This window comes from Delphinus delphis, chromosome 14, assembly GCF_949987515.2.
Source record: "Delphinus delphis chromosome 14, mDelDel1.2, whole genome shotgun sequence".
Lineage (NCBI taxonomy): Eukaryota > Metazoa > Chordata > Mammalia > Artiodactyla > Delphinidae > Delphinus > Delphinus delphis.
Window position 1 is genome coordinate 42,441,338 of NC_082696.1, and position 264,330 is coordinate 42,705,667.

General features: G+C 38.9%; 4 protein-coding genes and 2 long non-coding RNA genes across 7 annotated transcripts; 2 read left to right on the forward strand and 4 right to left on the reverse strand.

Moving 5' to 3' along the window:
• Positions 1–3,755: 3,755 nt before the first annotated feature.
• On the reverse strand, positions 3,756–13,312 carry LOC132436963 (uncharacterized). The gene is made up of 4 exons (XR_009521939.1): positions 10,807–13,312; positions 10,503–10,642; positions 7,820–7,901; positions 3,756–3,863 (listed from the first exon to the last, which is right to left on the reverse strand). It is a non-coding gene; the product is annotated as an uncharacterized lncRNA (long non-coding RNA).
• An 80-nt stretch (positions 13,313–13,392) lies between these two features.
• On the reverse strand, positions 13,393–41,220 carry NUS1 (NUS1 dehydrodolichyl diphosphate synthase subunit). Its single transcript, XM_060030039.1, has 5 exons — positions 40,688–41,220; positions 26,680–26,805; positions 25,248–25,397; positions 21,279–21,378; positions 13,393–17,050 (listed from the first exon to the last, which is right to left on the reverse strand). Exons 1-5 carry the CDS (start codon positions 41,169–41,171, stop codon positions 16,960–16,962), a joined length of 951 nt encoding a protein of 316 aa, XP_059886022.1. The 5' UTR covers positions 41,172–41,220; the 3' UTR covers positions 13,393–16,959.
• A 17,504-nt stretch (positions 41,221–58,724) lies between these two features.
• LOC132437297 (nephrocan-like) lies at positions 58,725–76,601 on the reverse strand. The gene is made up of 3 exons (XM_060030555.1): positions 76,413–76,601; positions 69,275–70,176; positions 58,725–59,172 (listed from the first exon to the last, which is right to left on the reverse strand). Exons 1-3 carry the CDS (start codon positions 76,599–76,601, stop codon positions 58,725–58,727), a joined length of 1,539 nt encoding a protein of 512 aa, XP_059886538.1.
• An 11,662-nt stretch (positions 76,602–88,263) lies between these two features.
• GOPC (golgi associated PDZ and coiled-coil motif containing) lies at positions 88,264–127,201 on the forward strand. Of its 2 annotated transcripts, XM_060030040.1 has the most exons (9): positions 88,264–88,776; positions 110,640–110,804; positions 112,370–112,393; positions 116,023–116,198; positions 117,181–117,346; positions 119,723–119,818; positions 120,482–120,646; positions 122,769–122,949; positions 125,655–127,201. In XM_060030040.1, exons 1-9 carry the CDS (start codon positions 88,489–88,491, stop codon positions 125,783–125,785), a joined length of 1,392 nt encoding a protein of 463 aa, XP_059886023.1. In that variant the 5' UTR covers positions 88,264–88,488; the 3' UTR covers positions 125,786–127,201. The 2 variants fall into 2 exon arrangements, with proteins under 2 accessions (XP_059886023.1, XP_059886025.1); XM_060030042.1 differs by lacking the exon at positions 112,370–112,393.
• Positions 127,202–131,048: 3,847 nt separating this feature from the next.
• LOC132436966 (uncharacterized) lies at positions 131,049–153,057 on the forward strand. Its single transcript, XR_009521940.2, has 5 exons — positions 131,049–131,497; positions 145,509–145,775; positions 146,818–146,954; positions 148,518–148,642; positions 151,977–153,057. It is a non-coding gene; the product is annotated as an uncharacterized lncRNA (long non-coding RNA).
• On the reverse strand, positions 148,657–217,310 carry DCBLD1 (discoidin, CUB and LCCL domain containing 1). Its single transcript, XM_060030043.1, has 15 exons — positions 217,146–217,310; positions 193,881–194,093; positions 179,223–179,357; positions 177,825–177,876; positions 174,201–174,273; positions 163,805–163,938; positions 158,676–158,716; positions 157,505–157,717; positions 155,933–156,057; positions 155,502–155,661; positions 155,306–155,413; positions 154,319–154,403; positions 154,043–154,092; positions 153,038–153,157; positions 148,657–150,689 (listed from the first exon to the last, which is right to left on the reverse strand). Exons 1-15 carry the CDS (start codon positions 217,255–217,257, stop codon positions 150,178–150,180), a joined length of 2,133 nt encoding a protein of 710 aa, XP_059886026.1. The 5' UTR covers positions 217,258–217,310; the 3' UTR covers positions 148,657–150,177.
• Positions 217,311–264,330: the final 47,020 nt, after the last annotated feature.

A 264,330-nucleotide genomic window follows, 5' to 3' on the forward strand; every position in this document is an offset into this window, starting at 1 on the left:
ATAGCATGTCCATCAGAGGCAAGAAAATCATGGATAGGAAGCCTTCATGAGAGGGTATCACCAGCACGGGTGCACCCTGGCTGTGACCTGACTGACTGTAGAAAAGAGAGCAGTACAAATGTTTGGAGTACCTGGAATGGGAACGCAGCCCTGGGGCTGCAGAGAAACAAAACAGAGGTGGAAATAATAGAGAAAGTCTGGTCACTCCCCTGTGCTCTGTACATTTCCTGGCTTCCTAGGTTGAATAAATCTGTAGTGTGGATCTGGGTTGAGCTAAAAGGATTTCAGGAATTTTTATGAAGTAGTGCATTTGCAAGCCTGTGATATTTATTTGCATGAGATGATCTGAATAGGGGAGGGGGTGGGGTGGAGAACATCTGCCAGAGAAGCTTGTGCTCAGGTGCATGGGGAAGGAGAGAGAGCATGTATCTGTCACCAGGTGGACAGAGGTCAGAGCCCAGAGGACAGAAGAAGTGCAAGGGCAAGAGCCAGCAAGACCTGGGTTATCCTTCCTGATGGAGCCTGGGTAACATCCTCACCCCATCCTCAAAACTTTGTGATTTAATATAGGCAAAGGTGAGATCCACTTTTTTAGGACAACCTAAAAATGGCCAGTTAAGCTTTTTAAAAACTAAGTAAATGAGGAAATTGGACTTAGTGAAAAATAAGTCTAAAAATTATAATGTGAAAGCAGAATTGATACTCATATTCAGTAGAATACCCATTTGGTTCTGAGCACCCTAGTAAACAATGTAAAGGGAGAGACAGGATGTGTTGCGTGAAGATGTACAGTGCCGATAGCAGAAACGTCAACTAGTAACTCAGAAGTACAACAAATTCTTCATTCCAGAAGCCCCGTACCTGAATATTTTCAGGAGACCCAAAAGGAAGCTTTTCACTCCTATGAAGTAGGGGTATATGTGTCTAATAGATTCCTATATTCTGATGGAAGAATTAGGTTTTTCCTATTTCACGTAATCTATGTAAGAGAAATGTGATTTCTGCACGTAAATTGCCCTTAAATCATGTATCTAGCTATGAAAATAAAACAAGAAAAGTGAACACAATGGATGTGACTCCACCCCTAATGAAATAAATAGGCATTCAGGTGACCCCAGAATTTTGTTTCAGTTGACTGATTTGTCAAATGCCGTTTTGACACAACATCACTGGGAGAAATAAAGAAAACATGAATATTCACTGCACAAAGACTAGCATATTCAAAGACTTCTATTCTCAATTTGATAAAGATCACTAGGAAGGGAATCAGCCTTCATGAGCCAAATATGCTTAACAACCACTTCGTTGAAATCTGCTGATGCTGCAACTCTTTTTGAGAAATGGGACTTATAACAACAAGCCATGGATAGCAACAAGATTACTGCATCAAAAAGCGGCCCTTATTTCGTCTAGTTTTAAAATAGTTTGAACTGAAGTCAGCAAGCTGGTGAGATAGGAGTTTCCACCACTGGTCCCCTCACAGAAACATCCATTTGAACAACCAACCACTCACAAAAATACCTTCACAAGAGTGAAGGATTCCAGGTGAGAGATTACAGCACCTGGATGGAGCACGGAAACAAGAAAAGATGCAATGAAGAGGGTAGGAAGGACAGTTTCACATTACACCCTTCACCCCACCCGAAGCGCAGGCAGCATGGCAGAGTGACAGAATGAAGTGAATGTCATGGTGGACCCCAGTACCTGGCCTGCCCTAGTGACCAACAATTTGGCGCCTACAAGAGAGTCACGTTAGCTTTAATGACACACATAGGCTGAAAGTGAAGGGATGGAAAAAGATATTCCATGTAAATGATAACCAAAAGAGAGAGAAATGACTATACTTATGTCAGACAAAATAGACTTTAAGTCATAAACTCTCAAAAAAGACAAATAACGGCACTATATAACGACAACAGGGTAAATTCATCAAGGGGATATAACAATTGTAAATATATGTGCACCCCAATATAGGAGAACAAAAATATATATAAAGCAAATATTAATAGGACTGAAGGAATAAATAGACAGCAATACAATAATTGTACCCCTACTTTCAATAACAGATAGATGATCTAGTCAGAAAATCAATAAGGAAACAGTGGACTTGAACAATAATATAAACCAAGTAGGTCTAACATACACAGACAGAACATTCTATCGAACGGCAACAGAAGACAAATTTTTTTCAAGTCCGCATGAAACATTCTCCAGGAGAGATCATATGTTAGGCTACAAGACAAGTCTTAAAAATTTAAGATTAAAATCATAACAAGTATCTTTTCTGACTACAGTTCAAATGGAAGTTGACCTAAATATAAAAGCTAAAACCATAGAATATCTACTAAAAAACATAGGAAAATACCTTTTGTGACCTTGGACCATTAAAATATTTTTAGATAAGACAAAAAGGACTAACTGTAAAATTTTCAAAATTGATAACCTGAATTTAATCACAAGTAAACAGTTTTGCTCATCAAAAGATATCATTAGGAAAATGAATACACAAGCCATAGACTGAGAATAAAAATAATCTTAACACATTGATCTGACAAAGTACTGGTATCAGAATATATAAAGAATTATACAAGTGGGAAATGTCTTAAAGCCACTTGACAGGAGAAGGTATAGGAATGGCCAATGAGTGCATGAAAATGTGTCCAACATCTTTAGTCATAAGAGAAATGCAAAATAAAACTACGAGACACCATTTCACATCCATTAGAATGCTCAAAAGACTGGCAATACCAAACATTAGTGATGATAGGAAGTGACTAAAACGCTCTTCATTACTACCACTTTTTATTTATTTATTTATTTATGGCCACATTGGGTCTTCATTGCTGCATGGACTTTCTCTAGTTGCAGCGAGTGGGGGCTACTCTTTGCTGCAGTGCACGGGCTTCTCACTGAGGTGGCTTCCCTTGTTGCAGAGCACGGGCTCTAGGCGCACGGGCTTCAGTAGTTGTGGCTCGCGGGCTCTAGAGCACAGGGTCGGTAGTTTTGGCACACGGGCTTAGTTGCTTGGTGGCATGTGGGATCTTCCCAGACCAGGGCTTGAACCCGTGTCCCTTGCATTGGCAGGCGGATTCTTAACAACTGCGCCACCAGGGAATTCCCTACTACCACTTTAGAGAACCGTTTGGCAATTTATTACAACTTAAATATATATTTACTCTTTGATTCAGCAAGTATGTATGGGGGGAGGGAAAGAGAGGGGGAGAGAGAGAGAGACACAAGAGTGTTTATAGCATCCTTATTTATAGTAGCCAAAAACTGGAAGTAACCAAAGTGTCAGTCAATCAACAGGACCATGGATAAACAAAATGTGGTACATCTGGAATGGAAAACTACTCATTATTTAATAAAGGGAACTACTGATATACTCAACTAAACAGAAGAACTTCAAAAACACCATGGTAAGTAAATAAATCTAGACACAACAGGTTGTATAATCTATACAAATTACAAGAAATTTAAGAACCAGCAAAATGAATCTATGGTAATAGACATCATAACAATAGCTGCTCCTGGAGGTGAGAGAGAACTGACTGGAAAGGGGCATGAGAACACTTTCTCTGGTGACAGAAATGATTTATGTCGTTTTGGGTAGGTGTATAAAATTGTCAAAACTCAGTAAAACAACACTTAAGATCTATGCATTTTATTTATGCTAATTATACCTTAAATTGTATTATATAAATTATACCTTAAGGGCTTCCCTGGTGGCGCAGTGGTTGAGAGTCTGCCTGCCAATGCAGGGGACACGGGTTCGTGCTCCGGTCCGGGAAGATCCCACATGCCGCGGAGCGGCTGGGCCCCTGAGCCATGGCCGCTGAGCCTGCGTGTCCGGAGCCTGTGCTCTGCAAGGGGAGAGGCCACAACAGTGAGAGGCCCGCGTACCGCAAAAAAAAAAAAAACAAAAAAACCTTAAGAATGCTGGTTTAAAAAAAAAATCAACCAATAGGATGTACCTATTCTTTTTCTCAGAAAATTATTCTCACTCTGTTCTGATCTGATCTTTATTTTGACAATAAGGCACAATTCTTTGCTTTCTAAATTCTGCATTAACCTCTGACGAAAATTATTACAAATCTGACCTAACACAAAGAAATACTAATAGCATGATAAATATGGGATGTGAGGTACTTATTTTTGCATCTGTGCACAGGTAGTTGAAATAAGGATCTGACGTGATGCAAGGAGAAGGGAGAAAAATCTTTCATCAAACGTCCAGCACGTGCATGCACATAATGGCTGGACACAAACATGGCTGGAATGCTGCCTTTACACCATGTGCTCCACCCTTTCTTTGGTGACTCCCAAAGTAGTCCTTCTGTAATCTCCTCCCCCTGAATCTGAGCTGGCCCAGTGACCTGCTTTAACCAATACAATAAGGCAGAAGCCCTGGCAGCTTTTGCTTTTGTACTCTTTGGAGCCCTGAGCTGCCATGTCAGAAGTCTGGCTACTCTACTGGAAACACCATATATAGAGGCAATTTGAAGACACCACGTGGAGAGGGAGAGGTCATGAGATTACAAGGAGAAGAGGTGAGGAACCTAGCCAACAGGAAAAACAGGCACTAAACATATAACCCCAGCAGAGTCATTCAGGCCCTCACCATTGGAGACTTCCACTTGGAGGCACGAGATGTGCCACGATAAAGAGGTAAAATATCACTGGGACAAAGTATGGAACAAGAAGAGAACAGCCTAAAAAGTTAGCTATTTCTGCCAGCTTGATCATGAAATGTAAGCCATACTAACTTCTTTAAAAGTTATTTTTAGTCTCTACCTCTATATCAAGATTCTCCATATGGTTTTCAGCTAAGTTATGAAGTTGAGATTGCCTTAAGTAATCCCAAATGATTTTCTAGATGAGGAAGGTGTTCCTTAAAAAAATTATATTTATATGTTATACAATTATACAATTTTATATATACATATATATCAAATTAAACTATAGATTCATTTGTGCAATTCTGCAGCTGGCTTCAATCTACATCTGCTACGCCAGCTGCTGTGGTGCTGTTTTGAGAGCCACACTTAAGTCACAAATAAAGGATGCGTTAAGTCTTGCAGTGACTGGATTGTCTGGACTTCACTGTACTTGACTTACTAGTGACGGTTGAAGCTGTTTAGAGGGTAACAAAACTATCAGCTAGCTGCCCCCTCTTTTTTCTTTTGTCAGTGTCTCCATTTCCTTATCTAGGAATTTTAATGGTACCTGACTCAAAATATTTTAATGACGATTAAATAAGATAACGTATAAAACGCATAAAACAATGATTGGCATGAAGTAATCAATAATAAATTTTATAATTTTTTCTATACGTGCCATATAATTAATTAACAAAAAAACTTATCAGTTTCATCTTAAAGTATCGAGCAGAATTCTAATTATCCTGGGGATAATAAGGATGCTAAAACACTAGCTAACTTGTCACAAAGACCTCCTTAGATGTTTTGATTACTTTATACAATTTGGTATGTCTTGAAAAGATAATCAACACTAGTATTTTAAGGCTGTCCAAGGCTCACTTTCACTCTCTCTTGAGTCAGAAATCCTATTGGATTAATGAAGCCTGAATTCTTAAGAAAATAGTAAGATAGTAAGATAGATACTAAGACATTAAGAAGAGCCAATACATCTGTTAGAAACCTTCAAACTAAAAGTAGCAGAAACTGACACCAGTTCTCTCAAGTAAAAAGGGAAATTAGGGCTTCCCTGGTGGCGCAGTGGTTGAGAGTCTGCCTGCTGATGCAGGGGACACGGGTTCGTGCCCCGGTCCGGGAGGATCCCACATGCCGCGGAGCGGCTGGGCCCGTGAGCCATGGCCGCTGAGCCTGCGCGTCCAGAGCCTGTGCTCTGCAACAGGAGAGGCCACAACAGTGAGAGGCCCACGTACCGCAAAAAAAAAAAAAAAAAAAAAAGAAAGGAAATTACTGGAAGGATATTGGGAATTCACATTACTGGTAGGATGCTGGGGAGGGGGCCAAACTTGGACTAGGAGCCAACACCAAGACAGCGCTGAAGTGAGGAAACAGGGCGCTTTTAGCAGAAACAGCTGCCCCTGCTGCTGTGAATCCTGCCTAACTGTCCCTATGCATATGGCAGTCACTGAAGATTCAGGGTCCTGAGTTGGAATGTTTAATTAACTAAGCCCTGGTCATATGACCAAGTCCTGGCTCCAAGAAGAAGAGGAGAGGGACAAATTAACCATTAACTATCATTGGAGGCAGCATCCTGTGTTCCACTGAGACTCATGGTGGATTATCCCAGAAAGAAGGGAAAGTTTGGAAGGTGGACAGCCGTAGAAATGCCGACAGTCCACTACACCTTTGAATTGTCAGACACAGCAACATGAGACTGTCGCTTATAACCAGTTGTTCAAAAATTTTGGTTTTACCAGGTGGTTGTCAGCTCAATGATCTTTGAGGGCAAAACATACCTTACTTAGCCAAATTCACATTCCTTCAGCCTGAAATGCACTCTGCCTTTTAAGCAGTTAGCCTTAAAAACTCTGTCTTCCTGGCACAATAGTTTGAGTCAATTTAGAGATTATATAGACAAATAGCAACAGCCAGGCTATGGCCTACAATAGCCATTTTCATACGGCTTTAGTAACTTTTCCATCTATATTAGTTTTCTGTGGCTGTTGTGACATATTATAGACTTGCTGACTTAAAACAACAGAAATTTTTTCTCTCACAGTTCTGGAGGACTGAAGTCTGAATCAAGGTGTCCGCAGGGCCACATTCCCTCTGAAGAATCTAGGGGAGAATGCATGCCTTGCCTCTTCCAGGCTCTGGTGGTTCTAGGCATTCCGTGGCTTGGGAAAGCATCACTCCAATCTCTGCCTCCATGATCACACTGCTTCCTTGATCCGCATGTCCTTTCCTCTGTGTCTGTGCTATCTCCCTTTGCCTCACTCCTTTAAAGCTACTTTGACGGCATTTAGGGCCCACCCAGATAATCCAGGGCAATCCCCTCTTCCCAAAATTCTTAATTTGATTACATCTGCAAAACCCTCTTTCCAAATTTTAAGGTAACGTTTATAAATTCCAGGGTTTAGGACTTGCTATCTTTGGGTGGCCATTATTCAACTTAGAACACCATCATAATCTGTGGCTAAATAGTATTGTTTAAACTTCCATTTACTCAACATTTTATATGAATACCAAAGACAAAAGTGCCCAGTAAAATAAGAATGACACATTTGGCTTAAGGGGAAATTGGGTTCAAGGAAATGGTGAACAGTAGTGTTTTAAATTCTGCTTGAAAACAGAATGGCTAGATCATGTTGAGCCGCACAGTGTTGATGGTCTCTAGATCACAGATTTGGTTCCAGTAGACACACTCAAATACGGATTAAAGTTGCCTAGGGACAGTCATTTGTGTACCTAGTATTCACCAAGTACCCACTATGAGCAGATGACTATTATGGGGTGGGAGAGACGGTACAACAAAAAAGAACAAAAGAAAATGTCAATGAAAATACCAAGCGCATTTGATTTTTTAAACTGTTGTAAAAAAACAATTAATACACAGAAACCTCGATTGAACAGAGTTGGGCAACCAGAAGGGGGAGCTCTCATGCTCTGAAATGATAGCAGAGCCAACAGGAAGAAGACTCCTTTCCTGACAAGGACTCAGCCAATGAAAAGCCACGGACTCTCTGTTTACTACAGCCCTACCAACTTCCTTTTCCTCTCTGTAAAAGCATCCTCCTTACTTTGCTGTGGCGGGAACTTGAACAAAGCTTGCTGTGGGTGCAGACCCAGAATTGCAATTCTCTGCTGATCCCAAATAAACCTACCTTTCCTGGAGAAATATCTGTGAGTCTATTTATTTCAGGTCAACACTGTCAATCAAAGAAAAATAAAGTCACGTAGAATATTCTGAAATAAAAAACATTATACAAAAATTCTATGTAAGTAAAACAAAATATATACCATACACATAAAATATAAAACCCTGGCTTTTTTTATATAAAAGTTTACTCTATGTACGTGTTCATTTATAAAAATAATACACATTACTGAAAACTCAGGAAGCATGAATTTGGAAGTCTTAGCCAGACTGTCTCCACAGCAATGCATGGACTCACCAAGTAAGTTATACCAATAAATATAAATAGGTTTAACATAACCATTTATCTTTTCCCACATAGTTTAATAAAGCAAAATCCAAGCTTATGCTGTATTCAAGAGACACCTCTAAAACAAGGCTAAAAATAGAGAAACAGGCAAAATAGACTAGGCAATTGCAAACAAAAGTAAAGCAGGGCTGTGAGCAGATCTAACAAGATGAATTCAGGCCCCAAAGCATTGAACAAAGACAAAGAAGGACCCTTTGTAACATTACGTTCACAATTCATAATGAAAATATAGCAGTTTTGAATATCTCTATACCAAATAACATAGTGGCCACCTTCATAAAGCAGAAACGTGAGAAGATGCAGGGACAAATTGACACACATATTAATAATACATCATTATTAGTCCAAGACAAAAGAAAAATAAATATACGTAAGTATATAAAAGTCCTAAATAACATACTCAGTAAGGTAGATACTTATATATATGAATATATATCAAAATCTGTACCCTGATATTAAAGAATCTATCTTCTTTTCAAGAAACATGAAACAGTTGAGGAAACTATTATGTCAAAAAGAATACCTCAAAAAGTTGTATAAAGTAGGAAAATACAAACAATATTTCTTTGATCACAATATGGTAAAATTAGAAGCCAATAAACAAGTTTTTAAAGCCAAAAATGTCATTTTAACAGGAAAATTTTAAAAACCACTTATTAAACACACAACTTAGGTAAGAACAAAAAGACAAGCCAACGGCTTCCCTGGTGGCGCAGTGGTTGAGAGTCCGCCTGCCGATGCAGGGGACGTGGGTTCGTGCCCCGGTCCGGGGGGATCCCACGTGCCGCGGAGCGGCTGGGCCCGTGAGCCATGGTCGCTAAGCCTGCGTGTCCGGAGCCTGTGCTCCGCAACGGAAGAGGCCACAACAGTGAGAGGCCCGCGTACCGCAAAAAAAAAAAAAAAAAAAAAAAAAAAAAAAATGAGAAGCCAAAATTGCCAAATTTCTTTAAAAAGTATAATAAAAACAGGATGTATAGGATACAACTAAATCAGTGATTGGTGGAAAATTTAGAGCTTATATATATACTTATACTAAGAAAAATAAAGAATAAATATACTGCATTAAATATGCACTTCAAAAGCTTAAAAATAGCAACAGAGAAAACTGAAAGAGGAAATGCAATAATACAGGTAAGGCACAAATAATGGTTTAGAAACAAAATGAAATAATAGAACTAACAAATTAAAAAGCTGGTTCTTAAAAATTAATCAACAAAATAAATGAGGCCACTAGATAACTAATCAAAAAAAGAAAATACACAACATAGAAATGAAAAGGGAAAAATAACTTGGAAACAAAGGCTATATTAAAAAAAAAGAAAACACTGAAAGATTACTTAGTACATGTCTTTACAAATAAATTTGAAAACTGGAATAGTACCCTAGGAAAATATATTTTACCAAATTTGGCCTCTACTGAGATAGAAAATATAAACTGAAATTAAAAGCTTATCAAAGAACTAACCCCAAAACAAGTACCAGGTCTAGGTGGTTTCAGAGGGGAATTCTATCAAATCTTCAAAGATCAAATAATCCCAACCCTATTAAACTGTTCTAAAAGAAGAGAAACTTCCAATGTATTCTTGTAAAATAAAACATTGATTCCAAAACCTGAATTACGCTGCAAAGGAAAGAAAACTTCAGACATATCTCATTTATGAACATCAATGCAAAATTATAATTAAAATATCAGCAAACAGAATCCAAAAGCTCAGTTTTTAAAAAAGAACAATACATCTCCGTGTGGTTTATTCCAGGAATACAATGAAGATTTAATATTAGGAAACCATTAGCATAACTTACCATATTAGAAGATCTAAGAAGTAAAATCATACAATCATCTCCATATATTCTAAAAAGTCTTCAACAAAATTTAGCATCAATTCTTGATTTAATATTTAATCAAGTATTTAAATAGGAAATGATGAATACTTCCTTATCACAATTTATATGTATAAATATAAATATACACATATGCTTAGCTTCCAAATCAGCATCTGATAAGAGGGGAAACAGTACAGGCATTCTCACTGAAGTCAAGTTTAAGGCTTGGTTACCCATTATCTCCACCACTTATTACATTGGAGTATTAGTAAACATAATTAGAAAAGAAAAAACAGTTAAATACATAAGAATTGGAAAGGAAGATGTAAAATTATCTCTATTTGCTGATGATAGAATACCTAGAAAACCTAAGAAAAACAAAAGTAAAACTAATATAAACAATATGAGAATTCAATGAGGTACTGGAATATAAAATCAACATACAAAAATCAATACAAAAGAAAAAGAAACCGAGATTAAATACTTGAGTGTAAACTTAGAAATTTGCAACACTTACATGAATAAAATTTTAAAACCCTCTTGAAAGACTGAAAAGTTCAAGAGTAAACTTGAACAAATGGCATGATATTCCTTGTTCTTGGTCAATTCAACATCATAAAAATGTCAGTTCTCTCCAAGTTATCATATAAATTTAACCTGAAACAAATAACAAACAGAAGTTTGGATTAAAATAAGGTCTACGCAAGGTAACTGATTGATGTCTTCTAAACCTCTTTCCATTTATAGCCCCTCTTAAGTCTCTCTCCCTCCTCCTCCCCCTCCCCCCTCCCCCGCCATGTGGTCTCTCCAGCAAGACATACCTCATTATGTGATGGCTCAGTGCTCCAAGAACAAGGAGGAAGAAGCAAGATCTTTAAGATGCAGCCTTGCAAGCTGAGTGTCACTTCTGACACATACTATTAATCACAGTCAGTCACAGGGCCAGCCCAGATTCAAGGAACAGGGAAATAGACTCTATCGCATTATGAAAAACTGGCAAAGTAACACAGTAAAAAAGCATGTGAAAAAAAAAAAAACATGTGGAATGGGAACTACTGTTACACCATCTTTGCAAACATAATCTACCATAAAATGCAAATTAAAACTACAAAAAACATTTTTTCACCCATCAAATTGCAAAAATCTAAAAGTTGATGGCGGCAGACTCTAAAGAAATAGGCAATCTCATACACTGCAAGTGGGAGTATAATAGGATATGGTATAGGACCTACAAAGGGGAATTTGGCAATGATTACCCTTGGACACAGCAATCAATCACAATCCTACTTCTAACTGCACGAATAGAATATGTACACATGCTGGTTGTGTTAACTTCGCTTTTCTTTCCCTGGGCGCAGAGGAGTAAGCAGTAGGGAAGCTATGTTTTTCTTTCTTTTAAAATAATGAAAAGTATAATCAACTGATACGCTGAGCATCGTGGCTGGTCTTATATTCCATCTGGTAAGTTGAGGATCTCAGAGTATAACTGATAAAGTTTGATTTTGCAAATTTGATATTCTGCATATTTACATACAGATGAACTTCAGCTTCCAAGTAATTCATAAATTAATATGTAATGAAATCATCTGCCTGGATATTTCTTATGCATTCCTATTAATCTCCTGAAGACTCTATATTGTTGTACCTCACACTCCAAAATTAATGACAGACTTACCAGGACTATTTTCACATATACATATATCCCATGTACACCTGAACATAAGCAGGTTTATACCTCTATAATTATCCCTCAGAAAAGTCCTCTTTGAGGTCCAGGCCAAGCAAAATCTCTTTACAAGAAGCGCTCTCAATTACTTATTTGAATTGCAGGTAATATTTGGGAAAATCACATTAGACTGAAGCCACTTCTATCAATGTCACTTTCAGAGGGCTAAAAAAGGAAGAGGTAAAGAAATATAACAATGATCTAGTTATTATTCTTGGAGATAGACCTCAAAAATAAGCACGGGACATATATACAACAAGCATTTTAAAGATAATTTTTAAGAACAATATAAATGGTTATATAATGTGGAAATCAACTACCTACAGGATGCATAAAAGAAATGGCTAACTTGATGTTTGTTTATACAATGAGTAATTTGAAGCATGAGACTTCTTATAATATCATACCTGTGTAAAACATTACTGTCTTTCAAAAAACATTACTTTCTCTCAAATAAATTCAGGCAACAAGCTGACAAGCTTTGGAAAATTGGTAGGTATCTCAAAATGCCAAAGATAAATGTAAAAATAATAAATAGAACTCATGAGTGGAAAAAACTTAACATATCATTTCATATAATTAAAATATGCATATATAACATTTCACCTCTAAACTATGATCTATAGTTAAATCTAAACAAACTTTTTTTTTTTTTTACAATTACCATATAGCATATTTTAGGCAACATCCTCACCATCTCTCTTCAAATAAACTACACTAGACCAAAGATTCTGAGCCTCAGCACCACTGACTGACAGTTGAGGCCAGATAATTGTTTTGAAGGCTGTCGGATGAACTGCAGCACTTTTAGCAGCATCCTTGGCCTCTCCTTCCCCAGTTGTGACAAATAAAAATGTCTCCAGACATTAGCAAATGTCCACTGTCAGGCATAATCACTCCAGTTGAGTACACTACATTGGATAAATGCTGCCAAACATCTCCAGTTAAGTAACTTCCACATTTTTATGTTCCATTTTCTAATTATCTGAAACCTAATTAAAATATAGGTTCCTCTCTGGGGAACAGTTGGTTACTATTACCATTACCCCTCTACTTCACTAAATTTTGTACAAATAAGAAAGTTAGTTGTTATGTACATCTACTACTGGGGAATAACATGGCAAAATACACTTAACAAAATAAAGGAATAGTTCACAGAACCAAATGCATAAAAGATTTAGCAGTTGAAATCAATCATCAGAAAGGAAATATTAAATGCTTCGTGCAAGTAAAACTATGCTGTTAGCACTCACCTAATTCTGACTTTATCATTTTGATCAGGCTTTCCTTCCCTGAGACAGATTTTTTTTTCTTGTCCTCATAAAAGCAAGTTAAATTATTAATGCTAATGAAGGAAAGTGTAAACATGGTCAATAGCAGATAATCCAAATAGTTTGATCTGGGAGGACATATAGTTTTTATTTTTTTTTGCAATCATCTGGATATGAATCCAGATGCTAAAATTAATTTAAAGTACCTGAATCTCTAGAAGATGGAGGTAAGAGAGACGAGTATAAAATTACTTGAAGAATTTGGGCCAAGGTTAAATACTCATTAAGGACAACTGCATGTGGACTATAATTTTTTCCAAACATTTTCATGTGATGTAATTGTTTATATCCAGACACAATAACCAAATACAAAATAGAATGCAAGACTCAATTTATGGTTTGTAGTTTAAAAAGAATCTCTTTATTAAACCTGTTACAGTAGGATCCACGTTTTAAAATATAAATACAAAAAAGTTCTAGGATTGTCACCAAAAATGTAATCAATGAGCGATGGTATTAGAAGTTATTTTCCTTTACATCTGCTTCTCTGAATTCTCTAATTTTTTTTTTTTTTTAGAATGAATGTGTATTTTTTATTCAAGTCGCAAGCAAATTTTTTGCACTTCCCTTTTCCACCAATTTTATCACAGTTTATGTCCTATCGACTAGGATTCTGGCCGTATTCTTGTTTCCTGGGTTTTATTTCAAACTGTCTTGAACTTTTCCTACACTAACTTTTGTTAAAGGCATTTCCTATTAACTAAAGTTAAAAGGTGACCTTTGAGAAACAATTTCAGATAGAAATTATGCATAAAAAGCCAGCTATCTTATAATTAGATCCTCGAGTTAGAAAGTGAATACTCTATGCAACGTAAGACAAACCATAGCTCTTACCCTTCTATTTCCTGGTTTAACGAGAACGTCAAATTCCTTTTTAAAAGAGTACACATATACATTTTCAACTTGGCATTCCATATTCAGTAAAAAACTGTTCAGATTTTAATTACTGTGGAATTTTGACAATTTTACCAATGGCTAAGCTGAATTTTACCTCACTGTTACCTGGCAAAAAGCAAATAACATTTTACGATTCCAAATGTTTAATCTGGTAAAAATGAGAATATACTTCAATCAAGAACTTACCATCCAAAAAAATAGTATTGTTATCTTGTCATATGAGTTTCTCATTACATTTTTGCAGTCCCTACATATTTAGAATGTAGCATTCACATAATACTATAGTCCATGAAAAGTGTATATTCTTTTATTGTTTTTGTTCATACATGTCATTTCAACTTTCAATAGTAAAATTCAATAAATTTGATTCCTTAATCATAAAAACTTGCTTTACACATTATTTACATGTTGCCGAAGTCTACAGCCATACAAAACATCACAAGGATTTGACTCTATGCATGGTACCATCACACAGAAAGAGGGAACTAATCAAGTAACATACATTCAAAGATTAAATTGTAGATGTGTACAGTGTATTTGGCACTGTTCATTAACATTATAACACATTCTTCTCTTAAGACAGGCATTATTAAGCCTTAGTCACAATATACCAGAATTTGCTATTCACATCAAAACCAGCTTTCAAACCTTCTAACAGTAATCAGTGTTAAGAAACAAAACACAACCAGAATTTGGGAATGGAATTCAAACCCTCCAACCTCTTGCTAAGCTCCAAGCTGCCATCCATAAGGTAGGTTTAATTTGATAATTTTTCCATTGTGGGCAGTGTCAAGAAGAAACAATTTAAAGACAATATTCTTCAAAACACATCAAGACAAACAACACGATTCTTTAAAGTTTTTATCAGTTCTTCTTGGGAGTGCAAAGGGACTGCTGATAATGCATAACTAGTAGATGATTTGGGCAGGAATTACAGAATGACTGATGTCATTCAAATTGTGGAGACTGTACTAACAGTTAAACTCATGGGAAGGATCTGGAATGCCTATATCTGAAATCAGAATCCTCAGCAACTTGTTTTAAGGGTCTCTTCCTACTTAGGACTATAACAGACTCAGGTCACAGGTTACAGATTTACTGTAATGTGTAACACTACACTGCTGTGAAATATAAGAAGAAATAAAAATACAAAGACTCAACTATTAAACCTTTAGTGGCTTTGGCTATATTGCAGTGGATAATTTATTTGCCTGACTTCATTTTAACAAATATTATTAAATCCCTTCACTTCAATCGGGCCCATTAAATTTAATTCATTAAAACCATATATATTCCAGAATGTTTAAAAAAGACACATGTTTATAAAAGGCATAAATTCAGTCTTCAACTAAGGCCAAAAAGCCTCAATAGAACATGCATGACAGTACAGGGGAACAGAAATAAAAAATTCTCTGGTAAAATTTAGAGATATGCTGTAGCATCACACAAAGCTTTTAGCAATAAATTAAGACTTAAAAAAAAAGTCTCACAATGTACAAAAGAACTACAATGTGCAAAGTAATATCACTGAACCAAAATTTAGTTTATATCATTTTATTTCAAGTGTTTTTTAAAATCATAAATGGGGTTTTGGAATCCAAAGTCAAAACATTTATTCTTCGTAGCCTCAGAATTTGGCAAGCAATTCCAGACCTTGCTTTCCAAATCCAGTCTTCTTTGCTATTTTTCAGACTCTGAGACCTAGTTTTTAAACTACTCCCTTCTAAACATACAATTTTGGATAACTATTGTGCACTTGTTAATAAGATTCTTCTGAAAACAGCCCATCAAATATAAAGAATAATGGTTTCTGTCCGAGTATCAGCAGTGAGGGAAGAAAAACTAAACACCTATCAAAAAATCATTTCTTCATTTAAAAAGGAACAGAACCAGTGCTGTTCTCTGCCATGAAAGAGAACATGCAAAATTAAATTACTTTTGTAGACTTTGGTAATGTTTTATTACCTACACAGGCCTCAATCTTACTTAAAGATCATATTTTTACGCAAAGTCACCGTCAGGATTTATTAAGTAAAAATCCTGGGTACTAACATGGTCCTAAATGTGCTATTCCAAAGAGGAACAGGTTACTTTTGAGGAAAAGAGCTGCCTCGGTAATTTCCCTCAAATGCTTATTTAAATAAACACAGTTAATGGAAATTTTTTAAACCAGCTTTGGGTACTATCTAGCCCACTGCCCACCAAACAGAAAAGGAGATCAAAACTTTCTTTCCTTATTCAGGAAAGTTTCACCTTTACTTTTAAGATTACAACCTTTTCACCTTTTATGACTGCCTCATACAATATTTAAAATTTTTTTAATTCTGCATTTCAATGTTGTAAGAGTTCTTTTTCAAGTGATCTTCACAACCCAGAACACAGACAACAGAGCGACATTTTCAAGTCACACTGACAATAACGAAGAGATGAAAATGGACGGATGTCTGAAAATAGGTATTCCCTCTGCTCCAAAGGTGAGCAAACTTTTAACATGTGAACAACACAGAACTCCATTCCTCTGGAGATCCCTCAAACTCAGAATGCTTCCATTTAATACGTCAATATACTATTCTTAAAAATTAAAGTTTGGTCACTTGGAAAGAATGAACAAAAGTTATTCCCCTCCCCCCCCAAAACAACAACAAAACAGCTTTAACCACCCCTTTCTCTCCCCACAAAAAAGGGAAGTAGTTGGGGCTGAAGCCTGTAAATCTGAAATTTCAGCTCCTAAAACATCGCTGCTATTTGCTCAAAGGTGCAAGTCCACATATATCCCCCTCCAATACTTCCCCCATTTATAAGTTTATTTCCACACACGCACACACACACACACTCACACACACACTCACTCACTCACATGTACTCTTACTCTCAAGTAAGACACTTTTTTGTGTTTGTTGATAAATTATGAGGATTATGAACTAGGTGTGTACAGGGTTTCATAGGTGCTTTGTAAACATCAGAGTCACTTGAGTCCTTTTCTCCAAAAGCCTGAAATCAAATTACACAACCAGGGATCACTATTTTCCCAGACGCTGTTCACAGGCTGCATATTGACAAAGGGCAGAGAAAAAGTCCTCATAACTGATGTTCAGGTGGGAAGGCAAAGAGCTGAAAAAAAAATAAAAGGAGAAAAGAAGCAATTAGATGATGTGCTGTAATTTGGAGGGGGAGCCAGACGGGTAATGACCAAAAAGATTAAGGACAGAAGAAAGTAAATTATAAGCCTAGAGTACATCAAACTATTTCTACTAAATGATTGTTAAACTCACTGTGAAACAGTTCAAATAAAATATAATCCCTCCTTTCACAAGAAGAGAAAAGCAAATTGTAGAGAGATGGAGATTCAGAACGTTTTTTTATTTCCAAGTTTCTAATTTTTATTTTTGAGGCTCCCTAACAATCTTGCACCACCAGGCATCTAAGACATAAATGTCATCTGATAGATCTCGTCTCCCTCCTTTGAAAAACCTTGTGTCTAAACCATGAATTTCTATACTACTTTTAAAGAACACAAGGCAAGATTCTGCTGATAAAATTTATTTAAATTTATTAAAACTGGTAGGTGAGTCTACAAAAGATTAAAGCAAGAACAAAAGTGGCAAAGTACCATAAACGCTGCACCGGACTTCAGCCTTTCTGAAGGCAATCTACTTAGGATGATAAGACTTATCCTTTGCTCACACAGATCTATGGAGCATTTGAACAAAAAATTTATACATTATGTTTCTTTTATTTGTTTTTGAGATTTTAAAGGGATTTTTAAAAAGTATTTTAGTTTTATTGGAGTATAGTTCATTTACAGTGTTGTGTTAGTTTCAGGTATATCGCAACGTGATTCAGTTAAACATATACATATAGTCTTTTTTTGTGTGTGTATGTGTGTGTGTTATGCGGGCCTCTCACTGTTGTGGCCTCTCCCGTTGCGGACCACAGGCTCTGGACGCGCAGGCTCAGCGGCCATGGCTCACGGGCCCAGCCACTCCGCGGCATGTGGGATCTTCCCGGACCGGGCACGAACCCGTGTCCCCTGCATCGGCAGGCGGACTCTCAACCACTGCGCCACCAGGGAAGCCCAGTCATTCTTTTTTAGATACTTTTCTCATATAGGTTATCACAGACTATCAGGTAGAGTCCCCTGTGCTATATATACAGTAGGTCCTTGTTGGTTTACATTATATTTCTAATTCTAAGGATAAAGTGAAAATTACTAAGAGACATAACTTACAATGAATTCATTGGAATGTTAGCCCATTTTCAATTCTGACACTTTTATACTTTGGAATATTCTTTTATCCTCCAAGATGAAGGCACAGTGTAGTGCTAGAGAGATTCAGAACCTATTAAAGCATAAGTCCAGATTAATGCAAAACTGGAGAGCTATTTATAAAAGATCTCACTCAAATTTACTTCAAGAACTCGGCTTTGTCAGAGTAAAGCCAGTGTTACTTGAACAGTTTACAAAAGTCAGGCTGAATGCTGGCAGAGCAACACAGCATCCCCACATGATGATTACTGAAGCCATGTGGTGAGCAACCAATAAATGAACAATATTTATCTCCACAATTTTCGATTGCTCAAGGGGGCAACTACAATGTGAAGACAAGCACTTTTAAGACAAAGTGAATACACAGCCAGAGGGTTTCCCCTTAAGTATTTTAAAGACTTAAAATAATTTTCAGTAATTAACATTAAAAAAAATCTCAAATTTATACAGCTTTACTTTGATGTTTTGGACATTTCAAACAGAATCAGAGCCAAGATCTAGTCAGATTATAAGACTCACATTAAGAATTCTTCAGTCACATGAACATAAGAAAAGGACTAAACAAACCTACCATAATGAACTCCTGCCTGACCCTGTGGTTCTCTTCAGCTATGTTTTCATTATCCTTCCTTTTCTTCCCTTGCCAGGTTTACTGAGATATAACTGACAGATAATCTTTATCCTTCCTCTTACTGCTAAGAATTCTGAAATAAGCCTCCTGTTTCCCTCCATTTCCTTATCTCTTAATAATCTCTGCTATCAATCTTTTACCTTATTCACTCTACTGAAATGATATTCTCAAGGACAAATGTTAACGACTTTCTTTTTGCTAAAAGCTTGCTTCCAATGTCTTCAAACTACCCACTTTCCTAGGTTGTCTTCATTTTATGCCCTTTATCAACAGCCTCATCTCCTATCACTCCTCAAGAAGCACTTAGTGTCACCACCCCTCAGTGACTCAGAAGCAGTCTTGTTATTTCCTGGTCTGTCCCATCAGGGCTCCAGTCTTCTCTACATTGTGATCAAGACACTTTTCCTGTCATCACAATGCTTACAGTCTGGTGGACGGTAGACAAACAGAGAGAAAACCTCAAAATAACATTATACAGCTATAAGAGACATATGTACAAAGATCTGTGGGAAAGCCTGTTAGGTGCCAGGATCTGATGCCCATGATCAGATTTAAATCCTCAACTCTGGATTAAAATGCCCATTTTACAAATACAGAGAAGTTTCAATAGCTTTCCAAAGTCATGTTAACAAGCTGCATAGCCAAGACTCAAACCAAGATCTATGTTCTAAGACATACTCTTCCTACCAAACCACTCCCAACCTCACAAAATATCACTGCTACCTTTCTTAAAGCCCACCTGAAAGGCACCTGAAATGACTTGGGAAACCCCCTGGGGTGGGGGGAGGAAGAGATAAGAGAAACACATATCACCATAAAGAAACCCAGAGTTTGGAGATTTGGGTTCTAATTCCACTTTATTACAAGCTTGAGTAATGTCTCTTCCCCATTTTCCTGGCCTATGAAATGAGGAGGGCAGTACCGGATGACCTACAGCCCTCTCTGACCCTAACATGCTATGTGTTCTTTTCGTCTCCCTCCTGCCCCCAGCTTGAAGCATTTCATACAGGACCCCTTGGTACTGTTCTCTTCTATGAACACATTAGGGAAGTCCTCTATTCTCACAGGTTCAACTACTTCTACTTCCTAGGTACTGACAACTCCCAAAGATCCATCCTTAGCCTTGACTTCTCATCCAAGCATCAATTCGACATCTTCATCTGCTCTCTTAAGTATTTCCATCTAAACAGACTCTGGCCTCAAAATTTTCTTATTCCTGAATTCAACATCTTCCCTTCAAAATCAATGGTCCCTTGACTTTCCCATTTGTCTCAATAACACCATAATTCACCCAGTCACTTAGGCTTAAGAACTTAGGAATCATTTCATTTCTACTCTAGTTTTTACTGCAATTATTGATAGTAAAGTGCTAGGCCTGCAAGTATACTTGGTAATTAGTTCTCATGAGAAAGAAAATTTGTAGTATATTCCTCCTAAGACCCAGAATTTAAATATATTCTAAGGGTCCTAAGTCTCTCCTTTATTTTAAATCAGGGGTCTGCAATTACAGCCCAGGAGCCTGCCACCTGTTTCTTGTAAACAAGGTTTTATTAGAACACAGTCACACACATTTGTGGACATACTGTCCATGCTTGTTTAGCTATACTAGCAAGTGTTTAGTGGCAACAGAGAAGAGCAGTTCCAAGAGACTATATAGCCCACAAGGCCTAAAATATTTACCCTCTGGCCCTTTATACAAAAAGTTTGCCAAATAAGCAGTTACATTCTCATCAGTGTATTCTCCCATAAATTATAGGCATGGCCTCATCACTTGTCTTTTTACCTCACCCTTGCCCAAACCCAATCTACTCTAGTACATAGCTGCCCAACAAATCTTCCAGAATCATCATTCCCACATTACCCACAGGCTCATCAATTTCCTACTGCCTCTCTAAACAATTATACACATTCCTTATGCTGATATTTAAAGCATTCCCAATGTCAACACCCCCAAACAATTTGATTTCACCTTATACTGCTATCTAACACTAATTCTCTGCGTTGGTGTGGCCAGCTCCCTATTTCTTTCAAAGGCGATGTTCACGCCCTGCCCCTCCCCCCAGCCTTTCTTTTTTTTCCCCCTTGCTCACCCCCTACACTTCCCACCTTTTCTTTAATTACAAAAATTCTACCCATTTTATATACCCTGGATCAAGTCACATCTTTTCTGTGGAATCAACAACTCTGGCCCACAGCTTTCTCTCTCACTCCTGATCTCCTACGATGATTAGTTTCAATACCAAACATTTGCACAACCACATGCTCTCTTGTGTCTGAATCATTGATACAGGTTTTTATTTCACCACTGATACTGTCAAATACCTGAGGGAAAGGGTCCAGTATTATAATTCTTTGGGAATTCCCACCACATCTAGCACGGTGCTGGGTTCAAGAAACTCTTGCTGGATCGAACCAAAGTCAGTACACTTTTAATTACTTACACAATCTCAGTCAACCTGATGTGCCAGGGAAGAAAGCCTAGTGTGCTGTCCACAGGACCAAACTTCAATACTAAATCAGGATCAGGGAAACCATTTGAACCTTGGAAAGATAAAAAGACACATGAACTTAATACACATTGCTCACCAAAAAACGACCAATGGCAAAATCTGTTCATCAAATTGGTTTCTTATGCTTTACGTATCTGTTCTCTTCAGAAGCTTCATTTGTATGTTTCCATACCCCTATTCCATGGCCCAACATCTACTTTTATATCTATGTTATTTCCAAATGTGGAAGTTTTCTCTAAAGGCCATTTAACTGGATTGATTACCTGATAAGGAGACGTAACACAACTCCCATCCTAAACCCTACAAGTAGCCCCCAAATCCCATCTATCTTTCAAGACTCAACTTAAGTGTTCTCTTCGCATCCTGGGACCCTCACTGCTTTAAGGACTTAATACTTATTCTGGCCACAGAACTAAGTAACTTCAGAGATGAAAAGCAACTTAAAAAGTTATCTACTCTCCTTCCTTCCCCATGCTCTGATTTTACAGAGCAAGACCAACTCCAGAAAGACCAACTTCTAGCTATATAGTACAAATGTTCTCAGTATTCCCCAGAGCCCAAGCTCCCTGGGAGGGGAAAAGGAGACTGTACACCTGCATCAACCAAGTTCTGGCCATTTTTTGCTTCACAGACTGGTTTCCATATGAGATCTGGCTTGAGAGAAAAATGAGATAGAAATATTTCAACTGCTTAAAAATAAAGTAAAGTAAATCTTAAAATAAAGAATCACTGGTATAACAGAAAAGATGCTTTAATCCAAGAGACTCAGGTTTTAACAGCTTCTAATAACCTCAGTTCAGCCACTAACTTTCTGGTCACACAGTCTCTCCAGGGCTTAGTTCCTCATTTGTTAAATAAGGGGACTGGATTAGACAGGTCCCTTCAGCAGTAATAAAGAATTATTTCCACAACAAAGTCTCTTTAAAAGTCTATGTGGCAGAGTGAATAGACTAAGTAGAACACATACTCTTCTTCCTGCTAAAAAAGCAAATCCTCTTTAGTACACACACACAAAAAGAAAAGGCAAGAAGGTACTTCTGGCTAATAGTGGTGTGAAGAGGGTGACGAATCCTCTCCAAAAATAACATGTATTAAACTGGACAAAACCAATCACTTAAGAGCACTGGATATTAACCAGAGCAGATGACTATTCTTTAAAAAAACAAAACACCAGCTAGAGCTTCAGGTAAGAACTGTAGGTCTTTTGGTCTTCCTGCCTGGGAATGCCCCTAACCCCCATGTCTCTATCTCCATCAACTGAAGGAAACAGTAGTTTTACCAGCAGGGGACTGACAGCAAAAGCTAGCAGATTTGCTGCTTGTAGCCAAAATATATGGACTCAATTTGGAGGTTGTGGGCAGGAGGGAGGGAGCAATGGTGAAAACCTATGGACTCAAAAGGAAAACCCACAGCTTTGTTACCCCGAGGTTGTAGCCCCCCATTAGGGCAAGCAGAACAATGGATAGAAATTTAACAGGGAGATGCTGGAAACACTGGTTCATTTAAGCTCTCCATATATCCAGGCTGACTAGGAAAATACCACATGCAAGGGAAGAAGGAGGGCAAGCAGGACAGGGTGGCAAGAAAGTCCAGTGAAAGGTAACAGCCAAGGAGACCTGAGAACTGACTTGAATGCACCCTCCAACATCACACAAAGATCTTGGAAGCCTTACAAATTTAAGGTGTTTGAGCACAACCAGTGTGCAAACCACTGTCTGACACATTAAACTATGCAGACACAGAATGCCAGACTAAAGAATAAAATTAAAAATAGAAAAACTGAGCAGAGACAGCAGTAGTCACCTGTATTTATAGACAATATAATCCTGTATTTAGAAAATTCTAAGACTCTACAAAAACAACTACTAGAACTACTAAGTGAAATTTCAGCAAAGCAGGATACAAAATCAGTATTAAAAAAAACCAACCTGTATTTCCATATATTATCAACAAACAATCTGAAAATAAAGTTAAGAAAAAATCTCATTAACAGTAGCATCAAAAAGAATAAAAGTCTTAGGAATAAACTGAAAAAAGTAGAACTCTATACCCTGAAATTATAAAACATTGTTATGAGGAAAATTAGGACCCAAATAAATGGAGAGATATACTATGTTCATGGATTGGAAGATGAACATAGTGAAGATTGTGAAGATGGCAATTCTCTCCAAATTGAGCTACAGATTCAACTCAATCCCTATTAAAACAGAGTTTGTTTTTTTAAATTGACAAACTCATCTTAAAATGTATATGAAGATGTAAAGGACCCTGAATAGCTAAAACTTTGAAAAAGAAAATCAAAGTTGAAAGATTTACACTACTTGAATTTCATAGTTTATTACGGTAGGCTATAGTAATCAAGACACTGCAGCATTTTAAGGACAGACATATAGACCAATGGAATAGAATAGAAAGTCCAGGAAAAAACTCACAGATTCATGAAAAACTGATTTTCAATAAAGGAGCCACAGTAATTAAAGGGGGAAAACACAGTCTTTTCAACAAGTGGTGGTGGATAAATAACTGGTATCCCTTACCTCACATCATTCACAAAAATTAAGTTAAAATGGATTAGACTTAAATATAATAGCTAAAGCTATAAAAATTCTAGAAGAAAACAAAGCAGTTGCTTCATATTGGCAATAAGAGTGGAGATTAACTGCAGTCACAAGGGAACTCTTGGGGGCGACAATATTCAGAGGGTTTGCTTCTGTCAGATTAATGAGTTAACTTCAGGATTATGTACATTTTCGTTTATCATGGGTCTAAAACCCCTGCAGTCAATACATGGTCTCCAAAGGCTATCTGAAGGATTACCTTTGGTCCCTGCATCACTTTTAGGACATCCTCAAAACTACTCTCTGGTTGGGGACTTATAGGATCCAGGAAACAGTCAACACCCCAGTAACCTCTGCCTCGAGAACTCCTACAATGGTTTACTTGAAGCCTATTCATTCAGCCTCGATAGTTAGGCAATGACAGAGCAGAGAATAGGAAAGTAGGGTAAGAAGTGAATAGTCAATGAAAGTAGGGAGTTAGTGAGATCAAGAGGCCAGAGAGGGACTGTGCTCTGTAATGGACATGTCAAAACAGAAGAAACAAAGAACTGAGGGTTAAATAAATGACTGAGAATTAGAAAATGGATGATTAATAAGTAAGGTAAATGGAGAATCTATGTGAATGAATAAAAAATATGTCTGAAATTGTATGGCTATAGAAGCTATCAACAGACATGAATTTGTTAGAAATATTGCCTTTCTTCAAAAGGATCAAGGATAATGCTAATAAGCAAAAAAAACCATAAAGTTAAGGCAAAAAGTTCCTAGGGAACTTTAGAGAGAATAAGCAAACTAAAGGCTTTTATAAACAATTGAAGAAAAACAGATAAAATATGTTACACTTGGTATAACGTGACAAATATAGTGGTAAAGTTGGTATAACATAAGAGAAAGAATACTATAAAAGGAGTCACGGATGATAGCAGTATAATATTCTTGGGATTGTTTCCTAAATAGCTATTAAGTTCAAACTTAATATTCAAGAGAGTTCAAACTAAAAAGAATGAGGAACACTGTATGTCAATTATATCTCAATAAAACTGGAAAAAAATAAATCAAAATAAATTTTAAAAGAGGGAGGCAGAAGCAGAAGACCTATTTTTAAGAATATTCATCACTTCCCCCCAAATCCTTTTAGATCGATCCTCTCCTTTACCAATAATTCCTCATGCAAGTCAGGGGAATACAAATTTCATTATCTCAAAACTATTTTCACATGTGTGTCTCTAAACTTCAGAAACATAACAAGTATAATGACAACAACAATAAAATGGAACTTAGATAGTCTCCTTCATATTGTACCCTTGTGGGACAAAACTAAGAACAAACATATATGACTTACTAAGTAAACTGTCTAACATATCTACATCCAAATCTGTGCATTTCTTTTGCTGCTGAGCTACTAACTGGCAGAAGTCTTGAGCAGCTCTCACAATATCTGCTTTTCCATCTTCTGGGGACAGCACCTTCACTGCCGATTGGCAATTTAAAACTGGAGGAAAAAAAACAAGATATTTTTAAAAATACCCTCTTCCAGATATATTTCAAAATAACTTAAGGACTATGTACATTTTTGTTTATCATGGGTCTACAACCTATGATATTAAGAAATATTAAGTTCAGACTAAAATAAAAGTACAGTTCTTATAGTAAACAAGAATCTTTTAAGCCCTTCAATTTCAATATTAAAACATACCTGGCTACTCTCCTCTGAAAGAACCAATATATAACATTTGTGTATATATTTACATACAGCCTTCTTTTCAAAGTGCTCAGAATGACCTTGTATCTGTGAATAAATCCTCTAGAAAACAGAAATTTTAATTACAGGGTAACTTACAATTTCCTACTCAAAACGCCATCTACAATTCTAGTACAGTCAGCAATAACGCAGAAGACAAAAATGAAGACTATAGGAAAAAAATGTGCTTCAACATTGTCTGTAGCACACACATCCACCTTATCAAATTCTGATTCTGTGGAGCTGTTTTACAATTTATAGGATTCTAGGTAACTGACAGCAATGCCCAATTCTTTTTTTTCTTTTTTTAATTAATTAATTTATATATTTATTTTTGGCTGTGTTGGGTCTTCGTTGCTGTGCGTGGGCTTTCTCCAGTTGCGGCGAGCGGGGGCTACTCTTCATTGCACTAGGTGGGCTTCTCATTGCGGTGGCTTCTCTTGTTGTGGAGCACGGGCTCTAGCCGCAGGGGCTTCAGGAGCTGTAGCACACCGGGCTTAGCTGCTCCGCAGCACATGCAATCTTCCCGGACCAGGGCTCGAACCCATGTCCCCCTGCGTTGGCAGGCAGATTCTTAACCACTGCACCACCAGTGAAGTCCCAATGCCCAATTCTTGTTTATGCAATTCTTTGCCTGGTAGAGGTTCAATTATGTTCATTCTAATCCCATTGAAAAACAAGTTTTACCTCTATTCACATATTTATTTCAATATTTCTGATCTATAAATATCTCCATTCTTTGGATTCTCTTTGAATTGGCTGTAAAATCTACCTGGTTCCTGGTTGTTTGAGTTAAATAAAATCTTTAACATGTGTTTATTTTTTAATATCCATGAGTCATGATTTTATCTTTTTCTGAATATTATCTTTTAACAAGATGAAGAATGAAAAGTCTAACTCTGGTGATTAAAGATGGTGATAATAAAGACTAACAGGGCAAAATTAATAAGTAAATGAATGAGTAACAGAATCTGCCTTGAAACACAAAACATATCTGCATATGTTAGATATTCAATTTTACACTCACACTTACCTTGATCATCTTTGTCATTACTATTTGCAAACTCTGGTGAGTATTTGGAACAATCTAAGCCCAGGAGTTCCTGCTGTTGTTTTAAAATTTCATCCATCAATCTGGAATTATTTCTTTTGAAAATACCTTAAAAAGAGAAAAAAGGGAATCCCAACTAGGTTAATTTATCCTCTTCGATGATTAACGGATGCTTGTTGTGAAAACAACACTGGATCCAGAACTGAACAATTTCCAAGTGAATCACTGATGACTAATCCTAAACTAGAATCTAAAAGGAAAACATGACAACAAAACTCTGTTATTACAAGAGTCTGGCTTTGGGCTAAAGTCAAAAAAAAGGACAGGGGTAACAACTCTGTGTCAATATGAATATGAGAGAAATTTAGACCTAGAAAGAAATTTTAAGAGACCATTTACTTGACACCTTTATTTACAGATTAAGAAACGGATGCCCAGGTCTCAGTAAGACCATTAAGAGACTTGTCAGAGAACTTATAAACTGCAGCAGTGATCCAAAGCTTCTATCTTCCTCTCTCCCAGCCTAATGTAATTCCCCTACAGATTTACTCTGTGCACACAATACTATCACCTCAATTTGATTCATTTGTTCTTATGGTAAGAAGAAATAATATGAATTATGTAAAAAGCAGAGAATAGACAAAAGTACAGAAAGCAAAATTTAGTAAATTCAAACAAAGCATGAAAATATATTACATAAAATTGTTTCTGATCCTCCAACCATGCACAGAAAAATTAAAACTATAATGACTATCATATCACTGAGAAAGATGAAGGAACTATGTGACATATATTTAGTGTAAAACTAATACAGAGAGCTCTAATTAAAAACAATTTGGCTATTTTCAGAGAGGCCAGCTTTCTAGTGGCCATTGCCTTTTTGATCTTTAAAAGTGTTCCTTCTCTGTATTCTCAGTCCTGTCTTTAAAACGGTTCAAAGATTAACTGTGAGAGAGAACATAATAAGTATATACATAAAATAGCACAGAATCTGCTGAATACGCTGTATAGTGGCAACTTGGTTGAATATGTGTAATAGCAGTTCAAGGATGAAAGCAGTCTCTTCGGTAGGGAAACACTTTGTAAACAAACAAGCAAGACTTCAGCTGAGCTGAGCTCAGAAAGTTAAAGTGAAGAAAATGGAGAGGATAGTTAGATGGGGAAGATGCTTAAGAAAAAAAGCACTGAATGCTCAAAAGGCAGACAAATGCTGCTGGTACAAATGATTTGAGAAAAGGGGCAAGGGAATAGGCCTAATTTTTATTCATTTTGCCTACCCAATAGGTAACCACTCATTTCCTGTGGAAATGTGTGGAAATCTTTATCTTTAGGAAAACCAACCTGGTGACAGTTCGGTTGTTGGTGATAGAGAAAGCCTGGCAGCAGACTACTGCAATATTCCACACATAATTTGATAAAGCTGTGGAAAAGGATTCACTACAAAAGACGAGTTGAGAGAATAAAGAATATGACTTGATTAGAGGTGCACAGAGAAAATTCTGTGACTTTAATCCTGGATAACAGAAAATGATAACATTTTTAAAAAGAAGGGAAATTCTACAAAGAGAACTGGTTTGAAGGAAAAGACAAGTTTAGTTTTAGACAGGTGATGACAGAATATTTAAGTGGGGTTATTGTAAAAGTGATTAAGAGACATGAGGAAAGGGTGTTCAAAAGAGGTCATATAAGCACCAAGTGGGTAGGGCTCTTACTGTTTTGCTTACAAACACAGGGCCCTGAGGCTAGCACAGGGCCAAGCACAGAACAGACACTCAACAAATAAATGTTGGTAGCAAGACCATGACAGGTCAGAGACCTGTTTCCTTCTCAAAATCCTATCCTCATCCCAGCTCGTGTGAGTATCTTCCCTTGGATCAACTCCCAATCTGCTCCTTGAATGGCCGCTTCTCACTCTGCACTGAATCCTTTTCCTCTTTCCCTCTAAATGGAGATTACTCCTCAGAGTTCCTACTTCAGCCCTCTTCGTGTCCATGTGCTCCTCCCTCTCTGGTTCTAGTCACTCATGGGACTTTAATACCACTCAGCGTCAGGACCAGGGTAATATGAATAAGACAAAACTGGGGGGAAGGGGTGGAGGGTAGTTTACAAAAAAAACCAGTAATTAAGATTAATAATAACTTGGTGTAAAGTTATTTACATAACTGTCTTTAAAAATTAAAATTAATGCAAAACATCCATGATGAACAAAATATTAAAATTTTAAGTAAAAACAGGATCAGCATTTTGTTCCTAACATTTTCAGTTCATTCAAACATCTAATCTTACCTTGAAGTTCTGTAAGCATCTGAAAATGAACAAATCTAAAACTTGGCAGCTTATCTTTTAAAGCTAGCTCTCAAACACTTATATTACATCAGGTTAAAAAAAAGAAACAGTACTGTAAGCGTGAAACTTATATGCACTTAGGGATAAGGCCTAAAACAGAACAGGCAATATGAGAACAGTAAATATGTAAGGTTGATGGGACAATAGGTGATTTAAAATCATAACTGCTGTAAAGCTGTTTATATTTTTGTTTAAAAACAAAAAACTTGGGCTTCCCTGGTGGCGCAGTGGTTGAGAGTCCGCCTGCCGATGCAGGGGACACGGGTTCGTGCCCAGTTTCGGAAAGATCCCATATGCCGCAAAGTGGCTGGGCCCGTGAGCCATGGCCGCTAAGCCTGCGTGTCCGGAGCCTGTGCTCCGCAACGGGAGAGGCCACAACAGTGAGAGGCCCGCGTACCCCCCCCCAACAAACAAACAAACTTAGCCCTTATTCTTGTTGTTCTATTTATAATAAAGACATCACTACCTGCTCAGTCAACCAGGCATCCTCCTTACGCTCTAGCATTATCACCACCACCCCCAATGCCCTATTAAGATGCTAAGCCCTTTACTCTTCTACAGCAATGTTTCCCTGTACCCATTTCCTTTTGTCCATTGTCCCCACTGTTTCAAGCAATAGTCTTCTTTGTAATATTAGAACCACCTTCTAATGGGCCTTCCTGCCCCTTCTAGCATGGATCACTAGACTAAGTACCAGATTGACCTTCCTAGGCTACATCTGTAATCCTCGCACATTCCAACTTTATTATCTTCAATGGCTCCCAAAATGCTTAATGTATCAAGAACAAACTGCTCAGATCAGCATTAACATTCCATCCTACGCTTCCATACTCGGTAGGTAGAAATAATGTATGTTTATGAAATAACGGAAGCTTCCAATTTCTCTACAGTACTCTATCCCCAGTATAAGGCAATTAGATTGCCTTATACTGCCCCCCAAACACCTGGAGTGACTCCAACCTTCATCCTTTGTTACCTCCCCAGCCCCACACCTATAAAATTCTAATTCTTCACAGGCCAGCTGAAATGTCATTTACCCTCAAGAAAACTTTGAGTCCCCCAGCCAGATTGAGCCAGGCTCAATTTCTCTTCTGACTTACCTCACTCCCTCCAAATACCCACATTTTGCTCAAACTCCTTAACAAACCAATATTCTACTTTTTATTAGTTACAGCTTAACTCTCCCCAACCCCACTGTACTGTAGTCTTACTTGTGCACTTGGGTCTTACCCATTTCTTTCCCCCTAAGGCACCTTCCACATAGCAGGAGTTCAACGTTTACTTAATAAACTGAATTATCAGTGCACAGAGTGCCACCTAACAACAACAAAACCTAAAAGGACATGTCACTGAATGGAATTTTTAAGAAATTTCCAGGAAACTCTCACAATAAAAGGAGACACTTCCTCATTGCATACAGGCAGAAATTCTGTTAAAAAGAAAAAATATTAGAGGCACAAAGTACCTTCTACAAAGAAGACCTCCATGAAGTTATTTTAAACTGAACCTTTGTCTTGGCTGCTTTGGATGAAGACATGAAATTAAAAAGTATAGCTTCTGAGAAGTGCGAAATGCATAAATAAGATAGATTGCCAGCAAAATAATTCCTGATACCTCACAGCTTGACCCCCATCCAGAAATCTGATTATACTCTATGGTACTTATCTTATTTCCCATAAGCAATATTCTCAGCTTATAATTTTCTTCAGGATTCAAAGTCTACACATACACACTTCACATCACAAGAAATGCAACAAGTTATAAGAATGCCTTTGACTGAGACAGGCAACTCCTCTGGCGATATCATAATAAATTGATATTTGGAAGAGTCTTTTTCTCATATCATAATTCATCTTGTTTGCCTTCACAGAATCTAAACTAAAGCCAAAATGATGTAATATCAATAAAAGTAAAGAAACTATAACAAAAGTCATTTTATGCAAAAGGAAGTTGAGACTGTATTCATTTAGAAATAACTAATCTAAGGGAAAAACATTAGCAAATACTCAAATTTTTCAGAAACCTGTATTTTACAGAGTTATATAATAATGAACTGCAAGAATTATTTTATCCCATCCTTTTACAGATGAGGAAATAGACCCAGAAAGGTCAAGCAATTGTCCTTGGTCAAGAGTCTAAGACTTTGGACTGAAATCCAGGTCTCCTGGCTTCTAATTATTCAGTTCAGTAACTATTTCTAATGCTGATAACCAATGCTAAATCCACCTTACTATTAAATTTTGAATTTCCCTCCCCCAAAAGTTAAACTTCATAAAATAAATAAAGCTGACCCCTTTACAAATGAGCAGAATGTTTTGAAAAAAACTAAGACTAGAGCTCTTTTTAAAAAGGCTTTTAAGAAGTCACAAGGTTAACAGATATTTGAATTCTTTAAGAATGACTTGGGAATATAAAATAAGTTTTTGCAATAATGACAAAGAATTTTACATTATGCTTGTTGCTCTACAACTATATCTCAATTTCCCACGTTAGCTAACTGGAAACATATATAGAAAAGCTACATGAAAGAGCCGAAATTTTTTAAAACACACACATGCACACACCCAGAAAAACCTACAATTTCCATGAAAGAATAAAATATTATGTTAGGAAAGGTGGACCTCAGAAAGACAATAATGTTTTTGGTGTTTTTGATAAACACTAACTATACCAAATGTAGATTTCTTTTTATATCCTAAGAAATATCCTTTTCTAATTCTAGTATGATGTTCAAAGTTTAGACAATAAGGATATGTCCCCTAACCATCCTTCCTAATAAATTGAATGTCCCTTAATCTTACCATCATAATACAATTATTTCTGGTTTTTAACATTTCCTAGCCTTTGTCCACATGCATGTGTAATCTTGGCATATATGACCATGCAATTTTGTATCCTGCTTTTTTCACTTGTATAACATGTATCCTTCTTTGGTGGTAGTCTCATGATTGTTTTAACAATTGCATTATTTAACAATAAAGGTCTGAATTCAGAAAACATTCCAAGTACAATGGGAGGCCGTTGGAAGGTTTTATTCAGAGTTTGAATAGTATTACCAAAAAAGATCACTTTGCTGGTGGGTGAAGAATGGATTATACAGGGGTCAGAACAGAACTGAAGATAAATTAAGAGGCTACTACAGCATTAATCCATGTGAAAAATAATGAAAACTCAAACTTGGACGACTACAATGAAGAACCAAAACAAGTGGCAAATTTGGGATATATTCTAGAAGATCAAGATTAGAGGTAGAACATGATGTAGAAGACTCACATCTAAATTTTTAGCTTGAGCAGTTGGTTGGAAGGTATTTTCTGAGATTGGAAAAAAGCTGAGCAAGGCAGGTTTAGGGGGGAAATTCAAGAGTACTGTTTTGGACATGTTAAGCATTTGAGATGCCTAAAGAAATCAAAGTGGAGATGTTAGGTAGGGTGAGATAAAGGAGCCTGGAATTATAGGAGAGATAAGGACTGGAGATTCAAACCTGAGTGTGAGCATTGGAACAGAGTCACACCATTCGTTTATGGCCACTTTCTGACTATACTGGCAAAGATGAGTATTTGTGACAGGGACCATACAGCCCACTAAGTCTAAAATATTTACTAGCTGGCCCTTTAAGAAAAAGTTTTCTGACCCCTGATCTAGGAGATAGGGTGAACATCAGAAAGACAAGGGCACACATACAGCACAAAATCCTAGGACATCTCAACTTTTAGAAGTGGAGAAAACAAGCCAGACATAAGGCTCAGAAGGAACAGTCAGCAAGATAGGAAGAAATCCAACCACACATGATGTCATGGAAGCCAGGAGAGAAAATATTTCAAAGAGAGTGGAATTAAGTATGTCCTATCCACCAATCAGGTTATATACTGTTCGGGATATAAAGACCTTATTGAGGTCTTTAATAGTTAAAATTACATTTTAGAATTACTTACAAGTTTCAACATTCAGTCTACCCTAACAATCAACTATGTACACATTAACTGGGTAATAACGCCATGATGTAATAGTTTTTTCGAATTAAGGGAACCAAGAGTTTAATTAAACAAGTACTCAATCAGCAAATCTTACCTGTATCCCTTAAATACTGCTTCTTCTAAAATTTACATGAACTGAATAATCAATTATAGAAAATGAGACTTTCAAAATACACGTTTAGTATTTCTTTTAGATCTGAAATTTGAACTTTTATGTGATTATTCCTTCCCTTCTATAGAAACAGATTTTTAAAGAAATATCTAGCAAGTGTTTATAAGAACAAGGGAAAGGAAGGGAAGAAAAGCGAGATAAACATTGACGCAATCTCTCTGGTTACAAAGCATCTCACCAGCTAAGGAACTAAAGTAATACTTTTTTGCAAATAAACGCCCATCCTTCGAAATAGTCTACCTTTCTTCTTTTAAACAAAACACCTAAGTAAGTAATGGTAGTTACCCTCATTTAATTCTCTAACAATCCAATTATAACACTATCAGAGTCAACCTTCAGAGAAAAAAACATATGGAACAATAATTAAAAAAAAAATCTACCAATAAAATTTTACATGACTGAAGTAGTCATAACAAAATAAATCTTACAAGCCATTAAACAATTTTATTTCAAGAGAGAGCCCCAGGAGGGCTTCCCTGGTGATGCAGTGATTAAGAATCCACCTGCCAATGGAAGGGACACGGGTTTGAGCCCTGGTCTGGGAAGATCCCACATGCCACGGAGCAACTAAGCCCGTGCACCACAACTACTGAGCCTGCGCTCTAGAGCCCATGAGCCACAGCTACTGAAGCCCGCCTGTCTAGAGCCTGTGCTCCGTAACAAGAGAAGCCACCGCAATGAGAAGCCCGCAAACCGCAACGGAAGAGTAGCCCCGCCCCCGCTCACCGCAACTAGAGAAAGACCGCGCGCAACAACGAAGACACAATGCAGCCAAAAATAAATAAATAAAATACATAAATTTAAAAAGAGAGAGAGAGAGAGAGAGAGCCCCAGGATACCTCATAGAATAACAATTATACTGGAATGAGCATGTTGTACCAAGAAAGATATGCGTGATGGTGGCACAGCATACCGGAACGAGCGCTAGCTAAATTTTAAGTCCCAGTTCTTTAGCAGGAGAGATGTTTAAAATAAACTAGCCAAGTGGGCTTTCTCAGCCTCTGACTGCACATTTTTAAAATGAGAATGTCTTCCCAGACTCTGCTCACCTGACAAGGAAACAGTTCAATACAGAGCAGGAGCTCCATAAAATTAAATTTAGTTGATTAAAAAAGTCAAGTGTGTCCTACGACTCAAAGGATGAATGTTTATATTAGTAGTATGAAGAAAATTCTATTTACCTTTAAATATCTTTAACAAATTATTTCTACTACCTCTAGATAAGTACCCACTTTACCAAGACTTTAAGATGACACAACATAATCAGAAAGAGTACTAACATGACTGTACTGTGGTTACATTCTCTTCTCAGTGGAAGTCAGTACAGCATAATGCTTAAGTACCAAAGCTTTGGAATAAAATCTGATTCAAATTCTAGATCTGCCCCTTCCTATATATGGGATCTTGGTTTTCTAAGTCTCAGTGTCTTGACTGCTAAAAGTGCTAAGGATTTAATTCACTTCTTTGCATAGCATCTAGTGCATAGTAAAAGTGCAACAAAGAGTAATTATTACTATTAAGGAAAGGTTTATTTTCATACATAAATCCAGTATGGTTAAATAGAAAGGTACTCAGAGAATGAGGTCAGTTCAAAAGCAGGACAGCGCTTTTCAAAGACAAAGCAAAACTGGGGATGGAACAGTCAAGAGAGGCTACTTAGCAGGTAATAGTGAGAATGATGTACAAGGATCTATTGATAGCTTTTGACAGGTAGATAGCCCTTTGGTAGAAAAAGGGAAGAGGACATCCCAGGATGTTAAGATAAATGTGAAATTCTGTATATTTTTGAAATGTACTATACAAAGGTGAAGATTAGAAATAGAATGTTCCCTTACATGAGTTTCCACATGAGGGAAGACAAGTACTCTAGTTTGTATTGTCTGTATATCAAATCTAATCACATTTATATTTAGACTTTCAACACTTCTGGCAACTCTGTATTTCAGCGTAAGGAGAACAATACTTGATAAAATTATATTTCCCAACAGCATCTGTGTCAGTGTGCCAAATAAGTAAACTAGGGCAAACTATGTTCATTTCCCCCCACTACTTTAATTAAGGCTTCTGGGTACTGGTGTTGGGAAACAAATTACAACTCAGTTCATCATTCTTATCTACAAGAAATGCAGCCCCTTCTTCCAATTCAAGGAATATATACTGACCTACTCATTACATGCAAACACCAAGCTACAATCTGTAGGTGAAGCAACAATGAGAAGGACAGCTAGCATCTGCAAAGCTTACAATCTAGTAAGAAAGTTCGGGCACATATACATACGACTACTACTTCACAAAATGGAGAATGGAAGTACCTTTAAAGATGTACGATATTTAAGGAGATTCAATGACAGAGCAAGATTAGGAATGGAATAGCCGAGAGAGACTACCTAAGAGGTGATAGTTTGGATAGACTTAAAAGGATCAATGATAGCCTTTTGACAGCTAGATAGCCATTTGCCAAGAAAAGGAGAAGAGGACACTCCAGAAGGAGGGAACATCAAGTAACCTAATCATAGATGCAGCAAAAGGGACATAAAATAGTGAGAAATATGTTGAGAAGGCTGGGAGTACACAGGGCAGATCTTTTAAATTCTTGTGTAAGAAATCTGAATCCAAAAACCATTTCCTACGATACCTAGTATAGATTTACAACTACGGAAATAACACTAAAAAGAGCAACACAAAAGGTTTGTTTTGTTGCTGAATTCTCACATAGAAGGCAACGCCTTATTCTGGATCACTCCAATTTACAGTAATATTAAGTAATAATTAACTGCAGCACTATTTACAACAGCCAAGACATGGAAGCAACCTAAATGTCCATGGACAGAAGAATGGATAAAGAAGATATAGTACATATATACAATGGAATATTGCTCAGCCATTTAAAAAGAATGAAATAATGCCATTTGCAGCAACATGGATGGATCTAGAGATTGTCAAACTGAGTGAAGTCAGTCAGAGAAAAACAAATATCATATGATTGCTTATATGTGGAATCTACAAAAATGGTACAAATGAACTTATTTACAAAACAGAAATAAAGTCACAGATGTAGAAAACAAACTTATGGTTACCGGTGGGGGGAAGGGTGGGGGAGGGATAAATTAGGAGATTGGGATTGACATATACACACTACTACATATAAAATAAATAATAAGGACATATTGTATAGCACAGGGAACTCTACTCAGTACTCTGTAATGACTTATATGAGAAAAGAATCTGAAAAAGAGTGGATATATGTATATGTATAACAGATTCCCTTTGCTGTAGAGCAGAAACTAACACATTATAAATCAACTATACTCCAATAAAAATTAACTAAAAAATAAAATAAAATAGAAATAAAAAAGTAATAGACTTAAGTAATAATTAATATTGAGACCCACCCAAGATTATCTTCACTTATGAAAAGGAACATGAAGGATGAATGAATAATTTGATGTAATACAAGTAGTAGGGTATCCTTTCATTTGTGTTAGGGTCAAACTTCAATGTGCAAATGTATCATATAAGTAGCTTAATAAAAATAGAGATGCTCAGGTCCCACTCCCCTAATTTGGTCTGATCAATAACTGTGCTGAATTTGTATTTTTTATAAACACCCCCAATGACTCATTCACGGATGGTCCACAGACAACGTTTTGAAAACTACTGCCCTACAGCAAGGTTCTCAGCATGGCACCAATACAGCTGAGCAACATGAACAGGTTCCATCACTGAAGATAATAATGTATCTGTAGGTAACTTGGATCTAGGTGTACTTCAAGTGAACCCAAGCAAGCATAACACCCCTGAGGCTACAGCACCAAAAGCCCCAAACTCCAATTTTTGTACCAGCCCCATTATGGTCTTAAATTATAATAATGTAGACAAAATAGCCAAATCTCCCTTCTAGAATTCTGAGCTCAAGAAATACCTGAGAAAACAACTCCAATTTCTGACAGATGAAATTATTACTTGCAGAAATTCTTGATGATAATCAGGAAAGAGTGCAGGTAGATGAAAATATCAGTCTGTTGGCAGAGTCAAACCAAGGTAAATATCAGTGGATTTTTTTTAGTCTAAGAATTAAATATAATCTAAATCCAACTATAATTAGAATGAACACTGATTTAAATACAAATTTGGGAGGTTAAGGGGTACAAGACAGGGGAAAATGGAAGGTGCTACAGTAGCTCGTCTCCAAGATGGCTGCCACCAGCCCCAGCCCCGACTCCTGCTGCACAAGCCATCTTCTCATCGAGAGGTAAAGTCTACCGCTCCATTTTCGTGATTTGGGGCAGACCTGTGACTTCTCAGACCAAGAGAATACACCAGAAGTAACACTGTATGATCTCCTAAGCTAGGTCATAAGAAGTCATGCAGCTTTGGCCTTTGGCTAATTCTTTGGGAACGCCTATAAAAGAAGTATGACTACTCCAAGGCCACTATTAAATGAGGAAACTTAAGCTAGCCATGTGAAGACAGATGACCAACCTGTCCTCATCTATTCCATCCATCACAAACCAGGCACTAAATGTATGATAAGAAACCTTTATGTCCCAGCTACTACCTGACTGTAGCCTTATGAGTAGAACTAACCCCAAGGAAGAACTGTCCACCTGAACCGAGTCAACTCATAAATTGTTTTAAAACACTATGCTTTAGAGTAGACTACAAAGCTACAGATAACCAGAACAGGTGGCCAAGCCTTCATCCTACCTCATTTCTCAACCTTTCATTACATAAACTTACCTATTATATTTACTGATCCCAACACACTGCTCGATGCTGTTGTTCAATCTACTCTAATGGGAATGCTGCCAATGGGGAATTCCCCATTCTCTCTCTCTTTCTCTCTGTCACACACAGGCACACACAAAGAACACTGTACTGATTATGCTAATCCAAATTCTACCTATTTTTGCAAGGCCAATCTCAGATGTCACCTCCTATGGACATATGGAGGTTACCTTGCTCCTCAGGGATTTTTCTCTTTTTTTCTCCTTAAAGTCTCTTCCATTCACTAGCATTTATATATTAGCTTGCATTAATTTTTAGTAACTATCCCTAACTTGAGTATAAACTCTTTGAGACAATTTCTTGTACTTCTTTGTATCCCAGTAGGTACTCAATAAATTGACGTTTAAGAGTATGTCAATAGGATTTTTAAAATCAGTTAAATATTTACATAGAAATAGGTTTAAGTGAAAGTTTGGGAAAACTGAATATAGCTTAAGTATTTACAGTTCCCCTGAAAAAGGAATAATTTTTCTCACATATCCACATGGCTTGATCGCTCACCTCTTTCAGGTCTACTCAAAAGTCACGGGGGCTTTCTTTGGCCACTCTATTTAAAATCGCACCCCCTACTCCACCACTGACTTTCAACATTCCTCTCCACGTCCCCTGCTTTATTTTTCCTCTTTGCTTTTATGATCTAATACATTTTACTCATTTATAATATTTGTCAGACTTCCACTAAAATGTAAGTTCTATGAGTGTAGGAATTTTTGTCTGTTTTTTTCACTGGGGCACTCTCATGCCTAGAACAGTATCTGGTACTTAACACACACGCAATCTGTCACCTGTTAAATGAATGAATCAATCAGTCAAAACCAAGGATGAGTAAATTGAAAGCCTCTTATTTCAAACAATGAAATTAACCTTTATCCCTTATTGAAATTGCTTTTACAGTAGACACAAAATGCTCTTGAGTCCATGCACTGAAAATGCTCCGTAAAACTCCTTTTGCTTAGCTTGACTTCTTCCTTTTCACTACCAATCATTTTTCTTTTAGCGAATATGACACAGGCTATTTCTGAATCACATCAGCAACTTAAGAACAGGAATTGCCAGAACAAGGAAGTGTGGCAATATTATAATCTGCGTTCGTACGCAGCCACCAATTTAAACTATTCAGCTATTCATTTTCCTTCTCTACTAGAAGGTAAAGGTACTTGCTTTAAAAGAATCCCCTGGATATAAGTGACTCACTTAAAGTGAATTCACCACATAGCTCAACAGCTTTAATTAATTTCCGTTTCTGCTTCACTTACTTTTTTCCCCCAACGTTTCTGTTGCGTTGCTTAAGCAAAGAGTGCATCGCCTTATAACAGTCTTATGATTTCTATTGTTCTGGCAAGCTCCATAACATGTCAGCCCCTGAGTATATTAAACTTTACCTTTCAGGGTAAATTTTCATTTGATGATGACAGGCTATGAGTCACCATACTCCTTGCTGGCTGCAAGGAAGGCAATCAGTCAACCAAAGATTACTCTAATAGCCTGCAAGAGGTGCTGTCTGACCTCAACCTAACCTTTCTGACAAAATGTCACACTTAAACCTGCCTAACAAAGACTTAAAGATTAAAAATCAATTTGTAGCTTCTGTGAGCATACCAGTAATTTAAGGTACTGAACAGAGCCTAAGACACTAGTTTTCTTTCCTTCATACCAATACTCCTAAATCATTCTTACCTTTAAGGAAATACCATGGCTTTCAGGATTTGACTGAAACCCAAACATGACATTTAGAGCCTTCCCCAACCTGATCTATTCATTCTTCAACATCCGGCTTAAACGCCATTTCCTCTGGAGGAACTTCTCAAGTTTCTCCAATGAGAATTTCTCTTCCCCCTTCTCACAGCAGTTACTAACTCCCAACATTTGTTGCTACCCATGCCACTCATGTGAGTGTGTCTACCCTCCACCCCACAAGCCTGAGAATCCATGAAATTCAATGTAAAAATCCAAGGAATATGCCCAGCACTGTGCTTTAGGTTTGTAGCTACGCGAACAATGTTGAAGTCTTGTACCTACAAAAATTCCCTACAGTGAAAATTTCCTCAATCAAAACTTATGGGAGGACAAGTACTGTGTTGGCCCCTGAGGATCAAGGATCGCACAACAACCCAGACCTCCGAAGACAGACGGTGACCACTTTCCTTTCTGTCTATCCAGTCTCTCACGTACTCTTCATAAACCCACTTCAAATGCCACCTGTCCCCAACCACTTAGCTTACGCATAAATCCTCCACAGCCTGCGGTGACTTAAGAACAGTGCCTTGAGCCTCTCTGAAGAACCACTGCGGTATAACAAAAAGGTAAATCTGTGGAAAAGCACAGACTGGCTAAAATTTTAATCCTCCTATTACTACCTCTCTAACTTTGGACAAATCAATGAATGTTGTTATCTCAGCTCCCTCATTTGTGAAACAAGGGTACAGAAACATCATCCACCTTAGTGGGACATTATAACGAATAAGAAATATTTTTAAATATGTAGAAGGCGACTGAACCGAATTCAGGAACTTAGTTGGTGTCCAATTAAGCCTATCTCCCTTCCTCGAAAGCGCCAGCACCATAATTTGCACTTAAGGGCCTCCGGACGAGGTAACTCGCGGAGCCGGGATGGCTGTGCCGAGCGACGCGCCCCGGGTCCACCTGCCCGATGCGCGGTACCCGCGGCCGGAGACGCCCCGGGCCCCCTACCCGCTCCCGGTCTCACCTTGGTGGTCGTAGACACTAATGTAAGAAATGCCCACGGCCATACACCACACCACGAGGCTTGCGATGTCCGAGAAGCTGGGCTCCTGCTCCTCCTCGGTGATCACCAGGCCCATGTGCACAGGCAGCTTCTCCAGGGAACGGCCGTCCGCGCGCCAGCGTAGCCGCGGGTGGGCGGCGACCGGGGTCGGCCCCCCGCGCGGATGCCGGTGGTGACGGCGGTTCCTGCCGTTCCTGCCGACAGCCAGGAGCTTGGGGAGCGTGAAGCCGAGCGGCGCTAGGACCGCGGCGGAGGCGGCCCGACAGCAGCGCCGCCAGATCCAGTTCCAGGTGCCGAACCGAACACGGAGCCAGGAGGTGAGCGTGCGGTGCAGGCAGAGCAGAGCGTGCAGCACCCGCCACACCAGCTCATACAGCCCCGTCATACTCTCGTGGCGCCCGGGCGCCCTCCTCTCTCCTACACCCGCGGCGCGACCGCTTCTCATCCGGCCCTGCAGCCGGCGCGGGCCATCTCTCCGCGTTCTCCCGCCCCCCGCACCCGAACCCCTTTCTACTGCCAACACCTCACCGCGCCCCCGCCGCCATCTTCCTCTTGCCTCGGCAGCCCCGCCCCCGCTAGTACATGGACAGTTCTAATTGGTCGACGTGGAACTCTGACGCAGCCTCTGGGTCCGAGGATGTGGCCTAGCCCGGCGCGGGGAGGGACGGCGTGCGGCTGCGAACTAGCTGGGCCGGAGACCGAGCGCGCCACCTGGTCGCGTGGAGGGCGAGGAGCAGACGCCGGCAACACCCGGAGCAGGACGTCAGTCAGGCGCGCGTCTTCTTGGTTAGAATGGGAGATTCCGGGGAACCAGCGTCCCTTGGATCCTGGGCATCTTAAACGGTCTGTCTCTTCTCATAGCACCCCCAGAAACGGCTTCCAAAGAGCAAAAGTGGCCCAAGTGGATTGGAAATTACAAATGCCAGAAGGAACCTAGGGGTAGAAAGTAGCCCTCAGCATGTGTTGATGCTGGAGGTCAACCAAGGGTCGCCAGAAGGAAGTGCCTTCAGAGGCGGAAGTGTGCCCCGTAGAGAGGTCTGTACTTCGGGCAAATCTTCTAGCCGAGGCTAATTCTTCCAAGAGTGGCAATGAGGCTATTTAGTAATGTTCCTGAAACACAATGCTTTCTGCCCACGTCATTCCTCATTCCTCTCTAAGTCGGTATCCTTACGGGCTGTTCATTGCTTAGTTCATAAAAGAGAGGCTACATCGCCTGGCGCTCCAGTCACTGCATTCTTCAATTCATTCATTCGTTCATTCAGCGATTATTAACTACCAGCACGATTGACCTCAGTCTCCACCTCTATTTGATGTAAACTGCCCATACTGCGGTATCATTCCCTTCACACAGCCAATCGGGACTACAAAGTGGTCCTCCAGGCCAGTTCTGTACTTCCCTGCAGTAGTTCTGTACCATTTTTGACCCTTTTGCACAAGATCTTCCCTTCTCCCGAATTCCTGTTTCTCAACTAGGTATTGCCCGAATCCCGACCCATTTCTCAAGGTTCATCCTATATGTCACCTCCTCAATATAACTTCCCTGATTCCCTAACCTGAAGTTCTCACTCCCTCCTTGTAAGTCCACGGCTCCTCATAAATTTCATGGCTCTATTTATAGTACTTCTCACCTTCCTAAATATGTGGGTCTGTATATATAATATTATTACGTGTTATATATTATACATTTTATTATATATACATATACATAACCTATATATGAAATCAAACAGTTGCATTTTTTTGTGATACCTACCTAATCCTTGTTTTTTCAGGCCCCCTTTTCCACTGGGAAACATCTGTTAACACCTTGGCTCCATGCCTTAATGTTTCAATCATTGTCACTTTTTCAACTAGTCTCCTTTTCATTTCTAAGACTCACTTCACTTTAATTTAAAACTTGAATCTCATGTTCGTCTCAAAAATTTCCTCCCTTTGGCAGCTCAGCCCGAGGAAGTGAGGGCTGGGCAACAGGCACCCGCTTCACACTCTTTGACCTCCCTCGGTCTCCTCTGCACCTGCTCCTCTGGTGATGGGCAGAGAAGAGGGGGCGGGGAAAGGCCATGACCAGGAAGGCCTGTAGTCTTCTTCCTCACTGGCCATTGCTATTGCTTACAGGACTCCAGGATGCCCTGCTAAGGAAGCTCCCCGGGCACCAGCGTCCCTTTGAAATTTGGCTACATATTTCACAGGGCACCCCCACACCCCCAGGTGACACCCTGCCACATTTCTCTGCTATCCTCACCTTTTTGTCCCACTGTTTGCCTCTTCTGCCACGATTAGAGGCATCAATCTCATATCCCCATGGCCAACTCAGGTGTGAAGGCACATGCAGACTGCAAATTTTCTACTTCTTTGAGTTGAAAACTTAAGCAAACCATCTCCATCTGACAGACTCTACCACCACCCCCAGTATGCAGATCCTGGCATCTCTCCTGTTGTTTGTTTGTTTGTTTCCTCCTAGAAAGCCAGAGTTAGGTTAGCAGGTCTCCTAGCTTAAGGAATGTTCAGCTTCCTAAGAGGAGGTGGGAAAAGATGGGGGCCCATTTCTCTCCTTTGACACATTTCAGTGGACTAAGAATGAAGGTGCCCTGTGGTTACTCCCATTTCAGGCTGCATCTCTGTGCTTAGAAGGAGATAGATTCATTGCCTTTTGTTTTCAGCCACAATTCTGGGACCACAGGAAAACTGCACTGCATGTCCTATTATATATAGAGAGATATATATGTACATTCAATCCAAATAATTTTATGAACTTCTTCCTTTTCTAAATGATTTCTTATTTGTCATTCTCCCCCCCAAAAGGGGTAATTGTGGCACTTTCAGGAACTTTAAGTGTTCAGAATACAAATTTTGGACTTAAGCATATCTAAACTCCTCAAATTCTACCATGTACAGAAAAATGCAGAAAGAGTTGCACAGCCTCAGAAAGATGTTACATCCCAAACATTATGGGAACAGTATTTGATTTCTTTTCAGTTTACAAAAATATTTTAACTTAATCTTCACAACTAAACATATTATCTGTCTAGGCCAGGTAGAATCATCTCAATTTTACAGAAAACTATTAGAGATGAACAATTCAGGATAATGTGTAAGAGGCTGGGCTCTAAGGAAGATCCTTTCGGCTAGCTCATCCACTTACTCCCATCCCTGTATCCTTATCTGTAGTGTGGCAATGGCACCATGGAGGTGATGCTATTCCAGTCCTCATTTGATTGTTGTAAGAATTAGGGCAATAGTGTATGTGAAGTGTTCAGCATAATGTCTGCTCAGTAGTAAGAGCTCAGTAATTTAATCTACTGCAGAAAAAAAAATAAGACAAAATTTCAGTATTTTTTTTTTAGAAAGGACATTATCATTTACTACAGTTTTCATTATTGGCAGCCGTAACCTTGTGGTTGAGCTAATACAAATAGCCCCTAAGATGGATCATTTTCTCATTAAAAGGTAAAAGCCTCTTTAAGTAAAAAATACCTAGGCCTGGTCCAGGTTCAACTGCTGAATCTTGAAGCATAAAGAATTACAATATTAAAAAAAAAATGTTGGCTCAGGGACCTCCCTGGTGGCACAGTGGCTGAGAGTCCGCCTGCCGATGTAGGGGACACGGGTTCGTGCCCCGGTCCGGGAAGATCCCACATGTCGCGGAGCGGCTGGGCCCGTGAGCCGTGGCCGCTGAGCCTGCGCATCCGGAGCCTGTGCTCCGCAACGGGAGAGGCCACAACAGTGAGAGGCCCGCGTACCGCAAAAAAAAAAAAAAATTGTTGGCTCAAAGGGTAAACTTTGATTTCCATCAAGCCACATTGCAAGACTAGAACTAGACATAAGAATTTAAAAAGAGTATATTAAAATATATTTTTGTCAAATATGTAAGCTCCAAAAATGAGACCCTGCACTTTTAAAAAATATTTGTAATGATATCTTTGCAAATGAAAGTTTTAAACCTTCAAAAAAATACTTGGAAACACAGCATGCTGAATTTGTCAATAAGGTTCTTAAAATTAAACAAAGAAAAGAAAAAAACATACAGTTATCAGAACAATTTCTTGGTCATTCAAGAGAAAACTTTAATATCACCACATTTGGTGGCATATCATTTATGGAGCAAAAGAGAAAATGATCTATACAGCTACTGGAAAGTTTTTCTTCAAGCAGTTATGGATCTAGTACATAGGATTTATATGATAAATTAAAAATTAAACCTGTTCAATTGCAGAACATTTAGAAGCAATGCTTAATACTCAGCTAAAACATGTTATGGAGAGTGTAAACCAGCATGACGGGGTGGATTTTGCAAGCTGTACAACACTTCAGATATAAGAATGTGGCAATGCATTTTTATAAAAGATGGGTTGTGTTGTCTAAATTTAATCCCACAGCTAACTAGATTAGATATATGTAGTTAGTTTGAAAAAAGTGCACTTTAAGTATATAATAAGCTGAAAACAATGTAAGGAAATTGCAGGTGATGAAGAAGCAAATATGGCTGGGAAATGTAGTAGAGTTTGTATGCTTTAACTTTTATGTGAACAATTTCAAATATGTTAAAGTATGATGAACTTCCATGTATCATCACTCAGCTTAAACAGTGACTGATTCATGAACAAACCTATATCCCTTTTTTTTTTTTTTTTGTGGTACGCGGGCCTCTCACTGTTGTGGCCTCTCCCATTGCGGAGCACAGGCTCCGGACGTGCAGGCTCAGCGGCCATGGCTCACAGGCCTAGCCGCTCCGCGGCATGTGGGATCTTCCCGTACCGGGGCACGAACCCGTGTCCCCTGCATCGGCGGGCAGACTCTCAACCACTGCGTCACCAGGGAAGCCCCCTCATAATATTTTTAAACAAATTCTATACATCATAAAATTTCATCATACCTCAAATGAGCTCTTTTTTAATATATAACCACAGGACATTATCATACCTAAAAAGTTAGCAATATTTCCTGAATGTCATTAAATATCAAATCAGTGTTCCAATTTTCAGTTGTTTATATAATCCTAAAGTTTTTAAAATTTTTATATTTTGCAGTTTGAATCAGTATCCATGTGAGAGCCACACTTTGCAACTGATTGATATACCTCTTAGGTCTCTTTCAATCTATTCATCCCACCTCCTTCTCTTTGTTTTCCTTTCCAATTTATATATGAAGAAACCAGATTGTCCTGTGGAGTTTCCCACTGTCTGTATTTTGGTGTAGTTTTGTACGTTCCTCCATCCTTTGTAGGATATTAAAAATTTAGACCAAGGGTCAACAGACCGTGGTCATGGACCAAATCTGTCCCATTCCCTGTTTATTTATTTTTTTAAAATAGACTTTATTTTTTAGAGCAGTTTTAGGTTCACAGCAAAATAGAACAGAGAGTACCAAGGGGTCCCATTACACTTTAATGTGTTTGAAATTGTCTGCATAAAAGGTAAAAAAAACCAACAAACTCCATTCCTTCTGGCATTCCAGATATGTAATATTTCATTATCCTTCAATTACAAATATTTTATTTCCAATATGATGTTTCTGAACATGCGTTTTTCAGAAATGCATTGCTTAATGTCCAGCCATTTGGGAGAATTTTCTTTGTTATCAATTTCTAGCTTAATTGCAGTGTCCAGAAAACATATATGAACGATTTCCATTATTTGACATATTTTATGCCCCAACATGTAGTCAATCTTGGTAAATGTGTCACCTGCATGTGAGAAGCACATGGAATGCACAATTTGACCTGACAGCTCTCTTGTCCTTCCCCAGCTCCCTCGCTATGTCCCCTCACAGGCCTTGACCTAATGCATCTCCTACATGGCTACTCCAGTCTGTGCATCTGCTTTCAGAGGACCCGGACTAACACAAACCCACTTACTTCCTACTGCCTTTTATGCAATTGTTGCAAGGTACTTACTTGCACATATGTTTTAAATCCCACAGGACATTATTGTATTTTGTCTTTATATCTAGGCTATTTTTAGAGCAGTTTTAGGTTCATAGTGAAATTGGGAGGAAGGTACAAAGATTTCCCATCTACCTCCTGCATCCCACATGCATAGCCTCCTCCGTTACAACACCCCACGAGACTGGTACATTTGTTACAATTGATGAACGTGCGTTATCATCCAAGGATTTTAGTCTACATTACAGTTCATTCTTCGTATTGTATGTTCTATGGGTTTGGGCAAATGAATAACGACCTGTACCCATCATTATGGTATCATACAGAGTATTTTCACTGCCCTAAAGCTCCTCTGTGCTTCACCTGTATATCCTTCCCACCCTCCCCCCACTCCCAATTCCTCACAGTCGCAGATCTTATTACTGTCTCTATAGTTTTGCTTTTTCCAGAATTGCTGTATAGTTAGAATCATATAGTATGCAGCCTTTTCAGATTGGCTTATTTCACTTAGCAATATGCATTTAAGGTTCCTCCATGTTTTTCATGGCTTGATAGCTCATTTCTTTTTAGTGCTAATATTTCATTGTCTAGATGTACCACAATTTATCTGTTCATCTACTGAAAGACATCTTGTTTGCTTCAGGTTTTGGCAATTATGAATAGAGCTGCCATAAAAGCCTGTGTGCAAGTTTCTGTGTGGACATAGTTTTCAGTTCCTTTGGGTAAATACCAAGGAGCACAATTACTGGATCGTGTGGTAAGAGTATGTTTAGCTTTGTAAGAAGCTACCAAACTGTCTTTCAAAGTGGCTGTACCATGTGCATTCCCGCCATTAAGATTGAACGTTCCTGCTGCTCCAATTCCTTTCTTTCTTTTTTCATTAACGTATAGTAGATTTACAATGTTGTGTTAGTTTCTGGTGTACAGCAATGTGATTCAATTTGACATATATATGTGTATATGTATATATATTCTTTTTCATATTCTTTTCTTTTGGTTTATTACAGGATACTGAGTAGAGTTCCCTGTGCTATACGGTAGGACCTTGTTTATCTATTTTATACATAGTAGTTTGTATCTGATAATCCCAAACTCCTAATTTATCCCTCTCCCACCCACTTTCCCCTTTGGTAACCATAAATTTGTTTTCTATGTCTGTGAGTCTGTTTCTGTTTCATAAATAAGTTCATTTGTATCATATTTTAGGCTCCGCATATAAGTGATATCATATGGTATTTGTCTTTCTCTGACTGACTTACTTCACTTAGTATGATAAACTCTAAGTCCATCCATGTTGCTGCAAATGGCATTATTTCATTCTTTTTTATAGCTGAGTAATATTCCATTGTGTATATGTACCACATCTTCTTTATCCATCTGTCAATGGACATTTAGGTTGTTTTCACATCCTGTTGTTCCACATTCTTGCTAGCATTTGGCATTGTCAGTGTTCCAGATTTTGGCCATTCTAATAGGTGTGTAGTGGCATCTCGTTGCCTTAGTTTGCATTTCCCTGATGCTACATTATGCATCTTTTCATATGTTTATTTGCCATCTGTATATCTTACTTAGTAAGGTGTCTGTTAAGGTCTTAGGCCCATTTAAAAATCAGGCTGTTTGTTTTCTTGTTGTTGAGTGTTAAGTGTTATTTGTATGTTTTGAATAACAGTCCTTTAGCAGATGAGTCTTTTGTAAACATTTTCCACCAGTCTGTGGCTTGTCTCTTCATTCTCTTGACACTATCTTTTGCAGAGCAGAAGTTTTTAATATTATGAAGTCCAGCTTACAAATTTTTCTCTTATGGATCACATGTTCGTGTTGTATCTAAAAAGTAATTGCGGGCTTCCCTGGTGGTGCAGTGGTTGGGAGTCCACCTGCCGATGCAGGGGACGCGGGTTCGGGCCCCGGTCTGGGAGGATCTCGCATGCCGCAGAGCGGCTGGGCCCGTGAGCCATGGCCGCTGAGCCTGCGCGTCCGCAACGGGAGAGGCCACAACAGTGAGAGGCCCACGTACCACAAAAAAAAAAAAAAAAAAAAAAAAAGTAATTGCCATACCCAAGGCCAACTATGTGTTCTCCTATGTGCTATTCATAGCTTTTTTCTTCTTCTTCTTAGATTCCATATATACGTGTTAGCATACGGTATTTGTCTCTCTTTCTGACTTACTTCACTCTGTATGACAGACTCTAGGTCTATCCACCTCATTACAAATAGCTCAATTTCATCTCCTTTAATATTTAGGTGGTTATTCTGGGTCTTTTGCCTCTCTATATAAACCTTAGAATTATCAAATACATATTTGGATGTATTTTTTGATATCCAAAAATTGACTTGCTGGGATTTTGATTGGGATTGCATTGAATCTACAGGTCAAGTTGTGAAGAAAAACATCTTAACAGTATTGTCTTCCTATACATAAACATGGAATATATCTCTCCATTTATTTAGTTCCTCTTTGATTTCTTTCATCAGTGTTTTGTATTTTTACTCATAGAGATCTTATATTTTGTTAGATTTATACCTAAGTATTTAATTTTTGGGGTGCTAGAGTGGGCTAGAGTTGGGTACAGTCATCCCTCGGTATCCACAGGGGATTGGTTCCGGACCCCCGTGGATACCAAAGTCCTCAGATGCTCAATCCCTTATGTAAAATGGTATAGGATTTATATATAACCTAAGCACATTCTCCCATATACTTTGTCATCTCTAGATTATTATAATACCTAATACAATGTAAATGTTATGTAAATAGTTGTAAATACAATGTAAATGCAATGTAAATAGTTGCTGGAGTGCAGCAAAGGGTCAAGGCTTGCTGTTTTGAACTTTCTGGATTTTTTTTTTCCGAATATTTTCTATCCGCAGTTGGTTGAATCCATGTATGTGGAACCAGTAAATGCAGAGGGCCAACTGTATTTCCCTTCCCCCACATGAAAGGCTAGAGTGGGCTGGAGTTGGGTATTTGTCTTCCCCGAGGTCGGTTAGGCTCTGATAAAACCCCAACAGTTTAGGCTCTGGTAAAATAGTTTCTCTTGAGAGCCCGTCTTGTTAAGAACAGAATGCTCTTGGGTATTTCAGAATGGTCCCTTTCCCCCTCCTATTGCCAGAAGCACGAGGGAATTTTTTCTCCAGTGTTCAGTTGAGCACCTGGTTGAGTTCCTGGAGGTAAAACTCACAAAACGGGGGAGGCTCCCGATATCTGGGGCCCCCAGAGTTTTTAATTCTCAGACCTGTCCACTCTGAGCCTCCAGCAATTCATCAATTATAGTTCAGGTTTTCCTACCACAGCACTGGCTCCCGTGGAGGTTTCTGCTCCAATAAGTTGTAATTCTCTGTATTCCTCTGTCTGTCTCTCCAATTTGGAGAGCAGCAGTTTGACCTCTGACCTCACTTCCCTTATGGATCTAAGAAGAGTTGTTGATTTTTCAGTTTGTCTAGCTTTCCCTTGTTGTTACAACGGATTAACAACTTCCAAACTCCTTACATGCTGGATCATAAACTGGAAGTCTACCCCCATTTTTTTTTTTTTTTTTTTTTTTGGCTGTGTTGCGTCTTCGTTTCTGTGCGAGGGCTTTCTCCAGTTGCGGCGAGGGGGGGCCACTCTTCATCGCGGTGCGCGGGCCTCTCACTGTCGCGGCCTCTCCCGTTGTGGAGCACAGGCTCCAGACGTGCAGGCTCAGTAGTTGTGGCTCACTGGTCTAGTTGCTCCGCGGCATGTGGGATCTTCCCAGACCAGGGCTCAAACCCGTGTCCCCTGCATTGGCAGGCAGATTCTCAACCACTGTGCCACCAGGGAAGCCCTACCACCATTTTTTTTTAAGTTTTACTGAACGATAGCCATGTCCATTCACTTATGAATTGTCTCTGGCAGAGTTGAGCAGTTGCAACAGAGACCACAAGGCCCACAAAGTCTGAAACATATACTATCTGGTCATGTACATAAAAAGTTGGCCAACACCTGACTTAAATTACAAAATCCCTTAAGTAAAAGGAGCCTTATTCAGATTGGTTTATAGAGGCTAAAAAGTGCTTACGTAAATCTGATATTACCAGAATTCCCAGAAAATAAAGAAACTGAACTATGTACCAGCTTTTTAAGGAAAAAAAAAGTCACTTTCACACAGAAACTGCTAGGTCGTAATCATTTTTATACAAGAATCCAAAATCCTTGGAGGAATTATCCTTGTTTGACAGTTTGGATTTTTTTTTTTTAAATCTGTAAATTTATTTCCTGGATTTGTCTTCTCATAAAGAGACTAGTTAATCTGAACTTCCCAAACTTCTTATACTAGGTTATCGATCAGATAAGTTTACTCCCACATAATGTTAAAATTAGGAAAAATGTAAAATTATATGTTCAACAATTTAGAACTATAGTCATCCCTCACTCTCCAAGGGCGACTGGTTCCAGGACCCACCAAGGAAACCAAAATCCGACGATGCTCAAGTCCCATCACTGGCTTTCTGTTTCCACAGTTCCACATCGGTGGATTCAACCAACTACCAATCATGTAACACTGTATATTTACTGAGAAAATCCTCATGTAAGTGGGACCCCCACTGTTCAAGGATCAACTGTATATAAATTCTGATGAATTTTTTATGTCAGTGTTAATTATGATCTGTAGTGTGTCATTTTAAATAGAATCTCCAAGATCTTGAGTTAACTTTAACTGTTGGAAATAATATTAAATCAGGTGAATTGATTAATTTATAGGAGTTCCATAGATAACTTCTAAGTAACATAGAAAACTGAAACATAGGTCACTATGTTTCATAGTGATAGGTATATCTATACCACAGAGATAATACATGTCTTATATATACACACTATATATATGCATATATATAATATATTACATAAACACACACATATATAAATACACTAAAATATATTTTAGTGTGTGTATATATACATACTTGTTTATACTTTATACATAAAAGATTGACTGATTTGACTAAAGGTTAAGTTTCTGTAAGGCAAAAGACATCATAAACCAAGCTGAAAGAAGAATGATGGTCTGGGAGAAAATATGAATAATATAGCTGACAAAATAGAGATAATATTCCTACTATGCAAAGCAACCCTGCACACTGATTTTTAGATTAAAAAAAGAACTGAATTTTTAAAAATGAGCAAAGTATATGAACAGGTCATAAACAGAAGAGGAAACGTAAAGGCAAACAAATATATAAAAAACATGCTCAACCTCACTAGTAGTCGGGAAAGTGAAAATCAAAACAATGAGATACAGTTTTTTCACCAGTCAGATGGGCAAAATGTAAAGACTGAGGCTAAATGCTGTTGCTTGTTTAGAAACAAGTATCTATAAACATTGCTGATTAGCTTATACAACATTCGAAGGAAGTAATCTTTGTAAAATAATCTGTTGGTATCAGTTATAATTAAAAATACACGTAGCCTGTCTTACACTCAAAAGTCTGTACCTCCCACTCTCCCACCCCTATTCTGCCCTCCCCCCCACTCCCACTGGTAACCACGAGTTTGCTTTCTATTTCTGAGTCTGCTTCTTTTTTGTTATAGTCACTAGTTTGTTGTACTTTTTAGATTCCATGTATAAGTGATATCATACAGTATTTATCTTTCTCTGTCTGACTTATTACACTGTAATGCCCTCCAAGTCCACCCATGTTGCGGCAAATGGCAAAATTTTGAACTTCTTTATGGCTGAGCAGTAAGATAGGTTCAAGGGTGTATTGTACCACTCGGGGAATATAGCCAGTATTTTTTAATACCTGTAAATGGAAAGTAACCTTTAAATTTTTTTTTAATTAAAAAAAATACACATAGTCTGTAACACAGGGATCTTATTTAGGAATTCCATTCCATTTCCAAATGAATAATTATCATGAGCTACTTTTCATATGATACATGGACTATATTTTGTCTGTTTAGACAGTATTATTTTCAGTGGCACTTGTGATTTCTTTAAAAAGAAAAAAGTGGTTGATAAGTTCTAAAGCAGAAATGAGTACTATAAGCCTGAATAACAATGATCCAACGCTGGGTCAGGGAGCTTGTGAGGGTTTGTGTTGTGGGGAGAGAAGTGGGGGAAGGAAGGACTATATTAAGTATTTTCTGGAAACTAAGATAGATTGGGATCACTCTAAAGGCAATTGTCACTTACTGTCTTGAACGTTGAATAATGGCTATTAAATCAAACCCTTTATACTGGATTCCTAAAAACAGTGTTTCATGAATGCTTACAGAGAATATTAGAAACAATATTTTGCCTTAGAGAGAAAAAAGATAGGGGAATCCATCATAACAGTTATTCCCTGTCAAAAAGATACTATCCAGAATACAGGCAAACCTAGGGCTCAGAGATAGTGCTAGTAATGTTTCTCAATCAAAATGTTACGATGAGCCATTATTATTACTAGAATGACAGCAGTTCCACGAAGTTTATTCTCATAAAACTGTGCTTTTGGACACTTTCACCATTCCCTCAGGTTTCAGACTGATAATCTGGCAAAAAATCCAATTTTTAGCATTCACTGCACAATTATATGATGCGAAAACATCAAGTTTCTGGCTGACTTGTAAAGATAGTAATTATTTCATTTGGGTACATATTTGTTTAAGCAAATTTAGCTAAGAGCAAAATATCTAATTAACCAAGTGATGAATGACATAACTGAAGCATGACCCCTGGCAAACTAGAACTTAACAAAAATCATTATTTTTATTCAGTTTCTCAGGGCTGGTGAATTCTATATAACCTATGTATAAAAGGCATGAAACAGTTAATGTCAACAGACCCCCCCCCATCCAACCTTCACCCCTTACACACACACACACACACACACACACACACACACACACACACATATATGAATGCCTGTTTTAGAAAAAGGAGAATTTTGGGCTATAGCCTCAATACCAGAGCATTTTTTGATGATGGGATCTAGTAAAAAAAAAAAAAACTATAGAGGAAAAAAAAAAAGGACTCCTTCAGAGGAAGGAGGATTTTCCCAGCATCAGCCTTGAAGACATAGTTCCCATCTAAAACCAGGACCTCCATGAACCTCCTCCCTCTGAAGTGAGGGAGGCATTCACAGGTGCGACCAAGCAGAGATTTTTGAGAAGGCTTGTGAACCCCGTTGCCAAGGCATTAGCAGAAAGCCTGCATATCAAAAGAAGACAAGTTTACACTTTCCTGCTGTTGCATGTATGGCATAAAAGAAATGTATAAAGTCTGTAAGGAAAAACTCTTTAAAGTTTATAAATTCTAAGCAATTCTGAGTAGAAACTAAAAATGCTCCTGAATGAAAATATCAGCTCTGATAAAAGCAATTTATTCGGGGAAAAAAAAAAAAAGAACATGGCTATAGAACAATCTTTAAGTAAATAAATAAGTCATCAAAATTGGGGGGAAAAAAGCGCAGTATATTCACGTGTGACCATGTGAACGTGTGCCAGAAAGGAGCACCAATGCCTTCTTTTCAGATTTACTCAGTTCAGTTATTCCTTCTGGGGTTCCAAACTGTGATTAAGTTCTTGCCGCCTTCCCCAAGAGCTGAGCGGAAGACTGGTCTTTTATCTGAGAACAATCAAGCCCTTACCAGGTGCAATTTAAAGTCTTCAACCAGGATTTTTATTACCAAGGGAGCAGCCAGTAGGAAGTGTGTGACCAGGCAGTGAGTGGCTCGGTTCTGACGCTTGGCAGGACTAAACAGGCATGATTTTTTTTTTTTTTTTTTTTTGCGGTACGCGGGCCTCTCACCGCCGTGGCCTTTCCCGTCCCGGAGCACAGGCTCTGGACGCGCAGGCCCAGCAGCCATGGCTCACGGGCGCTGCCGCTCCGCGGCACGTGGGACCCTCCCAGACCGGGGCACGAACCCATGTCCCCTGTATCGGCAGGCGGACTCCCAACCACTGCGCCACCAGGGAAGCCCAAACAGGCATGATTTGAATTGTTGGGAGGACCCAGTGAGGGAAGAGAAGGGCTTCAGTACGGACACACGCTGGCCACTGCATAACCCTAGCAGGTGCCATTTACAGATGCCACCATATGATTGGCACCTGGGGTATAGAGCAAGGTCTCCATTTGGAGAGAGAGGCAGGTTTGCAAATTATTGAGTAGTTAGGAAAATGACTTTCTTCCACATCGGTTTAATTCAAAAGAATTAACTCCGGGAGGTAGTATGTAATACCCATTTTACAGATGAAGAGAAACAGAGGCACTGGAAGTTAACAGAAGGAAAACTGGTGTCTGACAGTTTATCTACCCTTTTCTTTACCTACCAAGTAACCCTTTTCTCAGGCATTAAGTCTACTCTTGTGCCCAGGTGACTGCCCCTTCTCCAACTCCAGTGACACTCAACCTACACCCACCTTCCAGGATTGTGAATCAGTATCTCATATTCCATACTTTATTCTCCGTTCCAAATTTCACTTGTCCTGTATCTCAGCCCTGGTCTCTAGCTGTTTTCCAGGATTAATAGCTAATTATCTGGGGGTTTTTTTGTTTTTTTTTTTTTTGCCGTACGTGGGCCTCTCACTGTTGTGGCCTCTCCCGTTGCGGAGCACAGGCTCTGGACGCGCAGGCTCAGCGGCCATGGCTCACGGCCCCAGCCGCTCCGCGGCATGTGGGACATTCCCGGACCGGGGCATGAACCTGTGTCCCCTGTATCGGCAGGCGGACTCTCAACCACTGTGCCACCAGGGAAGCCCGCTAATATCTGATTTTTAAAAATCTCTTCATAAGTGTCAAAATATAATAATTGGGCCATAAAATTTCCTTATCCCTTTCTTTGTCCTTTCCATCTTTTATCTTTTTCTTTTTTGTAAATTCATCAAAAAACTTAAATCAAGAGCCAGAAATTGAGATAAATAGGTAGAGAAAGAAAGAAAGGAAAAGAAAGAAAGATGGAGGGAGGCAAGGAAGGAAGGAAGAAAGAGAAAGAAAGAAAGGAAAGAAAGAGAGAGAGGGAGGGAGGGAGGGGAGAGAGAGAGAGAGAAAGGAAGGAAGGAAGGAAGGAAGGAAGGAAGGAAGGAAGGAAGGACGGAAAGAAACTGTTATGGACTGAATTGTGCCCACCAAGATTCCTTCATATGTTAAGCCTTAACCTCCAATGTGATTGTATTTGGAGATAAGACCACTAGGGAGGTGATGAATGTTAAGTGAGGTCAAGAAGGTGGGGCCCTAATTTAACAGGACTGGTGTCATAAGAAGAAGAGACACCAGAGATATCTCCTCTTTCCATGTGTGTGCACACAGATGAGAGGCCATGTGTGGACACGGTGAGAAGGCAGTTCTCTGCAAATCAGGAAGAGAGGCCTCACCAAAATCCAGCCCTTACAGCATCTTGACCTTGGGCTTCTAGCTTCCAGAACTAATTTTCTGTTGTTTAAGTCACCCAGCCTGTGGCATTTTGTTATGACTGCCCAAGCAGATGAATACAAATACTTTATTGAACCTATTACCATTCTAGACATTGTTTGTGAGTAGAATGTGCTAAGGGAATCTTACGTAGCTTTGAATGCTATAGTAGAAAGAGTACTGGACCAAAATAAAAAATTGATTGACCCAGGTGCAATCAGTTCTGGTTCTGCCACTTCCTATATGTGTGAACCTGACAGTCACTTCACCCCTATAAGCCTGAGCTCCCTCACCTGTAAAAGACTAAATTCTGTCTCAAGGCACTCACAGCTTGAGAATTCTGATTATAAATATCCAGGCAATGTCAGTGGGTGTAAATGATTAAGCATCATTAATCTTTGTTAGAGAGAACTGTGGTCTAACACATTAGAAGAATTGAAGCCCCACACGATAGCAAGGAAAATCATATGAGTTCCCTTATTTCTGCGCATCTGTGCATATATACTTGGGATACCTGTCAATGTGCCAAGAAGTACTAGAAACCACAATATTAACAGGCTTTTCTCCAAGGAATATCAATGTTATAAAGATTTGGGGAGAAGAAAATGTGGACATAAAGCAAGTAATGTAAAATTTGCACAATAGTTTAAGCTAAAACATGGCACTCTGGAGAAAGTTTTAGCTTCTGATGGGCATCTTTGCTCACCCACTCAGATCTCTACTGTTTCTTTCTCTGCCGTTGGGGGTATTTTGATGAAAAGCCTTGTAAAATACTACAGCTGATAAGTCTTACCAATTAGAACAGCAACTGATTTGGATGGGGTTTTAGATTTATTTGCAAGTAGATCATTTTCACAAGTAGATTGATAGAGAGGGAAAAAAAAATTATTCTACAGTCCCACCTCTATCCCCAATCAGGCAATTCTCAAAAGCATGCAGTATGCTAACACATATATATGGAATTTAAGAAAAAAAAAAAAGAATGTCATGAAGAACCTAGGGGTAAGACAGGAATAAAGACACAGACCTACTAGAGAATGGACTTGAGGATATGGGGAGGGGGAAGGGTAAGCTGTGACCAAGCGAGAGAGTGGCATGGACATATATACGCTACCAAATGTAAAATAGATAGCTAGTGGGAAGCAGCCACATAGCACAGGGAGATCAGCTTGGTGCTTTGTGACCACTTAGAGGGGTGGGATAGGAAGGGTGGGAGGGAGGGAGACGCAAGAGGGAGGAGATATGGGGATATATGTATATGTATAACTGATTCACTTTGTTATAAAGCAGAAACTAACACACCATTGTAAAGCAATTATACTCCAATAAAGATGTAAAAAAGAAAAAAGAAAAGAAAGGCACTGCAGGGATTGTGGTCCTCTGAGAAAACTGAATGTAACCAAAGCACAGCCCTTTTCAGGAAGGCTATTTTAGGGACATCTGTGGTAATTACAGTGCCAGTTTACATTTCCCCTACTGGTTTCCCTTTGGTCTTGGTGAGACTGTCAAAGAGTAGCCTTGGCTACTGTCCCTTAGCCAAAGGCAAACATGTGACTCAAGCCGGATTTGCCTCTCCCTCTGGGGATGTGACTCTTCAGAACAGGGAAGCTAACACTGCTAATAGCGGGAACACTTCATTCTGCAGAGAACCCTGAAGAAGCTTAGGGACTCTTCATTACTTCTTCTGCCTGGGGCCCAGGAGCAGATCTGATCCCCGTCCTTTCCAGATTCTCCAGATTTTCCTTTGATTCTGTGAGCTATTCCCAACCTTTCCAATAAATTCTTGCTTGCTTAAGTTGGAGTCAGTTTTTATTACTTATAAACAAAAGCCTGTAGTGTAGGTCTATAGGTACCAGCTTCATACACAAAATCATCACTTTTTATTTGATAAAATGAACTACTCTATTTGCAGGAAGTTAGTTAGATAGAGATTTTATTGGGCATTACTATTTGTCTACGTTTCAGTATAAAATACAAACAAATTACTTTTAACATGGAAGGAATCTTACATCTTCTGACCATTCATTTCTACTTTCCTCCCCCCACCTCAACTTGTCTTAACTCTCACTTCATTCTTAAAAAGAAAGAGAAAAACTTATAAAAAGAATCTTGTATATCTAAATTTATTATATATTTCTGCTTAAGATATTGAACATTAAAAAAGTTTTTTTCTGGGCTTCCCTGGTGGCGCAGTGGTTGAGAGTCCGCCTGCCGATGCAGGGGACACGGGTTCGTGCCCCGGTCCGGGAAGATCCCACATGCCACGGAGCGGCTGGGCCCGTGAGCCATGGCCGCTGAGCCTGCGCGTCCGGAGCCTGTGATCCGCAACGGGAGAGGCCATAACAGTGAGAGGCCCACGTACCGCAAAAAAAACACAACAAAACAAAAAAAACACAACTTTTTTTCTGGAGCACAGAGGATTTTTAGGGCAATGAAACTACTCTGTGTGATATTATAGTGGTAAATACATGTCATTATATATTTGTCCAAACCCAGAGTATGTACAACACCAAGAGTAAACCCTAATGTACACTATGGACTTTAGGTGATTGTGACCTGTCAATAGAGATCCATCAGCTGTAACAAATGTTCCATTCTGGTGGGACATGTTGTAATGGGGCAGGCTATGTTTGTGTAGGGGTAGGAGGTATATAGGAAATCTCTGTACCTTCCCCTTAATTCTGCTATGAACCTAAAACTGCTCTAAAAATGAAGTCTATTTTAAAAAAAGAAACAAAACCTTTTTCTAAACTGTAAGCTAAGCTCATCCTTAATCTATCTCATAATCATAATAATCATCATCCACATTGATTCTGATGCTGGAGTGCTCTTCAGGCTTTGGTTTCTTTTTGGTCTCTTTGCTTTTCTCGGTCAGATGCAAGTGATGCTCACATTGCCTCATTATCTTTTTGGAAGACATCCAGCTCTCCCCTTGTCGTTCAGCTGGTGCCGCACATTGTCCTCCCCTCACATCTGTGCCCTTGGCCTTCAGGACCTCCCTGGCTCTCAGGAGACTGCAGGTGCAATTCCACGGATTTCCATCCAGATACAGATGCCTGAGGCGAGGCAACACCTCCAAGGCTTTGAGGTCTAAGGCAGAGATCTTGTTGTTCCTAAGGTTTAGAACCTGAAGCTGCTTCAGATCCTTGAGCTCCCTCTCAGCAATATCCTGGATGGCATTGCCTTTTAGGTCCAGCCTTGCTAAGGTTGCCGGGAGCCTGCAAAAGCATGGAAACAGGATGTGAAAGGAGGCTGTGACCATCATTCCATAACTGCCTAGGCAACTCAGATTGAGCAACACCCACCTTTTCTGTACCATTCTGTTCCCTCTGAAGCTAGAAAACAAGCTTTATTTTGTAAAGTTAATTAAAAGTGCAAACCTCAGTCTTATCTGTAGGTCTTTAACACTTTCTCATAGGTCTTATTTTCTAGCCCTCTGATTTTTCTGGTTCCTAGCCATAAACTCTTTAATTTTTCATTTCAAATTGGATCATGTAACAAATTGATAAGGAAAATAGTAAGTTTCCAACTTTTTAGTTGGCAGATGCCATGAATCAATAATTTATAGGAAAGGTAAAAATATTGAATAAAAATATGAAAAGGTTGTTCTTCATGAATATAAAAGATGCAATGTTAGAAATTAGAGCATCATTTTGAATTTAAATTTTAAAATTCATTTCTGATGAGGGTGTAGTGAGGTAAGAACTTAAACTCTGCTAGTGGGAGTATAAACTGGTACCATTTTGGAAACAATTTGGTAACATGTATCGAATTTAAATAACGTCATGCCTTTCAGCATAGGAGATAATAGGAGAAGTGAATAGAGATTTATTTAAAAATATGTCATACATTTGATCATATTTATAACAGCAAAAAAATGATAAAGGGCTAATGTCCACTAATATGGAAATTAAGAGATAATGGACTATTATGTGATTATAAAAATCGTATTTTCAAATAATTTTTAAAATACCAGTTCTATAAAAAAGCTCTTCTGACTATGGCTTAAAAATCCAGAAGCTGGGGCTTCCCTGGTGGCGCAGTGGTTGAGAGTCCGCCTGCCGATGCAGGGGACACGGATTCGTGCCCCTGTCTGGGAAGATCCCATGTGCCGCGGAGCGGCTGGGCCCGTGAGCCATGGCCACTGAGCCTGCACGTCCGGAGCCTGTGCTCCGCAACGGGAGAGGCCACAACAGTAAGAGGCCCGCATACCGCAAAAAAAAAAAAAAAAAATCCAGAAGCTATAAAAGATCAATAAATCAACTACATTAAAAATCACAGAAAAAGAAATTGTATATGGCAAAAGACATATGCAAAATCAAAAGAAAAATGATAAACTGGGGGAACTATCTGCACTTTATATCCCAGACAAAGAGCCAATCTCCCTAATATGTAAAGGACTCTTACAAGTTGAGAAGAAAAGGTTTTAAAATAAGTCTAAAAGTGGGCAAAAAGTATGAATGGAAATCCACATAAAAGCAAAGCCTTAAAAATGGGCAGAAGACCTAAACAGACATCTCTCCAAAGAAGATACACAGATTGCCAACAAACACAGGAAAGGATGCTCAGCATCACTAATCATTAGAGAAATGCAAATCAAAACTACAATGAGATGTCATCTCACACTGGTCAGAATGGCCATCATCAAAAAATCTAGAAACAATAAATGCTGGAGAGGGTGTGGAGAAAAGGGAACACTCTTGCACTGCTGGTGGGAATGTGAATTGGTACAGCCACTACGGAGAACAGTATGGAGGCTCCTTAAAAAACTGCAAATAGAACTACCACATGACCCAGCAATCCCACTACTGGGCATATACCCTGAGAAAACCATAATTCAAAAAGAGTCATGTACCAAAATGTTCATTGCAGCTCTATTTACAATAGCCCGGAGATGGAAACAATCTAAGTGTCCATCTTCGGATGAATGGATAAAGAAGATGTGGCACGTATATACAATGGAATATTACTCAGCCATAAAAAGAAATGAAGTTGAGCTATTTGTAATGAGGTGGATGGACCTAGAGTCTGTCATACAGAGTGAAGTAAGTCAGAAAGAGAAAGACAAATACTGTATGCTAACACATATATATGGAATCTAAGAAAAAAAATGTCATGAAGAACCTAGGGGTAAGACAGGAATAAAGACAGACCTACTAGAGAATGGACTTGAGGATATGGGAAGGGGGAAGGGTAAGCTGTGACAAAGCGAGAGAGAGGCATGGACATATATACACTACCAAACGTAAGGTAGATAGCTAGTGGGAAGCAGCCACATAGCACAGGGAGATCAGCTCGTGCTTTATGATCGCCTGGAGGGGTGGGAGGGAGGGAGACACAAGAGGGAAGAGATATGGGAACATATGTATATATATAACTGATTCATTTTGTTGTAAAGCAGAAAATAACACACCATTGTAAAGCAATTATACTCCAATAAAGATGTTAAAAAAATAAATAAATAAAATAAAAAATAAAAGGAACTTATATTCTCAGAAAAAAAAGAAAAGCCTTTAAGTCTTCAGCCATACTCAGAATAGAGAAATGAAGAATAAAAACACACAGAGATTCCATTTCTCACCTATCAGATTGGTAAAATGTCTTAATCCTTAGCAATACATTCTGTGGGCAAAGCCATGAAGAAGCAGACAATCTCATACATAGCTTGGTGGGAGCTGAAAATGGCATGGCTCCTGTGGAGAATTTAGCAAAGCCTAACAAAATAATGTGCATTTACCCTTCGACCCAGCAATTTCATTTCTAGGTAAAATCTCTGAAGATGTGATATTTTATATCCACAAACATATCCACATTTTACATCCACAAACATAAAACAGCACATGTGTATTTCTTATGGTATTATTTATAATAGCAAAAGACTGTAAACAACCCAGTACAACAGTAAAGAACTACTATGCAGCCTTGAAAAAGAAAGAGACTGGTCTCTATGAATTACCCATAAAATGATTTCTAGAAAGTATTGTTAAAGGGAAGAAAAACAAGAAGTGGAATAGTGTATGTAGTATCTTAGTTTTTATGTAAGAGGGAAATAAGAATACATGTACACATTTTGCTTGTTTTTGAAAAAAAAGAAAAAAGATAAACGAGAAGTGAATTAAAATAGTTACTTATAGGGAGTGTTTGGTTCCATATGGTTTTAACTTCTGAATCATGTTAACGTTTTACGTAAAACAAATAAAAACAAAACCAAGCCCTAAAATTGAACACAAGCCAAAACAAACAAATCTAATTAACTAATCAAATGTTTATGTTGGTAATGTAACCATATAAAATAAAAAAGTACTCTGAATAGCTAAGCCTTAGACTCTAAAGACAAAAGGATCTGCAAAGAAATTTCTTGCAGTATATTTATTGTTAATATTACTCTTAGTAATACAATTCGAAACTTTTTAATGAATACTGTAAGGTAAAGAAAATAAGTAAATATATTAATCTTATTAGGAACCAAGATTTTCATTGTAAGAGAAAAAGATACAAATATAAAATAAGAGAAGAAAAAACTCTCTCTAATGTTAATATGAAGTGGAAATACCAATGTGAATTTATGATTTTAAAAAATATATATCTTCTACCTCTGTATACTGAAAGGACCTAAAAGCAATATTATACACTAGTAGCAATGTGATCCCAATAGCATAAGCTCACTGAACACACAGATCTTTGTTCCAGAATTCCAGTCGCTACTTAAAAGAAGCAAGGCTTCAATAAACAACAAGGTCCTACTGTTTAGCACAGGGAAGTATAATCAATATCCTGTGATAAACTATAATGGAAAAAATATGGAAAGGAATATATATATGTATAACTGAATCACTTTGCAGGACAGCAGAAATTAACACAACATTGTAAATCAACTATACTTTGATAAAATTAAAAAAAAAAAAGAAGCAAGACTTCTTGGAAAAATGGCTAATTCCACGTCTGGGGCAAGGTAAGCTGGAATGTCTGAACTGGAATGCAATGAAGTGTTCAAAGATTAGTGGAACACCTATCATGATGGTTGCTATCAAAAATCCAGAAAATAACAAGTGTTAACAAGAATGTGGAGAAATTGGAAACTTTGTGCCCTGTTGATGGGAGTGTAAAATGGTACAGTCAATATGGAACACAGTATGGGTGGTTCCCCCCAAAATTAAAACTATACTTGCATATGATCCAGCAATTGCACTTCTGCATATATACTCAAAAGAATTGAAAGCAAGGTCTCAAAGAGATATTTATACACCCATGTTATACTCCCATATTGAATTCACAGTAGTTAAAATGTGGAAGCAATCCAAGTGTCCACTGATGGATGAATGAATAAGCAAAATACAAAATACAAGTACATGCAATGGAATATTATTCAGCCTTGAAAGGAAGGAAATTCTGACGCATGCTACAACGTGAATAAGGATATTATGTTAAGTGAAAAAAGCCTGTCACAAAAAGATAACTACTGTATGATTCCACTTACATAAGATATCTAGAGTAGTCAGATTCATAGAAACAGGAAGTAGAATGGTGGTTGTCAGGGGGTGAGGGGAGGAGGGAAATGAGGAGTTGTTTAATGGGTGCAGAGTTTTGGTTTCGCAAGATGAAAAAGTTCTGGAGACTGGCTGCACAACAATGTGAAGATACTTAACAATATTGAATTGTACACGTAAAAATTAATAATTGTACACATAAATTTTATGTTATGTGTATTTTACCACAAGTTTATAAAAAGAGAGGTAATGGAATCATGTCTCACGAATATAGGAACCAGCTTGGAGGGGCTCCCACTAGTGAAATTTGGGGAAATTTGAGCACCAAAAGAGACTAGCAACTATAAATGATCATAACACACTGAATGAATTAAGATCCCTGGGTCCATAGTGATACTTGGAAAAAATAGAAAAGGGAAACTGGAGAGAAAAACCACACTATAATGTTAAATGGAAAAAATAGAAAAAAAATTGACTGATCTCAAATACATAAAAACAAATTATCGCTAGGCATAGGTTCTGGTTGAACAGTTATGGGTGACTTTTTTATTTTTCAGCACGCTAAATTTTCAACTTGAACAGGTATTTCTTTATAATCAGGAAAAAAAAAATTTAACCATGGATACCAATTTGAAAAATGTCATGCTAACGCCTGTTGATAAAAAATAAATAATAATCACAATTGTGAACTGAAAATCTTTCTGCTAGTCAACAACTTTATATTAAGTGCTATTCTCTTTGTGAAGTACAAGAAGTGAGAAAGCTTTTTAGGAAAAAAGTCCCTTGAAATACCATCTGAATGCTATCTTCATACAGTGTGAACATATTAGATGTACATTTCATTCTTTTTAGTATTTAGTGAATTTTTTTGTGGTGGTCCCTGTCATATGATTGTTATGTCAAAGAGAAAAAAGCAAATGAATTTAAACATATTTTATGACAATATTACCTTTTGTTTGTTATAGTATTATTCTCATATGAATTTCATTCTGAAACGTTAATCTCTTAGGTTATTGGCACTTAGCCTAAATTTTGCCCTTGTTTTTTTCTTTGATACTTACATTTTATATTTATATATATTTACGTTCATGTTTTTTTTTTGTTTGTTTTTTTTTGTGGTACGCGGGCCTCTCACTGTTGTGGCCTCTCCCGTTGCGGACGCGCAGGCTCAGTGGCCATGGCTCACAGGCCCAGCCACTCTGTGGCATGCGGGATCCTCCCGGACCGGGGCACGAACTCGCGTCCCCTGCATCGGCAGGTGGACTCTCAACCACTGCGCCACCAGGGAAGCCCTACGTTCATGTATTTTATATTTGTATTCCTCTCCTAAACCGTATAATACATATACATACATAAGTACTTGTGCTTTTGAGTATTTTAAAGTCTTATTTGTTTAACGTGCTTTCTTTTTCATTGGAATTAAATTTACCTAACAAAGCAGATTAATTTACCAGGGAAAATCACTTCACACATTTTAACAGTTTGATAAAAGCTTCTGCAAAGACATTTCTCTCAGTCGGTTTACTGTGAGTACCACTAACAATTTTCAAATTGGTATCCACAGTTTAAATTGAATTTGAAGTTAATCCCTAAGACAATGTAATTTTGTGCACACACCAGCTTATACAAGGTACATCTCTAAAAGTTATACAGGAAATCTCTTGTGCATAGCTTTTTTTTTTTTTTCAAGGAAAAATGGCCTGTTAATAGGTGGTGAGGCAGTAAGCGAGACTCTGTAACTATTGAGAGTACAGGGAGCACAGGGAGCACAGCTGAGGAAAGATACGGCAGAGTAAACCAGAGAGTCAAGTCTACTTATTAAGATTCGAGTTCTAACTTTGGCTATTCTATTCACCAGCATGTGACTTTAGGTAAGTTATTTAGCTCTTTAAAGCTTCTGATTTTCCACTATATAGATGAAAGTGCTCAGTACACAGAAGTTACATAAAAATGTTAGTAACGAAAATGAGCAAGCCAAGCTTTCTTTTAAACAAATACAGTTATTCAGTTCTGGGCTGGGCAGCCAAAAACTGTACCTGGTCTTAGGAGTACCTTTTATTTTCTTTCATGTTTCTATGGATAACCAAAATGGCACTGTAAGAGAAGTCACTAATTTCCTCCTTCTGTGACCTTTGGGTAGTCATTTATTGCTTTGATATAATTTATCTTTATAAGTCTGATTTATACAAAAAGGTAGCCCTGATTTTAAGACAAACATATGCCTAGAAATGCTATTTCTTCTTTCGGCAGTGTCGCTTTTCAGAGTAAAAAAGGGGCGCACCCCCGTTATGTCTGTATGTGGCACTTGAGTAAGAGAAAATGCTGACTGGCTTCATCAGGTTGTAGAAAGCTATCCTGGATTTGAATTATCCAGATTGTGAATAAAGAAGGGGTGACGTAACTTACATTTGCTCCCCGAGCTGCAGCTTGGTGAAATGAGAAGCAGCAAGAAGCAAGACCCAGGTCTTGGGTAGACTAAATTCTAAGTAGTGGAGTGTATTGTTGATAGCAGAGTAAACCTCAGAGGGCGAGGGTGCAGTGCCTAAAATTCCCAGGCCCTGGGGTTAGACTATTGTATTTAACCCTGACTCCAAAATTTATTGACCATATGACTTCCAGCAAGTTTCTTGATACCTCTTAACCTTAATCTCTAATCTGTAAAATAATAGGTAAAACAGTGTACCTACCTTCACAGGATTGTTGTAAGGGAGTAACGGAATAACATGTATATTCATTCCCTGCTGAGCTTAGTAAGCACTTAGTAAATGTTAGGTATTGTTTCTATCTCGGTTAGCATATTTAGGCAAATGGGGTAGATATTTTAATTCATGTGTGCCTAAAACCATATACCATTATTTTCCTGATGAAATGTAGATTGCAGCATGGTAGACAGAGGAAGGGATTTGTGGAAACAGTTTGTGATAGGATACACAACGGGCGACTAACAGGTTAGGTTAGGTTAGGTTAGGTTAGCAACTAGCACAGATAGGTTGCCTGTGTTTACAGTTTATTTATAGAACACTGAATTTCAAAGTGTAGTTTTGTGTATGAATAAGAAGCATTCAAATAAAAAGAAAGAGTGTAATGTTTAAAGCTCATAAATAAAAGTCTCAAAATTCAAATATAAGGAATAGATTGTATTGTGTTTTAATTCTTTATGGGAGGAAAACCACGGGAAAATTTTTTGGGGTCCTTCCCACTTTCCAATTTAAAGAAAAGTTGGGGAATGGTGGTTTGGGAAGCGGTGGTCCTGATGGGGAATTTAAAAATCACTCTCTAGGGCTTCCCTGGCGGCGCAGTGGTTGAGAGTCCGCCTGCCGATGCAGGGAACACGGGTTCGTGCCCCGGTCTGGGAAGATCCCACATGCCGGGGAGTGGCTAGGCCCGTGAGCCATGGCCGCTGAGCCTGCGCGTCTGGAGCCTGTGCTCTGCAACGGGAGAGGCCACAACAGTGAGAGGCCCGTGTACCGGAAAAAAAAAAAAAAAAAAAAAAAATCACTCTCTACAGGAGCATTGCTCTCATAACAGGCCAGGTTCTTTGACAAAGCAGACAGTTGTGTTGTTTCATTTAAGCCTCATAGGAAAAGCCCCCTGGTATCTTCTTTCTTGCCCCATTGTCCTTTCCCAGTAGTTCTCAAACCTGGCTACACATTAAATTCATCTGGGGAGTTTTTAAAAAATACCGATGCCTGGGCCACAACCCTTGGGTGTCTGATTTAATTGGTTTGAAATGAGGTCTAGGCATGAGTAGGCTTTATAAAAGTTCTCCAGATAATTCCATCGTAAAGTCAGACTTGAAAATTAGGGTTAGCTCAGGCTTGCAATTCCATTATACACTCTGTTGGGTAGAAACTTTGTGCTTTCTGTAGTCACTTATTAAAACACAAATACCCTGGCAGGAGTAAATAATTAAGCTATTTTTCACTCATTAAACTTAGCAGGATTACTTCACCAAATGCTTTCTAAAGGTCACCCGAATAGAAAAGCCCACCGAGTTCACAGTTTTGCCCATGGCTGTCATAGCCTGCTGAGAATCCTTACGTGATACAGTCACTCCCTAACCTGTTTGATGAGTTTTTATTTTATACACGATTTTTTGTTTGGAGGAGGAGCATGCAGTAATAGAAAATAAGGCTTGAACATAGTAGAGAAATTATTTAAATAACTACAAGAATTAGAGTCCTGAAATACTGCCCGCATGTTCTTGTCTTCAGGGCTGTTCTGTCTAGAACACTTTTTCCCCCAGACAGCTTCACAACTAAATCCCTCACCTCCTTCCAGTCTTTGCTCAGAGCTTACCTTTTCAGAAGGGTTACCATGCTTACCTCATTGAAAATTGCAACCATCCACCCTCGTTCACTGTAGTCCTGAACCTGGTAATCCTGCCTGCCCCTTTTTGTTGTTAATTATAACACCTAACACTATCTCAATATTATATACTTTACTTACATATTATGTTGTCACTCTTTCCCTGCTAGAATTTAAGCTGTACAGAACAAGAAGTTTTACCTCTTTTATTACACTGATGTATCCCAAGTGCCTGGTAAAGTACCTGGCACATGGTGAATGCTCAAAACATACTTGTTGAATTAAATTAATTGTATGCACATGCTTAGGCATTAAGAGAAATTGATTACTTTCAAATTATCCTCAATACATAATTTAAAATACTGATTTCAGTTCAAAAAATCACCTTTCGATGTTTTGCATTGGGACAGTGCAAAAAAAATGAGTATCTGTCCATATCAGATAATTTTTTCCTTTCTCATTGATAAGAAAAATTATCATAATGAACACTGATAATAAGTAAATCAAGTGCCACAGGATTCTACAGAAGCCAGAAGCTGGTACATTAATTATGAGAAATTTGATAACAATAATAGGGCAGGAAGCATTTTTTTCTATAGTGCTGAAAGGAAAAAGAATCCACTAATAGACACATTTAATAAACAACATAATATCTTTTTTAGGAGAATAATAGTATTTATTCTACTGTTTTTTAATTCTACTTTAAAATGTGGAACATGTGATAAAGTTTAAATAAATAGGATCAATTAATGTACAGGTACAGTGGGTTGGGTATAGAAGGAGGGATATTTGGAAGAGAAATTAACTGTCAGAGTATGAGGGTGTGTGTGTGTTTGTGTGAGAGAGAAAGAGAACAGAAGAAACAACCAAAAACAGAAAGTAAGATGGACACAAATTGTCTCACACACTCACAGACAGACACCCAGAGAAATAAGCAGCATCCCTTAAGCCCTTTAAAAATCACAGCACTGAGAAGAACATGAGGCTCCCAATACATAATTCAAAATAAATACAATGTTAGATTACAGAGTTTTGATTTTTTTCACCACAAATACTACTTCAATGCTTTTTAAAAATATAAATGTATTAGTACATTCCCCCCAACCCCGCCCCACCTCATTTTTTCCTGGTGTCCTGCTTTGCTAGTGGTTAAGCACATGCCTAGTCAGCCTGTTGCTAGATCCAGGCCATATACTTAGAAACCAGAACACAGTTTTACAAGTAACATCCCCCTATGATGTTTGTTACCATACGTCCCCAGAGTGACATTGCATATTTTCAAATACAGATGTCCCCTGTTGGTGTCTTGTCCTACAGGCAAGATAAGTTAAGTTAGTGCAGGGGTCAGCTTGAGGGTTGGAGATTCCAAACCCCTGTTTAAATTCCACCCCTGAACCCTTGGATAGCCTTGATCAGATACTTTATGTATGCTTGGATGACTTTTCTTGCTTGTATAATGTACTTAGTTGTCCCAGTTTTTGGAAAACTTTTTTAGTAGTTACTGTAAATGATAACGCTCACTTACCGTAGAGGTATAGACAAGAGCAGGTTCTGCTCCAGGGCCAGGTTGGAGAGCTGGGAACACCTTTGCAGGGCTCCAGCTTCAAACAAGCTGACAATGTTGTTGTCCAGAAACAAATGTTTCAAATCTCGGAGGTCCTGGAAGTCTTGTGCTGTAACTTTCTGAATCAGATTGTTGCTGATATCAAGCTTTTGTAGCCTTGCTGGTAGTCTGAGGGGCAACGTTTGAAGCTGGTTTTGGGACAGCTCAAGGGTAGTTAAATTGGCAAGGAGCTGTGCCCCATCTATGGAAGAGAGTGAGTTTTCTGACAGGTAAAGATGGGAAAGATTCTCCAAATGTTTCATATCTTGAAACCTTACCACTTTGAGCCGGTTTCTCTCCATTTTTAATGAGAGCAAGGATTTGGGCAGGTTAATAGGAATTTTAGTCAGAAAGTTACTACTGAAACTGAGAAACTGCAAAGACTGAAGAGAAGTGAAGAAGCTAGCTGGTATGAGATGTAGCTTATTATTCTCCATGCTCAGATGTTTCAGATGGGGAAGTGCCAGTGGTCCATTCACAGACTCGATATTGTTGCTGTCCAACACCAAGCTTTGCAAACTGACAAGAGAAGAGAGCATGCTGGGAGGGAGAGAAGAGATCAGATTGTTTTTCAGTTCAAGGATTTTTAATTTCTTCAGTCCTTCAAAATCAGATCCGTGAAGGACATATATTGAATTATCATTTAGTTTTAACACTTCAAGACTGGCTGGGAGAGCACTGGGGACCTGTCTTAACTTATTTTTCCAGAGTTCCAAGGTCTTCAAAGTACTCAGAGTCTTGAAAGTGTCATTTTCTACCGACTCTGTTCCACTGGCCAGCAGAATAAAATCTTCTAGAGCTGACATTTGGGTGAAGTTAGACAGCTGCAAAAAATTCAGGGATGGGGAATGGGGGAGAAAAGCAGTAAATTAGGATTATTGTAAGAAAAAAAAAGCCATATACATTACCATTCAATACTAATGATACTTCAGATTTCCCTTCAGGATCTATTTAAATATCTCTTGGAAAAGGATAGAAACTCAGGTTCTGAACATTTTTATTCATTTGTTAACAGTATAACATGTCTAAAATATTTTAAGCACTTTCACACACTATTGGTAGACATAAAGTTGGCCAACTTTTGCTGCGTATTCTTTGACCCAGCAAATTTACTTCTAGGTAGAAGTACTTAAAAATTGCACAATGATTTATGCAATAGGCTGTTCTTGGTTGCATCATCTTGTAATAGCCAAAAAAGAAACAATCTGGAAATATTTCACCAAACTATAGAGTTTCTAACTCTAGGGGATAAAATTATAAGGAATTTTCATTATCTATCTACATTTTGCAATGTTTAGTTTTTTTAAATTATAAATTACCTTTTTAACAATTTAAGCATTAAAAGTAAAAAAATTTTAATGTCCTAGATACTGCTATCAATAGAATGGGCCTATCAGAAAAACATTTTCAACTGTATAATAGTTTGGAAAACTAGCCTCGTTGTTCCTACCAGCCAATTTACGCTTCACTGATGAAAAAGGTTCATGAAGAAACAAACAGGATACATGTGTCTCCATCTCTGTAGAGCAAGGAGTCCATTCATGCATATATCCCAGACCTAATGCTATTCCTCTCCTAGATTTTAGAAATTGCCAAATCTGCTGTACTTTCTCCATGGTTTGCAAGTTCAAGCATCCCTATCTCTCCACATATCCTCCAAACTCCTCCTAGGTGGACATCCACCTCTTTTCTAGGATGATGTAATTTGGTATTTGGTTCTCAGAGTAAAATCATGTTTAGGCAAAAAGAGGAATTGTTCCAGATTTTCCTGAGCTTGATAAATCTTCACAAAACTTTCAACCTGCTTTAGAATTCAATTAAGTTGGAATTTTCAGTGCACACTTTTATGTCTTACTATCTACAGTTTCTAAATGTTGGATTTAATTGTGAAGTTGAGCTCTTTTGTAACATCAATACATGATTAATACCTTAAAAGTGGGTTAATTTTGCATCACATATTTGTTACAGGTATTTATATTCTGGGAAGACACGTGATGTGAATTATGGTATATTTTAAAGTATCTCCTAATATGATATTCTAGCTGAAGAATCCCATGTTAAAAACTCCATAAACAGATATTTTTAATTATAATAGTTTTGATAGCTGCCTTGGCTTATATATTGCTACTAACATTTGATATTTTCTTAATGATTAATCAGATGTATTAATTAGTCTTAATCCCAAGATCAATAGCTTTTTTTTTTTGCATTTGTTGAGCATCTACAAGTTCCAAGTACTTTTTTATGTGTTATCATTAATTCTCCTAATAACCCTGAAAGTTTGGTATCGTCAAACTTGAAAGTTTGTTATCGTCAGACTTGAAAGAGTTGAGAATTTCAACAAAGTCCATTGGACTCCAAAGCCCTTTCTTCCTCAACTCATCATTTTCTAATACATTTTCCATTGCCTGTGGTCTATAATTAATGTTTTTCAAAAAAGACTCAAGATCTGGACACAGATCATAGAGTTTTAGAAAAGCAGAAATTTTAGAGATTATCTAGTCCAAAACTTCCATACAAGGAATGATGCCAAAAAAAAATTAAATGACCTGTCCAAGATTCAGTGTTGTTTAATCTGTTCTTCATTCTGAAGTACCTTTTTCTAGGCTTTCTTTCATGTAAAGTCATGATTGACTCTACACATAGCTTTTCACCTTTGGGTCTGTTGATCTCCCACAAAAAAGACCTTGGTGTTGCAAATGCTTCTACTTATATCTGAGTGACCACAGACCCTAAAAGATTGCTGACTATGTAGCAAGTCTCGGAGATGACATGGATCTGAATGGGCAACTTCTATGGGGACTAGACAAAGAGTGGTGTCAGAGCTTCAATTTGTCTTCATTTCTATTTGTAAAGTATATAGACTAGCTAATAGTAAATATAGGTCATTTTCTTAACTGAATCCAGTGAATAGTCGTTTCCTATTATTAAGCATAGAGAACCTTTGCTCTTTATCAGGTCAGTGCAGATTACTTTTGATTATTATTAGTTAAAATGGCCACCATTTTCTAAGTATTTACTATGTTTATCTTTACAAAGATCTATGTGTAAGCATGATTATTCCCTTTTCAATGAGGTAAACTCAAGAAGGCAAAACGAAATGTCCAAGTATGTCTTGCTAGTAAGTGGAAAAGTTCGGCTTCCAACCCAGGTTTACCTTACCCCAACACATATATTTTTAACCTTAGTGTTTATAACATGCATTTAGCTGAAGAGTATAGAGTTCTGGTGCCACAAACAGTGAGGAAGACCCCCAATGATTTTCAACTTATCAGTTGAGTTTGCAGAGCTGACAAAGGGAAAAAAATTCTGCCAGACCTGTTTTTCCATTTCCATGGCCTAAGCAGGGTTGTGCTCAAGAGATGTGGAAAGAGATGCTTTTGCCCTGCAGCTAACCTTGGGGCTGCTGGCAGTTTTTCAACATTGCTTAAAAAGCAAGGCAAGTATGGCTTGGTGTTAACAATTAGGCTTAGGAAGCTTAGCTAAGTAAAATTCCTGACATCACAGTTGTACAGTTTAGTGAGCCTAATACTTATGTAGATAAAAGTTACTATATAATAAGAAAAGTTTAAAAAGAAAAAAAAAGCAAACCAAGTAAAATGAAATAGAGGGGCAACTTCTGCTGGTTTCCCCATGAAAAGGCTTTGTTTCAGGTTTTAATGCTGGGCAGGCCCTACTTCAAGCATTAGAAGGTTACCTGCCTTTCTTAGTCACCTTATAGGTCCAGTGCACACAGGAAACTCACACACCCTCACACTGACTGCCTCAGACATGTGTGAACCAAGCCAGCAAGGAGTTTGTAAATTATGTTGGAATTTTTTTTCTGATGATCAAAGCAACACTTGTTCTCTGTAAACAATTTAAAAATCTGAAAAGTATGGAGAGAATATAAAAAGAATCTATAATTCCCCCCCACACTTGTTGATAAACCATATATTTCTTAGCCAAGAGGAATGTGAAGTAGCTTCTTCTCTCCACAAAAGATGTAAAGTGCAATTATTTTAATTGACTGCCACCATAAAGACATTTCTATTTGTCCTCTAAACGTTAGAGCTAAAACTATAAAACTCTTAGAAGAAAATATAGGCATACATTTTCATGACCTTGGATTTGGTAAAAGCTATCTTGGATATGACACCAGGTGTAATCCTCTCCAGCAGCACCCAGCTGTCCAGATATAGGAGAAACAAAGGAAAATGATCACCCTAATGTAAGACTGAGGCTTTGCTGAATAGGTGCTGAGATAATTAATTGTGGGATGCAAAGAGGGAAGGGTTAGGGAAAGAAGATAGATAAGAAATGAACTGATTATCTGAGAGAAAGTGGGTAGATCTAGGACTAGAAGTCTCCATGAAGTGGAAAGATAAGTGTAGAGTATGGCAGCTGAAGGGAAAGGACATGATGACCAGAGAGTGGGTAGGGGAATTCAAGATTTTTGAGTGCAGAAGTTTCAGATACAATGAGGATTATGATATAAGCAAGAGAGTAGACGGCTGTGGTGAAGTGGAAATGTAGATAGATACTTTTTTATGAGTTCAAGGAGTGGGACTAGGATATTGGACACTGAAGGCACACCAAAAGATGCAGGACTTAGGATGGAGAGGAGGAGTAGGAGCCAGTATGGAAGGGACCAGGGGCACAGTATAAGACACACAGAGGAACAGAGTGTTACAGTGTGATGGCATGCACCTCAAAGAAGTAGGGATTTTTACAGATAAATGGATAAATAAAGTACCTCTTGAAGGCAGGAACTATGAATTTTTACTTATTTTTCCAGCTGTGCTGCATGGCTTGCAGGATCTTAATTCCCTCACCAGGGATTGAACCTGGGCCATGGCAGTGAAAGCCCAGAATCCTAACCACTAGGCCACCAGGGAACTCCTAGAACTGAATTTTTCATCTTTTATCCCCAGTTTCAAACACAGCATTCACAGACCCAAAGACAGTTGAATTATATGAACAAGTAACTGAAACATTTAAAATTGTGGTGTATATACACATATACGTGTGTGTGTGTGTGTGTATATATATATATGTTGTGCATATATGTGATGTATGTGTATATATATGCACATATATGTGTGTGTATATATATATAATTTCTATTGCTATTAATCTGAAGATCCATTTTAAGACTTTTTACTTTAAATATAGGCACCCAATCTGTAGTTCAAACCAAATAAACAGAATATACGTTGCATTCACCAAATGCAAGTAAACTATGGTCATTTAAAGCCTAAGGATTTTTAAAAGAGAAAAGAGAAGGATTATTGGTCAGAGCTTTCTACTTCCTTCACAAAACAATCCTCTCTTTTGCCAACCTTTCTGCTGTGAACTGTGCTTCCTAGAGATAATTAACTGGGTTAAAGTCAGGGAAGTGGCAGTATTGCTGTTCAGTGAACTTAAACCAATGACGAATGAACTCATCCAATAAGTGAATTTGACGAGAGGCAGAATTTCATCTTATTGGCTGCAAAGCAGCAGTGTGGGATCATTACCAGGCTTAGTTGACACTCCCGCTCTCGGTATCTCAAGTCCTCAGGACAAATATTTAAGCATCTTGCCCTTTAACCAGGTGTCTTGATTGAATGCTGAGACCTGACAGAGTCAGACCTGCTCTCTGGCATTAGGCACTACTGGATTAGAAGAGGAAAGTAAACAGATGATGACCAGGCAATTGTGCTTATTGAGCCTCGAAATAAATACTATGCACATATTTTAAACTCCCTGTGTTTATGTGCACCTACATTAAAATTTCTTAACCAAATAAAAAGGGAGGGGGAAGTGTCTCTGTTTGAAGGAAAAATACATTCACCTGCTGACTCTCTGCACCTGGATCACAGACAGGCATTTCCTTATCTTAAGATTTGGATCAATGAGGGAGAAGCAGTGACCAGTAAAGGCAAACTCAGAGTCATAGAATTTTCCATCTAGAAAGTTCCTGGGATCCCCAATCTAATCCAGCCTTCTCACGTCATAAAGGTAACAAATGAGGTCTGCAGATTTTTTTAACTGCTTGTCTAAGGTAGTTCTATCTCTAGTTAATGAGAAAACTAGAATGAGAACTCTAGTCTCTTGATGCCTTTCAAAATACCAAAGGTCAAAAACAAAAGTTTCGGGCTTCCCTAGTGGCGCAGTGGTTAAGAATCCGCCTGTCAATGCAGGGGATACGGGTTTGAACCCTGGTCCTGGAGGATCCCACATGCCATGGAGCAACTAAGCTCGTGTGCCACAACTACTGAATCCCGCATGCCTAGAGCCTGTGCTAGGCAACAAAAGAAGCCACCGCAATGAGAAGCCCACGCACCGCAACAAAGAGCGACCCCGCCTCGCTGCAACTAGAGAAAGCCTGCGCGCAGCAACGAAGACCCAACGCAGCCAAAAATAAATAAGTAAAATATTTTAAAAAGTTTCTTTGTGTTATACAAGTCAGACAAATCTATAGCACTCTTTTCAGTGCCCTCTGAATAGGTAAGCATGAAAAGAGACATCATAATTAAAAGCACGTAGAATGAGAATTGCAGTAATGTGGCAAAACAAAAACACGTATTTCTTCTGTATATGTTTCCACAAAGACACTGATGCCTGGCTGGTTTGTAGAGCTTGTATGAATAATTCTCATATGCTGCATTCACCTTGATAGTCTTATAATGTTCTAAGTATCATCTGCCTTCTATGGCACATACAAAACTACTTTTCCCCTAAAAGGACTTCTTTTTAACATGGGGAGACAAAGGGGCCATATGATCTCAAACTCTTTTTGTTAAGAAAGAGTCATTTCTTTACTTTTACTCTGCAACAACATAATTAGAATTTTCAAAAATAAAAAATTAATTATAGACTCCGATTTTGGGGGGGCTACTTTCCTAAAAAGAAATATCCAGAGGCATATACCCATCTCAGTATACAGAGCAAACAGGTAGCTAGTGCAACTACCCGACTTCATAACCATCACTTTACTTTTTGATTATTTAAATCAAGTTTAACAAACCCACACTTGCCCCTCACCCTATCTCACAAAATAAAATTGCAGTAACTTGAGTGTAGAATGAGTAATTACCTGAAGGTGCTGAATTTTGCTATGACTGACGTAGAGCTTCTTGGTGGTGGAAGGAATACCTGACGGCACCTCCGTTAGCCTGTAGCATTGCACCGACTGCTCTGAATCACAGCTGCATCTTCCAGGACAGTTAGGATCGAAACCATAGCTAAGAGAGAGCAAAACAAAGAAAGCATAAAGCAGACACATCTTCCAAAACAGGGCCTTTCAGGTCGCAGGCGAGTGTTTAGGTGATGTCTCACTCTTTATAACGTGAAATCTGATTATAGAATCTTATGAATGTGTACTCTGTCAATGTAAGAAGACAGGAAAGAAAAAATTCTCAATTTGCCTGGGTTAAAATGTTAGCGACCATTACAAAGAGGAAGGCGCTTAAACATTGATAAGCTGCCTTAATATTTGTAGGTGAGCAAAACCCTATGTTATTTATGGCTTGGAAGGCTAATCTGCAAACACCTCTATTATCTGTAGTTTCCTTGTTTTGTTAAATGTGACACTAGGGAATTAGTGGGAAAAGACAAAGTGCTGTTTTATAGTGGGCTATAAAACCTTTGAATTTTCTGTGACCCTATATTAAAACCATTTTTGTGGAACTGCAATGGGCAGGTGTTTTCTTCTCACATTAACTAGTATGGGAAAATAGGCAGGTTTTCTATTTATTATTGTTGTTTCAATAACATTTTATTGCTAGTGAAACAATGGGAGTACAATGGAGAGATATTTAGAGCCACAGATAACTTGTTCAATTCACCTGTCACTTGATCACTCAAATATCATATATAGAAAATATTTTGTCATTCAAAAATATTGTTGACTCAAATGAGAATAAAACTTAAAACTAGGTCTATTATCTTTATTTATTTGTAATAATGGAAGAAAAGGATTCTAGTTTCTTCAGAGGAACTTAGCTGTGAGTTCCTACCAGCGAGGGAAGGTTTCCCTTGTCCTGGGTGCCCCTTTGTTGTGGCTTTTTGTCTTGCTGTGATCATCCCTGCTGAAGGAATTTAAAAGCATTTTAAGCAAAAGATTATATAGAGAAGCTCTTTCCCCGCAAATGGAAGACCTAAATTTCCCCATGCTGGTTGGCCTCAGCAGATTGCTCTAAAGAAACACTTTCTAATATTGAAAACCTTCTCAGATCTCCTCTTCAACCTTACCTCTCTTTGCTACAATTTTCATTTTGAAGGCAAAAGTTTCTTTACTTTAATAATCAATTCATTCTATTTCCAGAGGAAGGATTTTTGTGTGCATTTCCCAAAAGACTTGTCTACTCCTCTTTTCTGATTGTTTGCCTTTTGTTTTCTTTTACTATCAGAGACAAGAAGTGATAAGAGATTTCTTTTCTGTCAATATTCTGATTTTCAAGAAGCTTTATTATTTATTTCTTTTGTCCATTAATAGAATTATTTTTTAGTTTTTAGAATTTTCAAATAGAAAAGTAATGCTCAATAAAAGAAAATTTGGAAAAAGGAGCAAGGACGGGAAAAAAAAAAACTTCAGTCCTGTCTCCAAATCAAACCTTTTCTCCAAATCAGACAATTTTTTTCTCTGCCTAGGCTTTGAAACGGCAAAGAGAAATACTCATTGAACACTTACTTTCTGTGTTGCTAAGAAGGTAAGTTCATATTTAGTTACTTGAAATGAAATGCCTATAAAATCCTAACCTTTCATCTACCATTAATGACAGCTAATTTTTCTGTTATGCAGCATAGCGATGAATTTCACTTTCTATCCTCTGTAGGTAGCCATGAGATTCTCTTGTCTTTGATTAATCCTTGAAATTATACTGTATAATATATTTTTCTTCTTTTCCATGGTATTTCTATAGCTTTCCTGCAATTTTGGCATTATCTCTAATATATTACTCCTTTACAATGTGAACAGTTTTGCCAGGTTTCTTCCCTCCTATAACCCAGTAGTTATAATCCTTTCTTCCCTCCTATAACCCAGTGGTTCTTAACCAGGGGCAATTTGGCAATGTCTGGAAACATTTTTTTTTTTTTTTTTTTTTTTTTTTGCGGTACGCGGGCCTCTCACTGTTGTGGCCTCTCCCGTTGCGGAGCACAGGCTCTGGACGCACAGGCTCAGCGGCCATGGCTCACGAGCCTAGCCACTCCGCGGCATGTGGGATCTTCCCGGACCGGGGCACGAACCCGTGTTCCCTGCATCGGCAGGCGGACTCTCAACCACTGTGCCACCAGGGAAGCCCTGGAAACATTTTTGATGACAATAAAAGGATGGGGGTGGGTTGGTAGGTAGTGCTACTGACATCTAGAAGGTTAATGGCCGGGATGCTACTGAACACCCTACAACACACAGGACGGCCCGCACAAGAAAGAATCATGCAGTCCAAAATGTCAGTAATGTCATTGTTAAGAAACCCTGCAATAAACACAAATGTGTGCTTCTATGCAATAGATATTGGCCTTCCTTGGTGTATTAAAAGCAAAGGGCAACTGCACTCTCACCACTCTTATTCAACATAGTTTTGGAAGTTTTAGCCACAGCAATCAGAGAAGAAAAGGAAATAAAAGGAATCCAAATTGGAAAAGAAGAAGTAAAGCTGTCACTGTTTGCAGATGATATGATACTATACGTAGAGAATCCTAAAGATGCTACCAGAAAACTACTAGAGCTAATCAATGAATTTGGTAAAGTAGCAGGATACAAAATTAATGCACAGAAATCTCTGGCATTCCTATACACTAATGATGAAAAATCTGAAAGTGAAATCAAGAAAACACTCCCATTTACCATTGCAACAAAAAGAATAAAATATCTAGGAATAAACCTACCTAAGGAGACAAAAGACCTGTATGCAGAAAATTATAAGACACTGATGAAAGAAATTAAAGATGATACAAATAGGTGGAGAGATATACCATGTTCTTCGATTGGAAGAATCAACATTGTGAAAATGACTCTACTACCCAAAGCAATCTATAGATTCAATGCAATTCCTATCAAACTACCACTGGCATTTTTCACAGAACTAGAACAAAAAATTTCACAATTTGTATGGAAACACAAAAGACCCCGAATAGCCAAAGCAATCTTGAGAACCAAAGACGGAGCTGGAGGAATCAGGCTCCCTGACTTCAGACTATACTACAAAGCTACAGTAATCAAGACAGTATGGTACTGACACAAAAACAGAAAGATAGATCAATGGAACAGGATAGAAAGCCCAGAGATAAACCCACGCACATATGGTCACCTTATCTTTGATAAAGGAGGCAGGAATGTACAGTGGAGAAAGGACAGCCTCTTCAATAAGTGGTGCTGGGAAAACTGGACAGGTACATGTAAAAGTATGAGATTAGATCACTCCCTAACACCATACACAAAAATAAGCTCAAAATGCATTAAAGACCTAAATGTAAGGCCAGAAACTATCAAACTCTTAGAGGAAAACATAGGCAGAACACTCTATGACATAAATCAGAAAGCAAGATCATTTCTGACCCACCTCCTAGAGAAATGGAAATAAAAACAAAAATAAACAAATGGGACCTAATGAAACTTCAAAGCTTTTGCACAGCAAAGGAAACCATAAAGAAGACAAAAAGACAACCCTCAGAATGGGAGAAAATATTTGCAAACGAATCAACGCACAAAGGATTAATCTCCAAAATTTACAAGCAGCTCATGAAGCTCAATAACAAAAAACAAACAACCCAATCCAAAAATGGGCAGAAGACCTAAATAGACATTTCTCCAAAGAAGATATACAGACTGCCAACAAACACATGAAAGAATGCTCAACATCATTAATCATTAGAGAAATGCAAATCAAAACTACAATGAGATATCATCTCACACCAGTCAGAATGGCCATCATCAAAAAATCTAGAAACAATAAATGCTGGAGAGGGTGTGGAGAAAAGGGAACACTCTTGCACTGCTGGTGGGAATGTGAATTGGTACAGCCACTATGGAGAACAGTATGGAGGTTCCTTTAAAAAACTACAAATAGAACTATCACATGACCCAGCAATCCCACTACTGGGCATATACCCTGAGAAAACCAAAATTCAAAAAGAGTCATGTACCAAAATGTTCATTGCAGCTCTATTTACAATAGCCCAGAGATGGAAACAACCTAAGTGCCCATCATCGGATGAATGGATAAAGAAGATGTGGCACATATATACAATGGAATATTACTCAGCCATAAAAAGAAACGAAATTGAGCTATTTGTAATGAGGAGGATAGACCTAGAGTCTATCATACAGAGTGAAGTAAGTCAGAAAGAAAAAGACAAATACCGTATGCTAACACATATATATGGAATTTAAGAAAAAAAATGTCATGAAGAACCTAGGGGTAAGACAGGAATAAAGACATAGACCTACTGGAGAACGGACTTGAGGATATGGGGAGGGGGAAGGGTGAGCTGTGACAGGGCGAGAGAGAGGCATGGACATATATACACTACTAAACGTAAGGTAGATAGCTAGTGGGAAGCAGCCGCATGGCACAGGGATATCGGCTTGGTGCTTTGTGACCGCCTGGATGGGTGGGATGGGGAGGGTGGGAGGGAGGGAGACGCAAGAGGGAAGAGATATGGGAACATATGTATATGTGTAACTGATTCACTTTGTTATAAAGCAGAAACTAACACACCATTGTAAAGCGATTATACCCCAATAAAGATGTTAAAAAAAAAAAAAAGCAAAGGGCAACTGAATTCCAGAGAAGAAACTGACTAACGCAAATTCTCCCTGAATTTAGATTAGCTTGTGATTCTTATTATAAAACTGATCAACCAAGAGCTAAACGGAAGACTTTAATTTATTAAAATCTCTTTCTGAGACAAAATAAAAGAAATTTTAAAGAATAAAATAATGGTGAATATGATTTTTTTAAACTTGTTTGCTGCTTCTTCTTTGCAAAAACAGCCTAAGTTTAAAATAAAAGAAAAAATAAAATTTTCTACTACTTAACCTCTCTACACCTCAGTGTTTTCTTCTGTAGAATGAAGATTAAATGGGGGAAATAATTTCAATTTTACAGAAGAAAGAGAGGAAATGTACTAAGACATGTCAAGTCCATAGGCAAAAATAGGGTCTCAGTAAATGATAGTTGTGGGAATTCCCTGGTGGTCCAGTGGTTAGGACTCTGTGCTTCCACTGCAGGGAGCACGGGTTCCATCCCTGGTTGGGGCACTAAGATCCTGGAAGCCGTGCGGTGTGGCAAAAAAAAAAAAAAAAAAAAAAAGATGGTTGTATCAGTTTGGGTTTGGGTTATTAGTTGCAAGCAATGGAAACAAATTTCTGGCCGGCTTAAGAAGAAAAGGAATTATTGAAAGAAAATTGGGTAGCACACAGAATTGTAGGAAAACCTGGAGAACCAGATTTGGAAATGGACAGAATAAAGGAAGGCTGTATAGCCAGAAACACACACTTCAGTGAGTATCACCACACATGGATGCCCTGGCCTCCACCATTGAACTGGAAATTGGATACCGTTGTCTGCACTGTTGGCTACTGAAAAAGGATGCAGCTAACCCCCACCCCATCTCTCTCTACTCCCTACCAACAAGAATTCTTTCAATCCCTGCCTCACTATCTCCACGTTAAAAATTTTAGGTGGATGATTTTGGTCAGGTGAACCTAGGTCATATACCTGTGCTCTAGCTGTCACAGAGCTGGGCAAGTGATTATCTTATGTTTTCAGTTCATTATGGGAGGAGGACACTATTTCCGATATTCCAGTCACATAAGAGAGGGAATTCCCTAAACAAAGGAAAGGGGTTCAAATATGGACAGTCCCCTATTTGTAGTGACAAATGTCCACTATAGAAATCTTTTCACCCTCACTGCTGCTCATCATGACCACAAAAGCCAAATGAGATTTGAGCGAGTTGCAACCAAGGACCAAACAAATTATATTACTAACAATGGTTGTGACATGGCTTTTTGTGTAATTGTTTCACTATACTTTTCTGACTTGTTCATTTAGAAGACTACAAAAATTCTAATGCAATCATTTAAAATATTTTTATACTTTTAAATATACATGCAAAGAAAAGATAATGTTAAATGGTGTTCAGAATGCAATTGTTTTGGGCCCCTTTTAGAACTAATGTGGAAGAAATATAATAAATGACAGAGGCTGATGAGGGGGAGTCTGTTTGATCTGTAAGGTCTGATAATCTGAGAAGTAAAGAGTAACTTGACAGTGGATGAAAGAGGAAGAATCAATGATCAGTAAACTCTGATAGCGTGGTTGATAAATGGTGGTTTTAGATAGTGCTGACCCAAACCTGGAGCTGTGGGAAAGGGTAAATGAAGAATGTAGCTCAGGTAACAGTGGAAAAGCAGTTATAGGCAGTCTGAGAGTGTTAGGGAATAAAAATATAGTAATAGGGATTTACAACAAAGTGATTCAGTTATACCTATATATATTATTTTTCATATCCTTTTCCATTATGGTTTATCACAGGATATTGAATATAGTTCCCTATGCTATATAGTAGGACCTTGTTGTTTATCCATCCTATACATAAGTTTGCATCTGCTAATCCCAAACTCCCAATTCTTCCCTCCCCCACCCCCCTTCGCCCTTGTCAACCATAGGCCTGTTCTCTATATCTGTGAGTCTGTTTCTGTTTCGTAGATATGTTCATTTGGATCACTTCTTTTAGATTCCACATATAAGTGATATTATATGATATTTGTCTTTCTCTGTCTGACTTAGTATGATAATCTCTAGGTCCACCCATGTTGCTGTAAAATGGCATGATTTCATTCTTTTTTATGGCTAAGTAGTATTCCATTGTATGTATATACCATATCTTTATCCATTTATCTGTCAATGGACATCTAGGTTGTTTCTGTGTCTTGGCTATTGTAAATAGTGCTGCTATGAACATAGGGCTGCAAGTATCTTTTCAAATTATAGTTTTGTCTGGATATATGCCCAGGAATGGGACTGCTGGATCATATGGCAACTCTTAGTTTTTTGAGGAACATCCATACTGTCCATACTGTTTTCCATAGTGACTGCACCAATTTACATTCCCACCAACAGTGTAAGAGGGTTCCCTTTTCTCCACACCCTCTCCATCATTTATTATTTGTAGACTTTTTAATGATGGCCATCCTGTGGTGTGAGGTGGTACCTCATTGTAGTTTTGATTTGCATTTCTCTAATAATTAGCGATGATGACCATGTTTTCATGTGGATCTTCTGCCCATTTTTCGATTGGGTTGTTTTTTTGTTATTGAATTGTATGAGCTGTTTGTATATTTTGGAGATTAATCCATTGTCAGTCACATCATTTGCAGATATTTTCTCCTAGTCTGTAGGTTGTCTTTTCGTTTTATTTATGATTTCCTTTGCTGTGCAAAAGCTTGTAAGTTTGATTTGATTCCATTTGTTTACTTTTGCTTTTATTTCTATTGCCTTTGGAGACTGACCTAAGAAAACATTGCCAAAATTTATTTCAGAGAATATTTTGCCTATGTTCTCTTCCAGGAGTTTTATGGGGTCATGTCTTATATTTAAGTCTTTAAGCCATTTTGAGTTTATTTTTGTGTATGGTGTGAGGGTGTGTTCTAACTTCATTGATTTACATGCAGCTGTCCAACTTCCCAACACCACTTGCTGAAGAGATTGTCTTTTCCACATTGTATATTCTTGCCTCCTTTGTTGAAAATTAATTGACCATAGACATGTGGGTTTATTTCTGGGCTTTTTGTTCTATTCCATTGATCCATACGTCTGTTTTTGTGCCAATACCATGCTGTTTTGATTATTGTAGTTTCGTAGTATTGTCTGAAGTCTGGGAGGGTTATGCCTCCTGCTGTGTTCTTTTTCCTCAAGATTGCTTTGGCAATTCTGGGTCTTTTATGGTTCCATATAAATTTTAGGATTATTTATTCTAGTTCTGTGAAAAATGTCGTGGGAAATTTGATAGGGATTGCGTTAAATCTGTAGATTGCTTTGGGTAGTATGACAATTTTAACAATAAGTAATAGGACTTTTTCAAATTGTTTTTTGCTGTGTTTTGTTTTTACGTTTGGGTACACCATACCAAATGTAGTATCTCATAAATTTTAACTATGGAATAGGTAAAATAATTTTTGATGCCTAAATTATACTGGATTTATTAGTCAAATCAACCATCACTGTTAAATGAACCTTTCTCTTTAGGTTGGGAAAAATATTCCTTGGATTTTAAAGGAATATGCATTTTATAGATATTTAACATACATTTTATAGATATTCCTAACTCTTGAGCCAATATAAAAAAATATGTTTAGCTATGCTCTCTAGCAGCAAATTCTAATTCTTTAGAATTTCCTAGGTAGACTGTTGTAATGTCTTAATTTTTTAACTGACAACACAAATATTTTCAGCATTCCTACTATATTCAAGATCTTGTGTTAGGACCTGGGATTCAAAGATAAGCAAGATACCATTATTATTGCCAAGGAGCTCACAGTCCAAGGGGCTCCAAAAAATGTATGATAAATACTATAGCAGGTATTTGCAGGAAACTGAACAGGGATGGAGTCCACAGTTCCAAATAAGAATAAAGGAAGGCCTCTTGGAAGAGGTTTCTTAGCTAATCCTACATCACTGCACCAAAATTCTCAAGTTCTAAGAACAAGAGGGCAAACAGTTGTTCCATATGTGTATGCAAGAGAAATAATCAGGAGAACTAAGCTAATAAATCACCTTGGAATGCCCAAACTTCTTCAGCATATGTATCACAGAATTTCATATTTTAGCAAATATGAATAAATATAAATAATACATATGACTATGATATTCCAAGACTTTCCCCACATTGCTCAAATAAAATGGTAGCAGGTCTTCCCTGGCCCTCTTTATTCATTATACAATTGTTTCTAGCGACCAATGGTATAATACTTATTAATATCTTTTCCTTTTCCTTTTCCTTGTGGGATTACCAGAGAGTAAATGAAACATTTGAAGCTTAGTGCAGGGCCTGGCACACAGTAACATTCAATAAGTGATAATCTCCCTCTCCAGTCCAAGGAGAGGGAGACTTCTATGCCCATTCACTACAGTGCCTTTGCAATTAACGATGTGCTAATAAATGTTTGAACTCTACACTAACCTCACGGCTAATTACCACTACCCACCAAAGAAATCTTTAGCATCTTCCTTTTTTTCCCAGTTTCCTCATTCCCCCACTGTATTCTTAGTAATACCTTATGGTAAAACTCTTAAATTCTTAAAACAAGACTGTCACATTTAAGTTATACAAGAAATTTTTAATCACACAAACATGATTCATGAAACAGTTTTTGGAGGTTTCTGCCAGTGCAATTGCAAACAGAAGTATCAAGATTTTATTATCCCTAGGAAAATAAGTCCCACAAGTATTGAGATTACATACTATTCCAAATTCCAAAGTAGACCAAAACAAAGTAGACCAAAGGCAAAAAGTGTAGATAAAGCACACTGACAACAGATGGCAGCACTAGAACATCAAACCCTGCCTTTCACTTCACTGTTAGGCTGTGACTTGCAAAAATGCAGAACCCCAGTCAAGGTGGGCAAAAGATAATGTGTACATAGAGGGTTCCTCATGAGCATTTGAAATAGTCACATAGCACCAAGCAGCAAGCACACAGGGATGCGGAAGTTGTTACATCGCATGGTAATGAGAAGGGACAATATGAGATGAAAGTGTTCTGAGATAGAGGGTGTGACTTGCGAGTTGTAAAATTTGTTCACAGAAGTGGAGTCAGGCTCTTCAATCCCGAAAATGGGGGTATTCACAAAGGATCAGAGCACTGGATACATATAAACACTTAAAATGCATTTCAGTTGTACCCACACAATATAGTAGGAAGTTGAATGATATATTTTTTTAAAGAAATGAAATTTGTTTTCAAATGTAGTTCATATAAACAAAAGAAAGTGCTAAGTAATAGAAAATGAGTATTACAGTTAATTTTTTGGATAACAGTTCTTATATATTAATAGATTTGTATATGGCTTATAATTGGGAAAAATTATTTTTTTGAAAATAACTTTTAGACTGATTTGCCAATTTATTACACTGGTAACTTAAACATGAAGAAATGGATTTCCTCATCCTTCTATACCCCGTGATTAACAGCTAAGACTTGGGAGAAAAAGACACCTAGATTGAAATCTCACCTCAGTGCATCTTTAGTTGTATACCAAGCTTATCAAGATACTTAAATTCTCTGTGACTCATCTATAAAAAACTGACCACAGCTAACTGACAGGATTTTGTGAGAGTCAAAGAAGTAAAGCAGATAGCACAATGTTTAGCACATAGTACGTATTCAATAACTGAAAGCTATTATTGTGATTCCATATGTATGTGGGCCCCTCAACCTCAACTTTAAATTATTTTCGGACTTTAAATTCCTGAAAATGGGATTGCTAACTATATTATGAATAGAGAAAGTGGTGGGAACTTGGTAGCTGTAGTAATGATGTTCTTGCAAATACGGCGGATAAAAAAAAAGTTAATTTGGAAGGGAGCAGGGGAAAGATGCAAATCTTAGTTTTATATTATTTCTGGGTAAAACCTGTGTGAATGTGCCTACTTAATCTCAAGGCAAGGATCTCTGAGTAGTTTTGCTTAGCTAAGTTTGTTGAAGCCAAAGGACTTTATGCTAAACAGTCTGCCCTGACTCAGAGAGCAAACTGAAGCTATGATTTCTTATTCCTCATTGGCATAGCATTAGTGAGGGGCCCACAGTGCAGGCTTTGGTGGAGATTAACTGGAAGAGCCTGTCTTCTGCCAGTAAAATATTCCCTTAGGCAAGTCTCCTAGGAGGGGCAGTTTCTACTCTATCAGACTGGTTTCTCCTTCTGTTTTCAAGACTGGGCTACTCTTGAAGTGGAAGGGGGTTGAGAGTGAGTATTCAAATTAAAGTTGCAGCTATAAGGGTTAGACTCAGTAGCCTATGAGTTCTGCTAACGTGAGGGTCATGCCTCATTCATTTTTGTGCCCCCGATGCCTCAACAGGGTTCTGCATTCAATATAATTATGAATATATGAATCCTCATAATTTTTTTTAACCTGTCACGTGTAGGAACACTACGCCAGTTTTTAAAATAAGTACACCTTTTTAGGTAGTTGCTTTGGAAACGTATGACCTGTGGTGTGAATAATAAGGCATACCAAGTGCCAAGCACTGGAGCTAAGCATTTTACCTTACTACTGAGTGAAGTAAATTTCGGAAACTGAGGCTTCGACATTAAAGAATACAACTAAGATGGCACAGCTAATAGGTGACAGAGTTTAAAACTTGAACCCAAGGCTGCCTGACTTTTAATCACAAGAGAAAAGGCCTCGTATTAATTCAGCAAAACTTGGTGAGCCGCCGCCCTTCAACTTGCCGTTCTAGACAGATTCCACCCGGAATTTAAGGCCTGGTTTACCAAGAAGAACGAGTGTGTCCACACACCCCACGCACCTCACCCTAAATGAACTGGACTGGAAAAAGTAAAACGTGGCCACTGCGCAGGCTCAAACGTCCCTTCCTCACTCTTCCTTCTCTGCTCCGGGACGTCACCGCGGAAACTTTCCCGGACGACTCTAAAACGGCTCCCGCCCACTCTGAAGTCAAACGGGTGGAAGCTGTTCCTCTCTGCGACGTGGACAACCTTCTCTTCCTCGGGCCTTTCCAACTTGGAAGCCAACACCACGCGCCCCGGTTTCTCGGGGATTCAAGCAGGAGTTTGCCAGATGTCAATATGGCCGCTGACAGGCGGTCCCAAGCAGAGGCTTTTCATAGGCCAAGGTCGCACCCCAGCCCCGCCCATTTCATCCCTCCTGGCTGCGTCCGCCGAGGCCTTCGATACGCATGCGCTGCGAGGGCGGGCCGAGAGGTGGGACGGCCCGCGTCTTCCGTGAGCCGCCGCCACCGCTGCCGCCAGAGCTTCGCCGCTCCTGCGCCTCCGGGGCTGCATAGCCGGCGTTAGCCGCGCGAGGGTTAAGAGAGGGGACCGACGGAGCGTGCGTACGCGGGGGTTCCCGCAGTCCCATCAGTTCCTCTCGCGGGTGGACTGCGAGGTCAGCAGCAGTCGGGGGAGGCCCTAGACGGCGCCATGTCGGCGGGCGGCCCATGCCCGGCAGGAGCCGGCGGGGGCCCAGGAGGCGCCTCATGCGCCGTGGGGGTCTCCCCCGGCGGGGTATCCATGTTCCGGTGGCTGGAGGTGCTGGAGAAGGAGTTCGACAAGGCCTTCGTGGATGTGGATCTGCTCCTGGGCGAGATCGATCCGGACCAGGCGGACATCACTTATGAGGGGAGACAGAAGATGACCAGCCTGAGCTCCTGCTTTGCGCAGCTTTGCCACAAAGCCCAGACTGTGTCCCAAATCAACCACAAGCTAGAGGTGAGCTGTGGGCGCTGGAGGGGGTAGCATTCAACTCCAGTCATCAGACCTCATTTAACGCACCCGTGAAACGACCCTAGAAAACTGCCAGCCGGGGCACCTGGGCTTCCTACGTGACGGGGGAGTGCGCGCGCGCGCAGGAAAGGAGTGAGGTGAGGTTAGAGCAGAAAAAGGTGTGTGGACTGACGTGTGGGTCTCCCGGGATCCTGTCGTCCACCTTCCTTGTATCTCAATGAAGAGGAAGCAGGAACTAATTACTCCAGCCTACTTGTGCCTGTTACGTTAACAGATCTCAGACTTAACTGAAGCTCAGAGATTCTGTCATAAGAATACTTTAGCTCACCTTTTAACATTTGAGTTTTTAGATCTACTTTCACATTGATAAACTAGGTTTGTATATCACCAGACAGACACAGTCCTGATTATTTTTAACTATTTCAGGTCAATTTCTGTTGTTGCACACAGACGTACTGTACCTTGACTGCACGAACTATTTAGGGGAATTTGATCAAAGCTCTTAAGAAAAGTTAGTGGGATAAGCAAGACGGTATCAATGTCTATTTCAGTTTACAGTTAGTTGGTCCTTAAGTTACAGGCACATCCCTCCAGAGCGCCCTACAATTATTCAGCTGACTTCTAACATTGAGGTTTTGTCTGTACTTTACTATCTTTCCCAAAGTCTGGGTTTATTTTTGAGAGTGTGTGAAGGATGATCATTTGCTTTAGTCTCTAATCTTGGTTGTGGGTGTGAGTGCAGTGGTGGTGCTTCCAAAAAAAAAACCCCAAACCTACCATTTTTGCAGAAAATTAAATTTTTACAATATTTAGAAAGCATAATAGATTACCATTATTACATAAAGATCATTTTCTAACTAGATAATTTAAATAAGAGAATGGGTCTTTCATTTTAAAGTAGGTAAAAATAGGATAATAAATGATGTGCACAGCTCTTTGAACATTAGATTTTGTGAGAAATCATCGTTACTATCAGTTGTGGTGATTGAGAATGCCCATTGGATCCAAATTAATATGAATATCAGAAATGCATCCTCTCCTTGCTTAGTGGTTAGCATTCTTTCTCTTTCCTGTCAGTCGTGGAAAAGGTGGTATAATTTAGCTTTGATTAGCATAGAATTGCATATGGGAGATTTTGTGACTCTTGTTCACTGAAAGGACTGTTAATTTCTTTCATCCTTTCTGAAAAGGTTGGAAGTGTTGATATGAGGCTAATCACTTCTTAATCTAGGTATATGAAAATGTCTCTTGAATTCTTGCTTTAGTGGTAGTTTCTAGAAGATGTTTATTTATTCATGTAGTGAAATTACATTTGTTGGTCTTTAGAAATAGTACTTCAGCTTTAAATAACAGCAAGAGTAGCTTTTGCTACTCTACAACTGAGAGTATTTACTGAGATAAACAGATTTTAAAAAGTGAAGCAAGATCTAATTCATTTTTTAAATGACTTAAGGAAACTTTAAAGTGCTATTTGGATGTCAGATATAAAACCTGATTTTGGAGAAAATTATGTTCTATGAGCAGGAGGTGATGCTCAGTTTTTTTCATCTTTAAATATTTTAAATGAGTACTCAGAGCTGTAATAAATTATGCATGTTCTTTTTCAGAAATTATAATTACATATTCTGATTCCATGTCCTGGCTTAGAAGGTGGCATTATTTCTCAAAATAAGAAATGCTAGCCTATCACAATGTGAGCATGTTTTTTCAACATGCTTGAGCCTTTGATTTAAAGATCTTAGGAAATGGGGATTGTTGGTGTGTTTTTTCAGTTACAGTTGACTTCTCTGTCTGTGGGGTTATTCTTTCTATATTTAGCAGTTTCTACAGTTTTCATGGAATCTGTTGTGTATTGCTGAGGAGAGAGGTTCATTGTCAGTAGTGCTTTTCAAAGTAGATCTGCCATTGTATCATCTGCAGAATTTCTGAGGTTGCCTGTGTACTGTTAGCAATCTTTTGAGATCTTGAAATTTTAGAAGAGATTTCCATACTTTCTTGCCCTGTTTTATTTCTTAGTAAGTGAATTGAATTAGTTCTGTTGTTTTAAGGATATGGGCATTAAGACATAATATTTGAGGTCACTTACATTTTGATATAGCAGATGTGCACCAAAGTTCGGTGGTTTTAGAGATTAATACCTTAAACCATATTGCCATAATAAAATATTTTTATAATCAAGAGGGGTACCTCCAGTATGAGTAACTTATGATATATTTAAATTCGTCTTGAGTATCCTTCCAGATCGCCCTTTTTCTGCTCATTGTCTTCAGGTAGTTAATTTAATACTAATATAGTAGTTAGGAAAACAATTCTGCTACAAAAAAAGTCAGAAGTTACATTAAAAAATTAAATATAAGTGACATCTATGTGACTGCTTTTTTCCATAAATTATATTTGGGGAGAGGGATATCTATAAGGGGAAGGGGAGGGCAGAGAATTCAGAATATTTTGAGGTAGTGCATTTCAAATTACTCACATCTCTTTTATACTTCCCACCTGCTTGAGAATCCCTGCTATGGTGAGCCACTTGGTGACAGCTGTGCTGGAGTCACAGGTACTAATTGGGATAGTAGTAGTAGTAATAGTAATAGTAGCAGTAGTAGGTGTGTTGGAGTAGAACAAAAGATGAGAACCAGTGCTTTAGAAAAACTCACCTCTCTGCCTTGAAGTACGGTTTTCTGCCTGTTCACCCCTTCTTTAAAATAACAGCAAAACAATATATCTTCTGTCATGTCCTCCTTTCCCTCAGCAATTGCTGAATAAGTATCTTTTTTTAAAGTGATTTACTGTTCACAGCCATCTAGAGCCACATTGAAAATGAACTAATGATATACTACCCTTTTACTGCTTTAAAGCTATTCTGATTTTTTTTTTAAGTATATCAGTTTTATTGCAATTTGTTTAACATTGGCTGTTAACCACTCATTGAACAGTTTCAGTGCCATAAAATGGTGGGTTTCAAAAATAGTATTCCCCCCCCAGTAATCTGCCCCCATTCTCACCTGTCCATCCTTGTTCTTCTTTTTTTTTTTTTTCTTGGCCACTCGGTTTGTGGGATATTAGTTCCCCGACTAGGGATCGATCAAACCTGGGCCCCTGGCAGTAAGAGCTCCTTCCTAATCCTGACCACTGAACAGCCGGGGAATTCCCCATCCTTGCTCTTTTTCAATAATTACTACATTGATTTCCCTTTGCCCTTCTACTTACTTACTTATACCAAGGCTATTCATATTTAGTTTCTAGTGCCATGTTCCATACTTGGATGAACTGGGTAGCAATCTAGACTAGTATAGGAAAGCTATTCTGTTTTTAAACAAGCGATGAGGCTGTTTTGCAGCATTGAACTTGAAGTTTAATATTGCTCCAATATATATTTATTGAGTGCTAATTATGTGTTGGACACTTGGGATACAATGGAAAGCAAAAACGGACATAATCATCACTGTTATGGAACTTGGATTTTATTGGAATTTGTTGAAATAATTATCATATAAATGTGAAATTCCAACTTTGAGGTACATAGAGTAATGAGAACCTATTCTGGGGCATCAAGAAAGGCTTCTTTGAGGAAGTGACTGTTGAGTTGAGACATAAAGGATGAGTAGGAATTAATTAGGCCAAGAGAAATAGGAGTATCGTTCAACATTCTGGTAGAGGGAACAGGATGTAGAAGGCACCTGTGATGGGCGAGTGCTAATGCATTTGAAGAACTGAGAGTTGGTATGTGTTATAAGAGCATAGGGCAAAAGAAGTGATATGCAAAATAAGTTTGAACAGGTATGTAGGGACAATATCTACATGATTTTCTAGACCATGTAGTAGATTTGAGGGCTTTATCATAACAATGGGAAATGTTTTAAATTAGGTGGTAACCTCAGATAGGAGATTAGAATAGTTTACTCTGGCTATGATAAGGAGAGAATTTGGGGAAATAACAAGAATAAATGCAGAAAACCATTTAGGGGGCCCTTAATTCTGATCCATGTGAGATGATGGGAGTAGGATAGCAGAGGTGGAGGAAAGTGTTCAGAACAAGAGAGATTTGAGAAGTAAAAATAAAATCTAGGGATGGGTTGGAACAGAGGGATGAGGTGGAACAGAGGGATGAGGGAATTCAGGATGACTCCAAGGTGTCAGTTGGCTGGATAAATGGATGGATATTATATATTGCTAACTGTTGATCAGTTACTATGGGCCAGGCTCTGTGCTAGGTCTTTTATATATATCAATTCACCCAATTCTCATAATAGTCCTGTGGGGTAGGTTTAGTATTGTTATTCCCATTTTATAGGGATTAAGTAAGGGGCCCAAGACTACAGAACTAGAGAAACCAAGCTCTCCAAAAACACATTTATGTCTGGCTGGGGAAGGAGGAGGTGGAGAGAAAAAAAGCAAGCAGAAATAGTTGAGTGTGGCTGGATAGCCCGGAGGGGGAGGGGGAGTTCAAGGGAGGTATTGTTTTCTTTTTTTTTAATGGAAAAATAAACTTAAACATGTTTACAAGCCAATGAGAAGCATCTAGTTGAGGGAAAATCTGAATATTCTAGAGAAGGAGAGGATAATTAGTAAGATTTCTGAGTGAAGATAAAATCCAAAATACATGTAGAGAGAATGGCTTTATATTGAAAGGACAGCTACTATACTTAAAGGGAAAGGAGAGATGATAAGCACAAAAGGGGGAGTGTTTTGTGTGACGGCTTCTTTATTCTCTGTAGAATAGGAGCCTGGGACAACTGCTGAAAGTGGGTGAAAGTAAGAGCTCCAGGAGAGTGAAAAAGATTTGAAATGTTAATGGAAGAGTGGGAGAGCAAGTTGGCCAGAGAAATAGAGACTGCCAGACAATGCTGGGGACTAATTTGGAGTTACCATAAATTCATGGTAAAACCAGTCTGCCCTGTTGTATGACTTTCTCTGGCAATGCAGGCACAGTAATGAGAGTAATAATTGAGTTCAACCAGTGCTGTAGCAAGGAGTTTGCTATATAGACAAGAGTGTTATTGAAATGAAAATGGTATTGGGGATGAAGAAAAGGAGATAATCTTTAAAGGAGTAGAAATAGTATTTGATAATTATCTAGATGCAAAGGAAGAGGAATGGTTAAGGATGATGCCACATTTCTGTTTGGGAAATATATTGGTTGATACCTACAGTGACTTGAATAGTGCTCCCCCGCCCAAATTCGTGTCTACACAGAACCTCAGAATGTGACCTTATTTGGAAATAGGGTCTTTAGAAATGTAATTAATATAAGGATGGAGATGAGGTCATAGCAGATTACAGTGGGTCCTAAATCCAGTGAGACTATCCTCCGAGGATACACAGGGACACAGAGAAGAAGGCTATGTGAGGATGGAATAAGAGATTGGAGTGACTTGTCTACAAGCCAAGAAATGCCAAGGATTGCTGGCAACCACAGTATAAGGAGACAGGCATGGGACAGTTCTCTTTCAGGGTCTCCAGAAGGCACCAACCCTGCCAGTGCCTTGATTTGGGGCTCCTTCATCCTGAACTGTGAGAGAGTAAATTTTTGTTCTTTTAAGCCACCAAGTTTGTGGTAATTTGTTATGACAACCCTAGGAGACTTACACCATTCACTTAAGTAAGGAATCCAGGAGAAGGAGTGGGTCTGGCAGGAAAGATAATGGGTTGAGTTTAGGAGGTTGTGCATGGTTAAGGTCCGTATCCCTTTTTTGCATATTCCTAACATAGTTTCCTAATTGTTTCTTACCCCCTCCACATCATCCTCTCATTGCCAAAATCATTCTAAAGTGATTCATATTAATGGTTCATATCAAAAGGCAAGTCTGACTACGTCACTCTTCTTTGTATACCTCCCTATTACTTACTGGCTAAGATCAAACTCTGTAGCATGTTGATCAGTGTCCAGTCTGTCTGTCCTCATCTCTTGTCACCCCCTCTTAGCTGCTTTTGCCTCAAATAAAACTGGTTTATTTGCATTTCTCTAAATAGGCCTGCTTTTTCATGGTATCTCTACTTTGGCACAGGCTTTTGTGTATAATACCTTCTCTGTCCCCTTTGTCTACAGTGTCAAACACCCACTCATCTTTCAACACACCACTTACATCACCATCTCTGTGAAGGCTTTCCTCACCCAACTCCTCTCTGCTCTCTATAGGCAGAGGCTGTCTTAACACCTTGAACTTGCTTGGGCTGTTACAAGATTTGTTATTATACATTGTACTATAACTTGTGGTTGCCACATTTCTCTACCTCTAGAAGGTAAGCTCTTTGAAGGCCAAGACTTTGTCATAGCTGAAATAATCTGAACTATCAAATGCTTGTGAAAGCTGACTTGGTGGTAGCATTGTCCGTTTGTGAACCCATTTTGGTTTCTAAGAATTGGTTGGTAGTTTTTTTCTCCATGATATCAAGTTGATTTATATGTGGATTACAGAATTGGTGTTTGGCCCCTTTTAAAAAGGGGCCAATTTTTGGAAATTTGGAACCCACACATTAAACACCAACCTTTTTGACCCACTTAACATTCTTATCTCACTTGCTAGGGGTTTTCACATCTCAGACCTTTCCCTTTCCCTACTCCATGTATTAGCTTTTCTCCATTCAGCATTCAGGTAAACTTCTCCTTTCTGACTCCCTTTGTTTCTTTTTTAATTGGTACATCACACATGCCTGTACACTAGTGTTTACAACACTTTACATCATAATTGGGAATGTATTTTTTATCTGTTTCTACTAGACAGTAAAATCCTCAAGGGCAGAATCCATGTCTTATTCATCATTTTGTCTCCAGATCCTGGCACACTGTGTATATTCAATAAATGTTTATTTGAATGAATAAATTATTTGAAACAACTTTAGTTGCCTCATTCTGCCATGAGTCTTCAAAGTTTATCAATAATCATTCTGTAATACAAGTTTCATGAGAGCTGGGATGGTGTCTGTCTTGTTGACTCTACTATCCATTGTGTCTAACATAGGGCCCACCATATTAGTGAAAGACTGAATCAATCACAAAGATATGATTTGTTAATATTTCATGGTATTCCATTTTAAGAAAAATTTGAAACTGACTAAAAATAACATCATTACATTAGAGTATTGAGTATGGATTTAGTGTACTTTTGACATTTCTAGTATATTTGGTAGGTTGATTCTCCTCATCCCACCTCGAGTTTAATTATAGAGCAGCTGAATTCTTTAAAATGAAAACAGAAAACATTTTATCTTGTTTGGAACTTCATTTTGAGGTTTAAAGTACTTTAACTTTTAAAAATACATCATAGACTTATCTACTTGTCTCCATTTCAAATCCCCCAACTCTAGTTCAGTGACATTGTCTCCCATGTTACACATAGCTGCCTTTTCTTTTTGGCTGTGTTGGGTCTTGCTGTACATGGGCTTTTCTCTAGTTGCTGTGAGTGGGGGTACTCTTTGTTGCGGCACGCGGGCTTCTCATTGCTGTGGCTTCTCGTTGCAGAGCACGGCTTCAGTAGTTGCAGCACGTGGGCTCAGTAGTTGTGGCTCATGGCCTCTAGAGCGCAGGCTCAGTAGTTGTGGCACACGGGCTTAGTTGCTCTGCAGCATGTGGGATCTTCCCAGACCAGGGCTCGAACCTGTGTCCCCTGCATTGGCAGGAGGATTCTTAACCACTGCGCCAGCAGGGAAGTCCAGCTGCCATTTTTAAAACATAAATTTGATCATGTCATTCTGTTTTAAATTCCTCAATTGTACTTTGAATAAATTCAGCCTCCTTATCACTGATAAGCTCTGTGTGATCTGACCTCTGGATAGCCCTCCAATGTCGTATCTTATCATTCTTTCCTCTTATTCTGTATGGCCCAGGCCACATGGGTCTCCTTTCAGAAACTCTAAGACAATAATTCTTAAACTTTTTGGTTTTAGGACCCCTTTACATTCTACAAATTATAAGGTCCCCAAAGAGCTTTTTTTCCCCCTTAATATGGGTTATATCAACTGGTATTTACTGTGTTAGAAATTACAACTGAGAAAACTGTAAATATTACATCAGTTAAAAATAGCAACAGTAGGGCTTCCCTGGTGGCGCAGTGGTTGAGGATCCGCCTGCCGATGCAGGGGACACGGGTTCGTGCCCCGGTCCAGGAAGATCCCACGTGCCGCGGAGCGGCTGGGCCCGTGAGCCATGGCCGCTGAGCCTGCGTGTCCGGAGCCTGTGCTCCGCAATGGGAGAGGCCACAACAGTGAGAGGCCCGCGTACTGCAAAAAAAAAAAAAAAAATAGCAACAATAAACCCATAAATAAACCCATAAATAAACCCAATAAACCCATTACATGTTAATATCATTATTAATGAAAAAATAACTACATTTTCCAAAAAATTATGAGTAGTATTATTTTATATTAAAATTAAAAATATATATCTGGTTTAATAGAAGATAGCTGGACTCTCACATCTGCTTTCAAACAGTTATGGTTTGTGGTTTTGGTTATAGGAAGAAAATTTGACCTCACAGAGAAGTAGCTCGATCAGGGAGGAGTATTTTAGTAGCCATTTCAGATAATTGTGGATATTCTTCTTTGATAGTAAAAGGTAGTTTCTTAAAGGTTAGTTACAATGTGGAGTCTGAAACATTATCAATAAACTTTTCATACACCGTTACATTAAAATACATTGGTCTATCTTTGTAGCCTTTGAATGGATCTTTTACCAAGGCATGATTTTAACATTGTGCATTGGTCATTTTGAAAATATTGGTTTGCTGAGTTATCCAGATCTTCCAAATGTGGACACATCTCATTATACAATATCAAAAAATCACATTTGTTAATATCTGCAGTCTCATGAGAAAAATCTGTAAGTATTAAGAAGCTGTCAAGCTTATGGTGATGGATTCCAATTTTCCAAAATTCTAATTTTCACTTTGAAAGTATAAGTTCTTATCATTGCCAACAAATGCTGTCAGTTGTTTTCCTTGAAATAACAGATTCACTTTATTCTCAAGAACATGTCTGCCAAATATATTAATCTTTTTTTTTTTTTTTTTGCGATATGCGGGCCTCTCACTGCTGTGGCCTCTCCCGTTGTGGAGCACAGGCTCCGGACGCGCAGGCTCAGCGGCCATGGCTCACGGGCCCAGCCGCTCCGTGGCATGTGGGATCTTCCCGGACCGGGGCACGAACCCATGTCCGCTGCATCGGCAGGCGGACTCTCAACCACTGTGCCACCAGGGAAGCCCTATACTAATCTTAATAACCACAGTTTGTTCTTCTTTCAAATAAATATGGTGTTCCAAGAAAAAAAGTTCAGTTTTGCATCTCAAGCAGTTGCATAAGTGCTTTTCCTTGAGACAACATAGTTTGATATGCAGCAGGTATGCTTTATGTATGCTTCCCATTTCATCACACAGAATATTAAAAAGACTTACTCAGGGTTGAGATTTTTAGAAATTAATAATTTTACTGCTTTATCAAGGACATTCTTAAGTGAATTTTTGGGTTTTGTTTTTGTTTATTTGTTTTTTATAAATTTATTTATTTATTTTTGGCTGTGTTGGGTCTTCAGTGCTGCGCTTGGGCTTTCTCTAGTTGCGGTGAGCGGGGGCTACTCTTCGTTGTGGTGGGCGGGCTTCTCATTGAGGTGGCTTCCCTTTCCTGTGGAGCACGGGCCCTAGGTGCGTGCTTCAGTCGTTGCAGCACGTGGGCTCAGTAGTTGTGGCGCATGGGCTCTAGAGTGCAGGCTCAGTAGCTGTGGTGCAAGGGCTTAGTTGCTCCACGGCATGTGGGATCTTCCCGGACCAGGGCTCAAACACATGACCCCTGCATTGGCAGGCAGATTCTTAACCACAGTGCCACCAGGGAAGTCCTTGTTTTTTGTCTTTGTTTTGACTGCGAGTGCATGAGAGTGAAGAGTACAGTGACTACTGGTAGTTTGGTGCCACTGCATTGACTTGTGTTGTAAGCATTCTATTCATAATTGCTTTTGTACCTTCAGTACAATGTCAACACAATGAAAAAGGCAATTCATATTTTTTTATTATGAAAATAGTTTTGACCTTGTGGATGCCCTGAAATAGTCACATAGACCTGTGAGAACTGCTGCTCTGATAAACCGAAACACTTCCCAGAAGGATAGCCATACACTCCCACCCCACTAATTCTGATTCTCTTTGCTTCTTTCCTATAGCTTATTATGGTTTGTAGTTATGTATATTACTACTGGCTTTGCTGTGACCTCGGGCAAGTTACCTAACCTCTGTGCTTCACTTTCCTTCTCAATACAAAAAGTATCTTTGAGGATTAGGACAATTAAAACATGAATATGTTCAAAACAGTGCCTGGCACATGGTTAATACTATTATTATATATGCCATTCATTTTCTTTATGAGCTGCCTCCTGCACAAGGCCACTGAAGCTCTGCAGGGCAGGCTCCACATTTGTTTTGTCTACCAGTGTATCCCTAGAAACCAGCCCACTGCTTGGCATATATTGGTGCTTAATAAATACATGTTGAATGAATGTGTGATGTTGTGGGAGACTAAAACTAAAAATATGTTTGCTTGTCTTGAACTGTAGAACACTTCGGGGAGAAATAATGACAGATGAAGTTTGCGGTCTCTATGCTCGGATTGGAAATTGGAGCAAATAGGTGGAGTTTTCTCACAGAACTTTCATAAGCCAAATGAACAGACTGCTTCAAGAGCTGACATGTAATAAAAAAGAATATTATTTCTTATCTTGAGGGATGACAGAGATTTTTATCTTTGACCTTTGAATATATTTTCTGTTTGGTCACAGTCTTTGCTTTAGAACAGGCTCATTGGCTTTTTGTGATCTTCGATAGTAGGGCAGCACTAACCATCCTGAGCACAGGAAGAAAAGATAAAATAGAGGAAGATTCTTTTTTTTTTTTTGCGGTACGCGGGCCTCTCACTGTTGTGGCCTCTCCGGTTGCGGAGCACAGGCTCCGGACGTGCAGGCTCAGCGGCCATGGCTCACGGGCCCAGCCGCTCCGCGGCATGTGGGATCTTCCCGGACCAGGGCACGAACTCGTGTCCCCTGCATCGGCAGGCGGACCCTCAACCACTGCCACCAGGGAAGCCTGAGGAAGATTCTTTATAAAGGAGTTGCTTAAATTAAATGAGCTCTAAGACTTTGTTCAGCTATTTTGAAGAAGTAGAAGAAAAGAAAGAGAATGGATCAAAATGCTTTCATTAGTTACATTATCACCTTGAAGAATGGTTCTGCTGTCTGTCAGGTATAAATAAATAGCTTAGGATCTTTTATATAAGAATCTCTATAATAGATTCTTTTAAAAGTTTCGATCGAAGAAAAAAAAGACAGTCTCACCAGATAAAATGGCGTTGCTTCTTTAAATGAGGCAAGGAGAATTCTATAATCTGTAAAGGTTCTCCTATTAATAGGAGACTCAGTATTTAATACTCAACAGTAATAAGATGTCTTTTTTTTTTACAGTCATATCTTGCCATCTCTTTATGATTTTTATTTTTTACATTTGTTTTATTGCTCTTACGAGCTTTAAAGCCTTTTGGTAAGTAGGTGGGTGTAGATGATAAATTTTAGATATTGGCATTAAATGGTATAATTGCTAGCGATTAAATTCCAATCTCTACTTTTCATCCTAAACTGCATTTGCAAATATTAAAAACATACAGACATTTAAAAGCATAATTGTTTCTTTTTAATGATGTGATTACCTTTTGTACACTATTTTATTTATTTTTAGAAGATGTTGGGGATAGGAGTTTATTTATTTATTTTTGCTATGTTGCGTCTTCATTTCTGTGCGAGGGCTTTCTCTAGTTGCGGCAAGTGGGGGCCACTCTTCATCGCAGTGTGCGGGCCTCTCACTATCGTGGGCTCTCTTGTTGCGGAGCACAGTCTCCAGACACACAGGCTCAGTTGTGGCTCACGGGCCTAGTTGCTCTGCGGCGTGTGGGATCCTCCCAGACCAGGGCTCGAACCCATGTCCCCTGCATTAGCAGGCAGATTCTCAACCACTGCACCACCAGGGAAGCCCTGTACACTATTTTAAAACAAAAGGTGTGGAAGCAATTTGTAGGTAAACGTGAGATAATATTTACATCTTTATCAGCAGCTTTCAATGCTATGGTTCATAACAGTTAAACTGCTATTTGAAGTCAACTATTTTCTTTGTAATTCTTACAGAGAATACAACTTGGAGTATGTGTGCTTTTGTGTGCATGCCTGTGCATGCCTACACGTGTGTCTGTGTGTGCACATGAGTTCCGGTGTGTGTGTGTGTGTGTGCATGCATTTGGGTGTGTGAAGGGTGGGGCTGGCTAGGTGGATGATGTTCAGAGTAGTCTCTTGCTTAGAGCCCTGTCTAGTTCTGAGATTTGGGAATGTGATCTCATTCGGAACTCATGGACACCTTCCTTTCCATTTTTCCTATTACTGCCAGAATTATAAAGGATGTCAGGAGGTCTGAGTTTTAATCCCATGCAGTTTGTAATTTAGGACAACTCACCTAATCTCTTTGGGCCTCAATTCTTCATGTGCAAAATAAAGATGTTTTACCAGATTTTTAATTTAGGTTCTTACATCTTCTAAAATGTTATCAAAAGAGCTATATGAAATGCCAAAACCAATGAGTGAGCTAGATCAAAGTTCCCTGCTGTTTGATGTTTGCTAATGTCTTGTCTTAGTTTAATCCTCCCCAGAACAAGAGGTTTTTGAGGGGTGCTTAAGGTAAAGTAGTTGGCATTTTTATCTATAAGACAGTTAAATAAAAACTAGCCTTCGTTTAGAAAGAGAAAGTGCAGCTGTTGTGTAGTTTTTTTAATAAATTTATTTATATTTTATTTATTTATTTTTGGCTGTGTTGGGTCGTTGTTGCTATGCGCGGGCTTTCTCTAGTTGCAGCGAGCGGGGGCTATTCTTCCTTGCGGCGCGCATGCTTCTCATTGCCGTGGCCTCTCTTGTTTCAGAGCATGGGCTCTAGGCGTGTGGGCTTCAGTAGTTGTGGCATGCGGGCTCAGTAATTGTGGCACACGGGCTTAGCTGCTCTGTGGCATGTGGGATCTTCCCAAACCAGGGTTCGAACCCGTGTCCCCTGCATTGGCAGGTGGACCCTTAACCACTGCACCACCAGGGAAGCCCTGTTGTGTATTTTTACACGATTATATGGATGGAGGATTAAGGTCTAGACAGAGTAGAATAATAGGAAACTCTGAATAAAAAATTACTTAGATTTTGGTGCCACAGAGTAGAATCCAGAAGTTAAGAATTATATTAGAAAGGAATTATCCTGATGGAAAAGAGTTTGAGAGAAGAAATAGAATAGTAATGACTGCATTTACAAATAAATGGTAATGATAATCCTCAAAATTTGTTTAAATACACTGCCTCTCTGTCTTTTTCATTCCTGGGGATACTTCATTCCTATGTTGCAGAATGTGCCCTGAAGTTTCATATATCTCCCCACTCCATTCCAGCTGATATTGGAGATCCAGGGACCACATTTTTTTTTAAACTAAGTTTTTAAAAAAATATTTATTTACTTTACTTAGGCTGTGCCAGGTCTTAGTTGAGGCATGCAGACTCTTAGTTGCGGCATACAGACTTCTTAGTTTTGGCGTGTAGACTTCTTAGTTGCAGCATGTGGACTCTTAGTTGTGGCATACGGACTCTTAGTTGCAGCATGCACGCGGGATCTAGTTCCCTGACCAGGGATCGAACCGGGGCCCCCTGCATTGGGAGCACAGAGTCTTACCCACTGGACCACCAGGGAGGTCCCCAGGGACCACATTTTGAGAATCACTACCTTAGAAAATCTCACCATTGGTTGTTTAATGGCCTTTAAATGAAGGCCATGGTCTTAAGGCTCAGAGATCCTCCTAGAGTGAGGTCATTTTGTCCTTGATGAGTTCTAGGGAAAGAATATCCTGATGGTCAGCTTTGTTTTATTTTATTTTATTTTATTTTTTCTGTAAATGAATCTAAGATCAAATATAGGAAAGTGAAGAGATTGGGTTAACTGGTTGATTAACTGGTTTTGATTTTGCTTTTTAAAAGATTTTTTTGGATATCACTTGAAAATTTAAGAGTTGAAGGTTGAAATCAACTGTTTATTAATTTTCACTCTTTGCTAGTTATAGTGTTGCCAAGGTAAGACAGTGAGGTGAAAGATGGTCAGCCTTTTTTTATGGTCAAGCTAGTTTTTAGTCTGTTATTTACTAGCTGTGTGATCTTGGGCAAATTGCTTAAACTCTGATTTCCAGTTTCCTTAGCTATTAAAAAAAAGAGAGTATGATGGTAAGAATTAACAGATGGCGCATGGTACGTGATTGCTTGCCATATTGGTAGGTAAATGCTTGCTTTATGGTAGCTGTGAATATTGTTAGTAAGTCAAACATAGGTATCGTAGCTGTAGAAACACATTTTTCCTTATGGCTAACTGCTTGATAATACTTTTACTACCTTGCCCTGAGAGTAAGAATTGGGTTCAAAGTGCTGTTTTGCTACTGACCATTTGGGTAGCCCTAGAAATAAAAGCAGCTTTGATGGGCCTTGGTTTTATTATCTAAATAGTAATCGTCATAATCATAGTTTTTATGTTCTCTAAGATCTCTTTGATTATAAAGTTCTGTGATATTAGGAGGTTAGCCATTGAATAAAATATGGAAATTTCTAATCTTCACATAAAATTTACCATTAACTAACTTTTCTTAGCAGCTAAAATGCTGATATCATAGACAAGAAAAGAGTTATTTAAATATTATGAAGTATAGAGTAAACTTGAAACACTTGTTTTGTTCCAAAATAATTAAATTGGGCTTTGAATTTTGATACCTGCATCCTTGCTTTGTAAAGAATTTTTACTTAATTTTTAAAAATTTGAGCGACCTCTTGAGAAATTATTTCACTTAATGAAGAGTCCATGTTTCTAGTAGGCCACTTTCAAAAAACCTCCATACTACCCTGTTTTTCCTTGCCTTTTTAGAATACAGTCACTTCTGATTTGAATATTAGTCTGCCACATTAATTAATGAATACCACTTGTGCCTCTTTAGCATCTTTCTTAATGCCAGTTTTACTCAGTTATTAATAAATCATGAGATTTTTGGTTTGAAACATAAATCATAGTGGGACAACCAGACAATATATACCTCTTGAAACACACAGTGTACTTCTTGCCACAAACATTTAAGTACCATAGTTCCTCAGTATTTGCAGGGGATTGGTTCTAGGCCTCCCCGCCCATACCCCTGCAGATGCCAAAATCCATGGAAGCTAAAGTCTCCTTTATAAAATGGTGTAGTGTTTGCATATAAGCAAAACACATCTTCCCGTATATTTTAAATCATCTCTAGATAACTTATAATACCTAATACAATGTAAACGCTATGTAAATAGTTGCCAGCATGAGGCAAATTAAGTTTTGCCTTTTGGAACTTTCTGGAGTTTTCTCTTCTGAATATTTTTGATCCACAGTTGGTTGAATCTGTGGATGCAGATTGCATAGATATGGAGGGCTGACTGTAAATCTAAACCTTTAGATCTACTTGTAGTTTATAGGAAATATAAGGAATAGAGGAATATATTAGACAACACTGCAAAGAAACAGTAAGACAGATACAGAATGAAAGTCAAAGTAATGAAAAAAAAGATAAGGGTTGTTATAGATTAAATGGCCTATTTTAAACTATTTCTGGGTAGGTTTACTTTAGCATAAGCTTCATATTGCTCAAAAAGTGCATATTATTCAAATATCTATTTTCCTTTTGTGATTATTTTATTTCAAAGATTATAAAACTCAATAGGTATTTTTTTGACTAAGAAGGACTGTCTAGACCAGGCTCATTTGTACTTTAAAGGTACAGTCTTCAGGGAATACTGAACATTCTAGTAATAGGTGATTTTAAATTTTTATAATTTTTTTTTTTGGTGGGCAATTTGTTAAATTGATGCATGTCTATAATACATTTTTATCATACACGTAAGTTTTTTGTTTTTTTGTTTTTCTTTTCTAAGGTTTTTGGTTAGGAGTATTTGTGAAAGGTGTAAAAACTGTTAAACTAACATTCTTTTCTGGAAGGCAATAGAAGTGAAGTTCTACTTTATTTAATCTCTTGCATATGTTTACTATATTTAAAAAATAGAGTCAAGTACTAGTATTATTATTTATTTTAGCATTTAAATCTTAATGGAATTTGTTACTGTTTCAGATTCATAATAAAAGGGCCAGCCCAATACATCAGCTACTAGCCTGATGTGGCTATTGTGTGTTTGAAATATGGCTGGTCCAAATTGAGATGTGCTGTATGTGTAATATACATAATGGGTTTGAAGACTGAGTATCAAAAAAAGAATGTAATATTTTAATCATTGTTTTATATTATTATATGCTTGAATATAATATTATATGATATTTTAGATGTGTTGGGTTAAGTAGAATATATTATAAAACTTGATTTTACCTGTTTAATTTCACTTTAAAATAATTATTTATTTATTTGGCTGTGCCAAGTCTTAGTTGCAGCACGCGGGATCTTCATTTGTGGCATGCAGGACTTAGTTCCCTGACCAGGGATCGAACCCAGGTCCCCTGCATTGGGAGCGTGGAGTCTTAACCACTGGACCACTAGGGAGGTCCCTAATTTTACTTTTTAAAATGTGGCTGCTAGGGGACTTCCCTGGAGGTCCAGTGGTTAAGTCTCCATGCTTCCATTGCAGGGGGCATGGGTTCAGTCCCTGGTGGGGAAACTAAGATCCTGCATGCTGCGCGGCACAGCCAGAAAAATAAAGCAAAATAAAATAATGAATAAATAAAATGTGACTACTAGAAAATTTTTAGTTACATATGTGGTTCATATTTAATTTCTTTTAGGCAGCGCTATACTAGAATATCACAGCTTTTCTATTGCAATGAAAACATGAGCTGAGGATTTCTGGTCTGAGAAGGATCACAGTGGATTGATAGTTTTAAATTTTAAAAAATCTTTTGTAAAAACAGAAAAACTAGCATAACAAAAACACCCCACAAAACCCAGTGATAGCCTCTTCAGCAAAACTAAATGAGGAGGGCATATCCTCACAAACCCCAGAACATGGGTTGGTCAGGGTAGCAGGACCAACACAGAGTGCATGTGGATGAGCACCTGTGGGGCAAAAGAAATAAATAATAGCAAGGGGACCCAGGCACAGAAATCACTAACAGAGCCCCAAAGGAGAAGACATCACTTTGGATGGGAAACTTGAGCAAACGATCTAAGAACAACTGGCAAAACTGCCACCAGGTTGCAGGGGAATGCAAAACAACCATGGGGACACACTAAGCAGCAGCAGGAAGATTAGAAAGTACTTGGGGTGGGCTTTCAGAATCTCAGAGATTTCTAACAAAACTGCTTTTGAGAAAGACAGTCCAATTCTGAAGAAACACTGCTGGAAATAGAATCCAAATTCAGCAGGGCAGAAACATGAAGTTTGAAGTGAGGAGAGTTTGTATTCAAGATAGGGGAGGAATACATACATAGGAGGTTGATTGCAAAACAGTATTTCTGGCTACAGACAGGCCATTGTTTTAAATAGTTCAGTTTAAGGCCAGGGGTGGGAGGGAGCCCGCTAGCCTGAAGCTAGGAAAGCTCCCTCTGCTCACCTCAAACCCCTCCATGGAAGTCTCCTCCTACCTAACATGTACTACACGAAAACCCATTTCATTTAAACATGAGTAACAGAAAAGGATTTTATTTAAACCCCATATAAATGTACTGTAATCAGAAAAGGTAAAAATTAATAGAATAATGTGACAACAGACAACGAAGGCATATCAGAAAAATAAGGCTGCAAAGCAGTTGGAAACTGTAAACTGTATTAGAAAATAAAGGAAATTAACAATGTTATTCACCTATGAATAAAACAGAATAATTCAGAGATAGGAAAACTCAGAAATAAAGTAATAAAAATAAAAAGAATACTTGCAGAACTTTGGGAAAAAATAGGAAAAAAAATCATTTCAGAATGGATCCTAATTTGGAAGAAGTGTAAAAAATAGGTAGTGCAGTAAGTACAGCAAGAGGAAGAGGATATACAAGGGGAAAACAGAAAGGATTTGAGAGGAAATTGCAAATATAAAAGATAGGGAAAGAATAATTAATATTAGTATAATTGGAGTCCCTGAAGAAGCATGAAACAAAACCAATATTTAAAACTTCTATCAACAAACTCTCATTTATTGCTGGTAGGAATGTAAAATGGTTCAGCCACTGTGGAAGACAGTTTGATGGTTCCTTAAAAAGTTAAACATAGAATTATCATATGACTCAGCAATTCCACTCCTAGGTATATACCCAAAAGAATTGAACACATGTACACAAACAAATATATGTACACATATGTTCATAGCAGCACTGAACATAATTGGCAAAAGATGGAAATAGCCCAATGTTCATCAACTGACGAATGGATAAACAAGTTGTGGTATGTACATACAGTGGACTATATAGCTGAATATATTATATCTGAATTTTTATAGTTAAATATATTATTCAGCTCTAAAAAGGAGTGAAGAAGTACTGATACATGCTATAATATGGATAAACCTTGAAAACATGCCGAGTGAAAGAAGGCAGACACAAAAGGTCACATATTGAATGCTTCCATTTATATGAAATATCTGGAATAGTTAAATCCATAGAGACAAAATGTGGATTGGTGGTTTCCAGAAGCTGGGGACAGAGAGAGTGGGGAGTGACTGCTTAACAGGTACGAGGCTTTCTTTGGGCGTGATGAAAATGTTTTGGAACTAGATACAGATGGTGACTGCACAACATTGTAATTATAATAAATGCCACTGAATTGTTCACTTGAAATGGTTAATTTACTGTGATATGAATTTTGCCTCAATAAAAAACAAATTACCAACCAATTCACTCTTTAAAACTATAACAGAGCATTGAATATGCATGTTGAGAAGAGTACACATGGACCTAGAATGATTAACACCATGCTACATTTTAGTAAAATATGGGACTAAAAATAAAGCAGACACAAGATCAAGTCACTTATAAGAGAAAGAAAAGATTAGGATTTTGGACATTTAAATAGAAGCGTTTCATACCAGAAGCCAAAGGAGCAACATATTTAAAATACTCAAGGAAAGAAGATATGAGCCAAAGATTTTATATGCAGCCAAACTGACTTCAGATATAAAGACCACAAATAAATAGTTATGAACATGCCAGAAATCAGAGAATACTGTTATGAGAGCTTTCTGAGAAATCTACAAGGCTAGAGAATGAGTTGAATTCATAGGAGCAGCTCTGGTAAAAGGTCAAGTGGTCAGTATAGAATTTATTTAATAGTGGAACTAAGACTATCAGTGTTAAGGATGGGAAAATGTTTAAACATTACATATTGTATGCTCTGCATTATAAATATAGCGCAACTACCGAAAATGGGAGAAAAGAGTATCTTGAAAGTAGTATAAGCTTGATGATTGCTCATAGTTATTAGCTGAAATACCAAGATAACGCTTTATCAAGATGCTGGAGAAGAGTAAGAAAAGGGGGAAGAAAATGCTAATAGTTTCGTGACTGTTCATAGCAAGGATGTTATCTTAAATATAATCTAAAGAGGAAATTAAGGATATTATCTAAAAGTAATTATTAAAGTTACAGAGTTTCCAGAATACTAAAAAATATATATATTTTAAAATCTAGCAATGAGCAGTTAAGACCTTACATGTGTATGTGCTATTTACAACTATAAAATGAAAAATATGAAAGGTTAAAATAGACAAAATTATACCAGGTAAATGCAAATAAAATGAAAGTAGGAGTTGCAAACTTGATAACAGATAAGGTAGAATTCAGGTCAAAAAGCATTTAATGTGGGGGAGGAAACTACTGACATATTGAGCTACATTGAAGTTAAGCACTCTGTTCATCAAAAGACACCTTTCAGAAAGTTAAAAGACAAGCCACAGAATGGAAGAAAGCAATTGTAACTCATACCCAATAAAGGACAACCTTACTAGTAATCAAGAAGTTTTCATTAAAACCACAATGAAATGCCACTACATTCCTACCAGAATGGCTAAAATTAAAAAGACTCACAATACCAAATGAAGGCAAGGTTGTGAAACGATCAGAGTTCTCATATATGGTGGGCATGTCAGTTGCTACAACCATTTGGAAAACTGGCCTTTTCTGCTGAGGTTTAACATATTCATACTCTGTAAACCAGAAGTTTCCTTCCTAGATATATACTCACCAGAATTGTATTCCATAGAAAGCTATGTAGGGTGTTGCTAGTGTACCTGTCTTCACCTCCTTACCTGCACATATCATATAGCTAAAATGTCATTGAGAGAAAATGTTCCACGGTTATATGGTGTTGATGGTTGCACAATTCTATGATTATACGAAAAGTCACTGAACGGTACACTTTAAAAGAGTGAGTTTTAATGGTAAGTGAATTATATCTCAATAAAGCTGTTATTAAAAACAAAAACAAAAATGTCATTGAGAGCATGTAGTGATTTCCTACCAGATTTAATCTCAGTTTTGGTTTATCATCCAAAGCCATTTGTTGTATCTAGCCTCACTTTCCTATCCAGTTTTGTGCAGTCTGTCAATGTACAGCCCCTGTCAGTAGTCTAATCTCCTTGCTAATAACACCTTCATATTCTAGTAGGTGCTTTCATATATAAGATTAATAATATGAAAATAGTCAAAGCCATGGGTATTATCCCTATTTTATTTATTAAAAAAATCTTATTTGAAGTATAGTTGACTTACAATATTACATTAATTTCAGATGAACAACAAAGTGATTTGATATTTTTATAGATTATACTACATATAAAGTTATAAAATATTATCTATATTCCTTGTTGCTGTATATTACATCCTTGTATCTTATTTATTTTATACCTAGTAGATACTATCCTATTTTAAAATCAGGGAAACTTGAATGGACACAGTGATTTATCTGGAATCACAGGGCTAGTATTAGAATTTGTTTCAACTTCAAGATACTTATTGAGCATCTTTTATGTAGTAGGCACTAGTTGGTGCAGTTGGGATGTTTAGGTAGATTCTAATTCTCTGGTCTCTCTACTCAGAGAATTTACCTACGTTGCTTCTAGTCTGTCTCCCCTTGCTAGTCTTCTCATCTCTTGACTGCTTTACTGCTTCTATTTGTCCTTGTTGTCATTTAACTTCAAAGCCCTTCTAAACTCTCTTTTCCTCACTAACCTTCTTTAAACCTTTCTTTACTTTGAATTTCTTGGGACCTGACCGATTCTAAATATATCTGTAACTTGCCACACATTTTTCTTTAGTTGGTTCGATGCATATTTATTACCTCAGTTGATAAGGAAGCTTCTCAAGGGCATAAATAATTATCACCTATAATTTAGAAAGTATTCTCCACAATTTTTTTCCCCTCATTGAACCAGCATACTTGTTGGCTCCGTAGATGCTTATTAGTACAATTATGTTCAATAGAAAACTAAGGCCTTGCCTTGGTCTTTAACCTACTTGTTAGTTGGGAAGATCAAACACACACAAGGGATATGTCCTGTTTGCAATTGTAAAACAATGTATCGATTGTGAAAAATGAAAAGCTTCAGATTGAATGGCTGAGTGGCTCTGATGAGTTGTTCTGCTACAGTGTAACAGTTAGCTGTAGCTTACAGTTAATAATGGACTTCTAGTGTTCATCTATTCATTTCAAAGATAGCCTATGTCATTCTTGAATAATAATTATTAGAGTCAAAATAAAGAAAATTAAGCATACTTAATGTTTTTATTGTAGCTGTTTTATTAAAAAAATTTTTTATTGAGGTATAGTTGATTTACAACGCTGTGTTAATTTCTGCTATTGTTGCTGTTTTTATAAGGCACAGTTGGTGGATCTGAAATCTGAACTGACAGAGACCCAAGCAGAGAAAGTTGTATTGGAGAAAGAAGTACATGATCAGCTTTTACAATTGCACTCTATTCAGCTTCAGCTTCATGCTAAAACTGGTCAAAGTGTTGACTCTGGTACCATTAAGGCAAAATTGGTAAGTAGTTTAGAGGGTAACATATATTTATATGTGTTTTAGAGGGTGAAAAGGACAATCTTTAATGAGTCTTTTTAATTATAAAAGTTAATATGTGCTCCTGGGAAATTTAGAAAATACAGGAAATGTGAAGGTCATCATAATCATCCACAATCTTATCACCTGGAGATGATCAGTGATAACATCAATAACCAACTGGTACTTAGAATAGGATCTTCTTCCTATTTAAAAAGATCTATATAAATACACTTAAAAGATATTTGTGATTATAACATATAAACATTTTTTTGGACCTATTGTATCAGTTAAGATTAAGTTCAGTTACATGTAACAGAAATCCCAAGTAACATTGGAATTATTCTTAAATAGTACAAATTATTTTCTCCTAGTTAAAGAAGCCCTGAGACAGGCATTCAGAGCTGATATGGCAGCTCCACAGATATCAGGGATCCAGTTTCCTTTTGTTGTTCTGCTCTGCCATCTTTAGCTCATGGTTTCTGTCTTCAGGATTTCTTCATATCTGCATTCCAGGCAGGAAGCAGGAAGATCTAAGGGCAAAATGATGCTTCCCAGCTGCATTAGTTTTCTTTAAAGACCTTTTCACGGAATCCTCGTCAGCTTTTTGCCAATCATTTAGCTGTCTCACTGGCTATCCCTAGCTGCATGTCATTCCCTTAGTTGGTCACATGACCACCTCCAGTAAAATTGGAGTTCTGTTAATAAGGACGAAGAGGAAAATGGAATGGGGTGCCAACCGGTGGCACATTTTTTCTTTTGCTCTTAATATAAGTATCTTCCCTGCCACTGAGTGCTTTGTCATGCTTGCATAATGTTCATTGTGTAAATGTTCCATGATTAACTATTGCCCTCTTAATCAATGTAGGTTGCTGAAATAGAATTTTTTTAAAGTCTCATTTCTGTTTAACCTCATATGTATTGTGTACTATGTACCAGGCACTTTGTTAACTATAGGGGATACAGCAGTAAATAAGACAGATAAAGCTTGGGAGAGGCAGAAGATGAAATGATGTTGATGATGAGAGTAATACAGTTCAAAGTTTTACTCGTTTTCAGTTAATTCTGTTTAATTGGTTAGTTTCTAATAAGGATATGTTAGAATTTATTTAAATGAATATTTACATTCTCCTAAAGTCCTTTTAAATTCTGAAATTCTATAAATATAAATTATTAGTGTTGTTTTATTTAACTGAAATGAGTCAGATTCATAACTGCTTCTTTGGAATGTTTGATACTAACATTGAGAAACAATGTACAATTTCACTAGAAAAGGATTCACCTGACATTTTAACATTAGATTTGAAACATGGTGCTGTAGTGGAAAGGCACTGAACCAGGTGTGTTAACTAATTTCGATAAAACAAACATTTTTAATCTAATCCTGTGCAGTTACTATTGCTTATGGATTTGCAAATATATTTGTTCTAATGAACTTTACCCAAGTGATATTCAACATATGGGAATTTTCCTTGTAATGATTGTACCACTAAATAAATTCATTTGTTTGATGTTTTTCTAATTATAAAACTTTTTTCTTATATCTTAAGTCTGTCCCCTCTGTGGAGGAGCTGGTAAGTATGCCATTTCTGTTTTGCTTTAATATGTTACGCTGAAATGTTCTTAGTGCTTTATTTGCATAGTACATGTTGTCACTTTGTATGTATTTGAAAGTGATATTAACGATGGTAATTTTTTAATGTGCCAATACGTGAAAAGTTCAGCGAGTAGCCCATTGCTCTTTTCGCACCTTGTGTTGTTAAAAGATTTTTCTTTTGTTTGTGATTTGTTGCCATTATTTGCAGAACCCATCAGCGTTTGACAACTTCTGAGCTTTGTAACTTGCTCATAGGCTACTTCAAAAGAACAATTGATTTTCCTTATGCAGGCCTAGCTCTTTCCTCCTTTTCTGTTTGAATTTATTCCCAGAGAAAGAATGTGCATGTTGGTTTCTTATTTATCCACTGCATGTGTTATAACTTTTCATCAGTCTTGAGAATAATTGTGTGGCCTTTGAAACAACTGAATTTTGAAACCCTTTTTATTTTGGAAAATAACAATATATAAATTCTTAATATTTTTCCCACTACTTCAACCTAATCAGGTTCTAAATTGTCATATGACTTTTCTTCTTTTGAAAATATACTGTTTGGATATCGGAATACAAAATTAACTTCTTTGTTGTTACCTAATGATGAACAGGTTAACTAAAACAAAAAGGTTTTTTCCTTTAAATCTAAAAGTGAGGGCTTCCCTGGTGGCGCAGTGGTTGAGAGTCCGCCTGCCGATGCAGGGGACACGGGTTCCTGCCCCGGTCCGGGAATATCCCACATGCCGCAGAGCGGCTGGGCCCGTGAGCCATGGCCGCTGAGCCTGCGCGTCTGGAGTCTGTGCTCCGCAACGGGAGAGGCCACAACAGTGAGAGGCCCGCGTACCGGGGAAAAAAGAAAATCTAAAAGTGATTAACTTCAGTGTTCTTAGTCCTATTCTTGCTTGCATCTGTTAATTTCAGGTCTGCAAGTTTGTCAGATTCATTAGGGGTTTAAATCATTAAAGCAAAGTAGTGTCTTAATATGTTTCTCAGATTTCATAAATATTATATGAATAGCTCATTGAAGTGTAAGTAGATAATCCTCAACATAAAATTTATTTAGCCCGTAAATAAAAAATTCTTGGTCTCTAGGAACTCATTTTATGAAACAAACAGCATTAACCTCAGTAAATGTCATAAAAAAAGATTTTTGTTCATCTTGTCCAAACTGAGGTTTTGTAACTGATACCTGCCCTTTTAGGAAAGAGATTCTGAAGTAAATTGAGATGTTAAGAATTCCAAAGTTGTTGTAAAAAGAGGATTCTAGATTATTAGTTCTTCAGATTAAAAAAAAAAAAAAAATCTAGGGACTTCCCTGGCGGCCCAGTGGTTAAGACTCCGTGCTTCCAGTGCGGGGGGCATGGGTTCAATATCTGATCGGGGCACTGAGATCCCACAGGCTGTGGGGTGCAGCCAAAAAAAGTAAAATAAAATAAAATAATTTTTTTTAAATCTACAAATTGTGTTCTAATGGTTATATTTGTTTTTTTACACAAGTTGAAAAAGCATGCTAATTAATCTTCCTTTTGTTTATCACATATATAATGACAGATATTTTAATCAAGGAAGTGATAAATATATTCAACATTTGGTAGTTGTCATTCATTTTAGTTTGTATTTTTTTTTGTTATTGTTTTTACGATTGTGGTACTCACTGCCTTGTATTTGAGTATATCATATATTGATGTTTAAATATGTCATATATTGATATGCTGTTGTCAAAACAGTAGATCAAAGCAGACATTGAAATTACTACCAAATACATTCCATTAATTGTTAAAAGTTTGCTTACATTTGTTTCTCAGCTTAATATTCACGATAAAAAGGGAAATAATTATAATAGTCACTACTCATACATTAGAAACAATATCATTTGCCATTCACTCAATAGAAACATTCTTCTTGTGCTGAGATGTAGATCTTTATTTAAATCTCCTGAAGGGGACATGGTGTAGTGAACAGTGTCATCCACATCTCATCAATAAATATAACTGAATTTTCACAGGATTTATAGATTCTGTACATAGTGAGTCAGTAAAAGCAGTTCTCTAAGTCAGTAAAAACACTTCCACTCAAATTTGGGATGGTTCTCTTGATCCAAAAATAACACTTAAAAGATCTTTTGTCCAACTCTCAGAAGGGTTTTATTTTGCCACACAGTCTGTGTGTGTGTGTGTGTGTGTGTGTGTGTGTGTGTGTGTTTGAATTTGAATTTGACTCCCTTTAGGCAGGATTTTGTACCTTCTGTTTTCCCCTCCACTTTGTCTTGTACCTGCCTATCTGTTCTGTGCTTGAATTCCAAAGGTATTTACATTTGTAACCCTTGATGTATAGGTACACTGTACTTTATACTTTGAAGGTATATTGAGAATTATTTCTCTGACATTTGAGCTGGTGATAAAAATTTGATGGCAAAGATCTTAAAGTTATATTCTCTGGCTAACACCTATAAATTCATATATATGGGTTATCTACCAAGTGGAGCATAGGATGGCATCCTTTTTTGAGAGTAAAAATGAATATCCATCCAACCTCATAGTAGGCAAGTGAGGCCAGTATTTTTCCTCAGAAAACAGTTCTTCAGTCACTTTAACATATGGACAAATAGATGATCCAGATCCCAAAGTTCAGTGATAATCTATACCATAGATATACCATAGATATATATACATAGATACTATACTATAGATATCTATGCTATAGATATTTTTTACCATAAGCCATATTTTTTTAATTGAAGTATAGTTAATTTACAATGTGCTAATTTCTGCTGTACAGCAAAGTGACTCAGTTATACACAAATATATCTTCTTTTTTAATATTCTTTTCCATTATGGTTTATCCCAGGAGATTGGATATAGTTCTCTGTGCTCTACAGTAGGACCTTGTTGTTTATCCATCCTGTACATGATAGTTTGCATCTACTAACCCCAAACTCCCATTCCATCCCTCTCCCTCCCTCCCGCTTGGCAACCACAAGTCTCTTCTCTGTGTAGACATTTTTTAATGTGTAAATATTTTAATGCAGTTGTTACCAGCATTTCTCCATGACCATAAAATGTTTTAAAAGAATTGGAATATCTGTTCTAATTTAAGCATTGTCAGTTTCTTATAATGCTGTAAGATAAATTGGTCATAGAATGTATCTCTGCGTCACTGAATGGCTTTGACCTGTTTATAGAATTGCTGCATTAAAGTTCATTAAATGTTTGGGCACAACCACCAGAGTGATTACTTTGGTCTAGTTTTAGAGTCATTTTTAGGAAGTAGGGAGTAGATTTAATTATCCATTGAAGCCATTACTATTAGTGTGTGATAACATGAGCTTAGAGAAGGCTACTAATCTTGGTATCCTCAGGATCAAGGTGCCCCAAGCCATGTTATTATCTTACCTAGAAGTGGTTCCAACACCTTCTGGTACTAGTTTAAAAAAAACTGGATCCAAATCTTTGTGTTCCATTTTATAGAAACGAAGTGGTAATTTTTATCATATGCTTTCATTGTTGGTGTCATAGATTGTGTGCTTTTGTGTATTTTAAGGAACATGGTCTATTGCTAAAGAGTCTTAAAAGTGTATTCATTGCATTATTTTTTATAAAAAAATTGCAATAGGAAAGAGAGCTTGAAGCAAACAAAAAAGAGAAAATGAAAGAAGCTCAACTTGAAGCTGAAGTGAAGTTGCTGAGAAAAGAGAATGAAGCCCTTCGTAGACATATAGCTGTTCTCCAGGCTGAAGTTTATGGGGCAAGACTAGCTGCCAAGTACTTGGATAAGGAACTGGCAGGGAGGTGCGTGGAAAATGAGTACCCCTGTGCTCTTAGGTGACCAACTGCATAGTTAAAGAGGTTGACTCTTATCTCTTTTGGTAAATGAAATATTAATCTTTGTCCTAAGAGTGATTTTATCATTGACTGTAGCTTACTGTTAACTTAATATTGATAGCATAACATATTGCAAATTTATTTAGCCATACTAAATAAGTATTTCCGGTTTACACACACACACTGTTAGTAAATTACTGTGAAATGCTAACAACTCTTAGAGCTGCACTTTTTACCATTTCCTGCCTTGACACCATAACAGATGATGTTCCCATGTATGGCAGGACTTCCGTAGGAATTCTTTCTGTGATCATTGAAACCCAGTCTTTCTTGCCCCTCAAAAACATGTTGGAATGACAGTGGTTTTATCATAATAATACAGAGTTCTGCTTGTATTAATTTTTTATGGTAAATTATTCACAAACTTTGGTGATTCATTATTATTACTAAATAATTTTCAGCTTATTGTTCTAATGTCATATTAAGGACTGATGTGGAACAAATAAAAATAATTTATATCATCTTGAAGTGCACATTTTCTAATAATTTTACCACATTTAAAGAAATAATCATTTTGTAAAAAGATACTCTCATTGGAAAAAATGTTTTGTACAGTTAGCCTCACCTAAAGACTAGTGTGATTGCATGCAAGACATGAAACATGTTAATTGACATTAGTAAATTGTTTCTAAGATGTATATGAATTAAGTATGTGACTAAAGAAGGTCTCAATCATTCTTTTTTTTTTAAACTGATTTTCCCTTGAAGACACCTGTCTCTTTCAGAATTTTCATGTCTCTAAATCTGAGACACATCAGGAGGTTCCTGAGTATTAGTTTTATTACTGAATTAGATTTATGCAAAAACTACTTGTGTTCAGTAATTCTTCTGAATTCTTTCTATAGTATGTATAATAAAAAACTAACTGAATTCTTTTCCCAATATGAAGGGTCCAACAAATACAATTACTAGGACGAGATATGAAGGGACCTGCTCATGATAAGCTTTGGAACCAGTTGGAAGCTGAAATACATTTGCATCGTCACAAAACTGTTATCAGAGCCTGTAGAGGGCGTAATGACCTGAAGCGACCAATGCATGCACCACCAGGCCATGTATGTTTGCTTTTCTGCTGTTTCTCACTCAGCCTTGCCCTTTCTTTAATCACAAGTCCTTTGCATTTAAAAAAATTCTACTAGTATTTAAAACCTTTATTTAAAAGTGAATTAAACTTATTTAAAATAGGTACATATTTAAAGTTTCAGCAACCCATATAGCTCTTTACAGATTTACTAATGCCCAAAAATGATATTTCTGAAGACAGTGAACTATTGCTAGCAAATGCATGTTGCTTTGGCTCATATTTCAGAATTTTCCTGAATCTTGATTAGGCATGTTTACAAATATTTTAAGCTAAGCAGAGAGCATGTGATCCCATTGATAAATTGGCAAATATTTTTGGATAGTTCTTTACAGGGGACTTTTAGTAACTAGATTTATTTGTAGTTTCTAAACTAACATTTATAACTGTTTGGTCTTGCATTAAGGTGGAATTTGAGGTCTGTGTCCAATTGTCTGCTTCTGTAGCCACCACTGTACAGGAGGTTTTCTTTCTACTTGGATAAAAATTTATTAAATTTCACTACAACAGCAGCCTAATGATAGAAACCTTAATATAATAAAATCATATCTAACTCCTACCCAGTGGATCACATATCTTAGTAACACATAAAGCCTGACCTTGAATAGTAAAATTATTTGTTGCCTCTGAAAAGATTATTGCAAGAAAAATTGATATGTATGTCTAGTTGGTGGGAGAGGAGTGGCGATTGCAATAAGCACTTATGCCATTGTCTACTTTGGGACACTGTTGGTCCCCATTAACTTCTAGGCGGTGGTCAGATCATAAATGTTATTTTATGCTAAATAAAGGAATTTGAACCTTAACCTGATAATCATGAGGTTTTTCAATAAAATAGTGGACTAATAAGATTTAATATTTGTTTGACAATTACTTTGGTATAGTGAAGAGGATATATTGGAAGAGGGCCTAATTGAAGTCGGAGAGTTACATTTAGAAAGATAATAAAATAAGGAGAAAGTGGTTAGAGGAAGGACAGGTTTGAGAGAAGTACAATCAAGAGGATCTGGTGACTAACTGCTTTTGGTTAATTAGGTGAGTGAGAAGGGAATGTGGGTTTTTGGTTTGGGCAGCTGTGTGAGATGGCATGCATTGATAAAGCAAATAGAGGGAAAGGAAGATTTTCGCAGAAAGATGATGAGATCAGTTTTAGACATGTAGTGTTTGAGGTGCCAGTGGGACAGCCAAGTTATATCTAATTAGATATATGGCTCTGGAATTCTAGAGAGAATTCTGAGTTGAAGATTATTAGGTAAATCATCCTTTGAACCATGGAATTGATTAAGTCACCCAGGGAAAATATATAGAAAGTAAAAAGATGGAAGGAGACTTTTATGGAGTGAGGGACGGAAATGGATCACCAAAGGAAGGAGCCTGAGGTGGAGCTATCAGATATAGGCCATCTAGGAAAGCACTAGTGTAATAGATACCAAAGAAAAGAGAAGGTTTCAAGGAGGGGATAGTGAACAGTATCAAGTTTCTGCAAGGTTCAGAAGGGCAGTGACTAACAAACGTATTCATTGGAAGTAGCCACATTCGTTACCAGTGACTGTAGAGAAGACAGATTCATTGGAGCAAGTGGGGGCAAAACCCTAATTACAGTGGTTGGAGTACTGAATGTAGGAGGCAAGGAAATAACTACAGTTAGGATTAACTGTGTGTGCCGGTTAAGGAAAGATGGAGGGAGGATAGTAGGTAAAGAAGACAGTGGGTGATTGAAGGGTTTTTATCTGTGTTGTTTTGTGTTTGTACATGGTCAGTATTTTAAAGCTGGATGAGACCTGGAGTTTTTTCATGTGCTGAATTAGGGAAGGAGCTTGTAGAGAGAGGGAAAGAGTAAAGGTACCAGAGAAAGAATTATTAATGGAACCAAGGTCCTTTAGTTAAGAGGTAGACTCCAGAACGCAAAGAAATGAAAAAGTAATTAATGATCCAGTTGGCATTATGTTTTTCAGTTCTACAAATCAGTTAAAATGGATATAGATCTTTAAGGCATTTTTCCAGTTAAGATAAAGTTACCTCCTTTCATTTCTTGAAGATATTTGTTTGTCAGTTCCTGGCAGTGATTTCTTTTGTAATGTCCTACAATTTAAAAAGAGATGTACCAGATGTATTAAAGAAGTTAATAAGAGCGTGAGAAAATCATCTGTATTTCACCGTGTTAACAGAGGAACTATTTTTGCTTTCCCCTTTTATCTATTTATTAATTACTTTCTTAACACTATACTGTGTATCCATTACAGGCAACTAATAAAGATTGCTAAAAGCAAGTTATGATAGTATGGGTTTATTCTATAATGGTATATTATTTAAGTAGTACTAATTTTTCTTCTTTTTTTCCTTCAATAAGGATCAAGACTCTTTAAAGAAAAGCCAAGGTGTTGGTCCAATTAGAAAAGTTCTCCTCCTTAAGGAAGATCATGAAGGCCTTGGCATTTCAATTACAGTAAGAAGTAGTGCTTCCAGTCTTCTTTTCTACAGTTGTCTAGTATTATCATGCTCCTTTGTTGGACATCATTGGGAAATAAAGTATTCTGAATATATTTTCTAAATAACTAAATTTATCCCCATGGGTAACAACACACACACAATTATGATTAAAAGCTAGAAGGTGGAATGTACCAAACATTGCATTTCATCCACTTTGTGTTGCATATTTTTTCACATTTTAACATCTGTGAAATTGAGATTCATCTTATAATTATTTTTGTGGAACATAAAATAATGGTTTGTCTTACCGTTCATAGTGACTCAGATTTGATAAAATCTAATAGTGCTGTGGACTACTAATACATAAAATATATTTATTTATTTATTTACGAGAGCAGCTAATTGTTGTTTTTTTGGTTTTTTTAGGGTTCTTCGTTTTTTGGCTCTGGAATGCGTTTTAAAAAGCACATGTATATTATTAATCGTTTTATTTAGAAGTAACTTTGATATTCATAATAATTTGATTTACCATTACCTAAATATAATAGCAAATAGAATTTCACTCAGTATTTATAATAAGAGATAGTATAGGTGCTTACTGAAATGTTCTTAGGAAAATATCAGTAGAATAGTCTGTGACTATGCAAAGGTAAACTAATTTACTGCTTTTTTCGGTTAGGGTGGAAAGGAACATGGTGTTCCAATCCTCATTTCTGAGATTCATCCAGGGCAACCGGCTGATAGATGTGGAGGGCTACATGTTGGAGATGCTATTCTGGCTGTTAATGGAGTTAACCTAAGGGACACAAAGCATAAAGAAGCTGTAACCATTCTTTCCCAGCAGGTAAGTACCCTTTATGTAACTAAAATTGGATCTGTTGATTGTTCCTTTTTGAATCTGTTGAATATTTTGTACTTCCCTAGGAGGTTTCTCAAGTAGTAAAGTGTATATATATAGATACTAGTTCCCTATTATAGAAGACATTCAGCCAGATTTACTGAAAAAGATTTGCTCTTCTTCACAGCTGTATAGTTTTGAGCAAGTTACTTAAAGTCCTTTATGCTGCAGTGTCCTCATCTGAGAGCTGTAAGGATTAAGTATGTTAATACATATAAAGTGTTCAGAACAGGACTTGGCTCTTAGAAGGCAAAACATTATTAATGACTAAAACGCTATACAAATATAAAGTACTATAGAAAAAACAATGTTAGAAGTGGATTGATTTTACAGTCATAAATGTTGGCACTCAAGGGTCCTTAGAAATCATTTAGCCCAACCCTCTTATTTAAAATGAGTGAACTATGCTTCTTAGAAATTAAATGATTTGCTTAAGGTTGCAGAACATACAAAGAGTTGAGAGTTACATCCAGGAGTCATATTTGTTATCCAGAGCACTTACAATGTTTTTTTGTTTTGTTTTGTTTTGTTTTTTTCCTTCAAGAATAAGGTTGAGGGAATTAGAGAGGTGTTGGTTAGTACATTGAGATATTTGGAGGTGTTGGATCATCAGTATAGTATGCCAGGGTAGAATTGAATCTCAGACTTGAAAGTGAATTTATAGCTCGTTTAGTTTAACTTTACGAGATGCATAAATATCTACAATATCACTAATTAAATAATTGTATTAAAGGGAGGACTTGTTGGTGATAAAACAGTCCATTTCATTGTTGTACGTTGCTGATTTTTAGAAAGTTCTTCCTCATATTAAGCGCAAAATCTGTTTCTTCATGACAGCTACCCACAGACCTGATTCTGTCATCTAGAGAACTTTACTGAAGACCACTGCATTTACCATCTCCCCCCAAATGGTATTTTTAAAGCATTGCCTAAGAATGCAGTGCTAGTCTCTTTAAGTTGGTGTTTTCTCAGCCTGACTTGGCTGTCATCCAGTAGCGTAAGAGTGAGATGAACAGCAGCTGTGGTAAAGGAGATGTAAACAGTCAGTTCATGAGATGCAGTTCATGAGATACAAAGTTGTATGGAAACACTAAGCGCATGTTAAAATTCTGAAGTATAACCTTAAACTGCTGGGAAAGAGGAGCAGCAGAGACTAACTTAGTGAGTAGCAATAAAAAAAAAAAAAAAATGGCATGCTTTCTTTTGAGCAAAGGCAGGCTATAATTTTCAGAGAATTATAAATACCAGACTTGGGAATAGTGATTGTAGTCTCTTATTAAATGACAATTGTAGCTTGTAATTTTTTTAACATGAAATAATCTGTAACTTTTTACCTGAACATAAAGTTGTTATTAAAGAATTACAATATAAATACTGCACATTTAGTCTAGTATAGTAGAAAGAGCAAGGACTTTGGAGTCAAATTTCCCTTTTTCTGTTTTACTTGTTCATCTTATTGAGAGAGTTACCTGCTCTCTCCAGGACTAACTCAGGTTTCTCATTCATGTACAAGGGACTATAATAATGTTATTCTGAGGATTGAAAGATAGTAATTTTGTACAATAAATACAGTAATTACTATTACTGCTGAACAGAATACCTTAACACTTTGGCACTCGGTGAAAGTTAAGGAAAGGCTCAAGACCTATTCAGTAAGAAACAAATCATTGTGTAGAGGTTTCTTGAATTAGAGAAAAGTTTGTGTGGTACCCTTAGGTGCAACTTTAATATCTGACTATTTAGATGGATTTGCTGAATTGCTATTATGGAAAGTATAAAATGGCAAAATGACTTTTAAACTGAACATTTGTTCCAAAATTCTGTAACTTGAATAAACATCCTTTTTTATTTTAGGTCTGTTAACAAAAATATTTTGATCAGTAGAAAAATCTGTAATATTAAAAGGAAATTACTTTTACCTCTTGAGATTCTAAAATTTCATTATTTGTTGTCTTGAAAGGAGATACATCTGAGGTCCAACTACTACTTCTCACCACAAAGAATTTGGAAATCTTTTAAAATTATAATTACAGTAACTTGGTTTCCTCTTTTTCTTTCCCCATTTTAGAGAGGAGAGATTGAATTTGAAGTAGTTTATGTGGCTCCTGAAGTGGATTCTGATGATGAAAATGTGGAATATGAAGATGAGAGTGGACATCGTTACCGTTTGTACCTTGATGAGTTAGAGGGAAGTAGTAATCCTGGTGCTAGTTGCAAAGACACGAGTGGGGAAATCAAAGTGTTACAAGGTAAAAATTACTCTAAAAGTTATAATTAATGTATTTATTATTAATAAACTTTAAAAATATAAAAGCCTTAGCTGTTCTTTAGTAACACTGTTTTAATGATGGGGAAACCATCATTAACAAAATAGATAGCTTTCCCTTGCTAAATTATAGTTTTATTGTACACCAGTAACTACACCAAAATTTTATTTACATGTAAGTTCTTCTAGAGTCATCTTGGACAAGTACGTGACCAATTACTAAACTATAACTGATCCTTGAAAAATAAATAAAATTCAAGTTTTCTAGACTCTGAAACAAAGACCAACATGCCTTTTAGAGTAGATACATCTTAATGTCATCTTGCTGTTGTAATGCGCATTCTTCTCATAATGCAATGATTTTACAGGCTAAATATGAATAAGTGATTAGACTGTTACGATTGTTATTAATAGAATCAGGATATGTGATCTTGAGGATTTTTGGTTTAGTTCCTTTGCTATCATTTATACATATTTTAAAGAAAAATTCTAGCACTTTCTTTTACATGGAGCAGTGGTTCTTAAATTGTGATACATGGATCTTTGTGGGACCCTGAGACCTTTCAGGGGGTTCTTGAGGTCAAAACTTTTCATAATAACACTAAGGCATTGTTTGTCTTTTTTTGCTGTGTTGATATTTGCACTGATGGTACAAAAGCAATGGGGGTAAAACTATTGATACTTTACTGCGAGTCAAAGCAGTAGTACCACTTTACTAGTGATCACTGTGTTCTTCCTTGCCATCCACTCAGAATGAAGAAGAAGAAAATGCCAGCTTCTCTTAAGAATATCCTTGATGAAATAGTAAAAACTGCTAATTTTATTAAATCTTGAATATATGACTTTTTAATATTCTGTGTGATGAAATGGGAAGTATGCATTGTATTACTGAGTGTATGCTGAACAGAGATACTGGTCTTGAGGAAAAGTACTTAAGTGATTAATTTGCTAGCTGAACTAGTCATTTTTTTCATGGATGACAGCATGACAATTTTTACTTGAAAGAATGACCGACAAATTATGGTTGTTCAGACTATTTGGCAGCCATTTTCTTTAAAATGAACAAAGTGAATCCATCACTTCAAAGAGAACAACTCACTATTTATTGCCAGTGATAAAACGTGAGCTTTCAAGTGAAAATTAGAATTTTGTAAAACACGCATCAACCACCATGAGCTCAACAGCTTCCGGACACTTAAAGAACTTTTCTAATAAGACTGGTGGTGATATTAACGACTGTGATTTTTTTTTGATATAGTAAAATGAAATGTGTCAGCTTTTGCAATTGCTACGTAACTCAGTGATCTGATATTTTTCAAATGACCAGTGCATGATGTTACTAAATCCTGCATGGGTAAAAGAGCCATTCAAAGTGCAAGATAGACAAATGATTTTAATGTAGCAGAGTGTGAAAGTTCATTGATATGGTTTTAGATTCTATACTGTAAAATTTTGGTATACGATCAAAGAAGAATATTGACAGTTATCTGAAAAAGCTGAGTTACTCTTCCCTCTTCTATCTATATATCTGTGTGAGAGTGAACTTTCTTCATATACTTGTAACTCATTGAGTAGAAGCAAATATGAGAATCCAGCTATCTTCTGTAAAGCCAGACATTAAGGATATTTGCAAAACTGTAAAATAATGATATTCTTCTGACTAAATTTTTTGGAAAGTAGAATTATTTTCACTAAACAAATATGTTATTTATGTTAACATTTATGGAGTTTATTATCATTTTTAATAAAGTAATAATTTTTTTTTAGATTTCTCAGTTTTAATCACTAATATGGTAAACATCAGTACCTCACATAACATTAATAACCCACATGAACAAAAGCTCTTTGCAATTCTCAGTACTTATTAAGAGTGTAAAGGCATCCTGAGACCAAAAAGTTTGAGAACTGCTGGCATAGAGTTTTATAGTGAACTGATGAACTGTTGCCCTTTTGGTAAATCTATATGTTGTGAATTATCTATACAAAGACAGCAGTAGCAATCGTTCTCCCCGTGCATCTTGAACAAAACGATTGTGACACTATGTCAAAACCTTGCGCTGTTGAGCTACTTTTGCTTTGCTTTTGTTGTCTTTCACCCTTTCTTCTATTTTTTGTCAGGATTAGAGGTCTTGTCCCTTGCTTTTTGCAGCTGAGGCTAAAAGGTTCTCTATCACCTGTGTAAATTGCAAACCACTTAAAATGTGACTCAAAATGTGTACTATTTGTAGATTAACCAAAATTAGTTTTAAATTTTATCTGGACATTGGACAAATTAGATGTAATGGTAAACTAGTATGTGCCTCAGTGAACTGAAGTTAAATAATGTGAAAGCAAAATGTAAAAGAAAAATACAGTTTACAGTTCAACAGGTATTTGTGTGAGTAGAACTTACTGAATTTTGGGATTGTGTGTGTCAGTTCTAAGTTTCATAGAAAATTTGGTAGGAAATTTTATATAATTTTTAGATAGGTCCAATAGATAATATTAAAAAATCTGTACAGTGTTTGATATCTGCTATAAGAAGGAAGAATTCCTTTGTCAGAGATTGCTGACTTGATTAATCTAGGGTCCCATTATTTGCTCCATATTATTATTAATTACAGTGGGCATTCCTTTGTTATAGCTCAATAAAAGTATGAGTTTTTTTTTTTAACTAGAAAGTATCTGGATTTTTTCTCTTTCTTTCAGGATTTAATAAGAAAGCAGTAACTGATGGACATGAAAATGGAGACCTAGGAACTTCAAGTGAAACTCCACTCGAAGATGGTGCTTCTAAATTAGATGATCTGCACAGTCTGTATCATAAAAAATCTTATTAAACTGACTATCTCCAGACAAGATTGTTAATCAGACTATTCTGAATTTGGGGCACTAGGGAAGACGGTGACAAAGACTGTACAAGATCAAGGGAGGCTGTTGCCTAAATGAAAGGCGGGTACCTCAGGGCTTCACGTGAACAATTCTAAATGCATAAAACTCCCTATTTTCTGTGGTATACCATAATTGGCTATTGCATGTAAAGTAATTTTGATTTTCTTAAAATTGTAAAGCACCAAAGCATGTGTTTCCCAAAAGGATAGTAGTAGGCTCTTAAGTACTAAATGAAGCACTACTGTTTTATTTGATTCCTTTTCCATTTAGTAGAAGGACAGTGCTAACTGGAATGTTTTTAAGAAATAGCCTTTAAATATAAGAGAATAAATGAATTCATACTGTATATTCCAGAATGTTAAGTGTGGTGTTTCAAAGGACAGAACTTGAATAGCAGAAATGTAGGCTTGACTTAATTTTTTTTTTAACTTAATGTGCTTCCTGATATCTAAATCAGTTCTTAATGATCATTTATTATGAGTTTGCTTTTCAGTGTTATTCATTCAGTACAAAATAGTTTTCTTTAAGCAATCCGTTATCAATCAATGCTGCACTAGAAATAGTTTCAGAAAAGTTACTGTACATTGTACATTTTAGGTTTTTAGAAGAAATGCAGATGAGTGTAAAATATCTGTTCTCAATTATGTTGATCTTGTGTGCATGGTATTGGAGTATTACGTTATTAATGTTTAGTCACAAATGCTTTTTTTCTGGAATCCACGAAAGACAGTTTTATACATTTTGAGTTGTTCATAATGTTTGTCTTGTGATAGTCCTGGCACTTAAAGATACATCTTTTCTGTCAGTAAAAGCTCAAATTTATTACCATGTCAATGAGATACATTCAAAAGCAGTTTTCTCTGAAAGTACCTAACTGATTTGCCAGTCATCCAAAAAGCTGAGGCACTGGAGGGTAAGATAAGGTGAACCTGTTTTGAAATGGTAATTGTTTTGGTTGGCTTTTCTTGTTTGTGTTTGTTTGACTAAAGTGCTTTTCATATGCAAACTAGATTGCTACTTCGCTTATCCCAGGAATAAGCATGGAGTGCCTGCTCTCTTATTTACTGTTCCGCAGGCCACTGTACTGGGCAGGGGAAAGTGAAAATATTGCATTTAAAGAGATGATAGTTTTGCCAATATCATTGTTTTAAAGGACATACGTTGAAGGCAGTATTGATTGGGAGAAGGCTTTTATAGTATTATCAGTATCTCTTTCTAATATTCAAATGTTATGGGATATAAAACATGTTCTTTTATCTTTCCTAGATGCACTGTATATTTGTTCATAGGTAAATCTATAAAATGTATATACTTTATTTGGTGGTTTTGCTATTTATAAATTTTATGTTTTAACTGTTGCTCATTTATGGTTTGTTTTGGGTGGTTTTGTTCATCTGTATATCACCATGTTAATTTGTAATAGAAATGCACTTCATAGTATATATGGTTACTGATATTAAAATACCTTGTAGCATAGCGTTGCCTCTAAGCAGAAGCTAGTATTTAATTGTATAACTGAATAAGCAAGCTACATGTTATTGTTTGCTCCTGGTAGGCTAGGCCTCTTAAAAGAAAAAAAGTCTTCTCCTTATGCATCCCCTGCTCCAACACATGCCCCCATGCATGACATGAGATCTGCAAACTGGATTTTAGCCAGTGTATTCATTTAGTCAAAAAAATTTCCATTGTCACGTATCTGAAAACTTTTTGTTTTGACTTGAAACCATGTTATTTTACCTTTTTAAAACACAGCCTGGGATGGGATGGCCATGGCACTTTTTCAGAGAGTATCCTTTACCACTAAGACTGATTCCTTAGGAAGTATTAGGTAACACCTTTTGATTTTCAAGAACTAATGTGTCTATAAAGCGTTTTTTCTTTAGAGCCTTGAATTGGCATTTCTGTGAGGACGCCATGTGATATGAAGAACTGTATGAGATGGTTGTGATACAAACTTTCTTGGGGTGATAAGCAGAATGAAAAATTTCCCAGGTAGTTTAAAATTGCAAAGGTCAGTTCCCATTTCATTCCTGCCTCACCTTGCTTTTGCAGGCCTATGTGAGAGCACTGTTGCTCAGATGCTACTATGAGATTCCCATCAGGTGTTTAGAAAGTACTCAGTTAAAAGTTCATTTTAGAATATATAGTCTTTGGGGGATGAACTAAGAATTACAGACTTTTCCCAAAGGACTGAATGAGAAACAGTTTTTATGTTTTCACGTTTACAGGAAAGAAACTCATAACGAGTTTCAAGGACAAAACCAAACAGATAAGGAGAGAACTGTTGCAAAGCCATTAAATTAAAAAGGAAAAAGAAAAATATACATATGCACACACAAACAGAATAGCTGAGAAAAAATTTTCAAGAATGTGAGGGTTGTATGTATGTGTGTATATATTTACATTTAACTTCTAAAATTCTAAGTGTCTGTTGTGAATATGATGGCAGACAACATTTGGGTTATGAGACTTGTTAAAATAGATTGAAAAGAGATGACAGTTTTTTGATCCTTGGTAATATAACTGAATGGTTTTAGCTGAACAGTTGTCAAAAGTTAGCCCAGCTTGTCATTGGTGCTGGTTCTGTTCCCCCCACCGTGGACTTATTTTGTTTTCATGTTTAGAAACAGTATATTGATTCATGTGTAAGTTGCACATTTCTGACATCCTTATTACGTAATCACTATCCCACCTATCCAGTCTTCCACATAGGGTCAGCCTCAAATCTATAGGATTTTTGACAAACGTATTATATCTAGTTGTGTTGAATTTAGTATTTTTTTATTAGCCTGTAAATAAAGATGGCCTCTCCTACATTAAAATGGTATTAATCGCATTAAAAAATAAACATTTTGCAATTCTTTCATGTTATATATTTTATTTATTATTTATTTCTAGTAGCTTCTGTTATTTGTACCAGCAAGTCATAAAGTCCATGCAAAGGCTGAACCTAGTTACTATGGTGGAACAGTTTTTTTTAGTAGGAATTAACTGTTTGATTTTAGGAACTATTTAATCTGAATTAGTTAAAAGCATATTGGTTGGAAGAAGCTGCCAGAGCAGCTGTGGGACCAGTTTTCTGTTGAATCGTAGCAGATGCAAAAACTCTAGTCTCCCTGGGTGAGTTTTATGTTACAAATATTGATGGCGAATGTTGCCTTTGAGGATAGCATTGATAAAAATTAGAAAACAAATCCTATTAGATACTATGTAAGAAGGTATTTATCCATTTTATCATCTAAGCATATATGATTTAGAAGTTCCCAAACTGTATATAAAATAATTTTAGAAATATCTATAAACGTTGTTCAGTTTGTTTGCCTCAGAAGTTGTACGTGTGGTCATTTATAGTCAACCTAAGAACTAGGTGTAGAATGTGTAGGAATGCTTTTTCTTTATCAAGGGTATCTGAGGTCAATCAGGAGGAAAAACTCACAAATGGTATTTTACTCTAAGTATTAATTAATGTAAACCATATTTCAGAAAATTACTTGAGTTATGAACATTTAGAGGTATTTATTTTTTTGTCATTGAGTAACTTTGATTTAGTCCTAATACAATACGCTGTGTGTCAGCTTCCAATTCACCAAGCAATTTGGAAAAGTCTTCTCCCCAGAATTCACCCACATAGGATATTGTTCTTTTTATTAAATTAAAAAGATTATTTTATTAAAGGGGTTTTATAATTAACCTTTTAAAAAAAATTTTAGCTGAAAGGTATTATTGCAAATTACCATGTGCTGTTGGTGCTAAATATCTGTTTTGATCACAAATCTTTTTCAGGTGTATTTTGAGAGCTACAGTCATGGTCGTGGCAGCCAGGAGAATGCACCCCTCAGCTCTCCAGCAGGAAGGACATAAGGGACTGAAGGCCCTCCAGCCTCTGCACTCTGGTCATCCCCACATTAACACACAGGCTCTGCCTCATGCTGCTGCCAACCAGGGGCTGAGCATGGCAGAGAGTTGACTCCTTCCCTTTGGCTTGAAGACTACCTGACGGTCTTGCCAGACTCCTTTAGGATTGCGTTATAGTCTCTCAGTCACTTTCACCCAACCTTCCTTCTTTCATTTACCTGGGGTCATGCCTGCATCAGGGGCTGGTTGCCTCCCAGCCTCCCACCAACCCCAGTTCCCACCCTGCTTTTCCTCACCAGCACTGCCCCTAGTAAGTCTGTTCTATAGCTGATCCCTTCTTGGTCTTGGTGTCTGCTTCTTGGAGGACCCAGACTAACACAAGTGGACCAGGAGTGAGATCTGAGAAAACAGGTTAATAGGAGATTAGGAGCTGGTTCATCTCCCTCCCAAAGGATGAAGAGGATGACATCCTGGCTGGTGAGTGGTGTACATATAGGCCTTGGCACAAGGTTATGGCTCAGTTACTAGATATTTCACAGATGGTGTGCAGAAAAGAGTTACCAAAGCAGGCCTGAACCTGTTATCCTTAGAAAGGCCTGCTTCTGAGGTCCACCTGTGGCTACTGTCCAGCAGTTTGGATTTCACGGGTGTTCCCCCCATTCCCTAATTGATAAGAGTGGTTTACTGTGCCTGAAATGTTTGTACAGACAATAGGGTTTATGTTGAACACCTGCTTTCCTTCTGGGAATCACGAATTTGGTACATGCTAGGCAAAGAGTGCCTACTTGACTGGGCACAATAAAAACCCTGGACTGCTATGCCCAGGCTCAGGCCAGCTTCCTGGTGGACAGTACTTTATACATATTATTATACATCATTGCTGGAGGAATTAAGCTCATCCTATGTGACTCCATTGGGAAAAGACTCTTGGAGCTCGTGCTCATTTCATCTGGACTTTGTTCATGTGCCTGTTCCCTTTGCTGATTTTGCTTGGTGTTCTTTCTCTGTAATAAATCACAGTTGTGAGTACAGGTCTATGCTTAGTCCTGTGGGCCCTTCTAGCAAGTCGCTCAACCTGGGGGTGGTTTTAGAGACCCCAGAAACAGGTGGTAATTTAGGCAAATATCCCCATGGAGAGGAATTCTCTAGAAGTTCAATGAGGCAGGTGTTTGATAAATACAGAAAGGACAGTGTCTACAAAAACAGCAGAATTGGCTGGTTACTGCTTAGTTGTATTGATGACCTATAGAAGGATAATGAGAGACTGAGGGATGTTATCAAGCTGTTAATACTGAAATGTGAGAGCCAAAGGACCTCTGGGGAGCTCATAAGGAGGCCTTTTCTCCTGCAATGGAAGGATTGAAACAGCTGAGATTCAGGCTGAGCATCTAATTGTTACAGTCACAAAGCTTCAGAGACTTGACTTAAATGTTCAGCCACATTATATTTTGTGAAATTCAAGGTGCTGGTAGGGAAAACCTAGAACCTTGAAACATGCCATGGGGAAACCTGGATGGATGCCTCTGAAGATGTTGACTCTACAGTCCCTACTGCATCCTATAGTCTTTCAGAAGCAGCCCAGCCTTCCCTAATAAGTCACCTCTGCTTATGCTGGAAGATGCTTCAGAGGCTGATATCCACCCCTCCTCCTCCCACCCGTTTCCCCCTCTCCCCCGCAGTCCAAGACAGTAACTGCCCCTCTCCTCTTTGCTCCTAGGCCTATAACTAGGGTTAAATCCTAGCAAATCCTGGCTGCAGATGTGCTGGGCCTGGTAAGGGAGAAGAAAGACCACACATCAACAAAGGTAAGATTTGGCTAGTGTATCCTGGCAGAAGCCAAGGAAGTGCTACTGGGATTAGATTTTTGACAGTGCTTGATAAAGGGCTAAACTCTCCAGTTGAAAGAAAGGATTCAAATTGGAAAAAAATCCAGCAAAAAGTTCTTTATGAGGAACATACCTAAGGATACTGAAAGTTTGAAAGTGAAAAGATAAAGAAGATACACTAGGCATATATTCTCCAAAGGCAAGCTGAGATAGTTAATATTCATATCAGAGAGAATAGACTTCAAGGGAAAAAAAAGCATTATCAGGCATGGAGAAAGCTACTTTTATATATATATATGTATTGTTTTTAAATTAAAGTATAGTAGGTTTACAATATTTTTTTAGTTTCAGGTGTACAACAAAGTGATTCAGTTATATTTTTTTCTTCAGATTATTTCCTACTACAGGTTGTTAAAAGATATTGAATATAGTTCCCTCTGCTATACAATAAATCCTTGTTGTTTATCTGTTTTATGTATAGTAACTTGTATCTGTTAATTCCATACTTCTAATTTATCCCTCCCCCCTCCTTTCCCCTTTGATTACCATAAGTTTGTTTTCTATGTCTTTGAGTCTGTTTCTGTTTTGTAGATAGATTCATTTGTATTATTTTTTAGATTTCATATTTAAGTGATATCATATATTTATCTTTCTATGTCTGACTTCCCTTAATATAATATTCCCTAGGTTGTTTCATGTTGTTGCAAATAGCAATATTTCATTCTTTTTTATGGCTTGGTAGTATTCCATTGTAGACATATACCCCATCTTCTTAAACCAGTCGTCTGTTGATGGGCCTTGGGTTGTTTCCATGTCTTGGCTATTGTAAATAATGCCGCTATGAACATTGGGGTGCATGTATCTTTTCAGATTAGAGTTTTCATCTTTTCTGGATACATGCCCAGGAGTGGGATTGCTGGATCATATGGTAGCTCTACTTTTAGTTTTTTAAGGAACCTCCATACAGTTTTCCATAGTGGCTGCACCAATTTACATTTCTACCAAGAGTGTAGGAGGGTTTCCTTTTCTCCACACCCTCCAGCATTTATTATTTGTACACTTTTTGATGACATCCATTCCGACTGGTGTGAAGTGATACCTCATTGTGGTTTTAATTTGCATTTCTCTAATAATTAGCAAAGTTGAGCATCTTTTCATGTGCCTGTTGGCCATCTGAATGTCTTCTTTGGGGAACTGTCTGTATCTTCTTTGGAGCAATGTCTACTTACTTCTGTGCATTTTTTGATTGGGTTGTTTGTTTTTTTGATATTGAGTTGTATGAGCTATTTGTATATATTTTGGATACTAATGTCAGTCGTATTGTTTGCAAATATTTTCTCCCATTCCATATGTTGTCTTTTTCTTTTGTTAATGGTTTTGTTTGCTGTGCAAAAGCTTTTAAGTTTGATTAGGTCCAATTTGTTTATTTTTGCTTTTATTTCTTTTGCCTTGGGAAACTGATCTAAGAAAATACAGCTATGATTTATGTCCGAGAATGTTTTGTCTATATTCTCTTCTAGGAGTTTTATGGTGTCATGACAAACCATTTTGAGTTTAGTTTTGCATGTGGTGTGATGAGAGGTTCTAATTTCACTGATTTACATGTAGCTATCCAGCTTTCCTAGCACCACTTGTTGATGAGATTGTCTTTTCTTCATTGTATATTCTTGCCTCCTTTGGCGTAGATCAATTGACCATAGGTGCGTGGGTTTATTTCTGGGCTCTGTGTTCTTTTCCGTTGATCTATATGTCTGTTTTTGTACCAACACCACATTGTTTTGATTACTGTAGCTTTGTAGTATTGTTTTGATTACTGTAGCTTTGTAGTATTGTCTGAAGTCTGGAATGATTATGCCTCCAGCTTTGTTCTTTTTCCTCACAGTTGTTTTGACTTTCTGGGTCTTTTGTGGTTCCGTATAAATTTTAGTATTATTTATTCCAGTTCTTTGAGAAATGTCATGGGTATTTTGATAGGGATCGCATTAAATCTGTAGATTGACTCCCTCTTGCAAGAGCACCAGAATCACAACTAACTGCTGAACGATCATCGTCAGGAAGACACTGAACTCAGCAAGGATACCCCACATCCAAAGACAAAGGGAAAGCCACAATGAGACAGTAGGAGGGGCGCAATCACAATAAAATCAAATCCCATAACCGTTGGGTGGGTGACTCACAAACTGGAGAACAGTTATATCACAGAGGTCCACCCACTGGAGTGAAGGTTCTGAGCCCCATGTCAGGCTTCCCAACCTGGGTGTCTGGCACTGGGAGGAGGAATTTCCAGAGAATCAGACTTTGAAGCCTTGCGGAATTTGATTGCAGGACTTTGACATGACTGGGAGAAACAGAGACTCCACTCTTGAAGGGCACACACAGGGTAGTGTGCACATCGGGACTGAGGGGGAAGGAGCACTGACCCCATAGGAGACTGAGCCAGGCCTGCCTGTTGGTGTTGGAGGGTCTCTTGCAGAGGCGGGGGGCAGCTCTGGCTCACTGCGAGGACAAGGACACCGGCAGCAGAAGTTCTGGGAAGTACTCCTTGGTGTGAGCCCTCCTGGAGTTGGCCAAACAACGAACAGGGAGGGAACGCAGCCCCACCCATCAGCAGACAAGCATATTAAAGTTTTACTCAGATCTGCCCAGCAGAGCAACACCCAGGTCTACCCACCACGAGTCCTTCCCATCAGGAAGCTGGCACAGGCCTCTTACATAGCCTCATCCACCAGAGGGCAGACAGCAGAAGCAAGAAGAACTACAGTCCTGCAGCCTGTGGAACGAAAACCACATTCACAGAAAGACAGACAAAATGAAAAGGCAGAGGACTATGTACCAGATGAAGGAATAAGATTAAAACCTCAGAAAAACAACTAAATGAAGTGGAGATAGGCAACCTCCCAGAAAAAGAATTCAGAATAATGATAGTGAAGATGATCCAGGACCAAAAAAAAAGAAAGGAGGCAAAGATCGAAAAGATGCAAGAAATGTTTAACAAAGACCTAGAATAATTAAAGAACAAACAAACAGAGATGAACAGTACAATAACTGAAATGAACACTGCACTAGAAGGAATCAATAGCAGAATAACTGAGGCAGAAGAACGGATAAGTGACCTGGAAGACAGATTGGTGAAATTCACTGCCACAGGACAGAATAAAGAAAAAAGAATGAAAGGAAATGAAGACAGCATAAGAGACCTCTGGGACAACGTTAAACATACCAAGGTTCGCATTATAGGGGTCCCAGAAGGAGAAGAGAGAGAGAAAGACCTGAGAAAATATTGGAAGAGATTATAGTTGAAATCTTCCCTAACATGGGAAAGGAAGTAGCCACCCAAGTCCAGGAAGCACAGAGAGTCCAAGGCACGATAAACCCAAGGAGAAACGCACCAAGACACATAGTAATCAAATTGACAAAAATTAAAGACAAAGGCAAATTATTGAAAGCAGGGAGGGAAAAACGACAAATAACATACAAGGGAACTCCCATAATGTTAACAGCTAATTTCTCAGCAGAAACTCTACAAGCCAGAAGGCAGTGGCATGATATATTTAAAGTGATAAAAGGAAAGAAACTACAACCAAGATTACTCTACCCGGCAAGGATCTCATTCAGACTCAGTGGAGAAATCAAAAGCTTTACAGACAAGCAAAAGCTAAGAGAATTCAGCACCACCAAACCAGCTCTACAACAAATGCTAAAGGAACTTCTCTAAATGGGAAACACAAGAGAAGAAAAGGACCTACAAAAACAAACCCAAAACAATTCAGAAAATAGTAATAGGAACATACATATTGATAATTACCTTAAATGTGAATGGACTAAATGCTCCAACCAAAAGACACAGGCTCACTGAATGGATATAAAAACAAGACCCATATATATGCTGTCTACAAGAGACCCAATTCAGACCTAGGGACACATACAGACTGAAAGTGAGGGGATGGATAAAGATATTCCATGCAAATGGAAATCAAAAGAAAGCTGGAGTAGCACTACTCATATCAGATAAAATAGACTTTAAAGTAAAGAATGTTACAAGAGACAAGGAAGGACACTACATAATGATCAAGGGATCAATCCAAGAAGAAGATATAACAATTATATATGCACCCAACATAGGAGCACCTAAGGCAAATGCTAACAGCTATAAAAGAGGAAATTGGCCGTAACACAATAATAGTGGGGGACTTTAACACCTCACTTACATCAATGGACAGATCATCCAGACAGAAAAATAATAAGGAAACACAAGCTTTAAATGACACAATAGACCAGATAGATTTAATTGATATTTATAGGACATTCCATCCAAAAACAGCAGATTACACTTTCTCTCAAGTGCATATGGAACATTCTCCAGGATAGATCACATCTTGGGTCACAAATCAAGCCTTGGTAAATTTAAGGAAATTGAAATCATATTAAGCGTGTTTTCCGACCAAACGCTGTAAGATTAGAAATAAATTATGGGGAAAAAACCATAAAAAACACAAACACATGCAGGCTAAACAATACATTACTAAATAACCAAGAGATCACTGAAGAAATCAAAGAGGAAATCACAGAATACCTAGAGACAAATGACAATGAAAACACGACAATCCAAAACTTATGGGATGCAGCAATAACAGTTCTAAGAGAGAAGTTTATAGCAATACAATCCTACCTCAAGAAACAAGAAAAATCTCAAATAAACAATCTAACCTTACACCTAAAGGAACTAGAGAAAGAAGAACAAACAAAACTGAAAGTTAGTAGAAGGAAAGAAATCATAAAAGTCAGAGCAGAAATAAATGAAATAGAAAGAAATAAAACGATAGCAAAGATCAATAAAACTAAAAGCTGGTTCTTTGAGAAGATAAACAAAATTGATAAACCTTTAGCCAGACTCATCAAGAAAAAGAGGGAGAGGACTCAAATCAATAAAATTAGAAATGAAAAAGGAGAAGTTACAATGGACACCACAGAAATACGAAGCATCACAAGACTACTACAAGCAACTCTATGCCAATAAAATGGACAACCTGGAAGAAATGGACAAATTTTAGAAAGGTATAACCTTCCAAGACTGAACCACGAAGAAACAGAAAATATGAACAGACCCATCATCACAAGTAATGGAATTGAAACTGTGATTAAAAATCTTCCAACAAACAAAAGTCCAGGACCAGATGGCTTCACAGGTAAATTCTATCAAACATTTAGAGAAGAGCTAACACCCATCCTTCTCAAACTCTTCCAAACAATTGCAAGGGAAGAAACACTCCCAAACTCATTCTATGAGGCCACCATCACCCCGATACCAAAACCAGACAAAGATACTACAAAAAAAGAAAATTACACACCAATATCACTGACGAATATAGATGCAAAAGTCCTGAACAAAATACTAGCAAACAGAATCCAACAATACATTAAAAGGATCATACACCATGAGCAAGTGAGATTTATCCTGGGGATGCGAGGATTCTTCAATATACGCAAATCAATCAATGTGATACACCATATTAACAAATTGAAGAATAAAAACCATATAATCTCAGTAGATGCAGAAAAAGTTTTTGACAAAATTCAACACCCATTTATGATAAAAACTCTCCAGAAAGTGGGCACAGAGGGAACCTACCTCAGCCTAATAAAGGCTGTATATGACAAACCCACAGCAAACATCATTCTCAATGGTGAAAAACTGAAACCATTTCCACTAAGATCAGGAGCAAGACAAGGATGTCCACTCTTGCCACTGTTATTCAACATAGTTTTGGAAATCCTAGCCACAACAATCAGAGAAGAAAAAGAAATAAAAGGAATACAAATTGGAAAAGAAGAAGTAAACCTATCACTGTTTGCAGATGACATGATACTATACTTAGAGAATCCTAAAGATGCCACCAGAAAACTACTAGATCAGTGAGTTTGGTAAAGTTGCAGGATACAAAATTAATGCACAGAAATCTCTTGCATTCCTATACACTAACAACAAAATATCAGAAAGAGAAATTAAGGAAACAATCCCATTTACCATTGCAACAAAAAGAATGAAATACCTAGGAATAAACCTACCTAAGGAGGTAAAAGACGTGTACTCGGAAAACTATACGACACTGATGAAAGAGATCAAAGATGACACAAACAGATGGAGAGATATACCATGTTCTTGGATTGGAAGAATCAATATTGTGAAAATGAATATATTACCCAATGCAGTCCAGAGATCAGTGCAATCCCTATCAAATTACCAATTGCATTTTTCACAGAACCAGAACAAAAAATCTTAAAATTTGTATGGAAACACAGAAGACCCCGAATAGCCAAAGCAATCTTGAGGGAAAAAATCGGAGCTAGAGGAATCAGGCTCCCTGACTTCAGACTAATACTACAAAGCTACAGTAATCAAAACTGTATGGTACTGGCACAAAAACAGAAATATAGATCAATGGAACAGGATAGAAAGCCCAGAGGTAAAGCCACACATCTCTGGTCAACTAATGACAAAGGAAGGATATACAATGGAGAAAAGACAGTCTCTTCAATAAGTGGTGCTGGGAAAACTGGACAGCTACATGTAAAAAAATGAAATTAGAACACTCCCTAACATCATACAGAAAAAATAAAATCAAAATGGATTAAAGACCTAAATGTAATACCAGACTCTATAAAACTCTTAGTGGAAAACATAGGAGGAACACTCTTTGACATAAATCACAGCAAGATCTTTTTTGACCCACCTCCTAGCGTAATGGAAATAAAAACAAAAATAAACAAATGGGACCTAATGAAACTTAAAAGCTTTTGCCCAGCAAAGGAAACTATAAACAAGACAAAAAGACAACCCTCTGAATGGGAGAAAATATTTGCAAACGAATCAGCAAAGGAGTAATCTCCAAAATATTAAAACAGCTCATGCAGCTCAATATTGAAAAAACAAACAACCCAGTCAAAAAATGGGCAGAAGACCTAAATAGACATTTCCCCATAGAAGACATACAGATGGCCAAGGTGCACATGAAAAGCTGCTCAACATCACTAAATATTAGAGAAATGCAGATCAAAACTACAATGAGGTATCACTTCACACCGGTTAGAATAGTCATCATCAGAAAATCTACAAACAACAAATGCTGCAGAGGGTGTGGAGAAAAGGGAACCCTCTTGCACTGTTGGTGGGAATGTAAATTGATACAGCCACTATGGAAAAGAGTATGGAGGTTCCTTAAGAAACTAAAAATAGAATTACCATATGATCCAGCAATCCCACTACTGGGCATATACACAGAGAAAACCATAATTCAAAGACACCTGCACCCCATTGTTCATTGCAGCACTGTAGCCAGGTCCTGGAAGCATCTTAAATGCCCATTGACAGACAAATGGATAGAGAAGATGTGGTACATATATACAATGGAATATTACTCAGCCATAAAAAGAAATGATATTGGGTCATTTGTAGAGACATGGATGGACCTAGATAGAGCCTGTCATACAGAGTGAAGTAAGTCAGAAAGAAATAAGGAAATATCGTATGTTAACGCACATATGTGGAATCTAGAAAAATGGTACAGATGAACTGGTTTGCAGGGCAGAAATAAAGACACAGATGTAGAGAACAAACGTATGGACATCAAGTGGGGAAAGCGGTGGGTGGGTGGGGATGGTGGTGTGATGAATTGGGCGATTGGGATTGATATGTATACGCTGATGTGTATAAAATTGATGACTAATAAGAACCTACTGTATAAAAAAATAAGTAAATCTGTAGATTGCTTTGGGTAGTATAGCCATTTTAGCAATATTAATTATTCCAATCCAGGGGCATGAGATATCTTCCCATTTCTTTGAATCATCTTCAGTTTCCTTTATCAATGTTTTATAGTTTTCTGCTTATAGGTCTTTCACCTGCTTGGTTAAATTTATTCCTAGGTTTTGGGTTTTTTGGGTTTTTTGATGTGATTTTAAATGGGATTTTTTTTTTTTTACTTCCTCTTTCTGATGTTTCATTGTTAGTGTAAAGAAATACAACAGATTTCTGTATATTAATTTTGTATCCTGCTACTTCACATTCCAATGTGAAAATAATGCTAATCTTGTATATGCCAATTTTAACTAGCCTCAAAATTTATAAAGTAAAAATAGAACCATAAGAAAATTATAAAAGTCCCTCACAATAGTGGAGATTGCAAGAAAACTTTCAAAGAAACTAGGAGAGAAGGAAGATTTAAACAGCAAAAGTAACAAGATTGTTTTAAAGTTCAAGTTAAAGAAAGTTAAAGTTAAAGAAAGTTAAAGAAAGTTAAAGAAAGCCTTAGCCTTTGATAGGCTAGGGATGATAGATGAATGGACTATAAGAAGGAAAATTAGATACACAGAACGGAAAACAGAACGTAAATGCTTTGGAAAGGTAAAATTTGCAATTTGCTAAAATGCCAGCAGGGGGCAGAAGATTCCAAATGTGATATTTTACTGCCACCTATTGTTAAGAGCTGGAAGGCTTTATAAAGATTATAAAAAAAAATAACGTTTATTATGAGGATGAACAAACTGAGAACTAGGAAAGATATTACTTTCCAGGGTCACACACCTAGTAAGTGTCAGAGGCAGAACTCAAATCCATCTCTTGGTTTATCTTTAATAGGCCATATTCAAAGAGGGAAAAGGGAAATACAGATGAAATTGTTGGTTTTTCAGTCTTGCTCTCCCAATAATTATTTTTAGTTCTCTTAAATAGTGCAAGGTTTGATGAAGCCTAGGATTGATTCTGTTTTGATTTTTTTTTTATTAATGAATTTATTTATGTTTTGGCTGCGTTGGGTCTTCATTGCTGCACGTGGGCTTTCTCTAGTTGTGGCCAGCAGGGGCTACTCTTTGTTGTGGTGCGCAGGCTTTTCATTGCAGTGGCTTCTCTTGTTGTGGAGCATGGGCTCTAGGCACGCAGGCTTCAGTAGTTGTGGCATGTGGGCTCAGTAGTTGTGGCTTTTGGCTCTAGAGCGCAGGCTTAGTAGTTGTGGCACATGGGCTTAGTTGCTCCGCAGCATGTGGGATCTTCCTGGACCAGGGCTCGAACCTGTGTCCGCTGCATTGGCAGGTGGATTCTTAACCACTGTGCCACCAGGGAAGTCCAGCTGTTTTGATTTTTAAAAATGATGGTTGACCTGCCCTGGATTTCAGTAGAAATAGTTTCTTTGTAGTTGAGTGACTGTTAGAATGCAAGAACTTCTGAGGTTACAAGTAGAGTCCTCCATCCTTGAGACTATAGCATTCCCCTTCCTCCCCCACACGAATGTTCTGTGTGTGTGTGTGTGTGTGTGTGTGTGTGTGTGTGTGTATGTATGTGTGTGTGCGCGCACCTGCCTACGGTTCCCAGTTCTTTAGTAAGCAATGTTTGTGACATTCAGGGAAGTGTCATTGTAACTAGGTGCCTTCCTATTGTCATCCTCACCATTGTTAAGGGCATTTTTACTTCTGCCTATGGCTGTAACAAGTGGATTATCAGCTTCTGAAAGTGGGAAAATAGTAGAACTAAAAAAAAAATTAAAAACTGATTTTTCAGGGGGAAAAGACAAACTGTTGGCTATACCAGTCATAAAAAGGAGAGTACTAACGGCAAATGCACAAAATAGGAAATAAGGGAGAAATAGCCATAAAAGCAGAGGGAACTAAAAGGATAACGAAAGACTGTTTTGTTTAATTCCATATGAATAAATTTGAAAACTTTTCTAAGAGAATACAATTTACCCAAACTGAAGTTTTAAAATCTAAACAGATTTCTCTAGGAAAAAAATGGTCAGATTGCTGCCAACCCTGACAAATTATTCCAATATATAGTTTCACAGGGCAATACTACTAAACCTTTAAAGGGCAGATAATTCTAATGCCTAGCAAGCGAAGAACCTAGGAAGAGAAGAAAACTTCTAAATTGTTTTTGTCAAGCTAAAAAAACCTGATAAGGATTGGCACAAAGAAAAAATTGAAAGGGTATCTTGAAAAAGAATATTAATGCAAAAATTCTAAATAAAATGTTATCACTGTGAATTCAGCAGCAGTTTAATAGACTCATATGCCATAACCAAATGTTTAATGTTAGGGCATCTATTGGTATAATTAATCATTTGGCTGGGTCTAGAGAGGGATCCTAGGGAAGAAAATCATTTGCTTCTAATTCCATAGATGCTGAAAAGGCATTGGTCAAATTCAATACCCATTCTTGGTGAGGGGAAAAAAGGGACATCATCTAATAACATATACCCCAACATAATCTATGCCCCAAAGCCAGCATCATGTTTAGTAGGGAGATACTAGAAGCATTTAATATGGCACTGGAGGAATTAAATGTACATATAAGTATTTTAAAGGAGGTTGCATCAGCACTATTTGCAGACATCATGATCACATTCCCAAAAAACTAAATCAACTAAAAACTACTAGAAATAAGGAATTTAGTAAAGGAGCAGTGTGTAAACAAATCAATCAGGACAAAAAATTAATTATATATTCAAATATATATGTCTGTAACTGCTAATACCAACATAGTGCTTATCGTGGGTCAGGCACTGTTCTAAAGGTTTTACATGTATTAACTCTTGCAGTGTTCACCATAACCCCATGAGGTATATACTATTATGATCTTCATTTAGAAATAAGGAAATGGAGTCAGATGGAGGTAAAATAACATTTTCTTGGTCACACAACTAGAGCAGAATTTGAACCCAGGCAGGCTAGTCCCAGAATTCATGCTTTTTTCCACTAGGGCCATAGTGGTTCTTGATATATAAAAGGAGGGGCGTGGGATCATTTACAATGACAACAAAAAACACCTAAGCATAAATTAAACCAAAAATGTGTACTAGTAATATGAAGACCATTTAAAATGCCCTGAAAGGATGCAAAAGAAGGCTTGAACAAATGGAAAGGGTTATTATAGAAAATAAAAATTCCATTAGAAAAAAGAATGGGAGATAAAGCATATGAAAATTCTAGGCTTAGATCGCTCTTGGAAGAAAGAGGACAGGTAATTAGAAGGGCTTGGGATATTAAGGGAGAGTTCTTTACATATGTGAGATTTGAACAAGTTTATAGGTCAAGAGGAAGATACCAGTTCAGAGGGAGAAGTTGAAAATAAGGGAAATGGAAATAATTGGAGGGAAATCAGAGGTGAGGGAGAGGCAGTGGGTGAAGGTTTCAAACACCTTTTCCATCGACACAGGAGGGAAGGATTGGAGTAGATACCGCTTTTTGTGGGAAGAGGGATGGACAGGTAGTTGTAGGATCTGATTTTAATGACTTTCCTAGGTGAAGGAGGTGGCAAGATCTCAGAGTAAAGGGAAACTGTGCAGAGTGGCATTACTTTGGAATAGCTGCTGAGAGATGGAAAAAGAAGTGGATCCAAGATAAGTGAAAGGGTTGAGGAGTAATGAGCCCCAGGTAAATTGGAAACTGGGAGTTGGTAAGAGCCCCTGTGTGAATAGTTACACAGTGTTTTTCTGCTGCGGTGATGGAGATGTGAAGATGGTTTCCTGAAGGGCACTTACGTTGTCGGGGCCTCAGGTTTGGCAGTCCAGGAGAGACTATAGAGTGAAAATGCCGAGACAAGACAGTTCAAGTGATGGATGGGGAAGAAGAGGCAACTGAAAAAGCTTAGCAACCAGAGGAAAATGACTGGATCTAGGCATTAAAGAAATTAAATTAAATCTCTTAATGAGATCAATGAATAAGTAGTATAAAAGGTGAGGAATCAGAAGAATTGGAGGTTTTGAGCAGAGACAGAATTATTAAGATTTCAGAGCTGGAGTTCTTGCTGATAACAAGTGTGGACGTGTGTGGAGGTGGTTTAAGTGAACTGCAGGTTTCTAGAGTAAATGTCAAAAAATCATACAAGTGACCATGTTGGACACTGAACTGTTCAACATGATTAACAGAGGAGAAACGGAGAATTGAGCTAGGTGACAGTCCTCAGTCAATGGGGAAAATGGCTTGGAAGATATTAGGGGACACACGGAGAAGAAAAGGTGGTAGAGCTAGCCGGCACGAGTATCATAAAGGCAGAGAGTTTTGCATGGGGCTGAAAGAGAGTGGATGGGGAAGTGGGAATCAGGAGGAAGGTGTGCATTGTGGGATAGTTGAAGAGAAAAGGCAGCCTCCACTTGAAAAGGACTAAAAGAAATGGTGTTGGAAGACAATTTAGACTTCAGATTGGGCAGAAAGAAAAGGAGGCAGTATTTATTGATCACCTGTTTATGCAAAACACTGATATAATTAGTCTTCACAACAGCCTCCCCCCCACCTTTTTTTTTTTGGCGGTACGCGGTCTCTCACTGCTGCGGCCTCTCCCGTTGCAGAGCACAGGCTCCGGACGCGCAGGCTCAGCGGCCATGGCTCACAGGGCCAGCCGCTCCGCGGCATGTGGGATCCTCCGGGACCGGGGCACGAACCCGTGTCCCCTGCATCTGCAGGCGGACTCTCAACCACTGCGCCACCAGGGAAGCCCCCACAACAGCCCTTTTATAATCCTTTCCACTTTAGGGATTAAGAAGTGGGTTTAGAAATCACCAGTGTTAAAAGATACACTGAGGTTGGGCTTCCCTGGTGGTGCAGTGGTTGAGAGTCTGCCTATTAATGCAGGGGACACGGGTTCGAGCCCTGGTCTGGAAGGATCCCACATGCCGCGGAGGAACTGAGCCCGTGAGCCACAGCTCCTGAGCCTGCGCGTCCGGAGCCTGTGCTCTGCAACGAGAGGTCGCGATGGTGAGAGGCCCACGCACCACGATAGGGAGTGGCCCCTGCTTGCCACAACTAGAGAAAGCTCTCGCACAGAAACGAAGACACAACACAGCAAAAATAAATAAATAAATTACTAAAACTCCTACTCGCAACATCTTCTTAAAAAAAAAAAAAAAGATACACCGAGGTATATTAAAATTTTTAAGAGTTTGTTTGAGCATTTATGGATTCTAATTGGGTAAAGACAAGCTGGAAGTAGTTAGGAGCACTCCACCAAAGGAGCCAGAAGAAAGACTTATTAGAGAAAGTATGGAAGCAAAGAAAGGAAATTATTTGATTGTCTACAGCGTAAAGACTAGTTCGCTATTTGTGATTGGTTGTCCTTAGCTTTCCATTTCATAACCTTGAGTTATTTACAGGCTTAGATTTTGGTTTGCTTACCTAGGCTGCCATGGCATTAGAGCCACATCAGTCTCATGTCCTCCTTGTTTAATTTAACACCAGTATAATGTGCCTGAAATCATGTATTTAAAAAGATTAAATCCCAGGTTAAACCTGAGTTCTATATGGTTCTAAAGCCTGTGATATTTGCAAAAAATATGATATCTTCTGTCTGTTGGGGAGGTATTATTCCAAGATGGCAGACTAGATAAGAAAAACTGTCTATGAATTCCTGAGTAAAATAAAATCAGAATTCTTTAAAAGGCCCAGCTAATCTTAAGAAATAAAGGGAAATACCCAGGTATCAGAATCAAAGAAGAAACTGACAAGTAGAGTGACAAGCACTGACTAGAGCTGAGGCTCTGGGCATCCTGGGGTTGGGGAGGGTTTCATTTCCTTAGATGCTGGGTATTTAACCTCCAGGAAGGGATAGGAAACAAGATTTGGGGTTAGGCATGGCAGGAACAGTGAAAGAGTGAACCTAAAAAAATCTGCCCAATAAGACAACAAAGGATGAATGAATGACCCTGGGTGACAAGGGCAGTCTCCCCTGAGGAATTAAAACCAGGGGGCTATGCTGCACACAGGCTTGGGTCTAAACTTTCAGTATAGTCTAGGAACCGCCAATCCAAAAGTTAAAATACAAACCGGTGCAGGGTGGGTGATACTCCTGGTATTAGGGTTGCCGGATTTAGCAAATAAAAGTTAAAGGACATGAATACTTTTTTAGTATAAATCTGTCCCATTGCACAGAACATACTTGAACTAAAGAATTATTTGTTTTTTATCTGAAATTCAAACTTAACTGGGTATCCTGTATTTTATCTGGCAGACCTACCTGGTGTACCTGACAGATACAAATTCGAAACCCCTCAGAAAGGACATTGTCATGAAGTTTTCACAAGGAGGAAAAAGCCCTGCTGAGGGATGGCTCACAATCAAAAGTCTGAGACCACACAAAGACACAAACCATCACAAACAAGAGTCGGTAGAAACAACAAACAGGACAGAGCCTCAAGAACTTCCGCTTGTTCATTCACTGAGCAAATACTTGTTGAACACTGTCCTAAGTGCTGGGAGTATGCAGGGAACAAAACAGGTAAAAGTCATTCCCCTCATGGGATGTGGTCTAGTGGCAGAGTCAGATAATAAGCAAGAAAACAAAACTGTGCCGGATTAGTGACACACATTAAGGAGAAAAGTAAAGTAGGAAAGGAGATAGAAAATATGTTAGAGGAGAAATGTGCAGTTTTCTGCCAGGGAGAGGAAGGAAGAGGTTGTGGAGGTTTCAGTGGAGTACAGACTTGACAGAGGTAAAAGGACAAGCCGTGCAGCCATCCAGGGGAAGAGCTTCCCAGGAAGAGAACAGCAAGTGCACGTGTAGGTGACAGCCAGAGGGCCCACGTGGCTGGCATGGGGTAAACAAGGTGGGAGAAGTGGGAGATGAGGTCAGAGAGGTGACAGCATGATGGCGGGTGCAGATCACAGATTTGTCCTGTACAACACAGTAGCCACACGTGGCCATCTACATTTAAATAAATGAAAATTCAGCAATTAAAAATGTATTCCTCAGTCACTCCAGCCACATTTCAAGTGCTCCATAGACACAGGTGGCTGGTGGCTACCCTACTGAGCAGCTCAGGGAGTATTTCCATTCTTGCAAAAGTTTTACTGGACAGTGTTGACAGAGCCTTATCACTGCACAGACTTTGGCTTTTACTCTAAATGAGATGAAGATAACAGAAAAATCAAAGAGAATGTAAAATTAGTAGGTTTCAAATGATTAAAAGAAAGAATCAAAGCCAAAGAAAATACCAAGACAGTGTAGAAAAGGGAAGACTTGAAAAAGAATCAGCAGACCGTCCAGAAATTTTTTTATAATTGACATTAAAACCTCAATGATTAAACAGCCGATTAGATAGCAGAACTGAGAATTAGTAAACTGGAGTGTAATATGTAATCTTATACAGTGCTTCATGTGGGCCAGACGGTGCTCTGAAAGCTTCATTTAATCTTTATAACAGCCATAGGTAGGGGGAGAGTATTTTTTTCCCCCAGGTAACAAGCAAGGAAACAGGTGCAGAGAAGTTCTGGTGCCTTGTCCACCATGCACTCAACAACTGTGCCATGTTGTCTTTCAGGAATTTACCTAGAACGCAGCACAGAACGATAATGAGATGGAAAGTAAGAGGGATGAAGAGACCTGGGGGATAGAATGAGAAGGTCCAATGAGCATCCAACAGGAATTCCAGGACTGAATAAAGAGAACAGCAAAGAGGCAAGTAGTATTGGAAAAAGGGGGCTGAGACTTTTCACAGTTGATAAAGATGAATCCTAAGATTCTAGAAGCACAAGTCCCAAGTGAATACAAATGAATTTATAGCCCCACACAAAGTGGTAAAATTGCAGAATACCAAAAAGCAGAGTGAGAAATCTTTAAAGCCTCTAAGGGAATTTATTCCCAAAATAGGGAGAGGCTGGGCAAGAGACCCATAGTGGGAGATGAGAGATGTGTAGCGGGCCATGAACACAGCAGTGTGGCTTTGAGAGGGGCACTGGGTGACTGGATGGGCTGTGTTTTGGGGAGGGACTGCTAGCTGGACTGTATTCAACCCTAGCTTCTCATTAGTGGGACTCAGCTCCTCCCCGTTCCTGGCAAGAGCCTAGGCATGTGCTCTCTCTTAACTCAAGTAAGTACAGGATGAGCACTGCTCTCAGAACCTTAATAAATATTTGGTGCATGAATGAATGCAGGAGAAGCATTTTGAGAATAGTGAGGCCAAGCTGGTGGCTATACTTGGATTGCTGAACTGATGTATGTATTTATGAAAGGCCTTGTGGTGATGTTTTTATGAAAGGCTATTCATGGTGTCTATAGTTGTGCATATAATATAAATTTGATTTTAGTTTCTGCTAAGAATCTAAAGCAGTGTAAGATAAACACAGAAAAATCTCTAGCATCCTTTCCAGAGGTTTTCTAGGCTGATTATAAATATTGGTGCAAGTGTAAATCATAGTAGTAGAACCCAGAGCACAGTTTCAGCAGCCTCTGTGGACTGCATAGTCTTGTCTGTCAGAGCAGATGTGTTTCCACCACAATTGTAAAAAGTGACAGAATGCAATCTTTGCCTCCCAATAGGATTTGATAACAGAAAAACAGACAATTGCCTTATCTTATGTGCTAACGTTGCAGAACAGTGGAAGAGAAAAACAGTATTTTCCTGCTCTTATCCTCTAGTTTAGCTTGGCTGTGTTGCGTGTATCAGACAGACTTTTCCACTGCCCATGCTAGGCTACACAGTAGGCCATTCTGAGGAAGCGGTGTTCCAAAACAAAGTCCTGTTCTCCCACTTTCTGTCATGATTAGATCATGTATACAGGGAAGAAATGTGATAGATGGACACAGCCCCACTATAAAGAAGTCTGTTTTTATGGACTAATATTTTAATGTTAAAAATATATACAGCCCAAATGTTGTCACAATTAATTCTTATCTGTAAGCCTTGGAGGAAGGCACATTCACATCCTTGTTACACATGAGGAAACTGAGGCTTAGGGTTATGTAGTGACCAACTGAATATACAAATGGATCATGGCCACACCATAAGGAAAAACGGAACTGTGGCTGGCAGTGCACAGCGGTAAGCACGGGAAACCAACTCATCATCCATCGTCGCCAGCCCAGAGCCCGGCAGCCTGCTGTAAGTCAGACTTGTAGGAAGTCTACAAGTTGTAGACTAGATTGTTACTTTTTGTAACAATCCAGGAAGCATGAAACAATCGACCCCAAATCGCTAAGATTTTATTAATAACTGACAGCTTCCATAATTTTTGTCCCCAGTTCCAACTTAGGACCAACCAGAGGAAGCCAGATATGCTCCTTCCACTGCACCACTTGCACTTCTATGGAGCAAGCCTCAAGTGCCTTCAGTAGCCCAGCAAGCAGGACACCAGTGAGAGACTGGGGTATGTACGTTGGTTTGGCATAGTTTATTGCAATTAGTAATCGTAGAAAACCATGTAAACTCACAAGGTAAATGGTTTAACCTCCACAATAACCACAGATAGTCTGCTGTGACCTTCCAGCACCTCAGTATTCTAAAATCTATGTTTCACAGAAAGTCAGTCATGCAAATAGGATTATAATACATTTTTAGGGAAAGGATCTTTTTGGTCCACATTTTCTATTAAAACAAACAAACATACACTTTCCTCTTTGGCAAAAGAGGTTAAATCCCCCCACCATGAACTCACAAAGCAAACTCAGGTAAAAACCACTGAACATGAGGTACAGCTGAAGTCTGGGCTAATCTGGAATTACAGACACATACTCGAGGGGAAATTTTTTCTTACAAAATTAGTTCAGTTTCCAACCATCTCAGTAGAAAAGCTCTATGTAGATTTGGCCTCAGTCACTTTTGTAAGAACACGTCAAGTAACTTCTCTGTGTTTCAGAGTACGATGTGCTATTTCTGAAGAAAGTCATGAAAAGTGTGGGTGTCTGACCTCAGCAATATTTTTAATCTGAGGTACAAAAGCATCTGACACAGTAATTTACAGCGTAATTGCTGTGCCACCTTCATTCAGTTTGTTGAGAGAGCAGTTTTGGTTGCCGTTAAGTCTCAGCATTTGGCTTTGCAGACAGTTTGAAAAGGCAGACTTGCATGTGAAAGCAAGTATCTGCCAGGCCTGAGGTGAGCGAGCAGTGTGAAGGCCAGCTGCTCAGGAGCCTGCTCGCACAGGCTGCGGGCAGCGAGGCCTCTGCAGGCCCCAGAGACCCCCTGCACCTTGCACACCTTCACAGGCGCTGAGCAGCCCCACCTGAAGTGGAGTCTAAGGAACTGGCAGCTGCTGAGGTGGTGTATTTTGTTTGTTCTTTTTAATCTACAGTCATAATTGCAAACAAACAACCACCCTGGTGTGCTTTTCTTGCTTCAAGTAATTTCATTCCTTCCAGGAGAAGACTGTTAACAATGCTTTTAGTTCTCGATATCAAAGGAAAGGAAAGGAAATGAGCCATAATAACAACAAGATTAAGTTTAAACAGACCTGCTGCTAACACACTATCAGATAAAATATCTTTAAAAAGTGAACATACTCTTATATACGTTTTTGCAACAGCTGCATTCTCCTACATAACCTCCATGTAGAACCAAAATCTGCGCAAGCAAACTTAAGTTACTTTAATTCTTGTTAAATACAATTCTGTACAGATTGCACATTTTACACCGAAGCAGCTCGGTATCACAGTTAGAGAAATGAAAAATGCCATCTGAAAACTTTCATTTTTCTAGCCCCATAAAACCCAACAGACGCTCGCCCTAAGGGTTAGGACAAAACCAGCTGCACAATTCTGTAAACAGTGGGTGGGTGGGGGGGGTGCCTCTACGACTCCACCGCAGGATCCTGTTAAACCATATACGCGCGCGCACTCACTCAGTCTCTCTCGCGCGCGCACAGCCCGGAGCTCAGTACCACAGCAGCTTTCATTCACAGTGTGTTCACAGCAGAGCGGTCATGGCCGTCTGGTTGAGGGGTCTGAGGCAGTCTCTGGGGGCCAAGTAGGCAGCGTTGGTCGCGGGGTTGACCTGCGGCTTTTGATAGGCGGGATCGGCGCGCCCCGCGGCTGAGCCGCCGCCGCCCTTGGGCTTGTCGTAGCCCGGGTCTGCGGGCGCGGGGCTCGGCGGCAGCTGGTAGCCGGCGGCCGGGGAGAAGGCGCCGGAAGAGAGGGAGTGCTTGTGCGCCGGCCCGGGCCCCGGCACGCGGTAGCCGCTCCGCGCGGAGAAGGTGTGAGCCCGGGCCAGGTGCCGCTCCACGATGGGCGTGGCGTACTCGGGCTCGGGGTTGGTCAAGGGCAGGGCGTACTCGTGGCGGCCGGCCGGGAGGGGGCAGTCGTAGTGGCCACTAGCCTCGGCGTCCGGCCCCGCCTCATCGGCCTCGGTGTCCATCGGCCGGAAGGTAGAGCCCTTCCTGGTGACCGTTCCGGTGCCAATCATGAGAGGCTGCTGGTAATCTGAAACCCAAAGGGCAGACGTTTGTGCACTCCCCCCCCCCCCCCCCCGCCATACACCCACAAACCGGCTATCTAGAGGGGGTGATCTGCTGAGGGCCTGACGTGTACCGGGCAGGAAGAGAAAGATTAAGATGTAAAAGGCACAGACGCCACACTTAGGGGTTTACATAACTACACAGGTGCTTTAGGAAGCCTCAAGGCTCCGAGGAGCCTAGCGAGGCGGAGCTAACCTCTAACCACACCTAGGGGTAGGAGGGAACAACCTCACGGGGAGCTCTTAGGCTGACTCCTGAAAGGCCACGTTTTGGAGGTGGAGGTAACACTGTCAGGAAAGGGAAAAGTGATTGAACAACCTGTTAAACAAACATGAACAGAGTGTGATGTGGCCAGAGCATGAGGGACATGGAGGAATTTAATAGGCTATGAAGACCAAAGTAATAGGTTTTGGGCTAATGATAAGGATAAAGCTCAAAGCTTTACTGAGTCCTTACTTGGTGCCAGGCACTATTCTATGACATTAAGATATCAATTAGTTAAATCCTCTGGAAAAAAAGTACTATGAGGTAGGGACCATTATTCCCTTTTACAAATGGAAAACTGAAGCAGAGAGAGATTAATTTTTCTAAGATTACACAGGTAGCAGCCAGTGGGGCAAGAATTTGAACACATGTCCCAAGTGTGAGCTGTTATCCATGTGCTAGATCATGGAGGGCACTGAGTGCCTTGCTAGGAAGTTTGGTTTAACGCTGTAGAAACCTACAAAGATTCTAAATTTAGAGACTGGCAGAAGAGGTAACCATGGAGGGAGACTGAAGAGGGAAAGATAAAAAAAACAAAAAGTAAAAAGCAGAGAAATGAGACATATAAGTCATAAATTAGGGGACTGGCAGCAGCTCTGGAAAGGCCACACTTTGGGGACAGGTATCAGAGGAATTTGTCACCAATGATGTAGGGAGGGTATGACCAAAGAGGACACCTCCCAGATATTAAGCCCTGAAAACTGGGATGCCCATTCAGAAGCCACTTAGAAAAGGAATGCACAGAGCACATAGGTTAAGGGTTAGGAACGATGGGTTCAATTTTGGATCCCCTGAGGACCTGGTGACACTTGCAGGATATGATGTCCAGCAGGCAAGAATTACTGACTTACTGGGGACCGGGAGGGAAGTCTGGATGTGAGCTGCAGAGCAGATTAAAAGGAAAGGAATGGCTCTGCCGGGAGCTCTGGAGTGTAGTGGGTGAGACTGCAGATGAGTGGAGGCAAGAGTGGGGCCTTGCATGTTTCAGGTGCCCAGAAGGACCACGCAGCGAGGAAGGAGAAGAGGCTGGACCAGAAGCTGAAGGAGAATGAAAGGAGAGGGGCTCTCCACTCTCCTCGCCTCATCCCCAAGGCAGAGCTTGAACTGTCCGAGGAAAGGAACAAGAAGACAGATTCTGATTGGAGAATTACTCCCTTTGCCCCTGAAGCAGGCCAAGCAGCCTTTCCATTGGTACCTTTCTGACTTTCATATATAACAGTAGCCCTGGGGCATGGCCTGAAAGCCCACATTTCTAGCAAGCTCCCAGATGCTGCTGCCGGTCCTTAGAACACACTCTGAGTAGCAAAAAGCTAGAGCAGTGCTACTCACAGTGGTCTGTGGATGCCTACCTGTCTGAGAACTGTTTGTGACAGATCTGTAAAGAGACAAGTGCACAAATGGATAGAAAGTGTTCAGATCTTGCAGCAATTTGAGAGTGATTTTATGCCCCTTGAATCTAATTAGAAAATTAGAGCTTTGTATTTTATGTCTTTTTAAACATTTCATTTACTAATTTATACTGTATTTTACAAAAATTTTAGTCCTTGATGGATTAAAGAAATAAAAGGCAAAAACTGTATCCTTCCTCACAAATCGTTTGAGAAGCTTGACTCTCAACAATGGCTTGTCAGGGACCTTGAGGCCATTCTAACAGATTCCTTCATCTCCTCCCTCCAATTCGTCAAGGGCAGGAGCTATGCTCAATTCATCTTTCTAGTCCCTTTTTCCTAGTGCCTTAATCAAAACCTTAGTAACAAAAACAGATTAGCTAAGGGCTTCCAGGTTTCACTGGTACTTCAGGACCATTGCTCTGGGTGTCATTAGAGGCCCTGCAGGTGTAAGAGCCTTGGCTGGATGGGGCTTTTGGGGAAATATTTCAGTGTCACTTTGTAACTCTGTGCAGAGCACAGAGAGGAAACGTCACACGTTACTGATTTACTAGACCCCATCTAAACAAAAGATTTCGGTCTTATTTCTCTTCCTGGTCTCCCCTCTCCCATAAGCAGCACCTCCTGGCTAACAGCCTGGTCACGGAGACTTGGTACCTACCTGCCATATCACTTGTGACGAGATCCAACTTTTGTGTCATCTCCTTTTCATTATCGTAGCTGATGGTAAACTCAGCTGACTGATGCCTGGCAAAGGGATATTTGATCTGCTTCCAACAGTCTGGAATAAAGATAACATGAAACAAACTAATCTCTCAGAAGTGTAACACATTTACTCCACCATAGGTTCCAGGTTAAGTCAGAGGTCAGGCTGCCTTTTGCCAGCTGACTGTGACAGATGCACAACTACAGCTCTCCAGGTGTGTGGTGGACACAGCATGATGAGGTCACAACAACAACAGCACACACCATCCCAACCATGCTTTCTACTCTGCGGGTAAAATGTATTTATGTACCCATCAGGTCCCAGATTATCCCTAGGTTAGACCACCTGGGCATGGTTTTCCCTAATCTGCACTGACATGGTGTTTGTGACCGTGAGGGGTCAATGCAGCTGGCTGTTTAGAGCCTAGGGAGGTGGAGTCCCAGGTGGTCCTTGAGATTCTCAGGGGTCCTGCCCTTCTGCCCTCTCTCTCGACTGAAGCTGACTCATTGCTTGGGCATCCTAAGGATTTTCTGAAACCCGCCCTGCCTAGTCCTTCCCTAGAATGAAAAATACAGTGGAGGCCTGAAGATGCTAGGAGTGCCGGGCAATGTCCAGTTCACAGATGGGGATTTTATAACTTCTCCTTGGTGACAGGCAGTGTGGTGATGTAAATTCCAGTTGCCAAAAAAAAATAATTAATTTTGATAAATGATGGGATGATGTTGAACAAAAGTAAAAATAAACTGGCTATGAAGGTTCTGAATTAAGAGACAGGATACAATATATTCCTTCCGGGTAGATTTGTTAACTTAAAGCTATTAGATCTTATTTCTTAAACCATATAAGTGTGGGTTTTAATCAGGATCTGCTAATTAAAAGCACCTAATCATGCTTTTAATCAGAAGATTCTGTCCCTTCCTCAAGGACAGAATAAAACTGTAGACAGTTTTTTCAACCAACCTGTTTTCTGAGCCTTAGCTGATCCATAAGGATTTCCTTTCTTCTTCCTCCTATCAAGACAAAAAATCCCACTGAAAAGATTTCTAAATGATAAGTACTGTTCATAAAATAATACATGATATTTTCTACCTCTATCCAACTTGTTTTTAAAATAGAAGTTCACATTTATCTTGGGAGAAGTAATGCTGCTTTCTACACATGAACATACGAAGAGTAAACTTTTGTGACTGTTTACATAATTAGAGAAAAAAATTTTTTAAATGTGAAGTCACATACTTTCTAAGGACTACAAAGATTCCCACTCCAGCAACCAGCAGGACGAGGAGCACCAGTGGAGTAACAATAGTTATGACGTTTAACCCTAAGAAGGGGAAAAGACATCATATTACAGCAGAAATGAACAGCAACCAAATTTCATGATCTAAAACTGAATACTGATTTGAAAGGTCCTCAGTGGTTTAACATGTGGGGGACAAGAATACATGCTAGGCATTTACTGATACTGGAAAGCAAAAAGAGGATTCAGGGCTTCCCTGGTGGCGCAGTGGTTGAGAGTCCGCCTGCCGATGCAGGGGACACGGGTTTGTGCCCCAGCCCGGGAAGATCCCACATGCCGCGGAGCGGCTGGGCCCATGAGCCATGGCTGCTGAGCCTGCACGTCTGGAGCCTGTGCTCTGCAACGGGAGAGGCCACAACAGTGAGAGGCCCGCGTACCGCAAAGGAAAAAAAAAGTATAGAAAGGTATGGAATGGAATGTCTCCCTTCCACCTCTGTTCTTCCTCTATGTGAAATTATGTTTCTTGACATTTTTCCAGGTATACTGGGATGAATATATATATATATATGTGCTGTATCACCCCACCTTTTACACACATGGTCGAGTGCTATGTAAACTGTTCTGTACCATGCTTATTTTTTTAAGTTGTCAGTGTGTCTCAGAGAACTTTCTATATTACTAACACATTCCTTTTTTATGGCTGTAGAGTATTCCATGGTATGGATGTGCTATTGTTTTATTTTTCTATAAAGGATTTACATAGTGTTTGAAGGGCACATGTGTTTGTTTCCAGTCCTTTTCTACTTACAATAGTGTAATGAAAAGTGTGGACATATATTATTTTACACATGTGTAGATATCTCTGGACCATCTGCCCCCAGACACTTATATGACACAGAAACAAAGAATGTTGTTGAAGCTACCGTATTATTGGCTGGAGTACAAGTTATATTCCTTAAGAAACCGCAAAACGATAACTGCCCTACCTTTGGGCATTTCTTCAGAGGGGACGGGTTTTAAGATTGTCTCATCTTCTCTGTTAGTTGAACCAACAGTATTTAGACTTGTTTTGCTCCACACCAATGAGTCATTACCTGAGCGAGAAGAGATGTTAGAGAAACCACATTAATAACAACAATTTGTGAAAGGAGGTGACCAGAATCCAGTAACTCACTGACTCACCCTGAGTCTTACTTGGTGCAATCTGGCAGCCAAGGAGCTCCACTTTCAAGGCTATCCTCTGGTGCCACGTCTGGGGGATAACGCGGACATATCTGGCCACAATGGGAGGGATGAAATTGTTCCGCACAGGGTCCCGAAAATTAGAGTTGCCCTGAAACACCTGTAGGAACAGGTAACCTTTACCTGAAGATTCTATTCGTTTCTAGGTCTTTATCAATCTACTCACACCTGGTTATATGAAATCAAAGTGAGGATTCTATGTCTGTTGCTTTTTTTATAGACATGCTTGATATTGAAGATCCAAGGCTTTGCACTCAAAGGCTGCGTAATCTGATGCTGTGCATCTGTTTTTGGAAACACACTGATGGACTGATGAAAATATCTGGAGGCCCACTCTCCTACTCAGTTCCCTCCTCCGGAGTGTCTCTTACCTTTTCTTCATTATTCACAATTCCTTTATAGGTCTCCCACTTGGAGTTGTTGTTTCTGAAGTTCATTACAAAACTCTTTACATAAAAGTTGAAATTTGACTGTGTGGATCCAGTGGTCCTAATTCCTTATAAGAAAATATTATTTATGGGTTAGTTTAAAAAATATGTTATACAACATGTATTATAACTTCAGGTTTCTTTTCTTTTTTTCCCTCTCATTTGAAATTGCAAATCATTTTACAGGCCTGCTTTTCTTATCTGCATTTAGAAACGTGATGACAGATGAGTGTTTTCACACTGACAATATGCCATAAAAAGGTTTCAGCGTGGAGATATCAGCTCTCTCACCCACACATCCATCCTTACCCCCTGCATACAGGTTCTTCCCACAGAGACAATGTGAAGGTTTGTTACTTTTGAAAAAGACATAGCAACTGACAAAGGATTAATCTCCAAAATTTACAAGCAGCTCATGCAGCTCAATATCAAAAAAACAAACAACCCAATTCAAAAATGGGCAAAAGACCTAAACAGACATTTCTCCAAAGAAGATATACAGATTGCCAGCAAACAAATGAAAGGATGCTCAACATCACTAATCATTAGAGAAATGCAAATCAAAACTACAATGAGGTATCACCTCACGCCAGTCAGAATGGCCATCATCAAAAAATCGACAAACAATAAATGCTGGAGAGGGTGTGGAGAAAAGGGAACCCTCCTGCCCTGTTGGTGGGAATGTAAATTGATACAGCCACTATGGAGAACAGTATGGAGGTTCCTTAAAAAACTAAAAATAGAACTACCATACGACCCAGCAATCCCACTACTGGGCATATACCCTGAGAAAAACCATAATTCGAAAAGATATATGCACCCCAATGTTCAGTGCAGCACTATTTACAATAGCCAGGATATGGAAGCAACCTAAATGTCCATCAACAGATGAATAAAGAAGATGTGGCACATGTATACAATGGAATATTACTCAGCCATAAAAAGAAACGAAACTGAGTTATTTGTAGTGAGGCGGATGGACCTAGAGTCTGTCATACAGAGTGAAGTAAGTCAGAAGGAGAAAAACAAATACCGTATGCTAACACATATGTATGGAATCTAAGAAAACGGTACTGATGAACTTAGTGGCAGGGCAGGAATAAAGACGCAGATGTAGAGAAAGGACTTGACACAGGGTGGGAAGGGGAAGCTGGGACGAAGTGAGAGAGTAGCATGGACATATATACACTACCAAATGTAAAATAGATAGCTAGTGGGAAGCAGCCACATAGCACAGGGAGATCAGCTCGGTGGTTTGTGACCACCTAGAGGGGTGGGATAGGGAGGGTGGGAGGGAGACGCAAGAGGGAGGGGATATGGGGATACATGTATGCATATGGCTGATTCACTTTGTTGTGCAGCAGAAACTAACACAACACTGTGAAGCAGTTACACTCCAGTAAAGATTAAAAAAAAAGACATGGAGCACTCTGAGGTGGGGGCACCTGTGCAAATTCAAAACATAATTTCAACTGCAAGTCATCTTGTTTTGTGAAACTGCACTCGTTTCAGTACCTGTTATTTTCTTTTTCTCTCCCAAATCTATCCTCAGCCACTCTCGTTTGTGGTTCTTGCTCCTGTCCCCCGAAGCCCATGACGGGCCTTGGTCCTGAAGTCGGGCTTGGCCAGGAGACCAACGGACCTGATCTCCAGTCTCATTGATCCACTCCCAAGAAGAAGAAGCTCTGATTTGCCGGTCAGGTTCCAAACTCAAGGATCTGCTGCAACCTAGACAAAAAGGGCAGGGAAATATTTCAGATACAGACACAAAATGAAAACCAAAAAAAAAAAGCACCCCGTTTCACCTAGAATTATTCGGTTGATTTACTTCCGTTCTGATATTGAATCAACTGTTTAATTACTAGTTTTTTAATGATTCAGACTTGCATTTGACTCGCTGGTGCTGTGGTATCTTGATACTATTGCTGCTTTTCTTCTTAATGGACCTTATATCCCCTATAAGTGACATCTCTTTGTCCCCACTGTAGATTTTCCTTTCTAATCTAAATTCACCATAATTTCAACGAAGTACAAGGTGTCCTAAAAGCTGAAAATGCTGAGGTTCTTCTCACTTGATCAGAGGGAGGACTCCACGCTCTCTACCCTTGAAGAGCAGGTACGTCAGGTGCTCTGAAGATCAGTTAATTGTACCCAACATCACCCCTGAGAGCTTAACTATACCATGTCCAAGACAATGTGGAGGTTGCAGATAAAGGCCAGTCCTCCTTCTGGGCAGAGAAGACATGTTTGTATTGTTCTCCTTGAAATATGTTATTTTATGTGAGGGAGAACATTTCCCCAGAACGTATTCCATGACAGGGGCTAAAAAGCCTTTATGCTATTCATTTTCAATAACTTCATTCCAGATACACACAAATCAGATTGCACTGCTCAAAAGGTTTTTCTGTTAAAATCTAACATAAAGGAATTTATCTTAACTGTCATTTCAAATTTTCATTTTTTCTGGCAAAAGTTTTAGATTATAAAGAAAAATATTTTTTTTCCTAATGTTAACTGGGTTTATTGTCTGATGTATTTTTTAAGTCACAGCATACTTGGTGCTACATGACCTGAGGGGAAAAGAAAAAATTAATCTTTTAACCTATATCATCTGAGGGGTATGGAAGAATAAACTACCCCTGAAGATTTTAAAATATCAAATTCTTAAGGAAAGCATGATCCTTACCATTGGAGGTAAACAGAAATCGCTTGTCTGACAGGGAACCACTGAAATAATAAACACAAAGATGAGGAGGTTAGTTGCTTAACTGGATCTTAATGACTGGTACAGCGCTATAGGATGGGGCTCAGAGCCTTCCCACACCCCATGAGGTCCTCAGAGCACCCGGCAAGGCTACTGTTATTATCTCTGTCATTGGTATTTCATAGACCAAGAAACACAGGCCCTTCGAAGGTAAGCAACTTTCCTAAATTCATAGAGGTGACAAGCAGCCAGGACTCGAGATACTGCTTTTGAGTCACAATCCTGTGCTGTTTCCATCACGACACACTGTATTGGGAAGGAACAGGCACATATACAGTCTCCAGGACACACTTAAATCCCAATTAATGACTACGTAGTGATGGAGACAGAAAGGATGACTGCCCTGAACACTTCCTTTGCTTCAGAAGGCACCCCTACAGTGCCCCACTCGCTTCAACAATCAAGCACCACTGAGACATGAAGATGCCTGATCACTTTTAAAAGAACGAGCAAGTCAGTCTAGCTGCCTTTCCTACAGACTTCTCCACTCCTTCCCTGAGGGGTCCTGCCCCAGCAGCGTCGCTCCGCAGAGAGCCTCCGCCCGGGTCTCTCTCTCTCCAGTCACACTCCTACCTACTGCAGCAAGGACACCAAACCATGAACCAGCTCCTGCTTCTGGATGACAAGGTGCAGCTGGAGAAAACTCAGAGCACCTCACTGACGGGTCCTGAACTGCTGCAAGACAAGCCTGCACATCTGGCATTGATCCCTGGGCCTCTGGACCCCCCAGTTCTGTACCTTGTATTACTCTCCTGGTGAACTTATCAAATCAGCCCTGCTCGGCAGTTGTCTCCTTCTGCGGAAAAGAGGTTCCTAAGGCCTGAGATCACATGTATCTTTTTGTAAATCCCTCACCAACTCAATGCTGTAACAATATGTAGAACGAATAGAAAACTTGGAATTCTCAAGATTAATCTTATAGGCATCGTACTTACTACATTAGATATTACAGGTAAACAAAAAAAGGTAGGTGTCGCTGTCATTTTCAGTTATTTTACAATCTGAGAGTACTCCTGTTTTAAATGTTTAACTCTGAATTATTGTGGCAATAATGGACAGAGAGGGTACTGAAATGTGAAATCCACAGAGAACCCAAAACTAGTCTGGACAGAAGCACCTTCACAGCAACATTTTGTTTTTAAGTAACAGGTTTTTCTTTCATATTCTTTGTCCACTCTCAGGCAGAGACTCTGTAAGCCCTGGTTTTCCACATAAAGATTCTGTTATAATCTGTGCTGAATATAACGCAGGCACCAATCATTTCGTACAGGAGAAAATGCAGACCCACTTGGGTCATGGGACCTTCTTCAGTTCACAGTTAGTGGCCAGGCAGGGGTGAGGACCCAGCTTTCCTAACCTTTAAAGAAAGGTGCCCACTGTTGCAATTTGTATTTAAATTTGTTAAGATTTGAGAGCCTCTCTTTGACTGATTTTTGCATTTTCTCTAATGTTCCTGCACGAAGTATTACACCTGAAGTTTGGCCCAGATAAGCCCAAATAATACTGCTGCAACCCTGATCACCTAAATGCACTCCCACTGCCATGAAACATTAAAACATTTACTTTGTTGTTGTTGAAAAAGAGAAGTTAAGGAAAGAAGGTTAGCTTTGGAGTTCATCCTGAGAAGAAAATGCTGGGTAAGGTTCTGCTGCTAAGATCTCTCTGCCTGGCTTTCCTCTATTATCAGCTGGAATATGTTTTTCCATTTCGCCCAATTAAGCTAATTAAATACAACCACTAGAGAATTCTATAGGTAAATAAGCTTCCTCTTTGAAAACCCCCTAGGGAAAATGGGGTTCTAAGGCATTCACACATTAGGGTGAATGAATTCGATCAGATTCCAGGAACTGCCAGCCTTCCTTCCCAGAGGGCTGTAGAAGCAATCAGGAAGAGCCTGAGGTAAACAAAGAAAAGCCTTCCCTGCAGATGGTTTGAGCCATCATCCTCTGTGTGAGGTCAGCCGCTCTTCCTGATTCCATTCTGGTCTCCTCAGATCAAGGAAGTGACCTGACCCGGGATGAATCCCAGAAGAACCCTAGATATTTACTTTAGGGACCACTTCTTCCTCAGCTGCAATGCTTCCTTCTGTGTTTCTTCCTGAACGCCAAACAATCATGTGTGGGAACAGAAGTTCAATGACCGCATGTACAGTGCTTCCCCAACAGCGAAACAGCACAGATCAAAACAACTGCTCCCTGAAGATCTGGGAATGGAAACGAGTGGAAGAGACTGTATGAGCACACAGTTTACTCTTTTCTGTTCAGTACAAAAAGATGGTGCCAAACCACAGAGCCAGAAGGGAGAAGGGGCCTTGATATAATTCTAGACTTTCTGTCTACTTCCACCAAAACAAAAATCGGACAGTTAGTTCAAATAACTATATGGAATGTGGAGCAAAACTTTTCCTAATTCATTAATGGTTTAGATTTCTGGACTCTTACTTTCGCATCAAAGTTTAATATCAAGTTATATAAAGTGACCAGTTGATGTAGCAGAATCGAGAACATTATGTCTACTTTTACTTAATAGTTTAAATAACTTTTCTTCAAAAGTAAAATAAAATCCAAGTAGTACAAGTTAAACTTTTTGCTATCCTATTTTTCTACAAAAGAAGCATTCAAATGTATTCAAACATAAGCAAGAGAGTCCAAAAACAGATTTAAAGCCAAAGGCCAGTTCTTCGTTCCTATTTGGAGATAGCAGCACCTAACAAATCTAGGCCACAGCTTGATACCTTCCTGAAACAGCACCTTATTATCCATAGAGCAAACAATAAAAAACGTAAAAAGAAACAGATCCTCCCAATGTTCACTGAAGCACTATTTACAACAGCCAAGACATGGAAGCAACCTAAATACCTATTGACAGAGGAATGGATAAAGATGTGGTACATATATACAGTGGAATATTACTCAGCCATAAAAAAGAATGAGATAATGCTATTTGTAGCAACATGGATGGACCTAGAGATTATCATACTAAGTGAAGTAAGTCAGAAAAAGACAAATATATGATATCACTCATATGTGGGATCTGATTTTTAAAAATGATACAAATGTGGGATCTGATTTTTAAAAATGATACAAATGAACTTATTTACAAAACAGAAACAAACTTACAGATATCTGAAACAAACTTATGGTTACAAAGGGGAAACTTGGGGGGCAGGGATAATTCAGAAGCTTGGGATGAACATACACACACTACTATACATAAGATAGATAACCAACAAGGACCTACTGTATAACACAGGGAACTCTATTCTGTGATAACCTATATGAGAAAAGTATCTAAAAAAGAATGACTATATGTATAACTGAATCACTTTGCTGTAGACCTGAAACTAACACAACATTGTAAATCAACTATACTCCAATTAAATTTAAAAAAAAAAGAAAAGAAACATCCTCAAAAGTCAAAGTCAAGCAGACATTGAAAGCTTACTGTGCATAAGCAATCATTCTTACTATAAATCAGGATATAAATATATAAATCAGGATATAAATTTTAATGTCCCAAAGAGTTTGAGGCAAGTACATAAGTGAAAAAAATGTAGGGCTTCCCTGGTATGCAGTGGTTAAGAATACACAGGTTCGAGCCCTGGTCCAGGAAGATCCCACATGCCGTGGAGCAACTAAGCCCGTGCGCCACAACTCCGGAGCCTGTGTGCCAGAGCTACTGAGCCCGTGTGCCACACTACTGAAGCCCGCGTGCCTAGAGCCCGTGCTCTGCAACAAGAGAAGCCACTGCAGTGAGAAGCCCGTGCACCGCAACAAAGAGTAGCCCCCGCTCGCTGCAACTAGAGAAAGCCGGCACGCAGCAACAAAGACGCAATGCAACCAAAAATAAATAAAATAAAAAATTTAAAAATGTATATACATATGTGTGTGCATGTATGTAAGTGTATATAATACATGTATATATATTTTAAAATTTTATTTATGGAAATAGTACATATGTGTGTACATACACACGTGCATATGTCAGCCGTATCTGCAGATTCTGCATCCCCAGATTCTACCAACCACAGAGTGAAAATACTCAGGAAAAAAAAAAAAATTCCAAGAAGTAAAATTGGAATTTGCCACATGCTGGCACCTATTTACACAACATTTACATTGTATTTACAACTATTTACATAGCATTTAATTGTATTAGGTATAAATAATCTAGAGATGACTTAAAGTACGTGGGAGGATGTGCATAGTTATATGTAAAGATTATGCCATTTTATAGAAGGGACTTGAGCATCCGTGGATTTTGGTATCCACGGGGGTCCTGGAACCAATCCCCAAGGACACTGTACAGTGGCTCAAGGAGCACTGTTCCCTCACTAGGCAGCCAGCCATTCCAAAGCGAGTGTCCCTCTGGACCACTCCGAGCTGCCTGTTTATACTGGTGGACAGCTGGATCACAAGGCTGGCCTATTTTAGTTCAAACAGCTCTAGTTTTCCACTCTAGAAGCTGAGGAAACCTGAAATCATTAAAAGCTGAGGTTGAAGTGTTTAAAGCAATTGACATACTTTTTTCTTATGAAGCTAAAAGATCAGAGGATAACACGGAACAGAGAAGTTCACAATGTTAAAAAAAAAAAAAAGCCATCTTTTATTCACTTCCCAACTATTATTCATCCTTAAGAGACTGTCTCTAGGGATCCTCTAGGGAGTTCAGTGGTTCTGCTGGGTTTATGTCAGTCCCTTTTCTCCTTCAGTATCTTTGGTGATATTGGTGATGATCAGTAATTTACGGAATCAGGAAAAACTAGAGAGGAATAAGCTTTATCCCCTCCCCCTGGAGCACCTGACAGTAGAATGCTCCTCTGTCCTGGGGCTTCAGATGTGTGCCATTCTAACCTACTTGTCGGTGAGCTTTTTTATTGCTGCATTTGTCTTCCACACTGACAGCATAAATGCTGCTCTAAGCAGTCATACACATTTTTCCCAGTTGACATGCCCTTGGTATCACATGCCTGCAGCCCTTTCCAGACTGTGAGCTGATGACTTGTGCCTGCGGGGTTACCTTCCACTCGGAACAAAAGGCAAAGTACTTACTGCCTTGAGAGCACACCATTGGCCAGGATCCCTTCGTATCGACTCATGCCTCTGCGCAGAAGCACGCCAATCTGACCGCCCACTTCATCTGCAATTACTCCTGCATGGATGGCGGCTTTGCATAGTAAAGAGGTCTGAAACACAGCAACATCTCACTTACAAATGGCTCAACAATACATCTAAAATATAGCGGGAGCTTCTACATTTTGTTACAACTTGTGCTCAGGATCCCTATTTGACCCCTGACATGGCTAAATTATAATTCATTTAAATAAAAAGTAGAAGGGGGTGGAAATAATTATTGGCTAACTATCTCAGAGTGACATCAGAGTCATTCTATTTATGCTGATGAACCTGGGAACCCTTCCACTAGGGAGGAAGGAAGGGAGATAATTCACAGTATTCATGGCTCCCCAGTGAATAACGCCTCCTGGGGGTGTGGTCACCTCCCACACCGACTCTGAACTGGGCCCTGGCGCTTGCTTTGTTCTGCTGCAGGTAACGTGGCCCGGCAAACTGCCACACATGTCAATGAGGCCACCTGAGACTCCCACCCCAGATGACCTGCCACACGACTGCAGCTGCAGGCGCAATTCTAGGTAAAGGAAGCTTAAGAACCAACCAGCCCACACTGCCGACCCACAAACTCATCAGCAAAGAAGATGGCTGTCATTCTAAGCCACTAGGTTTTGGGATAACTTGTTCAGCAAGAATAGGTAACATTAGTTTCTTACATTCTTACTAAATATACATACTGAGGATCATTTGAAAAGGTGAACCTTCCATACCATAGCTTCATTTTAAAATCAGACTTAACAAGGCATCAAAACCAAAATGGTAGTGTCAGCCACAGAACACTGAATAAAACAGAAAACTTCATGAAGTTCTCAGAGTGATGACGAGCAACCCAGGGCCCAAGGCCTCCATCTCAATTTCTGAATCTCCTATGAGAGGGTCAAACAGCTGGCACCTGCTCAGCCCTCCAAGGCTGCTGGCTGGTGTGACAAACCCAGCAGGGGTACCTGGCAGGCTCTGATTAGCCGGGGATCCTGTGGTTGAAAGTGGGAATGCAGGAAGAAGTGGAACTGTTCCACGGGGTGCCCAGGCCCGTACGTCCCCCTCGAGCACAGACCCATGGGGGAGGGTGATTAGGTATTTAGCCCAGGACTGAGGGGCCAAGAGGATCTTTTCCTAAATAAATTTTAGCAATGCCCTGCTTCTCTGCAATGGCTAGTGCCAAAAAGAGAAAAGCAGCTCATGAAATTGTGTTTCAATAACTGAACTTCGGAGTTTCTCTTTGTGTTAACGACAACACTGTTTACCTTATTGCAGTGGAAAGTTTTCCTTAGATTTAGGTTACAATATTAGGAGGACCAGTGAGACCAACTGTATTTTGCAACTAATGTGGTTGCAATAAAATTGAGAGCTTTTGTGATCTTTAACGTAGAGAGCTCATACTTCCCAAACTAGATTAGATTTGGCAAAGGGAGTCAGTTTTGCAATGACTGCTATCATAGTGAAAAAAGGGGGAGGATTTCATGACAGAGAAGAAATATGAGAATGCTGAAACTGATGCAGATACTACCCTTCTTGATTTTGGGGGAAAAAGAGAAGAATTAGAAGAGAAAGCTAGTACTCTTTAAAGAGACAGCTTCCATTTTCATTTTTTCTGAATTTTCTTAAAAAGGTTTCTTAATACTGTTTTAGACGCTTAGGGTACAAAATAGAGGAGCTAGCTGTAAAAGTCCTGGATTTAAATTCAGCGCATCATGCTGACTCTGCCTCTAACTCTACCAGGTGCGCTTAAGTCACCTCCCTGCTCTGGACCCGGCTTCCCAATTCATCTTCACAATGAAAAGGCTGGACTGGGTGATGTCTAGAATCACCTTGTGATTCTAAAGGGCACCCTGTGTACCTCTTATAGGGTCCATGCAGGCCTGCCTCCCTCTCTCAGCCCCAAATGAAAAACAAAGTGGTCGGCTGGGCAGCTACTCTCTTGTCCCTAGGATCACCTGGCTTCCTTGGAATTCAGTCTGGGGATGGGATGGTCTTCATCCCAGCATCCCTGCCCTGTGTGTAGAGCTCTCACTGGACTTGGCATGTACAAGGGGCCTCCTTGGTAACAAGGACAGATTCACAGGCCAACAAGCAACACGACCTATCAGCTTCATTGCCCAACAGATATTCTCATTTCCCACAGTCCCCAGCATTGAGGGAACCCAGTGGTATGTGCCCCTTTTATGGAGTTTATTTATTGCATGTTAAATTACACATATTTATTTAATATTTTTTCATAATATTAAATGCAGGCCATAGGATACATCCCTAAGAGAATAACCACCAGATCTGGCTATCATATTATTATAATAAAATTAGCAGCCCTTTCCTGAGTTACTTCCTTAAAAGAAATCACTTGCTCACCCACTAACTTAAATAAAATTGATGTTTTCTAAAGTTGGGGATTTTTTGGTATCAATTTTTAAAATTCACACTCACTGAACCTGCTTTTTAAAAATTTCCTTTTGAACAGCAGATTTATATTTTATTTTCTAGCTATTTTGAGGTCTAAACCTCACCGAAATGTAAATATAGGAAAGCCTATGTTAATTAGTAATTACCTTAAACAAACAAAATAATGTAAATGTAATTCTTCAGGGAAGGGAATGCAATGGACAGTTGAGGAGAACACATGCAAGACTCATGAACTTGAAGGTTGATGGAATTAAGCATCCCTGAAGTTCACTGAGCCACAAAGATGGCCAAGCAGATCAGCATGAGAAGACTTAACTCTCAAAGCAGTTATCGAATCATCCCAGAACTGGAGTATTTTCTTAAGTCTTCCTTTAGGAAAAATCAACTTGTACGAAAAAGTATTGACAAAGTATTAAAATGTAATATAAACATTTTAGGTGGAAGGTGCCTCCGCTAACCTGATAGTTGAGCTGCTGAATTGCCTGGGTCCACGTCTCCATCCAACCAGTATGTCCTCTCCATGACCTCCTCCAGCTGGATTTTAGCCTGGACAAACCACTCTCCCTGCCCCTTGTAATATCAAACAGCAAAAACTGTCACAGAGAGCTCCATCTCAACGCTAAGACCCAGCTCCACTCAAGGACCAGCAAGCAACAGTGCTGGACACCCCAGGCCGAACAACTAGCAAGACAGGAACACAACGCCACCCATTAGCAGAGAGGCTGCCTAAAATCATAATAAGTCCACAGACACCCCAAAACACACCACCAGATGTGGACCTGCCCACCAGAAAGACAAGATCCAGCCTCATCCACCAAAACACACGCACTAGTCCCCTCCAACAGGAAGCCTACACAACCCACTGAACCAACCTTACCCACTGGGCACAGACACCAAAAACAATGGGACTAGGAACCTGCAGCCTGGGAAAAGGAGACCCCAAACACAGTAAGGTAAGTAAAATGAGAAGACAGAGAAATACCCAGCAGATGAAGGAGCAAGGTAAAAACCCACCAGACCTAACAAATGAAGAGGAAATAGGCAGTCTACCTGAAAAAGAATTCAGAATAATGATAGTAAAGATGATCCAAAATCTTGGGAACAGAATGGAGAAAATACAAGAAACGTTTAACAAGGACCTAGAAGAACTAAAGAGCAAACAAACAATGATGAACAACACAAGAAATGAAGAATTCTCTAGAAGGAATCAATAGCAGAATAACTGAGGCAGAAGAACGGATAAGTGACCTGGAAGATAAAATAGTGGAAATAACTACTGTAGAGCAGAATAAAGAAAAAAGAATGAAAAGAACTGAGGACAGTCTCAGAGACCTCTGGGACAACATTAAACGCACCAATATTTGAATTATAGGGGTGCCAGAAGAAGAAAAGAAAGGGACTGAGAAATATTTGAAGAGAGTAGAGTTGAAAACTTACCTAATATGGAAAAGGAAATAGACAATCAAGTCCAAGAAGTGCAGAGAGTCCCATACATGATAAATCCAAGGAGAAACACAACAAGACAGATATTAATCAAACTATCAAAAATTAAATTCAAAGAAAAAATATTAAAAGCAGCAAGGGAAAAGCAACAAATAACATACAAGGGAATCCCCATAAGGTTAACAGCTGATCTTTCAGCAGAAACTCTGCAAGACAGAAGGGAGTGGCTGGACATATTTAAAGTGATGAAAGGGAAAAACCTACAACCAAGATTACCCAGCAAGGATCTCATTCAGATTTGATGAAGAAATTAAAACCTTCACAGGCAAGCAAAAGTTAGAAGAATTCAGCACCACCAAACCAGTTTTACAACAAATACTAAAGGAACTTCTCTAGACAGGAAACACAAGAGGAGGAAAAGACCTACAATAACAAACACAAAACAATTAAGAAAATGGTAATAGGAACATACATATCAATAATTACCTTAAATGGAAATGGATTAAATGCTCCAACCAAAAGACATAGACTGGCTGAATGGATACAAAAACAAGACCCATATATATGCTGTCTACAAGAGACCCACTTCAGACCTAGGGACACATACAGACTGAAAGTGAGGGGATGGAAAAAGATATTCCATGCAAATGGAAATCAAAAGAAAGCTGGAGTAGCAATTCTCATATCAGACAAAAAAGACTTTAAAATAAAGACTATTACAAGAGACAAAGAAGGACACCACATAATGATCAAGGGATCAATCCAAGAAGAAGATATAACAATTGTAAATATTTATGCACCCAACATAGGAGCACCTCAATACATAAGGCAAATGCTAACAGCCATAAAATGGGAAATCGACATTAACACAATCATAGTAGGGGACTTTAACACCCCACTTTCACCAATGGACAGATCAAATGAAAAAAATAAGGAAACATAAGCTTTAAATGATACATTAAACAAGATGGACTTAATTGATATTTATAGGACATTCCATCCAAAAACAGCAGAATATACTTTATTCTCAAGTGCTCATGGAACATTCTCCAGGATAGATCATATCTTGGGTCACAAATCAAGCCATGGTAAATTTAAGAAAATTGAAATCGTATCAAGTATCTTTTCCAACCACAACGCTATGAGACTAGATATCAATTTCAGGAAAAAAAACTGTAAAACATACAAACACATGCAGGCTAAACAATATGCTACTAAATAACCAAGAGATCACTGAAGAAATCAAAGAGGAAATCAAAAAATACCTAGAAACAAATGACAATGAAAACATGATGACCCAAAACCTATGGGATGCAGCAAAAGCAGTTCTAAGGGGGAAGTTTATAGCAATACAATCCTACCTCAAGAAACAAGGAACATCTCAAATAAACAACCTAACCTTACACCTAAAGCAATTAGAGAAAGAAGAACAAAAAACCCCAAAGTTATCAGAAGGAAAGAAATCATAAAGATCAGATCAGAAATAAATGAAAAGGAAATGAAGGAAACAATAGCAAAGATCAATAAAACTAAAAGCTGGTTCTTTGAGAAGATAAACAAAATTGATCACCCATTAGCTAGACTCATCAAGAAAAAAAGGGAGAAGACTCAAATCAATAGAATTAGAAATCAAAAAGGAGAAGTAACAACTGACACTACAGAAATACAAGGGATCATGAGAGATTACTACAAGAAACTATATGCCAATAAAATGGACAAGCTGGAAGAAATGGAAAAATTCTTAGAAAAGCACAACCTTCCAAGGCTGAACCAAGAAGAAACAGAAAATATAAACAGACCAATCACAAGCAATGAAATTGAAACTGTGATTAAAAGTCTTCCAACAAACAAAACTCCAGGACCAGATGGCTTCACACACGAATTCTATCAAACATTTAGAGAAGAGCTAACACCTATCCTCAAACTCTTCCAAAATATAGCAGAGGGAGGAACACTCCCAAACTCATTCTACAAAGCCACCATCACCCTGATAACAAAACCAGACAGAGATGTCACAAAGAAAGAAAACTACAGGCCAATATCACTGATGAACACAGATGCAAAAATCCTCAACAAAATACTAGGAAACAGAATCCAGCAGCACATTAAAAGGATCATACACCATGATCAACTGGGGTTCATCCCAGGAATGCAAGGATTCTTTAATATATGCAAATCAGTCAATGTGATACACCATACTAACAAACTGAAGGATAAAAACCATATGATCATCTCAATAGATGCAGAAAAAGCTTTCAACAAAATTCAACACCCATTTATGATAAAAACCATGCAGAAAGTAGGCATAGAGGGAACTTACCTCAGCATAATAAAGGCCATATATGACAAACCCACAGCCAACACTGTTCTCAATGGTGAAAAACTGAAACCATTTCCACTAAGATCAGGAACAAGACAAGGTTGACCACTCTCACCACTATTATTCAACATAGCTTTGGAAGTTTTAGCCACAGTAATCAGAGAAGAAAAAGAAATAAAGGGAATCCAATCGGAAAAGAAGAAATAAAGCTGTCACTCTTTGCAGATGACATACTATACATAGAGAATCCTAAAGACTCTACCAGAAAAATACTAGAGCTAATCAATGAATTTGATAAAGTAGCAGGATACAAAATTAATGCACAGAAATCTCTTGAATTCCTATACACTAATGATGAAAAATCTGAAAAAGAAATTAAGGAAACACTCCCATTTACCAGTGCAAGAAAAAGAATAAAATACCTAGGAATAAACCTACCTAAGGAGACAAAAGACCTGTATGCAGAAAACGATAAGACACTGATGAAAGAAATTAAAGATGATACCAACAGATGGAGAGATATACCATGTTCTTGGATTGGAAGTATCAACATTGTGAAAATGACTATACTACCCAAACCAATGTACAGATTCAATGCAATCCCTATCAAACTACCGCTGGCATTTTTCACAGAGCTAGAACAAAATATTTCACAATTTGTATGGAAATACAGAGGACCCTGAATAGCCAAAGCAATCTTGAGAAAGTAAAATGGAATCAGGCTTCCTGACTTCAGACTATACTACAAAGCTACAGTAATCAAGACAGTATGGTACTGGCCCAAAAAACAGAAATATAGATCAGTGGAACAGGACAGAAAGCCCATAGATAAACCCGCGCACCCATGGTCACCTTATCTTTGATAAAAGAGGCAAGAATACACAAAGGGGAAAAGACAGCCTCTTAAGTGGTGCTGGGAAAACTGGACAGGTACATGTAAAAGAATGAAATTAGAACACTCCCTAACAGCTGACACAAAAATAAACTCAAAATGGATTACAGACCTATTGTAAGGCCAGATACTATAAAACTCTTAGAGGAAAACATAGGCAGAACACTCTATGACATAAATCACAGAAAGGTCCTTTGGACCCACCTCCTAGAGAAAGGGAAATAAAAACAAAAATCAACAAATGGGATGTAATGAAACTTAAAAGCTTTTGCACAACAAAGGAAACCATAAACAAGATGAAAAGACAACCCTCAGAATGGGAGAAAATATTTGCAAATGAAACAACTGACAAAGGATTAATCTCCAAAATTTACAAGCAGCTCATGCAGCTGAATATCAAAAAAACAAACAACCCAATCCAAAAATGGGCAGAAGACCTAAACAGACATTTCTCCAAAGAAGATATACAGACTGCCAACAAACACATGAAAGAATGCTCAACATCACTAATCATTAGAGAAATGCAAATCAAAACTACAATGAGGTATCACCTCACACTAGTCAGAATGGCCATCATCAAAAAATCTACAAACAATAAATGCTAGAGAGGGTGTGGAGAAAAGGGAACCCTCTTGCACTGTTGGTGGGAATGTAAATTGATACAGCCACTATGGAGAACAGTATTCCTTCAAAAACTAAAAATAGAACTACCATACCACCCAGTAATCCCACTACTGGGCATATACCCTGAGAAAACCATAACTCCAAAAGAGTCATGTACCACAATGTTCACTGCAGCACTATTTACAACAGCCAGGACATGGAAGCTACCTAAGCCATAAAGAAGACGTGGCACATATATACAATGGAATATTACTCAGCCATAAAAAGAAACGAAATTGAGTTATTTGTAGTGAGGTGGAGGTACTTGGTGTCTGTCATACAGAGTGAAGTAAATCAGAAAGAGAAAAACAAATACCATATGCTAACACATATATATGGAATCTTAGAAAAAAAAATGGTCATGAAGAACCTAGGGGCAAGACAGGAATAAAGACACAGACCTACTAGAGAATAGACACGAGGATATGGGGAGTGGGAAGGGTAAGCTGGGACAAAGTGAGAGAGTGTCATGGACATATATACACTACCAAACGTAAAATAGATAGCTAGTGGGAAGCAGCCGCATAGCACAGGGAGATCAGGTCGGTCGTTTGTGACCACCTAGAGGGGTGGGATACGGAGGGTGGGAGGGAGGGAGGCTCAAGAGGGAAGAGATATGGGAACATATGTATATGTATAACTGATTCACTTTGTTATAAAGCAGAAACTAACACACCATTGTAAAGCAATTATACTCCAATAAAGATGTTAAAAAAATTGTGAGTCACTATATTGCACACCTGTAACATATAATATTATATAGTAACTATACATCAATAAAATTAAAAAAAATAAAGATGGTACACAGATGGCGGAGAGAAAATAATCAGAGGGAGAAAGAAAAAAAAAAGCAAGTAGCCATGTTGGGGAGGTCCACATGGTAAGAAGCTGAGGACAGCCTCCAACCAAAATCCAGGAAGAAACTGAGGTCCTCAATCCAACAACCCATCAGTAACTGAATGCTGCCAACACGATGTGAGCTTAGAAACAAATATCTTCCTAGTCAAGACTCAGATGAAACTGCAGCCCCACTGACACCCTTGTGTCCCCTTGGATACCCCCTTGTGAGTGTCCCTCACTCAAACTCAGCAGGCCATGCTCAAACTCCTGACCCACAGAACATGAGAGAGAATATATGTGTTGTTTCAAGCTTCTAAGTTTTTGGTAATAGTCATGTAGCAATAGATATCTAATATACACACAGTATCAACATATACCAAAAAAAGACACTAATCAGATTTCTTTGAAGAGATTAGTTTTCAAAATACAGATTTTCCCTCCAGGTGAAATCATACTGGAAGCAAATGGTGTAAAACCAGTTAGTGCGTCAAATAGGAAACCTGTTCGTTAGCACTTCCAGATCATGTACTGAGGCCTACCACCCAGGAAACCATTAACCTGTTACTCTGAAAAAGAGAGCTCTGTCAAGAGGAGGTGAGATCAACAAATAAAGCAAGAAAGAAACAATGCTATTTCTCTTTCTGCATATAATTCTTAAGTTTCTTACACAGGACAGGAAAATAATAAATTAAAACTTTATATTGCTAGGGGGACTATACCTCAACTTTTTAGTTCTTTTGGTTAATTTCCTGAAGTCATCTAGGACTTCAGCCTGTGCCGAGTGTATTTTCAAATTGAGGTAGTGTAAATCATTTTAAGATTCAGTTTCTAGTCCAAGTAAATATCCTGTGTCAATCTTGTAAATTAAGACAACACAAGAAAAAGGAAACAAAGAGCAAAATCACAAAACCTGCTGCTTCCAGAATCAGGATGTACCGAAAGCAAAATTAAAGCCAAGTTATTTTCCTCCTGCTGGAGATATGTGATCAATCTCCTAGAACATGTATGTTTTCCCCGTGCATAAAGAACTCTTAGAAAAGTTCCATCACTATATAGAATTGCACATTTCTAATAACTCAAGCCCCTTCCCGTAAGCTATAAACCCAACTACTTTGAATAGCAAATTTTTAAAAATCAGGTATCAGATTTCCAGGATAGAAATCTGTAAATAGTAAGAAATAAAGGATTGTGTATCTGGATATAAGATATATACTTTAGAAAAATGATGTCTTGTGAATTCTTTTTTCCTGGGAACAATTTATATCACCCAGAGAGTTTCAATAGGCATTAGAAATTGGAGTGCAAGGAGGGAGGGGAATAATATATATGAGCAGGGCATATGGCTTCACTGGTCCTAGATATAATGTCACTATTCTGTGATGTAAAATGTTCATGTCCTTGGCTGTATTACATGAATCAACTGGAGCATTAAAATAAAGAAATAAATTATAACAAAAGGATGATCTCTTATAAAAATTGGATGGAATTATACCCTTAGGTATAATTAATATAAATATAAATAATATAAAGGGTTTTGTTTACCATTTCATTTATAGTATGCTTAACTGGAAATGCTAAAAATAGGAATGAATGCCATGAATAACCTTGGTTTTTATACTTATTTATTCTCAGAAAAGAGAACTGTGCATCTATCTACAAAGTTTTATATCTTATTTGACTTTACTTTGTAAAGAATTTAGGCAGAGCAACAAGCACTAACTCTTTTTAATTCCCTCCCTGCCATAAAATTACCCTCAATTACTTACATCTCTATATCCATGCACCACATTCCCAGAAATATCTCCTGCTATGTCTCTACAACCAGCTGGGCAGAACTTGCTGGAAAAAAAATAAAGAAGTTATATTTTATTAGGTCGTACTTAGTGTGAAATTATACTTAAAAGTATTTTCTCTCCTCTATACAACATGCAGGAATATCTTTCTTTAATGACACATCAGAAACCTGATTTGTGAAAACACAGACTTATCTAAAATGTTCATCTGAAGGCAAGTTTTACACAATTATTTGTTTTATATCAAAATTCATTATAAACTCTATTAAACAATGAGCTTCCCTAAAGCATCTTAATTGATTTTAAGGGGTCCAAGAAATGTTAAGTGAAAAGGTAAAATTTCTAAATACAGTATATATAGCATAATCCTGTCTTTATGAAAAGAAATGTTTAAGTAACAATTTATGTTTTCTCTGGATAAAAAGATAACAAGGAAGAATATCTCTGGATTCTCTCTGAGTGTAGGAGTTTGAGAAACTATCACTTTCTGTGTTACTAACTCTGTAAATTTGGATTCACTCTACTAGCATTACCCAATTGGAACATAATGGAAGCCATACATGTTAATTTAAATATTCTAGTAGCCACATTAAAAAAATCAAAAGAAACGGCAAAATTAGTATTAATAATATATTTTGTTTAACCTAATATATTCAAAATGTATCATTTCCACATGTAATGAACAGAAAAATTATCAAGATATTTCCAGTCCTTTTTTTTAAATAAGTCTTCAAAATCTGCAGTATATTTTATACTTACAGCACACCTCAATTTGAATTAGTCAAGTTTAAATGCCTGGAGAGGGATGGTCCACATTAGTTATAAATTACTTTTGCAATCAGAAAAAAGGTGTATATTTTTTTTAGCTTTACTGGGGTATAGTTGACAAACAAAATTGTAAAATATTTAAAGTGTACATCATGATGATTTGATATACGTATACACGGAAAGAATTCCTCCCATCTAGTTAAACACAGCCATCACCTCATACACACACACACACACACACACACACACACACACACACACACACACACGTATATATATATATATTTTTTGGTGAGAATATTTAAGTTCTACTCTCTTAACAAATTTCAGTTACACGATATGGTGTTATCAGCTATAGTCACCATGTTATACATTAGATCCTCAGACCTTATTCATCTCTATAGCTGAAAGTTTATACCCTTTTATCAACCTTTCCCTATTTCCCCTAACCTCCAGCCCCCAGTAACTACTTTCTGTTTCTATGAGTTTGACTAAAAGAGGTATATTTAAAATTAGGATTTCATTTGCTCAAGTCATTTTTCAAGAAACTTTTCAGAAACATGTCATGGCATATGGTATGGTTGGCTGTGGCTTAGGGTGTGTTGACCCAGGCTCTGTTACTACCTAACTAGCTATGTGACCCTGAATATTGCACATAATCCCCCTTAAATTCAGTTTCCTCTTCTGTAGTTCCTTCAAGCATCAACATATCAATAGGCCATGAGAGACAACCATACATCTAAAAAACGTGCAAAAGGAAACTCAAAACATTATGTGAACATTGACACCTTTAAAGACGAATGCCATAGGCCCTTGTTTCTATATATACCATATTACAGTAATGTTTGCTTGGTTTGTTCAAGAAGAATGTACCAGCCCAAGCAGATTCCAAAACAGCAGTTGCTTTTATTTCATTTCCTCTCAGTTTCCTCCTGCTGACTTAGCAAATTAGATGTGTAACAGAATCCAGTGATCAAAACTACCCAAATAAATGGTTCATAATTCTTCCCCATTGACCTAGTGGAATCCAGCACTACAGCAATAATCAAGGAATTAAGAAACAGAAATAATGGAAATCCTATTACAGGTTTACAGTTCCTTAGCCTAGCCCTTAGAGCCAGATGTATTTCAGAATTCAGAATTTGGGGGATTTTAGAAAAGTAAAACAGTGCCAATAATGTATATGATGTATGACGCCACTGAGGTCTGCAAATATTAATCAAAACATTAATATCTCTGTATCAAATATATGGATAGTCATATTAGGTCAAATACATAAAGACAAAATAGCCTCATGTTTAATTTAGTCCAATTTTGCTGTCAGCTGAATTTAAGGTCACGTTAATCAGGTACTGCCACCAAATGAGTTACAAAAATCTTTTGACTTTTAAAGCTTTCTGCATTTCACAATTATGGATGAAGGAATATGGCCCTGTACTAGTCATCACACCTCATCTTTAACTAAACTCTACAAACAGGCTGGGCTACAGCTTAGATGATCTGACACCATAACATCACACCGTAGGGCTGAATATATTCCTTTCTCTAAGAGGATAGGAAATGACTATTGATGCCCAGAGGCCCTGTCACCACTGGGACTGTACACGTATGGCTGGAAAGAAAATGCTGCTGAATGTCTGCATTGGATGAACAGCAACTTTGAGGGCAACATTTAATTACTGGTCATTTTCATTTTTGTCTTTTCTCAACTGACCTTCATATTAGTAAACACTAGAGTTGATTCTGCATTATAAAAGAATCTCATTTATTAGAGTATCAGATGGATAGGACCATGGACTCTTAAGCTTGACTTTTGGGGTATTCTTATTTATTGTGTAGCCCTAAGCAGGTTATTTAATTGCTTTGTGCCTGCTTTGGGGGTAAAACAGAACCTGCCCGGCTGGTGTACTGGAACATTCACATGAGCTACCTATATGCTAACTCCAGAGAGCTGTAGTGGTACTAAGAAAACACTCTAATGAGTTAGAGTTGTTGTTAGTGTTTTTGTTGACAATGACCTATAGACCAGTGGTTCTCAACTAGGGGTGATTTCTGCCCACCAGCAGACCTTTGGAAACGTCTGGAGACATTTATCGTGACTGGCTCATACAGGCCAGGGGTGCTGCTAAACGCCCACAATGCACACAACAGCACATCATCCAATCCAAAATATCAACAGTGCCAAGGCTGAGAAATCCCCCTCTAGACTTTTACTTTACAGATGAGAAAACGTACATCTAAGAAATTAAGTCATTTTTCCAGTTAAAGTAAAGCTGGGATGAAAATTTTCATCTCCTATTCTCAGTAGGTCTCTTTTTTGTGGGAAAGATAAAATGAACCCCTCCAGAATTACAAAGTCACTCCCAAATGCTGGCCCGGTAAAAAAATGCACTCTAGACTCCATTTTGGCTCATTGGTACTAGAGTAGAACTCAAGGGTCAGCAAACTGTGACCCATGGGCCAAATCCAGCCAGCGCCTTTTTTTTTTTGAAATAAAGTTTTTTTGGAACACAGCCATGCTCATTCGTTCACATATATACTGTCTATGGCTGCTTCCGCACTACAAAGGCAACAGAAACTGTATGAACAGATGCAAAAGAGACTGCACGGCCTGCAAAACCTAAAGTATTTATTACCTGGACTTTGACAGAAAGTTTGCTGATCTCTGCTGTATAAGAAACCATTTCAAATATTCCTAATTAGTTACAACATAGATGATTTTTTTAAATTAAATTAAGTACAAGTAAGGTACTTTATCTGGTTTAATGTCAAGGAAAACAAAATATTCAGCAACAAATGACTGCAGCACAGCTAGGACACTGTATTTACCTGTATTCTGTCTTCAAATAATGGTTAGCTCGTTCCAAACACGTTATTAAATCTGTCATAAATAAAGATAATTGCAATCAGCTCTAAAGATTTCTTTTAAAATGAAACAGTTTTTGAAAAGTATTTATTCGTTATCTAGTTATCTGAACTCTTCTGTTTAAAAATAAATAAAAACTGACACACTACCCCCAGGATTTCATCAGTTCCCTTCATTTTTCCTTTCTACCATCAATGACGGTTCTTCAGTATTTATCCAGTGAATGACAACAGAATCTATTTCCAACAAAAAACCCAACCCTGGTTAGTTACTATTCACTACATACCTACAGAAGACCATGTGTATAAGCTCCCCTGGCAGGAGGAAAACCATTTCAAGAGCCCAGTGTGGTTCAGAGAAGGTTCAGGAACATCTTAATTTAACAATTTAGCTAGTGGCAATCGAGCGACCACAGGGCCAGGAGTTTAGTGAGAAAGCAAAGAGCCTATCAGCTTTGATCATTGAGGACCAAGGACTTAAAAGCAGCGTGCTCTCTGGAGCAATTTATAGAACTGAACTAATACTCAGCAATGGAAACTCTAAGATACTGTGGATTTTGGTGCTTTTAGATGGACCTAGTATAGTTTCCAAAATATTCCACACTTGCTGCAGAAGTTCTTTCTTTCCTTAATCATTTCAGTAGTTCTTAGGGAGAAACGTATGCTGAACACCGGCCATGCAGGGGCCTGCTAGGATATTGCTCAGATCTGATTGGCTGAGTGAGAAATGAATGGGGTACCCCCTTCCCAGAGTATTTCTGCAGGAGGGGCCTGACAGCAGAATCTCTGGGCACCTCTGTGGCCCTGGCAGACCCTGGGCTGCATGGAAATTACTCTGGAGTTCAAGGCCTGGATGGGAGGCCACGCTTTCCTTTCCCATCAATATTCATGCTCCCCTTCTCTCCCGCTCACGCGCTAGCTGGATGGGTAGGGCACTTGGTGACAGTGACTTTCTCCTCCTCATACTCTCATGCTCCCATGCTGGTGCACTGGTGTGTATGGAGTGGGGGGGTGTCACTGGTTAAAAGGCTTGTCCCCTAAGCTAACAAAGGGGTTGGTGGAGAGCTCCAGAGAACAGCCAGACCTTAGGAGGGTCAGGAGGGTAGCCCCCAAGATACACAATCCATGATTTCTAGGAAAATGAGATCAACCCTCTCCCACATAAGTCAGCGGATCAGTCTAACGTGGGCTATGAAAGTATTCAGTTCAGACCTAGCTACTTACAAAGACACTGCATTCCTCTCTTCCCTCACATCTTAATTCTGGATCTGAGGTCACAGTTCTGTCCGGAGATGGTGACTAGCAAGAGGAATTCTTAGACAGATAAAGGTTTACAGATTTATGTTGGTCCTTCTGCTATACCTGGATGGTCGCTGCTGGCATACGTTAGCAAAAAACCCCGCCCAGAAATGTGGGATCCACTCTCAAAGCGAACAGTTACTTCACTGGTGTTCAGCAAGAGTTCTTTGGGCACAGTCATGCTTCCACAATACGGACCTAAAAACAAAGCACACTTGTAGCTCATTTCAAAATTTAGACCAGTACAAAGAATTGGTATATACATTTTTTCCCCTTAAATGTCAACTTTACCAGACAACACATACACATAAGATTATAATCTTTACCCAACTGAAATTTTGCTTCATACTGAGACTAAGAATTAGTGACTGATTGTAAACTTGATTATACAGAGAAACAAGATGGGGGAAGTGGCCAATTCTAGATAAGAAATAGTTTGGAACTAGTTAATTGTGAACAACACAAGAGATAGGTTCCAATTTTTATAAGAAAGCAACTAACAAACAAAAATCAAAATATTTAGTTAAGAAAATGTTATAACAAAAGTGATATTCTAGGGACCTCCTAAATTTGCTTAAAGTATGGTCTAAATGCTTGCGTGCCAACCAAATTCATATGTTAAAATCCTAATGCCCAATGTGACAGTATTAGGAGGTGGGGCCTTTGGGAGGTACTTAGTTTCACAAGGGCAGAGCCCTCATGAATGGGATTAGTGCCTTTATAAAGGAGGCCCCAGTGAGCTTGCTTGCCCCTTCCAGCATGTGCAGACACAGGGAGATGGCTATGAACCAGGAAGGGGGCTCTCACCATCCACTATACCGTATCTGCTGGCACCATGATCTTGAACTTCCCAGCCTCCAGACTGTAAGAAATAAATGTCTGTTGTTCATAGGTTACCCGGTCTGTGATATTTTGTTACAGCAGACTGGAGAGACTAAGACAGGTAGTAAAGAAAATGTTATCACAAAAATGATATTCTCCTAAATTTGCTCAAAGAAACTCACAAGCTCCCTTTTGCCAAGAAAGTTCCACTACTGTATAGCACAGGGAACTATACTCAATATTTTGTAATAACCTATAGGGAAAAGAATCTGAAAAAAAAAATATATGTATAACTAAACCACTTTGCTGTACACTTGAAACTAACACAACACTGTAAATCAACTATACTTCAATTTTTTAAAAAAGTGTAAAGAAAAAGAAAGTTCTAGAATTAAAAGACTGTCCAATACAGGGTAAAAATCTTATTCTCATGCAATTTGCACACTTCTCTTTCTCTTCTTTACCACTCTTAACAGCAACTTCTGGTTAACTCATATAATTTATTTTGATTTGTAAAATGAAGTTTATAAGAAAGCAGAATAATGTCTAAAGGCTTTTGAAATACCACAGTATAAATTATACAATTAAGAGTATAACATAGGGAGACGCAAGAGGGAAGAGATATGGGAACATATGTATATGTATAACTGATTCACTTCGTTATAAAGCAGAAACTAACGCACCATTGTAAAGCAATTATACCCCAATAAAGATGTTAAAAAAACAAAATAGTATAACATATTGTTTCTAAAATACGTTGCTTGAAAAGCAATAGGAAGCTCTATGAACTTTCAAAAGACAAAATTAGGGCTTCCCTGGTGATGCAGTGGTTGAGAATCTGCCTGCCAGTGCAGGGGACACGGGTTCGAGCCCTGGTCTGGAAAGATCCCACACGCCACGGAGCAACTAGGCCCACGAGCCACAACTACTGAGCCTGTGCTCCACAACAAGAGAGGCCGCGACAGTGACAGGCCCGCGCGTCGCGATGAAGAGTGGCCCCCGCTCGCCGCAACTAGAGAAAGCCCTCGCACAGAAACGAACACCCAACACAGCCAAAAATAAATAATAAATAAATTTTTTTTAAAAAGACAAAATTAGATTTGGAGCTTAAAAAAAAAAAGACCTTCCTAAGAATACTCAAGTTGAAGTTTAGTTTGCAAACTGTCATCTTGAAAGTCAAGTATGCAAGACAGGATAATTTCTCTAAAAATAGGGGTTAGCAAGTCAATTTTGAAGAGCGGTATTCTTCATCAACTTCTCCCAAAATTGAACAGTATAGAAAGAGTCAATGGAACAACAATGACAACATCAGGTTAAGGGAAGAAAAAGATCACTCCAAGTCAATGTGAGTACAACTAGTCACACCAGCCAAAGCCAACATAGGGACCAAACTGCTAAAAGATGCAGAAGATCGTGAACCCAACTCAGCCTTCCTTTCCTGATATAAGGGATCAAATTTCTCTTCTGTCCAGTCCAGGTGTCACGTTCTGAAGATGTGATAAAATGAGAGAAATGCTGTGTGTTTACATGCCCCAGATCTCAGTTGTTGCCTATTATTAAATTATAATGAAATCCAAATAAAAAGGATCATCTCTCTCTTTAGAAACACTCATCATATACAATTACTTACATGAGTTAATACCTGCAAATTATTTAGAATGGTACCTAGGATATAAAGTGTTAAGTACTCGTTAAATAAATAAATACATTAAAACAAACAAACAAATAAATAATGCCTGTTTTCCTTTTAGACAATGTTCCACGGGGTTAGGGACTTTTCTATATCCGTCACTATCTCAAACACCTTGTACGTGTGACAGCTTTCCAAATATTGTTTGAATCAAAATGAAGTTAAATGTTCTTCTATTTGCAACAGCTGGTTTTTAAAAACCAAACATGATTATAAAGATACATAAAATATTTAATCCTGTCATTACAAAATAGCATGAAGAAGCAAGAAAAGTGTGGAAAAGCAAGAAAGGAAAAGAAAATCATTAGTGTGGTAGATATATGGATTTTTTGATCTTTAAGAGTGCTCCCAAGCATGGAAGATAGGCAATACTAAATGAATTTTTGTATAATAAAGTAGAATAAGCATTTTTGCAAAATTAAAGTGAGTCAGATTACTGTGCTTGACTTACGCAACTGATTCTCAGTTTGTTTTAAATAAGTTTCAAATTCATTTGTTCTTTGCACAGGTAAGTGAGATACTTACTTTGCAAACTTAAGAACAAAGATGAAATACCTAGTAACTTGTTGCTATTAATAAATCAGAATATTTTTCTAATCATATTTATTTCTTCCAAAAAGAAATAACAACATATATACTCTTCTCCAAATCATGATGACGATACCATACCAATCTCTCCTTAAACTTCTATGTGCATTCCAATGAGTTCTAACAAAAACAGTGAGGAAAAGTCTAAATTGATAATCAGTGAGAACTTGTTTGAAATTTTTTTAGTTGAAATATATTTGACATATAACACTATAATGTAAGGTATACAACATGTAATAATGTATATTGTAATATACATATTGTATAATGTATAATAATAATATATATTATAATAATATAATAATAATAATGTAATAATATAATATTGTATAATGTATAATGTAAGGTATACAACATGTTAATTTGATACATTTATATATTTTAATATGATTGTCATTGTAGGGATAATTAGCACCTCTATCACATTACATAATTATCATTTCTTCTTAGGGGTTGGAATAATTAATTTCTAGTCTCTTGTTTGATGATTATAATATTGTTGTCTATATTCACTATACTGTACATTAAATCTCTAGGGCATATTTGTTACTCATTGCAAGTTTGTACCCTTAAACAACATGTGTCCTATTCTCCCACCCTCCATCCCCTCGTGACCACCATTTCATTCTTTGTTTTTACCAACTTGTCTTTTTTAGATTCCATATGTAAGTGGAGATCATACAGTACTTATCTTTCTCTGCCTAGCTTATCTCACTTAGCATAATGTGCTCAAGGTCCATCCATGTTGCTGCAAATGACAGGATGCTCTTCTTTCTCGTGGTTGAATAACTGGTATTTTTTTAAAACATTTTTATGGAACAGTTGAAAGTTTGCAAAATTATAAATATTTTACACAAATAGATAAGAATGTATGCCATTACACTAAGTTGTTGTACAATACATACAATTTCCTAGATCAAAACCACGTAAAAATAGTAAAACTCTAACTTGGTTGCATCCTCCCAAAGTCATGGTAGGTAAACATTTCTGGAAGAAGTTCAAAGAAAGAAAATGGGAACACACACACACTTTAATCACCGTTACCCCACAGGCACCATCCCTCTCACATTTTCATTGATGTGCTGCAAACACGTAACTAAACCCTAGCAGGGACAGGGTATGCCCTGTGTATACAAATGCCATCATTAAAAGTTATTTGACAGGTTCATCAGGGCACAGCCATCACAACAGCAGGAGGCAGCTGTAGCCCAGGGTGGGGAACTGAAGCTGAGGGTTGGCTGCGGTATCACCTTTGGCAAAACACCCAAATTATTGCCTGTCTGAAGGTCTGACAGATAAAGATTCCTTTTCACAGATTAGAAGTTAATAACTGCATTCCTAGAATTAAAAGGGAAAAAGAGATGAAAATAGAAAAATGTGAGTGGCAGTGAGAGGGAAAAATAATTAATGGGAAACCATGAAAGGAGTCTGTCCTAAGCAATGCTCTCAGTTTTCAGTAGACTCCCTGGAGGATGATATCTTTTCTTATGAAAGCCTTTCACCACCCACACCTGCCCCAAAGATATATTTACTGTTAGTATTCTCTGTCCCAATTTTTCAAAAGGATCTACACCTGTATTTGAACATGCACAATGCCACTGGAAGCCCAAGTAAGAGCTCAGAGGTGACTTCTAGCTTTGACCATGGTTATATTTGCCATCCTGTGCAGTGTTCCTAGATTGGTAAACCTGTTTCAATTCACAGTCAGACTGAACCCCAAACCTTCTTGAGTGGTTCTGAAGACCTCTAGCAGACCTAAAAGTAAGACTCACAGTCTGCATAGAGGTTTGCTTCACAACTGGCAGTGCTGTGTTTCAAGAACTTGGACTTGCTGTCTAACAATGACCTTCCTCCTCACCTCTATCCTTGTCTGGGAAGCAGGTTCCACCTTTGTAGTCTCAAATTCCCACCAGATTGGGAGACAGCAGAAAGGCAGTTCATCAAGTAGGCAGAAAAATCAAAAAAATAAATCCTCTACCTTTTGTGGAATGTAGTGAGTCACCCTGGATTGTGGGAAAAGCCATCAATGACACCAAATGGAATAGCATGTGGCATTTGGCACCAGACATGAGACCAAGAGCTAGCAGACAATGGACTGATTCCTTGGACAAAAGGAATAAAGGGCCAGGAACCCTAGGAGCTGCCTGCTTTGAGCACAGTAGGCCAGTTCCTCTCAACACATCCCCTGTTCCATGAGCAGCTGAGAAGGGAAACCCTTTATCTTCCCACGTGTGAATAAAAGCAAACTGTCCTACAAGGAAGAATGAACTGCCTGCCTGGAGCCAGTCCTCTGGATTCTCTGGCAATCTGACAATCTGTGCAGCAATTTATCCTCCTGCTGCATTCTCCGTGGCCTGTCTGCCTAAGTCTCCAGACATTACAAGGTAATATTTTGTTTAGTAACTGTTCCAAGTCATTACAGATGGGTCTATGCTTTTGATCTTGAAACTGACAACAGTAAGTTATTGTTTCATCTGTGAAAAAGATGTGTTTAAAAAATGGTATGCATGCTGTTAAAGGAAATCAAAGAGACCCCTCCCTCTCCATAACCGGGGGTGAAAAACAGAGAGCAAATAAAAAACTTAAGTCTTGACAGATCTGCCATAAATCAAACTGAACAACAAAAAACTCCTAAAAACCTTCATTAGCCTTACGAGCACCAGCTTAAGCACACATGTAATTTCTCATGACAGATAAGAACATGCCAATGAGATGAAGTGATGCTCCCCGGGAGAGCCACTGGCAGAGCCAACCACTCGGCACACCATCAGCCAGCTGCCAGGGAAGTGGTACCTGGCACGGCCCAGATCTGGGTGCAGAGGCGTGCTGATAAAACAGTCTCCAGAAATGTCGAGGCTGCAAACGCCACTGGACTTGTGTCCATTTTCCTTTTGTTATTTTTTTTTCTATGCAGTCAGATGGCAGGGTTTGTCCTTGCTTGCTAATTGCAATAGGTCACTGTACAAAATTACAGAATTTTCAGGGCCATTTTCTTTGAAAAGGAGGGAAATTAGCATAAAAAAAGGGATATTCCTGGACTGTGTCATTAAAACCATAGTCACGTAAGAATGTAAGTGGTATCCCTGGAGAGTTTTGGTCTCTGGTTCCCAGACAAAAATCAGTGACAGATGATAAATGAACCAGGCGGATTCCTAGACAAAGGTGCGGCTTTACTTGGGGCTAGGGACTCAGGTCAAGAAGCGCTTTCACAGCAGAACCCACCTAGGCCATTACTTCTCTCCCCACAAAAGATGGCAATTGGCTGAAATGAATCACAGTGCATCTCTGGGAAAGTGTTTGAGGAAGAGGAGGCGGTGGAGGCCAATACTTCCTCTCCTTGACGATTATGGTTATGTTAATGAGACATCTAGCATGGAACTTTCTGGCTGATATAACCTTTTTTATAAGTTGACGATTCTTTCTGTATTCTACCTTGGCACAGAAGGCAAAACAAAGCAAAACAAACAAAAATCAGTCCTTCTCAAGCATTTCCACCAAAGTAGCCTCAGTCATAGAGGAGGACGCACCTCTGGGGTGGTTGAGGCCCAAAACAACTTTCCACAAGCTTCTTCAAAGGCTTTTGCTTTATCATTAAAAGTCCTAAGAATTTTGCATTCTCCATAATATGGCTGTGAGACATAAACCATGTATAAAATAGAGGCTGCCAATCTTGTATTTTTCTCTATTTGGAATTTTTTAAAAAAATCAACAGGCAGGGCATAATGATTAGACCTTACTGCAATATGCCAGGTATTGCATATTGCAATAAGTATCATTCTAAACTATTATCACAGAAATCTTGTTGCAATTATGAGTCAAAACACTTAGTATTATTTCCTACTTTTCCCATTTCTCTTGTTCCTGGTGTAATATAAATATTAACGGTTGACTTCATATCGTTGTACTTCTAAGTCACTGACAATGGTTAAAAAAATACTGGGGGTGGAGGTGGAAGTACAGGAAGTGTAAGAGAACAATTCTGGAACTTCCTGGCTTTTCTATAGTGCAAATCATTTAGCACAGCACAGCTAATTTAACTGACTACAATTAGGTTCACTGACCATGATGTCTCCCTTAATTTTCTGACTAAGATGCATTTTTTTAAACCTTGAATTCATACCAGCACTCTGCGTGTGAGTGACTTCTCAGAACTCCATTTGGTTCTCAGACCCCTAGGGGAAGGCCTGCAGAGGTCTCCATTTCTTGTTCATCATTCAGCAAATAACGAACAAGAACTACAGCTCACTTCTTCTGCACAAGCCACAGGATCAGATGGCTTTTGTCACCCTGAATGGGAATGGCACGGTGCTTAAAAGTGGGATCCCTGGAGTCAAATGCCCAGACTTGAATCCCAGATCTAGTTAAGTGATTGTAAGCAAGTTACTTGACCTCTCTGAGCTTCAGTTTCCTTATGTGTGGAGGCTAATAATAGGCCCCCTCTTACAGGGCTATTACGAGGGTTAAGTGAGTAACTCTGGAGCGCCAAAGCACAGTGTACGGCACAGATGAACGCTCCACTGCAGACACCTTCTTTACTGTTTCATGGTCTTTTCTATATGCTAAGTAGAGTCCGAAAATTTTAGGTAGATCAAGTCTTTCTTTAAATGAGGAGGGGATATTTATTGATACAGGAATCTTTTTTTTTTTTTTCTGCGGTACGCGGGCCTCTCACTGTTGTGGCCTCTCCCGTTGTGGAGCACAGGCTCCGGACGCGCAGGCTCAGCGGCCATGGCTCACGGGCCCAGCCGCTCTGCGGCATGTGGGATCTTCCCGGACCGGGGCAGGAACCCATGTCCCCTGCATCGGCAGGCGGACTCTCAACCACTGCGCCACCAGTGAAGCCCGATAGAGGAATCTTACTGTAAATCTTCCTACAGTGTGAAAAAAGACACTCAAATTTATAAGCTTATAGATTTTTAAATATATAAAGTTTGCCAAGATCAAGCTACATGCAGTCAGACTCGTTAAACACTGACTGAGCATCTGCCAGTGTAAGACTACGCTAAGCAACAGAGGATAAGCGAAGGATGAATAAAATGCAATTCCTTCCTCAGAAAACCCCCTATCTGGTAGAGAAGCTAAAATAATGATCTCAACCTGAGATTGGTGCTGCACTGACAGCTTAGAAAAACAACGTGAGTCCAGACGAGGGACCGACTGGAGCTGCTGGACATCAGAGGAGGTTCTAGGGTAAGTGGCATTGGATTTGCTTTGTGTTTGTGTGTGTATGTGTGTGTGTGTGTGTGTGTTAGAAGGGGCAGAAAAGCAGGGGAAGAAATAGAGGAAGAAATAACACATGGAAGAAATAACATCATCAAATGTACCGAACATGAAACTGTGTGATATGTTTAGGAAAAGGCATAGGAGATGCGGAGACTCAGAGATGTGGCTGGAGGACTTCCCCGGTGGTGCAGTGGTTAAGAATCCGCCTGCCAATGCAGGGGACACGGGTTTGAGCCCTGGTCCAGGAAGACCCCACATGCCACAGAGCAACTAAGTCCGTGCACCACAACTACTGAGTCTGTGTTCTACTTAGCCCACGAGCCTAGAGCCTGTGCTCCGCAACAAGAGAAGCCACCGCAATGAGAAGTCCGTGCACTGCAACAAAGAGTAGCCCCCAGTCGCCGCACGAGAGAAAGCCCACGCGCACCAATGAAGACCCAACGCAGCCAAAAAATTAATTAATTTTTAAAAATGATGTGGCTGGAAATGTGAGTGGGAAGAGAGTGCACGAGCGAGCCTTGAACCATGCTAACAAGTGTCTGTGGACAGTGGGACACAATAATAATTTTTGAAATAAGGAAAGAAAGAAATTATTACAACAATATTTAACAAGATAATCGTAGATGGTCCGGAGGGAATGGAGACTGGTGAAAGGAGAGAGGGGAAAATCAGGAAGCTCTTTCTATAAGAAATAGATACAAAGATGTGGACTGGTGGTGGCAGTGAAAATAAAAAGCCAAACTGAATGTACCATGGGCTTAGGGAACATGGGTTCTCGGCTCATCTCATGAAGCTGGATGGAGAAAATCTGTCCACGAAGCTCCTTCTGGCTCAGGGAACCCCTGCCACAGGCTTGGACTGATTTGGGTAACTTTAGGTCACCAGGAACGCACCAGGATGGGTAGGGTGGGGTGTGCTGCCGCAACTCAGCCTCTGCTGGGTGGAAGGAGCGTTCTCGGGGTATTGAGAGGGACCGATGTGTTCTCTGCTCTCAGACATCTTAGACAAAGAATGAACTGTGTGCAAGGCCATTGGGGAGGAAGAGGGGGTGGAAAGGGGGGAAGGGCAAGAGGAGGAAGGGGAGTAGGGAGGGAGTGATGATGGTGGCTAACATTTACTGAATGCTTGTTATGTGCCAGACATCATTCTTGTAAGTTATATATACATGTGCCTCAATCACCCATATGTGGCGGATACTATCATTTTGCCCATTTTAAAGATGGGGATACGGAGATACAGAAAGTTAAGTAATTTGCTCAAGGTCATGTAATTAAAAAATGAGTAGTACGGCAGGAATTTGGAGCCAGGCAGTTTAATTCCAGAGTCTGCACTCTTAAGCCCAAGTGAAAACTCTGCATAGAAACAGAAGTGCTCATCTCAATCCATGCTGAAGGCCAGCCTGGTGTTATTGATCCACAGTGACCTAGGCGGGGAAGTCTCTGAAACTACGTGAGAACAAGGTCCTCCGAGATCCCGAGGAACCAGTATCTGGCTCCCACCGAGATTGCTCCAGCAGGTTAGGAATAGCCCTAAACTCTGCCCACTGGGGGAAGATCAACTTTCATGGAAAACTGGGACCGAGTCAATCTTCTTGAAATATCAGGAAACAGAAATGACAGTTTCTCTGGGATCCCCAAAAGCAGTCATGACAGAAACAAACCTCTGGATGAATTCTTTGTGGTCAGTAAGACTGGAAATGGAACTTAACCAGTAAAGGTTAGAGGGTCCATAACAAGTTTTAAAGTTGAGAATAACGATCTTCAATATGAATTCATAGCCTTCCCTCTTCAGTGTCATAAATCAATGTGAGACGTTTCATAGTTTAAATGTAGGTACACTGGTTATGACACAATGCCTGAATCAGCACCTACTCTTCCCCCAAGTTCAAGATGTTTTAAAATTTTATATAACTAACCTCTTATTATTTTACATCACAAATATAAAAGGGAGGAGATTGAGAATCAGTACCAAAGCAGCAATCTGAACTACTATACAACAGCTAAGTGCTTCACGATCCTGATTGGATTCTAGACCAGAAAAGGGACATGAGTGTTTCTTTTGAAGGGAGGCTCTGTTACTTTGGTGTCTTAAACAAAAATGCAGAATACCCTTAGTTATAGTGAGAACAATCTCTACTAATCAAAGTATGATACTTCTTAAACATTTTTTTTGGCCAGGATATTAGTACACATGATCTTAAAAGTCAGTATATATGTTTACAGCCCAAAATTTTTATACGTTTAAAAGTTTATGTTTAAAAGTAACTTTAAAATCTTATTTTGTTCTTAAGCAACATATATTCCAAAGTGAGGTTGATATAGTTTATCAACTTTGCTGCATCCTGGCTGTTTCAAGAGTATTTTAAAAGGGAGAATCCGTGTCTTAACTCAGCCACAGATATATGTAAGTACATTCTTTTAACTGATGTTTGAATCTGAAATATCAGCCCTCATTATCATATATGAGAAACAGAAGAATAACAACCCCATCTTATTTGTATCAGGTCTCTTAACAATCAGTGAGATCAGGTGTGTATTTTGCTTGATCACTGTGAAAGCTGGTGTGGGTCACACTTGTTTATAGTATTAAACGTTTTGCTACCACGAATGAAAGCACCCGAAGTATATGAACCAAACATTTAAAACAAAATCGGCACGGGGGGGTGAGCCATTACAAATGAACTGCATAAGGATTAAAACTATATAACTTCAGCATATCCACAATGGTTAATGCAATCACATTGCAACTATGTCCACTCTTGGCAGAGCTTATAAACAGGGATGCCAGAAAACATTATTCTTTTTCCAAACATTAACTCCACATTCAAAAGTCTGATAGTGTTGAGTCTTAAAATCTCTTGGCAATGGGTTTTAGCCATTAATTGAAAAAAACTGAGCTGGATAAACCAAAACTATTCAGCTCTTTCAGCCATACATGTCACCTTTAGAGCCCTGTATACTGGAATTGCAGGAGGTACTCTAGAACATATGGTCCCCGCGGGGGGAACTGCAGTGGGTACTTCCCTCGACTGCCAGCCCAGGCAACAGCGCTTTGGATCCCTGAGGCCCTCCCTCCACAGTCCTGTGGCCACACTGGCTGCAGAGGGGCCTTCCCCACTCCAGGGAGCTGGGCAACAGTCCCAAAGGAAGGGACACTCCCTGAGCTTGCACAGGCCAACAAAGCACTCCTCCCCCTCTTCCTTCTCTCTCTCCTCTGCAGATGATACACTCCTCCAGGAGGTTCAAAGTGACCAGGGGACTATTTTAACTAAATTAAAATACAGGTCTAAAGTTAGTGTTCTTGGGCAAAGAAAATCTACTTTTTTAAGAAATGTATGTTTATTAGAGAAAAAAACAGAGAGTAGAGAGAAAATATAACAATACCCAGAGTTGAACCTTTTAAAGTCCTCCTTCTAACATTTTGCTACAATTATGTTCTGTCTTACTTTATTCAGAGGCTTTTTTCTATTATTAGGACATTACTGTGTATTCATATTTTACCTAACACTATATCCTAAGCAGCTTTCTATGTTAATAGCCTTTTCACCAAGTAGCTGCTTAGTAGTGCAGGTATTACATGTTTTACTGAACTGGTTCCTCGCCATTGAATTTGCCAATTCACTTTTAAAACCACTTATACACGGAGTATCTACTACATTCCAGTCACTGGATTAAATACTGTAAGTATACCTATATGAATAAGTGGCTCCTCCCAGAATGCTCTTCAAAACTACAAAAGACACAAATATATATATGCAGCATACACGCATATGCATGTGTACACCTGCTATATCTGGCCCTAAGCCACGTAATTTTTTTTTAAGGGCACATTAACTTTACTCAGGTTGAGATAGAACTTTTTCAGCCTATATGTAATAAAGATTTTCCTAACAAAGAAAATCTGTAGTTCTGACTACAAGAAAATTTAGAATGTACTTCTTTTTAAATATGCTTATAGGATTGAAGTACTCTAATTTCCTTTCCATGATTCCTTTTATTGCTAATTTCTGTTATTCTTGTCTGCTGGATTTGCCTTAACACGACTGATCAGGGAATCTTTTACGTAGCCTCAAAAGAAAGAACTTCTGAGCATCGTTAAATATTTTATCTTAAGAACATCCCCAACCCAAAGTATTAACTACACCTGTGTTTTAGGCAAAATTGCTGTATGATGTAATACTGGGCTGGTCCACCTGGGAAGGGTGATAAGGCCCTGAGTTTTTCTTTGGGCGTCGGTACTGGGAGAGGAACAGACATCTGGAAACAGATGTTTCAGAGCCACAAAGACATAGATATAAATTTTCCTTTCAGCCCTTAACTAGCTTTGTGATCTTCAGCATGTTCCTAAAATAGAATAAAATAAAATACTCACCGTACCTCAGTTTCCCTGTTTGTAAAAAGGAGTTAATAATATTTACCTTGCAGGGTGGATGTAAGGATTCCAGAAAACCTACGTGAGGCCAAGCATGTGCCTGACATACGATGAGTATGCTTATTTCTATAATGAGTATATATTCTGTTTTTAAAAGACAAACATAACTATGTAGGAAAAAATTTAAAGAGAAAAACGAATTTACTGGGCTTTATTGAAATGAATTGCAATTCATTACTCACTTCCTAGTGAAGAGTCTAAATCTTGAAAATTCAAGAAGCTGGAAATGTGGACTAGAGTGCCCTGAGGCCAACCGAGATCACCTTGTAACCCAGCTCCTAAAATGTAGTTAATCTCAGGCTTTTCCTCCTTTTTGTGTATTTGCGAATATACAACAAAGACAATGGAGTAGACGCCTTGGTGTGGGAAAGCCACATCCATTCTCTTATCCTGTTTCAGGACGATTTGCTCCCCTCTCTAGTTCTCACCTCAGCCCCCAAGCTGAGAGAGACCCAGAGCAACAGAGGTGATTAGCTGCTGCTCTGTCAGCAGGTGGAATTAACTGCTCATCTTTTGGAAAAGGAGATGCTTCCCCACGGAGACTAGTGTGGAAAAGCCGTTTCTGGCCCTGCAGCACTTTCCCTCGCGTTTTACACAGGAGCTCTGACACTCAATGCCCTCTGAATCTGAAGGAAATTTCCTGGCCAATGAAGGATTCCCTGAAGAGTGGCTCCATAAATTACCACACATTCGATTACCAGAGCTAACAGAACAGTTAGTGTTCCCAAGGGCCGTAAGCATCCCTGGAATTCTCATTTTTCCCATTTGAGTCAAACTGGAGTTAAAAAGTTGCAACTAATTATATGAAATCAACCATCTTTACTCTGTCAGAGTAATTCAACCAACATTAAAATACAGATAATATTCCGAGGGATAAAAAAAATAAATCTTAAGTTTTCTCCTCCATGGGGGCTAGATAGGTTTAGACCTCTGAACAGTCTCGGGACTGGTCTGGGCTTCCACCCTGGGAGGAGTGAGGAAGCTCTGGATGCGAAGGTAAAGACAGCCTTGAAAGCTGTGTGTTTGAGAGAAATTACCTATAGAACTAGCAGGAGGACAGGGTTTTGCTTAAAACCTGTATCATTTTTGAAGTTGTAACACACAGAGAATTTCAAAAAGTCTCTAATCTCAGAAGAATCTGTACTTAAGTTCTGTCTTTGTCTTCTAATCCACGAAACCCAAGTTGTTTCCTTGGGCTAAGGACTGTAGGGTTAGTGCTAATGGTGATTTCAGACACCAGTGTGCTAACAGCACACCCCAAACCACAAAAAGCTTAATTTCAGAAGGTTACTCTGAAAACTGTCCTTTGCACTTGCCCTTCCCCTACCCAGAAAACTGACCCCAGACATATGTGTACAGTCCCTTCACTCACTCCATTTGGGTCTCTGCTCAAATGTCTTCTTATTGGAGAAGGCTTCCTGACCATCCCATTTGAACACAAACACACTCAGAATCAGACTTGGTATCACCTTAGGATGACTCCTTTTTCTTATTCCTTATTTTTCTTTCTCACTGCCTCTCCTATTATAGATGTATTTGTTTGTTTGTTTTCCCCCCTCCCCTCTACCAGTGTAAGCACAATGAAAGGAGGAACTTTGTTTTTTCACTGCTGTATCCCACCCAGTACTCCACAGAGCACTTGAACACATGACCACTGTTCAATAAACATGTCACACAAATGAATGAACTGTAGGTGTTTTAGCCAAATGCTATATATCTCCAATTGTCTTCCCGACAAGATATAAACTAACTAAGCTCCTGAGACCCACGCAAGGCTACTATCTCCTCAGATGTCTTTTGTGCAGCTTATGAAACAAGTGTATCCATGGGAGCTACCCCGAGAGTCTACAAGGAGCAAGTTCCTCTTCTGATCTTCCCAGGCTGTAACACTGATGAGCGTGCCACATGCCTCCTCCCTGCATCTCAAATTTTCCCATGCTCAGTGAAACCTAGATCTCTTTTCTTACCATATTGATCTGAAGAGCTAGTGAACAGAAGGTAGTCAGAAGCACAGGTCTGGGATTCAATATCCAAATCTCCCAACCTCAGAATCAATCTCTTCCCCTTCGGTACTGTGATCGTCTTTTCACAAATAGTGTGATTGGGGTAAGTCCCTGGATAATTCTTAGATGTCATGGTGCCACTGTCCTTGTAGGTCACTATGTGCCCACAGCCATCACCTGTTAAAGAAAAAAAGAATACAAAAAGTAAGTGAGGGCTTCCCTGGTGGCGCAGTGGTTGGGAGTCTGCCTGCTAATGCAGGGGACATGGGTTCGAGCCCTGGTCTGGGAGGATCCCACATGCCGCGGAGCGACTGGGCCCGTGGGCCACAACTACTGAGCCTGCGCGTCTGGAGCCTGCGCTCTGCAACAAGAGAGGCTGCGATAGTGAGAGGCCCGCACACCGCGATGAAGAGTGGCCCCCGCTTGCCGCAACTAGAGAAAGCCCTCGCATAGAAACGAACACCCAACACAGCAAAAATAAATAAACTAATTAATAAACTCCTACCCCCAACATCTTCTAAAAAAAATTTAAAAAGTAAGTGAAATTAATTTTTACTGAGGACTGAAAACGTCCAGTATAATCTTCATCTTAGGTATTCTACTCCTTCTATGGAGAGAGAGGGAAAAGCTAAAAAAAAAGGATTGAATTATTAAACCGTATTTATTATTCCAGGTTATTTCATCTCTTGTTTCTCAGTTTAATCTTCTGAATACTGTTGATCAAAATGTTTCATGTATTAGCATGGTAAGCCCTTTGCAAACACATCATTTAGTCTAATTACTTTTTCTAATTATCTATTCAGATATCTACCCATCCACACTTGCACAGTGGGCCCTTGGTATTTGCAGAGTTGCCATTTGTGGTTTTGTCTACTAGCAAGCCAATGCCATGAACTAATTTGCAACCGAGAAACTACTACTACTCATTTCAGGGGTCACTGTCCCGATTAAATGGGATCATGTATGCAAAATGCTCCTGGTAGATTCTGAGGCTTATGCTGAGAGGACTTTGTTTAAGAGCCTGTCATTCAACTGGGGACTAACAAGCATCTGACATGCACATCTCAGTTAGTAACAGTCACAGATTTGGAAGTTCCTGATAGACTCAAGATGTATCATGAGCGTCAAGGATATACTGTACTGAGTGCTTGCCACCTGCCAGACATGGCATTGTTGGAGACGCATAAAAGCAGCAATGGCTGCTCAGGACTCAGAGTGAAATGGGAGAGTTCCATGTTCTGATAACTATAACACTAGGTGTCCCTGACATAGCAGGAGCTTAAACAAAGGGCCAGAGAGGGCAAGAGAATCTATTTCAGTGAACTCTCACTACTCCACTAAAACAAGGAATTCTCTTAAGACTTTCTGAACAGGGTAGTTAATCAATTGACCAACAAGTTGTTCCAGTATATTAAAGTGACCAGGTTAATCACCCAAACATCTAACAGCATGCACAACTGGGTGGGCTGCAAGGTTAGGAGCAAACACTGCATGCAAAGTCCGAAGTACAAAATGCCTGTGGTTACTACGGCTTCAAAGAAACAAAGCCAGAATTTTTGCCCTGCACCGGAAGCAGAAGTCTGTTGGAGAAGGAACTCTCGGTGGAGGTGGTAACAGAAGGCATCCCAAAGCCTCCTACGGACAAGCCCCAACTTGGGCATCCTGGGAATCTGAAGCCCAAGGCAGCCTTCTTCCTTCTCCAGGCTAGTCCCTGCTAGAGGATTCATCTGGGGTCTTCCTCTATTCTACCTCCTTCTTGCCCTGAGGCTTGCAGCCCAAAAGACATGGGGGTCTAGTTAAAATAAGGGGTTGGGGAAAACTGCACAGTCTATCCCAAATCAGCCATCAAGCTCAGGCAAGGGCCCACCCATTATGCAGAAACTCTCACAAGATTCCAAGCAGGGAGGTTGCACTGGGGGAGTTGACCTATAGGAGCAATGAGTTAGTACCAGTGGGAAACGGAGATAGACAGCTAAGATAAAACTACTCTGAAACCTGGAGGTCCAGGCAGAAGTTGTGGAATTTATACAGTAGGCTATTATAGGGGTCCACAGAGGTTTTTGAGAAGGGAGATAATGAAAGAGGTATTAGAAAAAGTTTCGATACAGGAACTAGGATGCAGGAGAATCTGCCTCAGAAGGGCAGCAGGAGGGCTAGGAACGGGGTGGCTGGAATGGAAAGGGAAAGAGAAACAGGGGGTTCACAAGAAAAAAACCAACAGGCTCGGGTTTCGGTTAATTATAGTGGGAAAGACAAGAGGAGAAAAAAATGAAAAAACGTTGAGACGTTGAGTCCAGAAATGATGGGAACACTGAGGTTAATATGACAGAAAGGGAAGCCCAGAGGGCAAGCAGGTTTGGGGACAAAGGTTGTAAGTTTGGTTCTTAAGTTTGAGGTGATAACTATACTCCTTGGGCTCTCTGGCAGTAAGTACCAAATTGTTGAGAATTAAATGAAAATTATACTAAAGCATACAGTGCAGAAGCACATAGGGATTTTGATTTAAATTTAGAATGATTTACCTGCTCTTAAAGGCTTTTGTAAAAAAAAAAAAAATCCAATTGACAATTTCTCTTGGAAACTGGAAGACAGGGCAATCATACCAGCAGGTGTTCTCACAGGGCTGAAGGCAGTGGCTGCCCTTTTAAAGGAGACAAACGCCCTAGCTCCCCACAGGGTCCTGTAACTCGTTTCTAAGACTCGCCCAACCTTAGGAGGCAGTGACTTGGAGCACCCTGATGAAACAACACTAGGGTAACTAGTGTACAACTATGCATATAATTATACACATAACTAACCCCCTCTAAGCCACCAAGGTATGACCTGTGAAACCTTTAAATGTCTCGTTTCTTAGTACTATGAAATTCTGCTTTTATAAGAGAAAAGAAAGTGAAATCTTTTCCTAGACATAAAATGAGGCTCAGTTACAGGTGAATCAGCCCACACATGATTACTGTATTCGAAGTTTTAAGCGACATGTCATGACAAAGGAAAATTCCAGGGTGTCACTTTTATTCAAGGCTGTAATTATGCTTCTTTTCAATGCCTTCTACTCTAACGCCCAAGAGGAAACTCATCTCACCCAGCGACACTGGCAGAATGTGAGCAGGTTTAAGTCTTCAACCCTCCCATCCTTACTTTGCGTGGGGGACTGTGGCTCAGATGTGGAGAAGCTGCCCTTTTCCATTAACTATCAGAATGAAACTAGGTCTTTCTTCTGCCAAAAAACCTGAAAGGAACGGCTGAGTCCTAATTTATTACAAAGCAAACTGTCATCAGAAGTTGCAATTTCACTCCGGCCTATGGAAGACTACTTATGGAGTCTGCTGTGGCAAGCACTAATATAATAAACCTATTCCCTGGGTACTAATGACATCAGGAATTTTCAACCTACTGTCTTTCCACAGTTTTGATGACTTCAAAGGACTAGATATAGTTAACAATATTATAGTATATAATTGGAAGTTGTTAGGAGAGTAGATCTTAGATGTTCTCACCACAAAAAGGAAACAGTGATTACATGAGGTGATAGCAGTGTTAGCAAATGCTACAGTGTTAAATAACTTTGAAATACATAAATGTATAAAACCAATGCATTGTAGACTTAAACTTACACAACGTCATATATCAATTATATCTCAATAAAGCTGAGGGAAGAAAAGAACTAGAAATATGCCAAAGAGCAAATGGAAAATGCCTAGGGAGAGAAAATGCCTATGGTATCATATACTCAATAAGGCATATGCATGCAATTGAAAACAACAGAGAAGCACTATTTCCACGACCTCATCCTAACACCTTTGTAGCTTAACTCAGAGCCCAACTCTAATTAAGAAACACTGACAAGAAAGACGACAAGAGTTATTTAAAAATCTACCAGTCCACGTTCCATATGTAATGTATCAACATCAATATCATGGTTGTAATATTATACTATAGCTTTGCAAGATGCTATCACAGGGGAAACCAGGTGAGGGTACACAACATCACTCTGTATTATTTCTTACAGCTGCATGTGATCTATGATTATCTCAGAATAAAAAATTTAATTAAAAAAATCTGTCAGTCTGGTTAAGTTTTCCTGGCAGGTGGTGAAAATGAAGGGGCTCTTTCTATTTTATACTTTTTATACTTTTTGGATTTTGTGATCTTCTACTTAAATTATTTTTAATTAAAGAATTTATACAAGCTTGCATTAAAAAGATCACCATGGAAATGACAACAAATAAAGGAGGCCACTTTTATTCTAAAGTCTCTGTGTACTAAATCCATTAACCAAGTTCTCACATTTGTCTAAAGAGCATAGGGTGTTGTGTCTGGGGAGGTTCATAATATATGCCCCAGTTTACAGATGAGAAGACAAGATGTATATGACTTTCCTTAAGGCTACTCAACCAGTGGTACATACCAGATGACAATTCCAAGATGATCTAGTTCTAGGATTTTAAAAGCATTTTTGTCATCTCTTTACTTGATTTTGTAACACAAGTGTATTTGTGTTTAATTTTGGAAAACCACCTGCACTGATGCCCTACCAGACCTCTTTTTAGATACTTTCACAACATCTGTCTATTCAAATGAACAGCTCCCTAATAAGATGTATCTGGCAATGGTCACAAATAGATGGAAAACCTTTGGGTAGAAGGTTGTGGAAGAACTTTATTTTTTTAAATTAATTTTTATTGGAGTACAGTTGCTTTACAAGAGGAAAAACTTTAAAATGAAAGGATCAGGCAGGTCACCATCTAAACTTATTAATGGATCTCAGCATGACTACAAGTGAGAAAATCAGATATTACAAGTCTCCTGCTAGGATAAAATGTGCTCTGCATACCAACACCTATGAAGCACTCTTGCCAAAAACCAAAACATTTGAATTGATAATTGACTCTGAATCTCATCAAGCCTTTACGTCTAACTTCAGTTTACAGGCAACACAAGGGGTAGAAACACAAGTGTATTGACACCACAAGGAAGTCATTAGCTGAATCCAGGTGATATTCTAGGTGCAACTGACCCAGTTTCTTCAACAACGAATTGTATGAAGAAACGTTTTAAAAAGTGTTTATTTTAACTAAAATAGAATTACCATATGATCCAGCAATCCCACTACTGGGTATATACCCAGAGAAAACCATAATTCAAAAAGATACATGCACCCCAATGTTCATTGCAGCACTATTTACAGTAGCCAGGTCATGGAAGCAACCTGAATGCCCATCAACAGACGAACGGATAAAGAAGCTGTGGTACATATATACAATGGAATATTACTCAGCCATAAAAAGGAACGAAATTGAGTCATTTGTTGAGACGTGGATGGATCTAGAGACTGTCATAGAGTGAAGTAAGTCAGAAAGAGAAAAACAAATATCGTATATTAACACATGTATGTGGAACCTAGAAAAATGGTGCAGATGAACTGTTTGCAGGGCAGAAGTTGAGACACAGATGTAGAGAACAAACGTAGGACACCAAGGGGGGAAAACCACGGTGGGGTGGGGATGGTGGTGTGCTGAATTGGGTGATTGGGATTGACATGTATACACTGATGTGTATAAAAGTGATGACTAATAAGAACCTGCAGTATAAAAAACCAAACAAACAAAAGAACAACTAATACTAAACTTTTTTTGGGCTATTTGTATGGAAATATGTTAATATAAATGTTTCAGACATTACATGAAATTTCTAAAACTCTTATATGATCTGGTATAATGTTATAAGTCATAATTCTAGTTATTACTTTAAAATGTATATCTCAGAAATAACTAAATTTCCTTGTCAATTGCATTATTATGAACTTTCATCAATTTTTTTTTTTTTTTTTTTTTGCGGTACTCGGGCCTCTCACTGTTGTGGCTACTCCTGTTGCAGAGCACAGGCTCCGGATGCGCAGGCTCAGTGGCCATGGCTCACGGGCCCAACCGCTCCGCGGCATGTGGGATCTTCCTGGACTGGGGCACGAACCCGCGTCCCCTGCATCGGCAGGCAGACTCTCAACCACTGCGCCACCAGGGAAGCCCTCATCAAATCTTTAACTGTGGTCATTTTTAAGTCTTTTGTCATTTACAGACACTTCTGGGTGTACTCTGATGCTTTTGCAAAAATGTTTTTATAAAAGGGTTTCATCTTCAAGGAATTCATGGAAAAGACTGACAAGTACAGGTTTCTGGTAACTGACTATACTGCTGAACTGAATGAATAAGCATTTTCAGAACTCTAATGGAAAACTGATGAATTCATAAAAGTGCTAACAGGGGCTTCCCTGGTGGCACAGTGGTTGAGAATCTGCCTGCTAATGCAGGGGACACAGGTTCGAGCCCTGGTCTGGGAGGATCCCACATGCCACGGAGCAACTAGGCCCATGAGCCACAAGTACTGAGCCTGCGCGTCTGGAGCCTGTGCTCCGCAACAAGAGAGGCCACGATAGTGAGAGGCCCGCACATTGCGATGAAGAGTGGCCCCCGCTTGCCACAGCTAGAGAAGGCCCTCGCACAGAAACAAAGACCTAACAGCAAAAATAAATAAATAAATTACTAAACTCCTACCCCCAACATCTTTTTTTTTTAAAAAAAAGTGCTAACAAAAGATTAAGATAAAAAAAAATTAATTACATGGGACTGAGTGAACTGATGAGGATGATTATAATTTTTGTGACTTTTTGTTTGAAAAAAAAAAAATCCCACAAGGACTCAGAGGCAAAAAAATATACAAATCAATTTCCACTGCAAAGTAAAGGAGCTGTTACAGTGGAGGATTACTGGACTGAATGTCAATATTATGACATAGTATGAGTGTGTTTCGTGTTTGGTAGCTGCAATTATTGTTGCTTTTGTTGTGGTCATCCATTTACAATGCTTGGTGTCAGTTTATTTATCTCTTGTAAAAATAAAATACAGTGTGTGTGTGTGTGTGTAAAAAAAAAAAGGGTTTATTTTAGATTAAAGGAAATTTAAACACCACAACAACCACATGAATCTTATTTGGACCATGACTTGAAAAACCAATCTTATGAAACCATTTTAAAAAGATAACTGGGGGCAATCTACAGATTCAGTGCAATCCCTATCAAATTACCAGTAGCATTTTTCACAGAACTGGAACAAAAATTTTTTTAATTTGTATGTTTAAAATTTTAAAACACCAAAGACTCTGAATAGCCAAAACAATCCTAAGAAAGAAGTATGGAGCTGGAGGAATCACACCCCCTGACTTCAGACTATATTACAATGCTACGGTAATCAAAACAGTATGGTACTGGTACAAAAACAGACACATAGATTAATGGAACAGGATAGAAAGCCCAGAAATAAACCCACACACTTATGGTCAATTAATCTATGACAAAGGAAGCAGGAACATACAATGGAGAAAAGACAGTCTCTTCAATAAGTGGTACTGGGAAAACTGGACAGCTACAAGTAAAAGAATGAAATTAGAACATTCTCTAACACCATATACAAAAATAAACTCAAAATGGATTAAAGACCTAAATGTAAGACCACTCCTAGAGGAAAACATAGGTAGAACATTCTTTGACATAAATCGCAGCAATATTCTTTTTTGATCCATCTCTTAGAGTAATGGAAACAAAGGCAAAAATAAACAAATGGTACCTACTTAAACTAAAAAGCTTTTGCACAGCAAAGGAGACCATCAACAAAATGAAAAGACAACCTACGGAATGGGAGAAAATATTTGCAAATGATGTGACCCAGAAGAGTTTAATTTTCAAAATATACAAACAGCTTATACAGCTCAATATCAAAACAAACAAACAAACAAAAAGCAGCCCAGTCAAAAAATGGGCAGAAGACCTAAATAGACATTTCTCCGAAGAAGACATATAGATGGACAACAGGCACATGCAAATATGCTCAACTTAGCTAATTATTAGAGAAATACAAATCAAAACTACAATGAGGTACCACCTAACACCTGTCAGAATGGCCATCATTATAAAGTCTACAAATAATAAATGCTGGAGATAGTGTGGAGAAAAGGGAACCCTCCTACATTGTTGGTGGGAATGTAAATTGGTACAGCCACTATGGAGAAGAGGATGGAGGTTCCTCAAAAAACTAAAAATAGAATTACCACATGATCCAGTAATCCCAGTCCTGGGCATACATCCTGAAAAGACGAGAATGCTAGTTCAAAAAGACACATGCACCCCAATGTTCATAGCAGCACTGTTTACAATAACCAAGACATGGAAGCAACCTAAATGTCCATCAACACATGAACGGATAAAGAAGATGTGGTGTGTGTATGTAAACATATATATAATGGAATATCACTAGTCATAAAAAATAATTAAATAATGCCATTTGCAGCACCATGGATGGACCTAGCGATTATCATACTAAGTGAAGTAAGTCAAAGACAAATACTATATGGTATCACTTACATGTGGAATCTAAAAAAATGATACCTATGAACTTATTTACAAAACAGAAATAAACTCACAAACATAGAAGACAAACTTATGGTTACCAAAGGGGAAAGTGGTGGGGAGGGATAAATTAGGGGTTTGGGATTATCAGATACACACTACTATATATAAAACAGATAAGCAACAAGGTCGTACTGTATAGCACAGGGAACTATATTCAATATCTTGTAATAACCTATAATGGAAAAGAATTTGAAAGAGAATATATAACAATCTCTTTGCTGTACACCTGAAACATTGTAAATCAACTATACCTCAACTTAAAAAAAGTTGGATCTTCAAATGCAATATATTAATATTAATATAATAAATACCAATGCTAATTTTAAAAAAGATAAGTGGGGTATTAAATAATATCAGGGGAGTATTATTCACTTTTTTAGGTGTGATAATGGTATTGAGGTTGTGTGAGAAAATGTCTTTACTTTTAGGGATGCCTACTGACATTTGTAGGGCTGAAATGACATGACGACATGTGGTCTGGGATTTGCCATAAAATACTTCAACAAAAAAGGGAGAGAGGAAAATAAGTAAAAAAGACGGGGAAATGTTGATGGTTACCATAGCTGGATGATGAGGGTTCACAGTGTTTTGTTTTGTTTTGTTTTTTAATTAAAATGAAAAGAAATAAAGGTCAATCTTGAAGGGAAAAAAATACAATCTTGGTTTTACGGTTAAGCTCCTTGAGGACTCAAGGGCAGTGAGCCGCGGTGATGCAGTAGTGGGAGGCGACAGGGACACTGAACTGTCACCACCTACCATCAAGGGGGGAACATGGCAAGAAGTGGGATGGAGGAAGTCTGGCCACAGGGAACTTGTCTACTCTTCACAAGTGGCTACCATGCAGCATTTATCATCTTCTTCCTTTGAACTGTAATTTAATTGCCAAAGCACATGATGACTAAACTGTGTATCATTTCCTCCTCTCCTCAGACTGGAAGCTTCTCCCCCTGTAGAACAGTTGAAGGGTCCACAATGGGCCCTGGGGTTTGCTTGGAGCCATAGCTGGTTTGTGAGACTGACGCACCACCTCCTCAAAACAACTTACAGAAATTAAACTGGATGGAGGAAGTTTAGATTTTGGAAAAAGCTGCAAGTACTCATTAATGTTTTATAACTCCCCAGGTGATCTCTACCCCAAATTTAAGCATTTTAATTCTGAGCATTTGGAAACAACCTAAATTAGAAAAGAGTCAGACTATGACACCTCCGAGCAGAGTGATATTAAGGAAAAGTTAAGGCCATGTTTTAGAAAACGATTTAATTTTAAAACAGAATATAGACCACATACATAGATATGAAGGAAAAAAGGTTTAAACTGTATATTTTTATGGTGTGGGATTAGAATTGATTTCCATTTCATTTATATTAGTTTTCTAAATGTTCTATAGTATGAATACCTTATACATAAACCAGAAAAATAATATGATTAAAACTACCAAATCCGCCTAATGTGCTTTGTAACATTAAAGGCTACTTTCAGCATTGGTCTTAAGGTATGCAGATGGGAAGAAGTCTCTAAACCAACATACCCAAACTGGCATTAAAAACTTACTCAACAAACAGCTCGAAATTTAGGATAATGCAGTTCCCATTTGAAGGAGATCACAGTCAAGGGGAGAGAGACGTAAGTTAACAAGTAATTCCTGAGAGTAAAGTGACAGGTCCAATGGACTCATTATCTGTTCCCCCAAACGCCTGAAATGAATGGATATGCATTTATCTTTCAGACTTTTACCTCAGCTATTTAGGAAGTATGGATATACAAGGTATTTTCTAAATAAGCTTAAAACAAATCCCCAGATGCTTGTCTACACGAGTCAACCATTTATTTAGTCTACTCGAATTCCAGCCACTAAGAAAGGAAAACAATAACTTCCTTAAAAGACTACTTCCCTTTGATAAGTAGTCACATTCCACTAACAGCAAAGTGAAATTAAGATATATTTGATATGGAATAAGTTCTGCAATACTACAAAGAATGATTTAGGCTTTGAAAAAGTTTTTAAACTTAATTGCACCTGGAAAATTATTTGAAGTAAAACAACTAGTACAAAAATATATTTAAGATTAATTATTGACTAGTCCACAGAACAAGACAGCAACCTTCAAACTTTTGAAGACCCATAGTTAGAATATAGATTTCTCATCACAACCTAAGCAAGCACACATGCATACACCCACATAAATAACAAACAAAAATCTAATGTTATAATACTTTTTTTTTTTTTTTTTTTTTTTGCGGTACGCGGGCCTCTCACTGTTGTGGCCTCTCCCGTTGCGGAGCACAGGCTCCGGACGCGCAGGCTCAGCAGCCATGGCTCATGGGCCCAGCCGCTCCGCGGCATGTGGGATCTTCCTGGACCGGGGCACGAACCCGTGTCCATCGGCAGGCGGACTCTCAACCACTGCACCACCAGGGAAGCCCAATACTTTTTATTATATGTAATGCACTGTGATATTTTCTGTTCTATCCCATTTCATTTTTAAGTTAAAAGCGTGCTGGCTGTGCCAGATGAACTGACTGCCTACAAATGGGTCACAAGCTGCAATTTGGAAAATAGTGCTCTACAATATCACGAGTGAAACCACTTCTAGAAACATGATTTAATTACAGTTGTATCCTTGCTCTTCCTAATATTCAAGTTACAACAGGTCTCAACACATACACCATTACCCATATGTGGGTGTGAGAAAATTTCTTCCCATTTCTGAGATCAAGTGAGCTCTTGACGACTACAATCTTTTCAACCACAAAAGGGAGCTTGCAATTACTACAGAGCTCTTTGTCTGATGGTAAGGCGAACAGCTTTCCCAAGCTATTACTAATTTCACCGTCAGCCATCCTCTCTTATAAATGTTGTTCTTCTCCAGTTATGCTTAACTTTTTCACTGCCTGGAAAGGAATGGAAGCACAGGGGCAGGAGAGCCTTTTTATTCTATGTGAGAATAAAACGAGTAAAACAGAAAGTTATGATGGTAAAACTTCAATTATTCAAAAACTTTAGTTTTCCTGAAAGGAAAATGGATAATAGTCACAGCTATAGACTAGAAGCACATGACCAAGTTCTGCAAAACTGTTCTGCAAAACTTAGAATCTCTTTAAACCTTATTCTCACTGTGTATAAAATAGATGCTACAACACAGTGTTTCCTATCAGCTAAAAAAAAATCACTTAAAACAAATCAATTTGAATGCATGAAAATTAAACAAATCATTTCAAGAGGTCCTATCCAAGAGTCCCTACATAATGGGAGACTATTTCCATCAGTGTGCAAAGACATCAATAATTTTAATATTAACATATTAAAAAGCATCATTTATTGCCCAATGGATATAAAAATCTCAAAACCTTGTTTAATGCTATTCTTTAATATGCTATAAGTAAAATCAGTGAAAACTCTATAGTTCTTGGTCACTCTCCAGTCTATGAAAAGGAAAAACGATCACTGAAAGGGCTGTGGATGTGGGGGAAGAGGGTTGCACACATGTCGGCTTCTAACTTCATAAACTATTTCCATATACTTGGGAGGTGACAGAGCACAATGGTTATGACACTGGGTTCCTGTGTCCTTGGGAGCTGTGTGGGCTTGGGTGAGTCCCTTTACCTCTCTAATTGTCAATTCATCATCTGTAATATAGAGATAATGATAGTGCCCAACTCACAGGAGCATTAAATAATATAATGCTAGTAAAGCGCTGAGCATAGAGGCTCGCATACAGTGAGATTCAATACATTTTAACTACTATATTTCTATTTTAAAAATACTACACATATTAAAGTATCAAGAATATTGCTTTGAATTAGCTGACTTCTTCTAAATTCCATCACTCATTGGCTCTACGATTCTAAGAAGTTACCTATTTTGTATCAATCTTCCCCATCTCCAAAATGACCACTCAAAACTGGGTGTGGTAAAGATGAATGAGGCTGTGTGTGTTAAGTGCTCAAAACTGCTGGGAAGTCTAACCAGAATTCATTCCCCAAGATTTATCTAGGGCCACTAGCTGCTAGCTCAGCATCTCCCAAAATAGGCACTGGATCCCTCAGTCCTTAGAAGGCTTACAAAGAGATCACACCCTTGCTGCCAAAAAATGGCAAATAAGCTTCCAGAAACCCGCCTTTTTCTTCACCACAGGACATCTCAAAGCCCTTGCAGTGCATGTGAAACTTTAAAGGAGGATGCATGCTCAATGGGCATCTCCTGGGAGCAGTGTTCTGTGGGACACACTGGCCAACTCCTGGGCTGGGCTCACAAAAGGGGGGTGCACAGAGAGATCCCAAAACAAGGCTTCCGGGATCAAAGATCAGATGTGGAGAGGTGGATTTCGGTCTTTAGAGCTCTAAAAAATGGACACTGAAATTGTAACCTGTCACTGATATTCAAAAGCAAGACTTGCCACTGTTGTTATTAACTTACAAGTGCCTAAGTTACAAGGGGAATTGGCAACGAACTGGACACGTTGTTTGAGAGAAGTGTCCTAATTTCACAGAAAAAAATGTAAAACCAAACGAAACAAAACAAACCCCTTGTTTGTAAAGCAAAACAAGTCTTAGATGACTGTGTTATCCCTGTTGAATAGATGCTCAGGATACGGAAGTTGGAGAAAAGTGGCTGCTGACCTTTTTTAATAATGTCAGGATGTTGATGTCATGTCTACGTTGCAACTGCTGAAGCTGAGGACAAATGCGAGCAATCCTTCCTGTCTCTACAATGTGCTGTATTTTCTAACCTTGGTTCCATGTTAAATATGCATATCACCAATATTCACATATGTGTAACTGGATGTTGACTTTTCTCTTGGCGTCCAAAAATTCCAACATTACCAAGTACAGACAAAGTTCATCTGAGCTTTAGAAGTCAAAACTGTGGATAAACAACAAGGTCCTACTATAAAGCACAGGGAACTATATTCAATATCTTGTGATAAACCATAATGGAAAAGAATATGAAAAGGAATGTATATATATGTATAACCAAATCACTTTGCTGTACAGCAATTAACACAACATTGTAAATCAACTATACTTCAATAATTTGTTTTAAAAAGTAAAACTTTAAATGTTTCTCTCTTGCTCCCTCATATACACAGATATTTTCACTTTGACAGATTTTTTTTTAATTAATAAGAACCAAAAAGTTATTGGAACAGGAAAAAATCATAAAATTAATTGTGAAAGTGCTCTTACTAACCAACCATTTATTGTAAAAGGTGACAGATACTGAGTGTTCTAAGGGACTTTATATTATCTTATTTAACCTTCAGGACAACCATATTTGATGGATATTATTAGTTTCCTTTTAAAAAATTATGAAACATTTCATACACACATGCGGACATACAGATAGCTGTGTATAAAGAGTACTATCTCAAACATCCAAGAATATACCCCATAGCTTATAAGACAGGACATTTCCAATACAGCCCAAGAAGCCCACAGCACCCTTTCTTTACCACATGTCCTTCCTATTGTCCTTGCTCTATGTGTGAAGAAGTTGAGGCTCTGAGAAGCTGAGTAATCAGCCCTGGCGGCGGAGCGGGCATCTGAACCTCACCTGTCGGACTCCAGACCCCATGAAACTCAAGCACTGAGGTGGCAATTGCTGAAGTCACCCATTTCAGAAGTGAGAACACTGAGCAGAGAGATTTCAGGAACTGCCCAAGATCACACTACCAGGGTTTTAATGTCAGCACAACCGGCATTAAAACCCGCATTACGATTATTTATTTATAGCCCTACTCTTTTGGTTTTGAAATTAACATGAGGAAGAGAGCCATATTTAATTCAGGGTTTCTTGTAAAACTTAGGAGGAATTCCACCACTCTCTGTTTTTAATCATTTAAGTAAGTGCTTTTTACTAGCCTGTTAAAGGAATAGTCTGAGAGGCGGCTAGTTTACTTCCCACAAAGGCTGTTCTCTGCTTCGCACCAATGGAGCTCCTAAAAGCTGCTCTGTAAATGAAGGGTCAATAGACTCAAGTGCTGCTTCTCAAACTTCAGTGGGTACAGCAACCACCCGGGGATCTTGCTAATGTGCAAGGTCTGAGATTTCTGCATGTCCAAAAGTCTCTTGGTAATGACTCTTCTGCTAGTCTTTTTAAAGATATACCCTGAGTAGCAGGAGACTAAAGGGCCCTCATTATTAGGAGGGATCTTCCAGTGAATTTTCTTAAAAATGAAAAATCCTTGATACCAGTTTTGTATGGTTTTACTTTAATATCTATTCCTAAAATTGGAACACATCTGTATTTTCAATTCTCTGATACATTTTTACTCTCGATTTCATTTATATATCCAGGACAGAAAGTAATAAATTTCAGGATCTATATTTAAGCCAGAGTGACGTTTCTAACACCTGGACAAGAGCGTCAATTTAGGAATTATCTGAGCACAGAATGAAAAATACACAATGAAATAGGATGAGAAGGTTTGCGGGAACATACATGTACGTACCACATGTAAGGAAAAAGCAATCAATGTTGACTAACCAGAAAATAGCAAATCTCAGTTGGGAAAGAGATGGCATTTTATCATTCATCGAATGAGGTACGAAACATAAGAGTTGAGAGAAAAATAAATAAATCATGAAATTCATATCACGTTGCATGGTCCTGAAAATTGTATGGCCTTTGCACATTCTGTATTCTGCACTGCTAAATGTATCACAGTGGATTAAAGCACAATAGCTGCTACTTGGGAGTTTTCAAAGTCTTAATATTTCTGTAGCAAGTGTAATCATCTCTAAGAGAAGCCAAAGGCTATTAATTTAAAACTTTATTGCATAAATAACCCCCTGAAATTGTGTTCCTCCAAGGCTTCTTTTCTTGAACTTGATCTCATCTGGATGAACGTCCCTTGAAGATGAGGGGCAGAAGACCATCATGAGGCATTTAGAATTGCAGAACATGCACCTGACCCCCTCTTTAGGCACATAAAGTGAATGCATCTGGGGTAAATGATTCAATCTCTCTGAATCTCAGTTCCTTCAATAGCTCTCAGAATTGTTGGGATTCAATTCAATTCAATTAGATGCAAAAAAAAAAAAAAAAAAAAAAAAAACCCAAAAAACAAAAAACCACCTGATAAAAAATATATATTTGAAGGTAAGGTTTTAAAATGTTATTTACATAAAAAGTATCTGATTGGGCAAACAACAATGATCAATAGATGCTTAAACCACTGAGTGAAATGTCGATGGAGAAGAGTAGTCTGAGTGAGCGAGAGACTATTATCCCACAGACCACTTCCAGGTCATATAGGAAAAGGCAACTTTATAAAGGATGGATTGAGTTGTCACTTCCTGAAGTCACTGATCATTCTCAACATCACTGAAATGGGGGGCAATAATAATCACAATAATAATATATGCATCTTGTTGTGATACAATTAGCAGTACATGGCACCTTGAGGTACTTTTACCCAAAACCCTTAGCCTGAATCTAATCAAACCTGTAAGTCTAATTCAGATTTATACTTTAGGGGATGGTGCACGTAAAAGAAAGACACACCACTCAGAAGCAGTAAGTCAATTTAGGATGTGAGCTGTGTCACCAGACAATTGAATTTGACTTCCTTGCAGGAAAATAAAATGTATGTGGGTGGGGATCAGTGGTAGATCAAAAGTGACTTAAAGAGACGTAATAACTAACTGCCATGTGTGGACTTTGTTTGAACAAACCAGTAGCCAAAAGACATGTTAAGGTTAATGGGGAAATATGACTTGAGTATTAGATATTAGGGGAGAAATGCCATGAAGTCTTCAATATACTTTAAATACCTCAGGGGAAAAGCAGTGTGTTTGTTAAGATCTTAATGATATAGCACAGTAACTGTAGCAAAGAGGATAAAAAAAGGAAAAGGAAGAAGAAAGATGGGTGGAAAAAGAATTTCCTACCCAAAAGGCAAGAGGGTCTCAAAGATTTTTAGACCCTTTTGAGCTAGCACTAACAGCAGGTACAGCACCATTTCTCTATCTGTAGAGTTGGCTATCTTCTATTTCAGACTCTTGGCAAAGCAGGGGCTTTCTAGGGGGAAAAAAAGGCAAATCTTGGTCCATGTAATTCTCACAATAAGCAGCCTCCATTCTAAACTCCTCGGAGTGGGAGCAATTCAATAAACAGCTCTCATGTCCCAGCGGGCCCATGGGCTATTAAGTCTCAAAAGTTTCCTCCTTTGGACTGAAATCAACCACATTTCAATCTGCTTCTGTAAAGCAATAAAAAAAAAAGCCGGGGCCTCCCTGGTGGCGCAGTGGTTGAGAGTCCGCCTGCCGATGCAGGGAACACGGGTTCGTGCCCCGGTCTGGGAAGATCCCACATGCCGCGGAGCGGCTAGGCCCGTGAGCCATGGCCACTGAGCCTGCGCGTCTGGAGCCTGTGCTCCGCAACCGGAGAGGCCAAAACAGTGAGAGGCTCACGTACCGCAAAAAAAAAAAAAAAAAAAAAAGCTGAATTAAATCCACTTAAATCCACTCAGCCTGTTAAAAATTAAGTGAGACCCACGAAGATGTTTACCACCTTCCCTGTAGGAAATTTTATGCACTGGCACTTTGAATTTAACTGGACTTCTGATCTCTGTCAGAAATAATAGTGAAATAAAGTTGTTTTTTTTTCCCTTTTTCTTTTTTCAAGAATATAGTGCTGGGCTTCCCTGGTGGCGCAGTGGTTAAGAATCCGCCTGCCAATGCGGGAGACATGGGTTCGAGCCCTCGTCCGGGAAGATCCCACATGCCGCAGAGCAACTAAGCCCGTGCGCCAAAACTACTGAGCCTCCGCTCTAGAGCCCACGAGCCACAACTACTGAGCCCATGTGCCACAACTACTGAAGCCCACGCGCCTAGAGCCCAGTGCTCTGCAACAAGACAAGCCACCGCAATGAGAAGTCCACGCACCACAACGAAGAGAAGCCCCCGGTCGCTGCAACTAGAGAAAGCCCGTGCACAGCAACAAAGACCCAACGCAGCCAAAAATAAAAAAATTAAAAAAAAAAAAAGAATAGAGTGCTCCATAAAAATCATTTACACATAACCTCTAGGAACATCCACTAAACACTCTCAGTCATGAAATGGAGCCATATAAAATGAAAATGACCATATGTAAGCATATATCAATATAAGACAAAGACATTTCTGCAAATATGGGGTATTAGAACACCCAAGGAGATAGTTTATGAAAACTAGATTAACAGATTAAACAGAAATGGCATTAAACAGTCAAGGCTTACAGGGATATATGGCTCAACACAGTGCTAATGTCACAAATGCCTAAACACTGTCCTCAAGTGATCTTCAAGGTAAAGCAGGGCCCTGATGCCCTCAATGTATAAGCACCTGCAGATCTTAGGGGACCAAAGACCACCTGCTCCTCTATTTTCAAGATGGCCAGCACCTAACTTATGGCAGCTTTGCTGGTATTACCTGGAAAGGAGTCTCGGAGATTCCCAACTCTTTTCAGAGTTGAATTTAGCTATTTTCTTGAATACATGTACGGTGTGTCTAAAGACATCACAATAGTCATGTATGAAATTTCTGTTTAAAACACTTTATTGATGACTACCCTTCACCTCATTCGCTCAAATCTCAGCCACAAGCATTCATGCACCGACTCAGGAAATAGTTATCTGGAGCCTGTTATCAGCCAGGTACTATAACCGGTGCTGGTGGTGAATAAAAAAGCTCTATTTCATTTTGCTCTCACAAAGCTTAGCCTTTCCTTCTATTTGCCTCCCGTTCCCCGCCACCCCCCCCCCAAAAAAAACCCCTATCCTCTTCAACTCCCACTGAAAGGCAAGTTTGGCAGTTGGTTCTGGATCCAGCATACTAGGGGTCATAGTTAGAATTCATTTCCACATTGGGTTAAAAATCACCATGTGTTTTTTTTCCCTCATCAGTTAAGTCTCTCCCATTCCTGCACCCCCAGGACAAACAACGATTTTTTAAATTTTATATACAAAGCAGAGAATGAACATCTGGAAGATGACATCAACACGACTCTTCAGTTGCAAAAAGGCAAAATTACTCCGTAGTCTAACGAAACAGAATCTGAAAGTCTGGCAATATTTTTCCTTTCATCTTCAATGCCAGACTTTGAATATACCAGAATGAGTTCCTCTATTTTAAATCCATATTTTCAGACATTTTGTTTACAAACAACACTTGGACTAGACATACAACTTCATTACTTTGTCTTGTTCCGGTTGTGATTCTCAACTAGAGTCAGCGCTGAGTCTTTAACAACAGGGCAGGAGCTGTGTTTTCACTGTCTTCTCCCCCCATCCTCACTGAGCACCCATTCCCTACTGAGCACCCATCATGTGCTGGCCACTGTTCAAGGCACATAGCTTCTCATGGATCTTAACTTCTCACAGTGGGGAGACAGACAAGAAAGAAAAGTACAAATTATAGACTCTGTTGGAAGGTGGTAAATGCCCTAGAGAAAACTGCAAGCAGGGAGGGGGAATGTGGAGTTCTGGGGAAGGCGAGAGGGTTCCAGGTGGTTAGGGCCATTCTCCCTGTGAAGCAATATTTGAACAAAGATCGAAGGAGAAGGGAGTCACGTGGACATTTGGGGCAAGCCTGTTCCAGGCAGAGGGAACAGCACCTGCGAAGGCTCTGAGGTAGAAGGGTTCCTGATACCACTGAGAAATAGCAAGAAAGTCAGTATGCCTGGGGATGCGGGGAAGTGTGTTAGAGAACGAGGTCCAAGAGGCAGTCGGGGAGGCAGAACAAAGGGGTCCCCGTATTTGTCAAATTAAGAGTAATAGCAGTAATAATTAGGAAGAGAGCTGGAATTTATTGAGTTCTTTGTGCTAAATGCAATTCCAAATAGGTACCATGTATTATCTCCTTACAAATTCAAAGCAACTGGTCGCTCTAATAGGCACAGAGTTGCCTTTATGCTTTAGGACGCGCATGGCAGTAAGTGCAAAACTCTCTATAGGAAGTATTTCCCTTAACAAGCCCTCACCCTACCCCTGCCTTAACATGACTAAAACCTTCGCTAAACTCTGCAATTAATCTCCCTGTGCATCTTAAAAATAAAAACATAGTTTCTTATAAATGTCAAATGTCTTGGTTATTTCCAAGTTGTGGTTTTTTTATATGATTTTCAAGTCTGTTCCAGTACCTGAAGGTGAAAGGGTTCAACTTATGAAAAGTTAATAAGTACAGTTTGAGACACTATTCAGAGTTCAAATCCTGCTTTAATAACATCCTTTGATGTGTTTAATGAATCCTTCAGCACAACTTTTTTTCCCCTGTAATACTGTATATGGTATAACTTCATGTTTCAGAGTGTTAGTTACAAATTACATCTAATAGAGCCAAAAGACATGGTACATATTGTTCTGCTGGCCATGTTCCCTTCTTTCTGCTGCACTTGCCTTTAAAAGGCATCCTGACATATAGAAATAAGCATGCCAAGAGAGCTGGGCTTGCTAAACAAAGTTAATTAGTGGAAGTACCAGAGGTACCTTTATAAAGAACTTCAGTAGACTCTTTATTACTTAGTTTCCACTAATTAGGACATAATTTGAAAATATCTCCTAATACAAAAAGATTGTTCAGTTCAACTCAAGAAACATTTATTGGTCAGGCGCTATGAAGATAAAGACAATCCAGTGGCTGCCCTCAGGAATTTACAGTCTCCCAGGCTAACTGAATCGCAGGCCTTCAAGATGAAGGAAAATCTGGGGTGAGGGCAAGCACTGATGCAGAAGGTGCGAGAACAAACTTGTGACTTTTTAAAAAGCCACTCACGCCAAACATCAGACATCAGCTGTCCCCTGCTGAACCAAATATAAAGAAGTGATGGCTTAAAAACGGAACTTCCGAAAGTAAAAAGTTAGCGTTGGGCAGAATTTTTTAATCCATTTTTCTGTATCTAATTCTACGCTTAGAAGTTTCCTCAGAGATTAACTGCTTATTTTTATTCTTCTAATACTTAAATCAGAAGGAGGAAATTTTTAATATCCATTTCCAAATATTTTGGTGAAGAGAGAATCAGGTATTTTTAGTTAGCACAAATTCCTCACATGAATTAAGGGTATTTTATTCCACAAAACTTATAATCAAGGGAATAAGACGTAAGCCCAAGCCTATGGATTTATACAAATCGAATCAATGCTAATGATCAATTTACATGTGATATTATGTAAAGTCAAAATCACGTGAAACAATCTGTGTAAATATCTAACTTTAGTTAAGTGGATCCAGAGGCGCAAGAAGGAGCTAAAATCAGCCCATATTCTGCTCATCATGCCCTAATGCCTGGGGCCTGGCCCCCTATGAATACAGGAAGAATGGACTTTTTTAAAAAAAAATAAATTGAGCAAAAATACCACATAGGCGGGCGTCCCTGGTGGCGCAGTGGTTGAGAGTCCGCCTACCGATGCAGGGGACACGAGTTCGTGTCCCGGTCCAGGAAGATCCCACATGCAGCGGAGCGGCTGGGCCCCGTGAGCCATGGCCGCTGAGCCTGCGCGTCCGGAGCCTGTGCTCCGCAACGGGAGAGGCCACAACAGTGAGAGGCCCGCGTACCACAAAAAACAAAACAAAACAAAAAAAACACCACATAGGCAAGTAGCAGCCTTAAAAAGGAACTAGTATAGCTTCAGTGGTCACCAGACTCTGACTTTAAAATTTTGAATAATTTCATTGACTAGGCTTACAAATATTCAGATTAATGTATCATATTTGCTTCCCGAAACATAACACAATGAATAAAACTCTAGTATTAAATTGTCTATGACACAGACAGCAGTAGCACTTTACCATAACCCTAACATTATCAGATGTTTCCACCATCTCAAAGCTGATTTGAATCAGAATTACCTGTGGGAACTTTTTAAAATCGCATGTTCCCAGGCCCCACCCATTGGATGGTGTGATTCACAGTATGGGTCTGGGGCTTTATAAAGCTCCCGGAGAGAGTGGTGAGCAGGTAGGCTGGGGAGCCACGAAGCAGCTGACTAAGCTGACAAGGACAATGGAGGTAAAATGTAGTAAATGCTGTCTTCTCACCAAAACAAGACTGTTATGCTAAGGCTACCCTCTTACCTTCTAAACATTGAGAGCACTAATATCACTGACGACCACCATCCAACTGTATAGCCAGTAGCATATTTCAAAACCTAAAATGGGTGTGCATGCTTAAATTTATGAAAACTTGAAAAATAAGTGACCGAGGGCTAATTGGGAAAATGACAGACGTGAGAAATACTCAAAAAACACTGATTATGCCTCTTCACTCATGAGGTATCAGAACTCGAGTTCGTAGACTTTTTTCAGTAAATGTGCCAAATCTAAGTTTTACTTCTTTTGCGATTGGTTCTTTTAACATCCTAAATATATAGGATGCTTCACCGAAACATGACATCTTCTTCCATCAATCATGTGCAGTAAAGTCTCAAATTTGAAGCTCTAAGAATCTAAGCAATCACACGTCTTCCCGGAGAACTGCTCTATAAAGTTAACAGCCTGGATGCCATATAACATCTAAAACTTCATTTGGAAAGATGGGTGACAGCTTTAGCCAGATTAGTACAGGGACACATTGTTGGATCTATTCATAGATGTACAGTATTGAAGGTGCCTCTTCAAACAGTGACCCGAGAAACATTTACGTGCTTAAAACACCCGTGATCAAAATCGTACATTTTAAATAAAAGCATACATATTTATATTTTACGATATTCCTAGCATTCTGCTACAGTGCCAAGATACAGTCTGTCTAAACTTTAGCTTTTTTTTCTTTCCTAACAAATCGGTATGTACGCAAACTTAGGAACCACTACCAACATCTTGAGTATCAATGTTTCAGACTGGGAATACATGGTTCAGTGAAAAAAAAAAATGCCAGCATTTGGCTTAGTTTTGATTCTTGTCTCATTAGAAAACACGGGGCGGGGGCACGGGGACAGTCAAAATATTCTGGCTAGATGCACTGCCATTAAGTAACCTCAGTCGTAGAGGGGCAAAAGCAAGGGAGGAGGGAAACAAGAACTGAAAAAATCCGCAGAAAGCTGCCCCTTGCGATCCATAAAGAACTAAATTACAACGATTTGCCTACAGCTGGTAAAACAGCTTATTGCTCTCATCTGGTGGCTATGCCGCAGTAAATTCGGTTGTGGGCTAATTAGGTCCAACTTGAAGCCAAGGACCAGGTGCAGAGAAAGATCCGCCTGGTCGGGAGTCGACTCGCTCCAACACCCAAGAAGGAGCCGAGCCACAGGGTTCCAAGTCGGGGCGCAAGCAGCTCACTCGTGACGGGAGGCGCGGTGGGACTGCCGGCTTCCCAGGGGGACGTCAGGGAAACCCTTCCCGACCATCCGTGCAAACCACAAACTCACACGCTACGATTCCAGCCGCGCAGGGAAGCGAGGCGACCGGGAGGGCCCGGCCGCCCAAATGCCGGGCAGCTCTGTCAAAATGAGGCTTGAGAAGGGCCTCCCCGCAGAGGTCTCTCCCCTAAGGCTGGGGTCGTCAGCTCGCGAGCCCTGGACCATTTCACTTCAGGAATTAACTCTGGAAACTAAGTGAGCCCGGCTGCGGAGAGAGAAAGTGGGGAGGCGCCAAGCTGGTCCTCTTGTTTGGGGGCGAAGGAAGGAGTCTGGTGGGGAGCGAACGGAACGCAGTTAACTTATTTTACACTCGAGCCGCCATCGACCAGAGAGAGCCGGACTCCGCAGGGCGCAGGCTGCGACCCCGACCTCCTCCCGCGCGCGGTCCCCTCCAGGCCCAGTGCGCCGCCCGCCGGACGCGCTCCACTCACCCAGCTCCTCCGCCTGCAGCCAGAGCGGCGCGGAGACAGCGAGCAGCAGGGCCAGGAGGCCGCGCCGAGCAGCCCCCGCCTGCGCGCAGCCGCCGCGGGCGCCGGCCACCATGGCCCCGCCGGGCGCCAGCTTGGCAGGCTCGGCTCTTCCTTGGCCCGCGCAGCGCCGCCGCCACCGCCGCCGACCCGGCCGGCCGCCTCCTCCGCGGCCGAGCGCGGCGCCGGGACTGGGAATAGCCGCGGCCCGGCACCGAATCTCATTGGGGCGGCCCGGGGCCCAGCCCTGCGGGGGCGTCTCCCGCCCCGCCCCGCCCCACCCCGCCCTGCGCGCCGGCCCCCGAGGAGGAAGTCTCTCCCGGGCGGCGGCGGGCCGCGGGGGTGTAGGCGTACCGGGCGTGGCCCGCGCTCCCCTCTAGGTACCCTGCGCTCCCCGCTCACGCTCTCCTTTTCCTCCGCCCCTCCTCTCCCAGTGCATGTGAACCTGGGAGCCCGGAGGACTCCTGGCCTTGAGACCTGCCCCCAGCCGCGCTGTGCCCGGGTCGTCCCCGGAGTGCCTGAGAGAGTGGTGGGAGCGCCAGAAAGCCTACTCTCCTCCAGGGCTTTGCCAACCCTACAGGGGTGGGCATGCCATTGACAGTAGCACTGGGGGACTCGAAATATTGTCACGGTAGGATGATGGTGGTGACAACATCCAGTTCAAGTTCTTTTTCATTCATTCAAAAGTTACTAGGTTCCAAAAGTGTGCCTCCCGGCCACAGTGCTAATTCCTTGTGACACTTGCAGACATTAAAAATAATAAGGCAAGTATGCAAACGCAAATCGCAGTCGGCGACGAATAGTGCTAGCGGAGCCCATTCAGGAAGATCTAATTAGATGCCGGGTGACGAGACTGCAGGTAGGAATCAGACAGGAAAGGCCTCACTTAAAAAGTGGCGTCTAAGCTGAGACTCGGAGAGTGAATGGGACTTGGGAAAGCGGAAGGCGGGGGACAAGAGAACGGACAAGGTGTGCAAAAGAGCTGAGGGAGGAAACGGCCAGGGTGTGGGGAGTTAGGCGAACAGGTGGGTTCATGGCCGGAGGTGGAAGCCGGAGCGCTGAGCAGGGTCCGGAACGTGGAGGGCCTGGAAGGTCGCGTAAAGGATGTTTTTAAACTTTATCCTCGGAGCTAGGAGCAGACAAGAAGTTGTTCAAACGGAGGAATGACACGATCCGATTATCTGGGGGGGGGGGGGGCGGGTGTGGAGAAGGGCTTGGGGGAGGGGAGAATTACAAGGCTATTAGCGAGTAGCTGGATGGGGAAGTGGCAGTGGAAATTAAATGAGGACAGATTAGATACATATTATAAAGACTCTGACGGCTCCAGATCGCTAGTCCTCCGCTCACTGCCATAACCTTCGCACTACCGTTTTGGCGCCCTGCAGTTTTCCTGGGTAACACGCAGCGACAGTTAACACCTGCAGATGCCGAGAAGGGGAAGTGTTAGAGGCGGGAGGAAATAACAGCCCCTCCAAGGGCCAATATTGGCCCGTCACGTGCTCTTTAGATACCCCCGATAGACTGTTCACACATTCCTTTTTTTCCTCTGTATTTTTTAACTAAATACAAACGCTGTTGAAACTTCCAATGAGATATCTTTGGGGCTTTGCTTTCTCGAAGGCGGCAGAAGTTAGAGGAAAGAACTTGAGCTTTAGAAATGAGGCTGATCCAACTCTGAATCTAGGATCAACCACTGACTGGGACTGATTCTCTCTGGGACTCTCTTCGTTGGGGAGTATAATACCTAACTTTCCTGGCTGTCACAGAGACAAAATAAAATATGTATAAGAAGTTATAGCATGTAAGAGGTAATCAATAAATAACAGGTTTAGCATATTTGTATTGAAAGCAAAGGTCACACCCATGAAAATATTAAATATTCTGACACAAAACATAAAAAGATACTTTGACACATTGAATCATTTCCTAACTCCAGCTTGCCCTATTTCTTCTTTTCATTCTTTCTAAGAAGGTGAGTATTGGCCGCTGCTGGCCTCTAACAGGTGTGGCTCTGTGAGCAATGAATGAAGAAAGACAATGGGAGCATTGTTCACGGTGAGGAATTCGTAGGGTGGGGCAGGTGAGCTCCCAGGGGGGCCCTTTTCCATCTCAGGTAGTACCTTGATGGGAATCCAGTAGTTTATTCTACACCAGAATCCTGAGCCAGATCAGGAGAGAGATTTAGGATCTGGTAACAATGGGAAAACCAAAAGGCCAGGTGGATCCTAGTGCTTCATATGCCATTCCTTCCTTGCAAAATAAAAGAAAATCTCTAGTCAAGAAAAGCATAGTGAAAGAAAAATGTGAAAATACAACAGATTATCAATTATACTTTTGTATATAATACAATAAATAAGCCTCATTGAATTGATATACTTCAACCACACAGACTTTTGTGTTAGGCATGTGTACCTGTTTTATTCTTGAGTTGATACCATTTTGATCTTTTTTTAAAATAATGCATTGTGGAATCTCAGAAGTTAACGTAAAGTTCCAAGGGAATCTCAGAAGTTAATGTAAAGTTCCAAGATTCCATTAAAAATTATAATTGTTAGAATCCATCTGCAACATCTCACAAACTAAGATTTAAAAACTGCTTATCATATGAAACATCTCTCGGAAGGGGCTCTCACAAGGCTATCTAACCCCAACCCCTACTTACCATTTAGTCTTTCTGTATTTTGCATGTCTAACTACAATTTATGCTTACATCTGTAGCCGTTCTGTAAAAATAGAGACCAGCTGGTCAGGGCTGCCTTGTTTTATATATAAAATATGTATTCTGTATTGCTTAGGCAAGACAGAATTTAAACAGAACTGCAAGCCTAGTATTATGCTAAAGTAGTTACAAAGCTTCAGATTGTAGTTCAATTTGACAACCTAATCAATTTTGTCCTTAACATTTAGTTACCCCGATAGTGACTCTATGAAGTAGACCCAATGAGAAACCCTTACAGGCTTCTGCTTCCTCAACACTCTCCCTTTTCTGGTTCAACTCAATAAACATATTTTAAACATTTTCTATATGTGAGACAATGTGATGGAGATACAATGAAAACAAATACAGGTACCTCTCTCCCTCATTCATGATCTAATGATAGGAATTTAAGAAAAGTAATGATATAGGTTGACAAGTACAATAAATGCAAGAGGCTCAGGGTGTGATAGAATCACAGAGGAGAGGGACATAAATGGATTTCAAAAGCCTGGGAGGGCGTGGGAGGGGTGAGGATGGGAAATAGAAGAAAAATGTTTGTCAGATGAGAAGAACTTGTGAGAAAGCAGAGTAGAGATGACAGTTGCTTATAGGAATCGAGCCTAATTCATCGGGGCTGGAACAGTGGGCTTGAGACAGGAGGGAGAGCCTGAAGGTGGGGTAGGAGGCAGTATCTGAGGGCTCTAAGGGCAACGGGAAGCAGGGCAACTGGCAGAACTTGTTCAGATTTGCATTTTTGAAAGACCATACTAGCTGCAGGGTGGGGAATGGATTGGAAAGGGAGGCAGGGAGACCAATTAGGAGTTTGTGGCAATACTCCAGACTAGAGATGACGACACCTCACCTCCTGTGCTCAAAGGGGGTGTCCCCCAGACCACCAGCACCTGCAACACTTGGGAGCTTTCTAGAAAGGCAGACTCCTGTCCCCACTCCCACCAGGAACTCTGAACCAGAATCTGCATTTTAATAATATCCCCAGGTCAGGACAAAGCCATGGGCAAATCTGAGCAATAAAGGATGAAAACACAAGACACATATTGAGTCTTAGAATGTAAACAGTGAGAAAGAAGAAAGATTAAATTTTGAATGCAGTGGCCAAAATAATTTGTATCACCCACATTTTTTCCTCATCTGTAACTCCCTATTGATTTTTTATTGTTTAATTTATTTATTTTGGCTGCATTAGGTCTTCGTTGCTGTGCACAGGCTTTCTCTAGTTGTGGCGAGCGGAGGCTACTCTTCGTTGCGGTGCGCAGGCTTCTCATTGCAGTGGCTTCTCTTGTTGCGGAGCATGGGCTCTAGGTGCGTGGACTTCAGTAGCTGTGGCACGCGGGCTTGGTATTTGTGGCTCGTGGGCTCTAGAGCACAGGCTCAGTAGTTGTGGCTCACGGGCTTAGTTGCTCCGCGGCATGTGGGATCTTCCCAGACCAGGGCTCGAACCCGTGTTCCCTGCATTAGCAGGCGGATTCTTAACCACTGTGCCACGAGGGAAGTCCCTCCCTATTGATTTTCAAAAACTTTTGTTGCCGACGTTCACTAGGTAGCTGTGTCATCTAAGATCCAGCAAGAATTCTTAAATGCTGTAGCTCATGGTGGCCAAGTCTCACCTTCTGGTCCTCTCTTTTGTGGGCCCAGAAACTTGATTTCTGTCAGTGTGCTTGACCTTGGGGATACTGCTCCATGATTAACTTAGTCACTGAAGTATACAAACCAGCATCAGTGCCAATTTATTAATTAACAGTGAAAACTATAAAATGGTGAGGGACATTCTCTTCAGCCTGAAAACAACTTTGGAAGCTAGACTCCATCAGAGGTTGTTAGGTGAACATAAAAGAAAAGCAAGGCAGATTATTTGAGGGTTGTTCTAAGGTTTGAAGGCAACACCACAAGAATACTTATCCTTCGCACCTCTCACCTCTATTAAAGTAAAAACTTATTCTGACACTTATTAAAACTGTAAGGAATACTTTGTTCAGGGCTACCCCAGTAGGGGTTAAGACTATGCCAATAAAGGGAGAGATCAGGTTTACCTCTGAATATGGCAAAGACAGCTGGGGATTTCCAGCCAGGGAGCAGAGTGACAGGGGAGTGGATGGGACACGAGTAAGAGGAGACATGAAGGGTAGGAGGATTCTTGTTAAACCCACTTAACCCACTTCAGCAGGATCCCTGCTGAAGGCAGGTCAAGGATTTATATATCAACAGTGGGGAATGAGGAACTCGATCAGCTATCAATGGTAATCAGATATCAAGGGTGGGAGAGTCTCTCTAAACTGACTTAATAGGAATCTTACTAAAACCTAACTATGCAGGCCAGAGAGGGCCCAGAGATGAGGCCTAATCACAAAGGGGGCTCGGAGGAGCTTGACTTTATTGTGGTCAAGCAGAGTCTTCGTTACACATGTGTGTGGATTTCTGCCACCGGCACTAAACAGCTAGAATAAGCAGGTCAAACCCTCTCCCACTGCAGAGCTTAACAGAGAACTGACCTTTCTCTAATTTCCATTTCTTCTTTAGATATTAATGTGAGTCAGGCTTTCTCCTGCCTAGACTTTCTCCCATGTTCCCTCATTCCGTTTCCAGTGCACTATCTATTGATTTATGGTGTTCACTTTCAAGGAATAACCCTGTTTTCAAGTTCTAGTTGCCTGCAATACATTTGTGTAATTTTATTTATTTATTATTTATTTTTAATTTGGTTTTCCAGTTTTATTGAGAAATAATTGTCTACATCATTGTATAAGTTTGAGGCATACAGCATGATGATTTGACTTACATACACTAATGTAGAATGATTATCACAATAGGTCCAGCTAACAACCATCATTTCATACAGATACAATATAAAGAAAAGAAAGGAAAAAAAAACTAAAGAATTTTTCTCCTTGTGATGAGAACCCTTAAGATTTACCCTCTTAACAACTTTTCTATATATTACACAGCAGTGTAAACTACAGTCATCATGTTGTACATTACATCCCTAGTACTTATGTACATTTGTGTGATTTTAAAATATAGTTTTTGAAGAACATTCACATACTTGCTCTGAACGGGTTCTTAGCTCTGGGGCGGCTGTTATCTAATTGCAGGATGCTCCCAGAGCCCACTGAGGCTGGAAAAGCTGTGAAGCCAAGAAACTTATTTATTGAAACTATTGTTTCCCAAATGGATCTGAAATTGCGTTTTTGTTTTCTGTGGTGTGTTGGGTGGGATTTAGGGTAACTGCACAGTTTCTATTTTGCTTTGTCTTTTTCCAAACACATTCACAAGAGGCACAGTGCGGCAGCTTCATCCCCCAGGCTTAAAAGAGCCCATCACTAACCAGTGGCTCATTCCCACTCTCTCATGGGAGATTGATATGGAGGGGACAGACCAGTGTGGATTGCTGGAGGAGAGTTCTAGGCTCTGCTGTCTTCACAGGTGCCACCTTCAGTCCAGAGACCTGGGCCGTTTGCCTGGGTGATGAGAGGAGGGAGGAGGAACTTTGAGGCTCTGCAAGCAGGCTGAGCCAGGGTCCTCGTACTCCTCCTGGAATTACACATGTCTTTAACAGCTGTCATTCAGGACCCCCAAGGTAAAGGAGAGCCCTCCACTTCACTCATAACAGCCACAAACTGTTGATACGAGTGTTGGGATTGGGCCTGGGAGCTGAGTGTCCGGCTCAGCTAACAGGCGCCAGTGCTTCCCCTTTCTCCTCTGGCCCCTCCATCTGAGCCTAGAACCAAGGGAGGAATAACTGGAGAGGAAGCTTGGGGAGAAAGGGCTTAACAGGGAGACGACAGCAGGAAGCAGAGGGTACCAAATTGGGGAGCCCTGGGTGTGGGACTCTAGGGTACCCGAATTCTGAAGCTGAAACTGACTTTTAGACCTTTAGACTGTGACCTCTGAGATTAAATCCAACGTGCTCAAAGCTGGGGGAGTAAGAGGAAGGGCTAGGGGGACTGAGCAACCCCTAGCACAGCCCCACCCCTGCCCGCTGCTCTTATGCTCTTGTGATACAGGGGGCAGGGGAAAGGCTCTAGACAAGGAGTCAGGGAGAACTGGGTCTAGTCCTGGCTCCACTAACTCTGTGACCTGTGCAAGTCTCTCCCCCTCTTGGGGCCTCATGTCTACAGGGAGAAGGCTGGACTGACTGGAGAATCTGTGATACTTCCTGCTTGGACATCCGGGATGCTGTCCTGACGCTAATGTGAGCCACTGGGGAAGTGAAGGTGATCCTTTGTGATCTCTGGAAGGCATAGTTGGAAGCTTAAAACATTGAACAAGCAAATGAAAACTTTCAAGGAGAGGTGGTTCCCATCCTCTGGCCTCCCCCCTGTGACTCTCAGATATTCAGACCTGAGGACTGAGGGTTTCAAAGAACAGGTATCTGGTGTGGAGGGGGTGAGAGCAGAACATCTATGAAGACATGCCTGACCACCTCGCAGTGCCTACAGCGAGAGAAATCATGAAGCTGGGGACAAATGAGGGCTCTCCGTTCAAAAGCCTGGGCCATTTCTGTCAACTTCTGCTAAGAGATTGGGTTCTGATTTCTTTTTTTCCTTCTCCCTACATTCCAACACGTGATTTGACTTTATAGTTTGAAGAAACAAAGACCATTAGTAGCCACCAGTCCATTTAAACAGGAGATGCATTTCTCTCTCTTTTTTTTTTTTTTTGCGGTACGCGGGCCTCTCACTGTTGTGGCCTCTCCCGTTGCGGAGCACAGGCTCCGGACGCGCAGGCTCAGCGGTCATGGCTCACGGGCCCAGCCGCTCCGCGGCATGTGGGATCTTTCCGGACCGGGGCACGAACCCGTGTCCCCTGCATCGGCAGGCGGACTCTCAACCACTGCGCCACCAGGGAAGCCCGGAGATGCATTTCTTTTAAGCACAAGGATGAACGTTCCAGCAGGAAGACCTCAGCAGCGGTGTCTGGTCTTTCCGAAGATCCCTTCTGCCCTGTCCCCACATAGCAGTTTGTAATTTCCATGCAAATTACCAATTCTTATCCTGATAAACGTCTTGAATGCAGAAACTCAATGAGGTTTAAAATAAAATGTCCTAGTGATGAGTAAGAAATTGGACTATTCCTATTAAAAACTATTGTCCACCTTTTTTTTCTAAAGCCTATATCTCCTACCTTCATATGCTTTATCTCAAGAAAGATCCTCATTTAGTAAATATGTGAAGGATTGAATTTCAGCTTGTTTGTCAAACAGCTTTGCCTTTTCAAAGAGGATGTTTTCCATTTTCTCTAAAAATCTTAATGTTTGTGCTATATGAATTTAAAAAAGTCGTGTCTCCATACCACATGGAGATGATCATAGGTCAGAAAACAGAGAGATAAAAATCTTAAAATCAAGAAGTTTGAGTAATTAGCGTAGAGGTTCCTAAATAAACAGAGAGCACTTTATGGTTTTGATTCTGAAATCTTCATTTAGACAACAATTCTCTTGGTTAATGGAATTTTTGTTTGAATAGAAACACAGAATTAGGAGATTGAGAGGCAGGTTATAAGGACTTCAGAAGGCTTGATAGTCTGTGAACAGAGCCACTATGGGAAGCCAGGCAGTCTGACACCAGTCTCTCCTCGCCCCCTCCCAGCACTTGGCTACTCTGTGCCAGCTTCTTAAACTCACCAAATGAGATCTTTAAGGATACAGGTTTGGCAGTCCATGGTTAACATATGAGCTAAGATTGGGATTGACATATATACACTGATATGTATAAAATAGATAAAAACCTGCTGTATAAAAAATAAATAAGTAAAATAAAATTCAAATCAGAAAAAAAAAAAAAGAAAATGTTCTAAAAAATTGACTGGTGATGGTTGGACCTATCTGGTTGTGACTATACTAAAGAACCATTGAATTGTACACTTTAAATTAGTGAATTGTATCTCAATAAAGCTGTTTAAAAAAGAAAAAAAATGAGCTAAACAGTTTCTCTTTCACTCCTTCTATCCTTTCCCTCTTTGCAGCTTTCAAGGGTCTTCCATATTTCTATGAATCATTTTTACAAAACTTTACTCTCTTCCTGTAGCCCAGAGGTGTCTTTGGGGATGTTAACTGATCACGTTTTAACAGAGTTACAGATGGTCTCCAACTTATGATGGTTCTACTTATGATCTTTTGACTTTATGATCAGAAAGCGATACACATTCTGTAGGAACCGTACTTCAAATTTTGAATTTTGTTCTTTTCCCGGGCTAGCTATATGCAGTACCATGCTCTCTTGTGTTGCTGGGAAGTGGCAGCTAGTCAGAGCTCCCCGTCAACCACACGATCAGGAGGGTAAACAACTGATATACTTAGAACCATTCTGTACCCATAGGACCATTCTCTTTTTCACTTTCAGTACAGTATTCAATAAATAACATGAGATATTCAACACTTTATTATAATATAGGCTTTGTGTTAGATGATTTTGCCCAACTGTAGGCTACTGTAAGTGTCCTGAGAACGTTTAAGGTAGGCTAGGCTGAGCTATGATGTTCAGTTAGATGTAGTAAATACATTTCAAGGTATGATATTTTCAACTTATGATGGGTTTATCAGGACATAACCCCATCATAAGTTAAGGAAGATCTGTATTTTTTAAGAGGATAGCTTAAACAGCTCGGGCTGCTGTAGCAGGTACCCTAGACTGGGTGGTTTAAACAATAGAAATTTATTTCTCTTAGTTCTACAGGCTATGAACTTCAAGATCAAGGTGCTGACAGATTCAGTTCCTGGTGAGAACCCTATTCCTGGTTTGTAGATGGATGGCTTCTTGCTATATCCTCACATGGTGGAGAGAGAGAGAAAGAGATTATCTCTCTCATGTCTCTTCTTATAAAGATACTAATCTCATTCATTAAGCCTCCACCCTCATGACCTAATTACCTCCTAAAGGTCCCACCTCCTAATACCATCACATTGGTGATTGGGGTTTCAACAAATGAATTTGGCGGGGGTGGGGGGGGGGCGGGACACAAACATTCAGTCCGTAGCAGAGGAGCTACTGAAAAACAACAATATCAAATTCAGCTTCCTGGGCCAATGTTTTCTGTCCCTACTTGAAGGTGAACCCAGTTGGCTTTATCCCTAAGGCATCTCTTGAGGACTGAAACACACTCAAAAATGGAGCTTGACATTATGTACCATTTATCAAATTTGGGGGCTGGTGACTAATCACATCTTTACACCCACATTCTTAAGTTTTCTCTTCTGTTGAATGTAACTGGGATTCAAAGCACCAGCCTGGAGTCATCAAACTTTCCCTGGGAAGCCAAGTTGGTCCTACTTTTCATTGGAAGGAGGCAAATATACCTGATTTCCTGCTAGAGACATGACAAGGTACTATCAAAGACAGAAAGAGAACAATGTTGGGATCACTGAGACCAAGCAAAACAAAAGGTCAAGACTACAAGTCAGAAGTACTGTCAGGATGAGGGTCTCAGAGCCAAGCCAACAAAACAGCCTGGTTTGAGGACAAGGTCTACTTATGAGGCATGGCAAGGTTCCCATCATGCTCCTCATGCCTGTCTGACTGAGGCGTGAAAAACAGCTTCAATGCCCAAAGAATAAAAGTACAAAGTGGATATGACAGGCTGAGGAACTGAAGGTTTTGTTGGGGTCTCAGCCGTGTACTCTGCACAGTATTTTAGGTCAGTGGCTCACTTCAGTTAGTGTACACCATTGACCGGATTATTACCCTGAAGAAAACTGTCTCCTTTCCATCTGTTTGGCTTTTATGACAGTAAGGTTTATTTATCCCTTGTTCTTCTGCATGTTCAAATATCACGGAAATTCCATAAGCCTCTTAATTCACTCTGCAGAAAATCTGCTCTAGAATGTACTATGTGCTGTGTTATCAAAAAGTGTTATTTAAAAAGAAGCAATTGGATACTTCCCTGGTGGTCCAGTGGCTAAGACTCCATGTTCCAAATGCAGGGGGCCCAGTTCGATCCCTGGTCAGGGAACTAAATCCCATATGCATGCTGCAACTAGAGATCCCACGTGCCGCAACTAAAAAAAAAAAAAGAAAAGAAAAGAAAGATCCTGCATGCTGCATCTAAGACGCAGCATAGCTAAATAAATAAATAAATACTTTAAAAAAATAAAAAGAAGCAATTGGACTTCTGCTTCTGGGAAGAAGGATTGGACATACTTTTTCTTGTTCTTCTTGCTAAGTACAGCTAAAAACCTGGAAATTGCATATAATACAAATATAAGAAGACTATGGAGTAAGGAGATGCCTAGAAACATTGGGACCCAAGGAACAACATGGTGGTGAGTTTCTTTTTGTGTTACCCATCACAGACTTGGAACTTCAGAAGGCTGCAACCAGGAAACACCAATGGGTACAGACCAAAGAACACACACACACACACACACAAAACAACCAAAGCCTGTTCTCTCTAGCCAGAGGACCTGAGAAGGGGCAGCATAGGAAGACAGAAAACTTTTAGACAATCACTTCTCTACTCTAGCCAAACATCACAGATAAAACTATAGCCTCATCCACACCCACACCAGCAAAGGTGGAGGGGGGAGCCTAGACTTCTGTCCTCATGAAACTGTAATGATGGCTGCCAACACCCACTCTGGGGTGGTGTTAGAAGACCAAGTAGGGATCTGGGACTTTCCTCCTCATTGGTCACTAAGGAGGTCCACCTGCTGCACCTATAATGTCAGTGGAGACCACATGGCGAGTCAAAATTCCCATCCCCACCCAGGAGTAACGAGAACTCCCCCCCACCCCGCCGCACACACACACACCTTGGGTGTCACTGGAGGCCAAGTGGGGAACCTGGATTTCTCCCTCCATTGGGAAGTGATCAGGCAGCACACCACTCTTCCCCTGCTGGAGGTGTGTCAAAGAAACCCAGCTAAAACAGGTTTAAAGGAGATCCAGAGTCTCATAATGTGAAAACATTCAACTTTCAATCAAAACTCACTCACCATATCAAGAACCAAGAGGATCTCAAACTGAAAAAACAAAGTAAATGCCAATGCCGAGGTGACAGGGGTTTTTTAGAATTACCAGACAAATATTTTAATGCAGTCATAATAAAGTTGCTTCAAGGAGCAATTGTGAATATGCTTCAAACAACCACCACAAAATAGAAAGCCTCAGCAATAAAAGACATAAGGCAGAATCAAATAGAAATTTTGGAACTGAAAATACAAAAACAGAAATTAAAAACTCAGGATGGGCTGAACAGAATAGAGGAGGGAAAAGAGGAAAGAATCAGGAACTGGAAGACAGAACAATAGAAACTACCTTATCTGAACAATAGAGAGAAAATAGACAGAAAACCAGGAATAGAGCCTCAGGGACCTTTGAGGAAATAGCAAAAGATCGAATAATATTGTCATTGGAATCCCAGGAGGAGAAGAGAGAGGGGCCAGCACTGAAAAAGTACCTGAAGAAATAATAACTAAAAACTTCCAAATTTGGCAAGAGACATAAGCCGTAAGATTCAAGAAGGTGAATGAATCTCGAAGAGTATAAACCCAAAGAAATCCACGGAAAGGCACATCATAATTAAACTTCTAAAAACTAAATACAAAGAAAAAAATCTTGAGAAAATAGCCAGAGAAAATAACAACTTACTACGGTGGGGGGAAGAAACAGAATGATGGGAGATTTCTCATAAGAAATCGTGGAGACCAGAAGGAAGTTGCACAATATTTTCAAGTACTGAAAGAAGTCAACCAGAATCCTACACCCAGAGAAAATGTCTTTTAAGGATGAAAAGGAAGTCAACACGTTCTCAGAAGAAGGAAAAATGAGAGCTTATCACCAGCAGATGCACCTGAAGGATGGCTAAAGAAGTTCTTTAAACAAAAAGGAAACATTAAAGGAAGAAATCTTGGAACATCAGGAGGGAAGAAAGAAAACAGTAACCAAAAATATGGGTAAATACAACAGACTTTCCTTTTCATCTTGAGTGTTCTAAATTATGTTTGTTGGCTGAGGCAAAATTTTTAACACGGTCTGATGTGGTTAAAAAAGTGACTTGAGAGCTAAGTAGACAGAGACAGAGACAGAGACAGAGACAGAGAGGAGCATTCTATAATGATAAAAAGGTCAATCCATCAAGATGACACACAATTCTAATTGTGCAAAAACCAACCACATATGTAAAATGTTTTAAGCAAAAACTAATAGAAGTGAAAGAAGAAATAGACAAATTCATAACTATAATTAGAGACTTCAACACCCCTTTTTCAACAGTTGATAGAACAACTATACAGAAAATCAGCAATTACATAGAAGTCAACCCCACCATCACTCAACAGGATCTATGTGACATTTAAATAATACTCCACCCAACAACAGCAGAACACACATTCTTTTCAAGTGCCCACAGAACTATGCTAAGTTAGACCATATCCTTGGCTATAAAACTAATCATACAAATTTAAAATAATTGAAATAATACACAATGTGTTCTTTGACCACAGTTGAATCAAACTAGAAATAAATAATGGAAATACCTCAAGGACTTAGAAAAATAAATACAAACTAAACCCACAGCAAGAAGAAAGAAAGAAAGAATAAAGATGACAACAGAAATCAATGAAATTAAAAATCAAAAAACAATAGAGAAAATCAATAAAATAGAGAGTCGGATTTTTGAAAAAACTAACAAAATTTGACATATCTCTAGCAAAACTGATAAGACAGAGAGAAGATACAAACTACCAATATTAGGAATGAAAATAGAGATAACACCACAGGCTCTGCAGACATGAAAAGGATCACAAGGGAACATTTATACTACAAACAACTCTACACACATACATTTGACAACTTAGATGAAATAGACCACTTTTTTTGAAAGACATGAAATACCACAATTTACCCAATATGAAATAAGTAATTTGAAGAGCCCTGTAACTATTAAGGAAATTGATTTCATAAGTAAAAATCCTCCAAAAAGAAATCTGTAGGCCCAAATGCTTTCACTGGAGAAATCTACCAAACATTTGAAAAATTAATATCAATTATATACAAACTTTCCAGAAAATAGAAAAGGAGGGAACACTTTCTAATTCATTTTACAAAGCTAATTTTACCCTGACACCAAAACAGACAGCAAACAAATAAAAAACACCTCAGAAACATACAGACCAATATTCCTCAACACTACATATTCTAAAATACCTAACAATATAAAATTAGCAATATATAAAAAGAACTATATTCCATAACCAAGTGGGGCTTATGCCAGATTTGCAAGGCTGGTTCAATATTTGAAAATAACTGTAATCCAACATATTAGGAGGCTAAACAAGAAAATTTACATGCTCATATCAATTGATGCAGGGAAAATATTTGATAAAATTCAGCATTTACTCACACACACAAAAAAATATATAGAAAAAAAATCCCTTAACTTCATAAAGAACATCTACCAAAAACCCTCCAGCTAACATCATATTTAATGTGAAAGCCTGATGCTTTCCCACTAAGATTGGGAACAGGTAAGAATGTCTGTCCTCACCACTCTTATTCAGCGTAGAGCTAGAAACTCTAGTCAGTTCAATAAGACCCAAAAAAAAAAGAAAGAGAAAAGGAAATAAAGGACATACAGACCAGAACAAAAGAAAAAAAGAAATAAAACTACCTTTAGGGGCTTCCCTGGTGGCGCAGTGGTTGAGAGTCTGCCTGCCGATGCAGGGGACACGGGTTCGAGCCCTGGTCTGGGAAGATCCCACATGTTGCAGAGCAACTAGGCCTGTGAGCCACAACTACTGAGCCTGCGCGTCTGGAGCCTGTGCTTCGCAACAACAGAGGCCATGATAGTGAGAGGCCCACGCACCGCGATGAAGAGTGGCCCCCGCTTGCCGCAACTGGAGAAAGCCCTCGCACAGAAACGAAGACCCAACACAGCCAAAAATAAATAAATAAATAAATAAAAATAAATATCTGCTTATAAAAAAAAATTGTTAAAAAAAAAAAACAACAACTACCTTTGTTTGCTGAAGACATGATTGTCCATGTAGAAAACCCCAAGGAATCTACCAAGACTTTCCTAGAACACATAGGTGAGTTTAGCAAGGAGTGGCTTGATTTGTGAGTTTCTGGGCAGGTCCAGACAGCCTGCTTTCTCTCTTCCCATTTATTAATCTACTGCCCAGAGTAATTTGGTTTGTATTCACTGTAGGATTTGGGAGTTATTTTCATTCAACTCATATTCTGTAGTTAACAAGTCTGTCTGCCCAGACTAAAACAAAACAACTTTTCTATTGAAGGCAAAAAGCTACTATTTTTATGTAGCTAAAATAAGTTGTATGAATCTTTTCACCTTGATTGTGTGGGGAACAACACATGTGAGTAGCCTAGCCTAAACTGTCATAAGAAGAAATATGGGCTTATTTAGGTTTCAGAAAGAACAAAAGTACAACCATAAAGCAAAAATAATTTAGGAGTTTGAAAAAAAATAAGGATTTCTATTTCACAAAGGACATACTGAACAAAATTTATAGGTAGATGAAAGACTGGGGAAAGATATTTGCGACTCCTAAACAGACATGGAGCCAACATTTGGAATACATTCATATGTTTAAATCATCCAGAAAAATCCAGGCCATGTTTCAGAAAATAGGCAAAGTATATGACATACCATTTACAGAAACCTAAATGCCTAACACATGTATAGACAGCTGTCCAAACTCACTAGTGAATTTCATTATTTTATTATTAGTTTTTAAACATCTTTATTGGAGTATAATCGCTTTACAATGGTGTGTTAGTTGCTGCTGTATAACAAAGTGAATCTGCTATACATATACATATTTCCCCATATTTCCTACCTCTTGCATCTCCCTCCCACCCTCCCTATCCCACCCCTCTAGGTGGTCACAAAGCACTGAGCTGATCTCCCTGTACTATGCGGCTGCTTCCCAGTAGCTATTTTACATTTGGTAGTGTATATATAAGTCCATGCCGCTCTCTCACTTTGACACAGCTTATCCTTCCCCCTCCCTGTGTCCTCAAGTCCATTCTCTACATCTGCGTCTTTATTCCTGTCCTGCCCCTAGGTTCTTCAGAACGACTGTGTTTTTCTTCTTTTTTTGGATTCCATATATATGTGTTAGCATACGGTATTTGTTTTTCTCTTTCTGACTTACTTCACTCTGTACGACAGACTCTAGGTCCATCCACCTCACTACAAATAACTCAATTTCATTTCTTTTCATGGCTAATATTCCACTGTATATATGTGCCACGTCTTCTTTATCCATTCATCTGTCAATGGACCCTTAGGTTGCTTCCATGTCTGGGCTATTGTAAATAGAGCTGCAGTGAACATTGTGGCACATGACTCTTTTTGAATTATGGTTGTCTCAGGGTATATGCCCAGTAGTGGGATTGCTGGGTCCTATGGTAGTTCTATTTTTAGTTTTTTAAGGAAAATCCACACTGTCCTCCATAGTGGCTGTATCAATTTATATTCCCACCAACAGTGCAAGAGGGTTCCCTTTTCTCCACACCCTCTCCAGCATTTATTGTTTGTAGATTTTTTGATGATGGCCATAACTTACTAGTGAATTTTAAATGCAATGAAATGTCAGTTTACACTCTGTGAGAATGGCAAAAATAGAAAGTTAGATAATATAAAATTTGGTGGGGATGTTGGATAATAGGGACCCTCCTGCACTGCTGGAGGGAATGTAGACAGGTGGCACCATTCTGGACAGTGATTTGGCAGTGCTCAATCAAATTAGGTACCCACAGCTCTATGATCCAGCCAGGACCATAATGGGACATGTATGAGGATGTAGAGGAGTCAGGATGTCCATCACTTGGGGGAATAAGCAAGTGAAATGTGGTGTTTGCACACCTTGGAGCACCATGCAACATTTAGAAGAAATGAACTTGATGTGCATATAACAGTATAGATAGATGTTAAAAACATGGTATGGAGTCAGAAAGACTCAGATGGGACCTTGTGTATGCAAATTTATATAAAGGTTTAAAACACACAAGCAACAATGTTTTTTACAAAGTTTCATCTTAACTCAAGACAACACATAAACTACATTACTTTTGTTGCCTGTAGTGGGGAAGAAAACAAGTGTAGTGTATATATAACTAAGCAAAAGGGGCTTTGTATGGACTCGTGACATTGATGATGCTGTGACTTGGAATGAGTATCATTAGCTAAATTCTCTGAATCTGAGGTAATTAAGGAAGAAAAGATGAAGGAGTAGTGGAAGACTGGTTGTATAGGAAACTGAAAGCTGAGACGATTTCACGTCACATCAGCTAAGTGGAGTTGATCAACTGGGAAAGACACATTAGGCATGCACAGCTCAGTTCTTTCCTTTTTTCTTGGGAGGTGGCCTCCATTGCATAGGCCTGCTTAGGTCCACGGCTATCTAGGACTGGGTGGGCAAGTTTTCCTAATTTTGTAGTTTAGTCAGTAGGCCTAGTTGGGTCTCACACTTTCAACCAAGGACCATTGGTAATGGCTTCCATTTTTACTTTATTACTTAAATTGTTTATACTGGGATGGGGGAGAGGGGTACTAATTATTGGGAGCTCACCAGAGACTGCAGCTGTCACAGGCACTTGAATAACGTGGGTTGTGTTGCTTTTATTATTTGGCAACTCATTTTTCTACCATCTTACCCACCCATATCAACAGACAGCATGGACTTGGCAAAAAGCATCTTACTGAGTTAAGTAGTAAAGGTCATGGTCTCACCACTCACTGGAGAAGAGTGAAGCCATTAACAGAGCTTGACATTGATTCTGGCAGTGAAAAGCTGGAAGAAGGACCTTAGTTCTTGTCTTCTTTGAAGAAAGAATTCAGCAGAGAGACCAAGATGGTGAAAAAGATAAAATCATTTACTAGAAGCAAAGTACCGCGTGGAAGGGCACACAGGTGAGTTCAGAGTGAATTGCCTGCAATAGGGGCAGTTTTTTGGGTTGTCTCTGGCCAATCATCTCCATATTTGGCCCTGGTGTGGGCACACATGTCTCAGCCAAGATTGATTCCAGCTGGTATCTTCTTCCTCCTTTTGTCCTTCCCCTAGACTGAGGGTCTTTTCTGTGCATGTGTTGGGTCAGGAAATCCACAAGAATGCACCCAATCAGGGGCCAAGGCTGGTATCCCATCTGGAAGCATCAGCAGGAGACCAGCTGCAGCTGATCAGACTAGGGCCTATATATCTCCTACCTCAAGATCAGAGCTTGTTGACTCACGTATGCCTGTAAATTTAACCAAGCTTGCTTATCAGGCTTTTGCTGGCTACTTTCAATTATAACTGTGCCCCTAGGGTGTGGTGTACTAGAAGGAAAAATGAAAAGGGGGCTGTGGCATGCTGGGAATAACAGGCAGCAAAGGAGGTAGCAAGGGAGCCAAGCAGCATATAAAAACCTTAGTCATCATGGAGTGCCTTTTGCAGCACAATCCCTGATGTCCCTGAACCTTAGGACAAAGGTGATGTTTTCCTCAATATATTGTGTTCAATTACACAAGAAAATATCTGCTACAACTTTAATAGATTGCTGTTAAAAATAAGAAGACATTTAAAATGGTTAACTTCAGCTTTCTTAAAAATTGCTCATGTACCACACCTAATTCTCCAATCTTGTTTGATAAATGAATTATGACTTGATATTACTATTTTAAAATAATTGTTATATGTACTGAGTCTACTTTTGGTACTTTTCTAAAAAGGTATATCTTATCCTCTCTGCACTTATCTAAGTAATAAACCCAAGTTCACTATTATGAGTTCCAAGTCCTTTCCTTTTATTTTTGTGATGTTTATTTACTTTTTTTTTAAACATCTTTATTGGAGTATAATTGCTTTACAATGGTGTGTTAGTTTCTGCTTTTTAACAAAGTGAATCAGCTATACATATACATATACCCCCATATCTCCTCCCTCTTGCATCTCCCTCTCACCCTCCCTATCCCACCCCTCTGGTGGTCACAAAGCACTGAGCTGATCTCCCTGTGCTATGTGGCCGCTTCCCACTAGCTGTCTATTTTACATTTGGTAGTATATATATATATATATGTCAGTGCCACTCTCTCATTTCATCCCAGCTTACCTTTCCACCTCCCAGAGTCCTCAAGTCCATTCTCTACATCTGTACCTTTATTCCTGGCCTGCCCCTAGGTTCTTCATAACCACTTTTTTTTTTAAGATTCCATATATATGTGTTAGCATATGGTATTTGTTTTTCTCTTTCTGACTTACTTCACTCTGTATGACAGACTCTAGGTCCAACCACCTCACTACAAATAACTCAATTTCATTTCTTTTTATGGCTGAGTAATATTCCATTGTATATATGTGCCACATCTTTATCCATTCATCTGTCAATGGACACTTAGGTTGCTTCCATGTCCTGGCTATTGTAAATAGAGCTGCAATGAACATTCTGGTACATGACTCTTTTTGAATTACGGTTTTCTCAGGGTATATGACTGGTACTGGGATTGCTGGGTCGTATGGTGGTTCTATTTTTAGTTTTTTAAGGAACCTCCATACTGTTCTCTATAGTGGTTGTATTAATTTACATTCCCACCAATAGTGCAAGAGGGTTCCCTTTTCTCCACACCCTCTTCACCATTTATTGTTTGTAGATTTTTTGATGATGGCCATTCTGACTGGTGTAAGGTGATACTTCATTGTAGTTTTGATTTGCATTTCTCTAATGATTAGTGATGTTGAGCATTCTTTCCTGTGTTTGTTGGCAATCTGTATCTTCTCTGGAGAAATGTCTATTTAGTCATTCTGCTCATTTTTGGATTGGGTTGTTTGTTTTTCTGATATTGAGCTTCATGAGCTGCTGGTAAATTTTGGAGGTTAATCCTCTGTCAGTTGCTTCATTTGCAAATATTTTCTCCCATTCTGAAGGTTGTCTTTTCGTCTTCTTCATGGTTTCCTTTGCTGTGCAAAAGCTTTTAAGTTTCATTAGGTCTCATGTGTTTAATTTTGTTTTTATTTCCATTTCTCTAGGAAGAGGGTCAAAAAGGATCTTGCTGTGATTTATGTCATAGAGTGTTCTGCCTGTGTTTTCCTCTAAGAGTTTTATAGTGTCTGGTCCTACATTTAGGTCTTTAATCCATTTTGAGTTTATTTTTGTGTATAGGAGTGTTCTAATTTCATTCTTTTACATGTCGCTGTCCAGTTTTGCCAGCACCACTTATTGAAGGGGCTGTCTTTTCTCCACTGTATATTCTTGCCTCCTTTATCAAGAATAAGGTGATCATATGTGCATGGGTTTATCTCTGGGCTTTCTCTCCTGTGCCATTGATCTATATTTCTGTTTTTGTGCCAGTACCATACTGTCTTGATTACTGTAGCTTTGTAGTATAGTCTGAAGTCCGGGAGCCTGATTCCTCCAGCTCCGTTTTTCATTCTCAAGATTTCTTTGGCTATTCGGGGTCTTTTATGTTTCCATACAAATTGTGAAATATTTTGTTCTAGTTCTGTGAAAAATGCAAGTGGTAGTTTGATAGGGATTGCGTTGAATGTGTAGATTGCTTTGGGTAGTATAGTCATTTTCACAATGTTGATTCTTCCAATCCAAGAACATGGTATATCTCTCCATATGTTTGTATCATCTTTCATTTCTTTCATCAGTGTCTTATAGTTTTCTGCATACAGGTTTTAGGTAGGTTTATACCTAGGTATTTTATTCTTCTTGTTGCAATGATAAATGGGAGTGTTTCCTTAATTTCTCTTTCAGATTTTTCATCATTAGTGTATAGGAATGCAAGAGATTTCTGTGCATTAATTTTGCATCCTGCTACTTTATCAAATTCATTGATTAGCTCTAGTATTTTTCTGGTAGAGTCTTTAGGATACTCTATGTTTAGTATCATGTCATCTGCAAACAGTAACAGATTTACTTCTTCTTTTCTGATTTGAATTCCTTTTATTTATTTTTCTTCTCTGATTGCTATGGCTAAACCTTCCAAAATTATGTTGAATAATAGTGGTCAGAGTGGGCAACCTTGTCTTGTTCCTGATCTTAGTGGAAATGCTTTCAGTTTTTCACCATTGAGAATGATGCTGGCTGTTGGTTTGTCATATATGGCCTTTATTATGTTGAGGTAAGTTCCCTCTATGCCTACTTTCTGCACGGTTTTTATCATAAATGGGTGTTGAATTTTGTCAAAAGCTTTTTCTGCATCTATTGAGATAAATATATGGTTTTTCTCCTTCAATTTGTTAATATGGTGTATCACATTGATTGATTTGCATATAGTGAAGAATCCTTGCATTCCTGGGATAAACCCCACTTGATCATGGTGTATGATCCTTTTAATGTGCTGCTGGACTCTGTTTCCTAGTATTTTGTTGAGGATTTTTGCATCTATGTTCATCAGTGATATTGGCCTGTAGTTTTCTTTCTTTGTGACAAGTTTGTCTAGTTTTGGTATCAGGGTGACGGTGGCCTCATAGAATGGGTATGGGAGTGTTCCTCCCTCTGCTACATTTTGGAAGAGTTTGAGAGGGATAGGTGTTAGCTGTTCTCTAAATGTTTGATAGAATTCGCCTGTGAAGCCATCTGGTCCTGGGCTTTTGTTTGTTGGAAGATTTTTAATCACAGTCTCAATTTCAGTGCTTGTGATTGGTCTGTTTATATTTTCTGTTTCTTCCTGGATCAGTCTCAGAAGGTTGTGCTTTTCTAAGAATTTGTCTGTTTCTTCCAGGTTGTCCATTTTATTGGCATATAGTTTCTTGTAGTAACCTCTCATGATCCTTTGTATTTCTACAGTGTCAGTTATTACTACTCCTTTTACATTTATAATTCTATTGATTTGAGTCTTCTCCCTTTTTTTCTTGATGAGTCTGGCTAATGGTTGATCAATTTTGTTTATCTTTTCAAAGAACCAGCTTTTAGTTTTATTGATCTTTGCTATTGTTTCCTTCATTTCTTTTTCACTTATTTCTGATCTGTTCTTTATGATATCTTTCGTTCTGCTAACGTTGGGGTTTTTTTTGTTCTTTCTCTAATTGCTTTAGGTGTAAGGTTAGGTTGTTTATTTGAGATGTTCCTTGTTTCTTGAGGTAGGATTGTATTGCTATAAACTTCCCTCTTAGAACTGCTTTTGCTGCATCCCATAGGTTTGGGCCGTCATGTTTTCATTGTTATTTGTTTCTAGGTATTTTTTGATTTCCTCTCTGATTTCTTCAGTGATCTCTTGGTTATTTAGTAGTGTACTGTTTAACCTCCATGTATTTGTATTTTTTACAGTTTTTTTCCTGTAATTGATATCTAGTCTCATAGCATTGTTGTTGGAAAAGGTACTTGATATGATTTCAATTTTCTTAAATTTACCAAGGCTTGATTTGTGACCCAAGATATGATCTATCCTGGAGAATATTCCATGAACACCTGAGAAGAAACTGTATTCTATTGTTTTTGGATGGAATGTCCTATAAATATCAATTAAGTCCATCTTGTTTAATGTATCATTTAAAGCTTGTCTTTCCTTATTAATTTTCATTTTGGATTATCTGTCCATTGGTGAAAGTGGGGTTTTAAAGTCCCCTACTATGATTGTGCTCCTGTCAGTTTCCCCTTTTATGGCTGTTAGCATTTGCCTTATGTATTGAGGTGCTCCTATGTTGGGTGCATAAATTTTTACAATTGTTATATCTTCTTCTTGGATTGATCCCTTGATCATTATGTAGTGTCCTTTTTTGTCTCTTGTAATAATCTTAATTTTAAAGTCTATTTTGTCTGATATGAGAATTGTTACTCCAGCTTTCTTTTGATTTCCATTTGCATGGAATATCTTTTTCCATCCCATCACTTTCAGTTTGTATGTGTCCCTAGGTCTGAAGTGGGTCTCTTGTAGACAGCATATATATGGGTCTTGTTTTTTTTATCCATTCAGCCAGTCTATTTCTTTTGGTTGGAGCATTTAATCCATTTCCATTTAAGGTAGTCATCGATATTTATGTTCCTATTATGATTTTAATTGTTTTGGGTTTTTTATTGTAGGTCTTTTCCTTCTCTTGTGTTTCCTGTCTAGAGAAGTTCCTTTAGCATTTGTTGTGAGCTGGTTTGGTGGTGCTGAATTATCTTAGCTTTTGCTTGTCTGTAAAGGTTTTAATTTCCCTGTTGAATCTGAATGAGATCCTTGCTGGTAGAGTAATCTTGGTTGTAGGTTTTTCCCTTTCATCACTTTAATTATGTCCTGCCACTCCCTTCTGGCTTGCAGAGTTTCTGCTGAAAGATCAGCTGTTAACCTTATGGGGATTCCCTTGTACGTTATTTGTTGTTTTTCCCTTGCTGCTTTTGATATTTTTTCTTTGTATTTAATTTTTGCTAGTTTGATTAATATATGTCTTGGTGTGTTTCTCTTTGGATTTTTCCTGTATGGGACTCTGTGCTTCCTGGACTTGATTATTTCCTTTCCCATATTAGGGAAGTTTCAACTATAAGCTCTTCAAATATTTTCTCAGTCCCTTTTTTTTCTTTTCTTCTTATGGAACCCCTATATTTCGAATATTGGTTCGTTTAATGTTGTCCCAGAGGTCTCTGAGACTGTCCTCAATTCCTTTCATTCTTTTTTCTTTATTCTGCTCTGCAGTAGTTATTTCCATTATTTTATCTTCCAGGTCACTTATCCGTTCTTCTGCCTCAGTTATTCTGCTATTGATTCCTTCTAGAGAATTTTTAATTTAATTTATTGTGTTGTTCATCATTGATTGTTTGCTCTTTAGTTCTTCTAGGTCCTTGTTATATGGTTCTTGTATTTTCTCCATTCTATTTCCAAGATTTTGGATCATCTTTACTATCATTACTCTGAATTCTTTTTCAGGTAGACTGCCTATTTCCTCTTCATTTGTTAGGTCTAGTGGGTCTTTACCTTGCTCTTTCATCTGCTGTGTATTTCTTTGTTTTCTCATTTTGCTTATCTTGCTGTGTTTGGAGTCTCCTTTTCATAGGCTGCAGGTTCGCAGTTCCCGTTATTTTTGGTGTCTGCCCCCAGTGGCTAAGGTTGGTTCAGTGGGTTGTGTAGGCCTCCTGATGAAGGGGACTGGTGCCTGTGTTCTGGTGGATGAGGCTGTATTTCGTCTTTCTGGTGGGCAGGACCGTGTCCGGTGGTGTGTTTTGGGGTGTCTGTGACCTTATTATGATTTTAGGCAGTCTCTCTGCTAATGGGTGGTGTTGTGTTCCTGTCTTGCTAGTTGTTGGGCATAGGGTGTCCAGCACTGTAGCTTGCTGGTTGTTGCGTGGAGCTGCATCTTGGCATTGAGATGGAGATCTCTGGGAGAGCTTTTGCCATTTGATATTATGTGGAGCTGGGAGGTCTCTTGTGGACCAATGTCCTGAACTCGGTTCTCCCACCTCAGCAGCACAGGCCTGACACCTGGCCAGAGCACCAAGACCCTGTCAGCCACACAGCTCAGAGGAAAAGGGAGAAAAAAAGAAAGAAAGAAAGAAAAGAAAATAAATAAAATAAAAAGTTATTAAAATAAAAAAGAATTATTAAAAATAAAAAATTAAAAGGTAATAAAAAAGGAAAAAAGAAAAAGAAGAGAGCAACCAAACCAAAATACAAATTGACCAATGATAATAAGCGCTAAAAACTATACAAAAAAAGAAACAAACAACAACAACAAAAACGGACAGACAGAACTCTAGGACAAATGGTGAAACAAAGCTATACAGAGAAAATCACACACAGAAGCATACACATACACACTCACAAAAAGAGAAAAAGGAAAAATACATATATATTGCTGCTCCCAAAGTCCACCTCCTCAATTTGGGATGATTCGTTGTCTATTCAGGTATTCCACAGATGCAGGGTACATCAAGTTGATTGTGGAGATTTAATCTGCTGCTCCTGAGGCTGCTGGGAGAGATTTCCCTTTCTCTTCTTTGTTCGCACAGCTCCTGGGGTTCAGCTTTGGATTTGGCCCCGCCTCTGCGTGTAGGTCGCCTGAGGGCGTCTGTTCTTCGCTTAGACAGGACGGGGTTAAAGGAGCCGCTGATGCGGGGGCTCTGGCTCACTCAGGCTGGGGGGAGGGAGGGGTATGGAAGCAGGGCGAGCCTGTGGCGGCAGAGGGCGGCATGACATTGCACCAGCCTGAGGCACGCCGTGCGTTCTCCCGGGGGAGCTGTCCCTGGATCCCGGGACCCTGGCAGTGGCGGGCTGCACAGGCTCCCAGGAGGGGGGTGTGGATAGTGACTTGTGCTTGCACACAGGCTTCTTGGTGGCTGCAGCAGCAGCATTAGCGTCTCATGCCCGTCTCTGGGGTCCACGCTGATAGTCGCGGCTCGCGCCCGTCTCTGGAGCTCGTTTAGGTGGTGCTCTGAATCTCCTCTCCTCACGCACCCTGAAACAATGGTCTCTTGACTCTTCGGCAGCTCCAGACTTTTTCCTGCACTTGCTCCCAGCTAGCAGTGGCGCACTAGCCCCCTTCAGGCTGTGTTCACGCAGCCAACCACAGTCCTCTCCCTGCGATCCGACCAAAGCCCGAGCCTCAGCTCCCAACCCCGCACGCCCTGGCGGGTGAGCAGACAAGCCTCTCGGGCTGGTGAGTGCTGGTCGGCACCGATCCTCTGTGCGGGAATCTCTCCGCTTTTCCCTCCGCACCCCTGTGGCTGCGCTCTCCTCTGTGGCACCGAAGCTCCCCCCTCCGCCACCCACAGTCTCCGCCCGCGAAGGGGCTTCCTAGTGTGTGGAAACCTTTCCTCCTTCACAGCTCCCTCCCAGAGGTGCAGGCCCGGTCCCTATTCTTTTGTCTCTGTTGTTTCCTTTTTCTTTTGCCCTACCCAGGTACATGGGGAGTTTCTTGCCCTTTGGGAGGTCTGAGGTCTTCTGCCAGCATTCAGTAGGTGTTCTGTAGGAGTTGTTCCAGATGTAGATGTATTTCTGATGTATTTGTGGGGAGGGAGGTGATCTCCATGTCTTACTCTTCCGCCATCTTGAAGGTCTCCCCCCCAAGTCCTTTTCTAAAGCCAATGAAACATGTAAGAATTTTAAACAAAAGAATTATCTGTAATTTAAACCATTATTTTGAGTGCTCTATTGCTTTACAGAATGTTGTGAATTTGCAAGTGTATATTTTGTGTTATGTAATAGTAGACTTTGATCAGAAACACACAGTTAGAGACTTCCCTGGCAGTCCAGTGGTTAAGACTTTGCCTTCTAGTGCAGGGTGTGCAGGTTCGATCCCTGGTCGGGGAGCTAAGATCCCACATGCCTCATGGCCAAAAAACCAAAACATAAAACAGAAGCAATATTGTAACAAATTCAATAAAGACTTTAAAAATCGTCCACACACACAAAAAAAAAACAAACCCGCACAGTTAAATAGTAACCTGTAATAAATTTATATTACATATGTAGCTGGGTTTGCAGATTCTCTGTCCAACTTAGAATGCTAATAATGACTCTTAATTTCTTCAGTTCCGTTTTGAGGAAACTGTGACTATGTTTGACAACTTGGGCTGGCAATAACGTTTCCAACAAGGATAGAAACACACATTTTCCAGTGTCTGTACTCTGATCTCTGATGTCTGTCCTCATATTCACTCAGATGCTTAAATCTTCATGTGCACTGAATTAGAAGGAATCAATATGAATATGAGAAGACATCTTTATAATGCAGAGTAGAAATTTGCTGGGAATTATTTATCTATCACATAAACTCCAGAAGCTAAACATAAAATTTTAAATTATTTTTTCTGCTTAAAATACAGTATGTGATTATTGTAAAAATGTAAAACATTCCAGAAGTAAAGGACAGAATTAAGGTTTTTTGTCTTCCTAATTCCTTTTCCTCACCCACACCAGAAAACTACTGTTATGTTTTTGTGTGAGTTCCTCAAGAATTTCCAAAATTGAGCTTTGATTTTGCCACAAGAACATCACTGTTTAAGGACAATTATTATTTTGTGACTATATTGACATCACATGAATAAAATTTTTTAATGCAGATAAAATTTGGTTTACTATATGTAAACTTATGATAGGAACTTTGAGGAATCACTTCACAGTGTTAGGTGTGATTCATTTTAGATTCCATTCTTTAGAACAGGAAGAGCTGGTTAGGCCTGTTCCTCTTGGCTCCCACAATCTTTTCCTGGCCCAATCCAACTTTATCTCAAATTGTTATATACCCAGTAAAAACTTGCTTTCACACTATTAGTATATTTTACTTTTAAAAGTTCTTGGATAAATTACTTTTTTGCTTATTTTCTTTGTAGGATAAAAGTCAGCTGGTATAGGCACTAGTAGCTTAAACTCTGCTGAAAGCAATAGCTGCCTCTGTCAAAGCAAGAAAAGCTTTTGGGACAGTTAATACCAAGTTCTTTGCATCCTGGATAGATACAAAAGCTTAACAGTCTGTAATGTTACACTGTACAGTACATTAAAGAGGTAGATAATTGATCTCTGTTGATTTGCAACCAAAATTCTTGGCATATCAAATGTGTGAATATAAGTAGGAGAGTAATTCTCAATTTTATGTTTCCAATTATTAATGCTTAATGAAAGAGACAAAATACTTATTAAATAAATGGATAAATTGCTTTTAAATTAATGGATAAATACTTGGCTTTAACAAAGATGTGGTAATATTTTCTCAGAATTGTATAGCCAAATGGTTCTAAGTCCATTCATTAATTTATTCACTCATTTGTTGTTTGGTTAGTATATCCAGCCATCTATGCATCTATCTATCCATCTAGAGAGGTTAAGTGACTCGGTCAAAGTCACACAGTTAGTTAGTGGCAGGGACACGTGATAATTTGACATGAGCTGATTTGATATGGGGTCATTTTAGAATTCTAAAACATAAATTATTGAACTTCTATTTGTTCTTATTTGATTTATTTTTATTTACTTTAAATTAATGAATATATTTATCTGCTTAACAAAGGAAACTAATTTTCACTTGACATTCTAGTGCATGGCTTAGTTGACTATAGGTTTTCTAACAATGTTAACCTTACTTGAGTGGGTATAGAGAAGACAGGTGATGATGGGAGGGATATTTGGACCATAGTGTGATACCCTAGTCTCCATTCCACACTGTCCAGAAAAATCCACAATTCAATTTTTATCATTTCTTTCAGTACTCAGTAACACATATGTTATACTCAAAGCTATCAAATGCCTCTATAATGTTGGTTTTGGCCAAACTTTTTGCAGAGAACAGATTTTTAAAAAATGTATCTTCACTGCCTTAATGATTATAAAAATAATAGATGTATAAAAAAATCCAGACAAATAGAAATAAAGCAGAAAGAGCCTTGAAATGGGGCATGGTTAGGGAAGGTTAAGAGTCAGGGATATCTGTAATAAAAAATAATGTGGCCACTATAAAAAAAAAACAACAGAAAATAAGTTTTGGTGAGGATGTGGAGAAATTGGAACTCTTTTGCACTGTTATTAAGAATGCAAAATGGTGCAGCTGCTATGAAAAGAAGTATGGAGTTTCTTAAAAAACAAAACAAAAACAAAACTAGAATTACCATATGTTCCAGCAATCCCACTTCCGGGTATGTATCCAAAAGAATTGAAAATAGGATCTTGAAGAATATTTGCACATCCATGTTCATTATAGCATTATTCACAATAGCCAAGAGATGGAAGCAACAGAAGTGTCCATCTACAGGTAAGTAAATAAAACGTGACATGATACAGGTGGTAATGCTACAGTGGAAATCATATTGCAAGATATAAATGTATCAATCAAATCAACACATTGTATACCTTAAACTCACCACAATGTTATATGTCAATTATATCTCCATTAAAAAAGGGAAGGGCTTCCCTGGTGGTGCAGTGGTTGAGAGTCCGCCTGCCGATGCAGGGGACACGGGTTCGTGACCCAGTCCGGGAAGATCCCACATGCCGCGGAGCGGCTGGGCCCGTGAGCCATGGCCGCTGAGCCTGAGCGTCCGGAGCCTGTGCTCCGCAACGGGAGAGGCCACAACAGTGAGAGGCTCGTGTACTGTAAAAAAAAAAAAAAAAAAAAAGGGAAAACGTGGTATATATTGTACATATAATGAAATAATGTTTAGTTCTTAAAAAGAAGGAAATTCTGTCATATACCACAGAATGTATTAAACTTGAGGACATTATGCTTAGTGAAGTAAGACAGTCACAAAAGGACAAATACTGCATGATTTCACTTAAATGAGGTACCTAAAGTAGTCAAACTCTGAGAAGCAGAGAGTAGAATGCTTGTTGCCAGGGGTTAGTGGGGAAGGGGAAAAGGAGAGTCGTTGTTTTATGGAGTTCGAGTTTTGCAAGACGAAAATTTTCTACAGATCTGTTGCACAACAATGTGCACATAGTTAGCACTTAGAAATGGTTAAGATGGTAAATTTTATGTTACGTGCTTTTTTTTTTTTTTTTTTACCACAATAAAAAAATAGAACCCAGATGTCTTAAAACAAACAAACCCCAGTTAATATATTTCCTCGAGGGCAAGTGTTCTGTCTTAGTAGCTCTGGGGCTGGGACTAGAGTTCTCCAGCTTTCTAACATGTGAGATCAGATCTGTGTCACTCTGCCACGTTTTCTCTTGGGCTAGGGATACAGATGTTTCCCAGAGAAGCCCCGTCATCCCTGTGAGGAGCCCCAGGACAGCAGAGTGCTGCAGGGGAATCAGCCCCGGGTTCAGACTACTCTCTGCACTGGGTAGGTCACTGAATCTCCCAGCCTCGATTTCCTTGTCTACACCTGTGCATAAATATCTATTTTACTCTGTAGTGAGGATTAACCGTTGAGCCTTGTTAGCAAAGCATTGTAGCTATTTTTTTTTTAACATCTTTATTGGGGTATAATTGCTTTACAATGGTGTGTTAGTTTCTGCTTTATAACAAAGTGAATCAGTTATATACATATGTTCCCATATCTCTTCCCTCTTGCGTCTCCCTCCTTCCCACCCTCCCTAATCCACCCCTCCAGGCGGTCACAAAGCACTGAGGCGATATCCCTGTGCCATGCAGCTGCTTCCCACTAGCTATCTACCTTACGTTTGGTAGTGTATATATGTCCATGTCTCTCTCGCGCCCTGTCACAGCTCACCCTTCCCCCTCCCCATACCCTCAAGTCCGTTCTCCAGTAGGTCTGTGTCTTTATTCCTGTCTTACCCCTAGGTTCTTCATGACATTTTTTTTTTCTTAAATTCCATATATATGTGTTAGCATACGGTATTTGTCTTTCTCTTTCTGACTTACTTCACTCTGTATGACAGACTCTAGGTCTATCCACCTCATTACAAATAGCTCAATTTCGATTCTTTTTGACTGCCACCTTCAGGCCTTTCTAGTTTGATTTTCAGGGCCTCTGTGTCAGCAACCCAGATTCTCAGTACTCCGAACCGGCAATGCCGGGTCAAGCTCCTGGGTACAAACCTTAATGAGCTCAGAAGGGTGGCATTGTGTTCCAGAGCAATGTAATTCTGGAATGCAATGCCACAGCAACCAACAACAGGAAAGTTATCTGAATGGACCTTTGAAATCTGTTATAATAAAGGTAAGCAACCATCCCTAAAAGAAATGTCAGAGACACAGCTTTCAAAATCATCATTCATATCAGAAGAGTGCTTGTACTGCCTAGTCTATCAAACAGGAAGTTATTATGTAAACTTCAAGATCTATTGAGAAACTGTAAGTGGGACGTGCCTGGCCTTCTGTGGAAGACAGTAAATGGCATTAACTAATTAGTGACCGATCCCCCCCACGTATTAGGCAATATGATTTAGAGAATGTATTATTTAACCCAGACAATATATCCAGTTTTTAAGGAAAGCAGCTTTCATAGCCCTAGATATATATTTTACGCCTCAAGGATCCTCTGCCACAAGTGGATTGCAGTCCTGGAGGGCTCTCATTAATATTACTATTTTTTCTTCTTTTTTTCATTGGAGTAAAATTGCTTTACAGTGTTGTGTTAGTTTCTGCTGTACAGTGAAGTGAATCAGCTATATGTATACATATATCCCCTCCCTCTTGGACCTCCCTCCCCCCCACCCCACATCCCACCCACCTAGGTCATCACAGAGCACTGAACTGAGCTCCCTGTGCTATACAGCAGGTTCCCACTAGCTCTCTGTTTTACACATGGTAGTGTATTTATGTCAAACCTAATCTCCCAATTCGTCCCACTCTTCCTTGCCCCCCGCTGTGTCCACATGTCCGTTCTCTATGTCTACGTTAATATTAATTCTCTATGTCTGTTGTTAATATTAAAAACAACATTAAAAACAAAAATGACTCTGTTTAATCAATCTAATTATAGTTATTCAGTGGTCGTTTTTTTACAAGAGTTGTAGAAGTGGGCATTTAGAATCTCAAAACAGAAGTTCACAGACAGAGCAGGATAAGAATTGAAACATATGATACCTTCTCTCTTAGGGAATTAGATAGAATTAGAGAGAATTAGATAGTCACTGTTTACCTATTCAAATTTCAGCAATGCCATGATAAATATCTGAGTCAACATGGGCAAACAAAAGACAAACAAGGAAGATTAGGACCGAAGACTCCTAGAAGAAAACAAAGTCCAGCATGAAGAGCCTTTAGAGATCAGATTGCTTTTTATTCCATGGACATTGTGACCTGATATTAAAAAAAAGAGACAGAGAGAGAGAGAATATATGTCACTAGATTCATATTTAGTCTGTTTTTTCCCCTCCTTTGCTAATTATTTTTACTCAGCTGTTGAGTCTATAGCACTGCTTTATTAACAGGAGGTGAACGTTGGCGTGGTGCATCACTTAGAAACTATAACAGGGAATTGCTCAGTAATTTCTCAGTAATTTCAGTGTTGTCTTTTTGTCATGCAAAAGAAAGTAGCCCATACTTCCCTTTACCGCACTTTAATGATGTGAACAAACAGTTTCCAAATTCCAAGTCTGTTGCTGTTTGTAGTAAAAAGTATACATTTTCTTCTAGATTTCTTCTTTAATGAAAATAAGGAAATATAAATAATTTGTAAATATCATGTCTGCAACATTGGATTTATGATAATGGAGCCAATGCAAATTGAAGGTCATTGTTTTGGTGCCCATTTCCCAGATAGATAATTGTTAAGAATGTTCAGGAAGGGAGTTCGGCGTTCAGTGAAAGGTCAGACTAGAATTACGTTTTCTCATTTTAAGAATTTTAACACATCATGTGTTAAAATTTTAACAAATCATGTGTCCAGATTTGGTGTTAAGCATGTAAAAGTAATTTATTTCTAAGACTCAAGTATTGAAGCTAGTGAATGATTAACTTAAAAAATAGAGAAGATTCAAGATTATTCTTATAATATCCCTGTCACTCATCTGAATTTCAAAATTCTTTCTTAAGTTGAGGAAAAGGAGTGAAGTTACAATCCATGAAATGTCATGGGCATTTATAGTGTCTGAAAATGTGTCTTGTGTTTTTTGGTGGAAAACATTGAATTTTGTGGTTTCTAAGTCCCCTAATATTCTACAATTTTGCAAAAAGCAAAAAAAAAAAAAAAAAAAAAAAAAAAAAAGCGTTGAAAAAGGCATGCATTGATAGCCTTTGAACTGTTTGATTAAATTTGTATTTCTTCACAAAAGACCCCGAATAGCCAAAGCAATCTTGAGAATGAAAAATGGAGCTGAAGGAATCAGGCTCCCTGACTTCACACTATATTACAAAGCTACAGTAATCAAGACAGTATGGTACTGGTACAAAAACAGAAATATAGATCAATGGAACAGGATAGAAAGTCCAGAGATAAACCCACACACATATGGTCACTTTATCTTTGATAAAGGAGGCAGGAATGTACAGTGGAGAAAGGACAGCCTCTTCAATGAGTGGTGCTGGGAAAACTGGACAGGTACATGTAAAAGTATGAGATTAGATCACTCCCTAACACCATACACAAAAATAAGCTCAAAATGCATTAAAGACCTAAATGTAAGGCCAGACACTATCAAACTCTTAGAGGAAAACATAGGCAGAACACTCTATGACATAAATCACAGCAAGATTCTTTTTGACCCACCTCCTGGAGAAATGGAAATAAAAACAAAAATAAAAAAATGGGACCTAATGAAACTTCAAAGCTTTTGCACAGCAAAGGAAACCATAAACAAGACCAAAAGACAACCCTCAGAATGGGAGAAAATATTTGCAAATGAAGCAACTGACAAAGGATTAATCTCCAAAATTTATAAGCAGCTCATGAAGCTCAATAACAAAAAAACAAACAACCCAATCCAAAAATGGGCAGAAGACCTAAATAGACATTCCTCCAAAGAAGATATACAGACTGCCAACAAACACATGAAAGAATGCTCAACATCATTAATCATTAGAGAAATGCGAATCAAAACTACAATGAGATATCATCTTCCACCGGTCAGAATGGCTATCATCAAAAAATCTAGAAACAATAAATGCTGGAGAGGGTGTGGAGAAAAGAGAACACTCTTGCACTGCTGGTGGGAATGTGAATTGGTACAGCCACTATGGAGAACAGTATGGAGGTTCCTTAAAAAACTACAAATAGAACTACCATATGACCCAGAAATCCCACTACTGGGCATATACCTTGAGAAAACCAGAATTCAAAAAGAGTCATGTACCAAAATGTTCATTGCAGCTCTATTTACAATAGCCAGGAGATGGAAACAGCCTAAGTGCCCATCATCGGATGAATGGATAAAGAAGATGTGGCATATATATACAATGGAATATTACTCAGCCATAAAAAGAAACGAAATTGAGCTATTTGTAGTGAGGTGGATGGACCTAGAGTCTGTCATACAGAGTGAAGTAAGTCAGAAAGAGAAAGACAAATACCGTATGCTGACACATATATATGGAATTTAAGAAAAAAAAATGTCATGAAGAACCTAGGGGTAAGACAGGAATAAAGACACAGACCTACTAGAGAATGGACTTGAGGATATGGGGAGGGGGGTGGGTAAGCTGTGACAAAGTGAGACAGTGGCATGGACATATATATACTACCAAACGTAAAATAGATAGCTAGTGGGAAGCAGCCGCATAGCACAGGGAGATCAGCTAGGTGGTTTGTGACCACCTAGAGGGGTGGGATAGGGAGGGTGGGAGACGCAAGAGGGAAGAGATATGGGAACATATGTATATGTATAACTGATTCACTTTGTTATAAAGCAGAAACTAACACACCATTGTAAAGCAATTATACTCCAATAAAGATGTAAAAAAAAAAATTTTGTATTTCTTGTAGGGCTCCAGGGAGGTTTGTAAACGTCAGTCGTTAACCATCCGTGTCTGTTTACCAGTGTAAAACAAAGCCATTGATCTCACAAGGAGTTGATGGGCATTAGCATTTCCCCATAAAGATAGAGATTAGGTTTTATTAACATAGCTTTTACTTAAATTCTATTTGGGTTTATGGGGTGACACACTGCCACCCTGTGGACATGAGGCTTTTCAGCTTTTAGGGAGGTCTTTTAATTACTAACCTGTACTCTGCCTAAAAATATGCAGGGCTATCAACTGTAATAAACATACCACTCTGGCGGGAGATTTTGATTTGGAGGAGGCTATGTGTGTGTGAGGACCGGGGATATATGGGAAATCTCTGTACCTTCCTCTTAATTTTACTATGAACCTAAAACTGCTCCAAAAAATACAGTCTTAAAAAAAAAAAAAAATCACATGAGAAAAAAAAAAAAAAAACGCTGGGCAGGAACTTCCCTGGCGGTCCAGTGGTTAAGACGTCGCTTTCCAATGCAGGCGGCGTGGGTTTGATCCCATGTCAGGGAGCTAAGATCCCACATGCCTCGTGGCCAAAAAACCAAAACATGAAACAGGTGCAATGTTGTTAACAAATTCAATAAAGACTTTAAAAGTGGTCCACATCAAAAAAATCTTAAAGAAAAATGCAGGGCAAATAGCATCTATTTATCAATCTGTCTACCTAATAGATAGATATGTAATAACTTTAAAATTAGTATATGTGAAGCTGTGAAATTTGGGGGCATTGTTCACCACGCAGGAATTAAAAGAATAATTGTTTTCTGCTCAAATGAAACTATGTAAAAGGATAGTTACTACATAAGCCAGTTTTTAAAAATATAACTATACCATCACCAGAAACCACAAAACTCATCCCAGGAAAGTGGGCTTCTCTTCTGAGCCAAGTTCCAGTCGAGGCTGGCCAACTGTCCTGGTTTGCCTGGAACTAAAATTTTCCTAGGATACACGAATTTCCATGCTAAAACTGGGGAAGTTCTAGGCAAACCAGGAAGAATTGATTCCCCCTAAGTATGACTCACATATTGCTGTCTTGCCCAGGGATTTTAGCCTTGTTTTCTAGTAATTTGTCACAGACCTAGGGGAGCTCACTGTAATCTCTATAGAGTAAAAGGAGAGTATGATGAACTAAAAGTAAACAGAGCCAATGTCATGAGTAGCATAATTCATAATAGCCCAAAAGTGGAAGCAATCCCAGTTTGTCATCTGTTGAGCAGATAAATGAAATGTGGTGTATTCATACAAGGGATATTATTCAGCAATAAAAAGGAATGAAGTATTGATACAGGGTGCAACATGGATAACCCTTGAAGACACTATGCTAAGTAAAAGAAGCCAGGCACAAAAGGCCACATGTATGATTCCTTTTACATAAAATGTCCAGAATAGGCAAATCCATAGAGACAGAAAGTAGATTAGTGGTTGCCAGGGGCTGGAGGGAGGTGGAATGAAGATTGTTAGTGGGCAATGGGTTTCTTTTTTGGATGATGAAATGTTCTTAGATTAGATAGTGGTAATGATTGCACAACTCTGTAAATATACTAAAAGCCATTGAATAGCACACTTTAAATGGGTGAATTGTGTGGCATGTGAATCATAGTTCAATAAAGCTCTTTACAAAAGAAAATAGCTCCTTGGCGTCATGCTTCCACTATAGCAGACTGTCAGCAAACAGGATGATGAATCATATAGAAATATATGAAAAATTAATGTATGTGTAAAAGTTTCCATGATTAACCCCTTTCAGGTCTATAAGCTATGGAATCAATTAACTTCTAAATGACTTGAGAGAGTAAGGAAGCCATCAATTTCAGATGCAACTTTGCCTATATAGAGATTTGGAGATTTAGTGTGAAATACATCTGTCTGGGTTTGACTCCTGGCTCAAGCACCTAACTGCTCAAGCCTCAGTTTCCCCACCTGTAAAATGGGTTTGATACCATGTTCACTGAGTTGAGTTGCTGTAAGGACTGAAGGTGTGCAGGTCTTGAGTGATCTGGTTGGCCTTCTGAGGCAGGATTGTCGTGGCTGTTCACGCACATCCTACTTTTCCTGTTGTTGTCACCCCAGGTACTGACTAAGTGCTGGGTTGGGTGAATTGCCATTCTGGGTGAAGGAGGGAAAGCCTCCCCTCTTAGGCCACATAGGGCTTTTGTCCTTTGGGAGGTGGCTGTGGTCTGAGTATGTTGATGAGCTCTTCAGAGCTGCCATTCATCAGAAAGTCAAGTCAGCAGATCGTGACTGGGAGAGCTTTTCATTCCAAGCTCTATGGGAGAGTCAGGGCTCCAGGGTGCGTTGGACCTCAAGCAGCTCTGGAGGCTGGATGATGGACAGGGTGTGATAGTCTCAAGAATCTGCTTCCCGAAGGACCTGTTCCTATCTTCTTAGACCATTTGTTTTTCCTTCATCTTGCTTTCCTCCTGGCCAGTCACTAGGCATTATTTTATTTTATGATTCATACTACTATCTTTTGCCTTATATATAAAATGCAATAGTTTCTCTAGTGCTCCAAAGCTTGGGCAATTATAAAAGATTTTAAGTTTTACTAACAAGGTGTTTCAGTTGACTATTTTTCTCAGTATGATTAAATCACCTCTTCTTTTCCTGGCTTTGCTAGACTTGGGCTTCACAAGGTAGGGGGCCAGTGCCTGTCAGGCACTGGAGCTCAGGGGGCTGGTACACAGGACGTGCCTGCTGAATGCTTATGTGAAGTGAGCAAACCAGTTAATTTATAACAATGAGGGGGGCTGAGGGAGAGAATTCTATGCAGTATTTGTCATATCCCTGTATACTCCCTTTCCCCACTCTCCCGAATGGTTCCTTCCCTCAATATTCCCCTCATCCAAAGTCTCTTAGGTGGAGAATCTATGAGAGGAATAAAATTGAATGGCCTTAACTCAGGTGCCATAGACTTGGCATCACTAAAAGTTTTGGTTGTGCTTGAATCAGAAGAGTTCTATGGAGTTCTAAACATTAGGGGAGTTTGGGTGAGGCATTCCTGGAGAGCAGCTCCTGGCTGAGAGAACTGGTCTTGGTTATAAACAGTTAAATCCAACTCAGGGAAGGAAAGTGAAGAAAGGTGTCTGATGCTTCGGGTGGGGTCGGAGGGTGACAGTGCCAAATCTAGATCCCGTCCTGGTTCCTCCTTCTGTCGGTCGGCAAGAAATCATGCAGAACTCACCTGCAAGGCCTCAAGGGGTGACCTTTTGAGCTAAATCTCAGAGAAGAATGAAGAAAACTCGGGTGAATAGAGAACTGACCTAAGATTAAAGCAGCAGAGGGAAACTACTAATGTTGTATTTCAAACAGGAACCATTTTTTAGGATTTATTATTGTATTTAATTTTGAAAAAAATTTCCATGAAACCCAATTAAATTTTTCAAAATTAGCATAACTTAAGAGATTCTTTTAATAACAGTTAACACTAATAGATGATCCCTCACACACACACACACACACACACACACACACACAGAGGGAGGGATCCTAAAACCACAGTGAAAGGCTTTTTAATGTATTTGCTTAATAAGTATTTGTTGAACAGGTATTAGGTTGAAGCATGTGAAATTGTTCTTCAGATATCAGCCATTTCACATGCTTGAACCTATTGGCTAAAGTAGTTGTTCAAGGAATCAGCAGTGAAAGCTCTCCTACTCGCAAGGGATTGATAATCTAGTGTGGAATACAGCCTTTATACAAATAACTAAAGAGTAATTAATCAGCAAATAATTACAAGTGTGCCAACTATGAGCAGAAAGAGGGACCCAGGGGATGCTGGAATGAGGGAACCAAAGCTAGTCTTGGAGGGGGTGGGCCACTGGGAAAGTGGTGTGAGGGATGGGTAGGATGAGTCAGATGGAGAAAGGGGTGGGCCTTCCAGGCAGTGGAGACTGATGAGGGAAGGCCCATTGGTGAAGGAAAGAACCAGAAGGAGTTCTGGCCAGTTGGAGGTGATGTAGGAGGAGATCAGAGGGAGAGAAGCTGAGCAGGTAGGCTGAGGAGCGCCTTGTAAACCACGTCTGTTTTAGGGATTTTAGATGTCGAACTGTTAAAGGGTAAACCGAGGCACATTAACAATTTTAAGTTTATTTGAGCAAATGTAGGTTCTAATTGGGCAGTGCCAAATCAGAATCCATTTGGAGCGAAGTGTTTAGGAGTGCTCTGTCGACAGCAGCTAGGAGAAAGACTTACGCAGAGAAGGCGAGAGAGGAGCAAAGCAAGGCAATTATTTGATTAAGCAGCTGCCTCATTTGGGAAAAGCCTGGCTGGCTGTTCGTGATGGACTGTCCTCAGGTTTCGATTTCTCAACCTCGAGGCATTTACAGGCTTAAGTTCTGGTTTGCTTACCTAGACCCCCACAGCATTAGAGCCAACTCAGTCTAATGCGTTCCTTGTTTAATTAGTGTAACAGTCCAAAGGGAAATGGGAAGGCGACAAAGTGTTTCAGGCAGGGGAGCAGCTGATTTTTACACCTTGTGTTGGTGTAGAATTAGTCTCAGAGACTGTCTAGTTGACATTTCCAAGTCTGAAAAGAATGAAGCATCCAAAGTCTGATTGGTGTCCAGCAACCCAAGTCTTAGGAATGCCAAATCTGTGCACCTGTCCCTCTAGACAGTGTCCACTTGTGATGAGGGCAGTGCTTGTCCGGGGGAGCAGCGAGGCAGCTATCTCACCACAGCTCTCACAGCTGGGTCGCTTGAGATTCATTTACAGGCTTTCTTGTTCCTCTGGGAAACTGTGACTATTCAGTTTCCAGAGGAACAGATGGAAGTAAAGATTCAGAAAGGAGGTGACATAGGAAGACATCATAGTTCTCTTTTACACTTGAAATAAATGGCTTGGGGTGGATCAGCTGCTGGGGAGTCCCTTCAAAATAACGCAGCCAGGGTTTTGAAGTGACTATTTCAGTGAAAATTCAAGGTAGGTAAAAAAGCAACTGAAAAAGTACAATAATGACTACAGTAGCTGATCTGCTTACAATATTGGAACACACAGCCATGTTGGCTGTAGATAGTGCACAATGTTCGGTAAGACTGTTTAATATCTGGAACAAACCTTACGAGTACATAACAGCCCTGTGCTCCTGAAGCTTAATTAGGACCCATCCTTCCCATGTGATTGGGATAAGCTACCGGAAAAAAAACTGAAGTTCTTATTTTGAATTTTTGATGTTAAATCTTTTCTTATTTGATACCGATATTCATCACCCATAAACATTTTTGTACCACCTGCAAGGTGCTGGGCTTCATCGTTATCTGTTATCATTTTATATTCTTTTTGTTTTTATTGTTATGTATCACTTTAGAAGCTCTTGAGTAAGAATCAGAGTATCAAGTTGAAAATGTCTTAAACAACACAAACATGATCTCATTTAAAGAAGTCTGGAAGTAGGTGGGCCCAGTGTTAATTCAGTTTTTCATTGATTTTTATATTAAAACATGTTATGGAGTAAAATGCTAAATTTGTATGAATTTTAAAACCGAAACTAGAGATACAAAGAAAATGTGAGCTCATGAGCAGCTCAAAGCTCAAAACTCAAACCCAATTCCAGAGATGGACATCATCCCCACTTAACTCATTAATTCTCCTTTGCTGTCAGGGTTCTCCCACGGAGAAGATTCAAAAGCACAGGGCACTGTGATCTTGTGAACATAGTGGTGTTCATGATTAGAACAGACCAGTGAAGTCTAGCTATTTCACACATGTCAAAGGGATTTAGCTGGATTAACTTTTCACAATTCTAGAGACCAGGGAACAGTCTGATTAGTCAAACTGGTTGACCTAATGACATGTTAAGTTCACGAGGACATTTTTAGTTCCCAATAAACCAAAGCTTCGTCTACTGTCCAAACCCTATTCAGTCTTAGTTCTTTGCCTTGGTAACTCCTTTGAAAATTAGGTAGTATATTTCATATATTCTGAGAGATATCTAGTATAATGTAAGTATTATATAAGGAATGTTACTATTACAAAAGATAATAATACACTTAAACTGTTGCCGTTCCCGCCAAGAACTTTATTCAAATCTAAAAACTGAGAAATGATTAGTTATTGCAACAGTCGGAATGCAATATCTTATAGTTCTCTCCTGTTATTATTATTATTATTATTTTAAATTTTGGGGCAGGAGTGGGGAGTGGGAACTACTCGAAACTTTAAATTGATAGTGCTAAATAAAATACATTTCCTCTTTAAAAGGAGCAGGACCATTCTAATTAGATATTGCAGTTCAGAGAGATGAAAAGAATGCTGATGACCCACTGAAAACATTACCTGGCTAAAGGCAGTTTAATGTCAAGGTTGATTTTAAGATTAAAATTAAGGTTATGGAGTTTAAGGTCAGATAAATATGGATTTCAGTCCCAATTCTGCTACTTCCTATCTGTGTGAACCTAAGAAACTTTGTTAACCTTCTCAGGCCTCAGTTTTCTCAACTGTAAAGTGGATATGCTAATAATTATTTTATTGAGTCTTAGACTGGAAGGAGATAATACACATAAATCATTTCTCAGTGTGCAGTACACAGACATTGCTCATTCAGTGTGAGTTAATCACAACAGCTATATTTGTATGTTGATACAAAACCCATGGTAGAAGAAAACCACCGGAACCATTCTGAATCATGTGTGTATTTCAAAACAGGGAAATTAAACTTGGACACATAAATATAAACATTCAAATAACATACCTTCAAAACTCCAATCCTTTTTTCTTAATGATTACCTTTTAAATGGGAACCCTGATTGAGACCCCCAAAGCAATTTTTTTTTTTTTACCCCCAAAGCAATTTACCTCACTCTTGCCAGACAGATAATGGGCACTCACACCTTCTTGATGATACGGCAGCTTGACACTGATCTCCACTCTCCAGGGTGTTGGCTATTAATGTCTGGATGCCTGTGGTTTGAACCAACCTCCTTCTCCAAGCCCAGTCTTTGAAATAAAAAAGAGAATATATTATTTTAAATTACATTGTTAAATATATTTTTAGTGATACTAAATTACATTATTTAATATATTTAATAATATTTAATTATATTATAATCAATAATACATTATATTATTACTTATATTTAAAATATTTAATTAAAATTTAAAATATCCTTAAAATATTTAAAGGTAAAAATATATTAACAATATTTAAATAAATGTCAATTATTTTAAATACAAAATTATATTATTATAAACCCCCATCTTAGAGGGGCTTTGTAGCAATTTTGTGTCATAAAATTTCTTTCTAGTGAAGGATTCAATTGGAACCTTTGTCTGATGTATATGTTGCAATATTTGCAAATGCAGATCGGGTGATCTGATAAAGAAATAGAGAAACTTGCTAAGGCTGAAGTCATGGTTTCCTAGTTCTTCATCCTCTCGGAGTTTAAACAGTGTGTCTATCATCACAATAGCAATAAGAGCTATTGAAAGAAAGCACTTTGCTTTCAGCCGTGATCTTTACTTGTAGGTGGCCCAAGTGCTCTTGTTGAAAGTATGTGAAAGAAATTGAGAAATCTTTTTACTAAATACAAATAGCTAAAGAAAACAATGTTTGTGCAAATGTTTTTAATTTGTGAGCAGGTAACCTTGTTATATTAGCAAAGACTAGTTCACTGTTCCAATTAAAATCACAATTTTATATATCTTTAAATAATAAACAAAATTATATAGAGTTTACTCAATGCTATAATATCTAATATAGCAACCTGCAAACTTAGCCCTCTATCCCCGCAAATCTGTCCTTTTTCCTCTTTAGAATTTATTAGTGTATAATAACTTAGCACGCGTTTATTTTTTTGAATTTTATCTTATTTTTTTATTCAGCAGGTTCTTATTAGTTATCTATTTTTTACATATTAGTGTATCTATGTCAATCCCAATCTCCCAATTCATCCCACCACCACCACCCTGCCCCCTCTTTCCCCCCTTGGTGTCCATACATTTGCTTTCTACATCTGTGTCTCTATTTCTGCCTTGCAAACCGGTTCATCTGTACCATTTTTCTAGATTCCACATGTATGTGTTAATATACGATATTTGTTTTTCTCTTTCTGACTTACTTCACTCTGTATGACAATCTCTAGGTCCATCCATGTCTCTGCAAATGACCCAATTTCGTTCCTTTTTATGGCTGAGTAATATTCCATTGTATGTATGTACCACATCTTCTTTATCTATTAGCAGGTGTTTTACTTGTTTATGTCTGGTGTGTCTTCCTCTGGTCCCTACCCAAATGACGACTGGGATTTTTATCTGTTTGCTTCAGTGTGGTCTTCATAGTTCTTCGCATGGTCTTTGGCACATAGTTGGCAGTAAATAACTGTTGAAGATTAATTCAGCAAATCATTAGGACTAATTTAACCTCAACTGGAACAACGTGGATACCTAAGTGACAAAATTCTTAAACGTGAAAAAATTGACCAAGAATGTACCAGGCGGCAGGTACTAAAACTTTGTGATTGAATCTATTATTATTTCCGTTTACAGATGAGAAAATTGAGGCAGAAGAACTGAAGTAACTCCCAAGCTCATAAGTGGAGACAGGATTAGACACAGGCTGATATGGGAGTCCGTGTTCTAACTACTGTACTATTTCCAGGAGACAGAAAAGGTGAGGGCTCTGATGTCAGAGACATGTTGCAGGAGGGGGTGGATAAGAGAAATAAAGTGCTTTGAAATCTAATACCATGTCTACCACCTAATAAACGATCTCTCCATACACGTTAAGGGTGAAGAACTGTTTTCTGATGTACCAAAGCCTCTCTTTACCACTGCAACAATTTTTTTTTTAAATTTACTTTTGGCTGTGTTGGGTCTTCGTTGTTGCATGCAGGCTCTCTCTAGTTGTGGCGAGCGGGGGTACTCTTTGTCGCGGTGCGTGGGCTTCTCATTGCGGTGGCTTCTCTTGTTGCAGAGCACAGGGTCTAGGTGTGCGGGCTTCAGTAGTTGTGGCACACGTGGCACGTGAGCTCAGTAGTTGTGGCTCAGGGGCTCTAGAGCTCAGGCTCAGTAGTTGTGATGCATGGGCTTAGTTGCTCCGCAGCATGTGGGATCTTCCCGGACCAGGGCTCGAACCCATGTCCCCTGCATTGGCAGGCGGATTCTCAACCACTGTGCCACCAGGGAAGTCCACCACTGCACTAATCTTTGAAGCAAAGAAAAGTCTAGAAGATTCCCTGTTTTCTCTTTCCTAGGTGAACTTTGGTGTATTCTTGTCAAGACATTTTTAAGTCTGAAGTCCGTATTCAAAGCTAATTGGTTTTGTGCTCAGACTAAGTCATAAATGGTAAACAGTAATAAATGATGTAATTGAAAGAAGAGGTAAGGGGGCTGGGCACACCCACTAAAAGAATGATGCAGCCATTGAGGACACAACAAAAACGGGTTCGAATCTTCTAGGCCTAAGATGGCAGAAGATTCAACTTCCAGTAGACCTTCAGCCTCATTATATGCTCACTGTAATGCATTAGCACGCTAAATGACACACCCACAGGCAACATGACAGTTCCGAGGCTGACCATAAAAGGCCAAAATTTGGGTGGTCCAATAAAGATGTTAAAAAAAAAAAGTGGGTGGTGCTCCAAATCCTGGAAATCCTGGAAATGCTGTGAAATGCACATGAAGAAACCTCTAAAGACTGTGATGAAAGTAACGCACTCTTATTGTAATGAATGTCTTGCAGACAAGAAACAGAAAGTTTTCTTCCTTTGCATCCATTTTCTTTTTCTCGTTTTATTTTACAAAGTTGAGACCAGTCTTGTTGCAGGAAGGCGGACCCCTTCCAGGGCCCGAGAGTGGGCTCTTGTCTAACACTCGGAAATGAATTGTCTGAGGAGACACACATGTTGACAAAGCAAGAGGCTTCATTGGGAAGGGGAGCCCAGGTGGGGATCAGCAGGGTAAGGGAACCCAGGAGAACTGCTCTGCCACGTGGCTCGCAGTCTCGGCTTTTATGGTAATTGGGTTAGTTTCTGGGTTTTCTCTGGCCAATCAGTCTGACTCAGGGTCCCTCATGGTGGCGTGCACATCGCTCAGCCAAGATGGAATCCAGCGAGGAGGATTCTGGGAGGTTGGTAGGACATATGGACTGGTATCTCCTCTCTCCTTTTGACCTTTCCCGAATTCTTCCGGTTGGTGGTGGCTTGTTAGTTCCACATTCCTTACCAGGACTTCCTATTGTAAGATAATTCATGCAAATGGTTACTATAGGGCCTGGCCAGACCGGTGGGACTGGTGGTTTTAGTCAGTGGTTCCCCTGACAACATGGCCCTTCTCAAGCCTAATAGTGTAAAAGGTCCTTCTTTGGGGCTCCTTTTGATGACTGTAAAATTTTATTTCCCTGGAGTTATGTGGTGCTGATAGAGTACAGCTGAGTTTGAGGATATACATTGTATATTTTCAATAAATATAATTTCAAAACTCTGATGTATTTGATCACATCAAATCTATTCTGTTGCTAACCATCTGTATAGCTTATTCTAATGAAGCAGGATTAGAATAAAGGAATGTTTTAACAATTTCTCCTTTCACAGTGCCACCTCACTGATTCAATCTATGAACAAGGCAATTGTTTCAGAATGTGATCTCTTAATTGCAAATTGATCCCATGGGAAAGTTGATTTCTTCTAAGGGATTTTTTAAGAGTTTAAGTCTTATTTGTTAGTATAACATTTTTAATGCATGCACTAAAATTTTGTTCAAAGACATTTTGGAGGAACTTGTTTGATGTGAACTCTTGCCATGTATTTAGAGTATCCTATTTTAACTTGAGATGAATTTGGAGGTTGTTAAGTCTTATACTTTTAAAGTTTCATGCAGAATATTTAAAAAATTATTATTTAAAAATTTATTTTTTGAAACTGTAATATGTACACATGGTACAAAACTCAGACATTACAAATAAATATTAACCCCTTGTCAGATACATGATTTGCAAATATTTTCTCATTCTGTAGGTTGCTTTTTCATTTTGTTGATGGGTTCCTTAGCTATGCAGAAACTTTTTAGTTTGATGTAGTTCGCCTTGTTTGTTTTTCCTTTTGTTGCCTTGTTTTTGGTGTCAAATCCTCCATTTATATTTGATTCAAATATCACTTCCAGTTTTATCACTTTTGTTTCTTTGCTGCATTTTTATCTTTGTTGGCCAATTCCCTTTTTTCAATTATCCATCTTTCTGAACATCATTTTGTAAAATGTCATGTGGATTTACCACTGGAAGACAAGGAGGCAACACAACAACATGCTTTGCTGTCTGTGTAAGAACCGAATAGCAGATGTGCAGTGAGTGGCCAATCACTGACAGACTTTGAAAGAAGTGACATAATTGGTATCTGATCTTAATGTGCATCTGTTATATACACCTGATTTGTGGACTGCAGAGATAGCAGAGAAGTTTGTATTTAATGCACAATAGTTACAGTTAACATATTGGGCTAACTGAAGTTTGAACTGTATTATTATTTAACTAAACTGTGGTAACTTAAATTTCTGCATTTCAGAACCATCCCAACAATGATTCCCTATACGGTGGCAGATTTTATTTTCCGAAGGTGGTGCAATGATCTCTTCCTCTTATATGTTCTTCTAGGACTTTGCTATTCCCACGTCAAAAGGTAGGGTCTAATTCCCCTCTTCTTGAATCTAGGCAGTTTTGTGCCTCTCTGGTAATCAGTAAAATGGAGCAAAAGTAGCTGCATGATTTCTAAAGCTGAATCATGGAAGTCAATACAGCTTAACACTGGCACACTTTTACCAAAGCTCTAAGCCACCATGTAAGCCATCCAATTGCCTGGAGACTATTATGTTGTGAAGGAGTCCAAATAAGTCTATTTGGAGAAAGCACCTGGAGAAGATGTGTGAATTGGTTGATCCAGTATTATACTATTGAACTTTTAGGTTGTTTCAAGTCTTTTGCTAATATAATTAATTCTACAACAAATATCTTTGAACATACTCCATTTTTCACAAGTGCAAATCTATGTACCGGTTAGATTCCCCAAACCAGAATAAGCACAAGTCTTGATATTGTAAGGATACTTCTTTTTCACATCCCACCAAAGAGTTAGATCAAGTGAGAGTAAAGAATGTATTTAGGTTTTCAAGGAAGTACTTAGTGGTCCACTTTGTTACTGAAGTAAAAGTTACAAATATTATTTGTGCTAATAAGACAAAGGCACTTGTGGCACAGTGAAGAAGATAAATTTTGTTGGGATGAGAAAATCCCTTAGGCAAGATAGTTTATTCTGTGATTTAAAAATGCTTTTGTAGAAAGATGGCCATATCCTTTGACCAAGAAGTTGGATAGTTGCATATTCTTTAATCTATGTTCTTTAAAATGCAGAAAACGAACAAAGAGCAGGCAGACAGTGGGGAATTTTTTCAAGAGAACAGGTTTTAGGGGTCAGTTCTGGAGTCAGTACTGTTCTTGTTTATGTTGTTCACCGATTTGGTTAGCATTTACTAAAAGGTGTTCAGCTCAAAGCAAACCCTCATGCGGACGTTGCTCACAACAACTTCATGCCATTAAGAAAAGCTTAAGTTACATTAGTATAATTTATTTAAGAAGACAAGGAAGTTGATTTGGTACTTCAGGTTGTCATAAGAAAGAACACCAACACGAAAATATCTAGCCTTAAAGAGTTAACCCTCAGCAATCTAAAAAGTACCTATCCAGAATGACTCACTTCTGTACATTGCAAATTTCAAATTCTTTGTTTCAGGCATAAACTTTATCTTGATGCTGGGTTGATTGAAATTCGTACAATATTTCCTTTTCAGGACAGCTACACCGGGACATATCTTAGGCTTCTGTGGTGGCTGGTTTCAGTTCTGTCTCAATAGACCTGATAAGGCTGTGTTTTAGTTAATATGTAGTGAAGTTCTGAGAGCGCTCTAACAAACTTCCTTGTCTTTAGCTAACCCTCAGAGTACTTGTCTATTAATTGCAGCTTTGTTTGCTTTTGCATTTTGAAATATGTATTTGGTTTCAAAGCGTTCTGTTTCCTCTCTCTGCTGCATCATTTGATTTGGGCTCTTTGATTTTTTTGAGAATTCATTATTAGAATAGTATTACTGTTTGCTAAAGCATAGACGGTCAAAACCCAATTTCCTGCGTAGCTGAACAAACCTCAAAGAAGTGAAGTGGTGGAGGATCCACTGAGTCTGATCCCGTCTCAGACTGCACGTTGTCACATGCTTTTGCTGAAATGCAATTTGCGTTCTCTACTGTGTTTACT

Excerpts from the sequence above, each read along its gene's own strand:
- NUS1 (XM_060030039.1), bottom strand. The coding sequence starts at position 41,171 with ATGAGAAGCGGTCGCGCCGCGGGTGTAGGAGAGAGGAGGGCGCCCGGG. Across the intron at positions 21,379-25,247 it reads TATGTTAGACAGTTTACTTA|GTTCAAATGGTTTCCCTGAT; the intron begins GTAAGTCATATA and ends TATCTTTCCAAG. Across the intron at positions 17,051-21,278 it reads ATCAGGTTGACTGAGATTGT|CTCTTTGCCTTCCCACCTGA; the intron begins GTAAGTAATTAA and ends TTTTTTTTTCAG.
- DCBLD1 (XM_060030043.1), bottom strand. The coding sequence starts at position 217,257 with ATGGTGGCCGGCGCCCGCGGCGGCTGCGCGCAGGCGGGGGCTGCTCGG. Across the intron at positions 177,877-179,222 it reads TGCCAGCAGCGACCATCCAG|ATTTAATAACGTGTTTGGAA; the intron begins GTATAGCAGAAG and ends TATTTATGACAG. Across the intron at positions 150,690-153,037 it reads CGTCACAAGTGATATGGCAG|ATTACCAGCAGCCTCTCATG; the intron begins GTAGGTACCAAG and ends TTTGGGTTTCAG.
- LOC132437297 (XM_060030555.1), bottom strand. The coding sequence starts at position 76,601 with ATGTGTCTGCTTTATGCTTTCTTTGTTTTGCTCTCTCTTAGCTATGGT. Across the intron at positions 70,177-76,412 it reads GCAAAATTCAGCACCTTCAG|CTGTCTAACTTCACCCAAAT; the intron begins GTAATTACTCAT and ends AATTTTTTGCAG. Across the intron at positions 59,173-69,274 it reads CTCTTGTCTATACCTCTACG|GCTCCCGGCAACCTTAGCAA; the intron begins GTAAGTGAGCGT and ends ATGCTTTTGCAG.
- GOPC (XM_060030040.1), top strand. The coding sequence starts at position 88,489 with ATGTCGGCGGGCGGCCCATGCCCGGCAGGAGCCGGCGGGGGCCCAGGA. Across the intron at positions 88,777-110,639 it reads AAATCAACCACAAGCTAGAG|GCACAGTTGGTGGATCTGAA; the intron begins GTGAGCTGTGGG and ends TGTTTTTATAAG. Across the intron at positions 119,819-120,481 it reads GCCTTGGCATTTCAATTACA|GGTGGAAAGGAACATGGTGT; the intron begins GTAAGAAGTAGT and ends TTTTTCGGTTAG.